Source organism: Megalops cyprinoides, chromosome 9, assembly GCF_013368585.1.
Source record: "Megalops cyprinoides isolate fMegCyp1 chromosome 9, fMegCyp1.pri, whole genome shotgun sequence".
Taxonomy (NCBI): Eukaryota; Metazoa; Chordata; class Actinopteri; order Elopiformes; family Megalopidae; genus Megalops; species Megalops cyprinoides.
The window spans coordinates 5864210-6146891 of NC_050591.1; the positions used below are offsets into that span (position 1 = coordinate 5864210).

Consider the following 282682-nt stretch of genomic DNA (forward strand, 5'->3'; position numbering starts at 1 on the left):
GATATAGGGCTGGGCTGATGAGGTGATGGGAAGCAGGTGTGCAGGCAGACAGGTGGAGATGGAGAGCGGGGCAGGGCTAGAACACAAGGAAAACAAAAGCACATGGACAGGGAAAAACAAAAACACAACAGCTAGGGGGCGGGAGCACTGACACTCATTACCGAGTGCACAGAGGGCATTGCGGATGGGTGGCCCAGGGACCACAGGGCTTGGCTGATCTGTATCTCAGGGGTGTAAAATATGAGGTTACCATACTAAGCTGCATCCTAGGCGCATACAGGCAGGATGGCTGGGAATGGGAACACTGTTTAACTCCCCAAACATTGCAGGCCCCATCCACTGTGCACAAACAAACCCCTGATTAACATGTGTTTTTTTTTTTCATTTGGAACACCCAAGCCCCCACTGTCAATGCAGGAGGGTGTAGACATAATGTCTTGAGGCCGAAGAGATCGCTTCATACACAGCTTTATGTACGCAGAGCGGCATGTGCTTCATTTACCAGCAGGGGTCACTGATGAGCAAAAGAGCAAAAAAAAAAAAAAAAAACGCCCCAGGCCAACTCACCCTTCCCTATATCCTTCGGTAGAACAAAGCCAGTTTGTCCTGCTGCTATGGGCTCCCAATCATCACTGGCAGATGATGGCAAAGCTCGAACCCGGGCTGCAGTGCTGAAGCTTTTACTTGCTGAGCCACTCGGGAGGCCTACAAACCTGCATTTCACTGTCATTACGGTGGGTACGCTGTCGTCACGGTGTGTATGCTGTCGTCACAATGTGTACACTGTAGCTTGTGGGCAGCCGCATATGATTGTTTCCCCAGCTCCGTGACAACCAAAGAGCACCAGGCTTTTACTGAGAGGCCAATAAAGAAAAACATGGAAAAGGAGAGCTCGGACCTATCAGTGGCTTGGAGGGTATGGACAGTATGGGCTGTCTGTTCTTCAGAAACAGACAGACAGAAACTTCAGGGAACAAAATAACAAACATAAAAAAGCATTGTGTGCATGGTGATAATGGGTCAATATGACAATTTTGAATAGTTGTTGTACATGGATGTGTTTCATATTAAATTGCAAGGAAGCAGTAGCTGAGTGGTTAATAACTGCCATTTTTGGTGAAATGCACAAGTGTTGTGCACAAGTGACTAATTATTCCAATGACACCCAGGACCCTCCAGGAGGTGCTTTGGCACTTCTGCTGTGTTGATGTAGGACATACAGGCAGACTTCACTCTGATATCATCTCTTCACTGCCAAACGCTGGCCTGAGATTCATGAGTTACACATTGGAACTTATCTACACACTAAGAAATACCAGCACACATAAAACTAGACTGTTTCAGTTATCAGCATTTCTGCATGGAAGACATCTCAGGATACAGGTGTCTGCCTTTCTAATAATGAAGAAGTAATGACGTGACTGTTGCAGTAGCACTGAGCAGAACACACGGAAAGCAGGGTTTATGATCCAAAGGTAATGTCCAATGTCCGCCTGAAAAGCCAAACCCCAAGATACTATACGCAGCCAAAAAAAAGCAAAGTTCCCTGAAATTGATAATTCCGGAAAATGACAAAAAACACCAAACTGTACGGCCAGTTGTAACAACGCAATCACTAAGGAAACATAAATGCGACTAACCGCGATCCCACAAGTCAATGGCATGGGTGATGATTCGATTTAACTGAAAACGGAAAACCTTAGTGCACACATTGCCCAACAGAGGGCAACAAACTACCACTCCATACAGAGAATATTACCCTGAATGTTTTTTTTTTTTTTTTTTTTCAAAGTAATACGTTTTAATTTGTGGTGCTCAGACTTATTGAATTATTTGTTCAGTATGTAAGCCTAGGATGATCATTCAGGGCAAGCAGTCAAAGTCAACCTTTACTTTTACCTTTTTTACTTTCAAACTTTCCCTTTACTCTTATAAAATGTGTCGTTCCTGAGTAGTTTACCTGAGGATCTGGTTCTGAGACCGAAATCTTTGTTACAAACATGGGCACTGGAAATATATTCTGACGAAACGATACAAGGTATTTCTGTAAGAAATTTGCGCTTCTTTAAGCTTGTTTTTCAGCTTTGCTGGATTCAAGTAATTGCTGGTTTAATCTGGCCCGAAATAAGTTGGCTATTTGTGCAACTAATTGTTACAACTGCCACACAGGTCGAATACAGGCATGACTGGGGGCATAATTTAGTGTCTGGAGAATTTAGCGTAATGATTTTTTTTTTTTTAATTCCAGTCAGCCACTTTCCAAACAGTGTAGATCCCTGAGCAAATACGCACGCGCTCTGAGACGTCATATTGTTGGTTCAGGGTCAAAGTGACTAATTGCACGTATTTACAGTTGTATTTGATACGATTCCCGTAGGCCTTGTAAGTCTTTTGTGGGGAGACATAGTCCTCGGATAGGATGTTTAAATCTTACTTATTATTAGATGGCGTATGTATTACAGATAAGAAATTAGGAAATTATTGTTTTATTATTATCAAGGACATGTGTCGCCTGCATATGTAACTTTCCCAAGTGTAAAAGTATGCTGGAATCAAGATTACAGAAGAAACTACTGCTTATCTATTTTATTATAGCGTGTATACAAAAATATTTGTTTAGCCGTGCAACTTTTATTAATAGGAAATTAAACACAAAGGTACAGACAAGAAAGCTTTTGTTCGGTAATGAATCAATTGAGTAACAATTTTTTGCGTGTGTGTATTAAACGTGTTTAAAATAAACGGAATATGTCGCACCCATAGAGTTAAATGGGTCAAAAAGAAAATACATTTCATATTATTCAAAACTGAAATGGAAAATTTTAAGACTTTACATAATTTTAAAAAGGCAAGGCGGGCTTTGTATCCTCTTGTTTTTGTTTATGTACCGGTGAGCATGCATGTATGTCGTCTGTATTCCTCTACAATTGTACGTTTGTCATGTGTAAGCTACATATAACCTTACCCATATGCACCACACCCTTGCTCTCTTCTGTAGCAATAAACGTTAACACGTGTTGCTACAACTGCAATACGGGATCCGTGCATAGTATTTTTACGCAAACATCGCAGGTACCTCCACACTTAAGTAGCCTACTATTACTGTCCATGAAATCTGCATGGATTTGAAGGTCACCTAAATGTTTGTAACAGAGATTGCACTCACTAATTACGGTATTGTTGCTGTTTCTGCTCCATAATTTGGCAATGGACGCTGCATTAAGTTGTGCAAGCCGTGGTATTTTCTGAAGTAATCGGTGTATTCAAATATGTTGTTTGGGTAGTGGGTGGTCAGATAAATGCTCTTTGGCGCATATTGAGCAACGCAAACGCTCGTGACTGGTGGCCATTGGCATCTCCGGTTTATCTGCCGTAAGCTTCAGATTGTGAAACGCACTAACACGTAAAAACACTAAAAAGCTCAGAGAGACACTACAGCTAAACGGTTCCAACCTGTTGATTTTCCCTGAAGGAATCCCAAGCATGCAATTGCCAGCATGGTAACAGACGAATGCAAATTTTAATTCGTCTTCTTCTGAGAGTGTACAATTCGTTTTCCGTTTTCTTTTCTTGTACTATATTCAATGAATGAATCAATGAACTAATTAATAAGATTGCGTTTATAGGCTAAAACAGAATAAGTGTGCTGCCCACTTGGATAGCTGTTTCTTGATGGTGGAATAACCTTCCTCACGTCATCCGTTCTACCGAATCCCTCAGTATTTTTAAGAAACACCTGAAGACACAGCTCTTCCGCTCTCACCTGATCACCTGAATCACTACCACTATTTCTTATGTCCCAAACTCTGTTTTCCATTTAAGTAAATGAATAAACAAACAATTAAATAATTGGTTTCACTCACTCGTGTCTCTACCAGCTAGCTTGTACCTTGTCTGGCCAAGTATTGAAACTTGGTCATGCAGCTCCGCAAGCTTTTACATCAGTTTAGGATGGAAAAAACAACACGAATACTAGCTCACCGCCTCAACATTACGGATCATTCTCCACACTGTAAATTATCTCTTATTTCAGGGCCTTGGTGTAAATGATCCTGCTAATGTCTGCAACCACCATGCCCTGAGTTCCAGGAATGCCATTGCCGCTGCCAAGCGGTATCTGCTGTCCGCCGTGCGGCTGGCGGCGGTACTCAAGCTGTTTTCATTTGTCTCTGAATCCGCTTTTTGTTTGGGTTTTAAGTTGACTATGAATGTGCGTTTTCATCTCAAAGATGATTAAAGTTATACCTTCTGTGTTTATATAGCTTGACATTTTGCCTGAGGTGCAATTCCCCCCGCCTTCATCAGAAGTATTACAGTTTCTGATTGAACATAATTACTGTAAGGAATCTGCCAAGCAAACTACCAACAGGCAGACAGGGAATGTGTCTACACAAGAAGAATGAGCAGATGCTTTGCAAAAAGATTAATAAAAATGAAAGTTTACAAGCACTTGCTAAAATCATGGAACACATAAACGAAAGTTTCGCAGTGAAAAGCCTTCTTTTGCCATTCTTGCTTTGGGCAATCATGGCAATGCCTGTTTTACCTCTGCTTTTTCTTGCTTTTATATTTCAGGCTTAGATTTTCGTCTGAACGAAAGCTTAGCTGTGGAACAGACAGATAGGGAGGTGAGATAGCTTATCAGCTATAAAGCATCCTCCAGAGGCAGAACTCCTTTCAAATGTCTTATTTTGAGAAATAATGAATGATGTGTGAGGTTTGATTAATGATAAAATTAATTTCAGGATTGTGTATGCTGACTAACGTAACATGCATTAAAGGTCAAATATCTCTGGACACCCTCCCACTCTTCACCTCATGCCCCACCCTTATAATGCACAAACCCCGCCCTTATGCTTACCCTCCAATGGTGTATGCTTACACCAGTCCAATCACAGCCATTCCTTGCCCTCATCACCCCCCATGTCCCGCCCCCGCCATCCCCAGGCCCGATCCCCTCACAGCACGTCGCCTCCCGACTCCCGTGTTCCCCCATGACCCCCCTCCCTCAGTCCCGCTGATCTCAGATCAGTCCTTAGCACATCGTTCCAGCTGCTCCATTGCTAAACATATCATTGTCATTGCTGGGCAAACAGGTGTCTGAGTACAGCCTAAATGAAATTCCCCTTCAGATATATACTGTATACTTAGATATGCATAACCATCGCTTTGTCTTTTATCCAGCATATCATGTATTATGCAGTTTCACATCAAAATAGGGAGAAAAGGCACTGGTAAGGAATGAGTTGCAAACCATATTGGGTTGCAGAAATAATTGTATTAAAATGTTAATAACACAGTAGTAATTGATTTAGTCTTTTGCTAGAAATAAAATGTAAAAAAAAATCTTATTTAAATGGAAATAATAATCAAATCCTTTTTCCCAAAAACAGATTTGTTATTTTTTTCCCTTTTTTAGGTTGGTTAATGCAATAATGCGTTGGGATTAACTGTGTCATCAACACAAGTCTCCTCAACCAAAAAACAAGAAGATGGTTGAAAGAGGTTGATTCATGCTGTGGTCACACAGCGCGCCATCTCTATTATCCAGGGTGTTATGATCCTAAGATCCTCCAGGAATCCAGGATGCAACACAACTGTTTGATTGATATTGAGACATGTTGTTGATATTTAGTTAAATATATAATTAACACAAATATGCATGTGCATATCTGTTCAGAGCAAGTGTTTTCTTTTTTCAGCAGACATTGTAAGATATGAGGATTTGGATATGAAGAGGATATGAAGATTTTTCTCAATGTCTTCCTGGTCATCAGTAGAGGTTTACTGGAATGAAATGTCCCATAATATCCCAGTTCAGGAAACATAACCCTAACATCTGACATTTTTAGAGTCTTTGTGTAAAGGCGCCTAAATCCATTCTGTGACACAAATACCAGTAGTTTGCCTGACATTTAATGTGTGTATGAAATATGAACTGGTTGGAGAACAGATTAATTGCCCTGCGCTGAAAGTGCAGCATATTTAAACCTATAATTATTGTAATTATTATTGTAAGAATTATTATTGTTATTATCATTGTTTCAGATTGAATTAATGTTTTCTGAAGAAAAAAGTATTTGATATTGAATTGCTGGGGAACTTTAGTTAGACACAGTATGTCTAGCAGATTCATAAATGCTACACTCATACAGCTTCAGTTAGCATCCTTTTTTCCTGGTGTGCTTTGCTGCATTTCCCTAACACTTGTGTTTCATTAATGGAGTCCTGCAGAATGGCTGCAATCAAACCCAGCACAGCTTTTTTTTCTGCTTTTTCCACCTGGGGAAACTCCTCCCTGATTTCTCCCTGTCGTTTCAGACTTCATTGGGTTTGGCAAAGTGAGTCATGATAGCAAGCTAAAAGGCATTCCTATGTACTAAGGCTTGCAGCTCAAAGAAATCTGAAATCCGTTCCAGATCAACCTTTTCACCACCTGTTTGGGGAATGGGGAGTCCGATGTTCTCCTGGACCTGCGCATTTGCCTTAGCACTGATGGGTTTGTGTCAAATGGCACATGCATCTGAGCTCAAAGAAGAGAAAGTTCCAGACCTCAATGAGGAGGTGACTGAAAGTGACTTCAGAATGGCCTCGGTAAGTGCCTCATTTCTGGTGCAAAACTCAGACTACTGTGAGACTGTCTCATCCTCCTTATTACATGATGTAATAATGAGGATATTGGAATATTAAAGAAAGCTTTTTTCCATTCTTGCATCCAAGGTTTGAGGGAAAATGCTGGAATTGTGGGCAGAAGTTGCAGGGATCCAGCTGTCAGTGTGTATTATCTTATCAGATTTATAATTGCTAATAGCCCTCTTTCTGTTTCGGGGAGGGAGAGGGAGTAGACCTCATAATTAGCAGGAGGTAATTAAAAAGATCTGTTGTATGCAAATCTCTGCTTCCTGAAAAACACATTCCCAGCCAACAAACATCCTTGTACCTACCTGTTTTCTTTGTAAAATAGGGTGTAAAATCCAAAACTAGTGCGTTTAATGTACCAGCAGTTGTTAATATTGTTAAGAGAAAACTTTTGATTGTATTTGTTTTAATTTCACACTCACATTTTCATATTGTTAACAAATGTTGTTTAAAATTAAAATAAATTAATAATAAACCAAAACATCTTAAGCATTAATTCATTATAAAGTATATATATATATATATATATATATATATATATATATATATATATATATATATATATAAATTTTATAAACTAAAAATTAAAATAAATAAAAAATACCTATGAGGGAGTAGCTGTTGTGTATTCCCCATGCATACATACAGTACAAGTGACAGAGGTAAATGCTGATGTAGAATGAGGTCTTACTTTGTACGGAATGGCATCAGTAAATATATGCATATGCTGTATGTTGCACAAGTAGATAAAGCTAATGTGATTTTTTTTCAGTGCAGCAAAACTGTTCATTTTCATCTTTTATGTTTTTATGTCCTGAAGTGCAAAAACTCCATGTGCATGATATTCGTCTTTCATCTGTACAACTTTGTGGAGATGAATTTGTGGTTGCAGAAATGCACAAAGTATCTAAAGCAATTAAGAATTTGGTTTTGAGCCCTGGAGGTACGGAGTTATCATGCAGTTTTCCTTTCCATTGACAGTCTTTCACAGCGCTCTATGATCACACTCGGTATATTTATGGGCTGAAAATTGCTCTGCAGTTACTGAAAAGGCTGTCTCTGTCTGCTCACCCTGCTCCCAGGATTACCTGCAGCACTACTATGGACTGCAGGGGGAGTCCCTGAGACGCAGAAAGAGGAGCGACTCCTCCCTGATCTCCAAGGTGAAGGACATGCAGAGCTTTTTTGGGCTGAATGTCACAGGCAGCCTGGACACAGAGACACTTGAGATCATGAAGGAGCCGCGCTGCGGAGTTCCAGACGCACAAGACTACAGCCACAACCAGGGTGCCAAGTGGAACAAGAATGTCATTTCATACAGGTAAGGGACAGGCTGATAATGGTGTTTCAGACAGGTAAGGAACAGGCTGAAAAATGGTGTTTCAGACAGGTAAGGAACAGGCTGAAAATGGGTAGGTAAGGGACAGGCCGAGAATGGCACTTCATACAGTAAAGGGACAGGCCGAGAACGTAATTTCATACAGGTAAGGGATAGGCCAAGGACATCATTTTGTACAGGTAAGGAGTAGACCTGGTTGTACTCTTCACTGCACAGTGAGGGTGACAGGTGGCGTTAAGGTGACAGTGGGATGTGTGGTTTCAGCATCGGGAAGTACACTGCTGACCTGCCAACGCGCACGGTGGACTCCGAGATCGAGTCTGCTCTGAGAGTGTGGAGCCAGGCCAGCCCACTGCGGTTTGTGCGCTCAGCCTCGCGCCAGGCCGACATCATGGTTGAATTCGCCAGCAGAGGTAGGCGAGGGAACGCGATTCCGATTTGGTAAAATCACACGTCTGCAGGGCTGGCCGTGACTAACCCGCGATCCCTGCTCTCTGGAACAGCACATGGAGACTCGTACCCCTTCGACGGCCCCAGGGGGACGCTGGCGCATGCCTTTGGCCCCGGCGGGGGCATTGGTGGGGACACCCACTTTGATGACTCAGAGAGGTGGACAGCTGGGTCCGAGGGTAACCGTCCCCTTAACTGTTCGACTGCCAAGCACATTGCTGGCTAGGCAGCTGTGCTAGTGCCAGAAATATGACAGTGAAAATTTGATAGTCTATGAAACTAAAACCAATATTACTAAGTGAATCGATAGGTGATGATTCTCTTGCCTGTAACACTTTACATAAAAGTAACCATGAATGCACACAACAATGAAACCAGGTCAATTACACCTGTTATTGCCATTAAATAGTTGCTTTGCAGTATTTATTTTTGAAGTGTTATTGACTGTCCTGAGGTTGACACCACTACTCCTGCCAAAAGACTTAAAACAGTGAACATCTATTAATACTGTAAAGCCATAGCTGAACTGTTGTGCAGTGTTCTGATAGGCTGGCTAATTTTTGCAGTTAGACAGGCACAGTAATTTATATCAGTGATGTTTTGATTCATTAATAAAGGAGGCATTAAAATATTTTTTTCACAGAATGGTTTGTTTCAAGTTTGTTGTAATGGGTGAATATGCAGCAGTGTTCTAACATTGTCTCGTTTTAGGGTTCAGATTGCATTTGGTGGCAGCGCATGAATTTGGCCACGCCCTCGGGCTGAAGCATTCTAGAGACCCCGCCTCCCTCATGTATCCCACGTACAAGAACCGGAACCCGCAGAATCTGCTCTCCAATGAAGATGTCACAAAAATCAATGCTCTTTATGGTAAAAGAGGTAAAGATCAAACACTCTCCTTGGTATGTTGTTTTAGCCTTTTTTCCCAGACCATGAGGGAACACTAACAACCAATCAGGTAATGCGTTGTTTTTGGTGCTCAGCAGGGTCGCCTTCCTCCAGACCCCAGTGGGGTTCCCTCTTTAACCCCTGGCTCCTGGGACCCCGCTTTCCCTTTCTGATGCAGGACAAATGCAGCCCCAGCCTGTCCTTCGACGCGGTCACTTCCCTGGGGGACACAGAGCTGTTTTTCAAAGACAGGTAGTGACAGACACTCCCCACCTGGCACCTAAGAACTGTGAATAGTGTTGAGTCTGAAATCATTAAAGCATCACTGGACCAACAGTTCGAATGCAATACTGTTGCTGGTGTCATTACCAGACAAATGTAAAATTCAATAACCAAATCTCATATAATTATTTTTCCTATCAGCCTCCATTTCTGTCAGGTTTTCAATTCAGCTTGGACTTCAGTGTAATTTAGGTGCTGAAACTGCCATAACTTCCTGTGGTATTTAGTCACTTGGCAGACACTCTCATCCAATGATACACTGACAGTGTTTGTTTTATTCTTTAATTAAAATCAAGGTACATGTGGATCAAGTACAGCCAGCAATGTGATGTCAAAGAGGGTCCCATCAACAATTTCATGCCAAAAATCACCTCCAGCATTGATGCTGCCTACTCCATCCCCCGCAAGTCCTCAGCCTACCTGTTTAAAGGTACCTGCAAGGTTTAAAAACATGGAGGGGTTAATTTATCTCAAGTCAATTCAATTTCAAAGAACTTTATTGGCATGGCAGCGAATTTGTATGTTGCCAAAGCATTTATGTAACGAGTCACTTCTATCAGACTGGACAGATCACTGTGTAAAGACTGAAACAAAAATAAATTCTCAACCTAATATAACCACCCAAATCCCCATTCTACTCCACCATCCGAGCCCCCACCATTCTACTCCACCATCCCAACCCCCACCATCCCAACCCCCCACTCTAACTTTACACCCCAACATATATCCTAACCCTGACCTTAACTCACCATACCAACCACAACCCTAATCTGCCAAACACTTCACCTGAACCACCACCCTCCAACCACGATCCCTCCTAAAACTCCCACCTCCATCCCCCAACCATAACCCCCACCCTAACCTGACATGCCAAATCCCCTTCCTAATCACTGATCACTACACTCTAGGTTCCAGTTTCTGGACAGTGAGGGGATCCCAGGTGAAGGGCCGGCCAAAGTCCATCTACAGGTATGGGCTACCCCGATGGGTGGAGCACATCGACGCAGCCGCACACATTAACACGACCGGCCGCACCCTGCTCTTCTCCCAGGACCTGTACTGGAGGTGAGGCGCATGCTACGCGGTGAGGGGGTGACCCCATCACACAGAGCCAGAGGTCTCACTCACGTGTCATTAAACTCACACCTGCTGCTATTTCTGCAGCTACGATGAAAACCGCAGAGCCATGGAGGACTCATCCCCCCGTTCCATCAGCGACGATTTCCCAGGGATCAGCCCACCTGTGAGCGCTGCGGCCTACAGGGACGGTCAGTACCCCTCCTGTCTGACAGCCCCCTGACAGCAGGGGACTCTCTAGCAACCCTAGATACCAACCAACAGCAGCCATTTTTTTCCAGCTGGGAGTTAGCAGGAGGCAGGTGCTGGAGATTCTGAGCAGCCTCTATGCCCTGGCTGACATATCCAGCCCATTCCAGGGGAACAAAGCCAATGTGCCCCACCTCTCAGAACAAGGGCCATAACTGACTGACCTGCTTGTGTTTTAGTGATGTTAATACAGGGCAGATTCTCCAGGTCTGTTACAGAGGGCACGTCGTCATACACCATAGCAGTCACCCATGACAGCAGGTGAAACAGGAAGTCTTTGCACCTTAGTTATCTTTGAAAATCTTTGAATCTGAAACATGCCCACCTGCACGGAGTATATTCACATGCAGCCTCAGTAGTAACAGTGAGGCTCATCTTCTCAGTGAGTGCTTCACTCCACCCATTAGAAATTAGATTTGCAGAAATTCGGGGGGGAATGTTCAGCCAGCGACCTCCTGAGGTTGCTGAGCGTTGGAAGGTTTGATCGCTGTCACCTGAGTAGCCGTACATCCAGTCATCTAAAGCAGAGTAGCAGCATCTCCCATTGCGTAGATAAGGTGGGCTGTTGTTTAACTTTAACAACCTAATGGTGAAATACGTGCATAATGTACCTACAACTCCCTCCTCTTCCCCTGTATCCACCTATCTTTTGGCTTCACCTGGCAGGGGAGTGGCAGATACTTTTCCCCTCCCCTTATTCTGCTGGGCAGAGCCAAGACAAAGGCTTAGCCTCACGTTACACTGCATTTCAATGTTTGGGGGTAAATGTATGATTTTCACAGCTGTTTTCTGTGTTCATGAGCTCTGATAACTGAACTGCTATCCCCAGCTCAGTGTTTCCTATGTTCCTCAGGGTTCATTCACTTCTTCCTTGGGTCGGAGGTGTATAAATATGACTACTCTCAGAAGCGTGTCGCTGACGTCAACAAGGCCAACAGCTGGCTGGGCTGTGAGCAGGAAGTTCGGCTATAGAAGGATCACACTGTTATCGTTAGCTCAAGATTATGAAAATCATTAAAATGTACAATAGATTTTGCAGTTAACTTTGAATGCAATGTTACTGATATTTTGTTTGATGTTCATGCCTTCTGATACTAATTTAACTGAAATATTTCCTGATTCACAGAACTAGCAAAACCTGGTGTATTTTTGCAACTTTATAAAATTTTGAGTGCAATAAAAAAATCAAAACACTTTATTCTGCTATTCATTTTCTTGATTTGGTCTCCATTAGCCTGGTACTTTTTACATTATGTCTATGATACAAAAAGCACAATCCACATCAGCTGTACCAATTTCTTAATTTTGGTATTGCTGTCTTTCCTCATTGTATTGTTTCTGAATGTCTTTTCATGAAGGGATTTTCTATAGCCTGATTCAAGACCATTAAATACTGTACTGCTGTACTGTAGAATGTGAAATGTTTTCACACTTGCACACGGGTTTGCTTTAACATGGGGATGTTTCCAGAGAATCATAACATAACCTCATCTGTTTGATCAAATATTTCATTTTACACTTCATCAGGCAATGTGTGAGATGCAGCACATTTTTAAAGTTAGCCTGTGCAACTGGCATGGTCTGACAAAGTCTTATCACCTGGATTCAAACCATTCAAAGCAGCTCCAAGCTTTGCATAATCATGGTAAACAGCTGACAAATAACTGCGAATGGGTGCAAAAATAACTGAGGTCAAAATAAGAATTCCCGGCTAGAAGTAGTGGCTGTGGCGTATTCCTTCCAGAATAATTCATTGGTAAAATGATTACGAAAGGGACAGTATTTCATCAAAACAAAAATTATACTGTCTGTACTGTTTTGTGCAGACACATATATACACACACACATGCACGCACACATATGCACTCATCTAAATAGCACACCTGTGCGTCTAAAACCGTCGCCGGAACAACATCCTGAAAGGCAGCAGAGCTTCAGCCGGTCCTGCACGTGGGTCGACTCCACATGCCTGAGATGAGAGGTAAACAAGACATGACTTCATCAGGGCTCAGCGGTGAGCGCCGTGCCTCAGTGCGGCTCTAACCACCGGCAGCGCACCTACAGCTACCTGTGGGTTTCAAACCCCCCCAGCCAAGCTAGCTCCGGTGTCCTGCTCCTTTTCCTGAGAACTCGCTTTCCCTCACAGAGCCTAATGGCAGAACCCACCCTCTTCCACGGAGCCAAGAAGCAGAGAATGACAGGGTCAAGCTGTGGCACCAGGATGTGGCCAGGGATTGCAGTGCTCTGCCTGCTCGGGATCATGGACATTGCCCAAACTTTACCTGTCTCCCAGGAGTCTCAGATGAGCCAGGAAGACATCCGATTTGCCGAGGTAAGTGTCTGTAGTGTAATTCATTTAACCAGGTCACTCAGCTCCTGCCACTGAGATTTTATCAGAGCTATATGGTATGTTCCTTTTTAGTCTAAAGTACTGTATTTACTGAGTTGATAAATACTAAGTATTATATACACTTGATTAAAGATATGTAAAGTACTGGATTTGCTCTCACAGTTGTACCTTGATTGTTTTACATTTGATGGACTACTTTTAAGATTTGAGTTCTGATATGAATGTGCAGGTGTGTAAAAGGTTTAAATCAGGTAAGCATGTTAGGGTAAATTAACACATGCACTTCTGTAATCTGAATCTGGAATCTGAAATCTGACAGATGTGTGTTGGATTTAGGCTTCCATGATGACCTGTGGTATGACATATCACTTGATAGTACATTATGGATCCCACTCTCACTGAAATAGGTCATTTTGGCTTAATCAACAGAATCACATAATCATGTAACGCCCAGGAATATGAATGATCAAGCTCACTGCAGCATTAGTCACATGCCCCCATTTGTCAGCGTTAAATGAGTTCAGTTTAACTTTTTAAAATAAATGCTAAGATTGATTTAAAGCTGTTTTGGCATAGAAACAGCCATCCATAATAGCTCACATATATTTCAAATAGTGCTTTAAGCAAAATGACATCTTTTTCCTTTTTTTGTACTCAACAACTAATGTAAATTTACAGGATCTACACAGACAACAGTCCATGTGTGACAGCTTACAGTTGGCTGGTACTGTGCTTTACTTGTCCTTTCTGTATTTTGTAAAAACTGAGGGCCTAAGAGTTGACAGGTATTTGGTCTCATAACAGGGATGTGTACATCCAGTACTCACCCTGCCTGTCTTTTACAAACTTGTCTGACTTGTGACACTGATTTTAGTTCTCTGCAAGAAGACATTAAGTCTCTTAAATTAAGTGTTTGGTTGGCCACAGGATTGTGATTGATAAGTGTTGGATATGTCCTCCGTTTTGAATGTCCTGGGTTTCAGAGACCAGTTATCAATGACCTGGAACAGCCTGAACATGATTCTGCATGTTGCTTTGATGTTCATGTGTGGTATTGTGATTTATTTTGATTCTGTGTTCTAGGGACTGTTGTATCGTAGTATACTTGGCTTCTATCCGATTGCAAGTGAATAGTGTTATGCTCACACTCATTGGTCTGGAAGTGTTGTCAGCTTGGTTTGACACTGTTACTCATTTAAACTGAATAGATACACTCATGTTCTATTATGCTGGAAATAGCTCTGGATAAGAGCGTCTGCTAAATGCATGTAATGTAATGTAACGCTGTTTGATGGAATGGCTCTGAACTGGCAAGAGGGTGTCCTTGTTTACCCACAGGAGTACCTGAGGAGGTTCTACCACCTGAGGGAGGAGGGGGGCCGTCGCAGCAGGAGGGGCACGGCAGCGTTTGAGGACAGGGTCCGGAACATGCAGGAGTTCTTCGGCCTGGAGGTGAGCGGGCGCCTGGACTCCCCGACGCTGGCGGTGATGAGGAAGGCGAGGTGTGGGGTCCCCGACGTGGAGAACTATGGCTTCTACCCTGACAAGCCCAGATGGAAGAACCGCACGATCACGTACAGGTGTGCTCCATTCCCCTCCTGCTGCGAGGATGACTGCTGCCATGGCAGCCACTTCTTGCTCCTTCTAGCTACTTGATGGGACCTCCTTTACTGTCAGTTTTTCTGATGAACTGTAGTTGTCCCGGTTCACAGAGCATGGATGCGGTTATGCTCCATATCAGTCATGTTACGATGATTTAAAACAACCAGGGAAACGATTGCATCACATTCCAATGTACAAATGATGGGGGTTTTCAGGCCTTATAGCGTTAAATTGGTGGGCACCGGTCTGCTCTGATGACATGCACTGACCCACTCTGATGACGCTGTTGCGGCAGGCTCGAGACGTACACCCCAGACCTGCGGAGGGAGGAGGTGGAGACGTCCTTCCGTCTGGCACTGAAGACGTGGAGCGACAATGCGCCTCTCAAATTCGTGAAAGTGGACCGCGGGGAGGCTGACATCATGATCTCCTTTGGGTCCAAAGGTGGGAGTTTCTCCACCAGGATTACACAGACTAAGGTTAAAGCCAGTTAGTGTGGCTTTTGCGGTGAGCAGGGCGTTTGGCTCAACCTTAATTACATGCTGACACAAGGTGCTCTTTATGGGAGAGTGAAAACGCCTGCCCTCCCTGAAAAAGCCCACAGCCTGGCTGAGCCGTCACCAACCCCTCCACCCTCTCCCTACAGATCATGGGGACTTCTTCCCTTTCGATGGCCCGAGGGGGGTGCTGGCCCACGCCTTCGAGCCAGGGGAGGACATGGGGGGAGACATCCACTTTGACGAGGATGAGATCTGGACAATGGGGCGACATAACCGTGGTAGGTCTCTGGATTACAATACTAAGCCACATTGATGGGCTAGGCTCACCTTGTCCAATTGCCGCAGATCTACTGTGAATTGGTGCAGTTCACATCCTCACCACAGGAGGGTGACAGATATCCTCAAATCGCTATTTGAATGGGTAAATCATACCAAGCTGCTGATGAACTATATTGTCAGCTAGTTACTTTCCCAAATCCTGATATAAACCATGAGATTTCCCCTGAAAGAGTGTACTGACATCGGACATAATGTATTCGTCTCATTCCACAGATAAACAGGGTATTAAAAAGCACAATGAATAGAGTCTAGTTTGATGATAATGTGAACTTCTGTAAGGCATATTTTCGACCCACGTTTCAGGCTACAACCTGTTCACCGTGGCAGCTCATGAGCTGGGGCACTCCCTAGGCCTGGCACATTCCAAGGACCCCTCCGCCCTCATGTACCCCAACTACAAATACTACAACATGGCCCGCTACAGCCTGCCAATCGACGACAGGCTGGGAATCCAGGCTCTCTACGGTATGCAGAGCAATGCAGGGTGCAGGGCTGGGATAATATAGGAGGGTGAAATTTTATATTTATATATATATTTGTACATTTAAATATATAGCACCACTGTAACTGGATAGCATATAAATATGTGAGCCTCCCGGGGATGAAGTTCTCTGCTTAGCAGGTAAATAAATGTGGCTAAAGGAATGTCTGCTTCTCTTACCCAGGATCCTACAGCACCAGGAAGCAGGAAACTCTGGCCACACCTGAGAAGTGCGACCCTGCCCTCTCCTTTGATGCTGTAGCAGTGATCGGGAAAGAGATGGTGTTCTTCAAAAACAGGTGCGCGACCCATTCCTGCTACTTCCATTTCTGAGCTCTTGCTTAATGGGAATCCTCCAGTTCAACACACGCAGGTGGCAGGACACGCAGACACCGAGTGCATGCTCATCTACATTTATTTGGTAATAAAGCATCAAATTATGCATAAAACCAGCACTCAGAACTCCCTGTTCTGAGATAAAACTACAGCCTACATCACCCAGAATCCCCTCCTGCTCCACCTCCCATGACCATGCGCACAACAGGAAAATTCTTTAAAAAAACACACCTCAGAATGATATTTTTTACTTGCTTCATATCCACCTTTAAACAGGGCCGCTTACAACAAAGCGTACTTATCCATTCATTAACATTGCTGGATATTTACTGAAGCAATTCTGGTTTACCATGCAAAATGATAAAACTGCTGTGCCCAGCCTAACATTTGAACCTGCAACCTCTGTCATACAATTTCAATGTATTTATTTTTATACCACTTTTCATACAATACAGTAGCACAAAGCGCTTTACATGAAAAATAAAAATACATAAAACAAAACCAAAGTCAATTTATAACATTGAAATTAATTAGGTCTACATAAAAGAGAGGTTTACGAGTCCAGCTCATTAACCAGCATACCTTTCTCCTGCCCAGGTACATGTGGCTGAGGTCCACCTGGTTGGCCTATTATGACAGAGTAAGAGAAGGCCTCACCAGCTCATATCTGCCCAGCATTCTCTCACCTGTGGACGCAGCCTATGACATCCCCACCAAGGGCGTGGCCTACATCTTCACAGGTAAAGTATCACCTTGAAGGCACCATTTAACCATTACAACACACACAAGGCTGGAATTAAATCAAATCACCTGGCTACCACACACCACACCTCACTAATGATAACCCTGGCAGTATCTACATTACACTTAGCATGTGGGCTATTTGTTGAGTGTGCCCCACTACAACAGTAAGTTGTGAAATCTGATGTGCCAGTCAGATCTGGCATCACTTGTGAGTTTACCAATTTGTGTATTTGCAGTAATATATGTGTTTATGCTGTCCCAATTTCCAGGTCCTAAATACTGGGTTGTGCAACAGGTAAACATGAAGAGCCATTACGGCTCCATATATGACTATGGGTTTCCCAAGACAGTAAAGAAAATCGACGCAGCTGTGCATCTTAAAGAGTACAAGAAAACCTATTTCTTTGTGGGGGACATCTATTACAGGTACAGATCAAAATGAAAAAGTTAATTTTTATTTTAAACATCGTGTGATGAGGAATTCAGTGTACAGACCATTACTTTTCCAGCAATTCCTGTTTCGATCAAGTTCATTCTATGATTATTTAAATGGTAGTCGTACATATAATTATGTAAAATATTCTGTTTTAACTACGAATTATTGTATGCATAAATATCACCTCCTGATCAAAGGGAAAAAAACTATTAAGAAAAAAACACTTGGCCCTTTGGAGACCTACTTCAACGTTATCTAATTTAGACCAATCAAAATGCTCTGCTCTCCACAGAGAAGAACTCTGATTGGTTGAATAGCTCAGTCGTTATGTGAGAGTGAACGCAGATGACTATCTTCAGCTCTAGTGAAGTAGTCGTGGTTTTCCATCAGCGCTTACGCCCAGCAACGTTACACTCCAGCCTAACGCAGACATGGCTAACCCAGGGCTCCGCAGAGCTGAAAAGAAAGTAAAACAAATCCACTGTGACCCAGATTAACTGATTTATAATGTTACTATTGCGTCCTTTGAAATACATAAAATGGAACCACGATATAAACAAATATCTGGCACTCTTTAGCAAAATGTGTTACCACTGTTACATCAGTATTGGCACAAAACCACTAGAATATAAATATATTTTGGCAATACAGCCATACCATCACCTCTGTCTCATGTAGTGTTACATAAACGTGATTTTATATACCAATCAATACATAAATTCAGGTGAACGAATCCGAGCTTTAACACTCCCACAGGTGAGGAGTAACATTCCACGGCTGTGAATAAACCAAGGTCGCTTTACCATGGAATAGTTACTATGGTAGCCTGCAGATGGCAGTAGCGATAGATCCCGCGAGCGTCTGACAGGACAGACAGATTACAAAGAACTAGAACTAGAATAAAAAATTGCAACATAATCATTAGATATCGTTTGTCGTTACTGTTGTCGAAACAATTTAAACCTGCTCTTGCAACTGCAGCTAACTACATTCGTACTCCAAACTGCATTCGGCTAAATCAAATTTCTAAAAAAAAAAAAAAAAAAAAACTTTCTTGTCTAAATGACATTCGCGTTACGCGTGTGTCTGAAAAAGTCTTGTGTCCACAGGTACGATGAAGCCAGAAGTGCAATGGACCCCGGATTCCCGAGGAGTATCGCGACCAACTGGTCGGGAATCAAAGGGAAAATAGACGCAGCTTTAGAACTAAAAGGTACTTCCAAGAGCGCATGCGTTAAAAGTGCGTGTCATTCTTATAAATACTGACTTCGATGTGAGGTACTGAATATAGACCTGTACGTTCAACAGAGGATAAACACCCTGAATACTAAAACACAGAAAATACTGCCTTACTATGATGAGTGTGTTTTAATTCATGAGCAAATATACTGATTCTATAATGTATTCGTCATACTATGCATATTATGATAGCACGTTTTCTAGGCATGGCTGATTATGATCAGTTGGTTTGCTTTAGGTTATGTATGATATATGTTTCTCCTACAACAGGCTACGTCCATATCTTCAGTGGTTCAAAGGCATATAAGTACGACTACAAACAGAGGCGTGTGCTGTATTCGGTTAAAGCCAATGCCTGGCTTGGCTGCTGACGGACGAACGGACGAACAATCCGCATGTACCTTTCCCACAGAGCTCAAAAGGCTAACCTCCGAGAATCGGCGTATAACCTATCAGGGATTCGATGTGAACATACTGTATTGTGAAAATACTAATATTTTTTCTGACGTGGATTATTGTACTTTCCTGTTTGTTATTTATCTTGTATTCCTTTGAAATAGACAAATGTGATAAAAGCTGAGATTATCCATTGCACTTTTCAGTTCATTTTAACCCTGAATATTCCGAAGCTGTGACTTAACATGACGGAAAGCCAAATTTACTGACATGTAAATACAACAGTATTTTACTGTAATTATTCAGTTTGTGTTCGTGTATTTCTGGTTGTTTGAATATCATGTACATTTTCCCTGTTTTCTATAATTATTGTGTTATGAAAACCATCTGGAATGTAAAATGTAAACCTACTATTTCTGTAATACAACCACAGATAGGCAGTTGTTGTTTTTTCATATTCAGGAAAACATGATTTCTTTTATGGTTTAGTGTAAGTTGTTCCGGAAACGTTCATCTCCAGATGCTGAAAGCTGAACATTATGTAGTGAAACCAAAACAGTGTGCAGCTGAAGGTGAATGTGTTCAAAACACAGGAAGCAGAAAGCTGTAGATTATTAATTGGAATGTATTTGAGAAGTGATATGATATATGACTGCAGTTAGGAGGGACTGGGTAATTAGCACTCTCTGTCCTAAGTTTAATATTAACCATCATTTCATCATTAGCCAGCTGCTCCTGATATTCTTTCCCCAGTGGGTATGTACTTTGAGCAGTCACATAAATATTTCAGCTGACAAGGAGGAATCATTTATTATTGTATTTAGGAGCATTTGTCCCCTTTAGGTCCCCCTTCAGTTTATTAGAATTCTAAATATAACACATACATTCTCACCTGTGTAGTCACATGTGCACACTCAGATGTGTTCTTACACACACATACACACTCAAACTCACACATACATACTCACACACACACAACATGCTCAGCCAAATCCAGGTAAACACACACACTCACATGTACACACACACACACACATACATGCACATACACCCCTTTACCCGTACACAGCCAAGCACATTCACATGGATACACTCAGCCAAATGTACTCACACACATACACATACTCAGCTGAATGCACTCACACACACACACACACACACACTCACACATGCTGAGTGGAATGCACTCACACACACATACACTCACACTCACACACACATGGTCAGCCAAATGCACTCACATGCACACAAACACTTAGCCAAATGCACCCACGTACACACACGCCGTGTCCACACACAGCTATGGTAAGTGTTCCCCTGGGGGTGGGGGCTTGCTCTGACATCTCCAGGAATGCTGGTGCGCACGGCATTCTGCTGGCCCCTCCGCCACTGGGCCTGCTCTCTGCTCTAAGCAGGAGGGTGCACACCCCCAAACTGGTGGTATAAAGCAGACCCACTGGACACACCCCCATCTTCTCTGCGTTAGCCTGGACTGGAGCCATGACTCTCCGCAGCACTCTCACACTGCTGCTGCTCCTCCTCAGCATTGGGACGGGCCAGACCGTCCCCACCCCAGCCCCAGACTTCACCCCAACTGCAGAGGAGCAGACACAAGCAGAGGTACTCTCCCTACAGCCTCCAGCTGCTGTCATTATCATTATTCTTATTTTTATTAATATTACCTCATCTGTCTCCATTTGACATTATAATGCAGGAATGCAGAATGACAGGAGAAGAAATCATTTGTACTTTGCTGAGAGACACATATACGATTGTGCAGCCATTATGATCAAAGCATTCCTGTATTGCAAGTGCCCTGAAGGAAAGCTGTACTCAGCGTAACAAGTGTTAATTGATGATATGGGTATTGACTGATGACAGTTTAGAATGTAAGATCCTGAGATGTAATTGAAATTTATACAAATGTTAGACATGTGAAATGGTTCCTTTTAATATTAGAAGCACACTACAGAAGTTGTTTAGTGAGTAAACTGGAGTGTGTGATTTCTTGGATGACTAATATTTTTGTATCATTGTGTTGCTATTTTTATTGTTTTCACTATTATTAGCAGCAGTAATATTTATTTGGGGCAATATAGAGTGCATTACAATTCAACAAAAAGAAAAATATATAAAATAGACAAATCAGTGAATTAATTATATTCTGATTATTAATGGCCATTATCTGATGAAAGGATGAAAAAGAATCAGGAGCGATTAGTAATCTGAGTATTTTAGGAAATGTTCAAACAAACCTCTGATTGGTTGAGTATCACCATAGGATCTGCATTTGAAATTGTAACAGAGGTTACAGCCATGTCTGCTCTCTTTTGCGACATTAGATACACAGCTGACCACACACTCACCATCCTCTCTGTGCAGGACTACCTGTCCCAGTTCTACGCTGATGTCGGGACAAAAAACATGACCACCAGGAGAATCGCAGTGGACACCTTCCAGAAGAATCTGGAAATCATGCAGGCTTTCTTTGGCCTTGAGGTGACAGGTAAACTGGACAGCAGCACCCTGGAGGTGATGAAGAAGCCAAGGTGTGGCGTTTCAGATATCAGCAGGTATGGGCACTTCTTCGGGAAGCCAAAATGGGAGAAGACCATCATTACCTACAGGTAAATACAGTTTAACATGAAAGCCTCTTAAATGAATCAATCATGAGCACACTGCCTCTGTAAGAGCACAGAAAGATTGTGCTGTGGCCTGCCCTCGTTTTGGGCCAAGTCAGGCAGCTTTTCTGTGATGGCTGCTATGTCCCAGGGTGACCCAGTACACCAACGATCTGAGCCGGAGTGAGGTGGACGCGACCCTCGCCAAGGCCTTCAAGTTGTACAGTGACGTCACGCCCCTGAAGTTCGAGCAGATCCACAGCGGCACTGCTGACATCATGATCCTCTTTAAGGGTGGTGGTGAGTGCACCCTTTCTGTACTTGGTACTAGGTTTGGTGCAAGGTGCACAGTGCCGGACAGCATACGGGGGCCCCGGTAGGCAGCGCAAGCTAGGTGGGGCCATTTCTAATGAAAATCAATGAATTTTCTGCTCTGCACAGGGCATAGTTGTGTGCCAGCCGTCTCTCACACTTCCCCCTAATGACTACATTACATTACATTATTGTCATCTAGCAGGCACTCTGACCCACATCGGCTTGCACACGTTACAGTTTTATCCAGTTATACAGATGGATATTTACTGAGGCAATTCTAGGTTAAGTACCTACATTTACATTTACATTTATTCATTTGGCAGATGCCTTTATCCAAAGCGACTTACAAGTGAGGTACAATACAACACGAGCAAAAAACCATATGGAGTCAACAATATTAGAAGCACTGCATGACCAGGTTTCAATAATACAAGGACCTTGTACAACAACAGTGTCTCAGCAGGGAATCAAACCAGCAACCTTTCAGCTACAAGCCCTGCTCCGTACCACTACACCACACTGCAGATTAATGGAATACTCTTGTTTTGTCCCATATGAAACACACGCAGATCACGGAGACTTCTACCCGTTCGATGGGCCTAATGGAGTCCTGGCTCATGCCAACTCGCCGGGGCTGAACCAAGGTGGTGACACACACTTCGACGAGGATGAGCGTTGGACCCTGAGCCAGAGAGGTAAAGAGCCCATTAACCTGGCAACAGGTTATGACCGTGCCATAGGACGGTTGAAGTGCAGTGAAGCGCTGATGAACACATGATTCAGTTGTACTGTGCTTGGCTCAGGGGTAAACCTGCTGCTGGTGGCTGCGCATGAGTTTGGCCACGCTCTGGGGCTGGACCACTCCCGGGACAGAAAAGCTCTGATGTATCCCACCTATCAGTACGTGGACACTGAGGGCTACCAGCTACCCGAGGATGACAGGCTGGGGATCCAGGATTTATATGGTAAATACATAGAAACATAAATGGTTATTTCTGTGACTTTCCTCTCGAGAAGGGAATCCAGCACTAGCCCTAGTAATCACATAGCACAGCTCCTTCCAATGGGAACATGCTGGCTCACTGAGTACAGACCAGGGCCCAAACTTAGGGCACCAGTCAAACTTCTGTGCCACCTTTAGGTGGTGATGCCACATGCCATGGCGAACTCACATGCCCCAGACTAATGAGATCCACAAAGCTTAGATAACTGGATACTTCTTCACTGGTGAACAAAGTTTTGCCATATTTACTCACCACTGAGGTGGCAGAGTAACAGGAGGGTTATGGATTCAGTTCCCTGGTAAGGCACTGCTACATTAGCCTCAGCAGAGCACAGTAGAATATGGAAAATGTAATCTATATATGCCAGCCTGGAGACAGATGTGTGCAAAAACTTAACGTAATGAAAACTTTTTTTGCTGGAACTCAGGGATTGATATTGTTCACAAGATCAGTTGTTTGAGTACCACGAAACAGCTGACAGAAACACAGAGACTCAGACTGACTCAGAGAACCAAACCAGAATTTGGTCTTTATCTAGGTTCTAAGACACCACCTGAGAAGCCTGCTCCAACACCTGACCCTAATCCAGAGCCTGAACCAGAACCAGAACCAGAACCAGAACCCAAACCAGATCCCAAACCAGGCCCTAAACCAGACCCAACACCAGATCCCAGACCCAACCCTAAGGATGAACAGTGTACCAGGGGCCTTGTGTTTGATGCTGCCACAAGCATCAGAAGAGAACTTTATTTCTTCAAAAATGGGTGAGATGAGACCTAGCTAACTGTTTTCTCACATGTTCCTGGTCAGCTGTTCATAAAACCCTATATAAAATGCTGTCTGACTGATCTGATTGTTTTTTTTTGTTTTTTTTTACTTTTTCACTTTTAGTTACTACTGGAAGAAAAGTGGCTATTTCCGGGGAATAAGGTTCAGGACTGTAAAATCAACCTGGTCTCAGATCAGTTATGTAGATGCTGCATATGAAAACACAGCCAAAGATGTTGCCTTCTTTTTTGAAGGTATACCACAATAATACTTATTATTTTTTCTGTGTGCATACAAAATTATGTAGCTGTTTATCTACAGGAACATAAACCAATGAATTCAAACATGACACAATCCAAAAAAAACAAATATTCTTAAATATAAATTCTGAATTATCTGAGATCAAATAATTGCTCTTTTGCTAATTCAAAATGTTCATTTTTACAGGCAATCAGTACTGGGGGATAAACGGTTACAGGATTCTTCCTGGATACCCCAAGCATATCTCCAGTTTAGGGTTCCCTTCATGGGTGACTAAAATTGATGCAGCTGTTTATGTGGCAACAACCAGAAGAACCCTCTTCTTTGTCAAAAACCAGTACTGGAGGTAAGCAGTGAAGTGGTGGTCATGGTGCACTGCAGGCATGTTTCATTTATTATGATTTGCATGTTCGAATGTGCATGGAAACCAAACTTTGTCCAACATGACTAAGAATGGCCTGAACACGTTTCAGCTTTGATGAGGCCAGGGGCCAGATGGACTATGGATATCCCAGATATATCACTTATGACTTCCCAGGAATTGGTTCAAAGGTGGATGCTGCCTTTGAGAACTATGGTGAGTGCTGATACTACAATGTGGGACAAAATACAGATAATTGTGAAGGTCAGGTAATCTAATTCTGAAATCTTCTGACTGAAATCTTCAAGATCTTTATTTGGAATGGGACAGCATTTCATCAAAAAAAAAAAAAAAAATATATGTTCCCTGTACTGATTTGTGTACGTGTACACACACACACACACACACACACTGACTGTACTTATTATAGGCTATGTTTCGTTCTGCAGGTTATCTGTATTTCTCAGACGGAGCGCAGCAGAGCGAGTATCACTATGGCGCGAGAAGAGTGATTCGTGTTCTTTTAAACTACGGCTGGCTGGACTGCTACTAAGATCTACTTAATTTTCTTCTTCGTTATGATTTATATAAACCTGCCTATGTTTGTAGTCTTTTCTGAATAAATACTACAAAGTCCTGATATCTCATTATCTGTAAATATGTTAATATTTTTTAATTCAATAAAGTGCAGACCCATGTGAGTGGTGTCATTTTTATGATATGGTAACAGACCAGAGTTTACTGTACTGTACTTCAACTCCAACTTTATATTTCACGTCTTCATAATTATTGATATTTCAAGCCTACATAATTAACATAATTACAGAAGGGGCGGGTATGATTATGAGCCCAATGGTTCTCAGAACGCCTTTATTGGTGTCCGCACGGGAGGAGGGTGAGTTTCACAGGTAGAGTGATTATCCTACAACGGCACACTTTTCTGAATGGCTTAAAACTATTTTGAACAAAGCCTGGGCAAACATTTTCTCTGTTTCAACACGTTTTACAGCGCATATCTTCAAGCTACATCTTGTTAAAGTGCAAAAACAGCGCAAGTCTAAATACTGTAATCCTTAAACTGAAACGGCTATAAGTCCACCAGGCGTGGTGATAGTCACGAATTGAGTAACAAATTCAGATAACGGTGAATTATTTATTTATTTATTTTGCTAGAATATAATCAATACACTGTGCTGTTACCAGAGGGCTTTCGTGTAGCAGCTGTGGTCTATTAAGAAATATATTACCCAGGTTTAACCTTTTCTCTGCACATTCTGGTTAACATTATGCAAGCGATTTACGAGGACTTTGTTCAAATTGAAGTTCAATGACAACTGAACGTACAGACTAGCTGTTGTAAAAATGTTTTCTCGGACTGTTAACACTGCACGCACGGCAAGTGCATGGGCTACCAACCAGTATCTAACAACAATAGATCTGCAAGCTCGAGCGTCGTCCTAGTATTATGGATTTGTGCGGAGGTCATTGCAGCCCCGTGGACATGTAAGCAGGAGTGTTTTTACGAACTGCTCGTTTAAGCGACCCAGCTACATGTCTCATTAGCTGGCTAGTTAAAGTCCCACACACTCGCAAAAAGAAGGACACAGAGACATTCTGTAACATTTTACTCAAATATTTTGTGTAAACTGAAACTGCAAAGAGCGGTAAAAGTTTCAAGATTATATATGGAGAGACAGGAAATGCACTGTCCACGTCCACAACTAAGCCCATGCTGAGGTCTGTGATTTTCAGCACTTTCCCTGTTTTTCCTATTTGTCGACTAAGCAACAGCCTCTTGTTTTTGCTAATTAAACAACGGCAGAAATCATTCGACTAAATCATATCAAATAATGCCCTTCATACCAGCGACGAAAATGCAGTTTAATAAATATTTATTTACAGATATGCTATTTTCGAGTATACTGACCACCACTCTTGACATTTCATTAGCCTATAGCACGCAACCCAAAGCCTGTGACGTTCACTAGCTGGCACATCTCTGGGTTCTGATTGGTGGATGATGATAGTGTCGTTTTGAGCCGCTGAAGGTGAAACGAGTTCGTGGGATTTATTTTATTATTTTCAATCATTAGCCATATCGTCCGCTGGACCCGTTACCATGCGTGCTCAACTGTGCAGGACATTCTTGGTGAGTTGCAAGCAAATGCTGAAATTCAGCATGGACAAGTGTGCGAATGCGGTCCCATTCACTGAGACAGATCACTTACGCAACGTTAGCAAGTCATCCAGCCGGCTTACCGTTATTGTCCAGGCCGCTCATTGTGACAGCGAAGGCCATCATTGTTTAGTATAGTTGTAGTAATGAATCAAAGTGATTTTCATTGCTGGCTAGGTATGTCCATGACTGCAGGTGTGTATAACTTTCATGTAGCAGAGTCCCCTGTACTTGACACAGGAGGCGCTGTGCAAACGCCGTGAATTAAGTTAGAATTGGGACACAATTGACTTAAGTGGTTTGCTCAATTTAGTACCGAGCCATGTAGCCATCTCAGTACCGCGCTGGCTAGAGCTAAGTGTGGACATGATTAAGACGTTATGATGTGTTTCCACTTTCAGGCTCACAAGTACCTGTTAAGAACCTATGCGTCTCGCTTCACTTTAAATGTAAGTGGCAAGATATTGTTTTTAAAACTAAAATTTACACGTTCCATTTGAAAATGGTAGTCTTTCATGATTCTTATAAACGCGAAAACGCGTTTCTAAATAAAACAATTGTCGGGAAAGTACAAATATGTACTTTCCCCGACTCTATTATTAAGCATTTCTAAGCATTTATGGCAAGACAATCGTATTCATGTCAGTTGTGTTTTGCCCGCTTTGTTCGGTAGGAAGTGGTCATCGCCAGCGCGGTGCGGACCCCGATGGGCTCCTACAAAGGAAGCCTGGCGACGGTGCCCGCCACGAAACTGGGCTCCATCGCAATCCGAGCCGCCATCGAACAGGCCGGTAATGCATTGCTAAACGATGTCCGTTTGGGAAACAAGTTTTGCAGAGTGGATATCTAGCCCTTTTCCTTACCACTATACAACACTGCTGTCCCTGCTCCTTCCCACTACACCACACTGCTGCCCTGCTCCTTACCACTACACCACTCTTCTGCCCTGCTCCTTACCACTACACCACAGTGACCACACTGCTGGATTGTGTATTTTTTTTTGGCAAGAATAAAGTCAATACATTGTGCTGTTACCCGAGGGCTTTCATGTACTAGTTGTGGTCTATAAATATGTTACTGAGGATTCACCTTTCATCTTGGCATTTATAAAATCATGCACATTCTTGTTAACATAATGCGAATGATCTACAATAACTTTGTTCAAAAAGTATCTAACAATAGATTTGCAAGCAGTATCTAACAATAGATTTGCAAGATGCAGAATCGTACATCCTGTTCTTGAAAGTAGGAGTATAATATCATACATACAAAGTGAATATGATAGCATGCCAAGAAACATAGTTTTTGGCGCTATTCAGTCTCAGTAAATGGCATCTATTCAATGCTTGACTTTCAGTTGCAAACTGGTGCCCCTTACCACTACATCACACTGTTGTCCTGCTCCTTACCACTGCTCCACACTACTGAACTGCTCCTTACCACCATGCCACAGAGCACATGCATGTTATGTTAATTATGAAGACTTTCATACAGAAAAACCTAGGCTTTTAAATAGGCCTATTGATTATTTTGTGGAAACGCCTTATTTCATTAAATAAATTCAGTGGTGTTATGTTGTAATGTATTTGCAGAAATAACCACCTTATTTCATTAAATAAATGCAGTTTCTTATTCATTTAACTTAATTCATTACTCATTGATTATTTGAAACCAGTTAGGCTTCTCCTGAGAAGACCTGTGATGAAGCATGATTGGCTATGTTTCTTTCTGTTTTTTTGTTGTTATTTTTTGTATCTCATGATCTGTGTTGATGAAAGTGATTGGATGCAATGTTTATTACCATAAGATAAAAAAAAAAAAACTTGTTGCCATGAACATATTTCATCATCCATTAACATTGATTGACTGATAATCGTCGTTGTCAGCCATCAATGAATGGATGGATGGAAATCCTGTGTGGTTCACGTCTCTAACTGACACTGTTGCCGCTTCCAATGATTAACAATAGACAGAAAGAGATGAAAAGCATAAGGATCTAAGTTCATTTATAATACACACCGTTATTGTAATTGAAGCCTAAACTAGGTCTGCATTTTTAAAGGGATATTTTTAAAGAAGGTGTTCCCATGTGTGTCTGTGCCAGGCATCCCTGCAGAGGAGGTTAAAGAGGTGTACATGGGGAACGTGCTGCAGGCAGGTGAAGGGCAGGCTCCCACCAGACAGGCTCTGCTCGGAGCAGGTAAGCATTAATGTTTGGGTAGCATGCTATAGAGTTCCCTCTGTGACAGACCTAACATGGGGACACTAGGGCAGCATGTATAGCCACACTACTGCAGAGACTTGTGTTCTGGTCACTAGAGTTTATGTAAGCAGTATCCTTTTTCCTTTTAACTTCGTGTACAGTACTAATCAAAGGTTTGGACACACCTGATTAGGATAATGGGAAACATGCAATCAAAGACTTATGCTTAAATGCTTGAAATTTGTTTCTTATGCTGGCCTTACACCAAAGGACTTTCCAGCAATTTCACTGTCGCAGACAAATTTCCAATGTCGGAATAAAATCATGAGAGTTTTAATTGAGTTATGATGCGCTCCTGCGATCTCAATCGTTTGGTGTAAAGTGGTAATCCAAGCTGTTTTAAGTCAGTCTTTTTCTTGTCTTAACGTTCCGATAAAATCAACCGTGTTTAATATTATCATAAGTTTTTAGTCTTGGCTGATGCAAACAGTGATGTGGACATTGTCAACAACCAGTAGGTGAGCTCTCTCAGCACCAAACAGGAAACAGCAAAGCATGATGATTTCTTGTTCCATGGAATGTTTGTGAATTTATCTTGCATATAGCTTGCATGAGTCTCGTTATAAAAGGGTGAGTGCTATTTATGCAGTGCATTTATGTTAATTAAGCAATGTTAATTAATGTTCTAAGTCATTACGGTGTGCATATAACATATCCACCTATATTATATAATATTATACATTATTTATAGTAATGTGATAGAATCATACTATGTTATATTATAAATACGTATGTTATAGATATGTGAATGGTGAATAAGTATGCATATAGTGGTGATATGCAATATGTATTTGGGCTCTGCAGGGGTATTTTCTAAATCTAATATACTGTAATAGCATATTTTTGTATTTTATTTTGTACATGATATGTAACTGTGTACCTATTGAGATACAGATTTGTGATCTCACTTTCTTCCTTTCTGATGAACAAGAGAGGGCATAACGGAGCTGAAACCTGTGACGCTGACTGTGTGTACTTTTATTTTATCTTTGAACAGCCTTGAGCAGAGAGCATACAGGGTTGCAACCTGTAATGCTGGACTGCACCAATAATATCAAGAAGCATGATGGGAAATAATCTCAAAAGGAATCTAGTTGCAGTCTTGCAAATAGTGACCCTGCAAGATCCCCAATTAAGTACATAATTTTATGTAAAAAATTGTAATACGTGTAAAAAAATGTAATACTTTGAGGAATCTAAAATGTAAGATAGTTTTGATTTAACACTTTTTTGGTCACTGCATAATTTCATTTGTATTATTTCATGGCTGTGTATGTCTTTACTATTATTCTAAAATGTGGAAAATAGTAAAAATAAAGAAAAACCCTTCCAATAGGTTTTAACTGTTTTTTAGAAAGCTGAGTGAAGCATTAAGTCAGCATTAGGGGTGATTGTTTTAGGACACAAATGAGATTAACCCATTCAGAGAGCGAGTGTCTTGGCGTGCTTGCTTGCCTAAATCCTGCACTGACAAAGTGTGGAGGCCTTTCTTTGTGTACTGAGGGCTCTCATGGTCTTCTGTTCTCAGGTCTGCCCATCTCCACTCCCGCCACCACGATTAACAAGGTGTGCGCCTCCGGGATGAAGTCAGTCATGATGGCAGCACAGAGTCTGATGTGCGGCCACCAGGTAAACGCAGCACTCGCCTCATGACAGCAGGTAAACACAGGCATCACCTTACCAGGCAGGCACCTGGTTAGGGTCGGGTATCGTTTCAATCTTATCGATTCCGATTCCGATTCCATTCCTGCTTATCGATTCTGATTCTTATCGATTCCCCATTTTGATTCCAAAAAGGTAAAAAAAAAAAAAGAGGTCAAATGTTTAGATAATGCTTAAAAGCATAAAGATATTTTTGTTAACTGAACATTCAATAAAAGCATATGATCCACAGACGTGTGGATTAAAAAAAATCTTAAATAATAGATAAAGATCAATCTAGAGCAGTTAATTAAACTAACTGCTAGTTGTTTTGGAGAGACTATTTTAGTGTTCTAGTGACAAACACATCTTTATTTGTCCTATATTTTACTAGTCAAGTACATCACACGCTATCCCCACTATCAATACTTGGGATAGTTTTGGTTCCCGACCCTATAATTGGTACATCACTTTCGGAGACAGATCTTAAAGTGCATTTAGGGCCTCATTGTAAAAGATGACCTGCCGCTTACCCCATGCTCCTCTTTCTTTAAACACACCTTCCTCATGCTTGACATCAGTTTCAGGTTGTCAGGAAAACGGCATTATGTATTTGGTAGGGCAAGTGTTTAGTCGGACACACCAGATATGTGACTCTTCCAGGTCTGGCCATGTGTTTAACCACACAGCTGGATGGAACTGTGCAGCCATTTGCGAAGGAGAGGTGGCAGTGACTGTTTCTGGGGTGCAGCCAGGATACACACCTCACCCTCCTCTCCTTCCTGACGTGCCGTCTTGCCCCCCAACAGGACGTGATGGTGGCGGGGGGGATGGAGAGCATGTCCAACGTGCCCTATGTCATGGCCAGGGAGGCGCCCCCGTATGGCGGGGTCAGGATGGAAGATCTCATCGTGAAGGATGGGCTCACAGACGTCTACAACAAGATCCACATGGTAACCCATGTGGACTGAAAGTCCTTTTTCTGAGCATTTCCAGTGTGTTCAGACAGAGGCGTGTTCGTAGATCAGAGGGTGTGGGGAATCACATAGATGTGAAGATTGTAAGAATCCTCTCAAGCCTAAGTCCATTCAGATGATCCCTACTGTAAAGGACAGGATGGCTTTATCAGATGCAGAAGGACTGGCTGAAGGGAGGGGTGTCTGGACTGCAGCCGCCGCACTGGAGGTTCTCAGCTGGTGTGCTTTTTGATTTGCTGCTCAGGGTAATTGCGCCGAGAACACGGCAAAGAAGACCGGCGTCACGAGAGAGGAGCAGGACGCCTACGCCATCGGCTCCTACACCCGCAGCAAGGCAGCCTGGGAAAACGGCATCCTCGCCCGGGAGGTGGTGCCAGTGCATGTGCCGCAGAGAGGTAACACCATGAACCCCGCCCTGTCCTGATTGTTCACGCCTGCCCCGAAATTCCCTCTGAAAATCTGTTCCCAGATGCACCAACATGCTGCACCGTCACTCTTCCTCTCTTACACTGTGTGTGGGGAGCGGTGGGTTGGCAGCTCAATTTGTGATTGGGAGATTGCTGGTTCAAATCCCAGATAGGGCTCTACTGTTGTACCATTGGCTAAAACACTTGAATTAGCAGATATCTGCTAGCTGAACTGCTTTAGCAAATGTTTGCCATAAAAACGTCTGTGTGATGATCAATGTTTGATGTACAAAAGGGTCTGGGAAAGGGCTTCCTCAGGGCAGATGAATGAGTTAATGCAAATGTACTGGTGAATCTTTTGGTGTATCTTTACACTGGCCTGTGGTGACTGCATGAAGGAGTTTTGTGTTTATTCTGTGGTTTCTTGTCTCATAGGTAAGCCTGATATCGTGGTGGCTGAGGACGAGGAGTGGAGGCGAGTCGATTTCAGCAAGGTGCCGAAACTGAAGGCTGTGTTCCAGAAAGAGAATGGTGAGTGCTACCTGTTGTGGTGCAGGCAGGGTTTAAACCTGCAACCTCCAACACCACGTGGCATGACCTTTCGCTTAGAGTCATGGTTCATAGCTCAGGCCCCAGGTCCATCGCGTGAGGTCCCGAATGAACTTCCTTTTCACTCCAAGGGTGACATCACTCTCTGTAGCATGGTGACTCTGCACTCGGGTTGCATTGTTAACGGCACCACATCATAGCAGTCATTGAATGCCGTCATTAGTCACTTGATGAAAAGTAAATGGTCATTACTTAATTGAAGTAAAATAACCTTGAGTTACGTTTGGGGAAAACGGGTTGATTCTGACGTGCTGGTTCACAGGCACAGTGACCGCGGCCAACGCCAGCACCCTGAACGACGGGGCCGCTGCCCTGGTTCTCATGACTGCAGATGCAGCCAAGAGACTGAATGTCACTCCACTGGCAAAGATCATCGGTAAGAGCCTCGGCCCCTCTCACTCTGGAAAAGTAGAGACTGCACTTTGGCTTACCTATTACCCTGCTGAACACCGCACACAGCTAGATAATATTGTAGTTAGTTTCCTCTTAGATTTGTGACCTACCAGGAGACAGACCCTTGCCCCATTGGTGGAAGGTTGTTAAGTTGTCATTCTGTTGATGTGGCTCGTCCATCATTTCCATTTCCAGCGTTTGCTGATGCAGCAGTGGATCCCATCGACTTCCCCATCGCTCCTGCCATGGCAGTGCCCAAGGTGAGCCCAACTTTACCTGCTCCTGTCTGTGTAAAGCCAAGGTAGGTGACCTATCTCTGGTGGCTTCTGACAAACTATCTGTGCCACTGCAGTTAAAGGGGATCTATGTCTGTTCATTCAGTAGTTTCACTGCTACCATTTACCATGTACATCTCACTGGAGCTATAAATTAAATAGTTCCCTAGAAAAAGTAGATTAACTCTGGGAGGATGTTTTATTCAACATGCCAAACATGGTCAAGGCATATTTGAATGCCCAGTTGGGGAAAAAAAAAAACAATTGGACCCTGGATTTTAATTTCCACAATGAAATTGATGTCTTTGTAAGGTTCTCAAGATTATAGTAATAATTTTTATCATGTAAAGGCTATTTGTCATGCAGGTGACTTGAGTTCTTTCAGGCACAATAAACCAGTGAAGGGAGATCTTTCATCCCAAATAACTTCCAATGCTATTACTGTTTAAAAAAGATCCTCCAAGCCAGTGGTGTGAGCAAAGAGGACATCGCCATGTGGGAGATTAATGAGGCATTCAGCGTAGTGGTTCTGGCCAACATTAAGATGCTGGACATCGACCCCAGCAAGGTCAACATCAACGGGGGAGCCGTGTCGCTCGGACACCCCATTGGGTAAGCACCGTCTGGGCCCCGAGCGTAAGAGACACCTGGAAGGATGCTCTCTCAGAAAGTCTCATCTGTAGTTTGCCTAAAATTAAAATTCCAATTGTGTGTGGAATGTATGAATACTGAACACTTTTAGAAGACCAGTATTTAAAATTTAATCCCTGTCAATAATGTTTATATGCATCAGACCCAGGTGGCTGAGACTGATTTATAAATGTGTCCAACCACTTAGCCTGGGTTTTATTTTTGTATACATCCATCCTCAGTGCCTTTAACTGGGGTAGCATCCCTGAGGCTGTCATATTTTTCCGTTAGGGCTGCATGCATTGGTGTTCTTCCATTATGCCTGGGCTTCTTCCTATATTTATGTATTCATCAGTTTATATATGAAAAGTTAAGAGATTTCATCTTTTTTCCAGAATGTCTGGGACAAGGATTGTTGGTCACATGGTGCATAACCTCCAGCCTGGGCAGTATGGTCTGGCAGGAATCTGCAATGGAGGGGGTGGAGCCTCTTCCATCCTCATTCAGAAATGCTAGGGTGCTGAATGCTACTACTTTCCTCCTGGGTGAGACTGTCAGTCAGTACAGGCCGGTGGAAACATCCAGAATACTGAGTCTGTGGTGTTCCACTGGGCCACTCTGCTCCGGCGCTCTCTGTCAGTAACTCACAAAGCTGGGGAGGGAAGCTTCACTGCTGCACTCCACACAGCCAATGTTCAGGACAGAGTCACCCCACCCTCATGCTGTATCACTCCGAAGTGTCTCATACTTATTTGATACCTCACTACCGACAGCCTTATCTTTTGACTCCAAGTTAAGACACTCCTTTCCATGAAACCAGTGAATCTGTTGGATAAATAAAGCTATTTGTATGCAAACAACACAAAACTGTGGTTCATTTTTATACGTTTGCTTGCTGCTGATGTCCAGGGATGATGGGCAGTAAATGAAACAGTTACTGAGATCCTTCTCCAGTCAATACAGATTACAGAGATTGATTGGAAACAGATTGCAGAATTTGTTTTTTTCCCCCACATCACCTTACTCAGATGGCTGTAGCATGGATTAGGAAATAATCCACCACAACTTGTATTTGTTTAGCATACTTCATTTCACTGAAAGGTCACAACATTTTCCATTAGTGAAGAAATGGGATTAAGTTCAATTAATTGCAGTTGAAATACGTGGAAAATGTATGGAGAACTATGCTGGACTGTTGAGGCACAGTGCAAGCAATCAAATTAATAAACTTGAAACATTTTAGCGTTAATTTCTGAATGATAAAGTGTGAATTAGAATTATTCCAGAAGGTAAAGAAAATCCATTGCATTCTTGCATATTTTATGCAACACCTCTCCCTTTGGAGGCACTTAAGTAACATGGTATTCCCTAAAGTATGTAAACTATATACAGCTTATAATACCAGGACATTTCTGAGTGTTATTGCATGTGGCTTCCAGACATTTGGAATCATTCTCTTAGTCTTTGCCTCCCTGGATTCTCCAGGGGCTGCTGGGACAGGGATCAGAAGGGGTTGTGCCAAGTCACCATGGCAATGCAGTAGCCCTCCTCACTCATCGTAGTGCAGCGAGGACAGGAACTTGTCCACGTCCAGGTCATTGGGGAGGGAGTCCAGCTGCTGCTTCCGTTTCTGAAGACAAAGGGAGAGAATGTTATTGTTCATTTGGCCCTTGATGAGTATCAGAACGCTAAATCAGGTGGCCCTGGATCAGTATTGGAGCAGTAAATCAGGTGGCCCTGGATCAGTATTGGAGCAGTAAATCAGGTGGCCCTGGATCAGTATTGGAGCAGTAAATCAGGTGGCCCTGGATCAGTATTGGAGCGCTAAATCTAGTGGCCGTAGATGAGTATGAGCGCTAAGTGACCTTGTGCTCACCTTGGCCTTCCTCATGCTGGCGGAGAGCTGGAGCTGCTTCCTGGCAGCGGGTGTGGTGAGCGGTTGGGTGTGCTTGCGCTTTGTGGCCTTGGTGTGGGGTGCCCTCTGCTGGCTGCCGTCTCTGAGCTGGGTGGCGCGGGACAGGATGATCAGCGTGCGAGCTGCCATGCTGACGCTGCTCTCGCTGCCAGCCTCGCTGGCCGGGCTGCAGGCAGGGACGTCCGGGGTCGTGGTCTGAGAGGGCTGTCGGGGCGTGGCCTCTCCATTCAGGACGGGGCTTTCTTGACAGTCCAACCGCTCCTCTGGGGGGCGACCTGACTCCGGGGTTCTGGGAAGGAGGAGCGTCTCAGGTGAGGCGGAGGTGGGGCACCGCCCAACCTGCAGAATCTTGGCTGCCAGTTTGGTGAGGGGGCTGGTCTTACAGGACGCCTTCTGGACGGATGAGCTAACCGGGGAGTCCCCTGGCTGTGTGGGTGTCACCATGACTCGTTCCCGCCAGCTCCTCCCCTCAAGCTGGTTCTCCTTGTTGACCGTGACGTGATGCTTCCCTGGGGGGCTTGTCATCTCTGCCCGACCCTCCTGCCCAACGCTGCTCCTCTTGCCTGCATCTCTCCCGTTACTAACCTTTGACCTCAGTGCCTGGTCAAGGTCAGAGGTCTTGGTGTTCCCAACGTCTTCTGCTCCCCCTCGGCAGCCAGAGTATTCGTTTTTGTCTGCCCTTTGTGTTTTCTCTCGGGCTGCATGCAGCTGCACAGTGGCTCTCCTCCCACTCGAGCTCTGAGCTCTCGCTCTCTGGTCCTCCACGCCGCCAGAGAAAGGGTTTCTCCCTTCTTCACGTGAAGACTGACCCTCGGCTGTCTTCCCTGCCTCTTCTGTAGCGTCTGAAGTTTCAGGCCTACCTGTGCATCTCTCTACCTCTGCTGAGTGCAGAGCCATGCTGCTCGCAGTGATGGGGGGCTTTACCCACACAAATGTAGTGCTGCCAGTGTCCTGACCAATCAGCTTTTCTCGCTGTGTTGGCCAGATGGGGGATGAGCTTACGATTGGCTTCTCTGAGGGTAAAAGGGCCCTCCTTGCACAGCCAGAGATTTGGACAGTGTTGGTGCTGGATACCTCAAAGCACAGCATCCTCCGCTGGTTTGTGGGATCGGGGTCTGGGGTGAGCTTGGCTGTCACGAAGGCAGGGGCTTTCGGCTGCTCCGGAGGGGTCACCGCCGGTCTCAGCTGTGAGTTTCCAGCCTTTGTGGTCGAGTCTGACACACATGCCCCTGTTTTGACTGAAATGCACGCACACACAGATACACACAGAAAAATTATTTTCCTGACTGCTAAAAGCAGAGTGGCTCCTGTAGTAATGATGTTTGGGCACTGGAGGCCAAAATAACCTCCAAAGTAGTCATGGCAGTTGTTCCTATCCGCTGTAAGTCAGATGCACGGCCCTCAGTGTGTTCATAAGCTGCCTCAGTCTCCAGTTCATTTTGAACCAGGTATACAAAAATCAAACAAATCCTCACTAGGTATACAGAAATGGAACTAGAATCCTCACTCGCACCTATGGAATGTTTCGGGGCAGGTCTTGGTTGAGGTTTTGACTTGGTCTGTCTTCTTGCAGCAGCTGGTGTCAGTATCTGTACCAAGACAATATGTGATTAAATAAAGAAACAAGTCTGGATACAGAGACTAAGATTCACAGCAATGAACGCATCCATGGAAACAGCTTACTTGATTGGGGAGAACTGGGACTTTCTCTATGTTGTTCTCTGCAGTGGGGGTGAGCGGGACCATGTTCCTTTGCATGGATTGAACATGTGATGTGTGAAGCGGCGAGCCTGAAAGAAATTGGAAAAGTTGGCAAAACTGCAGGTGCACATGCGCAACAGTATCACATATATTACACTACATACTTTATATCACACATAACACTGCACTACACATATTACACTAATTTATCTGCCATTACATAAAATATTACACTACATATCAGATACCATACGTATTGTAATACATGTGGTTTTACATACAATATATGACACATAATATTGCAGTATACTGCATATCTAATATTACATATACTACACTACATATACAGGGTTCAACATTAACGGCTGTCTGTTTGTTTGGGGCAATTAAAAATGTCGGCCAAGTAAAACTGGCCCGTGCCCCCAACTGGGCAAAAGAAAATTCAGATTCACCAAATTCACCGTTTCTGTGTAGCCGTCATCAGCGTGCACTGTGTGCATCTGTTTTCCATTGTGTAAAAAGGAACAAGGCAGGTCATACTGGGTCCTGTGACCAAACACACCTGAGCTCTTAACTATCTACCTGTGACAGCTGAAACAGCCTCAACGGACCGCCTGCTTTCAGTGCCATGAGGCATACAGAGTGCTTTTACAGCTGCTTACGGGGTAGCCCTGCTGGTCCCTCCTAGCCAGAAAATTCTCCAGTCTTTCTCAACCCAAAATGGACTGTTGCAGTTCCTCTCCTGGGCTGCAGGTAAAGACTCCCTGTAAAAACTCCCATGTTTAATGAAGTACAAGTGAGTGAATAGTTTAAATCAAGCCGCCAAACAGCAGTGGCATCCACTATTGCATTGCAGGACTCATTTCTACCTTGAGGGTGAATGACTTACAGAAAGGTACAGGTGTAACTTACTTAGTTCATTTGGTTGATGTAGCCATTTACGTATTGTATATTATGACTATATCATGTTATATTGTACAATACATTATATTGCTAGGCACTGCAAGAAATTAGTGCTGATGTCAGTATGTAAATTGGTTCTACGCTAGCTAGCCAACACTCAGCCAGTGTACCCTGGCTACCTAGCTAGGCTACCAATTAGCAGCTATAGCCAGCTGGCAGGTTATCATTACGTTTTCTGTCTGCAAAGGCAGAGTTTATATTGTGTTCGCTTTGTCTCACACCCGTTGAAGCAGTGCAATGCAGACAGGTCAGGCAGATTGGGCAGTGTCAGCAACTCAGTAGGGACCCTGGTATGAGACTTAAGGTCTCCAGTTTGGAACCAGACATCCATATCCTCACCCATGTCTCATCAGCTAGGAAAGGATGGGGTGACTGCAGTGGTAATTGTCTAGCGGCTTTTTAAAGAAAATAAATCAATAACATCATTCTAATTAGGAAGTTTGTACAGTGTCAGAAAACAACCTAGAAAGCCAGAACAACCCTAGAACAGGTTCAATGAATCTCTGTACAGGAAGAATAAACCATGAAGCAAGGACACAGGTAATCCAAGATATAACAACAGCCACTTTTACGCATTTTATATTAAAGGTTAAAAACTATGCCAGAGAGGCAAGCAGAAATTGAGTTTGGGCCGGTAGATTTCTGACCCACTTGCCCGACCAGGCAAGTAAGAAGAAACCTTAATGTTGAACCCTGATATCTGATGTTACACAATCTGAGTTTTAACAGGAAGACGTACGCGTTCGGTTATCGTCTGTCCGCATGCCACATGAATGCGCTGTGGAGTCGGCCAGCCCCGAACTGGGTGGAGTCTCCAGCACACATGACAGAGGGGATTCCTGCCCTGGTGAGGCCCGACTGAGGGCTGGTGACGCTGGCTGTTTCTGGCCTGCGGTCGCAGGGACCGTCATACAGTAGTAGTTTCCGGAGCCTTTGGGAGATGTGGCCTCGCCAGAGCCAGAGAGGAAGAGCGGCTGGATCTCACCTATGGCAGGAATCGCGGCTCTGAGCACAGCCTCCTGGTCCGACTCCGCCTCAGAGCCAGCCTGCATGACCTCCGACCTCTGCAGATAGCTCACCGCCTCTGCCGTCTCCTCCGGGGTGACGCAGCCGGCTGCTGCGGTCGGGGCTGCGGGGATGACAGGGGGAGGGGCCTCCTCTGTGCCGGAGACCACCTGGGGTGGGACAAGGTCACTGGACGGCTCGTAACTGATGACCGTCAGGGAGACGACCTCATTGGGGTCCAGCTCTCCACTGAGAGTGGGTGTTGCCATAACTACAGAGGCGGCAGTTGAGGAGGACACATCCTCAGAATTTGCCTCCTGTGAGGTAGGCGGAGCCTCACTGACAGGCCCATAGGGAGGAGTGTTCCTGTCGGGGAAGGGGGAACATGCCCTCACCACACTGGGGCAGCCTCCAAAACGAGGACCCTCCTCCTGGCATTTTGCGGGCGTTTCTGAAGCTCTGCGTGGGCCTATCTGAGGGAGGAGAGTGTCGCTCTGGGCTCCTGCTTCCCCAGCGGTCTGGGGGCTCTTTCTACAGACCGGCAGGAGGAGAGGCGGGGCTGGACTCCCGCGAGACGCCAAACGCAGCGGCTCGCCCGTATCCCCGGGGTGCGCTGTGCCTTTCGCCGTTGCGTTTGATCGGCCGTCTTTGGCAACGTCACCGCTGCGTCTCTGTGCGGAAGGTGCGGTCAGCGTGGCGACAGACCCCGGCTGGGTGCGCGCGGACTGTTTGGCATCCCGCTGTGGATCTTTTACGGGACGGGCGGGGGCGGACGTGTCAGCCCCCCTCAGAGCACACGGGCTAGGGCCCGGCGCATTCCTGGGTTTGGCACTTTCAGACTTTCCACACGTTGTCTCTGCTCCAGAGCCTTCAACAGCAGCATCTGAAACACACACACAGGTGACACGCAGGTCACAATCTGCCCTCTGAAGAATGGGTCAAATGGTCAGTTAAGAGAGAGTATGTCAAATCAACCCCCACCTCGCCCCCCCCATCCCAAAAGAGCTGTTACTCAGGGTCATGTCCTGTCTATCACCTGCGTGTTCATCTTCACCTTACCCCAAGAATCAAACCACACCAACATGACCACATGAAGACACACATCCAGAGCAACAAAATATTACCCAGCTTGTGCATTTTTACAACCATGGGATAAAGTGAATCCAACTCCACACACCAACACACTGCATGACATAGAGCCATTCCATCTGAACTGAGACTAAATTACACATGTGTCTTCTCTCCGCTGAGGGCCACTCAAGCTCTTTAACATTGGGATGTTACTGTGTGTTAAGTGTGCGTTCTGTTCTCTGATCTCTGTTTGAGTCTTACCACAATCAACCGGCTCAAACACAGCATGAAAGGCCGGGTCTGACTCAGTCTGCTCCAGACTGTCCTGGACAGCATCCTCCAACACGCACTCGGCTCCCTGTGCCAAAGGAGAGAGCACGTTATGCAGTGCGCACCCTCCCAAAACTGGAGGGTTTCCGCTCCACCTGCAGGGCCTTGGAGAGCCCCTGCTCCCTCTACAAGCCCAAGACCATCCCACACACCTGCAGGTAAGACGGGTGCGGAACTCCTGCAAGGGCTGCTCTTCCCAGCCAGAATTCTTCAGTTGCCAAAACTGAGGTGAAGGTGATAGCCTGGGTTTTTCCATTTAGTGTTGTACCACTACAAGCTTCATCTGCTTAGTATTGCACATGGTAAACCACAGTGGCGCCACCTGGTGGTACCAAGTAATTAAAACAGTGGCTAAAAAGAGGAGCTGTGGCTCAGCTGCTGCCTCCTCCACTGCACAATGCAGTGCTTTTTCAGCACTGAAATGCACGCCCCTCACTATGCTACATGGTGAGGTATGCACTCTTACAGCACTGCCAAACAAAGTGTGTGCTCTACAGCGCCACCCACTGCCCAGCGTCACCTCCTGTACTAAATTACAGTTTCAGAGAAGCCTATTACACGATTTGGCAATTTCAAAAACAAAGCTGCATAAAAGGGAAAAGGCATCAAAAAGTATTGCTGAAACACACTTGGAGTATATCTGTCACCGGGAGTGTGAGAGCCAGAGCCACAGTACCTGGACATCCAGCATTTCCTTGGAGGACTGGTCCTGTTCCACAGGGCTGCATGCTCTGTGCTTTAAGGACTGAGGGATATCACTGGAAAACACAGAAAAAGGAGAAATGATACAATGTGATATTATAATCAATTATATTATAATAATGAAATCTATTCCTCAGATGGCAATAGGTGTAATATTGAGATCTTCCCCAAAACGCCCCCCCGGTGCAGTAATATTTGTCCTGAAACTGCTTTAGCACCTTCATGTCCCTGTGAAATGTGGACACTTTACTTTTACCTTCCCAGGATCCTGTTAATGTTCTCGGCCAGCTTTTCCTGTAAGGACTTGTCGTTCAGTATCTTTTCCCGAGCAGCCTCTATAACCACTTGCTGGAAAAAAGAAAACATCAGACAAATCAGCTAAGGGTTGAGGGCAATGCTCCTATTACATTAAACCATTCAGAAACTCTTGAGTGGCTGTAACACTTCCATTTAGAGGTCTACATAATGATAAAGATGTATAAAACACTGACACAGACTACAGGGAAAATATTGTGCTTCTGTCTCAGTTCTTTTAAATGATGCACCAAGCAAAGACACTTCAAAAATCTACTCTGTCCTATAGAGAAGAGGGCTGCCCCAGCCCTGTTCCGGAATGCAGTGTTAGTAAATGGTGAGCCATGCCCCACTGCAGTGTGTTTATCTGTGACTGTGAATGTTAGCCTTAATCAGTGATGGCAGTTTTAGGACACAGGCACATGCCCCTTCTTAAAGGTAAGACTCACAGGGAAGCGGTCTGTGATGTCACCCTGGCGACGCCCACCCGGCCAGTCAGCTGCAGGGACGCTGGGCTCTGTGGGGAGGCTTTCGGTCCTGAACAATGTGTGCAGAGACCCGCCCCCAATCCTGCAGGAGTCACTGAAACACCCCCCCCACCCACGAGTCACAACCTACAGCACACAGGGAGCACACCCCACCTTCCATCACATCACAGTGGCCCTGAAGCTGTGGCCCTAACCACAAATCACCATCTCCGTCACAGCTTTGGGAATGGATTTTGTAAGTTCAATAAATTATGTTAGCTAAATTTATGTGTAACTTTCATTTATTCTGCTCTCTGACAGACAGGCAGATGAAGATGCAGAGAAGACCATGTCCCGCTGAACCCACAGGAGCAGCAATTGCACATCAATTATACACCAATTATTTAACATATGTGACTACAGTAACTACAGCATACTACACATTATCAAAAACTTCACAGAGACGCCATTACCACTGTGATGTGTGTAGCATGTGTTGGTTATTGGGTTAGTATTCGGTTCAGTACCTACCATTTCCTGTGACCTGGAGATAGAGGGGAAAAGTTGACTCTGTGGTCTGGAGCCACAATACGGAAAGGAGGATCTCCTGAAAAGACAAAAATCACATTCACCAACAGGGCCCCAAGGCCTGCTCTCTTAGAAGACAGTCTGATTAGTTGTTTGTGTGTCTGTGTGTGGGTGACTGCGCGAGTATGTATGTATGTATGTATGTGTGTATGTGTGTATGTGACTGCGCGAGTATGAGTGAGTGAGTGAGTGAGTGAGTGAGTGAGTGAGCGAGTATGAGTGAGTGAGTCAGTGAGTGAGTGAGTCAGTGAGTGACTGAATATGAGTGAGCGCTCTTACGTTTCACACTGACAGTCACATGATTCTCCTCCTGGGCCAAAGGCTGGCTGACAGAGTGAGGGGTGGGTCTGGTGTGCTGAGAACTGCGACAGACAGGTGTGGCGATACCCAGCATGCCCTGAGGCCTGGACATGCTTCTGGGGGACTGCGTGGATGACAGCGCCCTCTGGTGCCTGGTGTCAGAGAACCCGTTCCATTTGCAGACTATGACGGAGAAAAGGTAAGGAGAGATGTGGTGGGGCAGACAAATCACAAGACTGCAGGTTAGATTCTCTGCAGAGAGATGCCACTGTTCCAGCCAGCAAGATACTAAACCTGAACTGCTGTGATAAATACAAACACATTATACCGTTTGAAATACCAAAAGATAAGTTTATGAAAGAGGATTTACTACTTACTCTGGTTCTGACAAAGAACTGGACTGTTCTGCAGGCACCTATGAACAGCAAACAAAATGCCAAAATCACGGTACAAATAACTGTGCGCAACAGGAATCCACAATGAGTGTGGCCTCACCTAGAGGGGTCCAAAAACACACTTATTCATTATCTATAGGCTAGACTCAGAAACAGAGACCCTTAGAGCATACAAACCCAGGCCTAACGCAGTGCTGGATATGCTCAACATTACAAGCAATATGCCAGAAAGAGCTAGGCTGAATGGCCTGTTCTTATTAAATGTCAAGTGTTCTTCATTTTCTTACACTAGTTTTCAGCATCTCCTGCAACTACCATTCATTTATTCCACTGGTGTCCCGGCTCCAGTATTGCATTGTAACATACATCTTCAGATGCACCAGCAGAAGCTTTTCCAGGCAAGCCAAACTTAACATGCAGGAAGAGGGACTGCTGTGAGATTGTGACATTATGGGCTAGGAGCCTTTTTCAGGTCACTGCTGTTTTTTGTTGTTGTTGCTGTCTCCATTTACCAGTTCAATACACAGCCAGCCACAACTACGTCGAAATGCTTGGAAACCAAATTAAATAAAAAGCACCAACTTACTTTATCTGGTTGAGTGTAAAATCTAACTTCTTCCATAGTGACGTCACCATGACTGGAATCTCTGTGCCTTGGCTTGTTTCTTCGTGGACAAAAAAGCAGTATTACAATCTGACAATAACAGAGCGATATAATTTTATATTTATCTCTAAGCAAGTTCGTCTTTTTATTCCGTTGTCCTACCTTTTGTTTTAGCAGTGGCATATTCGGTCAAAATAGTTGTCAGGTTTTTTCCAAACAAGGACTGCAATTGACAGATGCATACATGAGTTATTCTGAATGTAGTCTCAATGTTTTGGCGTAATATAATATCTTGTGAAATATCAAAATTTGAACGAAAACGTGACTAGTTTGTGGACATCGGGAAATTTGAGCAGAATTCTACAGTTCAGCTCACTTATGCAAGGAACGTTATTGAAGTGCATATCATAACTCTTTGGAGCAGTTAACTCCAGGCAGTATTGGTGGTTACACAAGAATTGTCAGCGTGCTTACAAAAACACAATCAGGAGTAGCCGCGTCGTCAGTGATGTGTTCTGCATACTCCTTCAAATCCGGGCTTTCCAGGATGAACGCTTGGCTGGTGGCACGTAGTCCCTCTTGCTGAAGGTATCCTTAAAGGGAGACACATGGCACACTAAAAAAAAACCCGTGCATTTACCAGGCATGCAAACCACGCAATTTCATTCTCTGCAGTCAGAGCTGTGTTATCTACGTACTGTGCAGCCTCCGAAAAACGATCGAGTGGCCATTATTGTGAGAGGAACAAATGCACAAAATGGCAAAGTCAAGTTCATTCGAACTATCTGGAAAATGCCATGTTGCATACCAACATTCTAGCTAACAAGAAATGGCTCAGGTGCAATTACTTAAAAAAAAAACGTCAGATTAACGCACGCATGGATCGTTTGCTAGTAACCTGTTGACACTAAAATAAAGAACTTAGCTGTAGCTAGACTACAGTAATTTGGAAACTTAAAATTAGCTCTAGCACTTACCCAAAACAAGCCTCGCTATGTCTGACGGCAGTAACATAGTGAGCTATGTTAGCTAGAGCCCCGTTCAGTTGTTTTTCCAGTAAAGCATTATCTGCACAATGTAATGTGCATAAGCAACATCAACTTACAAGCCAAAGCAATCAGGTTGTTTTACTCTGGCAGTCTGTCTTTCGAAATGGCGCGGAAATTCGGCACCTGTGATTGGATATGCGTAAAATACGTCGGAGATGTAACACGGAGGAGTGCAACACGGGAAATGTAGTTTGCATCAATTTTTAGTCCGCCACCGTATTTGAAGTTAATATGTTTACAATTTCCGCTCGGCAGGTAGACAGCTTGTTATGAGGTAGTACCGTTTGCCAGTGTAATAATGTTTAGAACAATATTGCCTGGGGTGCAATACATTTGCATGTGTTTTTAATAATCTGGAAAGAAATTTATTTTCAAACAGTGCTTGCACTCATGAAGTAAAACTGTTTTTCAAGCACGTTGCCAAAGATAAAAAAAAAAGATTCCCATAAATACGTGCACAGCAAAAGTATTTTTAATAACATTTATTGGACACAGACATGATGCAAAGCAAGGCATCACTGTGTGCTCTATGACCCGGCTCCTTTACGTGAACGATGGGAGCCGGCTCCCGTCTGAGAGCCCATTTCTTTCTTCTTTTTTGTGTTAATTAATACAACACAGAATAATAGGATGATCTTTTCGCCACACTGCTCGGCCACAGGCACTCCATACACTTACTGAATGTTAGAATTGTAACATACATTTATGCACGACGACCAGATGCACTGTGTTTAGTGTTTGTAGCGAAACGCTAATTTACAACGTTAAATATAAATAAAACGTTCAATACACGTGTAATAGTGTTTGGTGTTTTTACTTTAATGTTTCTATAGCAAACATAATGTAAAATAATGGTATTCTGGGAATTATAAAGTTTACTATAACTACATAATATTATTTAAGTATTTAAATAATTTAAGTGATATACGTGCACACATACCAATCATAGGTCAAAACAATGGTAAATTTGGCTGAATTATAGAAGCCAGAAATGGTACTAAACGAAGAGCTGTTTGGGAGCCTAAAGAGCCTTTAGCTGCTGAGCTGAGCCAAATGATCCGGCTCACTAAAAAGAGACAGAATTCCCATCACTACAATACAGTGAATCACTGGATTCTCCTGTCCGCTCTTGCAGATCTGGGCATCACCAGCACCGCACTCTGCTGGTTTGAGTCCTACCTAGGTAGGTCCTTCAAGGTATCTTGGAGGGGTGGCATATCTAAGTAACATTTGCTAACCACTGGGGTACCTCAGGGATCGCTGCTTGGCCCTCTCCTCTTCTCACTGTGCAAAACCTCACTGTGCCCAAACATTCAGATGCATGGCTTCTTCTACCACTGCTGTGCCAATGACGCCCAGCTCAAAATAGTTCTCACTCCGTCCTGCACAAGTTTCTGCCTGCCTCTTGGACACCTCAGCTTGGATGAAAGAATGCCACCTCCAACTCAACCTGTCCAAGATGGAATTCCTTGTCATCCCAGCCAACCCATCCATTTAGCACAATATCACTGTACAGCTTGACTCCATCTAGGTCTGCAAGGAACCCGGGAGTAGTGTTTGATGAAGAGCTGAACTTTAAGGACCACGCTGCGATGACAGCCAAATAATGCAGATTTGTGCTGTACAACATTTGGAAAATCAGGCCCTACTTATCTGAATATGCTGCACAGCTCCTTATCCAGGCTCTTGTTATCTCAAGACTGGACTACTGCAATGCTGTCTTGGCTGGCCTCCCTGGATGCACCATCAAGTTGCTGAAGAGGGCCCATGTTACACCTCTCTTTGTCTCGCTCCACTGGCCCCCTGTAGCTGCCCGCATCAGGTACAAGGCCTTGTTGCTTGTGTTCAGAACAGCCAACAAAGCTACACCTACCTACCTGAACACTCTATTACAAGCTTATATTCCCTCCTGACCACTACACTGCTACCGAATGGTGTCTGGTGGTCCTGTCACATTGCAGTGCAAAATCATTGTCCAGAACCTTCTCTGCCATTGTCCCTGGATGGCAGAATGACCTTCCACACTTCATCCGTTCCGCCGAATCCCTCAATATTTTTAAGAAACACCTGGAGACACAGCTCTTCTGCATCACCTGATCACTTGAATTGCTACCACCTAAAGCAATTTATTATGTCCTAACCTCTAAACTGTTTTCCTTTTAAAAAATTAATGGTTTAATGTACTTGTTTCTACCAGCTAGCTTGTACTTTGTCTGGACAACTATTGAAACTTGGTCATGCAGCACTTTTAACATTGTGACTGCTTGCTTGCAGACTGCATTGTGCTTGCTTGTGTTGTACTCACCTGTAAGTCACTTTGGATAAAAACGTCTGCCAAATGAATAAATATAAATGTAAATGCAAGGCATTATATGAGGTAAACAATATATTGCTTGTTTTTAAAGGGATGAACGTACTTGACAATATCGCCATTATATTTTTAATATTATATTATCAATATTTATTAATATTTAGATATAGTGTAACGCAATATAACACTATATTATATATTATATAGCATGCCATTATATAAGTAATACTCCGTTATAAATTTATATAAAAGTCGGAAAATACAGCCTAGGTAGTTATTTGTACACGTTCAGGTATCCGTTCAGATCAGGTGCTGTGCAGCTCGTCAGGTCTGCTTAGGTTAAGGCTGCGTTAAGGGAATCAACTGTGTCTACCGCCAGCCAATCCGAATAAATGCAAACCAGTGAAACGGCACAGGTCTGCCTCTGTACGATCGCTTTCCAACCAACATCCGGGTTTCTGTGCGAGGGGGTCCTTCCTACGTTTGCGTATTTCATTGGCCGTATCTCCTGCTGGACGTAAAGAACGTAGAGTCTACGAACGACGTAAAATCCGTTTATGAATAGCAATACAATACGGACAACGTGTGGTGTCGTTCTACTCTGTGCGCCATTCTGCAAACACAGCGACCCGTTTGAATGCGGGGGGATTGCGTTTTATGTATGTTCGTCTAAGAGATGCTATTGTGATTGCTGGAAGATTTTGAATATAGATCGGTTGCCGTGGAATTGGAGGTAATTTGTCCTGCAGTATGAGTGCAACAACTTGCTAACGAACAAAATCTTATATCGAACAAATAAGCAAGGAATTAAAATCATGGCCTGTTGTGTTCTGAGCAAGCTAGCTGCTAGCCAATTTCGTTCATAGTTTCCGATGCTAGGTACTTAGCTAAGGCTTGTTGTAGCTAATTTTCTGGTAAATGAAGTAGTCGCTACATGTGTAGTTAACTCGCTTGCTACCAGAATCGATTGAGATCTTTGCAGTTCTTTAGTCAAGTAGCTAACGTGGCTAATGTGAAACAGGTTTCCCTGTTAGCTGACTTGAGTTGGAGCTGGTTGCCTTTTCACGAGGTATAAACTTTTGCAGTCTGCACGTTTTTCCCTCCAGTGCATGCCTGGAGTCCAACAGCGAACAACAATAGTCCAACAATTGCTATCTAGTTTGTTACAGCTGATAGTTATGTGCGTTTGGTTGCCATAATTGGTTGTTTTTAAGTGTTAGAGATGTTTTGTATCGCGCTCGTCCGTCATTTCCTGCCGAGTAACAATCGGCATTGACTGGCATGTTTTCTAACTAGATAACTAGATTTACTGGGTACACGAAGCGGACACTTCTATGAGTTTTTACATATTTCGTTTTACACATTTAGGGGTGAGACCAATTATTCGATCGTTAAAGTACTCCTATCTTTTCATCCCTGGTGGATTACGCAAACTGCCCAAATACGTATTAATGAACATAATATTCTTCGTTATAGGTCAAGGCCCATGCATCAAGTAACTAATATTAATTGAAGTATTTTCCTACAGCGTGGGGACGGGGGTTGGCAGTAGTGTCGTCAATATTAGAATTAACAAAATATTTGAGCGTTTGATTAATCAAAATTCATATGCCTACTTCATATTGGTACTCTTTTACTGTCTAAGCCGACAGTGACCTAAGACACCCAGTAAGCAGAGTTCTCTTTGTGTTGCTGCTGTCTAGAGGCCACCATGGCAGCTGCGTTCCCATACAGAGGAGTGCCGGGTAACATGCCGGCGGGCATTCCCACCCCAGGCCAAATCCCCGACTACATGTCCGAGGAGAAGCTTCAGGAGAAAGGTAGGATTGGAGCTGTGGGTCGTCACGGTTAAGTCGCATATTGAGAGCTGGTTGATATTTTGGTTGCTACCACAGCACTGATCTTCCTAACTCCGTTGTCTGTGTTGTGTGACCCGCAGCTCGGAAGTGGCAGCAGCTGCAGGCGAAGCGCTACTCCGAGAAGCGCAAGTTCGGCTTCGTGGACGCGCAGAAGGAGGACATGCCCCCCGAGCACGTCCGCAAGATCATCCGCGACCACGGCGACATGACCAACAGGAAGTTCCGCCACGACAAGAGGGTCTACCTCGGGTGAGTTGCGCCTCTGTCTCGACCCCTCCGTCGGACCTCCGAGCCGCTCGGGTGCTGGCGTGTTTGAGACTGACCGGCTCTCTGACTCCTTCCCCCCCTCGCAGCGCGCTGAAGTACATGCCCCACGCGGTGCTGAAGCTGCTGGAGAACATGCCCATGCCCTGGGAGCAGATCCGCGACGTGCCCGTGCTCTACCACATCACCGGCGCCATCTCCTTCGTCAACGAGATCCCCTGGGTCATTGAGCCCGTCTACATCGCGCAGTGGGGGTGAGGGACACCGGCCTGCTCGCTTCGCGGCCCTCAGCTGCTGTTTAAATGAAAAGAAATGGGCTGTATGATGTGTACAGAATGAGAGTCTTGCTCTAAAAGCACTCTCTTTACGCAGAAGGGACGCTTGTGTTGGTCCATTTATCACCAGGTAAAGAATCACTGGGGCAGCAGTGCAGCATAGTGAGAAGGTGCAGGGCTCATAACTGAAAGGTTGCTGGTTCGCTTCCCAGCTGCAGCTGTACCCTTAGGCAAGTTACTTAACCCACAGCTGCTTCAGTAAATATCCAGCTGTATGAATGGGTAACATAAAAATTGTAACTAATGCAAGTAGATCTCGTTAAGAGCTTCAGTTAAACAGCTGCAGTGTAATATATTGAATCAGGTCCTACAGTTAGTTTTACCTCACGCGCTGCCATATGCGTTGGGAGCCCTTGCCCTGGTGTTTGTGCCCTTTGGCTTGCCGTACATTGTGACATTACTCATGCCGGCCGGGGTGTTGTGTTTCAGTGCCATGTGGATCATGATGCGTCGGGAGAAGAGGGACCGGCGGCACTTTAAGCGCATGCGCTTCCCACCCTTTGATGACGAGGAGCCGCCTCTCGACTACGCGGACAACATCCTGGACGTAGAGCCGCTGGAGGCCATTCAGATGGAGCTGGACCCGGAGGAGGACTGCTCTGTGGTGGACTGGTTGTATGAGCACCAGCCTCTGCGGGAAAACACCAAGTGAGTCACCTGGGACAGGTGGAGAGAGAGATTAAATAGAGAAAAAAAGATTAAATTGATTTGATTGAATTTTTTTAGATTTTCATATTTAGTTTTTGGTTTTTTAAATATTAAAGGTTAATAATATTTGTATTATTTTATCATTTATATGAAAATTTCTTTGGTAATACTGTGCATCTGTGTGGGCATGCCAGTAAAGTTTGTTTGCATTTGAATTTTTAAACCGAGACCAAGAAGCTCTGGACAGGTGGAGTAAGTGAGAGGGACCAGATAGCTGTCTGTCCCATTCCGTTTTAGTAAAGTGTGTATGTCTCCTGCAGGTATGTGAATGGAACCACCTACAGACGCTGGCAGTTCACACTGCCCATGATGTCCACCCTGTACCGTCTAGCCAATCAGCTGCTGACCGACCTGGTAGACACTAACTACTTCTACCTGTTTGACCTGAAGGCCTTCTTCACCTCCAAGGCTCTGAATATGGCCATTCCAGGTGGCCCCAAGTTTGAGCCCCTGGTCAGGGACATCAACCTGCAGTAAGTGCCCCCTTGTGCTGTAGGATTGTCCATTTGTGGTCACCCAGTTTTAGTAGTGGCGCATTGCTGTGAATGTGTCTCAGTGTGTCTCTCGCAACCTTACAGGGATGAAGACTGGAATGAGTTCAATGACATCAACAAGATCATCATCAGGCAGCCAATCAGGACGGAGTACAAGATCGCCTTCCCTTACCTGTACAACAACCTGCCACACCATGTCCATCTCACCTGGTGAGCTCAGCCTGGGCATCTATGTGATGAGTGTGTGTGCCTCTGTGATGTGCTTCCGTGCTGGAGCAATGAGTGTCTGTGTGTGGTGTGCCTCTGATGAGTGTCTGTGTGAGGGTCCGTGCTGGTGTTATGCTGGTCTTGCTCTCTTGGGTAGGCTGATGCCAGTGATTTTGTGGTAACGTGATGCTGGTTTTGCTCCTGCAGGTACCACACACCCAACGTGGTGTTCATCAAGACAGAGGACCCTGATCTTCCTGCCTTCTACTTCGATCCTCTGATCAACCCCATCTCACACAGACACTCTGTCAAGGTATACACAGCTTGCTGAATCGACCTATCAAACACAGTCTTCCTTAAAAACCTACTGTTTTCACACTGCACTATTGCCAGACCACTTCCCTTTCCCCTCTCCCTCTCTGTCTCTCTCCTGTCTGTCTGCACTGTGATTGATGGATTTATTTTGGTCTGAATTGGAGAGAGCTGTCAGTACAGTCAGAACGTGCCACTCCTCACTATAACAGTAGGTGTTCTTAGAGACCCTGCCTCAGCTGGGTGGAGTGGAGCTCTTTCCCCTTTGGGCAGTAGGTATTCACAATGTGCTGGTCACACATTTCAGAGCCAGGAGCCACTTCCTGACGATGATGAGGAGTTTGAGCTGCCGGAGTACGTGGAGCCCTTCCTTAAGGACACGCCCCTGTACACCGACAACACGGCCAACGGGATCGCTCTGCTGTGGGCGCCCCGCCCCTTCAACCTGAGATCGGGAAGGACCCGCCGCGCCATTGACATCCCGCTCATTAAGAACTGGTGAGGAATAGGCAACGTCACTGAGGCCTAATGTGATACCTCTGTGTGTGTGTGTGTGTGTGTGGGTGGGTGCAGAGGTCACCTGCAGGTGGAAGGTAACACTGTACCTGTGCTGTCTCTGTGTTCGGCCAGGTACCGCGAGCACTGTCCTGCTGGCCAGCCGGTGAAAGTGAGGGTCTCCTATCAGAAGCTGCTGAAGTACTACGTACTCAATGCCCTCAAACACAGACCCCCCAAAGCACAGAAGAAGAGGTGCGTATGCAGGATTCCACTCACCTGAGTGACACCTGCCGTAGTGACCTTTGGCCTCTGCTGCTGTAGTGTGGTTCAACCTGCAGCAGTAAATCTGGAGGTGCTAGCAGTCATAGTCACATAGTCAGAAGATGGCTGGTGTTAAAAGCATGACACGGCGTGATTACTTAAACAGGCTCCAGAATGAACCTTTAGATCCTGCAGGGAGGATAGCTGGTAGTTGAAGAAATTTACCCAAATTTCACCAGCTTCGAAAGTTAATTGCAAATCAAATTAGCTTTTAACAGGGTCCCGTGAGGCACACATATGATTGTATGCAAGATCGTGTATTATTAGCTAAAACAGTTAGTGAGCAAGAAAGCATCACACCTAAAGCTAACAGCTAAACCACAGAAATGTTTCCTGATTGCTGTCTACCTAGTTAACCAGTCTAACTCAGCATAGTTGTTTCCACCTGTTTAAATTGATAGTAGGGCTGGTTATCAAAATATGTCATGTGACAGTGATAATTAAGGGTAGTTAACTTCTTAGACTGGCTGTGATAATAATTTTATAATTTTTTTTTATTTAGGCAAAAAACACCCACCAGGGTGGCTAGTGACCTCACAACTTAAACTATTTAAAGAAAAAAATCTGCCTGTGATTGCAGATGGGATATGTTTGTGTAGCAGAGCTGAAGTGATTAGTGATTGTGTGAGTTCTGCATAAAGCCTTACATGGCGGGTAGCAGGTAGCCGAGCGGTTGCAGTGGCTATGTCACTCCCCGAGACCTGGTTAAGTAGCGTTGTTGCCGACAAGGCTAGCGGCAATTTGCCTTTAGCTCAACTGGCAACGACGCTGGCTGTAAGGGGTTGGCAGCGAGCAGTGAGAACCTCGGTCTGAACCTCGCTCGTTCGCCGACCCACGTAACATCTAAAACACAACACAAGATCCTACAGTTACATTTGTTCGCTACCCGCATACCCCGCTCAGGTGTAACATCTTTGCTCTCCCTGCAGATACCTGTTCCGCTCCTTCAAGGCCACAAAGTTCTTCCAGTCCACAAAGCTGGACTGGGTGGAGGTGGGGCTGCAGGTGTGCCGGCAGGGCTACAACATGCTCAACCTGCTCATCCACAGGAAGAACCTCAACTACCTGCACCTGGACTACAACTTCAACCTGAAGCCTGTCAAAACGCTCACCACCAAGGTAAAGCCCTCCTGCCTGTGACCCGTGACCCTCCCACGTGGAAGAGAACCGCTACCCCTAACAGTGAAACTCGGGACTAAATGATTCATTATTGCTTCAGATTATTAAAATGATTGTGCTATTAAAATGCAAGGGAACCTTTTAAAGATCCATGGGATCAAGCTGCGTTTCATTTAAATGTGGTTCAGCTGAGCTGGACAGGAGCTGTGACAGCGTCTCCTGTTGTGTCATGCTTTTGGTGTCGTTAACGCTCGATGCGGTGTTCCCCGTTTCAGGAGCGCAAGAAGTCCAGATTCGGGAACGCGTTCCATCTGTGTCGAGAGGTGCTTCGCCTGAGCAAGCTGGTGGTGGACAGCCACGTGCAGTACCGGCTCGGCAACGTCGATGCCTTCCAGGTACGCCACGCCCACAGCCTGCACGGGCTCATGGGAAAGGTGTTTTTCGTGATCGTAATGGTGCTCGAATTCCCCTACAGCCTACACAGGCTCATGGGAAGGTAAAGGTGTTTTCGTGGTCGTAATGGTGCTCGATTTCCCCCACAGTTGGCCGATGGACTGCAGTACATCTTCGCCCACGTGGGTCAGCTGACCGGAATGTACCGCTACAAGTACAAGCTGATGCGCCAGATCCGCATGTGCAAGGACCTCAAGCACCTCATCTACTACCGCTTCAACACTGTGAGTCTCAGTGCATGCTGGGTAAAAAACTGAACAGGAATATAAGCTCCGTCTGCAGGGGCAGAGTGCATGTTGGTTAATATGCTCTGTCTCCCCAGGGGCCGGTGGGGAAGGGTCCTGGCTGTGGCTTCTGGGCCCCAGGATGGAGGGTGTGGCTCTTCTTCATGAGGGGCATCACCCCCCTGCTGGAGAGATGGCTGGGCAACCTGCTGGCCCGACAGTTTGAAGGTGAACATCCCCACATGCTCTCACACACACACACACACAGTCATACACGCCACCTCTTTCCTATGAATGCAACAGACTCGTAGAGAGTTCAGTGCTTTAACCGTGACCTGGGTGCATCATCTCCATGTTGACGCCAACAAACTGCCACAGATAACACACAGATGCACCGCGGAGAGGGCAGGGCGTCACTGCGGGAGTGTCACTGTGTGCTGTGTTCCAAACAGGTCGACACTCGAAGGGCGTGGCCAAGACGGTCACCAAGCAGCGAGTGGAGTCGCACTTTGACCTGGAGCTGCGCGCTGCCGTCATGCACGACATCCTGGACATGATGCCGGAGGGGATCAAGCAGAACAAGGCCCGCACCATCCTGCAGCACCTCAGCGAGTCCTGGAGGTGCTGGAAGGCCAACATCCCCTGGAAGGTAAGCGCTCCAGCTCACCTGTGCTCTGCACGTTTCTTTTTAACACAGTTAAGGAAATGCATTTTGGCATGCTTGCTTATTGGAGTACAAAGAGTAACGTTCTGCCCCCAACCCCCCAGGTTCCTGGCCTACCCACTCCTATCGAGAACATGATCCTCCGCTACGTCAAAGCCAAAGCTGATTGGTGGACAAACACAGCCCACTACAACCGTGAGCGAATCAGGCGTGGCGCCACTGTGGACAAGACGGTCTGCAAGAAGAACCTGGGCCGGCTAACCCGACTCTACCTGAAGGCAGAGCAGGAGAGGCAGCACAACTACCTGAAGGTGCACACCTCAGCATAACGACAGGGTTTTACCTGAGTAGAGGTGGTATACAGAGAGAAGCTCCAGGGTTGTGTTGCGGAGAGTGCAGGCTGTTTGTTCTTAACTGTTTCTCTCTCTCTCTCTCTCAGGACGGCCCCTACATCACGGCGGAGGAGGCGGTGGCCATCTACACCACCACGGTGCACTGGCTGGAGAGTCGCCGCTTCTCGCCCATCCCCTTCCCCCCGCTGTCCTACAAGCACGACACCAAGCTGCTCATCCTGGCCCTGGAGAGGCTCAAAGAGGCCTACAGGTAACCCCCAGCCCGCCTCGAGCGCCGCCCCGCCAAGCAGCCAGCCCGCAGCTCCCCGTAACACACGTGTGCGTGTTTGTATGTATGTTTCAGCGTGAAGTCCAGGCTCAACCAGTCCCAGAGAGAGGAGCTGGGTCTGATTGAGCAGGCCTATGACAACCCTCACGAGGCGCTGTCCAGGATCAAGCGTCACCTGCTCACCCAGAGAGCCTTCAAAGAGGTGAGTCCAGACAGAGCCGCGCCACAAACAGAGCAGCACCACAGACAGAGACACGCCACAGATAGAACCGGGCTAAATCTGGCTGCAGTGTGGTCTGTATTGGCTCATCTTGTCTTGGTATGTTCCTGTCCGGGCTGATGCAGCTGTTTCCTCCTCCCTGCAGGTGGGCATCGAGTTCATGGACCTGTACAGCCACCTGGTCCCTGTGTATGACGTGGAGCCCCTGGAGAAGATCACAGACGCCTATCTGGACCAGTACCTGTGGTACGAGGCGGACAAGCGCAGGCTGTTTCCGCCCTGGATCAAACCGGCCGACACTGAGCCCCCTCCGCTGCTGGTGTACAAGTGGTGCCAAGGTCAGAGTTCGGCCGCAGACCCATGTGACGGTCCCTGTGTGGATCCAAGTTGCTTCTCTGACCCCTGACCTATGACCTCTGACCTCCCCCCCAGGGATCAACAACCTGCAGGACGTGTGGGAGACCATGGAGGGCGAGTGCAACGTGATGCTGGAGTCACGCTACGAGAAGATGTACGAGAAGATCGATCTGACGCTGCTCAACAGGCTGCTCCGCCTCATCGTGGACCACAACATTGCTGACTACATGACTGCCAAGAACAACGTGGTCATCAACTACAAGGTGAGCCGCCTTCCCACGCCCAACTCTCCGCGTGCCCTTTGCTTCGGCTCTGCCTCTGAGGTCTGACTGATAACAAAGCCTTGTTCATCAGGGCTACAAGCCTGGGCCTTCATGGCTTTAAAAACCCCTGGACAGCTGAGGCATTTAAGTCTTACTGTCACAACACTTGTTGAGTACATCAGGCAAAACATTATATTACATAATTTACATTTAACAGATACTCTTACCTAGGGGTTTTGGATTAAGAACCTTGCCTTAGAGCACAGTGACAGTGCCCCAGTAGGAAATTGAACTGGCAACCTTTCAGTTACAAGCCCTGTCCTTACCACTAAGCCACACTGCTGAAACATACTTGACTGGGCTCAAATGTGCTAACCTTCCACAGCACACAGGTAATGGTGTTCCAGTGTTTCATTCAAATGTTTCTGTCTTCCCCTACAGGACATGAACCACACAAACTCATACGGCATCATTCGCGGGCTGCAGTTTGCCTCCTTCATCGTGCAGTACTATGGGCTGGTGATGGACCTGCTGGTCCTGGGCCTGCATCGCGCCAGCGAGATGGCGGGGCCGCCCCAGATGCCCAACGACTTCCTCAGCTTCCAGGACATGGCCACGGAGGCCGCCCACCCCATCCGGCTCTACTGCCGCTACATCGACCGCATCCACATCTTCTTCAGGTAAGAATCGGAATGCTCTTCCCGAGGGCGTGGGGTCGGGATCCAGCTGCAGCTTCACTGCTGCTCACCGCTCTTTGGGTTCCTCTCAGGTTCACAGCAGATGAAGCCCGGGACTTGATCCAGAGGTACCTGACGGAGCACCCAGACCCAAACAACGAGAACATTGTGGGCTACAACAACAAGAAGTGCTGGCCGAGAGACGCCAGGATGAGGCTGATGAAGCATGACGTCAACCTGTGAGTGTCCCCCCCCTGCCGTCCCGGAGAAGTTACGCATCAGGGGAGAGACCAGCAGCTCCTGACTGTGTGTCCCTTGTGTGATCTGTTGCAGGGGCCGTGCCGTCTTCTGGGACATCAAGAACCGCCTGCCGCGCTCTGTGACCACAGTGCAGTGGGAGAACAGCTTTGTGTCGGTCTACAGCAAGGACAACCCCAACCTGCTGTTCAACATGTGCGGCTTCGAGTGCCGCATCCTGCCCAAGTGCCGCACCAGCTACGAGGAGTTCACCCACAAGGACGGGGTGTGGAACCTGCAGAATGAGGTGAGCCGCCTGGGCCAGGTGGAGGGCTGCCTCTGTTCTTGCCTTTAACTTCCTGGTACTTTTGAGCTGTGAGCAAGGCCCTGGTCCACTAGCAAGAGGCACTGACCTGTGTGTGTTTGTCTGTGTGTGACTGTAGGTGACTAAGGAGCGGACGGCGCAGTGCTTCCTGAGGGTGGACGATGAGTCCATGCAGAGGTTCCATAACCGTGTGCGGCAGATCCTCATGGCCTCTGGCTCCACCACCTTCACCAAGGTAACCGCTGGCCACCTCCCAACTGTCCCTCCATAGTCTGTCCACCATCAGTCAGATAAGATGGGATAAAAGACGGCATTCTGTGCTGCAGCCCCTGTGCTGAGTCATTCTTTGCTGTCCCTCAGATTGTGAACAAGTGGAACACGGCTCTGATTGGCCTGATGACGTACTTCCGCGAGGCCGTGGTCAACACCCAGGAGCTGCTGGACCTGCTGGTCAAGTGCGAGAACAAGATCCAGACCCGAATCAAGATCGGCCTCAACTCCAAGATGCCCAGCCGCTTCCCCCCTGTGGTGTTCTACACCCCCAAGGAGCTGGGGGGCCTGGGCATGCTGTCCATGGGCCACGTCCTGATCCCGCAGTCTGACCTGAGGTGAGGGCCACAATGCACTCTGGGTACAGATGGAACCAAACGCAGAGGATTTTTAAACACGGTGTTTGTAAAAAGGAGGGCAGGTACTGTGCAGGCTCTCGGTGCTGCTGCTGGCTCGCCGCTCATCGTCCTCGTTTGCGCCCTCTGCAGGTGGTCGAAGCAGACCGACGTGGGCATCACGCATTTCCGCTCCGGGATGAGTCATGAGGAGGACCAGCTGATCCCCAACCTGTACCGCTACATCCAGCCCTGGGAGAGCGAGTTCATCGACTCCCAGAGGGTCTGGGCTGAGTACGCCCTGAAGAGGCAGGAGGCCATCGCCCAGAACAGGTACGCCCCCACAGCCCCACACCGGGAAAACGCCCGGGAGAGTTTGGAGTGTGCAGCGCGTTTTACGCTGGGACATCCCGGTATTGATTTGGTGTTGCGATTATCTTCACAGGCGTTTGACCCTGGAAGATCTGGAGGACTCCTGGGACAGGGGCATCCCCAGAATCAACACCCTTTTCCAGAAGGACCGGCACACCCTGGCCTACGACAAGGGCTGGAGGGTCCGCACCGACTTCAAACAGTATCAGGTAACCCTGCTCCAAACATGAGCATGTACACCAGCACACAAACACACAGACACGTCTACACAGGTATACACACTCACCTGCGTCTAGCATGTGCCACAAACCCAGATGAAGTGCACATGCAGGTGTCAGTGGGTTTGCTTTATTCAGCATGTGTTGTTTAAAGTTTCAGTTAAATGCCAAATAAAGGATTATAGTGGCTGTATATTAACCGATTCAAAATGTAGAAATGTAGTGTCTTCTCAGACCCCAACTGGAAGAACACGCTGTTCAGGGGAGGTTAAACAGGCAGTTAAACAGGGGAAATGTGCTTGCAGGTGTTGAAGCAGAACCCGTTCTGGTGGACCCACCAGAGGCATGATGGGAAGCTGTGGAACCTGAATAACTACCGCACAGACATGATCCAGGCGCTGGGCGGTGTGGAGGGCATCCTGGAGCACACACTCTTCAAGGGGACATACTTCCCCACCTGGGAGGGGCTGTTCTGGTGAGTGCGCCCGGCCCCGCTTAGCCATTGGTCCGTTCGCATGGCATATACCCGTATCCAGGGAGACGCCTTGGTGCTTGATGTCAAAGCTCTTTTAAATGTAGCTGGTAATGGGATTCTGTAACAGGTGAAACGGGGGGGCCGAGAGATGTGGGGTGCTGATTTTGGGGTTGTGGATTTGCCCACAGGGAGAAGGCCAGCGGCTTCGAGGAGTCCATGAAGTGGAAGAAGCTGACCAACGCACAGCGTTCCGGTCTGAACCAGATCCCCAACAGACGATTCACACTGTGGTGGTCACCCACCATCAACCGCGCCAACGTACGTCTCCCTCCCACCGCATTCCACGCCAGGGTCGCGTGATTCACGGTCTGTATTACTCCTGTGCGGTTCCCTCTAACGCTCTCTTCCCTCCACAGGTGTACGTGGGTTTCCAGGTGCAGCTTGATCTCACTGGAATCTTCATGCATGGCAAGATCCCCACGCTGAAGATCTCCCTGATCCAGATCTTCAGAGCTCACTTGTGGCAGAAAATTCACGAGAGCATTGTCATGGATCTGTGTCAGGTAGTGTAGGGCAGCCTCACTGTGTGCCTGTGTGTGTGTCTCTGGCTTATAACACACTGTGTTTGTGTGTTTGTACTGTGAGCCTGTGTTGTGAGCCTCTGTATGGCTGTGGTGTGGTTGTTCTCTGAGCCTCTGTGTGTTCTGAGTGTGTGTAGTGACCTCCCTCCCTCCCTTTTTCCTGCAGGTGTTTGATCAGGAGCTGGATGCTCTGGAGATTGAGACGGTGCAGAAGGAGACCATCCACCCCAGGAAGTCCTATAAGATGAACTCATCTTGCGCGGACATCCTGCTGTTTGCCTCCTACAAGTGGAACGTTTCCAGGCCGTCCCTGCTGGCTGACTCCAAGTACGCTGCCCCCTCCTGCCCCGCACTACTCTGTACAGAAAATAAATGGGGCATGTGCGATGGTGGCTTTTAGGTCCCGCCTCACTGTGTTTCTCATTGGTCGGCAGGGATGTGATGGACAGCACCACCACCCAGAAGTACTGGATTGACATCCAGCTGCGATGGGGAGACTACGACTCCCATGACATTGAGCGCTATGCCAGGGCCAAGTTCCTGGACTACACCACTGACAACATGAGTATCTACCCCTCCCCCACCGGGGTGCTCATTGCCATAGACCTGGCCTACAACCTGCACAGGTGAGCGCCTGCCTGTGTCTGCTTCGCTTGAGGCAATGACGGGTGAAAGGGAATCTGAACTGCAGACATGACTAACACTGTAACATCTCTCTCTGCAGTGGCTATGGAAACTGGTTCCCTGGCGGGAAGCCGCTGATCCAGCAGGCCATGGCAAAGATCATGAAAGCAAACCCTGCCCTGTACGTGTTGAGAGAGCGCATCAGGAAAGGCCTGCAGCTGTACTCCTCTGAGCCCACTGAGCCGTACCTGTCCTCCCAAAACTACGGGGAGCTCTTCTCCAATCAGATCATCTGGTTTGTGGACGACACCAATGTCTACAGAGTCACCATCCACAAAGTGAGCAAACCCTCTCCTGCCCCCCATTCTGTCCTCACAGAACCTTCTTACCTAGGTGCTCTTTATGGGGCCAGTGTGTTGTCACAAAGCCTTGCTTCCTATTTTCCATGTTTTTGAATAGAGCACTTTGTTATTGCCAGCTTTAAGTCTAATGTATACAGTATATACGGTGTATTCCTACGCAGCTCATGTTTGCTGGTAACAGTTGTCAGCATTGTCTGCTCTCCAGTTTCTCGTGAACACTGCCCTGGAGCGGAGCAGAGCAGAGCTTCCCTAAGCCACTCAAAATCCTGTTTCACAGAAGGATGTTTTGTGCTTTTGCAGACATTTGAGGGCAACTTGACCACAAAGCCCATCAATGGAGCCATCTTCATCTTCAATCCCAGGACCGGCCAGCTCTTCCTGAAGATCATCCACACGTCTGTGTGGGCAGGGCAGAAACGTCTCGGACAGGTACCCATGGCTCACTCTCTCTCTCTCTCTCTCTCTCCCTCTCTCCCTCTCTCTCTGTCTCTCTGTGGAGTGGAGGTTTTCTGATAGAGGACCTAACCAGTTTGTAGTTGTTTGTGTAATTTGGAATCTGCAGGAGCTGGGTGGTGAGGGATCAGCTTTCTGGTTTAGGTTGGATTTTCAAAAATGTGTATCATTAGGGATGGAGGAGTTTGGTTTGTTTCCACTCCCCTCTCATTACTCTCTCTCTCTCTCTGTGCAGCTGGCTAAGTGGAAGACAGCAGAAGAGGTTGCTGCTCTCATTCGCTCACTGCCTGTGGAAGAACAGCCCAAGCAGATCATTGTCACCAGGAAAGGCATGCTGGATCCTCTGGAGGTGAGTCCCACCCACCCCTGCAGTGACCACACCCTGCAGCCAGTGGCCACTGCCTGTACTCAGTGGTTTGGAAGTGGATGCCACAGTGTTGATGGAATGGCCATACTGGGTGATGAAATTCTGAGAGCACGTTCATTTTAAGCGCTCTCATTTGGATGGGAGCGCTGGGTGTGACTGTGTCTCCTCTGGGTGTTTCTCAGGTCCACTTGCTGGATTTCCCCAACATTGTGATCAAAGGCTCCGAGCTGCAGCTGCCCTTCCAGGCCTGCCTGAAGGTGGAGAAGTTTGGAGACCTCATCCTGAAGGCCACTGAGCCCCAGATGGTTCTGTTCAACCTGTACGATGACTGGCTGAAGACCATCTCCTCCTACACCGTAATGTCCCCCTCTGTCTGCTTCGAATACACTTTGATGACCTGGAAACGTGGAGCTGCTTGTGTTTAGCGTTTTTTCTCCTGTGTCCCCCGTGGCAGGCGTTCTCCCGTCTGATCCTGATCCTCCGGGCGCTCCACGTGAACAACGACCGCGCCAAAGTGATCCTCAAGCCGGATAAGACAACCATCACAGAGCCGCACCACATTTGGCCCACGCTAACCGACGAGGAGTGGATCAAGGTGGAGGTGCAGCTCAAAGACCTCATCCTGGCCGACTACGGCAAGAAGAACAAGTGAGTGTGCATCTGCTCAGGCTGTGGGGCAAATAACTTTGGCTGAGCTGATACAAACCGAAAGGAGGAATCATATACTATATAGCCCTTTATTAGGGCCTGTAGGGAAGAGGAAAGGGAAGGAAGGAGATGGCTCTGTAGGGAAGGGGAAGGAAGGGGATGACATGTGGCTGTTAGATTGACGTTTACATGATATGTGCACCCCTCTCTTCCAGTGTGAACGTGGCTTCTCTGACCCAGTCTGAGATCAGGGACATCATCCTGGGCATGGAGATCTCTGCCCCCTCCCAGCAGCGGCAGCAGATTGCTGAGATCGAGAAGCAGACGAAGGAGCAGTCACAGCTGACCGCCACACAGACGCGCACCGTCAACAAGCACGGCGACGAGATCATCACCTCCACCACCAGCAACTACGAGACCCAGACTTTCTCCTCCAAGACCGAGTGGAGAGTGCGGTGAGTTAGAGAGATGGGACTTTAATCCGGTCGGTCGCCAGAAGGCGTAGCTGAGTCCCAAGCCTTGACTGCCTCTCTCCTTGCAGGGCCATCTCTGCTGCCAACCTGCACCTCCGCACCAACCACATCTACGTCTCATCCGACGACATCAAGGAGACAGGCTACACCTACATCCTGCCCAAGAACGTCCTGAAGAAGTTCATCTGCATCTCTGATCTGCGCGCTCAGGTGTGCTCTCTCTACCCTTTCGGCAGAGCTGCACACATTTCCTCTTCCTCTCTGCAGTGCTGGCTTTCTGTGCACACAGATGAGCGAGTGAGTTAGTGTGTGTGGCTGACTGGCTGAATTTATCGCCTGTTCCTCAGATCGCGGGGTACCTGTACGGCACCAGCCCGCCTGATAACCCACAGGTGAAGGAGATCCGCTGCATTGTCATGGTGCCGCAGTGGGGCACACACCAGACTGTGCACCTGCCGAATCAGCTGCCCCAGCACGAGTACCTCAAGGTGAGACTTCACATGGCAGACGCCCCCTGTGGTGCATCATGGGCATATATCACAGTCTTACAGTGAATATGGTGTATGTATATGCATGTATTTACATAAGTGCACTGCTATTTTATTGGATTTTTATTTTCTCTGAATATTTGAGAATTTGTACATTAGGTTGAAGAGCCCAGCTTTTGGTCATTTTCCGGTGAAGTCATTATGTGGTCGAGCATGGAGTATCACCATATTAATAAAACAGATCAGTTGCATCTGAATGCATTTCAAAAGAAATGGTAATTTATAACATTGGTAATAGTGTAAGATGTACTAACATTGAAAAGAAATGAGTAAAATGAATCCTAAGACCATAAGATGAGAGAATGAGTCATCGCACACAGCACACTGCTCCTGTCCCCAGCTCACCTGTCCTACCTGTCCTTTCTGTCCCCTCTCTCAGGAGATGGAACCGCTGGGCTGGATCCACACTCAGCCCAACGAGTCGCCCCAGCTGTCCCCACAGGATGTCACCACACATGCCAAGATCATGGCCGACAACCCGTCCTGGGACGGAGAGAAGACCATCATCATCACCTGCAGGTACCTGTATCTCTCCAAGCGCACGCACGCACGCTCGCTCATTTCTGCAGCATCACACTCTGCCCCTCACACACACATACGTGCATGTCTGTTGAATGTTGGGGTAGTGATTCTGTGAGTTGAATGTAGGTGTGGTGGTGTATTAAATGTGTGGTTCTGTGTGTTAAACGTGTGTGGGTATGTTTCAGTTTCACCCCCGGGTCCTGCACTCTGACGGCCTACAAGCTGACCCCCAGTGGGTACGAGTGGGGCAGGCAGAACACGGACAAGGGCAACAACCCCAAGGGCTACCTGCCCTCCCATTACGAAAGGGTCCAGATGTTGCTGTCCGATCGCTTCCTGGGCTTCTTCATGGTACCTGGCCAGGTGTCCTGGAATTACAACTTCATGGGTGAGTAGAGCTGTTCTCTGGGCATGCACGTCACTCACGCTGACACCTGTCTAAGTAGAGGAGTAACCACTGAGGACTGAATTAGATGACAACTGGATTAGGCCATGTACCCACTGGGCTGGATCGGTTCATTTACCTGCAGTACTGGATCGGACTGATTATCTTACCCGGCATCGATTGGTTTAACCTGGATTGTACCGGATCAGTTCTTTTTACCTGCCCATAATGGTGGATTTATTTCCCTCCCAGGTGTTCGCCACGATCCGAACATGAAGTATGACCTCCAGCTGTCCAACCCCAAGGAGTTCTACCACGAGGTCCACCGGCCCTCACATTTCCTCAACTTCGCCTCGCTGCAGGAGGGCGAGATCTACAACGCCGACCGCGAAGACATGTACGCTTAGAGGAAAACGGGCATCCCAGCGCCCCTGCTGAGAGGGATGCCCCCTGCTCATGTGATTCACCCCATGTAGAGTGTAAGGGTGCAGTGACACCCTGTGGGTCTGGTTTAGCTTTTGGGTGCAGATATTCTCTACAGCCCTGTGTTCCTTATACCTTCTTCCAGTCACTGAAGGGTTAAACACATGAGATATGATATGTACCTGTTTGTTTTTACTTCTACGCATCTTCTTTTTGTGATGTTTCTTCACTAGGTTATCACACAGTGGTAGCTGTCAATTTGCCTTTTATGTAAAATATCTTTGCAGTAGAAAAAATTAGGTGTGACCTTCAGAATCGTTTCCCTCTTTTTTTTTTTTTTTTCTTTTTTTTTACTAAAGCAGTTATGTCTGTGCTCAATAGCTGTATTGTGCATAAATTGTTGACAATGTAATTTGGGTTTAAATAAAGAACATTTTTATTAAGTCAATTTGTCTCAGTTGAAACCCCTTTTTGGGGGGAGACTCAAAGCTCCACTGTCGTAAGTGATTACTTTTTTCATGTTATGAGGCTTGGCATGAGTTACAATACATATAGCTACAGGGACTGCAGAAAAATTTTCGGCAATAGAGGACATGGCTTAGAGTGACAAGCAGTGAGGTTTGGCAGCCACCATGACACAGGGTGTCTTACCAGGAGAGGGGCAAAGTTTGAGTATAACATGCTGCTGGTAGATTGCCAGTAGGGGGTGACAGAGACACCGCTGATCATTTGGATGAGACTATAAGGCTGGTCCTGGAAATCATAGGTACATACCACAAAAGGCAGGTTGTTCCTCAAAGTTCTGGCCAAATTTTCAGGCTTGTCTGTTATAATCCCCCTCACTAAAATCAAGCCCACCTTCTCCACCTAATGTGTGAGGAGCATTTTTGTCACAAAATGGCTGCTGTACATCACCCAGGTGGGTGGTAAACAGTGCTGGTGGTTTAGGAGAGACCACCATTTACCGCAGTGTGACCTTGATGCATGGAAATCAAAGCTCAAACAGTGGTTGACATAAAAAAAAAGTCCTGTTTGAAACAGAAAGCAAACAGCAAAACACAAAATGACCTTACAAAGCATCAATACATCACAAAACTGAAACTTCTGCATTACATGGTTTCAAGAGACGAGGCACCGGCCATAAGCAAACATAGGCTTCGTCGTAGACCAGGCCCATGCGCTGATTAGAGGGCGAGATTCAATGTCTTGTAAAACTAACTGCGGAATCTGAAAATCTGCGGCTTATATTAATGATTTTATTATTCATATCATAAAATATCATGAGCATAGCTCATTGTGAATGAATCGGTTACGGGATTATTCTTAAAATCCGGCGAATCATGTAAATGTGTACAATGCCACAATCGAATGCACGCTTATCTCCCACCCCCTTCCATCTGGCGCCGTGGCTTAGTTGGTTAAAGCGCCTGTCTAGTAAACAGGAGATCCTGGGTTCGAATCCCAGCGGTGCCTTTTGTTAAATTTGTTGCACAATTAATTATAACCTTAAGGCCCACACAAGGATAAACTCTAGTTCACATTCAACTGAGAACTACCCAATATTGACTATTATTTACGTCGACGTGAGTCATTCTTGATGATACCAACCTGGCCGGGCAAAGTCATTTAGGCCTCTGCGCTGGATTAATGGCATTCACAACGCGTTGTGCCATTTTCAAAGCCTAGTCTGTTGTGTTACGATGGTTTTTTAATAGGCTTGCAAATAAGACCACAACAAGTGCATCCTCTTCTGAATGCCTTCAGAGAAATCCAATTTGCATGCTCTGTGTCATGCATTACATTACAGTCGAAAGAGCAACTGTGGCAAGGCACACTCGCCCGTCATTGGTCAGGAGCGAAGGAGGGTTTTGTAATGGAAAACAACTCACGAAAGACCTAAATTCAGCGCATCCGCTGAAGTCTGCTTTGGGAAAAGATGGACACAGTGCACGGGTTGTCATTTCAGTTTTAGCTTGTTAGCAAATATTAAAGGCTACACGTGACGTAGGCAGAAGCCGTTCAAGTGCGATCCGCAAACGTGCAAGTCTAAGGTTAACTATAGCATTACGCTTTACATTTTAAGTAGCTAGCTAACAGCCTACTCAGTTGACTTGTTAAGCATTGCGTACATATCACGTTGCATCGACCGTTTTTTTTTCCGAGAAAAAAAATTGCTATCTTACTTGGTGACTAGCAAGCTAGTTTCTTTTGAAACCCAAAATGAAAGCTCGTTGCGTCGCTTCGGAGGGAAGAACAACTGACATGTCACGCAGACGACAGCAGTAGAGGTGGTTTCGGTTGCTGTTTAGCTAATGTTTTAGTGCAGCTATGAACAAGAGCTGCGAGAGAAGTATGGAACAGAATCAGGACTCAAAGAAGCCAGAAGCTTGCTTGGAAAGGGCATTTATCTCGTTGACCGTGGACGATGTGTATGAAATTGCAAAACTAATAGGGTCCGAGGTGGAAAAGCTAATTGACGTCTATGGCAAAGAAAGCGCGGAGGGCTTGGTGCCGAAAATAGTCAAAGTTTTGGAGCTGCTGGAGAGTTTCGCTGCGAGGAACCACGTACACAGCTCCAAAGAAGAGGAGCTTTTAAAGGCGTTCGAGACGCTACAGGTACAGCAGCAGAAGAAACGAGGTGTCAAAGAATCCGAGGACAGCAGTAATAATAACGAAATAAGGGTAAGTCGAGCTTAATCGGGGTGCAGTAATCCGCTTTCGAGGTCTCTTCCAGTATAAATAGGCACATTCGACTACTTTATATCTTATCTGAACAAGCATCATGTGCTAGTGGCAGGCTAGCTATCAGAAAAAGTAAAAGTAACGCAGCACATGTACCCGATTTGCCCACCGCGTAAATGTTTAGGGTGCATACTCCATACCTAACTTGATTATGGCCTGTTTGACTAGTCACTTTGTAGCTACATTGATTATCATAATCTTTGTCAAGCGGATGAACAGATTGAGAAATTATTATCAGACCATTTAATACAATTAACTGTGGCTCGATAATGAGGAGACATTTATTTACTTTGACCTTACTTCATTGCACTGTTAATCAAGAATGCATTTAATTTGGGATTCTACAAGTAATGCCATTTTGCAACTCTGAATAAACACGCACTCAGTATGTGAAGCATTTAAAACCTTTGACTGTGCTCGATGCGCACTTTACCGTGATTAATATTTTCTTACTATTGCTGACTACCTTGTTTATTACGCAAGAGTATTGTATAATCTGTGCACAGATTTTATATGGTTTTGACTGGAGCTATTTCGAGTTTAGTCCTCAAAGCGTTCTTTAAAGAGATCATTGAATTTAGTGGATAATCTATATAAGATTATATTATATTATATTATATAGATTATAAGGATAATCTAAATGCTTCAGATGCGTCACTTTTTAATGTTGTTGAGGAAAGTGTTCACGTCCAGGGCTGCGACGGGAAGAGAATTTGCCACATCTGGAGTTTGTATGTACACTATACTTGTGAAACATGAAATGATCACTTCCGTTTTCTCGTCCTGTGCTCCACTGTCATGACACTCTCTCGCACCTGCTCTGCGCAACATTTTACCCTGTAACGTCACAGAACAGTTTTCTTTCACCGTGTTACCACAGTTACTACTACCGCTGCTACTGAGTACTAGCACCGCTCCTGTTACAACAGTCGAGTGGTATATGTGCTGTAGTAGCAGCAGTTTTTGTAAGTGTATTTTTTATGCTGTTGCTGTTTGACTCCTCAGGACTCTGAGCAAGTTCTGCCCACATTGGCTACATTCTCAGGCATGTGCAGGCCCCCCCCCCCCCCCCCCCCACGCGCTGAGAGAAGGGCTGCACTGTATCGCGTGGAGAGGGACAAACAGGGCGAAAAAGGAACACAGTGTTTCACTGCGCGCTCTAGGGACGCAATGTTACCGTGTTCAGACCCCAGTTCAAGAGGGCGTCTTTTATGAAGTGGGCTGCATGCCCCAGCGCCAAACAAGAACAAAACCGCAGCAAGTTCTGTGTATGTGATGACCTCGCAAGTGAAGGGAATTTGAGGTGTTTGCAAAACTTTCTGCGGGGCAAAAGCGAAGTATGACAAAGCATTTTACAGACTCTGTGTGTGATCCACAAAGAATAATCAGAACTCTTAAGATAACTTGCATGTTCTTGATGACTTCATTAAGTTTTTTTGATGAACCTTGAAACGCATAAGACCAAATATGGAAAAAAAAGGATGTATGGTCATTGATATAGTGTAGGCTGGAGGAGCTATGCCTGTGTGCACTGGGTTTGAATACATGAGTTACTCAATTAGAATTATGTGCTCAGGCACATGTTTTAACATAGAACACAGCATGTTTCCTCAAATGAGATTGAAGAGGGAAGTGATTACTGTACATTATTGTAAAACGGTGTAGGTGGTGGTGGAGCTGTTGCCCTCACCGGAATCTGCTTTGAAAAGCTTGCGTGTTGCGTCCTGCACTTGTTAGATGTGTCTGTGGCCGCTCCCAGCAGGAGCTCCAGCAGAAGGAGGAGAAATGGAGGCGAAGGGCGGAGGAGCTGCAGGCCCAGGTGCTGCACCTGCAGGAGGAGAACCAGGAACTGCTGTGTCAGCTGAGGAGTCAAAGCCAGGGAGGTGAGAAATGCATGTGCACCAACACACTCTCATGCACTTTCTTATACAAACACTCTTTGACACACACGCACACACCCACATAATCTCACATGTACAGACACATTGTCTGGACAGCGTGCAGTGGAATGTGAGAAGTGTGTTGATTGGACTGGACAGGACAGGAGTATTCTGTGTTGACATGTTGTGCACATTTTGTGAGTGTCTGTTCCATTCGAGCATTCTTCTGAGCACAGAGAAGGCCCCAGCCTCTGTTACCACCACCTCTATGTCATTGCACTTTATCACAATTAAAATGTTATATAATCATTCAATATATCTGCATGCTCTCTAATGTTAAAGTTCACTCAATACATATGAACAGGCCTTCTACGATTTGCATTAAATGCTGCTTCCACCAGGAAGTTTGCAGTGCATTACCTCTGCACAGACTGACAGAAATGGCCTTACACACAAAACTGTTCCTTCCTTAAGAGCTGTTCCCATGTGGAAATGTCACACGGATTGATTTTGCACAGTTCCTTCAGACATGATGCACCCTCTCCAGTTTGTGTTAGTGTTAAAGGCAGACACGTTAATCAGCTCCAAAGGCTGGTCCTCCACCTCAGAGTCCTGTCGCAGAGGACGCTTATGACTTCACCCCAGGCATTACGTTACTGTGGTAGAGTGGCTCATTTTATTGCACTAATTTAACTCTGTTCATGCAGGCGTTGCACATAAAGCTACAGTGGTTACGGTTTATTGCACAGACCTTGTGATGCATTTATTAGGTGATGTGTTATACTCAGGAGCCCATTTCGTGGAGATTTCTCTGTGTTTGTGTGTGTGTGTGCACTTGCACGTGCGGTTCTGATCCGTGCCGCTTTCCCACAGACCGTGTCCAGAGGCAGGAGAGGGAGGTGATGTTGAAGCTGAAGGAGGTGGTGGATAAACAGAGAGATGAGATTCGGGCCAAAGTGCAGGAGATCGCGACCGTGTCGAAGGAGGTGGAGGCGGTAAAGACCGACACGCCTGTTACTGCCACACACATACACACACAGCAGATAAGGTCCATCCGTCAGGTGGGCGCAAGACACAGTTGCAGTTGCTGTTGCTGCTGTTGTACACACACACGCACGCACACACACATACACACACACACACACTCCTGGAATCTGAGTGATGTTCTGTGAGGGTGGAGCTGTCCTGAGAAATTGAAAGCTTTCATCACTTTCATTGCCATGCGTTTGTTGTTTCATAAGCAGCAGCAGCTGGACAGAAAATCCAGTAATTGCACTGTGTGTCTGTCAGCACAGTGGAGCCACACCTCAGAGAGAACAAGCCTGAACAATGTCCCTGTTTCACCTGCAGCTCTGTCACGGCACACACAAGAGCCAGGAGTCCGCTCTGTACAAAAAACAGGCAATATAATTACAAAACCCAAAATCCAACTCGCCTTTCTCTTTATAGAGGATGAGAGATGACTTATTTAAAAATAAAAAAGTTTAAATAAAAGCATAAATAAATAAATAAATAGTGAGAGGAAGTGCATAAATAAATGTTGAGAGTAACTGTAGAAGTACGTACATAAATATGAACAATAAATAAAAAGTGAATCGAAGTGAAGATTAAAGACAGAAATAAATAAATAAATTCATGATCTGTATTCAATATGAGAATAAGGTAAGCTAGTCTGGTTTTTTGTAGACTCAAGTGTCTGTTCAGTTATTCTTGACTTGCTTTGGAGTGACATTTAGTGAAGCTGCACATTCTGCAAACAGACACAGAGACTTTCATTTGTTAGAAAAGGAAGTGAACAACCGTGTGTCCAATGACTGCGTGTGGAAGATTGAGGACAGTTGAACACCAAGATGGAGGTATTTGGGGTAGAATATGCTAGCTACAGAGACTGTGAAAAAAGAAGCTTTACAAGAAGACACAGTGAGCTCATCTTTGGTTGGTTAGCCAATGGCATCTACCATTGTGTGGAATTCTGGGTGAAATCATGTTTCTACTGTACTTCCGCTGTGAGGTGTTACAGGGCTCTGTTACAGTGAAGTATTATTGCGCTTTGTTACAGTGTGGTGTTACAGCGCACTGTCTTTCTTACTTTAAACTGAATCTGTTGCTGTTGGGTGTTGCAGTGCACTGTTACAATGGGGTATTAGAGTTATGTTGCTTTGTTCCAGCTAGGTGTTACAGTTGGGTGTCACGATGCTGTGGTTCTGTGAAGTGTTACAGTAGAATGTTACAGTGAGGTGTTATGGTTGGGGTTTCTGGTACAGTGTTATAATGCTGTGCTTCTGTGAGGTGTTAAAGTAGAACGTTACAGTGGGGTGCTATGACGGGGTGTTACAGTGTTGTGTTTCTGTGAGGTTTTATGGGAGGGAATTACAGTGCTGAGTTTCTGTGAGGTTTTATGGGAGGGAATTACAGTGCTGAGTTTCTGTGAGGCGTAATGGTAAGGTGTTACAGTGCTGTGTTTCTGTGAGGTGTAATGGTAAGGTGTTACAGTGCTGTGTTTCTGTGAGGTGTAACATTAGAATGTTACAATGGGGTGTTATAGTGCTGTGTTTCTGTGAGGTGTAATGGTAAGGTGTTACAGTGCTGTGTTTCTGTGAGGTGTAATGGTAAGGTGTTACAGTGCTGTGTTTCTGTGAGGTGTAACAGTAGAATGTTACAATGGGGTGTTATAGTGCTGTGTTTCTGTGAGGTGTAATGGTAAGGTGTTACAGAGCTGTGTTTCTGTGCTGTTACAGCTGCAGGAGCAGCTGGAGCGCTTTATGAAGATGAACGCAGAGCTGAGGCACAAGCAGAGCGTGACACAGGCACAGGTGAAGAGCGCTGTGGAGAGAAAGGCCGACCTGGAGACCGACCTGCGCGAGAAGCACAAGGAGATCGAGCGCCTGACCGCCCAGCTGGAGAAAGCCACCGCTGCCAGCGCTGTGCCTCAGGTGTGTGTGCGCTCTTATCCAGAGCAAACCAGTGTGTGGTCATTGCACAGTCGCTGTCAGTCACCCTGCGGTCACTGCGACCGCTTATCTCCCGTCCACTGTAGCTGTTTGACCATCTGAACTTTGGGCTATGAATCTCTCTATTGTTTGGTGCCAAGTCTAAGACATATTCTCAGTGTTTATTTTGCCCGTGTATGAGTCATTTGAACCTTAGACTTCTGAAAAAACAACAGCATTTAAATGCCTGCCATGCTTTGAATTGAGTTGCATTATAGATGTTGTATTCTCTGAAATATAAGGAAGATAAGGAGTGGTTGCAAATACCAGACACATGACATGACCCCGAATGGGGAATTCCTGCTCGCCAGCACGGCTTTAGCACACTGAGCAGTCCTCATTCTTTAATGGTCACATGACTGGGAGGCCCCGTAGTGCTGTTTCCACAGAGAAAAAACAGTTAACTATGCCAAAATGAAACTTTACAAATATCCCCAGTTCTTCAGGAAATTATGGATTACGAGTTATAAATTATAAGTTATATAAGTTATACATTATGAGTTTACATAAACATGTTTGTGCTGGACTCCAGCAGGCCAGCCCAGGGCACACAGAGCTGGATCTCACAGACAAACTGATCATTGACCTGAAGGACCCCAACCGGCCCTGCTTCACCAAACAGGAAGTGCGGGACATGCTGTTTGAGAGGAATGAGCTGAAAGCCAACCTCTTCCTGGTGCAGGAGGAGCTGGCGTACTACCAGAGGTGGGTGCACAGCTCTGCCAGAGGTTACCCGGGGGTCAGAGAGGAAGTGGGGGGGGGGGGGGGGGGGGGGGCTAGTGTTATAGGGTGAAGGATGTGTTTAGCTACACTGCGTGTTTGTGCATGTGTGTGTTTGTATCTGCATGCGTGTGTGTGTGTGTGTGTGTGTGTGTGTGTGTGTGTGTATGTGCGTACATGCATATGCATACCATAATGTATGTGCCTATGTGTGTGTATATGTGTGTGTGCCTGGGTGTGTGTGCGGGTGTTTGTACATGTACGTGTGTGTACACATGTGTGTAAGCAGTGTAAGTGAAGCTGATGCATTTGATGAGCATCATGTTTAAACAGTCAAAATGCACAGCTTTGTATGTCAAGAACCATAATTTTTAAGCACGTTCATATCAAACTAAATTGGTTCCAAAGATGATGTATCTGCTACCTGATACAGCCACTGTGAGTGAGAGCCAAAGGGAAGTGAATGTAACTGAGATCTGCAGCTCATTTGATTTCATTTGAATATGAAATTCAAAATTAGAAACATCAGCCTTTTATAGACACAGTAGTGGGATTGGGATATCGGTGTCATTGTAATTTTTGTTAGTCTGGGCCACGTACTGAGGGACTGCTGATGGAAGAGATGCTGCTATATGTGTCCATAAGCAAAGACCTGTGTATTGGATCACACATCATGGGTAATGCAATGTAATGCAGTGAATTCAGGATGCCAGTGTCTCGATGTCATCAACAAAGAGGACCTATCTTTCTACACTTGTATGTTTCATGGTGGATTTAAATAATGTACTGAGGTGTGTGTGTGTGTGTGTCCATGTCCATGCTACAGGGAGATCCTTAATGATGAGAGGTGTCCAGGCTTTCTGCTGGATGCAGTGCGCTCTGCCATCAAGAAGCAGAGGACTGTAATCAAGGCCAAGATGCTGGGCATTCCTGTGGATCAGTGCAGCAGGTCAGTGGGCGGGGCTGGGGAGGGGTGGAGCCAACCTGTGGGTCAGACTTAGTAGGTTTAGTATGGAGTAATGCTTGTTTAGGGTGTGGCAGGTACCTAATCCAAGTGAGTAGTCTGAGGTGGCCACTGGGGCTTAGATGGAAGCAGAAGGATGGTGGTACTCCCAGGCTGAGAGTAAGTGGGCGTGGCTTCTTTCCACAGCGACGAGGATGACAAGGGACCGCTATTCGAGAGCAGGGACGAAACTGACGGTGACTGCCCTGATGGGAACACAGAGGCCCCCTCAGAGTCCCGCATCCGAAACCTGTAAGTGTGGCTCACGCCTACTCACGAAAAGACACATACACACACACACACACTGACACGTACAAACATACGTATGCACATTGCACACATTAACACTCGCACATACATTACGCACAGATAAATGCATGCACGCACAGACACACACATACTCTCAATGACAGCAGATAAGGTCCATTTCTTTGATAGATACAGTGTGTGTGGGGAGGCAGAGAGGTGCTTGTCTTTGGCTTGTGTCTCTCAGTTTGAAATGCACTGGCGGCAGCACTGTTCCTCGCACAGAAACAGGGACTCTCTAGGGCTGGACACACCATACCATTGTATAACAGATCATTTCATTACTGTATCACTGCATGACACCCCCCAGAAATGCTGTTACTGAAGATTTAATTTCCCTCAGTCATATAAAAAATGGCTTTGTGAACCAAGTGGTTTCATAACCGAAGCTTTAAAGAGAGCTGCTGATGTGGGGGCTGGGTTACAGGGCAGGAGTGGGAGGGATTTTTCTGTGAGTGTGTTTCAGTGGTTCACCTGCACTCCCCTCCTCTCTTCCACACACACACGCACGCAGGTTTGGCTTCTTCACGCGCTCTGGCAGCGGACGGAGCCCCGCACATCAGAACACGGCATCCTCCTGGGAGATCATCGTCCCTGAGGAGGAGGTGGAGCCACCGCCCAGGAAGGTGGAGCCACACCCCTCTCCCTGAAGCCCTGCCCCCCTGGGTCATGTGACTGCTCCTGTGTGGCAGCGCTACAGTCGTGTGGGCTCCCAGCCTCTCAGGCACTGCCTGCCGCATCACATTACTTTTATATTTTTAATATGTATTTGTATTCAAAGATGTACTCAACCTGTTTAGGAAAGTATGATAGGTAATATGTTTTATATATAACCCATGTTATATATATCTTTTGTTGATTGAAAAAATAGTGTTGATACACCCAGTAACCAAAGATACCAAGTTGTATTCCCTTGGAAAACCAAAATCTGAAAAGGTGACTGTTGGTTCATCTTTGTGCCACAAGAGGGCATTAGAATACTTCAATGCCGGCAGCTTGTTATTAACAAAACTTAATTTTTTGGGACTGTGATCTGCTTAAAAACAATAGTTAATTTTATATCTCTACAGTATTTAATATTGATGTGGTAATGTTTCCATATTTATGAGCACTTGGAGAGAATACTCCCAGCATGCCTTGTAATTGTGATAATACTCCATAGCTGATGTTATTCAGAGTTTGTTGTGTGTGTGGACAGTGTGGGTCTCTCACTGGAAGAGTGAGTGTGTGGGCTCATTGATGCTCCCTTCATTGTCATTCACTCTGGCAAATAAGGTGTGATTCTGTTATGGTTATTTTTGATATTTTACTGTGATTTATGTAATGATGTAATTGCTTGAGTGTATGTATGATACTCGAGAGGTGGTGGAGATGGACAGATTCCCCTAGATAATTGTGCTGAGCTTGTTTTTAGATGTTCCAAATGATTGACATGTGTGTCAGATTAAGGAGGGTCACCCATCATCAGCTGTTTTTGCTGAAGTATGTTACCTCATGCCCTTAAGATTCAGTTATATACAGATTTAATGTACTCTGTACTTTTAGTTATTAAGAGACCAGAAATCATTAAGGAATCATTTGATTTCATGTGAAATGCCACAAAGGCTGAGCCACCGCATGAATAATGCTAATAATACTGCATCTCCTGGTAGTGTCTAGCCAGCCTGTCTGCCTTTGATAAGGAGCCTCGGCTGGTCTCAGCACTCGAAGGGGAAATCTGAGTTTCCTTGAGGGGAAATGAGAGAGTGCAATCATGGTTCCCGCACCTACCCTCCTCCCTCCCACCCCTCCCTCTTCAGGTAGAATGAAGGGAAATGGGACAATAAGTATCCATGACCCTCCTGCCGATGCGTCACTTCTACTGTCAGATATCTTACAATAGAGTGCTGCCTCCCCTTTATAAAATACTTTCCTATGTATGTTTTATTTTTGTAAGGATTGTACAATGTCTATTTTTAATGGGAAGCTTTGTATGGTACTGTATCAGACCTCAATAAAGCCAGATGAAGAGGGAACACCCAGTTTCACATGGTGTTTTTCCAGCCTTGCCGCCGACCTTGCGTCCGTGTTTTGGGGGCACGTGCCCCTGATTTCCTGGGACAGGGGACCCTGAGGCCGTGGAAGGGGGCGTGAGGGAGGGGGATAGTTGAGGTTCGGGCTCTTTAGACGGGGGCTGTCCCGGCCCTGGGTGCGGGGGCCTGATCCTTGAAGCAGCCCGGCGGGTTTGAATAGGAGGAAACGACCAGCACTTCCCCAGGAAACTGCCAGAGGAAACAGGCCGTCCCGGGCCACACGGCTTCACAGACGCACTCCGAGAGTGCGAGAGGGGAGAGGAGAAGAAGGGGGATCGGATCCGTGTCTGTCCTGCTGGCTGTTGGGCGAGAGCTGGCCTCGGCCCGGCTCTGAGGACATGGGCCTCTGCGTGGCAGGTCTCGGACTGCTCCTCTGCTGTTTGCCCGCCTCCTCGCAGAAGCTCGACCTTTCGGGACGCAACGTGTGCCAGGACTCCAGGTTCCTCCGGCTTACTTTCTCTTTATTGTTCTAAATTATCTACGTATGTTTCAATTAATTAAGTAATCGTCTCTTATTAATGTCTGACTATTTTGGATCACTCATAGATATGTGGAATGTGTCTACAAAGCTGCGCTTAAAAAGAATCAGTTACTCTTGTTCTCGCGCTGGTATAGTCCTTTCCTGGTCTTTTCTTGCTGTGCGGAGATGTGAGTGTTGGTGGGAAGGTGTTAGGCTGTGTGAGTGACAGTGTGGTGTGTGTTTTCTCCCTGAACAGGGGCTCTGCTCCAGTCTGCTGCCCAGGGTGGAGGCAGCAGGGAAAGGAATGCCCCATACGTGAGTGTCGTTTAGGAATCTGACAGCTTTCAAGGCTGTTTTCTTTGTGCTCTGTGGAGAGGTCCACAGACAGAGCTTTGTTCTCTCTCTCACAAATATGTGGGCACCATCTCAGGGCTACATGGAGACTACATGTACTACATGAACACGGCATATGTGTGTGTCTGTTTTTGAAAGTGTGTGTGTATTTCTGTTTTAAGAGGATGGGTGTGTTTGTGTGTGTATGTGAGTGTGTGAGTGTGTATGTGCGTCTGTGTGAGAGTACCTGTGTTTGAATGTTTGTGTGTGTATGTGAATGTGAGTGTTTGTGTATCTATTTGAGTGTGTGTGAGTATCTGTTTGAGTGTGTGTGTGTGTGTGTGTGTGTGTGTGTGTGTGCGTGCGTGTGTGTGAGTGTACATGTTTGTGTGTGTGTGTTTGTCCTGGCTGATCTCTCTGTGTGTTGTACAGCTGTGTGTGAGGGCGAAAGGGCCTGTGGACAGGATGAGATCTGTGTCCATCCAGGATTCTGCCGCTGTAAACCTGGATTCTTTGGCGCTCTCTGCAAGACACGTGAGTCATGTCATCACAGCATCATCCCTCAAAACAACCTGACCAATCAGATCAGTTTCTAGACTGTTTTTTGACCAAATTGTTGATGGTAGAGAGAGATTCTAGACTGGACACAATTTGTAGATAGTTTGTAGAGAGTTTCTAGAGTATTTGTGGACACAATTTGTAGATGGTGTGTAGAGAGCTTCTAGAGTATTTGTGGACACAATTTGTAGATAGTTTGTAGAGATTTTCTAGAATGCTTGTAGACAGCTTTATCTACAGTGTTACTCTGTAGTTTGTAGAGGACTTTGCTGAGTGAGGGACACCCGCTCCTGTCTCTCGTCTCCGGATAGGGTGCCCTGCTGAGTTTTGGGGTCCAGACTGCCGCAAGCTCTGCCAGTGCCACCCCCACGGGCGCTGTGACCCCCAGACGGGCGAGTGCACGTGCCTGCCCAACCGCTGGGGGCCCGCCTGCCAAAACGTCTGCAAGTGCGGTCGCCACGGCCACTGCGACCCGCTCCACGGCAACTGCACCTGCGACAAGGGCTGGTGGACGGCCACCTGCAGCCGGGCGTGCCAGTGCCACCCGGAAACGTCCACCTGCGACCCCGAGACGGGCCGCTGCGCGTGCGAGCCGGGTTACTGGGGCCAGAAGTGCAGCCTGAGGTGCGGCTGCTACATCTCGCCCTGCCAGCAGATGTCGGGCTCCTGCCAGTGCCTGCGCGGCTGGTGGGGCCCCACCTGCGACCGCCGCTGCAACTGCAACCTGGCGCATGGCGACTGCGACCCCGTCACCGGGACGTGTCTGTGCCAGCCCGGGTACAAGAGCCCCTTCTGCAACGAGCCCTGCAGCGCCGGTCACTACGGCGACGGATGCGAGAAAAGGTGAGAGCCGCAAGCGCGGGTGTGGCTGCGTCCGTCTTGCAGAGAGGCTACAGGTTACTCTCTGCTGCCCTCTGGAGGTCACTCTCTCCCTGTCCAGGCGTGGGCGCTGTAACCTGGTCGCTCAGAGTGCAGTGTGTCTCCCTGTCCAGGTGTGGGCGCTGTAAGGAGGGACAGCCTTGCTCTGTGGTGGATGGGTTTTGCGTGGCCTGCGAGCCAGGCTGGAACGGGACACGTTGTGATCAGACCTGCCCACGCGGTTACTATGGAAACCTCTGCAAGGAGGTGTGTCCTCACTGCAGGGCTGGGGAGCCATGTGACCCTGAGACAGGAGTGTGCACACACTGTGACCCAGGTTGGACTGGACCAAGGTAAGCCAAATAACCAGGCACGGTGCCTCATTATGACACTCTACACTCAAGGTGTTCCCATAACGAATTCAAATATAGGTGCCTCTCAGCATTAAGGTAGTCTCAGTTGTAATCTTATTGTAGTAGTATTGAAGCCTTGCCTGCCCTCTAGCGGCGAAAGGCAGAGCTGCATCTTGTGAAGACAAGCGTGTCCTGTGGGAGGTGCCTCTGAGTATGAGCTGCTTCCTGTGCAGGTGTGACGAGCGCTGCGCGGAGGGCCTGTTCGGGGACGCCTGCCGCTTCCTGTGCGGCCCCTGCTTTCGCGGGCAGTGCGACCACGTGACTGGCAGCTGCGTGTGCCAGCCCGGGTTCGAGGGCGAGAGGTGAGGGGGGCCTGCGGGACGGGGTGTGACGGTGACGGCGGGGTCCGGGAGCAAGCGACTCTGACGGTGGCCTCCGTTTCTGTTCGAAGCTGCAACAGCACGTGTCCGGATCACACGTTCGGCGTGAACTGCTCCTCCTCGTGCGACTGCGGAGAGCGCGGCTGTGACCCTGCCACCGGAGTGTGCCACTATGGTACGTCACCTGTGTCTGCATCAGTTACCCGTACCTGTACCACTAGCATATTACATTACATTACATTCATTTAGCAGACGCTCTTATCGAGAGCAGCTTCCAGCACAATAGAACATAAGTGTATCCATTCAAGTTAATTGAGCAACAGTGTCTGACTAGGCTAACACCAGTGTGTGTAAGTGTAACACTAGTCAAGCCCTACCACAAGTCAACCTTTGCAGTCTGACTAGACAAGGGAAGCCAAGTACACCTCCATAAGTATCTGTGTTCCTCTCCTGTCCCTTGAGGGTGCAAAGGTTGGTGTCATAACTAAGTTTAATGAGAACAGGCCATTGAGTCCAGCTCGGCTTCTCCTTTACTCAGTAGTCTACAGTGTATCTAGGACTGTGTCAGACCTGTTCTTGAAGTGTCTCTGCTTCCACTACAAATCCTATTAACCTATTCCACTCTTTTATAACTCTGAGAGAAGAATGCTGTAATTATCAGTAGGAAATTTACCGGAGAAAAGCAAATGTCTCCTAAGCTTTACTAATGACAGATGCTTGTCAAAAGATGATCATGTTGACAAATGGAAAGATGGTGTGTGTGTGTGTGTGTGTGAGTGTGGATTTATCAGTGTGTGTTTCAGAGGCTGCTCTTGGGGCAGGCCTTGTAGACTCTGAACAGACAGCAAGATGTCAGATCACAGTGGAGTACATATTTATGCTTCTAATTTACACATTCATTTCTGGTATAGATTAATATTTACACTATTGATTAGCATTACTCTATACTACAAATACTTGGTCAGCCATGAACCCCGCTACAACCTATACCTTAACCATGCCTATATCCCTCACCTGTAAATCCAGTCCTCACCTATCACTGTGTCCCTCAGGTATACCTTCACTTCCTCGGGTGAGCTGTGGCCACTGATAGATCATGCCAGGTGTTTATAAATAGAATCAGATATCAACAAATATCACATCAACTCTGCAATGACAATAATAAGACTCATGGTGTTTATGTCTGTGTGTACCTGTTGTCTCTCTGTGCATTTATCTGTGGTGTGTGTGTGTTTGTGTGTGTATCCGATGTGTGTGTGTGTGTGTGTCTGTGTGTGTGTGTGTTACAGGCAGTCGTGGGGTGCTGATTGCAGGTCTGCTCGTACCCCTGATTCTGCTGCTGCTGGGTCTGACCTGCTGCTGCTTCTGCTGTGGAAGTGGAACGGATGATGGGAAAGACAGGTCTGTCAACACACCACTCGTGTGTGTGTGTGTGTGTATGTGTGTGTGTGTGTGTGTGTGTGTGTGTGTCTCCTCTGCCAGGCGGAAAATATCCCAGGCCTGCAAGCTCTGTTGGTTTTGAATGATTAAGTGTCACAGTGATGGGAAGCTCAGTGATTAGAGTCAGATTAGAGAGTCAGATATCTTCTTCCTGAAGACAGTGTCTCTGATGCAGTACTCTTTGTTTCCACAGGGTGGCAGTGGAAGACGGGGGCCCTGCTGTTCGAATGAAGCACCACGTATATAATGCCCTGGCCAACATGAGCTCTGCCGTGCCCTGCTTGACGCTGGGGTCGTCTGGACTCCCCCGGGTCACAGGTCAGACAAGCAGCAGCTACTTCTCCCATCATGCATTGCTGATTCCACAATCGGAGAGGATGCATGTCAGTGTTAGTGAGGGGAATTGCCCAATCTGAGCCACTACTCCCTGTATAGCAGGTTCTGAGAAGCAGGAAATCAAAGTAACTCTGTCGTTCCTCCAGTTTCTCACCATGATCCTGAGCTCACCTTCAACCACAGCTTCATTGAGCCGCCCTCGTCTGGCTGGGTGACAGACAACTCGTCCTTCGAGAGTGACGAGGGGGAGGCGGTCTACTGTGTGCCCCCCAGGGAGGGTGAGGAATCCGCTCGAGGCAGAATGGGGGTCATACTGGGGTCACACTCATTCTTCCTGTCCCTTCGCTCTGTGCTCTGTGCCCTGTGCTCCTCTATCTATGCGCCCTGTGCTCCTCTATCTCTGTGCCCTGTGCTCCTGTATCTCTGTGCCCTGTGCTCCTCTATCTATGTGCCCTGTACTCCTGTATCTCTGTGCCCTGTGCTCCTGTATCTATGTGCCCTGTGCTCCTCTATCTCTGTGCCCTGTGCTCCTGTATCTCTGTGCCCTGTGCTCCTCTATCTCTGTGCCCTGTGCTCCTGTATCTCTGTGCCCTGTGCTCCTGTATCTATGTGCCCTGTGCTCCTCTATCTCTGTGCCCTGTGTCATCTGCTCCCCTCTGTCAGTGCTATAAGCCCTGTGCTCTTCTATGTCAGTGCTGTGTACGCTGAGCTCCTTTATATCTGTATTGTGTGCCCTGTGCTCCTTTATCTCTGTGCTGACTGTTCTCTGTCGGGGCAGATATCCCTGCGCTGGCGGGAGGGGACTTCCAGGAGATCAGCTCCAAGTGCAACATCTTCCCTGACCCCTCGGGGTTCAACAGCGACGATGTGTCCCAGCCCTTCGCCATCCCACGGACTTCCAGCATCGCCAAGTCCAAACGCCCCTCCGTCTCTTTTGCCGAAGGGACAAAGTTCGCCCCGAAAGAGCGGCGAGGCTCCACCCAGGAGGTCCCCAGCACGGCTCGCAAAGCCAAGTCCCCCTGGGGGGTCCTGATGCTCTCCGCCCTGCAGGGCCAGGGTGGGCGGGGCGAGGGGGAGGGCGGGACCGAAGGCGAGGGCGGGGTGGAGGAGGAGCCGGGAGGCCACGGCGAAACCGGAGAGGAGGACAGCGAGAGGCACGGCGCTGCTGCCCCCCGCAGCTCTCTCTCTCTGCCAGCAGGGCGGCGCCGTACCATGTCCAACGCGCGGCGGGCAGCGCAGGCTGCATCCACGGACACGCAGGCCCCGGAGGCGGAGAAGGCGGTGACGGTGTACGTGACGGTGGGGAGGGCGGGCCGGCCGGCGCGGCCCGAGTCCGGCGGGGAGGGCCCGGTGCAGGCGGTGCTGCGCAGGCTGGGGAGCCTGCAGAAGCGCAGCGAGGAGGGGGGTCACGCTCGCGGGGGCATCGCCAAACCGCCGCGCAGGAAACTGGGCGCGCGGGTCAGTGCGTGGGAGCAGGCGGCGGCGGGCGGGGCAGCGGACGGGGCGCGGGTGGAGGTGCACATGCGGAAACCCAGCCGCAGGAAACCGCCCCCCCTCAGCTCGCCCGGCTCCCTGGGTGACTCCGCCTCCTGGCAGGATGGCGGCTCCCCCCCCAGGAGGCCCCTGTCTTCCATCCTGAAGAGCGTCCCAGAGAACGCAGCGGCGGGCGCCGAGGCAAGCACGGGGGCCACGGATGTCACTGCGGCAGCAGGTTGCCGCAGCGGCTCGCAAGTGGAGAGCGGGTACCTCTCTGTGGGAGATGGAGGGGAGGTCATCACCAACCAGGGGGTGGTGGCCAGCGCAGACGAGGGGCCGGCGTACGAGAACATCCTGATAACGCCCTCCTAAGGACCTGGCTAGGGCACGCTCCACATCGCAGCTCTGCTTCTGGGGTTCCTCAGCATCACCACAGAGAATCAACAGCACCCCAGATACAGCACGCTACAGACTGGGTTTTTAGCCTTTATTTTTAAGTGTCTTTTAAACATGACCTGATAGGTCAGAAATTTCACATCCAATGCCGTGCCATTGTCTGAACTACTGTAATGTGACGTGTGTTAGGAAGTGGAGATTCTTACAGGAAATGCTTTCCATCCTGCCTTGAGGCTGTCTCTCTCTTGCTGTGTGTTTATTTTGTTTTCGTTGTGGACATGGCATTTCTGAAGGGCGGGACGTTGTACTCATTACCCACGGACTAACTTTTAAACGGCAGCGTTTCCTGGAGGAAGTGGTGTCATACTCCTTTAAAAACTCAAGAAGTAGACAAAGAAATGCCCATATAAGGACACGTTTCTAATTGAAATGCTAAAAAATACATTTCAGGTGAGCTTCAGTCTCTGTGGTGCTGTATTTATGAATGTGTGTACACATGTACACACACACCGTTTCATGCTCAGATATCATTTGGTATGTCTGAAAAGGGAAACGCTGTAAGTGGAGAGCAGTATATTGATATTATACACTTGATATCGTCCCTGCCATTATATATTCCCTGCTAGATTAATATAGATACATGAACACATTTTGGCATGTGAGAGACCTTTGTAATAAAGCACCTGTTTATTTCTGGCAGTATAAGCCATAAAGAAACAAACACTGTCCATATAAAACTGTGAATGTCATTCAGTGAAGGAGACGCGCACGCACACAGAAAGCATGTGCACAGATGTGGCTTAGCTCCATCAGTGTAAATGGACTTTTGTGTTTTCTTTCTCCTCCTTTATGTAGCCCTGTTTTGGAATACAGTTTTTGCTCGCTGTACACCAGACTCATCTCACCAAAACAACCTCTGCATGTGTGCAGACGTGCTGAGGCGAGACCAGCGTAGTCCTAACAATACACTTGCAGCAGCCAGCAGACATCATTCACACTACAGTCGAGCGGGTGCTCATTGGAGGATACGTACTACTGATGTGATCTGAGCAATTCATATCCCCCCTGAGTCAGTGACGCAAGGAAACCCTGGGCTCCCAGTTATCATTGACTGATGTCACAGGAGGCTGGGGTTGGACCTGGGCCACAGAGCTTGCGTTCCAATGCCTTAACCACTGAAAATGGACTTTTAATTGTAATTTTATTAGCTATTAATGAAATAAACAATGACCACTTTTTACCGAAGGTGTACTTTGTCCTAATGAAATATATCTGTCAATAAAAACCTTACCTTCATGACTAATGTTTCTATGAAATCTGCATGTCAGCATGACCTGGAAGCAGTCTGAGATGACACAACTGTTGACTGATCTTGCAGTTTTGATTGGCTAAAGCAGATGGTGTTCATCTGTCATGATCACAACCTCACAATCCTATCAATTTGGCATTTACCCCTGATATTTCAAGGAGGGTGCTCTTATGACATAAAATCAGTGCCAGGGATTTCATTAATATCCTCCTCTTATGCCTTCAGATCACCATTAATAATGTATTGCTGTATTGTAATCATATTCACTTATAATCATATTCCTAATATGAAAAGTGTGACGATTACAGATGATTTTACCTGGCACTCATCCCCACTGTCTCCTCCTTGCTGTCAGATGGATTCCTGAGGGTGGTAGGCAGAGACAGGATATCCTGTAGGTGGGAAACACTCTGAAAAACAACAGCCTGGGCTCCTCCTCTGGACTGAGAATGTCCACAAAACAGGAAATAAAATGTCAATGAATAAACCCATCTATGTGAGCTAGGCCGCCCAGAGAGATCTCTGTCACCGGTGCAGCGCACTGCGGCCCATAAGAAACACAGCACTGCACTTAAGGTGTTTTGTTTTACTGTGGTTTGTTTATGGTTATCACCATTTTATTATGGGTCTCTCTGGCCTGAGATAGTTGGCCATTGATAGTCGACACTGTAATTGGTGTTCAGGGTTTGAGCGCAGATTTTAATGTGATGCATTATCACCTGAATGCTGTTCCTCAGTGGCTGCTAATGGCTGAAATGAAAGCCCCATGAGATCATGACAAATTTTTAATCTCTGCATCAACACAGCGTCTAGTGCCCCCAGAGGAGGGAAGGGAGAACTGCAACAGCAGCATCCATCCACTCCCAGAGGCCAGCGTTCCTCATCACTACTAGCTACTGCAGTACAGTGATGGCAGTCAGTGGTTTGTTGTTATAACAGTAACTTTGTCACCATGTGAGAACCATACGGAAGCTTGTATCAGACAATGGTATTTTGCCATACTAAAGGCCTTAGCACTTGGTAAAAAGAAGTGGAAAGGTTGTGAGCCCTGTATTCCTCTATCTCTGTGCTGATTGTGTTCTCTGATGGAGCACAAATCCTTGAGCTGGCGGACACTAAAATTAAAGGAATATTCAATCTAAAAAGAAGCACAGCAGAGGTACCTAAGGCAGCCTGCATCTCCTCTTTGCTTTTGAAGTGGGGCACCAGGTCACTGCCCTCATCACATGACATAGGAGAAATATCACCATGGCAACGTCCGATGCAGACAGGTCACAGAGAGCTGCACTTTGCCCACATAGCCTCCAGTCTTTCCTGCCAGAGTGAGACATTGACCGCAGACACAGATAAAAACAGAGAGATTCCACTCTGGTGTTTGTTCTCACTCTGCAGTTGAAACATAAAGGAAAGATCACACAACACATTGTAACTCGATCACTTTTAATCACAAAAGCAGAGCACATAGGGAGATTTGCATATAAAAAAACGTCTTACTGTACTTTGTTCAGTGGAGCTAAAAATGAAAGATTTGTGCACATTTGTGTGTTTTTTCTTCGCGATCTCAATGAGGCTCTGAGCTCTAGCTGTAAGGTGTCATCTTTTCTCTGCTCCTGGTTTCTCCGGACAGCCAAGCCAGTATTTGGCAATGGATCGTGGGTAAGGGGGGTTGGCGTAGTCCACTCTCTTGGTTTGTAAATCCACTCTGTAATATTTATCTGATGCAAAAAGAGAAAATGAGTCTGAGATGCAAGAATGTTACTGTACATACACCTATCTATAATAATTATAAGAGCAACAGTTGTTATTAGGCTGCCTCACTGCCTTATGCACCAATAATGTGTCCATTTCTATTGGTGGGAGCCTTATAGGCTCTGCTGGCTGGAACGTGCTTCTAAGAAAACTTTTCTCTCCAGAATGGAATGGATCTCTCTCGATAGGAACATTATTAATTTATAGGTTTTAGAAATTAATGGCTTTCAGTACTCATTAGTTTTAGTCTGTTAGTCTTCCGTTGTTTGAACCAGTGCTCTGTATTCTGAGTCAGTCAGTAGTTTGAGCTGATCTGTGCTTTGCTGTGAGCTGGTCAGTACTCTAGGTCAGTCAGTGCTCTGCAGTTTGAATCATTGTTCTGATAGAACTGTTAGAGTTGGTCAGTGCTGTGTTGAGTCAGTTAGCGCTCTGTAGTTTAAAAGTTTAATCAGTGCTCTGTTGTTTTAGCTGGTCAGTAGTTGATCATAGCTTGTGATGTCAATACCTTTCTTAAAGAAGTAGACGCTCTGCACAGGCTGGCTGCGCTTGCTCATGTAGTTGGTCCGCTGCTGGGAGTATCTGTAGTCGTAGTTGTAGTCGTAGTCATTCTGCTGCTGCTGCTGCTGCTGCTGCCTGCGGTAGCCATCCCTCTGCTGGTCCTGGTCCTGCCTCCGCCTCTCCGCTCTGTAGAATCTCTCGGCGTAGTCCTGCCCCAGGCCTATCCCCCACTCCGCCATGGGGTCCCACTGCGGTGAGCGGCTCTGCCGACGGTTCTGCCCCCACGGCCAACCCTGCCCCCTTCCTCCCCACTGCCTCTGCCCCCCCCACTGGTCCCGCCCCCACTCGTCCGGCCTGGGGCCGGGCCACCTGCTGAAGGGCGGAGGCTGGGGTCTGGGTGTGACGTAGAGGCGCCCCGCCATCACTGCGTCCACTGGAGAACGGATCCCCAGCCAGTCCCTATTGATGAAGTGGGGAGCGTGGTGACCCTGGACTGGGGACAGCACCACACTAAACACCTCCCATATATACAGTATATATACAGATACACAGCTTCTCTCTCTAACATACTCTAACACAGTGGCACTGGTGTGCCGTGAGGCAAAGTGAAGTGTGCCATGGAATTTTGAGCAACCCAATGCGTTTTTATACAGGCTCATGAAATAGTATTTTTAAATACACCAATGACACTGCTTCTTAATTAAAAACGTTTGTAGGTAGTCACTTATTTACAACTTCTACAATTACAATTACAATAAATTATACAACTGCCTGTCTGATATAACTATCTGTTTGATAATTATTTGACAGTCTGCTGTAGTGCAATATGGGTCAAATCTCGCTAATGACATTATAGCCTATCATAATGTGTGTGACATTCTTCATAATCAATAACCAACTTTAAGTTGGTGTGCCTTGACGTTCTGGTTTGACCTTTGATGTGCCTTAGCCCCAAAAAGGTTGTAAACCTCTGCTCTAACATATATATGATACAATATATTATCATTGTAAAAACGTGCTCTGACAAAATTTGATTGACTGATTGATTCATACACATAAATGGCTTCTCTATTTAACACACTCACACACATACACAAAAGATACACAAACACACACTCACACATTCAAATACACACACACATACACAAGCGCACACATACACACACACATATGCTTCTCTTACTGCCTCGGAACAGGTGATGGAAGTACTCCTCCCAGGCGTCGTAGTAAAGGTCAGTGTACCGGGTGAAGAGGGTGGAGGTGGACATTCGGCTGCACTCCTCGTGCGAGGGCTGGTGATGGAATTCGTACAGGTAATACTGGTCCCCTGTGACAAGCCACACATTAGAGAGAACCATCAGCTCATACAGATCACACACACTACAGATCAGAGAGAACCATCAACTCACACAGATCACACACACTACAGGTCAGAGAGCACCAACAGCTCATACAGATCACACGCACTACAGATCAGAGAGCACCAACATCTCATACAGTTCACCCACACTACAGATCAGAGAGCACCATCAGCTCATACAGACCACCCACACTACAGATCTGTTCCACGTTGCCTCTATCCTGAGGGCTAAACCGACCAGTGATCCCACCTTTGAAGAAGTACACCTTCTCCTTGCCGTGGTGGTTGGTGGCAGGAATGGCAAAGGCCGCATCCACGTTATCCGGTATTTTCTCAAATCCCACAGAAATATCGCGGGGATAGTCATCATCCAGCACGCCATCTTCAAACCTCCAGTACTTGTTTCCCTGTGTCAGTTCCAAAGCTTTGAAGTAGAGCGATCCCTGCAGAGCTTTTAGAATGTTTCTGAAACAGTATTTGAATGTAAAATTTGATTGACTGAGCGCACCTTGAAGATGTAGGTCTTCCCCTGACAGTTGATGCGGGTGAAGGCGGCGTCGATGGGCCCGGAGATGCCCCACACGTCCTTGATGAGTTTGGGGTACCCCGGCAAAACGGACTTCTCGTCTAGCTCAAAGAAGTACTCACCTGTGAGGCACACACAGGGGTGACACGACAGACAGGTGTAATGCATACTGAAGACTGAGAGACCTGGTCCATGACTTTATACATATATACACACAGAGTGAGCAGGGTGAAGCGAGGCAGAGGACTGAGGACATCTCTGTACTGCAGAGCAAATGAGCACACATGTGCCAGGCTGATGCCATCGCCTTGCAGAATCAGTGGCATCAGTGGCGTGCCTGTAAGGGGCAGCACAGTTCCAGGTGTATCTGTTCTTGGGCGTGTCTGATGCCCCCTCACCTCGGAAGGCGTACATGGAGCCGTTCTTCACCTGCATGAAGGAGTCAAAGGGCAGGCCGCTGCAGGTGTCTGCCTCTGGGTCAGGAGCCCTGGTGGGGGTGTTGTCTGTGGAGGTAGGGTCAGTTGGGGCAGGGTCTGTAGGGGCGGGATCAGTGGGGGCGGGGTCAGTTGGGGTGGGGTCTGTGGGGGCAGGGTCAGTGGAGGTGGGGTCCGTTGGGGCGGGGTCTGTCGAGACAGGGTCTGTAGGGACAGGGTCAGAGGAGGCAGGGTCTGGGGGAGGGTTTGTGAGTGGAGGGGAGGGGGTCAGCATCTGTGTCTCTAAGGGCTGAGATGGGGTGCTGTGCTTCCGCCCACCCCTTGGGGGACTGGGAGTGGCCTCTGTGGTGGTGCTGTTGAACTGTTCATCATCATCCTCGGCAAAAGCAAATGTGTCCCCGCGAGCTATGGAAACACAGAAAGGACAAAGAGCATTCTTTCTGGTACTACTCTCTAACCTTATTAAGAAAAAGCTCACTCCTTATGCATCCAAAATCATTAAAGCATTGAAATGTACAACTCTGATGACTGCAAACAAAACACTTTAAACCTTTACATAAAAACCTCTGTATCACAGAGCACAGTATCAGAAATTATGACATTAACAGATCTCTTAATAAACTCCTGAGCTATTGTAGAAACAAGCCTTTTACATCATCCTGTTACCAATGAACCCCATAAAGCCCTGTTTTCAGCGAATCACCAATCCCCTGGTCCTGATGGTTTCTCTGCTGAATGTTTTTAATGCATTATTCCTCTGTTATTTGTCAGAATGGTCTCAAACGTGTTTTTTTCATTACACATTCCATGAATATCACTCTATTCTCCTTCCTTAAACCTAACAGACCCTCTGAATGCTCCAGGTTCCCAACACTATCACTCTCAAACACAGACCTGGGGATCATTATCAAGGCCTTAACCAGCTGACCAGAGACAGCTGCTCTAATGCTGATTACTGCAGATCATCATTCATCAAAAGAAGACACTCAGAAAATATGCAATGTCTCTGTAATTTAATACATTTTTCACAAAAAGCCAGCACACCTACAGTTATAGCATCGCTGAACACTGAAAAAGCCTTTGAGTCAGCAGCTACTGGTTTTACACAAGTCTCCATCTGCCTCAGTCGTTACAAAATGACTCATATTGTCAAATTTTGGTTATACAGGGGTATTAGACAGGGAAGCCCTCTCTCTCTAATATTATTTGTATTCTTCATATAACCTCTTGCTGATGTCATCAAGCAAAATGACCCATTACAGGCATCAGAGCCAGACAAACACAGCAAGAATCAGTCCTCGTGCTGAAGACATGTTCTATATTCAAAACTACTCAACCATTCTACTAGCTGTTATAACCCTTATCAATGATTTCAGTGCATGTCAGGTCATCTCAGGTCATTCTATAAAGTGGTCCAAATCTGAGGTTCTGGCCCTGAGAGAATTTAATTTGAATACTTCATCCCAGAATCCCACTTTCAAATGGTCTTTTACAAGTATCAAATGTGTAAGAATCAGAATATGGCCTCAGCTCAGTACTCTCCCCTACCTCACCCCTCTGTCAAAAACAATACAGGATGCCCTTGATACATGGAGCACCTTACCATTGTCATCAGTTGGATGAGTATCATCTGTAAAAATGAACATACTACCCAGAATCCTCTACCTCTTCTCTATGACACAGATACTCCCATCATCCTATTAGTTCCCCTGTCTTGACAGTATAATGAATAGATTTTAGTGCAAAAACAACAGATCAAGAATCAAATTAGCCATATTGCAGAAACCTAAATCCCTTGATGGTCTAGCAGCCCCAGGCTGAATCAATTACTTCCACCCCACACAACGTCAATGTATTATTAAATGGGCCAGCACTATAACACCACATACAGTCAAGATGGATACACATTGAACAAAGTGACTGCAAAACCATCTCCTTAGGTCACATCCATATCTGGGACAATCCATACAGACTATAGAATTCTTTACTAATCCAACAACAGCTGTCATTCTAGAAGCCTCGAGGAGAAACAGCCACATCTGGGACCCTAATATGACACCCTGGAGACAAACATCTCTCTGTTCCACTCCCGACTTTCTTAACAAACACAAGGCCTTCATTTTCCAGGTATCACTCATCTGCATCGGCTATTGCAAAATAATGCTCTCCTAGGCTTCAACCCTATCAGATAAACAATGAAATCGGATAAAAATGGATCTAACTGGATCTAACTGATCCATTTCTGCTGTCAATAATCAAGAAGCTCACTTAAAATAAACTGAGAATCTTTCACCAATCCCACTTCCACTCTGAACTTCTGGTGAAGACATCAACCTGAAAAAAAACACTGTCCAAAATGTATAAAGATCACTAGATAACACTTCAATCACAATAGAAAAACAAAACAAAAATGTACAACTTCTGATCTTGCATTCTTAATTTGCAGAAGTATCTGCAATTTAGAGCCACACCTCATACAACGCAAAATAATTCAGAGTTAATTTCACCTGAAAGCAGCTGTTGGCAGTGCTGTGGGCAGTCATTCTGATCTGCTCACAGGGTGTATGTAGCGTCCCAGGCAAGTATGGCCCTGCCATATGGCTTTGGCCTCCTGTCCAGCGCCATTGAAAAATGGCTGTTGTGAAGTTTTACACAGGGCTACAGTGTCCCTCTCTCACCTTCCCTCTCTCTATCCTAGACTATAGTATCCCTCCCTCCCCTTCTGTCAGTCTGACTTGTTGACTCCCAGTTATCATCCCAAACATAACTATCCATAAACCGCTGGTTAAATATTACAACCCCCCTCCACACACACACACAAACACACACACATACACACACACACACACGCACACACACACACACACACACACACACACACACACACACACACACACACACACACACACACACACAGGTACACACACACTCAATTTAACACAAGCCTTTGTTGATTTATGGATTTATTTTGATTTCATTCATCAAACTCCCTCCTACCTCCATACACACCCATCTGTATGTATCAATACTATTTACATATTTATTTTTTATTAACAGCCCTCCCTCCTTGATCTCCACTCCCGTTACAACTGCCAACAGTGTGCATCTTTTTAACATAGCTCAGTCATACCTCATATGTTATACCTTAGATACCTTTTTGAACTTTATTGTGACCCCTTACTCCTACCAGCCCGTCCCCCCTAATTTTAATGAACTTATCCCTTGATTAATTGCACCTTGTGCTCACATGATGGTACAAAGCAGTGAGATCTGTGCTCACATAATGGCACATTCTTATCATCTCAGCTTCTCTGAGCTCTCCTTAATGTTCAGAGACTCATGTGACTGATACAAGGTGAAAGTAGCAGTCTGAAACACAACAGCGGGTCAGAGGCAACTGGTATCAGTTGGCAGGTGTAGGTAACAAGCCTTACTTTTGATGCGGCAGGTGGAGTCATAGTCTGAGCAACAGCTCTCATAGTATCGGCACATCGAGTCACACTGGCACTTCATTTTGGAGTCAAAGCCATTCTCACAGCGTCCAACACATGAATCTGTGGTGGAGACAGCGGAGAAAGCAGATCAGAGACAGCAACACCTTTGGGTCCAGAACTGCCTGCCTCAGCATCCATCAGTGGGCAGTGTGTCTCTCCAGTAGTATACATGCCCTGTCTGTGTTTGAAATCCCAATTATGAGAGCACAGCTGTGACAAAACAGCCTGTCATTCTGTTGTGGCTTATCCTTTTACTTTAGAGGGTAGCCTGTCCTTCCCCTTTAGAGACTGACCTGTCCTTCACCTAGAGAGGCTAACCAGTCCTTTTCCTCTGAAAGCTAACCAGTTCTTCTCCTATAGAGACTGACCTGTCTTTCTTCAGTAGAGGCTGACCTGTCTTTCTCCTTTAGAAGCTGAAGTCTCCTTCTATATTAGAGGCTGACCCGTCCTTCTCCTATAGACTAACCTCTCCTCCATAAAAGAAACAGTTAGCCATCTTCAATTTAAGCCAGACCACCAGCAGAAATAAGAAAATGCTGTCTGTATTCTGTACTCAGGCCCCTAAACATGAGGATATAATCTAATCAAATCCAATAACAGAGGCATCTGATCTCACCCTCTGCAGCGAAGGCAGTGGCCAGGGTGGCCAGCAGTAGAACTGCCCACAGCTTCATGCTCTGCGTCGGTCCGTCTGGACGGAGGACTGCGAGTGAGCCAAGACCCCGCGGCTGTGCACTGTGGATCAATGGCTGCCGTGTCATTCGCCCTCCCCTGTTTGCGTTTGCATGTTTTCGACATTTTGCTGGGGTAATTATTAACCAGGGGAAACAGGCACAACAAAAACAGTTCTATATGCCTGTTGCTCATAATAATTCATTTCCTGTGTACAGCCCTCGCAGTAATCATGGGTACAAAAGAAAGCAATTAAGATCACACAAGTACACACAATTAAGCTCAGATCACAGCCCCTTGTTGTAGTGGTGCTCTAAAACATCAACACCTAGCCTGAAATGATGGCAACATAGCCTATTTCATGCAATTACATTATCTTAGCTATCAGATAACAGAAGTGTGGGACCAACAGTACTGAGCTTATGAAATGCTTGATATTAAATGTTAACAACATCTTGCAGTTCTTAAAATTGCTTTCTTTTTTTTTTTTTTTTTTTTACAAATTAAATGGTAGCCAAACAATTTTAACTTGCTAGCCAGCTACACCTCTGAGCTTAATAGATTCACAGCCTCACTCACAATCATTGCACTAGCTCACAATGCAGAGTACTGACCCTCTGCAAGAAGTACAGCATTTCTGACTCAAAAAAATGACAAGTGGATGATCACATTACTGGATTCCAAAAAACAAGTGGATTAACTTAATGGGTGAACAGAGATAAAGCAGAGGGGTGTGGAGATTAAAATGTCAGTGTGTCCAACTTCATGTGTGCCTTACCTGTGTTTACTTGAACATCAAAGACACTTCACAGAGGAATGATAGATCTATCATGGGGGGAATGAGAGGGAGACCAGGAGGAAATTTAAATATTTCAGAAAACAAAAATGCGTCTGTCTGTGCTATCATGATACAAATTACATCACTATTTTTTCAAGTCCATAATGAAAACCATGGTGACATCATCGGGTGATAAATAATTGACATAAATGCACCTCAAACAATCAATATGGGGGATGGCTAATGCAAAAATCTCACTGCCAGCTCCTCTCAAATATGTTTTTTTCTCGAGTCAATCACAGGAAACCTCAACAAAATCAGAATACCCTAACCACCGTTTTGTTGACTGAAACCCACTCCACATTCCAGATCCCAGATCCTAGATCCATTGGAAAACTGATCAAAAACATATCTGGTCCAACACGGCCTTTCATGTTTCGGTGAAAGTACACAGGTATGTAAACAAAGCTTTTGCAGCAAAAGGGACCTAGGTTTCCAAATACAGGCGCGTTCTGAGAAGAAGCAGTCACTGACAGTGGCGGCTGGTCGTCGGTGGAAGGAAGTCATAACAAAAAAAAAGATGAACGTGCTCGGGGATAACATTACTCGGAATTTCGGGCTGGCCCGTTGTTTCAGAGAAGCATACCCACATCCATTCTATCGTGCAGGTGCTTGACGAAGACACTGTAATGCTAAATCATACAACAACGCTCGCACACTTCTTTTATGCTCCCATGTGATTTGTAGTTGTTTCCACATGTACTTTCTCAAAAATCGGAAGTACAGTCTCGTTTCACTGGTTACTGGTTGTAAAAATACGAAATGTGGGCTATCACATGGTTTGTGTGAGAAGGAAACCTCCCTAGATCATTAAACAAAAATATGAGTTTTGCTATCGTTGCTTATTATAAACAGAATGACGTTTACAGTAGAAGCGTAGCTGACCGCGGTGCTGATGTAAGCGCTTCCCTCCTTTTCCGCTAGGGGCAGCGTACTGGAAGGACACTGCCACTTTGTTGCTGTGGGAGAGCTGCCTCGGGAGCCTGTAAAACCTCTGTACGGCGATGGGCGGTCTCTGGGTAGAATGATCAAGGATGCTTAGAGAAAGGTAGTCGGCAACACCGTTGTACGGAAGTTAATCTGTTTTAATGTTGACTGAAGGAGCACTCATTGACAACATTCATCTCTACTCTGTGGTCGAGGAATGCGGGATCAGAACAAGTAAACACCGCTCTTTGTTAGCAGCGACTTAATTAATGCCGGCAGGGGGGAGCAGTGTAAGACAGAGCTCTGTTTATGTGTCTCTGTTCAGCCGGAAAGCGCCATTTGGATGTGCAATGTCTTTGAATGACTGTTTCGTCTCATGCTCTGGGGTGCGCTGGTAGAGCTATTCGATATAGAGCGCTTGTTAAATTGGACAGAACCGAGTCATTCCAGGCACTCTTGATGTGATTCCCTGCCGAAGGCCGTGCGCAGTTGTAGAGAACAATCAGAACTCTGTCGCCGTCTCCAAACCTAGAGAATAACAGCGTTAACAGCGGCTCAGGATGCAGAGGAGGTACGTTCTCGTCTATATTTTTTGAGCTGACATCGGGCTGACGAAACGGGGAGAAACCTGACATAATCTATCAGATCTGTTACCTTCCGTTAGGAGCTTCAAAGGACACTACAAAACGACCTGTATTCACTAAAAGTATTTGTGATTTCAGTAAACCCTCAGACATTGTGCGGTGTATACAAAGTATACATACATATTTCTGTAGCCCATCATTCCATTCCCAAGGGAATTCGAAGGCCTAGCACGGATTTTTAACCGCTCGCACGCCGAGCCCGACAGTCAGACCTTATCGGTAGATGCTCCTTTCACTTATCGTGCACCTTAGCAAGCTCTGCAGATTATTTTCCATGTTCAGTTCCGACAGACTAACGGTGCCAGAATATGTCAGCCGGCTTCAGACCCGGAGGACCGGCTCTGACCCAAGGGCGGTATCGCCGGGTATTAGCGCCGATGCCCAGGCGGCCTTGGACACTTCGCTGCCAGCGCTCCGCTCCGCGATTAAAACCCTGAAATCGGCCAAAGACACCTCAGATCTCGACGAGACAAGGCGAGCCATCGCGGAGACTTTCCAGCTGGTGGAGGAGGCCTGGGTTTTGCCCGCCGTAGGGCGTCAGGTTGCCGAGGAGATTTGCAACAGAATCCGCCTGGACGGAGGTTTGGAGCTGCTCCTGCAGCTGCTGCAGACGCCTGCGGTGGAAATCAAGTACGAATCCGCCAAGCTGCTGGAGCAGATACTGGTGTCAGAAAACAGGTAGAACACTATCAAATGCACTACTCCTGCATACCATCTACTTTGATTTGTTTTCTTGTAAGTTTGCAGATCTCACAGTGCAGTTGTGCTCCACAAGCAACTTGCTTTGCTTACTTTTCTTGGTGATAGTCTGTCTCTCTCGCCTCTGCTCACTGTCTTTCTCTGCCCATCTCATTCGCTCTCTCTCTCTCTCTTTACCTGTCTCATTGACTCTCTTTCTCTGCCTGTCTCAATCCCTCTCTTTCTCCTGGCCTGACTCGTTCACTCCCCCCCTTCTCTCTCCCCCCTTCTTTCCCTCTCTCCCCCCCTCTTTTCCTCTCTCTTTCTCCACCTCTCCCCCTCTCTCTCTCTGTAGGGACTACGTGGCCCGCATGGGGCTGGGGGTGATCCTGAATCTGACACGGGCTCAGGAGGATGCCCAACTGGCGCGCAGCGTGTCGGGCATCCTGGAGCACATGTTCAAGCACGGCGAGGAGACGTCGGCGCAGCTCATCGACCATGGCGCCCTGGACGCCCTGCTGTTCTGGTGCCGCGGCACGGACCCCACCGTGCTCCGCCACTGCGCCGTGGCGCTCGCCAACTGCGCCGTGTACGGCGGCCACCGCTGCCAGAGGATGATGATCGAGAAGCAGGCGGCCGAGTGGCTCTTCCCCCTGGCCTTCTCCAAGGAGGACGAGCTGATCCGCTTCTACGCCTGCCTGGCGGTGGCGGTGCTGGCGGCCAACCGGGAGATGGAGAAGGAGGTGGTGCGGTCGGGGACGCTGGAGCTGGTGGAGCCGTTCATTGCGTCGCTGGACCCGGACGAGTTCGCGCGCAGCCTGCTGGACAGCGCCGACAGCATGCAGGGCCGCACGGCCGCCGACCTGCAGCAGCTGCTCCCCCTGCTGGACGGAACCCGCGTGGAAGGGAAGTGCATCGCCACCTTCTACCTGTGCGTGGAGGCCAGCATCAAGTCCCGGCAGCGCAACACCAAGGTGGGTGGCAGCGCGGGAGGGCCGGAGGGGTTAGCGGGCTAACAGCAGACAGGCTAACATTCCCGGCCCTTCGCAGATCTTCCAGGAGATCGGCGCGGTGCAGAGCCTGAAGAGGATCGTGATGTACTCCAGCAACGGCACCACCTGCGCCCTGGCCAAGCGGGCGCTCGGCATGATGGGAGAGGACGTCCCGCGCCGCATCCTGCCCTCCGTGCCCAACTGGAAGAGCGGAGAGGTGCAGACCTGGCTGCAGCAGGTTGGCTTCAGCACCTACAGCCAGCGCTTCCAGGTGTGTACCACACATACGCACATGCACACACATACACACACTGTATGCCCACACACACACACACACGCGCGCATACACACACACACACACACACACACACACACGCATACATACACAGTACGCACACACACACACAAACACATATGCATACATGCACAGTATGCACACACAATGTAGACACACACACAGAAACACCTACAACTGTATAACATTTGTACACACACACAAACACAAATGCACACACACTACAGCAGTATTTAGTTGACTGGGACTGGGATTACAGTTTTTCTCAATTGCTTGAGTCAGGGCCGGATGTAGCTTTGACTGGGGGTGCAGTGAAAATGTTTGGGGGGCATCATTTAAATTGCAGTCATATAGTCATAGTCACTTTTACCTTTTATCCCCATAACGTTTGTGATTCTGTCACATTTTCATATCATAGCATCAATTTTCTATTTTTTTGGGCAAAAACTCTAACAAATTCATCCATGTCTAGATTGCAAAAATCTAAACTGAAATGGTTCAAATAAAAACAATGAACCAAAAGATGGATTATCACAAAATCAGACTATGCTAGATTTAACTAGCACAAGTTCGCAACCACAGTTCGAGTGACAAAGGCAATTGACGTGTTTCGGAGTTTTATGCTGGCCAACCAGCCAATCAGAAACTAGTGGGAAAACAATTTGAAGAATGGAATTAGCCATTTTGCACATAACTTATTTTTTATGCTATGTAGAACGTGTGTTAGACTACATTGTTTGTCATGTTTTCATTAGCGTTACATTTCATTAAGCTTCTCATAGTTTACAGTTGGCATTTGCTATATATTTTAACATTAAATTGCTGTTTCCTCAAAATTTTTCCAATCTAGTGTTCTAATCGCACCGGTTTTAGCATATGCGCTAAACGGCTAATCACACTGGTGTGATCGTACATGCGACAGGGTTAAATGATTGGTTACCAGACGTTTTAAATGAAAACTAAAATGTAACATTTTTGGCTGAAGGCATGCGCAGAGGGAGGACTGGGGGGGCGTGGCAAGAATCTGAGGGGGCGTAGCCCGACCCAGCACCCCCTGCATCCGGTCTTGGCTTGAGTACATTCATCCAAACAGAAGTCACTTTTGCAAAACAATTAATACAGCCCCCAAAACTGAAATGCATTTACCAAAATGCACTAAGACACTGAAAACATTAAATACATACCACAAATTAAATGTCTATCAAAACAGCATAACATTTTTGTCTTATAGAATGTTATTTCTATCCATCATTACACAATATATTCCACTCCCCAATCATTACTAAAAGATTCCAAGCTGACGATGAAAATAGTTTAAGGCCCTTTGCTTGCAGCAGTGATGCAAGGAGCAAGATAAGGGTCATGGTGTTAAAGTCACCAATACTTAGTTTCAGGTTGAGTCAGTGATTCACTTGAAACCACAAAGCAACTCAGTTTACCATGCGTTTGCTGCCATGGAGACATAACACACAGTATGTCACTGCATGGAGTCACTGCATGGAGTAAGATTAGAGCTGAGTCAGAGCTCAGAGTCCCTGTTAGCACGGCACATAGCAGAGTAAGATTAATGCCGAGTCAGAGCAGCGTGGAGTAAGATTAGAGCTGAGTCAGAGCTCAAAGTCCCTGTTAGCACGGCACATAACAGAGTAAGATTAATGCCGAGTCAGAGCAGCGTGGAGTAAGATTAGAGCTGAGTCAGAGCTCAGAGTCCCTGTTAGCATGGCACATAACAGAGTAAGATTAATGCAGAGTCAGAGCAGCATGGAGTATGATTAGAGCTGAGTCAGAGCTCAGAGTCCCTGTTAGCACGGCACATAGCAGAGTAAGATTAATGCCGACTCAGAGCAGCGTGGAGTAGGTTTAGAGTTGAATTGGAGGTCAGACTTAGCATGGTGCACAGTGGACTAAGTGGACTAGTGCTGTCAGATGTCAGACTCCCTGTTAGCATGGCACAGAGTGGTCTAAGACTGATGTTACACAAAGCAATTTACATGACTTTGTTAATCACTTGTAACAAAGTTGTCCCTGGATTGCATCACGCGACAGATTATATGGTTTAAAAAAGTAATATTATGAGTTTAGGACTGGTGGATGCAATACTGAATAAAATTACACACAAGATGTAAATGTGATTGGCCACTGAGTGCAGTTAAAATCTTGTTTGAATTACTTCATGTCACAGTAAGGTTGCCGTGGGGTTCTGTGCATGTGGTCAATCTTCCGATGCTCTGTCTGTGGCAGGAGCTGCAGGTGGATGGTGACCTCCTCCTTAGCATCACTGACCTGGATCTGCGCACTGACCTGGGCATGTCTGCAGCACTCACCCGCAAGAGGTCAGAGGTCACTCCCCCCGGGGCATATGATCTAATTTATAAGACAGTTACTGTAGACAGATTAAACATTCTCATGAAAGTACTTTTAGGTGTTGTGGAATGTTGATATTATTGTTATCTTTGATATTTCTATATGCATTTAAGTTCTGTGGAATGTTGATTGATATTTTTTTTTATTTCTTTAGTTGATGCTCTTATTTAGGGTGACTTACAGACCCCACAGATTCAACACTTTACCCATTTACACAGCTGGGTATTTACTGAAGCGGCTCAGATTCAGTGCTTTGCTCAAGGTTGCAATGGCAATGTATCATCTAGGTATTGAACTTGCCCCCCTCTGGTTGTAAGCTCAGTTCCTTGACTTGGCGTGACACTGAGTGACCTGCTTAAAGAACCATGCCCTGCTGACAGAGGCTTGGGTAGGGAAGGAGTTAGCACTGAGGGTGAGGACGCATCGGTTTATTCCACTCTCTCATATCTTTCTGTTCATCTGCCTCAGATTTCTGAGAGACCTCCGCGTTCTGAAGACCTACGCTAACTACTCCACCTGTGACCCTAACAACCTGGCGGACTGGCTCGCGGATGTGGACCCCCGGTTCCGCCAGTACACCTACGGCCTGGTCCAGTCCGGCGTGGACCGCAAGAACCTGCTCCACATCACCGACCAGCAGCTGCAGAACGACTGCCTGGTAGAGAATGGGATCCACCGCGCCAAGATCCTGGCTGCGGCCCGCCGGCCCTGCCAGCCCTCCCTCACCGACGCCCAGCCCTGCGGCCCTGATGTCTTCATCAGCTACCGCCGCACGACCGGGTCCCAGCTGGCCAGGTGAGAAAACACACAGTGACTTCACTGTGTCACACAGGATTCCCATTATGCCATGAATCAGTTCAGTTCAATTGAATTCAGTCCAATAAGCTTAACTGACATGACAAACATGTGCTTGTGTTGACAAAGGAAAACAAGCCTTCTTACACAGAATAGACAATTATGGACCACTGGTCACATGCAGAGAGCTCATGGAGTCTTCCTCTCACTCTACCTTTCAAACTCTCTCCCCTCAGTCTGCTGAAGGTGCACCTGCAGGTTCGGGGTTTCAGCGTTTTCATTGACGTGGAGAAACTGGAGGCCGGGAAGTTTGAGGAGAAGCTGATCCAGAGTGTTCGGCGAGCCCGGAACTTCATCCTGGTCCTCTCGGCCAACGCGCTGGACAAGTGCATGGGGGACACGGACATGAAGGACTGGGTACACAAGGTAAGGCCTGGCTCTCTGAGCGCTGCCTCACTGCTCTATGCAGCTGCTCTGTCCCATATTGTGCCAGTGTAGAACACGTCTGTGTGATGCTGTAGGAGATTGTCACCGCCCTGAAAGGGGAGAAGAACATTGTTCCTGTCACCGATAACTTCCAGTGGCCCGACCCCACCTCCCTACCTCTCGACATGAGAGCCATCCTCAACTTCAACGGCATTAAGTAAGTTAGCGCACGGTCAAAGTGTGGTCAGAGTGCGTTCGAAGTGCGGTGAGAGTGCAGTCAAAGTTGGTGTGCAGTGAGAGTACTGTCGTAGTGAAGTCGTATGGTCACAGTATGGTCAGTGTGCAGTTATAGTGCAGTCAGTGTGTGGTCATCGTGCGGTCACATTGGTGGGCCTGTTAATCTGTGTCCTTTCTCTGTGTCTCCTCTGTCTTCCTCTATCTTTGCCTCTTTTGCCTCATCATCTTTGCCTCCTCTATCCCCCTCTCCTCTCTACCTCTCCCTCTCTCTCTTACATCCCAGATGGTCTCACGAGTACCAAGAGGCCACCATTGACAAGATTCTGCGTTTCCTACAGAGGGGCCCCAGCCAGGACCTGCCGGACTCTGCAGCGAGTGCTCCAGGCCCCCTGGGGGCCGAGCAGGATTAGGCCCCATAGAGGTGTCGCCTCTGCTGACCCTGCTGACAGACCCACACTGAGCATGCCCCCTACCCTGCCTCTGATAGGCCAGCCTCCCCCTCTGCTGAGTGCTCATGCTGAGTCTGTCTGCAGAGAAAGTGCAGTGCCCTGGGGCTGGGGTGACGTCAGTGTCCCTGTGGGAGAGGGGAAACGTTAGGCTCTATCAGAAGCGCTGTGTCTTTACTGCCTTCTCCCTCTTTTTCACCCACGTATGGTAATACCAGTTATACTTAAGATCATCTCACCGTGACAACCTTGCTCAGGAGCAATCCTCCCATACATCCACATGTCAGGGCAGCTGTTTATCACATGCGCTGACATCACCAACAAGTAACTCAGGTGCCCTGACAGGTGTAACATGAAGACACTCTGGCCGTCCTACCCACTACCCCTATTCCCGGCACCAAGAAGCCGATTTGTCCCGCTGCTATGGGATCTCTGTCACTACCCGCAAATGACCTGGCTGGGATCAAACCCGATCTGCAGCGATCGGCCTGCGCTGAGGCTGAGAGCCTTGCTGGCTGAGCCACTCGTGATCCCTGAGTGTGTCTTTCTGAAGGCCTGAGGCTGCCTGTCTCTCAGGAATATTCCTGCCTCCAGCTTTCGCTGTCAACACACCTGTCACCTGTCACCTCAGCGCTCTGCGCCATTAAATCCCTCCAGCACTGCTGATGTCATCAGTATCCTCTCATCTCCTCCTCTGTGGTTTGGTGCATCCGAGTGCTCTCTGTGTCAGCTCCTGAGTCTGAGCAGTGCCTATGAGAGGTGTGTGTATACAGTGTTGTGCGAGAGTGTTCTTTTTCATGGTGCATGTTCATCCATAATGCCTCTGTCATTATTATCTCCTGCATATCAAACCACTTGCCAGTCGGGTTTGAAGTTATTTTAACATATTTGTTATTGGCTATTGGTTAGATTCAATCATGGCTGACTTGCAAAAGCATTCTATGGGAAACTCTGGAGTTCTGTGGTAAACTGGCCTGTCCTATAAGGTGTTTTTGTTTGGACTGTGTTGATCAGAGGTCATGTAAGCTGTGTATTCTCGACCGAGGGTAGATGTAGATGTCAGAGATGAAAGGCCACAAACCCTGCTGTTAGCTGGTGTGTAAACCATAGTGGTGAAAACCTTCTCCCTCACCCATCCTGTTGTTAAGCGTATATCCTTCCTTCTCAACACTGTTGAAAAATGAAGCCACTCATGTAGCGCCTTCTATCTCTAACCCTCTAACAACCTAAGATCCTCCCATCCCTGGCAAATTCAAACTCCTTAGCATTCCTGCTTCTGCACTATTAAATACATATCCCCTGCCACTTCTGCTATATTGAAATACTATTTAAAAGTAAAGCAGGATATTATAACAGTACAAATGATCTGTTTCACTACACTGTAGAACCAAAGAGCTTCGTAACTGCTTAACTATGGCTCTTTGCAAATGCTGTGGGTGGTTAAATGGCTGAACAGTGACAACATATTCTGCACTCATGAGTTCAGAAATGCCTGAGAAGGAGGCCCTCAGAGCAGTGAGACCACACTGCTCTCAGCTAGCGCCTGCGTCGTCTGCCGTACTAACCCATCAGTTTACAGTCTGTCACGGGAATATACAGAACCTATGCTAAAATGATTTGTAAATGTGTGCAGTATTCACCTATCAGTTCAGATTAAGTAAATGATAGCTAAATTAATTCAGTGGTGATAAGGTAATTTGTCTCTGCATTAAAGAGGTCATATTGTAAATGTTATAAAGTTTATGGCTATTATTAAACGCTCCCAGTAGTAAGGAGATGTGGCACCTCTCAGTCCTGAGGAGACACACTGTCACCAAGGAGACACTGTCACCAAGGAAACACACTGTGACCCTGCTTCGTGATTAGGGGTGTAGGAGAAAATTTCACTTTGACCCCTTTTCCACTAAAGGAACCAGGCCATGCTGAGGCTACCAGAGCCAAGGCCATGTCAGAACCGAGCCAAGCTGAGGCATGACACAGTTTATCTGGGCTTTGCTGATAGGGTGTACTTGGTTTCTGTTTTATAATATATGCACTGTAGTATGTGTAACATTTTTGCAATTTGAAAATGAAAGGGATATAGACATATGCCATCAAGGAGAAAAAAATTAAAGATTATGGCATTTTTCAGCTTTCATTTCATGAATGATGCATAAGTTACGTGGATAAGTTAATATTAATGTTTGCTAACTATTTGAAAGATATTCATGGTAGCTAGCTTGCTAATTGAAAGATATTAATGTTAGCTAGGTAACTAAGCTAAAAATATTAATGATAACCAGTGAACCTAAAAATACTGATGTTTGGCAGCTAGCTGAGAGATATTTATTTTTGGTAGCTAGCAAACCTAAAGATATTAATGTTAGCTAGCTTGCTAAAGATATCTATGTTTGCTACCTAGTTTTATATTTATCACAGAAAGCATGAATAGCCTGTCTAACATTTGCATTATTCCATGTTATTGGTGCAATTTATGAGTATACATCTTGCTGTATATTCTTTCTTGCTGCAAAAAATATCAAGTTAGCGAGGCTCAATACCTACAGCTGTCACACACTTACATTTCTAAAGGTGAAGAGTATATGCCTGATGAGAACCATTATTTCAGAATGGTTTGGATGTGCAAATAGCTTCATCTTGTGGAATTTCCTTTCCCTCTTCTTTGACAATGGTTTCATTCACTAACCCCACCCTTGACCTCATTTTAGCCCCACCCTCATTTCATTTTAATGCCACCATTTCTTGGTAGGCTCTGGGGCCACAGCTTCATGGATCCCATGGTTACTGGAAAAGGGTGTTAATGATGTCACACCATGCCAGGCTTTCTCCTGTTGCCTTAAATACAGTATGAAGCTATGTTAACGGGATGACTACATAAGATGTGACAGTTTATTATTGCATTATTAATTTTAAATGCAGTACTTCAGGTCAGGGCAGTCAATCAATATACAATAATGCAATAAAAAGAGCAATCCTGGGAATCCGAATTGTGTCTCTGTCCTATAATTTGCATTTGAATGCATGCAATCCACAGAAATGTGCTGTATCTGAGTGTTTGTCTTCACCATACAGACAAAAAGCACAGGTAGGTAATAATACAGAAGTTTAAAGAGTTGGAGTTGGAGCATTACCTAGAAGTGCAGCTCTACTTATGAGCTCTGGGTACTTTGTACCCGCATCCAGGATCAGAGATACCCACCCCTAATCTAGCATTAATGGTATTTTTTTCCACGCAGGGCATTGGTCTAGGATCAGTGGTACCCACAACTAATTTCAGCATTGACCATGTTTGCAAGTGCTTGTAAGATTAGTGCTTGGGGGTTGAATCTATCTACACCAAGCGTCTCAGAGCACAAGTGAAGTGAGCTGGAACCGTGCAGCGCTGCATTTGCTCTCCCTGGTGTGGTATCAATGTGCTGAGTGAATAAAGCAACAGTGACCTCTGGTGGTGGGTCAATGTTATTTGATCCTGGTTTTCCCTCCGAGGTCCTGTTATGTGCAGCTGAAAGGTTGACCCTGTGCCCTGCAGATGAAATACATTAATGCAGTGCAGCCCCAGAGGAGGACATGCATCCAGGTATGGCAGATTAACTGTAACTCTGTAATCTCCCGTCACTGCTGAAACATGACCTGTCTCCACCTCTGCAGTCCGCAGGGTCATGCAGTAGACAATCTGCTTGTGTGCTGCCGCAGAGCATAACAGCACAAAATCAATATTATTCCCCCCTGAAATAAGCTAACCCAGGGCAATGGAGAGACACAAGGCTCCCAAACGCACAGAGCAGAAAGCACAAAAAGGAAAAAATGACAGCCGTGATATCAGGGAGGTGATTTTGAAGGTGTTTCCTTGACTGTGCTCACAGTGTAAAACAGTACATATGTACGTCATTCTAGTAGTTAGGTTTGGTGGAATCTGTCCAATGATACGTTATTAAGGCAGATGTTCTGCATACTAGATTTTACATGACCTTGAATAATCATCATGTAATCTCAGAGTTACAGACACAAACAAGGAGACAACAGACTGAAACAAGGAGACTTGATTTTACTTTGGTTGAGAGAACAGCTGAATTGTGTCACTCTTTTGTCCAGAGGCTATTTTTGGAAAGAGAGGAGAGCCTAAAGCCTGTTATTTTTGTTGAGAGGAACAGCAGCTGATGAACAGGACTGACTGATACAGGCTCTTCCTGCTTCTGTTTGTCACCATGACTGTTTCCACGACTTGCAGGTCCCCCCTGCTTGCCTTAAGTCCTGCTGGATTTTGCTCTGTGATGCAGGCAGACCTTGAAGTTTAGCCCTGGAGCAATGAAGCTCTTCCTGTGACAGCCCCATGACATGCACGCTGCACCTTTGACCAGACGCTGGAACACATGGCTCAGGGAAGCTCTCAGCATTACCCAGGGCAGTGTTACTGCTGAGTCTCTGTCTACAAAGCTGATTTTACATTAACTAAAGCTGAGCTACTGCTGTGCGCATCATCTATAAAGCTGTTTTATAGACAGTCCTGACTGCTCGGACTCTGTGTTACAAGTGGCAGATGTGCTCCAGAGTCCCAGGTCTATGGTTCCTCATACCGTCCAGCAGGGGGCAGCAGGGAAACACTTTACAGGTGCCTCCATCCTGCATACTGTCCACTCCAACTGCTGGCATTTTGCACACCATCCACTCTGACAGCTGGGTGGACTTACTGAAGTAGTTCATGTGGAGTACTTTGCTCAAAGAAGCTCCCCACATGGGGACCTAACCCGCCCTGCCTGCTCGAGATGCTCCAGTGAGCACACACCTACGAATGAAGGAAGCGACTGCAGGTGACACTGGACAACCAATCTCATCCCATCTCCACGAGGAGGGCTATAAAGTCAAACACACTCCTGCCTTTTCACACCAAAAAGACCTTCTTGTAAAGGGAAAAATCCTCCTTACTCAACAGTGCTCATTCTTTTCAGAGTGCTTTTCTTTTCAGATCCAGCAGAGGGCATTGTGGAGCAGCACAGAGGGGACAGCGAGATGGAGCCGAACAGAGTAGTACTTCACCTGAGGGAACAGACTGACCTGTCGACCTTTATCCTGTTATTCAGCTCCAGCACCGAAAACACGAGCATGGGGCGAGGAAAGATGCCTCTCTGTGGCTGCCGGAACACGTGGCGGATAGCCTAGTATCTGTTTGGTATCCCGCTATACTCTGGTTACTGATAACTCATGCAGATAACACCAGATCAACAGCCCACTGATTAGCTGAGGCAGAAGCCTTCATCAGTAGCGATGTGTCTTTGGGTGGAAAAGTCGCATGATGTTGATAATGATGACAGTGAGATAGTTGAGAAAATGTCTGAGAGGGAAACATGTTTCTGTAAACATTGGTCAAATATGAGAGTCAGTCATTGTTACATTTTTCCATGTATATTTCAGTGTCACGGTGCAGGTTCGCTGATTAGTGTTTAGATTAGTGTTTTTTTCTGTTTTAATATTTAAGAACATAATATGACATTCTAACTTGGACTGACTTGATAGCATTATGTTTTAACATCACTTTCTTTTAATCACCTTCTAAATTTGCCTCACTGAAATGCTAGGATCGCTGAAACACAAAAACATTGAAGAGATACCAAGTATATTTCCCAGTGTTTGTAATCATTCATAAATAAATATAGCGCCCAGATACACCTCTCATGAGTCACAGCAACAGTACATTAATAAGGCACACATAAAATAAAAAAGATTCCAGTCTAAGACAAAATTTAATGAGAACAAAAGTAATAACATAACAAACAAAAATAAAAGAAACAAAGTACCCTGCAATTTTACCATTACCCTGCAACGGTAATGGTAAAATTATTACAGTGGCAGCATTTGAGATAAAGTGCACACTGCAATGGAATGAATGAAAATGCCAGCATTGGATAAATATAAATAAAAAAATCTCAGTAATGGGAGAAGCAGTCTGTGGGGACTAAAATAAGACTTTTAGTTTTTAGTTTTGATCTTAAAGTGACAGTATTCTTGGGGTCCTGCATCTCTTGTGGAAGATGTTCCAGAGCTTAGGTAGCACCCAGGACTCCAGTTCTGTGGTAACTGGGCAGATCTCCCCACAGAGCACCTGGATCCACGCACACCTGTCTGATAGCACGAGTAGCTATTCCTGTTTTCCTTCTCACTCGTTTATCATTTCTGACATCTGCTCCTCATGACACCTCTGTATGTGTTCAAAATTGTAAGGAGGATCACCGAGGATTACACTCTATTAAGGAGTAAGCGCTCTATAAGTATCATAAAGGATTACACTCTAAAGTGTAAGTGCTCTATGAGGACCATAAAGCATTATACTCTATTACAAAGAAAGCACTCAAGGATCATACAGGATTATACTCTGAAAAAGTAAGTGCTCTGTAAGGATCATAAAGGATTATACTTTATTAAAGATTAAGCGCTCTATAAGGATCGCCATTAAAGAGTAAGCACTCTGTAAGGATCATAGAGGGTTATACTCTATTATAGAGTAAACACTCTATAATTTGTAGGCTATTGTAAAATTGTAATTGTAATTGTAATTACAAATTACAAAAAATTGTAACCCATGTTACATTGTAACCTATGTAAATCACTCTGGATAAGAGCATCTGCTAAATAATTTATTGTAATGACGTTTATTGTTTGTCCATAAAGAGTGTTTTCAAGCAATGCAAAATATTGCAGAAATTACAGGAATAGCTACAGTTGTGTTGCATGTCATAACATTAATCGTGAGTTCTCCATAGCTCTGTAAGGAATTTCCAAGCCTCCATGTTAACTGGTCTCAAATGCCAGTTCTAAAGGTCATTTAAGTGCAATAAACCGTAAACCGTCTCCATTATGTAACTCCAGATGGATCTGTGACTCAGAAGATCTGAAGAAAACCTCTGTGAGTGGGACCTTTGGCTCATTTGGTGCTATCTGTGAACCTGGGAGACATATGAAGAGCTCCAGTGGAGTTTTCCTACACGCATCCCTGCGATGGTGCGTGAACTTCGCCTGCTGTCATCGGAGGCCGTGATGACAGTGCAGAGATTCGAGGCACTCAGGGTCAAGGCTGACCTTGGGGGTCAGACTCTTATGGTAGACCCTTTTGGACAATCTCCCCTGATTCAGAGCAGTGATTGGACAGAGCAGTTTAATGATCTACTCTCAGAGGACTATTTCCCCAATGCCTGGCACCAAGCAGGGGTGATCTTTCAGCCCTGGTGCCAGCCAGATAGCACTTTAATGAGGAAACAGGGTTGTAAAGGGTGATTGGATTAGGCAGTCATGTTTACTGAAGGTCTTATTTTGCCCTTAGTACTTTTAAGCCTGCTCTTTTCAGAATTTTACACCTCTCTACATCTTTAATACATTTCTGTTTGCATGAATTTAAATTTAAATTTTTTTGAAAATGAGACTTTTGTAAGTAGAGAAATGTGTGTGCAGTGCCCACTTATCTTTCTCTCACACACACATAAACATATTTCCTTATGGAAAATCTTTGGTCAGTGCTGTTTCAGCAACTGAGAGATGAAAGTGAAAGTTTTCCTTCAACTTATTTCTTTTAACCATATTTTTAGATGCTGTGTCAACACATTACGAAATGGTTATTTAGTTTCCCTAGACCCTTTAACTATATATCTATAGCACAGCTAATCAATCTTAACATTTCTCTTGAATGTGATCTGTATTACTAAAATTAAGAGTCAAAACAGCTTTAATGTTTGTTCCACACACAGCTAAGACTGCAGTAACAAATTTGTTGAGATGTGAAGATACTGACCTGTGACTTCTAATCTTTGACCTGAACCACCACAGATACACAAACAAGTCTCTAGTGGATTTCGCTCTGACCTCTAGTGGCAGTGTGACACAGCCACATGTATGACTCGGGAGGTTCAAGATTACATCTGTACACTTTTTGCTTTTTACTAAAAGACAAACCTTTGCAAGGTTGAATCATATATTCTTTTATGTGTTACATGTTGTAAGTGTATATATCTGTTTAATGGTTGAAACTGTTGAGAATATGTGACACTGTTAATACATTGTCAGTTGTCCTTTGTAAGAAGGTACACTATATGGACAAAAGTAGGGGCACCTGACCATTACATTGTAATGACATTGTATTCAAATACTTATACTTTAATATGGAGTTGGTCCCCCTTTTGCAGCTATAACAGCTTCCACTCTTCTTGGAAGGCTTTCCACAAGATTTTGGAGTGTTTCTGTGGGAATTTGTGCCCATTCATTCTGTAGAGCATTTATGAGGTCAGGCACTGATGTTGGACGAGAAGGCCTGGCTTGCAATCTCCGTTCCAGTTCATCCCAAAGGTGCTTGATGGGGTTGAGGTCAGGGCTCTGTGCGGGCCAGTCAAGTTCTTCCACACCGAACTCATCAAACCATGTCTTTATAGTCCTTGCTTTTTGCACTGGGGCACAGCCATGTTGGAATAGAAAAGGGCCTTCCCCAAACTGTTGCCACAAAGTTGGAAGCATAGCATTGTCCAAAATGTCTTGGTATGCTGAAGTATTAAGATTGCCTTTCACTGGAGATAAGGGGCCTAGCCCAAACCCTGAAAAACAGGTGTGGCCAAATACTTTTGTCCATATAGTGTATGTCTGTTGCACCTTTAAGGATAAAGGAGGGCAACAGGAAACCAGGAAGAAATGGAATGTATTGGGAGTGAAGCGAAGGCCTGGGTGTGGCTCAGACTCAAAAAACCCACTTTAGCATCATAGTCAATTTCCTTGTCTGGCTTCTTCAATAAATTACTTTGTCTGCAACAATTCCTAGTAATATTGACTGAGTGACTGTGTGGAATAACAAGTAGGATCAGATCTTGCTGCTAAGCATGGCCTATGCTGGTTAGGTCGTTGTTTTTACTTTTGCAATGTGTTGCTTTCATTCATTTTCTCTTCTTTTCCTGTTTTTTTTTCTTGTTTGGATTCTTTTGGTATCTTTTTGATATTTTTTTTTCTTTTTGGGACTACATTACTTTGTTTGTGTTGAACATTCATTATTTTTTAACAATTTTAGCCACTGGAGGTTGCTGGTACATATGTGGGAAAGGGAGGTGTATTTATGGTGAAAAATATAATTTGTTGTTTGGTTGCATGGTTTGATGATTGCTGTTTGCTGTTTGCTGTTTGTCTCCAACAGCACTGTGCTCATCGAGCTGTGGACATCATGTGTTTAATGTGAAACGGAGGGATAACCCAGTCCAGTTAACTGCATAAAAGCTATTTATGCTTTAAACCTATAATGTATTCCAGTTTAAGCTGCCCTTCTTTGACTTGAAAAATCTCTGTCCTTTGTTAAATGGGTTCTAAGTTTACAGTATAGAGGTCTCACATTTATCATGTGTTCATGCTCACAGTTGTGACAGCATCACACTCAATAGACCAATCAGCAGGCACTCTGTGTAAATCTACTTTTGGAAGCAGCTTGGACTGAGTTATCCCTCCTCTTGTTAGCACACAGGCAGACTGACACAAACGTAATACGGATCAATCTCACACATGAGTCAAAATATTTACTGTTTTTCTGAATTTTTAATGACTCAACCCAAGTCTTGTTGGAAGTAATACTGCAGGCCAGGCCCAGGAGAATTGATTAGATGTTGATACGCGCATTTTTAAAAAAGCGTTTGGAAAATCAGTCATTCCATCATAGAGAGGAACAGAAGTTCTGAAAGGGAGCTGCTCAGGTTTCACACCCTCTGAGATTAGAATCAGCGCGACCCATTAATGGCAGACACAAACCCAACAGGAAGAGAGATGGAAAAAGAGGGGGGCAGGGTTATGGGTTGAAAGAGCTTTAAGGTAAGCCCCTGTCACTTGGCAGTGAGGTCAGGATTCTGAGACTATCTGTTCTGTTAATCAACACGGAGAGCATTTTAGATGAGTTAATGTCTCTTTCCCTGAGAGCCATAGTCCTGGCCACTGTGTCTCCCCTAGTGCAAAACCTCATCACTAGCTCAGCCATTTTAAATGATCTGTTAAATCTTCTCATGCTAAGGCTGCAGGCCATATAGCTAGCTAGTAAGTTATTTTACAGCAACTAGATAGCTCATTCATATAGCTAGGCAGCTACATAAATAGCCAACTAGCCAACTAGCTTGCTATAACAGCTCCATGGTGATTATATGTTTCTATACATACAGCAAACTAGTCAAATCAAGTAAATCAAGTACCTGCTTTATTTCCATGAGAAGACATAATTATGAAAATGTCCTGAGTCCACCATGTTTTTGTTTTGGATTTCTTTGCTACACAGCTGACTAGCAGTCAGTGGCTTTGCCCATAATGCACACAGTTATGAGTTATAAACTTCAGCCAGTCAGACTAAGCAAGTAATTTCCAAGACACCAGCTGGACTAAGCCCCAGTGTGGTACGCTGTGGAGCATTCTGGGAAACCTGTTTGATTGAGGCTGGGAGTGCTGTAGTCCTGATAGATGCAGAAAGCAGACTGGACAGGTGTTTAGTATCCCTCTTATGGAGGCACCTCTGTGAAGGCACCACTCTGTGACAGAGTCCTCTTCTCATCAGGATCGTTGTTATCCCTGCAGTCACTATCAGCTTGTTGTAAAAGAAATTCCTTGTGGCATAATTTCCAGGAGGTCTTCTGTCATTTGCTGCTGCATCACAGGGGCACATGGACCACTGCTGCTTTATTGGTGAGCTGTGAGAGGCGTTAAGTGCAGGATCAAGAGTGCACATGCTAACACATAGGTTTATGGCCATGTTAGTGACTCAGGAGAAAGGCAAGATTATTAAACTGCGTGTGTGTGTAAAATACAGCTCCATAAACTGCCTTTGAAAATGTCCTAATGAAAGAGTGTCTTATCTGTAGGGACTATAATTTTCTAGTTGTCCATTGTTTGGTGTTCTTTGGCTCTGTCTGTGGAAGTGGTGGGCTCCTATCACCCTCCCCTGATACTTGGGGTTAATAATTAATTCTTTTCCACTGTTATATATAGGGCGATTTTATCTCACTCTTTTTCTCAATTCAGTGCCATAGAACCCCCAATTATCTCGTAAAAATATTTCTCCAGCTGTCATTTATTTCTGTGTTTTTGTAACTGTTGAGTCCGATTGAAAGGAGCCATGCCGGGGTGTTTAAAGTGGTTGTTGAGCTATCGAAATTATATCCTAGTCTTTCTGACACCTCTGCTGATCCTGCCCTTACCTCTGATCATCAACACTTCGGTAAGACCAAGCTGCGTATGCGTGTGTCTGTGAGAGTCTGAGCCGTCCTTATGTCTTTGTCTGCGGTGCTAAGAACTTGATTTCTCCTTTGTGCACTGTTGGTGGCTGCCCTAAGGCCTTAAGAAGTTCTCATGACTCTCAGACAACCTCCTGATAGTTGCACGCAAGTGTACTCGGTACAAATGTGAGAGTATGCAGTAAGACAGAGTATGCAAACAACAGGAGTACGTAAAGTCAGTGGGATTAATTGGGACCAGCTGCAAATCATGCAATACAATGGAGTATACCAATATCTAATTTAAGGTTGTAGAGAGCTGACTCGTTTGTCTCCATTTGTGAATGCATGGGACGTTTATGATATTCTATAGCCAATTTTAACCCAGGGTGATTATGGTCTACATTCTACTGGCTGTCTGGCTACATGGTCTGATATTTACTCAAGCCATTTGGCTACTTGTCCTTGGTGACCTGGCAGGTTAAGTATCTTACTCAGAACTTTGCAATATCAGAACTCCAACTAGTAAACGATCTATTGGCTTTAAATCCACTCAATAATTACTGACATAAACTACCTGGTAGTTGTAATAGTTGTGATAAGGAACACATGCACAAAAGGACATAATGATATGAATAATACAGTTTTTCTAAATCGTTCACACACTGTGACTGCAAGTATACACACTGCCATCAGAGCCTGAAACTCTTGTATCAAAATCTTAAGTCATTTCTGCAAATCTCGAAGCACATTTCACTTGTATTCACTCATATTGCAATTCTGGTTCAGTCTTACAAAACACTTCATACAAAACTCTAATTCACAGCACAGTTTTCATGATGAAATCTACTGTACTCACACGGTGAAAAATATGATTGCAACTACTAAACTCTACCAATTGCCCTCATTTACACTTCACCTATATAAACACAAATTGCTTAGCTGTTTAATTATATTCGCATGAATGAAAGAGGTCATAGGTGGACTCTTCATTGAAATGTGTGAATGTGAAATTCATTGCTGAAGTACAATGTAACCCAATGGGACAGAGATTGGAAGAGGAAGAGGTAGGGGAAGGAGAAGAGTTGAGCCAAGATGATGGAAACTTTCCTCATGACATTTGTGCAATGCTGGTTGGTCATTTCATCCACCATGGATTGAGCAGGAGGGAGGCTGGGAAGTGGATGCAGCCCAGTTTGAGTTGATTCACAGCGGCCTTTATAATTTGGACATTTAGAAACAAGAATAGGTAAAGGAGCATTATTCAGCCCTCTGCTGTATGTCTTGTACTCTTATGTGCAGTATCCTACAATATGCAATACAGCCTGAAAGTGAATAGAAAAATGTGAATGACTGAAATGAAGCATGGATATATTTAACATGTGTTTAAAATTGGAATGTGTAAGCCCATATACATATTTGCATTTGTGTAGAGAGGACTCTCTGCTGGTGACAGTGTCGTCACTGTACAGCAAGAGACTGCAGACAGTGGACATGGAATGAGATATTCAAAAAGGAATCATAGAGGGCAATGAAATGTTCTCAATATATGCCCATGTTAGAATCTACCTTGAACACATCCTGAAGAGAAAAGGAATGAGCATGAAACATTACGTTGTGCTTTTGTTTTTGATCTTAGGTCGAGTTCTGCCATTGTCTTAAAAAAAAAATATTTGGAAAAGAAATATGTCTTCATGACATTCTGCAGCAGAATCTGTGTTCATTTCACAACGGAAAACATATGATGGTCATCCATGCTAAAATATGATCAGGCCAAAAACACATTAATCCTCATGGTAGTGTTTTGTGTTTATCATTGCAGTGGGTAAATGGTGTTCAGGGACAGTTATTTATATGATATGTGTATATTATTTGATGCAAATATTTGATTTTCAGGGGCGGCTACAAGATTTTAAAGCCAGTGCTTCATTTTGCATGTTGGTTTTGCTGCATCAAAAAACTGTTCTGCGTGTCATGCAAACAGTATTGCACATGAGATATTGTTTCAAGAAATGTGTGAAAATATGGAGAAAAAGTATAGTAAAAATAATAATAAAAGAAGAAGAAGAGGAGTAGTGTGGTTACATCTATATTTCTGTGAGATATGACTTCTGGTGTCTCACTGTCTACAGACAGATTATATCAGTGTGTCTGATAGCACATCTCCAGCACAGACATACTGGGTCATTCCTCTACAAATTGCTGAGTCTGAAGTGGAGAACTTCCGTATAATTGCACTAGGTAGCAGAATAACAGACATGTTGCAAATGGAAGGATCGCTGTGCCTTTGTGTTGCAGTAAGACCAGTTCAGCAAAAAAACGGCAGACACGTGGGAGTTTGTTTTCTGGCATGTGGCCAGCTTTTACTTCAATGATTAATGGTTTACTTTTGCACTAAAAGTAATCATTAATCTTTATGGCCCTCTGTAAAAACAAAGCTGTCGTGATAGTGTATTTGGTTGGTGTAGATTCCTTGATGGTGTTGTTCTTGGATTATGTTTATTTACGGTGGTATTGTTTCCTGAAACCACCCTCTTTGGGTGACATCACTATGTCCAGGCTCAGTGATCAATAATCACCAGGCCATCTCCCAATCATGACAGTATATCTGGATTCATATCGGAGAGACCTTCCACCCCAGTGTCCCCGTGACCATGAATACAGATTCTCTGAAGGCCTTGGACTCTGGTCCCAGAAGGAGAACCCCACGATTGTCAATGCTGCTGATCAAGTATTTTCAACAGAGAGCTGGGGACAACCCACAGCTGTCCTGCTCACTACTCTGTCCCCAGTGCCCTGTGTAATGTGTGACTCATTCCAAAATGTTTCAGAGACAAGTGAGAAAAACAAAGCCTCATCCACCTGTCAGGGTTGCATAAGTTTGCTTCCATACAATGACATCTCCCGCTGGTCTGTCTGACATTAATATCCTGCTGTGTGACATCAAAGCCCTGCCGAAGGCATGCTGCCCATTCCAACTGTTTATCGAACTGTGTGTGTGTGTGTGTGTGTGTGTATGTGTGTGTGTGTGGTGTGTGTGTGTGTGTATGTGTGTGTGTGTGTGGTGTGTGTGTGTGTGTAGTGTGTGTGTGTGTGTGTGTGTGTGTGTATGTGTGTGTGTGTGTGTGTGTGTGTGTGTGTGTGTGTGTGTGTGTGTGTGTGTGTGTATGTGTGTGTGTGTGGTGTGTGTGTGTGTGTAGTGTGTGTGTGTGTGTGTGTGTGTGTGTTTGTGTGTGTGATCGCGTGAGTGTGTGAGTGTGTGAGTGACACTCTCGCTGGCTGTGTTGCAGGAGGCTCGGTGTGGCTACGCCATCATCCTGATGGCCCTGTACTGGTGCACAGAGTGCATTCCCCTGGCCGTCACCGCCCTGCTGCCTGTCATCCTTTTCCCCATGATGGGCATCATGGAGTCTGGAGAGGTACTGCCCCTCCAACACCAAACTGAGCATGCTTACACACACTCCTCCCAGTCATCTCAGCTGGGCTCCTCATGTTCAAGCTGCCATTACATTATATTCACCATCATGCTACCTTACTATCATTTAGATTTTCTTTTGTCTTTCTTGAGACAGCTGTGTATGTATTGTTGCTGTGACTCAGTACTCGAGTCAGCCGACAGTGAGTCAGTGCTCGATGCACTCCTATCTGTCACTCTGTGACTGTGTACTCTGCACATTCCTATGTGTTATTGTCGGTGACTCTTTCCTCACTGCAATCATGTGTGTGACTCTGCTCAGTGCATTCCTGTCTTGTGACTCCTGCCTGTGACTCAGTGCTTGCCATGTCCTCATGTCTCTGCAGGTTTGTGTGCAGTATCTGAAAGACTCCAATATGCTCTTCATTGGCGGTCTGCTGGTGGCCATTGCCGTTGAGCACTGGAACCTCCACAAGCGCATCGCCTTGCGAGTGCTGCTGATAGTGGGGGTGAAACCTGCCCTGTAAGTACCTACGCCCCACCGTGACCCTGCTGTGACCCCACTGTGACCCCACCATGACCCTGCGCTGACCCCACTCTAACCCCGCTGCCCTGCCCCCTCCCTCAGGCTGATGATGGGCTTTATGGGCACCACGGCCTTCCTCTCCATGTGGATCAGCAACACGGCCTCCACCGCCATGATGCTGCCCATCGCCCATGCCGTGCTGCAGCAGCTCAAACGCACCGAACAGGAAGCCGATGAGAAGGAGCTGCAGGGTGTCCACGACAACCAGGGCTTCGAGATGGGCGACCTGCAGGACATCAAGCCCTGCAGTGAGGGTGAGCTGCAGGCTTTCCCCAAACTCACACTCTGCAGCATAATACTCTTCCATTTTCTGGATTTATGGAATTTTACCAAGCCTCCTAAACTTCACTCCCACACCCCATTACCCTCAACCCATTCATCCACCACACCCTCACTCACTCCCCACACCCCCAAGCACTCATGCACTCACTCACCACACCCTCACTCACTCATTCACTCACCATACCCCCACTCACTCACTCACTCACCACACCCCCACTCACTCACTCAATCACCACACCCTCACCGACTGACACTCCACAACCTCACCCACTCACCACACCCTCAGTCACTCATTTATTCACTCACCACACCCTCACTCACCAGCCATATCACTTAAACTACAGTCTGCATCTAACACTCCGAGGGTAACTGTAAATCATTACATGAAGAGTGCTCCACATCTCTCTAGCTCTTTGAAAATGATAATCTTGGTTGGTGAGCTTGCAGTGTGTTTTCGAGGGGGTGTGAGGCTGACCTGCGCTCTCTCGATTCAGAGGAAGAGGGAGCCGATGAGGAGAGGCTCAGCTCAGCAGAGAGGAGGAAGCTGAAACGCGAGCAGAAGTACCTGAACCTGTCCAAAGGGATGAGCCTGTGCGTGTGCTACTCCGCCAGCATCGGAGGCACCGCCACCCTGACCGGCACCACCCCAAACCTCATCCTCAAAGGCCAAGTGGACGAGTAAGAGCTGATCATTGCGGCTTTCAGTCACGTACCGGCTGCCAGTATTGCACTCAGGCTCGGAGCCCGGGGGTTGCCAGCTCCAGTCCCAGGTGGCTCGTTGCTGTTTTACCCTTGAAGAAGGGGCACGGTGCAATATGCTTCAGTAAATGTCTAGCTCTATGAGTGGATGACATAAATGCTGTGTGTGTTGCTCTGGATAAGGGCATCCACTACTCTGGCTAACGTAGCCACGCTATCGTAAGTGAACACACACATCTTCTCCTCTCCCCACAGACTGTTCCCAGGGAATAACGGCGTGATCAACTTCGCCAGCTGGTTCGGCTTCTCCTTCCCCAACATGCTGCTGATGCTCATCCTCTCCTGGATATGGCTGCAGTTCATGTTCCTGGGCCTGAAGTAAGAGAACACAGTTACAGCTCAATCCACTCAGTTTCCTCCTCACCCTGCATGCATTTTTCATACCAGAATGTTAAGCTTGCCTACACATTTGGAGTGGCCTAGAAAAAGAACTGAAATAAATGAATGACTGTTTTGTGATTCATGCTGAACATGTGTATACATTTGATTGGATGCTCTGAGCTGTTTCTCAGTGTTATAGGTCTGTGTAATTTGTTGCCTTGCAGCTTCAAGAAGTCCTTTGGCTGTGGGACGAAAAACAGTGGTGACAAAGAGGCGTACCAGGTGATGAAGGACGAGTACAAGCGTCTGGGCAGCATGAGCTTCGCCGAGGGCTCTGTCCTCACCATCTTCGTCCTGCTGGTGGCGCTGTGGTTCACCAGGGAGCCTGGCTTCATGCCTGGCTGGGCCACAGTGCTCTTCAACAAGGATGGACCGTGAGTCCATGCCACTCCCACGCTGCCACGCCCCTAAAATCACAATTGGCCACTGCCACCCTTTCACACCCCTAAAATCACTGCCCGGTGGCAGTGCAGCATAGCGGTAAGGAGCAGGACTTGTAACGGTTGGTGGTTTGATTCCCCATTGAGGCACTGCTGTTGTACCTTTGGGCAAGGTACTTAACCCAGAATTCCCTCAGTAAATACCCAGTAAATGGCTAACATAAAAAATTGTAACCTATGTAAATGGTAACATATGTAAGTCGCTCTGGGTAGGCCACTTCATACACCTTAAATTACAGTAGCCCTCTCCCACCCTTTCACACCACTGAAAGTAAGCCTCTTCCTCTCTGTCACAACCCTAGATTAACAGGAGGCCACTCCCATGAGCCATGCCCCTAAACAAACAACAAGGCACTCCCAACGTGCCAACTCTTGTCCCCACGCTTTGTGCTGCTGTGTGTTTATCCTGTGTGCCCTGCCAGTGGAGCAGGTGACAGGTGTTCTGTCCTGCAGGTTTGTGACAGACGGCACCGTGGCTATCTTCATGTCCACACTGTTCTTCATCTTGCCATCAAAGCTGCCCCGGTTCTCCTGTTCTCGCAGTGCTGACTCCGACGGTAAGACTTGCCTGAAGCAGTGCGGTGCGAACACTAATCTCTGCTTGTACACCTAACCTGGGCTCATATGTGAAACCTGTGGCTTTCTTGCCAACCTGTACCTTCATTGATACCTTGTACCTGTAGTGGATCACAGCAGTAGGCAGTGTTCAGAAACAGTGCTCCCCCCACTCTGGAAGGTGTTAGAGATATGCCCCCCTTCACTGGCTGACTCGGCACTTTGTTTTGCTTTGTTTATAATTCCTTAATTGCACAAGGGAAGGGGAGTGGCCTGACACAGAGCCGCATAATAGGCTAAGTTCAGGGTGATTCCTCTGCCGACTGTGCGCGTGTGTGGGACTGCAGGATGTGCTAATGATTACACACAGCAGGCCCAAGACTGTTGCGTGGGGACAGAGAAGGGGGTCCCCTCTTCCTTACGCTGCTCCCTTCTCCCTGCAGAGGACAGTCTGAAGGCCCCACCCGCACTGCTCAACTGGGAGGTGGTCCACGAGCGCATGCCCTGGAGCATCATCCTGCTGCTGGGAGGCGGCTACGCCCTGGCCAGGGGCAGCGAGGTGCTGTCCACAGCTGCAGCCACACCCAGAGCTACACCCAGAGCCACACCCATCTAAAACCACACCCACAGCCACGCCCAGAGCCACACCCATCTAAAACCACACCCACAGCCATGCCCAGAGCCACACCCATCTAAAGCCACGACCAGAGCCATGCCCAGAGCCACACCCATCTAAAACCACACCCACAGCCACGCCCAGAGCCCCACACACAGCTACACACAGAGCTACACCAGCAGCCACACCCAAACCCACACCCAGAGCCATGCCCAGAGCCACACCCATCTAAAACCACACCCACAGCCATGCCCAGAGCCACACCCATCTAAAACCACACCCACAGCCATGCCCAGAGCCACACCCATCTAAAACCACGACCAGAGCCACGCCCAGAGCCACACCCATCTAAAACCACACCCACAGACATGCCCAGAGCCACACACAGAGCTACACACAGAGCTACACTAGCAGCCACACTCAAACCCACACCCAGAGCTACACTCAGAGCCACACCCATCTAAAACCACACCCACAGACATGCCCAGAGCCACACACACAGCTACACACAGAGCTACACCAGCAGCCACACCCAAACCCACACCCAGAGCCACACCCAGAGCCACACACATTTAAAACCACAACCACAGCCACACCCAGAGCCCCACACACAGCTACACACAGAGCTACACCAGCAGCCACACCCATCCAAAGCCACACCCAGAGCCACACACAGAGCTACACCAGCAGCCACACCCATAGCAACACCCAGAGGCACACACAAAGCTACACACAGATCTACACCAACAGTCACACGCAGACCACACCCAGAACCATAATTACAACCACACCCATTGCCATACCCATAGCAACAGCCAGAGCTACATCCAGAGGTAGACACAGAACCACACCTACAGCTGCACTCATGGCCACACCCAGATCCAATACCAGAACCACATGTAGAGCTACTCCCGGAGCCACATCTAAAGCCAATACTGAAGCCACACCCAGAGTCACACCCCGCAGCCACTGTCCCATACCCACATCTCTGCTGATGGCAGTGTCACTGCCCACCCTCATGCATCATCAACAATAATAATCATCAGTCTGGTCAGTCTGCTGTGGCTTATCAATGTGACTGATGGAGCCATTCAGGTGCGATGGAATAGAGATATCTACCCACACCTATAGAGTAGTATATTCCTGTGATTATCATCTTTAACCAGGGCTGTCAGGGATTAATCATGCTCAGTATTCTGAGGTGTTTAGTGCTATGTTCAACATGTTTCAGTGGAGTCAGTATTTAGTGAAGTGTACTAATTCATTCTGTGTGTGTTTGTGTGTGTGTATGTGTCCATGCAGACATCTGGCCTGTCTCTGTGGCTGGGGAACAGCCTCGCGCCCTTGAAAGAGATCCCACCCTTCGCCATCTCCTTGCTGTTGTGTCTGCTGGTGGGGACCTTCACAGAGTGCTCTAGCAACACTGCGACCACCACGCTGTTCCTGCCCATCCTTGCCTCCATGGTGAGTCCCACACTCTGCCCAAAGCACCCGCACTCACACAACCCCACCCTGCCCCACCCAAAACATCTGCACTCATTACATTAAAGGGCAGTTGCATACAGATTCCCCAATCTTCACCACATTCATAGTGACTTTAAAGGCCGGTTGCATGCAGGTGTGATTCTGTCACTGAGCTGATCTGCTTCTGTCCCTCCTCAGGCCACTGCCATAGAGCTCCACCCTCTCTACGTTATGCTGCCCTGCACCATCTGCGCCTCGCTGGCCTTCATGCTGCCGGTTGCCACCCCACCGAACGCCATTGCCTTCTCCTACGGAAACCTCAAGGTCATGGACATGGTGAGGCCCTCTCTGCCCCCTGCTGGCAGCACACAGGCTCTACAGGTCAGAGAGCACCAGGTTCCATGACTCTGCTCTCTTCTTTCCCTCCCCAGGCCAAGGCGGGATTCATGCTGAACATAATCGGAGTCCTCTGCATCAACTTCGCCCTGAACACCTGGGGGGTGGCCATGTTCCAGCTGGACACATTCCCTGCATGGGCCAACGTCACCACAGGAAGTCCCTAAAAGAGAGGGAGAGAGAGACAGAGAGAAAGACAGGGAGGAGGAGGGAGAGTGAGAGGGATGGGGACTGAGAGAGATGGAGGAGGAGAGAGTTAGGGAGAGATGGAGGAGGAGAGAGTTAGAGAGAAAGATAGAGAGAGAGAAAGACTACTCTGTCCCAAAGCAATACCACCCACCCACTACTGAATTCACAAACTCACAGCCCCCTGCTTAGTCTGTGCTCAGACAACAGGTACGAGGGCCTGAACACTCCTCCCCCTCGGAGCAACTGCACATGTTCAGTGCAGCGAGGGGAGAGAGCCCTTACAGTCTCTGGCTGCTCAGCTGCACCTCTTTATGAAATGGGCTCTCATGAAGTCTCCTTCATCCAGGCTCATTAGAATGACATTAATATCAATCCACCAGCTTTGTGCAGAAGACAGAGCAGACCATATATGATCCTTTTTTTGGATTGCAAACTCTGCTTTGTGGGGGGAAAAGCCAGCAGTTCAGCTGCTGCTGCCACTCTCAGCATCAGGGTTAAGAATTATTGGTTTTGTCCTGTGTGTATTTTGTAATAATTTTTAAATTAGTCTGGTGAAAGACCAATCATGAAGGCAGGACATATTTGGATGTATACCTCTAACGTACTTACATGTGCACACTATGTATACAGTTTCTAAAGAATACAATTAGCAGCATATTTTGTTAAAAGCTGTAAAGTTTTTTTTTGGTTTTGTTGTCACTGCTGTACTTGTAAAATGCTCCTTTTTATAATTGTTTTAACACAGTGTTTATGTATCAGTTATGCTGAAATAAATCTCTGATGACAGTATTCTATGTGAGATGGTGAGTGGAGTATGTGCATGAAGACTGTGTGTGTGTATGTTTATGTAGGGGGGGGGTTCATGTGAGATAGTATGTGTTCTTTAATAGCAGTGTTGAGTGTGAGTGTGTGTGTGTTAGGTGGTGTATGTTCCGTAATAGCAGTATTGAGTGTGTGTGTGTGTGTTAGATGGTGTACTGTATGTTCTGTAATAGCAGTGTTGAGTGCGTGTGTGTTAGATGATGTATGTTCCATAATAGCAATGTTGGGTGTGTGTATATATATGTGTGTGTGCGTGTGTGTGTATGTTAGATGGTGTATGTTCCGTAATAGCAGTGCTGAGTGTGTGTATGCGCGTGGATGGGATGCAGTAGGTACCACATAGATTCCCAAATCCCTGAGTATCCCATCCATAGCATTACAGCTCCTATTGGTCCAGATTGAGTTGAAGAGACAGAAGGCAAATCCTTTCAGGATGGTGGATGAATACGAAGGTAAAGGAAATTAAATTGAGGAAACCAAAATGAAGAGATTGACCCACTGGGGTCATTGGTGGGGGGTGGGGCATGATGTAGACAGGATTCTGAGTGACCAGGAAAGTGATGCGGGGGGGGGTTTCCTCATCATCTGCACCTCCACCCACCCACCAAACACACACACCCCGGTGGCACTCAATCCAGATTTACCTTTTATACTGTTTTGTTTACCTGGTGGCAGATGATACACCTCATGGACCAGACTCCGGGTACAAGGATGCAGAGGTAAGCGTTGATATACTCCTGTGTGGTCTGTGCTATGTGATAAATTCTGTGTGATATACTCTGTATTACATCTAATATCGTTACAGTGAGGGATCCTCTCCTGTGTTAGTATGCAGTCTCACTGATTAACCTATCCCTGCATTACTGTGTAATCTTACTGATTGTCCCACCGTGTTACTGTGTAATCTCACTGATTGTCCCACTGTGTTACTGTGTAATCTCACTGATTGTCCCACTGTGTTAATGTGTAATCTCACTGATTGTCCCACCATGTTAATGTGTAATCTCACTGTTTGTCCCACCATGTTAATGTGTAATCACATTGATTGTCCCACTGTGTTAATGTGTAACCTCACTGATTGTCCCACTGTGTTAATGTGTAACCTCACTGATTGTCCCACTGTGTTAATGTGTAACCTCACTGATTTTCCCACCGTGTTAATGTGTAACCTCACTGATTGTCCCACCATGTCAACGTGTAACTTCACTGATTGTCCCAATGTGTTCATGTGTAATCTCACTGATTGTCCCACCGTGTTACTGTGTAATATCACTAATCATCCCAGTATGTTAATGTGTAATCTCTCTGATTAACATGCTCACAACACCACATTGGTCTGTTATGGTCCATAGAAATTTAGGAAATTGTTGCTCAGGACTGATTCCTCATGAGGATACCTTTTTTATTCCTCCCCATATGGGTGAGCCTGCCAGCATCCATCCTTTAAAATGAAGGGATGAGGAATATGGCAGCTGCAAATGGGTTTATTGCTAGTGCTACTCCCATGTGTTCAGTGGTGCTGTTCCTGCTGCAGGATAAGTGTTCATCCTGACAGTGTCTGACAGAAACTCTGTGGCTCTGTTCTTTATGATCCACAAAGCTAACTTCACCTAACCTAAACCTGAGGGAAAAAACACCCTGTTGCAGAGCTTCTGAGAATGTTTTGATGGAAAAAACATCTGCCAGAGAAATATGATGAAATCCATCTCCCGGCGCAGAAATGTCTGAATTTCACTGCAGCTCCGCATGCCAAAGTGATACACAGAGTTGTAAATCCAGGTTCCTTCAGGACGTTCCTTTATTTTCCTGGATATGAACCCATAAATCACACTTGTCAGGCCACTGGGTCTGCGATGGGCTGCTTCCTGCTCTGCCTGGCCTCCCCCTCTTAGGCCAAAGTCACTGAAGTCCCACTGAAGTGAATCAATCAATCGATCAATCAATGAACCAATGAATCAATCAGTCAGTCAGACAGGCAGAGGTTCAATACTTCAAACTACTCATCCCTCTGATAACCTTTATCCAGCATAATGAATCAGCACAGAGCTCCACAGAAATTCAGAAATGAATGGCAAAAGGTAAAACTGTCCTATAGGACATGACCTCAGACCAGAGACAGGCCAGTTGTTTCCCTTGCATCCTGCCCAAGTGCTCAAAGCTGCAGAGCTCAGGACACGTGTGTATGGCTACCTGCTGATGATAGCCACGTTTAGTTGAAGTGAGGTGAGGTGTTTTCGCGCTTTACCTGGGTGAATATGACGATGGCTGCTGTTGATAGCGTATGAGACAGGTGTGTTCAGGTATGTATGTCACAGGCTATACCTGTTCAAAGTGCCCCGAGCGTGTGAGACTCACCCCGCCTCCTGCTCCTTAAACACACAAGGAGAGAAAGATCAAAGAGGGCCAGCAGTAAATTCAGCGCAGACCTCCAGGACCTGCTGTCTGCTGAAGCACACACCCTCTCCTGAAAGCTCATCAGCCCTGGCAGCCTCTCACAGCACAGCTCTGTGGGCCACTGGCTGCATCACAGTGTTTGCGTCCCAGGTCTCAGTACCCAGCATGATATGGTGTCTCCCATATTATTCTGTAAAACAGCTGGATGATTGCTGATACAATGTCAAAGAGAAATATGTATCTGCACACTGTTGAATGCTCCCGAAATTGCTTACATTACATTATTGGCTTTTAGTGGACCCTCTTAGCCAAAGTAATTTACATAGGTTACAATTTTCTGTGTTACCCATTTTTACAGCTGGATATTTACTTAGGCAATTCTGGGTTATGTACCTTGCCCAAGGGTACAACAGCAGTGCTCCAGCAGGGAATAAAACCAGCAACCTTTCAGTTACAAGTCCTGCTCCTTACCACTATGCTACACTGCTGCCCGGCTGTTTAATAAACAAAAAGAACAAGGTATCATTTATTACACACCAAATGCAGACCTCTGTGGTAGAAACACTGGCCTTTTTGCTCAGTAAAAACATTGAAAAGGAATCTTTGGATTATTATTTCTCTTTTACACTGTACCCTCTGACCCAGCTGTAGTGAAGCTCTTCTGAGTGTGTGTATACTACAAGATTATTGGCATAACTTTAGTAGCTGCCAATTATACATTTGAACTCATCCCAACACAAGCCTTTGATGCAATCTGAGTAACTCAGAGGTGCAAAAGCAGGTCACAGGGTCATAAGAGTGAAGATATGAGGGTATGCTGACTGAACCACCCACTCCTACTGCCAGTGGGATAAAGACAATTTGTTCCACCAATGTGGGCACGTGGTCATTGTTTTAAATGACACAAGCTGAACCCAAGCTGTACGGCTCAGCCTGCACTTGGAAACACTTCTATTGTCTGAGCCACTTGGGAGCCCTATCGTTGTAAAGCTGTAGGGATTTAGGGTTGTAAATTTGTACAGCTGTAGTAAATTTGTAGGGCTGTAGTGCTGTAAAGCTGTAGGGTTGTGTTGCTGTAAAGCTGTAGGGCTGTGGTGCTGTAAAGCTGTAGGGCTGTAGTGCTGTAAAGCTGTAGGACTGTGGTGCTGTAGGGCTGTAGAGTTGTAGTGCTGTACAGCTGTAGGGTTGTAGTGTTATAAAGCTGGAGGACTGTAGAGCTGTAAAGCTGTAGGGCTGTAGTGCTGTAAAGCTGTAGGACTGTGGTGCTGTAGGGCTGTAGGGCTGTAGTGCTGTAAAGCTGTAGAGTGTGTTGTTATTTTAGTGGTTGCCCTGACAGCATTTTCCCATGCCCCCACCCATCACCCCTTCTCTGCTACCTGAAATGATGTCACTCCTGGGTTACCTTCTATAGAAAACAGTTTACTCCTGTGTCTCCCAATGTCTTTGATTCCCTGTCTGTTCTGTAATCACAAGGTTTCACTCAGCAGGTGAGGGGAGGGTTTGCCTGTGTAGATCTCTAAATGGGTGGGGTAGGACTTTACCTGGGCTGACTCCCTCTCTCTCAGGTGTAATTCCTGTCTACCTGACTCTATAAAGAATCGCTGATCATTTCCAGGTGCATGGGCCCTCTCTCACAGATTAAGGACTATATAGGAATAAGAGCCATTGGTTGTTATCTCTCCCTGTCCTTTCTGTATCTGACAGTCAACCACCTGTGTGGATTGCTTCCTTCCCTCTCTCTACCAGTAGCACATCTCCCCTAAGTATGTCCCTCTTTCACCTATCTAATGTTTCTTGGCCTGCTAATCTCCTGGTCCTGCTGCAGTTCCACTATCTGCTCTGACCCCACCCTTCTCTCTGCCTCCCTATTTATCCTTATCCCTATCTATGTCTCTATCCCTCCCCCTCTTTTCTATCTCTCTCTGCCTGTCTCTCTCAACTGCTACTGATCTTTTGTTCTCTCAGAGAGTCAGGGGTGCATCTTAAATTCAGTTTTGTGAAACGGAAGTGGTTTAAAAAACACTCCAAGAGATGCCACCTGTGATAAGCACACAGTGCACATGCCGCACATTTCTTCTGAGCGTCTTTCCGGTGTCCACCTGCGAACTGCACCCTGGTGAGAGGGCTGCGTCCAGGGTGCAATGTGGTGTAGTACGGTCATAGGGGAGGTCAACTTGTAAACCGCGAAGCTGAGGGTTTGAATCCTAGATGCATAGCTGCTAATGGCACTGAACCTGGGCTGTTTCAGGAAACACCCAGCCGTATAAACTGTAATCTGTGAGATTTGACCTCTGGGAGAGGAGCATTGGCAATGGATGCTGTAATACACTGTGAGCCTGGGAGTGGCAAGTACCGGGCAGCCCAATCATATCCACAGGGCACAGAACCCACTCCCTGTCTGTGCTGGGCATAGAAGTGTATCTGAGGTTCCCGCTGTTTTGATTGTAGGGAAAAGACTCCCAGCATCGAATGACTTAAGGCCGTCAGGAAACTTGCCACAGCAGGTCTGCTTACGTCCATGAGCTGCTGTTGGCTGGCGCAGGGCCAAAAAACGCTCACCTACGAGCGCACCCCCAGTAGAGACCTGCCCTCCTCTCCACCAGTATTACACTTCAGGAAAGCAGCTCAGTCTCACCTGTGTCTGCTGGGTCTGCAGAGGAATGCCACTGGATGAGTGGATGACACTGAAGACAAGCTCTGAGTCTGGTGACCCTGACTGTGTTTAGGAAGCAGGTACTCTTACTGTCACTCTTACTGGTTTCAGTGCACGGTGCATAGTGTGTAATGCTGATCTGTGAATTACATGATGTCTTTCGAACACAGCAGATCCTGCAAATCTCTAGTGTGTCTGGTCAGTCAGCAGTACATGTGGCCAGAGCACTGTGTATCATCATTGAATTTTGAGTTTGAAAACACATATTGTGACTTTGGTACTCCCTGGTCGTGGGTAGTTTTGGTTCTAAGTGGTTGATTCTGTTGTTGGGTTTTTAGTACTTAGTGGTGGTAAGACATTTCTGGTAATAAGTGGTACTCAATAGTTTTGTTTCTAATTGGTTCTGAACCATTTTTATGTTATGTGGTATGAGGTGATTTTGGTATTAAGTGCTGCTAAGTGATTTCAGTACAAAGTTGTACTGGATAATTCTGGTACTAAGCGTGACTGTGTGATTTTGTGATTTTGAAAGCATGCACCAGCCTGAGTAGTCCCGTGAGGTATATGCTTTCCAGAAAAGAAGGCAGATTTCACATTTGCATTGCAGTGAACTAAGTGGATTATTTCAATTTGCATAAACGAGCCATCTTAATTATACACTTGTCACATATCCTTCACACCATAGGGCCCTGAAGGGTCAAGGGTGGAGCTGGCGTTGGTTGGTAAAGAAGCCAAAAATCACACCCTGACAGCTAACAATAAACCTACAGCCAGGCCCATTTGACTCATTTGGCCTTGATATCTGATGCTGGATGTTGGTGAAGGAGTGATGTCTCACAATGTTATGAAACATAGATTCTGCACTCCAGACAGGGAACTAATGCTCTAATGAGAGCACAGGGGTTTCAACACAGCCACGGTCCTACACTGCACCACTCCACTTACACACACACCTCTCTAGCAGGGGCCACAGTGTCATCTCAATACCTTCCCTCACAGACCACATCTGCTGGCTTTCACATTTTTAAATCAAACACCAATGTGCAGATACTCAGGAAAGAACAGAGGGAAGTAAAATGAACAGATAAAAACATACCAAAAAATTAATCACATTTAAATTAAATATAAAGTAAAGGGATTAAATTAAATTTAAAGTAAACATGTAGCCACCTTTAATTTATCTGTGTTGCACAGTCAATGCTTATATATATGAGTAAGTTGAATGGATCTTGCTTCCCTCCCCACTCTCCACTCCCTCACAGATTATATCCTTTTATGTGGGTTTGTTTCATTTCTACAGTACATATGATGTGTATTTAAAATAGTTATGGTGTGTATATAGCAGGGCAAAGCTGATTGAGCAGTTTATGCCAGCTCTCACAAACATCCCAGCATTGCAAAGGGCCAGGGACCCATGTTTGTTCTGGCTGATAATGAAGGATGTCTACTGAACAGGTGGCTGTCTGTGTGATGAAGGAGGTGTGCCCTGAGGGCGTCGTTGGACTGGCCTTGTGCCCTGACTGAGGTGGCATAGGCAGTGAGGGACATACATTCCTTTGTGAAAAGAGAAATACTCATCAGATTTGCATGTTTCAGGCTGAGATTGGACAAAAGCCCATTTCTGATCTGTGTGTTGAGACGTGTGCAACTGGCACAGTTTGAAGTGCATGATTCTCTCTCGAGGATGCGTCCCTTGCATGAGAATAGAAGCTCGGGTCATGTGTGAGCAGAATGGTATCAGGGCCAAGCAGATTCAACAGCATGTAGGCAAAGAGGTGACGATGGCTGCCTGGGGGGGGGGGGGGGGGGGGGGCATTTGAGGAGAGAGACACCTGGCTGAAGGGGTGTGGAGAAAGACAGAGCTCTTCATTACTGTAACTCTTCAGATCTTGAGTAAACTCTAAATTCATGGATATACATGTGTGATTCTCTGTGGCTTTCATCAGAACCCATAAAAAGGATACTTAAATTCTACATGGCACAGAGTGGCTAAATGACAATGATGTAATGGCATATTAGTAAAGGCAAGGTGACTGCATCAGAGAAGTGACATCATAGACATTATGTATACTGATCAGGTATATCAGCTCCATGTGTTTAACAGCTTAAGGTGCTGTGTCCGCTAAAAGTGTTCTTTGCTGACTCATGAATATTAATGAAGAGTCACAGTCAAATACAGGACATCCACAGCTAGCACAGCAACGCATACAGCACTGGTACCTCCTGTAACCAAGCGGAATCAGCACTGTCTGCACCACATGGCACAGGCAGCTGGCTGTATGCAACTGCCCAAATGTTTAGAGTACTGATCTCAGTTGCCCATAGGCTTACACTGGCATCATACTACATACTACCGCATGCAAAGGAAGTGTATAGGGGTTTCATTTTATAGAATATCATCTATTGAGGATAAACTGGAACAAAAGAAGAAAAGGATTAGCTAACTACAACAGTTGAAGAAAAGGGGAGCACAGAGGCCATACAAACCGTAATCATTCACCATGCCATGTTGAAGCTGGTCCACTTTTTTTTTTTTCCTGTGTTTACAAATTCTTAGACAGATCCGTGTAAGGCACTGTGCCACTGAGGATAACTTAAGTAGAAGGAGCACAGGAGTTAAATATCTGGTCAATATATAGGTCATCTGCGGTGAAAACTCAGCATCAGTGCCGATGTGGTGTGATGCATCAATGAGGCTGACATGTCCAGGGATGTGTCTCGGACAGAGAATGTCACAGCGGTACTATCCCTCATAACAGGGCCATAGTGAAGAGACAGTCCTTTGTTGAGCTGTCTCTAGGAGGTGCTGTCACAAGCCCACTCACTCATGACATTTGTCTCAAGTGGTGGCTCTCTGAGACCCTGAGACACTCCCAGTCTCATAAAGGCACTGTTTTTGTTTTTTCAGTGGCAAGTCCACTTTCTCATCACCCCAGCACCCTGTCAGAACCTTCACAAAAAGAAAAATGAGAACCTCCCCAAATTCATCTTGGCTGTAAGTGAGGACGACCATGCGCACAGCTCGTTTAAGATGCCTGTCAAGGTTGGCAGGGGTGGGGCTGCATGGACATGCAGGAAACCAGGAATGAATTCAGCTCTGAGAAAGAGCGAAACCCGACACCCTCGCACAATATCACACCTCGGTATTATTCTGCACCTCTTTTGCAGACACTGTTTGCAATATTGGCTTCCTTTTGGGGGAGATTACATTACAGAACTCTCTGAGGAGACAGCATGCTTCCTTTGGCTTCAGAGGGACCACAGCCCGATGATGGACATGTTGATTGTTTCTGTGGGTAATGGGTGATCTCTGAGCAGCATGGGCAGTTCCGTATATACCCACAGCAGTGGAACCGAAATAAACTCTGTGGTATTTCCCATCTTTACTGGCCAACATCAATTTACATGACCCACCTTTACATGTCAATATTAATTATGTAGAAGGACTCTGGTCTGGTGCCAGTGTAAATTTGTGCTATTAAAAACTGCTGAATGAAAGTACAACTAGTGAAAGGTCATCCACAGGATTAACCACTGGAACAGATCAACCTATAGCTCTCACAAAGGTAGAAGGAATATGTCACATGCCCTTCTTGAGATAGGTAACCATACCCCCCCACCTTCCTGCACCAATCAACAACAGGAAACAGACCCTGTGACCCACTGTTTCTAGCCACACTCAATCATTTTTTCTGCCTAAATGGCAGCTTGTGAGTGGTTTTTGCAGGTCTCACTCGTCTGAGCATGATAGTAAAACAGCTCATGTCTCACTTTCTCTATTCCACACACAGCTCCTCTCAGGTTCCGGTGTTGGGTGACCTGATCTTCATGGTTTACTGCGCATTTTAATGAGCTTCAGACCGCGGCTGAGAATGAGTGACAACTGTGTTCCCCCGAGTGTCATCCTCGAATGTGTTTAGTGGGACAGTGTCCACAGCTGTTGGCCGGCTTCATCAGTCTTAGGAAAGGCCATAAAATAACTATCACCTTCCTTTAGCCACCGTGTTCCTTTAACAAGCACTGAATGAGGACGAATTTCACACGGGACAGGTGAGGTGTCCTCACACAAAGGTGAGACTCTTCTCTCATTGCAGGTGGTCCAGAGGCTACTCTCTCTCTCCGGGTCCGTCACTGATCGAGGGACAGAGAGTCATGTCCACAGAGCCCTCGGATCCTGCCGGTTCCCCTGAGTCCAGGAGTCCCCCCGCACCTGCCCAGGGAGATCTGTGCGCCCACCCGCCTCAGCTGTCTCCCTGCCTGCAGGGGGCGCCATCACAGGTACGGCACCACACCGAACAGTCACACCTTCGGGCTAACAACCCTTCCCCCCCCAGCCAGCAAGCAGCTGCACATGGCTGCATGTGTGAAGACGATGTGGAGTGCCTTTTTTGGGGAAGTCACCCCAAGGGAAGAACGGTTTTATCCTGTCATTAATCACCTTCTTATGGACTCATTAATTACAGCTCTGGGGGATCAGATATGTCACAGAGAATATTTTCGTTCTCTTTATCAGATCAATCTGGCCAGCATACCTCTGAGAATATGTATTCCACTTTCATGGTTTCTGTGAAGCAGCAGGAACAGATGGGCGCTGCTCTGTCCCTGTTTCCACTGTTGACTTTTACACTCAGGAAAGCAATGCTTGCACATGCTCGATGCAAGACAGGCCTGCCCTTGCAAATCGGTCCCATGCTTCGTTTTATGGAACACCCAGAAAATGTTACAAAACCTTTTTACTATACTGTAAGATTTTCTGAGTGTACTCTCAGACTCTCTGAGTGCTCCATGTCACTGTACTGAAAGATTTTCCCATCCAGACCCTTTAATAAATTGATTTCCTGTGGGGAATGTTTGTAATGCTTGATCGGAGGCCTTTTCTAAACTAATAATGATGAAACTTATTTGTCGTTCTCCATTTATTGTGATTTTTCATTTGTAATTTTTCATTTTTGGAATCTCCAAAAGCATATAATCAGTGACTACAGTCCCCTCTCACCTCATTATTTTCAGGAACCTTTGACCTCTCCGAAATAATCCCCTCAGTCATGTCCCACTTGCCATCTGGCAACCTAGGCTTTGCGTGTTCAGTTTCCTATTGGACTTTCCTTTGACTGGAAATACAGGACTGTCCAATGTGTGCTGCATTTGATCACTATGTTAAATTCACAATGTCCACCATGCTAGTGGCTGTCAGACATCACTGGGAGCACAAAGAGCATTTTGCATTGTACAAATGTAGTTGGGCTGCTGAGTTTGTGTGACTCACTGTTTAATAACTAGCAAATTAATGTTGTCTTCGAAAACATGTGAAGGTCAGCACCGGGGAGGGATCTGTGCCATTCCCACTACGAGGCAGCGCCCCCCTCAGGCTGAGGACCACAGCTGCAGGGAAGTGCCGGCGACTCAGTGCTGATGAGACTGCTACACATGGGCATGGGGAGCCAGGCTGCTACCACCCATACAGACGGCAGTATAGTGATGGGGGAGGAGCTCACTGCACCCTGACCTTCCCCCCGCCCTGCCCGCCACCAGGCCAACACCACTCCCTTTGCTACCAGCACATGGAGATTCCTGATCCCCACTCCACCGAGGGAGATGACCAAACGGCCTGGTGTCCATACAAAGGAAGCCTGCAGGCCTCCAGAGAGAGGGTACCACATATTGGGGTAAATGAGAGTGGAGAGGCACTCTTTGGGGGTTTACAATGGAGGTTGCAGGAAAGTGGTCATATGTGATGAGGTGATCAGAGATTCCTGGGTGAATACTAACATAACTGTTTAGGCCTGACAATTATTCCATCTGCAGGCAAGCAGGCAGACAGACAAACAGGCAGACCATCAGACAAGCAGACAGACAGACATTCTGAATCTCATGTTTCAGTGTGCTGTATTCACTCACTTTGAGTTTTCTTCATCTGGCTCAGGGAGCACATCGAAAATACCCAGAAGCCTCTGCAGGACAGCAGGAGCCTATGTGCTACCCCTCTGAAATCCACAATACCTACAATTCCCAGGACCCCTTGCAGCAGGTAGGACCGGGTGGGAAAGAGATGAAAGCATGCCGCCTCCATGTGACCAGTTCTCAGAATGTGTCATCACAAAGCAGCCATTAACATATATGGAACATAGCAACCCTGCCCTTGAAACCAATACGACACAACCCGCGGGGGAACTAAAGATATATAAATGGAGACCCAACAGAAAACACTATATCTGGCTTGGACACCCTCCCCCACCCTCCTTCCCACCCAAAGCAGACTACTTTCAGGTTGGTGTCCCCTGCATCACAATTGCTACCATCATTTGCACTGTCTTAACTCGGACACGGTGCATTAAAACCTGATGCACTCAGATCAAAGTCTCCAGTTTACGAAATCATTTATACTCTAGTGAATGATGTCACGTTCTGTAGGAGACTCGCACTCCCCTCTGAACTCTGATACTGTACATGTACATGCAACTGATTTACACACACATCACAAAGGGATGTGTTCATAACTGTCAAGGTAGTAAAAACATTCCAAACAGAAAATACGCAATTAGATCCAGATCATAAATTACAATGAACAAACATGATTACACCTTGTTCACGCATGTTTGACAGAAGAATGCTCAGACCCACTGTGGTGAAAGCTGTAGGTGTGTGTGTGAAAGGGGGCCTGCCACTTCAGAGAGATTTAAAACACACAACGTGTTGCCAAAATAATTAATGATACGCAGCTGATACAAGAGCTAAGAGACAGAGCCAAAGCGGAGACTGCCTGACTACTGTGACAGGATTGTACAGGGGCGCTTAGTGCAGAGACACTGCAGCCATGCTAACAACAGCAGGAGCTTCCACAGCCAGGCTTCCCTCAGAGATGGACAACCTGGTCACACCCGTATGACCCAAAGTCAAACTACAACTATCTAGTGCAGAGATGACCCTTCTAAGTGACTTTTAAAGAACAGAAGAAACAGATGTAAAACAGTGTTAATATTAGCTCTCAAATCTTGAAGCCAAGTTCTGTACAGGCCTGTGTGTAAGGAAGTAAGGAAGAAAGGAATAGTCTGTCATTATAATGACATTTTGAGGATGTAGTGCTTAATGAAAAATGACAAATGTGTATACTGTGTTCATGTGTGTGTGTTTATGTGTGGGTGTGTGTTCTTTTCCAGGTCCCAGCAGGTGTGTTATCTACAGTGGGACAGTCAGGATACACCTTCCAGGGCCCCCAGGATGGCACGTTGCACATGCTCTACCCCAAACCCATCTACTCCTACAGGTAACCCTACTCACACCCTCTTTCAACAGGTGACCCTACTCACACCCTCCTTCAACAGATAACCCTACTCACACCCTTCTCCGACAGTTAACCTTTACACTGTTAGTTAACATTCAGAGCTGTAACTAACAGTGAGAACGCTGAGGTCAGTAGTTTTCTAAGATGAGTCTTTTTTTAAATCAGTAGCTTGTTTACAATTTCAAGTACTTTTGGATATAATGTAGCCTATAGCTTGGTTCACTGAGGTCTGACTGAATGAATGCTCGTCTACAATGTGCATATTCAGAACTGATGATAAACAATGGCGTATTGCTACACTTACACAGTTATTGCTTACACTTGACTCCACTGCCTCCATTCAGCGTCAAAGTTCCCTGTGCCCAAAAGCCTTGACAGAAATCCATCTATGGCGTTGGGGGTGAGTTGCGAGGCAGGGACTCTCCATCCAACTACTGTGATTTATTTGACTAAAAATTGCAAAAAATGAACCCAGTGATGTATGAATTAATTAAAGCCAGTCTGTGTATTAAAAGCATATGGCTGGGTAAAAATTTGCTAGTGAACTGGACAGTCAGTCTGGTAGCTATTATAGCTAACTACCATAATGATGAATTAATTTTGCCAGCAGGCTACACTAGTGTACCAATAGAAATGCATAAATCCTGATTTTTTAAAAAACATAAAAGACTTGAATTTAGTTCGTTGACCATTCGTAGACCTAATTGCATGGTTACCTGCCATGGTTACCAGTATAATGTCTCAGACAAACACAGACAAACAGGTTTTGTAAATGGTATTAAAGAAGCAGGCAAATATTTAGTCAAGGAACTGAATACAAAATTATCCCCTTTTGTCAGATTTGTTTCAGTGTATGAAGAGTCTAGTAGTGGACAGAGGAAAGTTGAAGAAAGAAAGGAGTGCCAGAAAGAAGAACGGATTGTTGAGTTGAAATGATAAATTGTGAGACCCCATATAGATGTACACTGAAGTAGTATAAGTTAATAAGAAAATATGAAAAAGCACAAACATGACTTTCATTTAAAAACAAACACTGCTTTGATGGGCTGTTCTCTGAGAGAAAAGTTTCCATTACCACCACCAATTGACATAGTTCAGGAGACAATCTTCCCAACACACTGTGTTTTTAGCTAGTTTAACAGGGAGCGATGGGAAGATTTTCAGAATGGAAAAAGACCTGAAACCTGAAAACTTATTTTTTAAAGCTGCAATATGTTTTTAAATGCAAAAAAGTAAAAAAAAATCCACTCAGCTCTCAAATGCTGTAAAATGATGATGTGTCCTAGTAGCTACCTGTTGTAATTTGAATGGTAGATCTAGTAGTTGTTTACCAGGTGCGCTTCAATGTTTAAATTGCCTTTTCTTAACTGTCCTTGACTTTACATTAGAACATGTCAGTGAGTTATTGTTAAGTGACATCCACTGTCAAGAGTTGTTTTTCACACTCACACACAGACAAAATCTACTTTATGACCTGTTTTTTATTATTTAAGTATTTCACATCAGAGAAGTGCACCCTTCAACCATCCAGCAATAAATTTATTCATGTAGGCATAGCTCTTTATTAGCTACCATTATTCAGGATCTCCACTGTTGTAAATATTTGGTGGAATTAACAAAGGGAAAATTATGAAATTATAATGTTTCTAATGGTTGCATTTAAATGGCATGCCGTCTGCCCTGCAGATTAATGAGACTATTTGTCATCTAGGTTCAATAACTATCTTCAATTGAAGAATAGAGTATTGCCAAATCGCCACCCTATGGCCAGAGAATGAACCACGCGTACAGAAGGAACTAGATGCCCTGAATGAGATGAACATAGTTGAGTAATGAAAGAAGTGGAGTAAATGTCAATAAATCTTCATATTCACTTTCTGAAAGAACTGGACTAGTGTTATTCAGACTGCAGAGGAAGTGCATGGGGATCATGGTGTGTAATGTATAATATAGACAAATTTACATTCTGAATGAGTTTTTTCTCCATTAAGAAAATCAATCACTCATTCTACTGAAATGCCTTCCCTTATCACAGAAGGAATGAGGGAAATGCATAGAACTGCACTGTTGCAAGAACTGCTTGGCTTCCAGAGTTTATCCACATTTTTTACCACTATATTCTTTGACCAGCCTGCTATGGAAGTAACAACATATGGACAAGAGCCAGTAATCAGGAGAGAGGAGGACCGGTTGGCATGGTGGGGTGACAGTGAGAGATGCTACCCCTTAATGATGAGGCTGTAAAAGTTAGAAAGAAGTATCTATGCATATGTTCTACTATCACTCTCTCAGAGCATTTGATTGGCAGTGCTGGAAATATTCTAACTCCATTCCATTCACTGCATAATCCCAACAAAGTTAATGGTCCTCTTCCTGGCAAAGAACAGATAGGTGTGGATAGGAAAATGCATAAGAAATGGATAATATTCTGCTGTTTCATTAGTTACTTGTGTCAATGACATGATGTGCCTTCTTTCTTTGTATCTGAATCAATACTTTCCTAAAAACATTAATATATGTAATGCATAACAATAATTCTATTGTATCTCCTTTACAAGGAACCACTCTCATTTTATTGTACTGAAATTCTCATTTTCAACTCATTCAAAAATCAAAACTCATTTTTGGAGTTTTGGCATTTCAAAGTCCAAAAATATCAGGTGATGCAACGGTCTCGAAATTCACACACACACAAAAAAAAAACAAAAGTTCTGTAAAAAGATTCATTTTCTCAATAAAATTCTAAATCTTAATTTTTACATAATTGGGCATGATTTTATGTTAGACTGCTTTTAAATGAAGAAAAGTACAACAGCAGTCCTATTGTAAATGTTTTCCATTAATTGAAAAACTACTGCATGTCAGTCTCCAGTTGTGAAATGTTGTATTGAGAATCTGTACCAGCTCTGGTTTGCCAAATCACAAGCTACGTATGACAGCACAATGCAAATTCTTCTATTGCAGGAAGATTTGGCTTGATTCAACAACTAACTTGGTAGACACGGTAGAGAGAAAATCTATCACGTCACATATTTTGATAACTGGTTCTACTATCAATTTAATATACAGTGCTGCTATGATGCAGATATGCTCCTTGTAGGATCCAGTAAAAAAAATGGGGCTTCATGATATTATTCTGCCTTTATATTAGTATAAATCAGTTGCGTATAAAATTATTATTAATATTCTTATTCTTATTCTTACTATTGTTGTTGTTGGCTGGTAAAAAATCTGACTGGCTGGTGTATTTCTTCATCTACCATCCACCCTGGCCGATGGACCAAAAAGTTCATTTCGGATCCTGAATTGGTCTTCTAAACCAGCTGCTAAATTCCACTGAAGAGGTCTGAAATGAAAAGCTGAATGAAACGAGAACAAAATTCATTAACATATCAAATTATTTTGTGGATATCAATCAATACTGAGCACAACATGAGGTAGGTTAGCTAATCACGGTCAGTGTGCAACCAGCAATTTTGTAGTAAGCACCCATTCCCAATGCTACTGCAAAAGAGCCAGTCAGAAATATGACTTTAACTTCTTGCATAATGTATGCAAAATAATTTTGCAGTTTTTGAAAAGTTTTTCTCCTTGTGTGAAGTTATTTCTTTGCAAACATTAATAACTACCCGTCACTATGAAATGGAATTAAACACTATCATAAAGAATTTTAGTGAAGGTATCATGTGACATGTATTTTAGACACTACAATTATTAATATTTACAGGTTATCATTTGTGATAAATAAATTTTAAATTATTTTTATATCCATAAATGGTTACAGCATGTGACATTTTCTGGATGGTAAAATAAAATACCTTGTTTAAAATTGTTATTAATTCCATTTTAAAAGCATTCAAACCAACATGAATGCACAAAGTACATTCCTGTTGACTTACAAATGCAATTTACATTATTTTTTCTAGTTTTATCTTTTACACATTTATTGTTGGCCAGTGAGAGCTAAAAACTTATGTCATTAATTCAGGGATCAACAGTCAACATCACTTGCCCAGTCAGGTGAGTTGTTCAGAAATATACTTGCCCAAACTAAGTTTCTACTTGTCTTGGGAGTTATGACTGGCCTGGAGGACAGCAGGTGTGAGAGATAAAGTTCATGTCTGCAGTCTATCCCCACATGCCCACATTATGAGTATTGCTCTCATAACAGTCCACTGACAGGAAAATAACCTGTATGTTGTGTATGCTACAGTGCATAGCGGGTGCCGTTCACTGTCCTTTCTTGTGATTTACAATTGACATTGACATAACATGATATTTTACAATATATGGTGGCAGTGTGGCATAGTGGTAAGGAGCATGGCTTATAACTGAAAAGTTGTGGGTTAGATTCCCTACTGAGGCACTGCTGCTCTACCTAACCCAGAATTGACTCAGAAAATAGCCAGCCATGTGTCTGCTAAACAACAATAATGCAATGTAATTTCAAATAGTTTATAAGCGATGTTTTACCTCACGATTTCTTACAAACTACTGATTTGAACCTAATTACAGGAGGATCAACAAACTGATGGTTCTGGAGCGTGCTTGGTGGGGCAGTTAAATGACAAAATTTAACTGATTGATCGATCTTCATGTTGCCTCATTTCAGGTGTCTATTTCTGACTTCACAACAAAAAAGTGCAGTGCCACTTCACCAGGATATAGACTGGGAAGTGCCTTATTTGCGCTCTCATTCGACATCATTACAGGGATGGGAGCAAAGAGCGTGGAAGTTTCTGTGATTTGATGCTATGTGCTCCGTCATTTGCAATGAAAGAACATCAAGCACAGCTAAAGTGTTGCCGATAGTAGTTTTCACAGGCCTTCAGGGGATGATTGTTGCTGCCCATGTGATGCCCAAACCTTAACCCCATGCTTTGCTACCTAACATTTTGAAAATTTTGAAAATTCAGTCTCTTGAGTTAGCTCTCATATTCTCTGCCTGCTTAATGACCGCACTAGCGCAACTCATCATCACAGTTCCGCTACAGATACTGAGGCAAGTGAGATGTTTTAGCAAGCATCAAATATTAAAGCACAGCACGAATTCTGCTTTTTCGATTTCACCAAACACGTGATTGGCTTTAATGGATAAGAACCCTGAAAACGTGCCACCCATGTGCAACAGGCTGCATCGGACAGGGTCATCAAATGTAAATATTGCACCGTGGCGGTCTACCTTGCTAGTTTTTCCAAAATGCAGTCAGTTTAATTTTTTAAATATGAAAGACATTCTATCTCATGTCTAAGGAAGGCAGGTTACCAGATTGACATCTGAACACTGATTAACTTCCTGGTGTTTTGATCCCCCTTTCCAATACAGTCCACTGAAAATGCACCACTTAGTTTAAAAAGCAGCCATCAGCTGGTGATGACATGTCAGCTAACTGATTTAGCCACTGTCGCTAAAAACTCACCCTACCTCCTGCAGTGGAAGATAGCCTACCTGTCCAGTCTGGTCCCCTGTTCACTGTGCACTTTTTTGTAGACGTTGCCCTGAGATATGGACAGTGTAATCCACGATTTCACGTGTTGTGGGTTCATCTGGGGTTGAGGGTACCTAAGTAGGAGCAGCGGCAATAACGGTTCTACGTGGGGAGAATTGAAGGCCATCGGGCTATGCAGACGACTGGCTTACATACTCTGGCACAAGAAAATATCTTACTTTTCTGGCAGGGCTACTTTGGTTTTTCCTTTGCTGTATGGTCCGTTTTAAGGCTGATTTATGCTACCAATTTGTACGTGAAGGCGAATAAGTACGCGGACATGTCCGCCAGCTGAGGACCCTTCATGCATCCTAATTTTGCAAAGGCCAGTTTGTGGCTGAATAAGCCAACTGCCAAAACGGTTAGTTTAGTTTAGACCCATTGTTCCTATTACTGTGACAACGTTCATCATCAGGTTCAATCATAACATACGGCGTTCTTCTGGTCATCTGCCTAACCCTTCAGGTTACAATATATAACATCGAATATATTAACATTTGGGCAAAACATGGTCCTTGCTAACAATGCGCAGCCAGTCAAAACTAGTATCTGATAACTCATAAGAAACACACACATGAACAATAAGGAACCTAATGAACACACCAAAAACAAACAGGTTACTAATTGGCTGTTGCAGAAGCAATTTAGCCACCAGCTTGCTTTGTGACGTCAGGCTGATTTGTCTTATTGTTTGTCTGAAAATGGCGGGTAGTAGCCATTGCTAAGATAGGATTGGACGAACACTACTCAGGGGGTGGGACTTATCAAAGGATTCTAGTCAAGGAAATTATTGTACACTTTTGACCAATACACATACAGTATTCAAGGTAACAATTTAGTTTGGTTTCAGTCATTCAAAATAGTGGCATAGCGAAAAGAATAAAAATCACTAAGTTTTGCACTGGTTCCACACAGACAGACCAGCTACATGGTTGTGTCAGGCTAATCACTGCTCTCTAGAGTCCAGACGATACAGTAGTGAGTGAATCAGTGATAATGGACACATTACAAATCAGACCTAAAATTTAAAACAAGAATTTCAAACCGGTTTGAATGTTAACATCTCCAACAATTTGGAGATGTAATGTTCTCTCCAGTGGTAACTGTAATGTTGGTGTAGCATTCTGAGCAGACTGTTCCTCTCTCCAGTGGTAACTGTAATGTTGGTGTAGCATTCTGAGCAGACTGTTCCTCTCTCCAGTGGTAACTGCAATGTTGGTGTAGCATTCTGAGCTGACTGTTCCTCTCTCCAGTGGTAACAGTAATGTTGGTGTAATATACTGAGCAGGCTGTTCCTCTCTCCAGTGGCAACTGTAGTGTTGGTGTAACATACTGAACTTGCTGTTCCTCTTTCCACAGTATTCTTATTTTTATGGCACTGCGGAGCAGCCAGACTGGGAGCCTGCCTGTGAGTGAGATCTACAGCTTTATGACTGAACACTTCCCCTATTTCAAGGTAGGCCAGCACCATAGCCTAGCTCCACAAGACCCCACAGAAGAACACCTCAACATGCGGTGTTAATGTGTTCCTTAGACAGTCTCTTATCTCTGTCCTTCCATGTGCTTTTATTGCTGTGCTTGTCTGTGTTTGTGCTCTTATTGCTGTGCTTCTCTGTCTGTTCCTTCATCTCTGTGATTATCTGTGATTTTATCTTTATGCATCTCTGTGCTTCATTATATCTTTATCAGTGTGCTTGTCTGCTTTTATCCTTGTGCTTCTCTTTGCTTTTATGTCTGGGCTTCTCTGTGCTTTTATCTCTGTGCTTGTCCATGCTTCACAGTATCCTGTCTGGCAGTAATGTGGGCAGTTCGGAGAGATTTTGGATACAGACAGCATATAGTTGTGATAGTGAAAGTATCATTTTATGGTATTTAGTGGACTGGAGTTTTTCTTTGAAGATCAGTCCCGTCTCTGAAGGGGTGTGTAGTTATCGTTGCAGTTATGTTATGCAGTTATGGGGATATTGTTTCTGTTACAGCATTCATGATTGAATACTAAAATTTATCAAGCTCTTTTGCTTTATCTGCCTAGACTGCCTATCCTAGAAAACTGAACGTAATTAAATGAACTCAGGCCTGAACTGATTATTGTTCACTGTTCCTTGAGCTGCTGGTTCATAGTGATCCAGTCACCTGATGTGTGTGAATTGACACCACTTTAACAGGTGAAGTTGCAGGGGCTGGTGGATTATAACTCAGACACAGTTGCCTCTGTCTGTGCGCTACAACTAAGTACCATAAAAAAATGAATATAAATAAATAGACACATGCCAAAAGGAAGTTCTGCGATTCGTTCTTCACTGGGTGTGGTAGCCACGCACCTGAACATAGTTTGAGGATTAGTGAATCTAATTCATTTCTGTTTCCTTCGTATCTGCTGGCTTGGCTTTGGCCGGGCTCCATGTGTGATAAATGCAATGATGAGAGCAGGTACTGCTCTCCGCAGCCCCAGGCTATACCCGCTCAGGCTTGATCCGGTTTCATCTGTTGTGCCCAATTTGGTCAGAGTCCTGTAACAGATTAGCATACATACAAGTGCTATGTGGCAGACAGACCTGGGCTTGCCAGCAGATGTTCAGCTCAGACACGTGGAACCAGGGAGCCATGGGTTTGAATCCCCAGCTCTTTGCTTTGCAGATGGACAGCTCTGACCGACCTCAAGGTGCAGAAATGAAGATCCTCTTAATTTGGAATAAACCCTCAGGATTAAGAGGGAGGTGGGAGCTGAAAGCATGGAGGATTTATTGCGTGTGATGTGTAAGGGTTTAGTTGCTTGCTTTTCTGGGCTCCAACATTTCCCCTGTCCACACCTTCAGTACCCACTGCTGTTACAACAAAGGTAATCTCAGGAAATTGTGGTTTATTTATTAGTGATATGGTTAATTTGTCCTTATCTACCAACCATGAACCAAAATCATGAAATAAATTAGTCAATTGCTTTCTCTCTCTCTCTGCTATACCTCAAAACTGCCTCTCTCCTAAACCACTCTGTCTACATCTTAACTCTCGGTCCAAAACCTTCACACTGTTTTAAACCTTATCATTTTGTCTTTCCTAAGATTAATGCTCTCTGTCCTAAACCTTGACACTCTTTGTTTACTAACCCTGAATGCTCTCAGTCTCCTCCACTCTACTCATACTTCTGTTCATTACTGTCTGTCACTATGCTGCTGAAAGAGCTCTTTCAGATCCAGGAGATGACCACTCTGTTTAAGTGCTTCCTTCCATTCTTTAGATGAGACACGCTGACTCATTGTGGTCATTAAAGATCCCACAACACATATCAAAAGACTGAAGATATGATGCAGGATGTCCCAGTCTTACTCCCCCACTCTGGCCACTTAATTGGTAAAGTGAATCCCAACCCTCCACCCATCTGGGGTTTACAGCACTCTGAGACAGAATGACTGCTGTGCATTACTCAGGTAGAGGTGAGAAAGCCCTCCCTTCAGTGTAAGCGCTCTGAAGTTCAAGACAGGTGCTGTATAAATGCAATATGTTATGATTATGATTAGTCTATGATTTCACAAGTGCTATTATGCCTGGTGTAGTGTCCAACTTTTTCTTTTTATGTCATGGGGTCATAATTGAGCATTTGGCAGAAGCAGAGATGGGTGCAGTAGCAGGTATAAACCTGCAGAGGCCCAAAACTGTGAGGCACGTGTTCCTCTGCCTTTACAGCCCACAGACATGCCCACAGAACATGAGGACAGTCCAGCCAGAGGGCTGTAGGGACAGCCTTCGGGTGGAAGCGCTTCCCCAGGCTCCCAGAGTTCACCCTCATCCTCTTCACAGACCGCAGGCTGCTCTGATGCACTGTGAACAGAGGGATGAAAACCGCAGCATGTCACGGGCTGCGTTCCAGACGGCTGAAATATGAGGCATTAGCGCTCAGAGGCAGGGCGTTGTCCTTGAGGAGAAATCTTAGAAAAATGATGTGGTAAAGCTGGAGAAATCAGACCCCCTGCCCCTCCCCCCATCTGGAGACTCACAGAGAAACTCTTGCGTGTATCAGAGTGTTTTCATAATCTAAGTCAAGCTCTTTGTCATCACAGAAACCATCTGCATAAAGAAAATGCAACCACTTACCTGGTCTCTAACACCCACACCTCTAACACCCTCCCATGTCATTGGTGATCACAGCCCGTGATTCTCCTGTTCTCTTTTCTGATTGGCCCGCAGACTGCCCCTGATGGTTGGAAGAATTCCGTCCGCCACAATCTGTCTCTGAATAAGTGCTTTGAGAAGGTGGAGAATAAGGCCGGGGGCGGGTCCTCACGGAAGGGCTGCCTGTGGGCACTGAACCCCGCTCGCGTGGAGAAGATGCAGGAGGAGCTGCACAAGTGGCGCCGCAAGGACCCGCTCACCGTGCGCAAGAGCATGGCCCGGCCAGGTGAGTACCGCTAACCGTGCAAGAGCATGGCGCAGCCAGGTTGGTACCGCTCACCGTGCGCAAGAGCATGGCGCAGCCAGGTGCGTACCGCTAACCGCTAACCGTGCAAGAGCATGGCGCAGCTAGGTGAGTACCGCTAACTGCTAACTACTCACACCAGCATGGACCAGCCAGGGTACTGTACCCAATGGTGCTATATGGTGCACACTACAGTGCATTGGCCAGATAGTTACAGTACTGTGTGACGTTACGCGTTATAGCAAATAAGCGTACATAACACATGTAAGTACAAAACACTACTGCTAGATCATATTCTACCATATACTATGTTCTACTATATACTATATTTTAAATCATGCATTATGTGCTGACAATATGGAGTACCATTCCTGATTAAACACAGTTTTACAGCATAGCACAGTGCTCTTTGACTTAGAGCAGTTTTCATACCACATACATCAATGTGGAGCTGGCAGCAGGTGTTATGAGTGTCTCTACAGGTGTTAACAGCCTGTGTGGATGTGTCTCTCTCCCCACAGAGGAGCTGTGTCGCCTGCTGGGAGAGAGGCCTGAGGGGCCGATGCCCAGCCCCGCCCACTCCAGCCTCCCACACAGTCCCAGACAGCCTCAGGTTCCACGTGCTCCAGGGTTCGACCCACCTGCTTACACATTCAGACACTCGCTCCAAAACCCCACCCCTTCCCTGGCTATGGGGCCACGCCCCCACTACCTGCCCCCTTCCCCCCTCCCATTCACATACTCCTCCCCCCCACCACAGCTCTCCTGTGGGGTCCCACCTCTCACAGGCAGCCAGGACTCCCCTCTGCCAGCACAGACCCCCCCTGCTTACAGCGCCACCCTACAGGCCGAGCACTGCGCCCCCAGGAGCATGCAGGAGCTCCTGATGGAGGGGGAGCTCTGCAATGACATTGACACCCTCAACCCCTCCCTCACCGACCTACAGCTACAAGGTAATTGCACAGGCTAGTCTGCACAGTGACACAGGCTAATCTGCACGGTCTAATACTAATATAAACACTTACTCAGGGTAATCTGCATAGTTACACAAGCTAGACACATTTACACAGACTAATATACACAGTTACACACGCTAATCTGCATAGCAACACAGGCTAATCTCAATAGGCTAATATGTACGGGGGGCAATGACAATACTGTTGTTCTCACCTGTCCTCTCCTTTCCTCCTGACTCTCAGATAACCTGTGGGAGGAGCTGAGAGACGACAGCCTCACGCCTGACACGCTGCAGCTGATCTCCCCCTCGCCCTGCTCGCCCCCGTCACCCCCCGCCGCCCTGCAGTGCCCCTCACTCTGGGACGGCTGCCCGATGGGTGTTGGCCCTGCGGCCGACGAGGCGGGCATGTCTGGGGTGCGGGAGGAAGGGGCGGGGCACCTGTCAAATCTTCACATCACTGGACTTTACTCCACGGCCTTCACTAACCTGGAGGGTGTGACCAGCTACCTGCCAACCACAGGAAATGCCCCAATCACACTGTTGTGAGCTGTTGCCCTGAGAACTCCCACACACACATATCCCAGCAACAAACACACTGTCACACACCTTCATCAGCATAAGGCTGCATAGTACACCAATAAAACACACCTCAGAGAATGTGCAGGGGTCCAGACTATTACTGAGAAAGAGCAAGTGCAGTGAAGCCAAATGACTATGATAAATTCCTACAACTTCGCTGGTGTGGAAAGATGTATTATCACAAGTTTCCACAAGGTGGCAATAGAGTCCTTCTACAGATCTCTTCCACTTGGCTTTGTGTTAACTAAATGCACTCTTTGATTGCTTATGTCCCACTGAAGAACGTGTTTTGAATCATTGTGATTGAAACAGCTCTCAATAAAGAATTTTTTCTGAAAGCAGTAATTATTTCCACAACAAAAATCCAAACACGATGACTGACTTATTGGAGAGTGGTGGTAAGCAGCAGTGTTGTGTCAGAGCGGTGTTAAGCAGTTAACAGAAGTCCTTTTTTGAAAAAAATAATCACAGACATGTTTATTTGCTTTTCCTAGAAGGCGATTAAACAGTCCAGAACTTTACATATTTTTCAAATCATTTACAGTAATTGCACCTGTTACAAAGGAAGCTGTATGTCTAAAAGCTCCTACTACAGCTAATTTTTGTACACGCTTAACTTAAAGCATCTGACCATTTCTAAGCTCCACATCCTCTATTTCAGACTACTTCATTTTAACAACACCCTCTCCAAAGCGCTATTATTATACAGATATAAATATAACACACCACTGGAAACATGGATTTCTGTCTCCTATGCGATACGATAATTTATTAATCACTAATTATTGGCATGTAAATGAGGGCATCACATCAGCTCTACCAGCAGCATTGGATACATCTAAAAGATCTTAGAAAACCATAGAATGTCATTTTATTCAATAAAAAGACAAAAGACAGCACAACTAGACAATCCAAATCTCTCACATAATCTTTCTGAGAAATGGGAAGGGACAGGGAGAGAGAGAAAGGAGAAGAGGAGGGAGAAACAGGGAGAAGGATGGTTTTTTTTCCTTCATTCTGAGAGGGCATACAAAATGCAGCCTCACCAGCTTCCTTAAGCACTCACCCATTGCTTGTGAAGTGGACAGGGATTTCTGACAGAGCTGCATATGCGTGTAACAGGAAGGAGCATATCTATCTGAGGGCCACTGCAGATTCATTCCCTAAAATGCGGAGCGTTCTAGAATCACTAGGAAGAAGAGCCCATGCTCCAGTCTTTTCCCGTTCAGCAAGAACCACGCCGAAGGACACAGAGCTGGGTTTGTGCACCAGTCCTGTGAACCCATTAGCTGAGTTCTGTGCCGCACCATCGGCTGGTGCTGCGATTGTTATTATCTGTGCAAAAAGAAATGCCATTCGGCCAAGGACTTGTTCACCAACTGGCTTCAGGGTCACCAGGTCCTCACTGCATTTCAGCCTACCTGGTAATACAAGAAACCGCCAGGCATGTGCTTTACCTGTGTGAATGACATGAATGTCATAAGTGCACGCACTCGCAGAAACACACACACACACACACACACACACACACACACACTTTTAAAGAAATACAGTGCAGACATCTTTCAGTCTGGTCCCTCTCAGTAAGAATTTTTTTTATACCAGCAATCCCCTGATGTGTCTGTCATTCAGCCAGTTAGGAACTGAGGGAGAGAATGTTCTCACGTGATTGGCAGCTGCAGCTTTAGCTTGCCTGTCTATACCCAGGAAGTAAAGCCCTTCCTTCTGGAAGGCATGCCTGTGTGAGTAAGTGCATACCTCCCCTCAGGAGTACTCCTCTTATTGCTTAGACACTGTGCTGGGAGAATTCCTGTAAGGCTGGCCAGGTTCGAGCAAACCCGCCCTGCTGTCAGGTGTGTGTATCGCCAGTGTGACTGAGCCAGCAACCAGTGATTGGAGGAGGGAACAAAGAGGGCGGGGTCACAGGAGCTGTTGACGAGATCGCAGTACAGGGATGCAGGGAAAGCCGCATGTGAGGAGTGTTTGCAGTACAGTGGTCATATCCTCTCTCTCACACACACACATACACACACACACACACACACACACACACATACAGGAGAAGGGGGCAGGACAGGGATGAGGCCATGGACGCTCTGATAGGAGGTGAATGAGTCGCAGAGGAATCTGGGGTTCCATGATGTTGGGGGCCAGCGTGAAACAGGGTGTGTGTGTGTGTGTGTCCTCCGTCCGTGCGTCTGTTCCATGTCCCGGGAGCCTAGGGGCCTCCGCAGTAGGAATAGTCCGCCTTGTTGTGCATCACCAGCTTGTTGTCCACGAAGTAGAAGCTGTCGGACTGCGTCTCGTAGGGGTGCAGGATCATCTCGCGCACTGCAACACACCACCACAGCATCATGGCTTGGAACCTATGACCTACCGAACTTGCTTATCAGCCATTTCAACAGCAATACAGAGTATTAATAAGGAACAAGCACTCTGTGTAATATAATCTTTCCTCTACCAGCACTCTGTGTAATACAGCCTTTCCTCTACCATTACCCAATATGTCATTATGGTCTTCTGTAAAAAAAGGCATAAAAATATATTCTTCTGTTGAATTAAACATTTGTAACTAGATAGGTATCAAGTATGCTACCAAGTATGTAATTAAAGTAAAAATATATATTAAATATTCATTTACATTAAAGGAATAAATATATACTGAACGTCTACTCAATATATAAGTACTCTCTGCACAGTGACTGTCAACGGAGACTGAAAATGTTCACCTTCTCATAATCCCCTCTGAACTAGGCAAGGAGCTAAACTGTCCAATAAAAGATTAGAAGTCAAGGCTTCTGGGTAATGTAGTTAGTCAGTACAGTGGACAGTGGGGGTAAACAGGTGGGATTATGCAGTATTAAACTATCAAAGATGCATTTCTGGTCGGATAGAGCGAGGCCGGGCTCTGGGAGTCTCGGGGACTCACTGGTCTCCTCGGAGAGCGGGGGGAACTCGTAGATGTGCTCGCAGGTATTCTTGCTGCTGGGGATGCAGAAGCCGAACTCGAAGTCGAAGCTCTTCAGCAGCTTGTCCCGGAAGTAGTGCCTCTCGATCATGCGGAAATTATTGATGGGCAAGTCGCCGACCGTGAACTCCACCCTGGTACACAGCAGACACAGAGCACATCTCACCTCATTCATCACTGTAGGGTGATCACTGTCCTGCTGACTACTGCCAGCATACATTGCAGCTCCACACGCTAATGCATGCACACATTTAAGAAACACATACAAACACACAAACACAGTAAGCAGGCATGTCCAATTGTTTTGCAGACAAACACAAACACATAAATACACACACACACACACAGACACACGGACATGTAGTCCACCTGGTATGACTGTGACTGCTGGTTTACTGGAGGGGAACTAATTTTAGTGAATGTGGTTGACGTGTGGAACCTTCTATGTGTCACACCAGGAAGGGGCTCTCACTTACGTGGCTCCGACCTGCCGCAGCTGCAAGAAGGCGGGGGTGAACTGGTACCGCACGAAGCGGCCAGCGTTTGGGTCGAAGTCCCTCTTGTCTCCTGCTCTGTCTACACGACAGAAAACACACATTACACCCCCTGCCTAAATGGCTGCAGTGCCCTGCAGGCGAACAGCGATCAGAGCAAACTGTATTAATAGAAAAAAGGAGCTTAAGAACACCCACACATGACAACTCCTCTGGCCTGGCATGGAATGCCTTGCAATACCCTCTGCAAACACAGGGGAACAGCAGAGCACCTCTGTGTTTTGTTTCTCGAGTCAGAGAGGAGTCAGAGCAACAGCAAAGCCTGAGTCAGAGCTCCTGAAACTCACCAGAAGCAGGGGGCTTGCTGATCTCAAACAGCACTGTCCCTGTCTCCATGTCCCGGATCCTGAACCTGGTGAAGTCGATGCTGTGAATATTCTCACCCGGAGTGCACAGGTAATCTGCAAAACAGAAGCACGCCAATGTGTGTTCACCTGACAGTGACCAGCAACGTAATCTGCCTCTGTCTGTCTAACAAGGCGTGCACGCATGTGTGTGTGTGTGAAATGCATGTATGTAGAAAATATGGATTTGTGCATGTATGTGCATTAGCAACACCATGTTTATGTGTGTAGACAACTATAAAATGTGTGCGTGAAGTCTGTGATGGTTCCCATTCTGAGGAAGTAGACTCTCAGGGACACATGCTCACACAGGTATTTTTGCTCCTCTAGTCATGTACTTTTTGAATCACGTGGTCACACTGCACCTCAGCCTCATATGTGTTGCCTTAGTGACATGTCTGTCCCCTCTGCAGTAGGCCAGTAAAATTCAGAGAGTGATAACAGCAGAAACAAAGACTGATCCTCCCCATTACACACTGCTGCAGTGTTGTGTAATGACCTTTGAATGGGGGTAGGGGCTCCATGTGTCACGCTCAGCTGTGGGAAAATGCTGCCTTGTGATTGGTCCTCCCTGACGTGACCTCACCCCATGTCCCTGCCCCTTGCTGGATTAGGCGTAAGAGGGTTACAGTATCCCAGCCTCACATGGACAGACCGAAGAGACACTAAGGGGATTTTCCGAAACTGGAAGTCTGGCGTGCCTACCTACAGTACCTACAAACCTCCTCCTCTACCGGTACACCTCCTGAAACTGTGTACCTCTTGTAACTGTACTCCTCCTATTGTACCCGCACCCCTCCCCCCCGCAACGTCTGTTGACCAGCTCATCCCTTTCACCTTGAACCATTCCATCACCACTACTGTGCCTCCACAGAGCAATGCATAAATATGATTATTAGCATTGGCATGATTATTACAATAATATGGAAAAGATTTACCTTCCCCTCATTTCTGCTAATTATGCCCTCTGCTCTCAAAAGACCATACAACACTAATTACTTTTCATTCATGAGTAACTTTGCATTAGATAAGACTCCAGCAGGTAAGTGAGCACTAGGTAAGCCTGAAGTATGTGAGTTTGTCTTAGGTAAGTGTCCACTAGGTAAGAATCCAGTAGGTAAGTGTCCACTAGATAAGACTCCAGTAGGTAGGTGTGCACTAGCTAAGCCTACTTCAGCTGAGGTTCCTAAGTGAAATGGTGAGAGAACTTATCATAAAAAGCTCACTTGCTTGAATCAGTATTTTCAGTGAAGTTAATATCTCCCTGTAACAGTTAGAAGAATATTAGAGGATTAAAGGAGACAGGTGAGTGAAGCATATTAAATTAATTAGCACTGCATTTTCACACTTGCCACTCTGACTCTGGCTAATAAGTCAGCATATCTCTTACACACCCATCAACCACAATGGCAAGAGAGGGGATTATTCATTCAGTTCAATTCAATTTTATCTGTAACATGTTTAACAAAGGGAATTTGTCACAACACTACTTTCCAGAGATCCTACGCCTGTATCTCTGTATCCTCACTGATCCAACCACAACACAATGCCATATGCAAAGTGTATTCCTGCAGCTTGTTCTTGAATATCTATGATGAAGTACATTTCTGACAATACAATGACATCAATGACCAACTCCTAATAACAAATACATAACCTTATATTACACCTAATATAGTAACCTAATAGATAACAAAATTGGTTACATGGCATAGACACATATGCATATATACACACACACACAGACACAAACAAAATCATGGTGAGCTGTGTCAGTGTGGAGCCACAGAAATCAGGGGAGCTCTGAGTGTCAGTGCGGAGCCGCAGAAATCAGGGTGAGCTTTGAGTGTCAGTGTGGCACAGCAGAAATCAGGGTGAGCTCTGAGTGTTAGGGTGGAGATCTAGAAATCAGGGTGAGCTCTGAGTGTCACTGTGGGTCTGTAGAAATCAGGGGAGCTCTGACAGTTAGTGTGGGTCTAGAGAAATCAGCGGAGCTCTTGAGTGCTAGTGTGGAGCAGTAGAAATCAGGGTGAGCTCTGAGTGTCAGTGTGAGTCTGTAGAAATCAGGGTGAGCTTTAAGTATCAGTGTGGAACTGTAGAGAGTCGCTCTGCAATGCGACTTGTAACAGTGATGTAGTGTTGTCCCACACTGTCCCACACAGCATCCATGTGTGACATAACTTTGAAGGTTTTTTCTGAAGGGCAGCATGGAATGGACTGGCTGGCCTGTGACTGGCACAGCTGAGTGGCAAGGTTGGGTAAGATGCTAAACTCCACCCAGGGTAGTCTGAGGAGAGAGCCCCTGGTTCTTTGACAGCGCAGACTGAGTAGGGCTTTAACTGAGAGCTTGTGGTGATGTCTATATTTAGTGTCACACCACTGCCAATCCAGGTGCTTATCCAACACAACAAAATGGCCGATCAGGACAGCTGGGACGGGGCCATTTACAGACATTAATCCAGGAGATTAGCCAAGAGTTAGAGCTTCCCATACACAGCCCTTACCACTCACTGTCCAATATTCTAGTGAGAATGTGTCACAAATAGAAAAAGAGAACTTATCAGACATATTTCAATGTAAATGGCCCCTTAAAAAGAGAGAAAAAAAATGTTGCCTGACATTCATGTCCTTTGTTGGAAGTGGGGCCAAATGAATTCCACATTGGGGAGGAAACAGGGTTTAAGAGATTCTGGTTTATCACAGAATTTGATGAAACAAAGAATCACTGCCACTTCCCTCTGGGAAATGCCCTGAATGCCCTGACAAAGCCATCGCTGCCCCCGACTAGAGACGTTCAGGTCCTTAAGCAAGTGCTTGGTAAATTAGCAACAACTTTGCCTGATGCAGAGACGTCGACTTGGATGGTCGCAGCTTGTACGTGCGTAGCAAGCCAGCGAGTAACTTCAATCATGTCTGAAAGAATGTCCAAAGAAAGCAGTAAAGAAGCTCAGAAGTGCAGCTCTGTCAGTAAAGTTCAGGGCAGATGAGCATCCCAGTTATTTTTTATTAATCAGGGGTTTACTATTTTGCAAATTTTGCATGGGAACATTTAAATTTGCATCTTTAAGACTGCAGGATAGAACAGATACAGTGATTAGCTTCTACACATAACGACGTGCAATGTCGAATGTTCAATCAAAATTCAACGTTCAATGTTCATTTTATTCAAATTTTCATTCCACTGTTAATATGAACTGTTCTTTTGTCAATTTAAGCACTTTATTAGAATGTTAAGGTGAAAAAAACTTGCGTTCTTTATGCTACTTATCAAAAAATGAAATTCTGGAAACAGAAAATGATTTAAACTGAGAAAACAGTAATCAGGTGAATATAAGAGGAAAAATGAATATAATGAAAGAGATTTCATGTGGCCCAATGGAAGTCATGTGGTCTCATAGCCTCATTTTATGCTCATTAGTTACATGTCCTGCTTCTGTGGACGCTGAAAGATGCTGTGAAAGAGGGTCATTTAAGGTTCATCTCCCATCGGCACAGCCTTACCCTTACAGCACAGCAGGAAAATGGAGAAAATGCTTACTGAAGCAAACAGATGCATCTGTGTTTGTATGTGTGTGTGTGTGTCTGTATGTGTTTGCGTATGTCCGTCTGTGTGTATGTGTGTGTGCATGTGCATGTGTCTGTAAGTGTTTGCGTGTATGCGTACGTGTGTGTTTGTGTATGTGTGTGTGTGTATGTGTGTGTATGTGTGTGTGTGTGTGTGTGTGTGTGTGTCAGTATGAGGGCTGCAGATCCTGTCTGTCTGTGTGTCAAACCGCAGAGAGAACCAGCTCAGAGCTGGCAGCCCTGCATCCCTGTCTGTGTGGGTAGAGCTGCTGCTACACACAACAAGGACTCTGATATTTATCACCTGCAGTGAGAATCTGTGCGTGTGAGTGTGTGTGTGTATGCACTGAACACCACACTTGCAACCTGCGCTGAACACCACACTGTCCCTGTGCTATATTGAGCCCCACATTTCAGAGTGCACTGAGCCCCATACTACATGAACACCACACTGCAGACTGCACTGAACACTACACTGCCCCTGTACTGCACTGAACACCACACTGCAGACTGCACTGAACACCACACTGTCCCTGTGCTATATTGAGCCCCACATTTCAGACTGCACTGAGCCCCATACTACATGAACACCACACTGCATACTGCACTGAACACTACACTGCAGACTGCACTGAACACCACACTGCATACTGCACTGAACACTACACTGCCCCTGCACTGCACTGAACACCACACTGCAGACTGCACTGAACACCACACTGCATACTGCACTGAACACTACACTGCCCCTGTACTGCACTGAACACCACACTGCAGACTGCACTGAACACCACAATGCAGACTGCACTAAACACCACACTGCCCCTGCACTGAACACTACACTGCCCCTGCACTGCACTGAACACCACACTGCAGACTGCACTGTATGCTCACAAAAGATGCTGCTAGCACTGTGAACCTCCCTGAGAGTGAGTCTGGGCATCCTAGCTCCTGGCATAGCTTGGCTTTGTGATGCAGTTTCAGAGCTTCAACAGTTTGGTTTTTGCAGAGGCTTAATGTAAATGTAAGAAAATGATCTAAACTGTGGAGCCATGAGAATACCACTCGCATGCAACCAATGCCGCAGGAAGTCAGAGAAAGGGCCGAGACAGAGCAGGGCATGCTCTGATCAACGGCTCCGCTAAACCAGATGAAACGCTCTCTGTGGCCAGACAGAAGACACAGACCTGTTGTACATCCAGCTTCTCAACATTTTCACACTTCTTTGTCCTTAATCTTCGCATCAAATTAGCGCTGGACCTGATTCAACCAACAGACGGATTCAGAAAGACATGGCTCATTGTTTGGTCTCATTTTGGGAGGCTACAGCAGAGAACAAGCCTCTGTTAGGAGCTTAATGCAGAGGAAGTGACCCCATTACAACAGCTCTCTGTCCCAGCTGTTCTGTCCATCCTGTAACAGAGCCACTGCCCCCCTCCCCACCCCCACCAAAAAGGGTGTGGTGTACCTGATGCTCTGTGCTTCTAAGGCCATTCATAAACAGCTGCACCTCCCAGACTGGGACAGAGCATCCAAAGCAGCAACCTCATCACACTTTAAAATTCACACTCAGATTTTACACAGACTTCCCTCCCTTTCCTGCTGTGCAGAAGACTTCCTGTTACCTGCTGTGTGGAAGACTTCCTGCTTCCTGTCATGAGGATTTCCCTGTGACCCATGATATCTCATCTGTCCACACCACACAGGAGATCAGCTATTACCACCAGCTGTTGGGGGCTGATGGGGACTTCAGGGGACACAGTTACAGAATCGGGTTGATCACAGGTACAGTATTGGGCACTGACATACAGCTCTTCAGGGCTGAGTCTAGATTCACTATGCTAAGCTCACAGGAGACTCACAGGGCCTGCTCCCACTGTGCATTCTGCTTGGCCTGCTGGTGACTTAGGTGTGTCACACAGCATTATGTTACGTGAAATTTTCTTTTAGCAGCTGCCATTCTCATCAAACTCTCATCATCAGATACCTCTGGTTCGGTGTCCTGGATCCTCTCACAAATAGAGCTAGAATATGAGGTGTCCAAACTCCTCAGCTCCTCCTCAAACCCAGCAGGTTTCTCTCTTCTACCCCCATACAGCTCGTCTCTCCTACACCCCCATCCAGTGCATCTCTCCTACACCCCCATACAGGTCATCTCTCCTACACCCCCATACAGCTCGTTTCTCCTACACCCTCATCCAGCTCATCTCTCCTACACCCCCATACAGTGCATCCCTCCTACACCCCCATCATGCACATCAGAATTGTGGGCCCAATGCGTGACGCTGCAGAGGGCTACCTTCTGTAAGGACAGAAATGGCACCAAGCTGGGCAGTCATCCCAAAGGGAAAGACCCATGTAGTGACAGCAGGGAGACACCACAGACTGCAACGGATTGTGACCGTATGTCTTAAATCCTGTTCAAATTGTGTGCTGGTGTGGAGGACATGCACCGCTGGTGTATGCAGAGCCCTCACACCCATTCCCTGTGCATGACGTGTTCTTTAATCAGCAGGAAGATCATAACCCTGCAAACAGAAGAGGAGAGAGGAGCAGAGAGAGAGAAATTCTAGGAGAGTCATTGAGCACAGCCTGGAAAAAGAAAATATATGATGTAAAACTCAAAGACTGGGGTGGCTGCACAGTCCTTGTGCTCTTTGACTGAGCAAGGCAGGGATGCACTTCTTGTTCCCCCACTCTGCAAAGTACACAAATTGTAGGAAAAATGCCACCCAAAATCTGAACTCCAAATACCCAATTTAATATCCCCTCAGACCACAGTAACATCCCCATTCTGTTCGGGGAGGGTGAAAGTAGACAGAAAATCTAGCAGCTAAATATGTCCACCTGCCACAGCTGGGAGGGCAGTAAAAAGACATCCCCCAGCAACACCACAAACATTTAAATGACACTTGTTATCACTAACTTTATTGTAGTTATATTAATTTTATATACCATTTCTCTCTGCATCCCATTGTGTTTCTTCTAAGTTATGTGGTCTTGTTTACACCTCCCACTCTTAAACCTGCATCGGTCATTTTCTACATTGTAAATTCAAGCTATTAATGCAGAGTTTAAATGTTCAACTTTTGATTCTTGATAGACAGAAAGAGAGCGAAAGAGACAGACAGACAGACAGACAGATAGACAGAGGCATGCTTTGTCCAGTGCACAAAACACAGGCCTTTCCAAAATAAACAAATTATTTACATCTTGTAAGACACTGAAGTCATGCTAGACTTTCCTTTCTGTCTGCTTCTGACATGTGACAAGGAGAGCACAGGAGAGAGCATGAACCCACACAGCGTTTCCAGCCTGGTCCACAGGCACAGTGCAGCACAGAAGCACCGATGGCAAACATCCCGCTGAGCGTTTGTTGTGTAACTAATGCAGATCTTTAAATAGTCTGGGTCAGTCTCCCTGCCTCTAACCACCTGTTACCTAATCGCACCCAGCTCTGTACAGGGAAAGGATTTAGCCAATGCTGGATACGCTTCATCTGAGAAGATTATCATGCATGTGCACCTCAATCTGTTTCACCATGCTCCTGCGAATATTCATATGCACATACATATATATCTGTTTGTTTAACAATGAGCGTGTGTGTGTGTGTGTGTGTGCGTTTAGGAGCACTCACATGAGTATCCATGTACATGTGATTGTGTGTGTGACTGGTGACTGTTCATGTGTCTGTGTGTGACTGAATGTATAATAAGCAAGACAAAAGGTAGTATTAGTTCTCAATAGTTCATGACTGATTATGCTCCACTTAAATGCAATTATTTATTTTTAGTCTAAAATCATTATCTTTTCATGACGCTGATGTTTTGTGTAAGAAAGGCTTCTATGTCATATTTAACGGGATGAGCGACAGCATTCGTCTAAGAAATCCAAGAAAGGTTCAAACCGCCGCCTTTCATCTGAGACTTTAGTTTAAGCATATGTCTATATATATATATATATATATATATATATATATATATATATATATATATATATATATATATATATTAAAAGATCATAATATAACCAATTAAACCACACCATAAAAAGTTACTACAGAACCATGGATATTTGTTGTACTAACGGCGACGAGCAAAGTTACCTGATGAACGAATAAACGAGGCATCAGCAATATGACTGTTGCTGAAGATGTATCATTTAGTGTCCCTGTTCCGATGGCGTTACAAGTGATAATATCAACCCACTAATAGGAAGGTAGCTAGACAAATGATAGAATAACGATAACAAGTCTGCAGATAACCGTACCTGTAAAAGAACTACAATGTTTCTTTTACGGACTGAAAAGCAGGAGTTAACTGTTACATGTATAGAGATGGGTCGAATTGGGGTCAGCGAATTTTAATCAGTGTAAGGATAGAACAGCACCTATATTTTTACCAGGGTTGAAAAATGTAATGTGCATTACACATCGCTAACTGAGGACAAATAGTCACAAGTCAACAAAAATTCAGCGCCAGTCCATGTCCCTGGGTGACCTATTAGGCAAATTTAGGTCGTTTATCTGTATAAAACTTACTTTCGGTGATCTTCTGCAAACCCAGAACATCCTCCGGGGTAATTACTGGGTTCCTAAGTAGCTCTTCCTCTGTAGTAACTGGGTACCCCATGTCTGAGGAGTTGCATCCTGTCTTGACTTTCATTGCCGTTGGTGGTTTTGGGCTCGGATTCCCCTGGCAGTCGCTGGAGCAGTCGGTGCTACCGGTGCAAATAGTATCAACAGCGCTCGACTTATTAGCGCCGGTGCAAGATGCGTCCTGGTGATTGCACGCAGCCTCTCCGCTAGTACATGAGCTCATTCTCCGTCCCTCCCCCTCCCTGATTTGTTAAGACACAAAACAATCTCCCTCCCTCACCCACTCAACGGCCGAGCTGCCCTGTCTTTAATTCAAATCCCCTTTTCCTTAAACCGGTTCCTTGCGTCCAGCGACTGCAGTATCTGCGGGTCCCCTGCTGCTGTGCACACAGGCGAGCAGAGTCTCCGTGGGGTAGGATGACGAGAGGAAGCGGACTGCGGTCGCATGTTCACACAAACAGCACAATGCGGCCGTGCGCATCACTTACGGCAACAATGAACTGACTATTGCAGCGTTAATGGGAAAGTGCTTCATATAATCGTAGGCCGAAGTTTTGCCAGCGGTGAAGCCTTGCACTGTGTCTGGAATTAAACTGGCGTCCTGCCGTGGTGGAAGTGTGTAGATACACCCCTCGCGTGCTGCTACACCACCCCTTGGTGACATGTGGTACGGGCCGTTTCCAGGAAGCGAAAACGTGTTGTGTTCGAGTGTGGTATATGCTTCCTCGCTAGGCTTGTGTCTTGTGAGCCTCTCAGGTATCTAGTCTAACCCCTGACATATAATTTCCAGTAATTAGACGCTATATTTCTCTCTCTCTCTCTCTCTCTCTCTCTCTCTCGCACACACACACACACACACGCACGTCTTTATCCAGAGACAAATAATGCTGCTATATACTTCCTTTGCTACCCCTGTGCTGCCAGTCTTTCCCTTGACTAAACAAAAAAGATGAAATACAAATATTTGTTTGCATTATGTAGATTCCCACTCACAACCTTCTGTCACCTGGCTTTCTTAATTTGTCAATAGATGTGTCATATTAGAACTGGCTTGTGCAAAGCTGTATATAAGTATCCCATTAAATGCACTTTGAAGATTTTTTTCATGTTTGTTGATGAGACAGACTGAACAGAGTAGACAGACCTCAGTAAACCTACATTTCTTGTGAGATCATGCATGTTTCTCTTCAAGTTTCTTCTTCAACTATAAAATTAACTTCCACCATTCCTGTAAGCAGATTCCCACGCTTTAAAACAAAAAAAATTGGCGGGTTGTTGTCATAATTGTTGGTTAGTCTGGAACATCTTGCCATTTCCTCACTGTGGAAGTAATGACAGTGTCAGTGTGGTTGTGCAACTTCCTTTTTTTGTCAAACCCCATCAAACCAAATGGAACTCAGGCATACTGCATTCTCAGTAAAAGAACATCCACATTTATTTGAAAATGTGATACAGACAGTAAATTCAGCATTATCAGAGTGTGCAAAAACCCAAAGGGAAATGAACAAAGGGGACGACAGATTGTTAAAGGAGCCTTGACTGCTGTCTGCAGTACTGAGCTTTAGAATCTTTATTTTTAGAGGAAAATTGCTTTCCAGATGCCAGCATCCCTGAGAAATGTACAGCGTAACAAGACTTTTCAGGATCGCCCATCACAAAGTTTCCCAGCCTGCTCCACAAAAAGCTACCTGGCACAACAACCCTGTCATTCTGGTAGGCCTCGCAATCTAGAGATCTTTCCTTCTGACCCACGCAGCCACAGAGCGTCCTGCACAGGCCAGCTTGGGGACAGTATAATCACCTACTGTACACATCGTCTCTGGAGGTGTGCCAGAGAAGACACAATGCAGGGACAATGGAGTTTGAAATTGCAGTTCAGTAAACAGTGCCCCCTGTGATTGCAGGTTTACAAAGGGCAGTTGTGGGTGATAGCTTTATGTTTCAGAGGTTGGGTGCTCTCTGTATTCTGAAGTCAATCACAGACTGCAGAGATAAGCTCTAAGATAAGCAGGCACATGCCCATGGAATCGCTTATAACTAAAAAACATAAATGCAAAGAGATACATAAAATAAAGGGGTTTGCAAAAGGTGAAACAAATAAGAGGAACAAAACTGAATAAGTGATAATAAATTATCATCAGGCTACTAATAGTAATTATCCCAAATACCCCATTTAAAATTTCCAATTGTTTTGTAGTTCAGTCAGGTATTGGAATAGAGAATCCTTCTTGGCCTGCAAAATACCATAGTAATAATTTAATCATAATAATAACTGAATGGCAGTCAGCACTAGACGCTGTCAGATGTAAGTTAACATAGATCCTGGTGATGAAGCTGGTGATGGAGGCAATGGTTTGGAGAGCTAGCGTGGCTGGACAGGAATCGACAGGCGGGCGGTGTCCGCGCGTGACCCTGGCGGCGCCGTGTCCCGGGGGTCCGGCTGCCCGCCCGACCCCGCACACCTACGCGATCATCTCGAAGCAGCCGCGGCGGTGCGTCTGCATGTCCCTCACGCGCCGTATGGACTGGATCTGGGGGTGGTGCGCGCCCCACTCGTTCCAGTGCTTGTAAGGACCAAACTCGAACAGGTACTGGTAGCCACGGTAACCAGGGTATTGGTACCCTACCCACCTACGATGGACAAAAAAGGCAGACAGGAAGCTTAGATGAGTGTTGGCTGAAAGAGTGTTGGCTGAAAGAGAACACTGGCATACAAGGTAGCTACAGCGCTATGTCAGACTAATGGCTGATGTTAGTGATTAATGCCATTGCTATGCTGAATGTTATGACTGACCACACTATTACACCCTGTGAGTTTCTATAACATGTTGTTCATAGCTAGGCTGCTGGCAGTATCACAGCCAGTTTATGGCCACACCGGTGTGCACTGGGTTATGCTCTGGCTTCAAGCCCTGCAAGCAGGACGCTGGGACTCACGTTCCCCCGGTGACCTGGATGCTGCCCACTCGATCCTGGAAGCCATAGGACCAGAGGCTGGGAATGTCCTCGTCACACACCTCCATCTTGCGGCCCTCGAAGTTCATGCATTCATATAGGCAGATCTTATGGTCTTGGGGGTCCTAGGAAGAGAGAGAGAGAGAGAGAGAGAGAGAGAGAGAGTGGATATCATGTTAAATAGGGTGTGTTTCATTACGAGGGTGTGATTAGGGTGTGTTTTAGGGTGTGATTAGGGTTTGTTTCATTATGAGGCTGTCTCTCTGTGCTGGCAGGACTATAGCAGCTGCTAATTTTGGTATTGATAGGCCACGCTACCAAGCCAGCTCATTGAGCTGCTGACAGCTCTGGTGGTGGAAGCTCTGAGTTCTGAAGAGGAATTTCCCCTGGGTTATATTGCTTTGTGATGGTGCTGATCTGAGAGACTGAGAGAGGTGGGACTTTGTGTGTGTGTGCATGTATGCGTGTGTGTGTATGTGTGAATATGTGTGCTGGTTTGTTGGCGTGAGGGCAGCAGAAAGTGGGCCAGAGTCACTCACCATGCGAACGGGCCTAACGGACATAAGGCGATCACATCTGTAGCTGTTAGACCAGGTGTCCCAGCGGGGATACTCCCCCTTCTCCAGCATGAACATCTCACCTGACATGTTCTGGTGCTCGTACCCCACCCACCTATGTGAGACAGCACAAAAAAATCACATCACATCATAACATTAGACTACCTCACAACACAATTATATGGCATTACATCATAACCTCAGATGAACTCACAACACAGTCACATCAGAACATATGAATGCATGAATGTTAAACAAGAGAAAGGTTGTTCATTTTAATTTTAGACTGTGAATTAGTCTCAGAGTCATGTCATCATAAGTTCTTTATTTTTGGGTGGATTTTATTCCTTATGTACATGTGAACGTATGTGTGAGCACACGTATGTGTATGTGTGTGCATGCATGTGTATGCATTGATGATCTACGTATCTCATAAGCATAGATCAGTAATGACAAAATGACCGGGTTACATTTTAAGACTTACGGTCCACACTCGACCCTAATGGACCCGATACGGTCAAAGCCACGTTCACACAGGTTACGGCACTCTCCGTTCAGCTCCATCCTGCGACCCTGGAAGTTCTCGTACTCGAAGACACACATCTGGAGACAGAGAGAAGAGGTGCGTTCGGACACAGAGCGTCAAACATTCATGTGACACTTGGTAGTGTCAGCACTCTGTATGCACGCTGCTGCTTAGTATGCAGACTGTGACTTTACAGAATCAGGAAGGGCATTGATGGCGGTCGTACGACAGCCGCAAACAGCCCGAACCGTCAGGGAGCTCTGTGCGGTCTGTGTGGAGACTGTGCAGAGTGGTGTGTTGAGGCAGGGTGTGGAGTGTGCAGGCAGGGTGACCTACTCTATGGGTGCGGAGGCCCATGCCAGAGGAGTGGCTGCCAATGCTGCCCTGAGCTGCAGTGTGAGACATGGCTGCAACAGAGAGCAGAGAAGCGCATGTTAGTGATGTCATCAATGCGCAACAAATGTCTGATACAGAGAACATCTCTCTCTACCTTAGAGACAAGAGTCTTTGGAAAAAAAAAACTAACAGGAAGCCCCAGAGATTCCCCATAAGGCTATAAGCCCCAGAGATTCCCCCAATGGCTATAAGAATGCAGTGATGATGTACAGATATGATTCTTAGAGTTCAGTGATGTCCTTGGTGGGATGAAGAGTTTAAACCCCAGTATGAGTCAGTTTTATTCCCCAGACTAGAAATCAGTTTATCCAGCCCCCTTCCTTCCCTTTAATCTCAGTACAGATGGTCCCAAGCAAGCCTTACAGCTGCAAATCCAGTATAATATTCAGTATATATTCTCAAAGATGATCTATTTCAATCACTGGCAGCACAGAGAGTGCAAGACCAACTGCATCTACGCTAACACTGTAACACTGTAATGACGTAATGCTGTAACAATGTTCCACAGCAAGGCTGTCCCTGCCATCTGACTGATGCCAATTACTGTTTTATCACGCCCCGCCCTGAGATCCCACATTCCATGTGATGGGTAACTCTATTCCAATGAGATCCTACACAAGCGAGATTCTCCACAATCACCCCCCCCAACCCCCCCAACACTGAAATCTCACCTAGCGACAGCTGGCAGGTAGAGAGTTGGAACGGAAGAGGAAGAGGAGGAGAGGAAGGGCGAGGGCGGCCAGAGCAGAAGTGCTGGACTCAGCTGGTGGGTGGGTTATATATACGTATATATCCCGCCCTGTGGCTGGGCTGGTGGCCCTCTGCCATTGGATAAAAGTGATCCCCTCTTCCCGCTGACTCGGCGCATGGCTTTGTTTGGGGCCTCCGCTGAGCAGCCACCTCCATCAGCAGAAAGCACCCCCCCTCCGACCCCCCCCCCCCCCCCCCACACCCCGGCTCTGCGAAGCTCACTGCAATGTGCTGACCGTAGGGAGTCCCACCCTGAGCGCCGATTGTGTGCTCAGGAATGCCCGCTGTTCTTTTTGTTCACTGGCAGCATTGTCTACACACCTTAACCCGCTTGGCGGATGGGTGTGTGGGGGGGCGGGGGCAGGGGGTGTTTGCCTGTGCCAACACTCAGCCAACGGACCTCAAAGATCCGGCGCCATTTTTTGATAAACAGCCTGCAGTTGGCTCATCTGAGTGAGACCAGCATCAATCACCAGAGCGGACTTGCCAGGTTCAGGAAAAGGACTTCTCCCTGCTGGTCAGGTGCTGGCTTTAGTGTAGGCCTTTGGCTGGTAACTTGGGAATGCTACATATCTGACCTGGAGGCTCTGTGCACCAATGAACAACATCTCCCTTTACAGGGTCACCTACACTCCTCCATTATAGGGCCGCCCTCCTGCATCTGATTCCCTCATTTAGAAGGTCACTCTCACCCTCCTTCACAGGGTCACCCTCACCCTCACCCTCTTATATAGGGTCACCCTCACCCGTGCGTGAATCCCTTGTTTAGAGGACTGCCTTTGACTCTCCTTTATAGGGCTACCCTCGTTGGCATCTGATCCCCTTGTTTGTGGGGTCAGCTTGCCCATCTGGGCATGCCAGGGGCTGTGTGCCCAAATAATGTCCATCCGGCCACGTCACCTGCCATGCCAGTGTCTCACGGTCCTGGTTAATTTTTAAATACAATCCTTTAAACAAACAGCGCTTCCAATGGAGAACATATAAGAATCACTGAAGAACCATATACACACACTCTCACACCCAACACATACACAGTCAAACATACACACAGAAACAATTACAGATTCTCACATACAGCACACAAACACACACTCACACACACGCACACTCTCACACACATACAGTATGCACACACACACACACTCACATACATACAGTACACAAGCACACACACACACACACACCACTATAGCATAGTATGATAAATAGTGTTAAATATCATGGTTTAGTTTTAAAATGAAGCAATTCCATCACTAAAACCTGTGACTGAGTAACTAGTAAATTCTTATGTACTGATTTTATCAACAGGCAGGTGGTTAATATATAGTGATTACACAGACAGATATGATATTTTGCAAAATGAGACAGTGACTGAGGCATTGAGAGGGGCAGGGAGGCATGGTCAGATTCATTGAGCAAAAGGAGTGGATTGATTCAGTGCAGGCTATGCTCCGGCGGTGGAGTGGGAAAAGGCAGCTGACGTATTTCAAACCCGACCTTAAAAACAGGAGGTGCAGGAGGTGTCCCTCTGAGCCAGACACATATACATATGCATGCAACACCTCTCTCAGCTGAACACTTTCCTAATGCAGTTCCACAGATGTAAGGCAATCAATACAAAATGTGTATGTACGCGAACGTGAGGCACTCAGGCTAGTGTTGAGGGTGTGGCTATGAAAGGCCCCTCCCACTGCAGGGTGTGGTTGCTTGCATTGTGCTGAAGGGGAGGTAAAGCCAGAGGCTCAGATCAGAACAAAGGAGCCCAAAGCAATGTGCTGACTCCAGCCTGACCCAGAGTGGCAGACCCCTTTCAGCCTGGCCGGGTATAAAAAGCCCCATGCACCCCTGCACAGGAGACCGTTTTGTGGACCCCTCAACGCGCACGTCTGTTTTTTGGGTAGGTCAGGTAAGCCCTCCATCTCAGATATTTTAACTGTCTGCTTCATTTCCACATTTCCATTTTACTGGCCCCTCTGTCATTGGGAGGACGGCACGAGAGGAGAAGGCATGCCCAACCTTAGACTAACCTTAGACTAGCATTGAGCCAATCTGGGACACTTTGAAAATACACACTGCAAGCTTAATGACCGAACACATACACAAGAAAGCAATACCATTTACATTCAAACTTTAGCAATATGGTGTATGTCACAATAGCAAACCAAAAAATAGCATACCAAAAACATAATGTTACAAAGACTGCAGCTGTGTTCTGTATCAGCATATACTGAGACAATCTCAGCCTCATGCTATTGTTTTCAAACACCATATAAACTGACAGGCTATTGTAAAACAAGTTTCACTGTAAAGCTGCAAGTTATTGTATTAAAACAAAATTCCAGGTACACTTTCAGACTGTTGCCTTGAGATAAGCTTTGGGACAACTCTTGGGGATGTATGGTTTTACTGGATTTTACAATTTAACCAGGGGGATTCAGCATCAGGGAGCTGGTTTCTGTGTAAATGGCTTTACGGTAGCACAGTGTACATTTGTAGCACCACAGTGTAGATTTACAGCACAGCAGTGTAAATGTAAAGTACTTCTGTATAGATTTATAGGACAAGAGTGTATATTTGCAGGATTGTAGGTGTGTAGGAGTGCAGTAGTGTAGATGTAGCATGTTAGTTCTGAATTACAGTTACTGAATTACAGGTCCTGAATTACTGAATTTGCTGAATTTGTGTTCCTGTGTAGATTTACAGTACAACAGTGTAGAATTACAGTGCTAGTGTGTAGATTTACAATAAAATAGTGTAGATTTATAGATTTATAGGGTAGACCTTTTATACAAACATGTAGATATACAGGGCTGCAGTACAGATATACAATGCTCTAGTGTAAATTTATGGCACAGCACTATAGATGCACAGTGCTGTAGTGTAGTTTTATATCATTGCAGTGTAGAATTACAGCACATTGGTGTAGATTTACAGTGATGCAATGTATCTTTACAGTGCTGTAGTGTAGATCTACAGCATAACATTGCAGATTTACAGTGCTGTAGTGTAGATTTACAGCATAACATTACAGATTTACAGTGCTGTGGTGTAGATTTATATCAATGTGGTGTAAATTTAAAGCACAGCATTGTAGATTTACAGTGCTGCAGAGTAGATTTACAGCACAACACTGTACACTGCAGCAAAGATTTACAGTGTCCCAGCATAGGTGGATCCTACTGTGTAAGTTGCAAGATCATACTGTGTGAATTCATATTTATGAGGAATAGGGCTGATACCATTCTGGAGAGAGATGTACAGTATGCTTAAGTAGGTGACAGCTGAGGTTATCACACTGTGGCATAGTCATGGTACTGAGGTCAGAGTGAACTCCAGTGCAGTTCTAATGCAGCGTGTGTTTCTGTGGGCAGCAGGACTGTCAGTACTGAGATCTGGGACACAATGGCTCTGACAAACCCCATGCCTATGGGACCATGGAAGGTGAGTCCACAATAAGAACCAAAAAAACCTCTTTAGGAAACCAACCAGGTCTAAAATTTGCTCAGATTTGTTATACAGTTTTGGAATCAGATATATACCCGCTCTGTCAACCGCAGGTAGTGAGATAATCCAGAGTTTGTATCAGTGTTTTCTTAAAGGAACAGTTCTATGCCATGACTATTGCTTATCTATCAATGGGGAAATATATTGAAGACTGTGTCCCATGTGCACTAATTCCAGCATTAAAAGCCAAGGAAAAGCAAAAATAGAGGTCTGAGGTAGAAGTCAAATTTAATGTAGGGTGGGTGAGCAGGAGTAACAATTAGAATAATGCTCTGATGTATAACTGCAGAGAGATGTGAATGGCCTTCATTTTAATGCTTTATGTAGTAACCTGTGTGTATCACTGCAGACTAGGGAACATACTCACGTGGTCTTTCAATGGGTGCTGGCGCGTGTGTGTGCTTTTCTAGATAACGGTCTATGACCAGGAGTACTTCCAGGGGAGGCGCATGGAGTTCACCGCCTCCTGCCAGAACATTATGGAGTGTGGAATGGACAACATTCGCTCGGTCAAAGTGGAGTGCGGAGCGTAAGTCTGCAGGTGTCTGTCTGTGTCCCTCCAAGAGGGTCCCCCCCTCCCCCCAGGCCCTCTCACCATCCAGTCTGGCCTTTCTCCTGGCCCACACCACATGTTATCAGCTCCTCCTCCTCCTCCTCCTCCTCCTCTGATCCAACCACACTTAAGTTCAGTTCTGGACTTCACAGCACTCCATGTGCTTATAAAAATCCCTTTAATTACCACTCCAGGTATTCCACTCAGTTTAGGGTACTCAGATGAAGGTATTACTACAAACAAATTGTGGATTGTGGATTGTGGAAATGAACTATTGATCTAAGCTGCTTGGGTTTCACATTTGTGAAAGTGTTTTTCATACTATGTTACATAACATGGGCAGATATGAGGTATCTTAATGCACAAATATGTCCTGTATTGGCTATGCAATCAATGTAATTTAATACAATGAACACAATTTTCAGAACAGCATCATTAGCCCAATGGTGGAGCATTTTCTGGAAGCATCAGTACCTCACCATTCTGTTGTTTCTCTGTCTGTCTGTCTGTCCCCATTTCTGTCTGTGTGTGTAGCTGGGTGGGCTATGAGCACTCCAGCTTCTGTGGGCAACAGTTTGTCCTGGAGAGGGGGGACTACCCCCGCTGGGAGGCATGGAGCGGCAGCAACGCCTACCACATCGAGAGGATGATGTCATTCCGGCCCATCTGCGCCGCAGTGAGTTCTCCCCTCCTGTGAGGTCACGAGCTTTCCGTGAACAGCACGTTGCTGAAGCGGGCTGGGTTCTGATCTGTCTTCCTCTTCCCCTCTGCCCGGAACAGCACCACAAAGACTCCAAGATGATTCTGTTCGAGGGCGAGAACTTCATGGGGAACCAGTGGGAGATCTGCGATGACTACCCCTCTCTGCAGGCCATGGGCTGGTGCAACAATGAGATCGGCTCCATGCAGATCCAGAGTGGAGCGTGAGTACTGACCAGCCCCGCACGGAGGAGCCAGGAGGGGCTGTGACAGTCTGCGCTCGCCCGTGTGAATGATGGGGCTGAAACACATCTAAAGATGGCATAACTGCACTGCACGTGGGTGCACAATCAGAGCACAGGAGCCTGAAGATAAAGAAATGCTCTTACTGACAGACACAAATATCTCACCATTACATTACATTACATCTTTGTCATTTAGCAGACATTCCTATCCAGAGCGACTTACATAGATTACAATTCTTACGTGTTATCCATTTATACAGCTGAATATTTGCTGAGGCAATCGTAGGTTTAAGTACCTTGCCTAAGGGTACAACAGCAGTGCCCCAGTGAGAAATTGAACCAAAAACCTTTCAGTTACAAGCCCTTCTCCATACCACTATGCTACATTGCTGCCTGTCGTTTAAGGACTTTAAATTGACAGGAAGAAATCTAAGTATTCTGTGAGTGAGTGGTGTGAATAGGAGCAGTACTGTATCAGTGTGACACCAGACATGTCTGATTCCTTACTCTCTCCCTCCCCTAGCTGGGTGTGCTACCAGTTCCCTGGTTACCGCGGCTACCAGTACATCATGGAGTGTGACTGCCATGGCGGCGAGTACAAACACTACAGGGAGTGGGGCACCCACGCCCAGACTTTCCAGATCCAGTCCATCCGCCGAATCCAGCACTGAGCGGACCGCCCTCTCCTTCCTCCCACTCCCCCTCCTCTTCTTCCTCCTCCTCCTCTTCCTCACCCCGCCTTCTGCCCCACCTTCCCCACACGTGAGAGACCATGTGGACCACAGACTGACAATCTGGTGCTCTACCGCTAATGTTCGCAGCACTTTTACTCCAACACCCAAAGCAAGAGGGGAACTTGAGACAAGGAGCCGCAGCAGAGCGTCTGTACCGCGGTCAGAGACCTCGGACTGAACTCCTCAGTATCATCATTGTCACGGTAACATCTGTGTGAAAGTGATTAATAAAGAGAATATGAGTGAAAAAATAAACATACCAAACGAGTGTCTGCTGTGTACACATGTCCTGTACAGCTGTCCAGAGGCATTACATAATATCTCCAACCACTCTGAAAAACTATCGGCCCCAAGGACAGCTTCTGGAGGCTCATGGATAAGTTGGGGAAAACTGTCATGGAAACTCCACTGGTTCTCATTTACAGCAACTCATTTTACAGTTGTACAGAATGTCTTCAGTTTATATTTTTGTGTAGTGGAAGGTTTGAGTAAATTCCAGTGGGTAGCTCCAGTGAGTATCTCTGCTAGGCCTATCACAGGGCAGCAGTGTATCTCTGCTGGTCTATTACAAAGCAGCATTGTATCTCTGCTGGGCCTATCACAGGGCAGAGATGCATGCTGAAGACATTCAGTAAACCATGGATCCTACAAACTCTGAGGATCCAGAGAAAGGACTGTTGAGACCCTTCCTGTGGAGAGAAAACAGTGAAACACAGTAAAACAGCACATTACCTGCATTAATGTCACAAGGAGCCATTATAGTAACAAAATGACCTATGACCCCTCTATTTAACTCATGTAACATGAATATGGACAAAACTACCTTGTTGTGTCCAGATCTGCATGATGTCGCTTGATGTTCATTAAATTCATCACAATTCCTTCAAGTTCAAGATCTCTCACGCTTTAAGATTCTTTCTCAACCTAGTTACAGAGATATATTAGCTAGAAGTCAAAAGACAGTACTCCATTCACATTCGATAAACACACTAAAGCCTGATATCCATGTGGCAGAGTAACCTTGTAAAATCTAACTGATGCAGATAATGTCAATACAAGTCCATATGAGTGGGGTCCATTATATATATCACACATGCTTGCAAAGTTTATTCTGAGCAGTGAGGCGAAACACACACATTAACACATCCCTATAAATCCTACAGCAGTGTGTATTTTATCCACACTTCCAATAAAAAGCATGTTAAATTGACACAGGTCAGTCTGTAGCGATGCTTTTTATTGGAAGTGTGGATAAAATACACACTGCTGTAGGATTTATAGGGATGTATTAAGATCTATTAAGTTACGGTTCCAAGAAATGATGAAACATTCTGTAAGTAAGTCTGGATTAATTACATTGGCGATTTTAGACTCTTTTTAGGGGTGCTCAAGCACACCTAAATTTCATCTCAGCACCCCTACACAATAATAATAATAATAATAATAAATTACTATTATTATTATTTTCTGAAATCATTTTTAGCTCTCTAACGTTAGATTTTGCGAACTTATCTGTTAGAGATGGGACAAACAATTACAGGTTCAAATGGTTTTATTTCAATAGGTTTATACCACGGCTTGGTTAAATATTCGTTTCTGATTGGCTGCAGGGGTGTGCATTATTTAGTAATGTAAATGCACGGTAATAATGCACGGCTATGAATAGTTCCAGTGAAAGTGGCCTTATCACCTTTCGAAAGTATCACGCAAGCTCATTCAACTTTACAGAAGATCTCATTTACAACCGAACATAACGGCAACGTTGTAATAACATTAGATAACGCTACACTTTACAGCAACAATATAGCTAGAGCATCAACAAAGTGACATCACCAATACACCGTGACATTTGCCACATAAAATGGAGAATTTCTCAGAAAAAAACATTTAACCTTTTTGGCAAGAATGGAGACTTTGAGACTTTTACAATAAATGGAAACGTTCAATTTAATTTCAATAAATGAGTACGGTGTAGCTTATAGTCACCGTTTCCACATACGTACGTTTAAGAATGTAACGTTACGATGTAGCGGACACGAATGTAACGTTATCCACTTCACCAGCTAAGCGGACACTGTGTAGCTGACTATATCAGAAATTTCTAGTTAGTGGGCTAAGTTACTGTAGCTTCAGTAGCCGAAGCCTAGATGTGTAACGTATAGTATTTCTTATGTAGATTAATATAGTACATTTTAAAATAATTAAATTTTAAAGTTTGGATGTGTCAAGCCAGCTATATGAATGGACTATATTCTGCAGACGTGCACATATTGTAATATATATTTTGTTCAAAAATAGGCTGGTAAAATAGTAGCCTAATTTAATATGAGTGCGGAATTATTTCTTTGGTAAGTAGCCGTGGTACTAAGTATTCGTGGTACTGCACCGCCAGGAGTGGTACCACTCCTGGTGGTGCAGTTGTATGGAAATAAACCACTTCAGGGTGGCTAACGGCCCCTTGGCTTTGCCACGGGGCTGCATCACACCACCCTGTTGTGGTTTATTTCCATACAACTGCACTGCTAGTTGTGGTTTATTCCTTCCTTAGAAAGTGTCTGGTTATAGTTCCATAACCAGACTAGTCAGAGAGACATACAGGATGGGAAACAGGAAGGCTAAGAATACGCCCAAGGTGCACAGGTGATTGGCATCGGGGAAAGTCAGCTGGGACCCCGACAACTCCACTTATGATCTTCACATGAACGGACATACAGACACTACAGACAAACAAAAACAAACAAGCACAAGGACAGGGGTGCTTAACAGACCCTGCTTAACAGACAGCTAGTCTGCTTGCACAGTTGCCAGCTAAGGAGCTAACTGATGCACTTTATTATTTTAAAGTAGTCACAATGTTTGTTATTCTGATAGAATTGGGCTTTATGGTATATTTACAGTACATTTGAACCATTATTATTATACACTACAATAGACCACCCAACTAATTAGGTTGCTTCTGAAGGTAACATTGTGTACCTAATTGAATTGAGGGGTTGAATACTTTTGCAAACAGCATATTCCATTTTTCATTTTCTTAAAAAATGTTTTGTGGTGTAAAACTCATGTTACTTACTCATGTTATTCATTAAAAGTATTATTGTTGTAAATTAAAATATCATATATAGAAAAATATTAATGTGTTAATTGTTATCCAGTGAAATGAATGAATTAGCAGGGGGGTTGAACACTTTTGCAAAGCAATGTATGCATGTTGCATTCTCATTAGGGGCTGAACCCCCCTAAAGGTCTGATCCTAGAATCGCCCCTGGTTAATTAATAACAGAAAAATAAAAAGGAAAGCACTGAGATTGTGGTTAAACTAACATTGCACATGTTGCATAGGTGTTATAGAATACCGTATATGCACCAAAAATTTTAGCGCTAATAATTATCATTTATCTTGTTCCTTGCCTATGAAAGTTATTTTCTTCCTTCAGTCTTGAATCAACCCAGTCAGTTCAGAGGTGAAAATGGTATGAAAGCCACCCATTTGCCAAGTATGTAAACATTGGACTTTAAAAAGTCCAATTTTGATTATAAATATATACATATATTTACATTTCATCATTTATCAAATCCAGAGAGATTTAAAAAAGTGCATCTGATAAAGTGGCATGAAATACATCCATACAAGACCCAGCTGACAATGATAGAACACACATTAGCCCCTTACCGGGTATAGTGACAGCTAGTTCATCCCTACATAACTGCATTAAATAGGCATAAGCGTATTCCAACAAAACGTATAGAAAGACTACACAAATAAGGGAAGAGGAGTTGTGCCTGGGTAGAAGTGCCATAATATCTGAAGTGGGTTTTCAGGCTGTGATGGAGGACTGCTACAGAAAGCTTGTTCCACCACATGGGGAAGTAAACAAACAAAGTATGCAACTAGGACATGTGGATATGAAGGTGAGGGATAGTCAGTCTGCTTGAAGCTACAGAACAGGCCTGGCTGGTGTGTAGGGTCTGAACCTCAGGGGTAGCCATTCCTTTCATTGATTAGTAGGCTCACACTAGAGCTTTGAACTGGAAGTGAGTTGTTCCTGGTAGCCAGTTAAGGGACATCGGGAAGGGTGAGGTGTAGGAGATTTGGGAAGGCTGGGGACCATCTGACCATTCTGGATGAGTTGCAGGGATCTGTTAAGCACCCCTGTCCTTGTGCTTGTTTGTTTTTGTTTTTCTTCATCATACCAGAAGTTTTGTTCACATAGGTGCATACGCTAGGTGTAGCTAGACATGCTTTCTGTGTATCTGTCCTCACCCTGCACATCCTGTGTGTTTTGATTTTTGTTAGCTCTTATTAAAGACCTCTATTATTGTTCCCTCATTCATGGTGTGGCGTTTCCTTGTGATTTCAGTGTTGGGTACTTCTCTGGTTATTGTAACTCAGGGGGCTATTGACTGTAACAGGGTCTGATTGTGCATGCCTGGAGGCCAGGAGAGAACCTAGGTCTAGACCAGGAGCTGGACTAAGTACCCAGTTGAGGAAAGGGCAGTTTCTTCTGGTGTTGCATAAGAAGAATTTGGAGGCCCAAACTGACTACTACTATGTCGTCCACCTAACTGACCACTACTGTGTGGTCTGCTAAAGTCAATCCAGTGTGTCACCCTGAGGTTCTTGACAGTCTCGGCAGCTGGTATCTTCCAGGGTGATGGTGAGGTCCTGGAAATAAGAGGGCTTAGCTGGTAGTGGAGAGGCTCAGTGTAGCTGAAGTTAAGCCTCAAAACATGATTTGACACCCATGATGAGAAGCTGAGCTTCATCAGCATCAGAGATATGAGAAACCACACAAAGAAATAACAGAGCCAAGTGATCTTGTGTACAATGAGAAGGAGGCCAAGCACAGAGTCCTGGGGGGCTCCTGTTGAAAGGTTATGAGAGGATGATAGGTCAAGAATGCCCAGAGAGGTAGCATGAGACCCAGGTATGGACAGCATTTCCTGAGAAGCACATCACTGTTAGGGCAGACAGAAGCAGAGTGTAGGTAACTGTGCCAAAGGCCACAGAGGGATCTAGATGGATCAGAATGGGAGGCAGCTCTTGCAGAATGAAGAGTCTGTGTTATGGTGTTTCAGTGGAGTGGCCAGTGTGTGTGTGCATGCACTTAAACTCTGTGAAAAGACTGATGTTTTATATTGTGCTATTAACTCTTTCACACGTAACTTATTTTCATGCAAGTGTGGGTGTTACCTTACATGGTTCGTTATGTTTTCATTAGCGTTATTAAGCTTCTCATAGTTTTCAGTTAGCATTAGCCATATTTTTTAACGTTAAATCGCTGTTTCCTCAAAGCTAAAATTAGCTAGAATCTTTCCAATTTTGTGTTCTAAACGCACCAGTTTTAGCATACGCGCTAAATGGCAAATCACACTAGTGTGACCGTAAGTGTGAAAGGGTTAATGGAGTAATGTTTTGATTTATTTATCTTATTTTAGTATGTTGCTGTTCATGGTGCCGCACTATGTCGGACAAGTTATTGTTTCGATGCACTTAAGTGCATTTTTACTAAAATACGACTGCCTGTCTGATTTAACTATCTGTTTGGTAATTATTTGACAGTGCAATATGGGTCAAATCTCGCTAATGATATATAGCCTATCATAATGTGTGTAACATTCTTCATAATCAATAACCAACTTTAAGTTGGTGCGCCTTGACGTTCTGGTTTGACCTTTGATGTGCCTTAGCCCCAAAAAGGTTGAAAACCTCTGCTCTAGAGAGCAATGCTCTGATAATTCAATTCAATTCAATTCAATTTTATTTGTATAGTGCATTTTACAACACAAATTGTCACAAAGCAGCTTTACATTGATCCCAGGCCTGAGACCCCCTGAGAGCAAGCCTAAGGCAACAGTGGCAAGGAAAAACTCCCCAATTAACAGGAAGAAACCTTGAGCAGAACCCAGCTCAGAGGGGGAGCCCATCTGCTTCTGGCCGGCACTGGGCAGATAGAATTAGAGAGAGTCTTAAAGTTGTAAGATGTACTTTAAGACATTTGAGTTAGATAGACAGCAGTAATTAACAACATAGTAATTATAAAATCTATCCTATAATGTCCGGTTCTTGGCATGCAGTTGGCTTGATGGGCAGGGCAGCGAGATAGCAGGACTGTCTGGTTCTTAGCACGCAGTTGGCTTGACGGGCAGGGCAGCGAGGTAGCAGGACTGGAAATCGGGGTATGACGCTTGGGCTACAGCTCCGGGCAGGAGCCCAGAGCAGGGATAGGAAACAAATAAAGAACAGTGATTAGTGGATGTTAAGTGTGGGAATGGAAACAAAAGACATAAAGGCAAAGGGGGGAACAGAAGGGGGAAGAGGGATGCATGTGCATAATAGGGAAAAGTCCCAGCAGATAACGACTATGGCAGCATACCTAGGGGACGAGAGGCAAGGGGCCAGCACAATCATGAGGGTGACCCTAAGGCAGTCAACACCAGACCACAGCCGGATCAGTTGAACACAGAGTACCCAGGCCGTGATGTAGTGACAGCAATGACCGCTTAGTCCACCAGAGACTCTATGATCAATGTCAGCACCGTGCCGCGTCCCTCATATAAAGGATTTGAAATAAAGATACGTTTTTAGCCTAGACTTAAAGGCGGAGAGAGAGTCTGCTCCCCGAACCTCAGTGGGTAGATTGTTCCACAAAAGAGGGGCTTGGTATGAAAAGGCTCTACCGCCTATAGTACTTTTACCCACACTTGAATAAGAGTTAAGAGTTAAGAGTTGATAAGAGTTCTCCAACTACTGTCAATGGTGGACTTCAAAACGCAAAAAAAATCAACCATCTATGGACATCTGGCTCATGTTAGACAGAAATCCCAGTCTCAGAAATCCCCTGCTGTGCAACCTACCTCACAGAGCCCATTTTTTGGTTTCAGTAAAAGCCAGCAAACATCACAGGATACAGTTTACTAGCTAGATTGTTCAGTTGTTGATATATAGCTAACTTTAATTTGATCATTCACGTTGCCGCTCACTAGCTGACTGCTGGCCCACTTTGTGTGTGGAGGATGGGGTCAGAGCATGGGGGGATGGTGGTGTTGTCTGGACTGAGCGATGCCTCTGTGAGAGTGAGAAATTGAAGGGAAAGACAGGAGGCATCGGCTAAGATGAATCCAGCCTGTAGAGTAGCAGTCTGGCAGTGCCACAGGCCTCCTGTAATAGTGAGATGGCCAGGTGGACAAGATGAGGTGTGGAGGCATGGGGGATTTGTTGGCAGCTGCATGATCTCAGGCATGATCTCATACTTATATTCAATCAGACAATGTTTAAACTCAAATTGCAATTAAAATTCAATTATTTATAAGTGCTTTGGCATGAATGAAAGAAGGCACAGGTGAACTCTTCATTGTGGAAGAATAATATAACTACATGGGGCAGAGAAAGGGAGAGGAAGAGGTAAGGGAAGAGGAAGAGTTCAACCAAGATGATGGTAAAACTTTTCCCATGACATTTGTGCAATACTGGTTGATGGTTTCATCAGGCATGGGCTGAGTATGAGGAAGGCTGGGCAGCAGGTGCAGCCCAGTTTGAGCTGATTCACAGGGGCCTTTATAATTTGGACATTTAGAAATGAGAATAGGAGAGGGTACATTTTTTTTCCTGTTCTGCTGTGCCATCTATTTGTACTCTTATGGACAGTATCATTCACTATGCAATACAGCCTGTAAGTGAATACAAAAGTGACCTATTGAAATGAAGCACAGACATATTTTACACGTGTAAAATTGAAAAATATAGTTCCATATGTCAACATACTTTGTGTATTTGTGTGCATAGTTGAAAGAAGACTCGGCTGGTGGCTGTGTACGAAGTGCTTTGCAAAAGAGTGAACTGGAATTGCAATATAAGAGAAGTAAAACGGGATTGGTGTTTTGCACGAGTGGTTTTAGCGGTTTGATAAATGAGCTCATACAGAAATGTCACAATGTCTAAACTCTAAACAATTGAGAAAGACTGTAATAGATTTCTGCCTTTCATCTCGACAGCGTGTCCTTAAAACATGTCCCTCCTCCAGGATGCTGACGTCACGCAAATATCCGCCCCTATCAGAGGTTAAAAGGAAGTTGGGGATAGGGAGGAAGCTGATCGGGGGTAGATAACGTTAGGGACAGAGAAGATTGCAATTTTCGACGAGGGTGAGAGTGGGAAGGACCCCCAGAAAAATGGCGCTACTAAAACAAGGGCAGCTGTACACACTCCCGGCTTTGGTTCTTTTTGTTATTGTTTCTGTAACGCTACTCTCTCTCAACCCCTCCGCTGTGTGCGAGGCTAGGGCTGCGATGAGGTCGACAGATGAGGCTGAATCCTACAATAAATACTACAATTACGCCGATCTAACTCGGCTCCTGAAGTCTTTGGCCCAAAAATACCCTCATATTGCTAATTTGTCCAGCGTGGGCCAGTCGGTACAGGGAAGGGAGTTATGGGTGATGAGAATTACACAGAACGCCGCCGCGGATGTCCCAGGGAAACCTAAAGTAAAATACGTGGGGAACATGCACGGGGACGAGACGGTGTCCCGACAGGTTTTGGTGTACCTGGTGGAGCACCTGCTGACCAGATATGGAGAGGATCCGAGGGTAACGGAACTGGTCAACAACACCGATATATACATCATGCCCAGCATGAATCCGGACGGCTTTGAGAAGTCAGTGGAAGGGGACTGTCGGGGCGAAAACGGAGGCCGGGAGAATGCCAAAAACATCGACTTAAACAGAAGTTTCCCCGACCAGTTTGACACTATAAACGTCCGAAATGAGGACATTCCAGAAGTTGTGGCCGTCATTAAATGGATCCTGGAAAACAAGTAAAGTATCCTGCTATCTAGTCAGATCTCTGAACTTTCACCACACTGTGTTGTTCGCTTGTATAATGCCGATGCCGCCTAGCCTAGTTTTTTTTTCTATCAGCTATATTTAACTCCGGTTGTAGCTCCATTGTCATACTAAATATAACAAAAGCATTTCCCTTTTAACTGTTCGAAACAATTGGGTAATACAGTGCATGTTATACAGTTTATATATTGTAGCTCACTACTAGCCTAAACATTTAAAATGCCCCCCTGCTAACCTAACGATTGTTTCGTAGGTTGAAATGTTTTAATCATTGAGCTAGAAACATAGTTCTCGGTAGCACTTGGGTGTCACTAAAGTCGCCTTCGAAGAAAACTGTCACCTTGAGATAACGGTGTCTTATGAAAGCAAAACAATTATCATCTGCAGTCTTCTAAAATGCACCCTACACACTTGCAAAGTTTTTACAAACGTGTGAAGTTATGGAAATGTCACGTAATCTATGTTTGTTTTCGTGCAAGCCCTCCAAGATGCGTCTGATACCCATGGAGCGCATTGTAGTGTGGTTTACCAAACGGCTAAAACTAAACATAATAGAGCTGCTTTGCTCGCCATGCTTAAAGCGTTGGTGCTCTCTTGTAGGTTCGTCCTGTCCGGGAACCTGCACGGCGGCACCGTTGTGGCCAGCTACCCCTTCGACGACTCCCCCTCTCACGACCCGGAGGGGCATTACAGCCGCTCCTCCGATGACGCGCTCTTCCGACACCTGGCGCTGACCTACGCACAACACAACCCCGTCATGAGAACGGGGGACCCTAAATGCCCGGACAGCCCTCAGGAGAGGTTCAAGGACGGCATCACAAACGGGGCCGAGTGGTACGACGTGTCCGGTGAGCTCCTTTTTCCGTTTTCGTACCGTTTAACGTTAGTCTTTTTGTGCGCTCGTCCGACCCCCACCGTCATCCTGACAGTCACATGCCTTTATTGATACTGAGAGCAGGTTTTCCGTTGCCATGGTGACAGACCCTTTTGAAGCTGCTTTCCCCAGTTCCTGAGTCATGTGTTGATTTTGCCTCGGAGCTGTTAATGTCAGGGCGGCCTGATGGACTCAACTTCCTGTTATAGAATCTCATTAAATCAACTTCACTGTTCTTACATTTGCATGTTTTGTTAGTCGTTGATCTGTTGTTGCTGCTGTTGGTGTCAGTACATTATGTAATTCTTTTTTGTTGATGTTTAGTACAGTGCCTGATTTTAATGAAGAGATTTTATTGGCAGAGGCCTAATGATTAATAAGAATTTCTCAGTCTTTTAATATGAGGTCATGTTTATTAAATGTGTGAAACGTCAGCTCACACTGTAGAAAATGACGGGGTAGCCATCATTTTAAATGCATAGGAATGGTGGATTGTGTTTTTTTTTTTTTTTTTTTTTGCTGCTTACTCATGTATCAACAAATTCCAGTGTTGTGTTAACTGTAGGTCAGCTATACCTGAGCAAGGCATTATTTTTTCACTGACCCAGGGTCAGCGTTATCTGAGGCAAGATGTTTCTGCCGTAGGTTGGTCTGAGCCCACAGTTTGTTGGTTGGCCCAGGGCTTGTGTGGTTTCAAAGGGTGTGTTCATCCTATGTTTTTATTGTGTATCTGACAGTGCTGTATTATATTTGGCCAGATCTCTTCAAGTTGAAGTGTGTGTTTCACCAACTGCTCCAGACAACACTAGAAAGTGCTCCACTGGCCATCAGGTGTGTGTGCTGAAAATGCACAGTTTTCTGCCTGAAATGAGAGCACGCTTGCACAGTTGCCTCGTTCACACCTTCATCAGATGATGTCACCGATTGACAGAGGAGTGTGGGAAAGCCGAGGGCCGCTGCAGTCGTCTGGCCTCGCTCGCTGACTCCAGGAGAGAGGCTGTGGGCTCATCACTGTAGCGGTGGCTCATAGAGAGGGAGTAGTGACGCTAGGAGGTGCTGTTGAGTTCTAGCACTGCAGAAAGTTCCAGAACGTGCAGGTTGAATCCGCACAGGCGAGGCACCGTTGACTCGGGCAGCAGCGGTGCGGCTGTTCGTTTGGTTTCGGAGAGCCCTGCAGCGTGGAGCTTCGGTTTGGGTGCATAGCCGTGTGACACACGGCCAGGTAAATCCACACCTGTGCTCAGTACAAAGGGTTCGACCTGCACTCTGTGCACGGCTCTGTGCTCAGGTTACATTTATGCGCAGTGTAATCCCATCTCAACTCACACCGCTGTGGGGAACCTGATCCACATAGTGTCTGAGGTACTAATTTGTGTCAGTCACACAAGCAGAAACTCAGGTCTGTGTGCTGTGGCACATTGCTCTCGCTGCATTCGGGCAGATTGGCGGTGGACACAGGTAGATTTAAGATGTGAATCCTGACTCTTTGTCAGGCAGAGCTTCTGTCCCTGTGGTGCTGTCTTTTCCGGATCTCCCCCTCTCAGCCTCCGGTATGTGGTCAGCTCATAGCCCACACTCAGTCCAGCCGGGAGAGTTTCTCCTGCCTCTGTGGTGGTTGTGCATTAGAGTGCCCCCTGCAGGAACTGCTGTGAACATACACGGAAGCCCAGTGTCTCTAGGACAGGTGTGTCTCAGATCAGCAGAAGGGCTGAAGTGAAGTATAGGATGGCACTGGTGTGCGTGTAAGTCCAGAAAGAGGTGGTGTATTATTTCCGAAACGAGCCAATGAAACCCCTACCAGGTGAGCAGAAGGCCCCAGGTGGAGCTTGTTTTACCTGTCAGAGGGGACCGGATGTCAGAATCTACGGGCTGTGATGGCGTGCCGTACTAAGGGTCCAGAGAGAGAGCAGGGGACAGCTGGGTCATGCGTGTGTTGTGTGATGTGTGTGTGTGTGCTGTGTGACACGTGTGTGGTGAACAGAAGCCAGGGGGAGCTGTTAGTGCAGACGGATTAGAGGCCATGCACACATGAGTAATCGGTGCATCCGACATCATCCTATATCCTAATATATCCTATATCCTGTACATGCAATGTGGGAACCCCCACTCACATCATGGTCAGGGAGAAGGTGAGGACGAGGGACACTAAACTCCTGGCCGGTCACATTTGCCCACATTATCTGCCAAGGGAGATTCAAAGAATCAAATTTTTGCTGTGTATATAGAGCCATCTGCTGACATGCAGTTTCCCCAGCCCACAGGAAGGAAATGAGGTGCAACATGCTGGTTTTTAGCAAGCTCAGAGCAAGACCTGCATGAAGGTGTCGAATGAATCGCTTGGAGGTTATCTAGAAAAGATTGTTCTTAAAGAGAACGCTTTCTGGTTTAAACAGCTGAATAGATGTTTTAGTTTGCGCACCATTCTCGCATAAGAATGGCAGATGTTGTTGTTACGATGCTCGACAGTATCTAGGAGCATATCGTTGTGTGGACGACTCTTGGCCAGATTGTGTTTGCCAAGGCTGGAAGTGATTTTAACACAGTCCAGCTTCTTAAATTGGCTGAGAAACTGATCGATTTCAGAGGAAACATCAAACATATCATATGGATTGGTCACCCCCCCCAAGCAGAGGTGAGTTTGACCCCCTCTTCCTTGTGTTCCACGGTAGCAGGAAAATCGTGTTTACCCCCAGCCTGTACGTGGAGTGCTCAAGCGACCACAAGATGCTCAGTGCGGCGCGGCGGTTTATCAAGCACGCCCACAGCACAGCAACCGGTGTGCTGCTGTGTGAGTGTCACAGCATCAGTCACCTCCTTCTCAGGTTTACAATGTGACGCAACAGTGAGGTCTTAGAGGAGCAACAGCTGGCATTCCCCAGCAATGATGAACAGACTCACTGGACACCTCACAGAGTATAAATACTCCCAGGGTTGGTGTCCGACAGCCAGCTGAAATTCGAGAAGTGCGTTTGTATTTTTTGAGAGGGCTAAATTATTGGATGGATGAGGTTTATTGGAACTGTTCTTGAAGTCTTGAAGTCTATTCTTGAAGATCACTTTTGGCCTTATTTGCTGTGGAAGCATGCATGGGGAAGAATGTCAATCAAATTCTCAAGGACACAAGCCACCCATTCCATGTGGGGGTAGTTAAGTTTACAAAGATGAAAACTAAGATGATATTTCACTAGTGCATCACACTGACACTGATTCGTTAATTAAGAGCCGAAGAAGGAAGGGTGTGACCAACAGGAAAAAGAACAGTATGAGTGGAGCGTCCGTTCTTAAGGTGGGGAGAGTCTACAGGCAGGCATTCCAAACACAGGAAAAAAAGGAGATGTAAAAAAATGGAGCAGGACCTAGCTCCTGCCCAACAGACCTTTGCTCACACTCATCACCCTGGTGATCATGTGATGGAGACAGCTGATGGTGGGGGCTGTACAGATCACGGGCTCTTCAGGCTCTGTGGAGCACACGGCCTTTGGCTGCCCGTTTGCACAGTGTGTCTCCAGGGTGACGTGGTTTAGGCACCGCTTGTGATGGAGGATGGGGGTTGGGGCTGAGATGTCAGCAGAAACGGCATGCTTGACCTTCACAGAAAAATACTGTGGTCAGGGGGAACTTCCAGAACAGGAGAAGAGAAGTGTATCCGTCCGATTTAAGTGAGCAGCAGTGTCAGACCAGACTAACAACACTGAACATCACCAGTGTTGTTCTGGCCCTGTGAGTGTGAGCAACAGCATTCAAGCTCTACCACAAGTTAACCTATGCTAATCTTAAACTAGACAGCCTAGAAAACTAAAGGAAGCCAAGTATGTACACTACTGTATATCTCAATGTCACTGGCAGTGCTTCAGATGGAGCAGTCACAGAGGGACCAGTGTTATTACTGTTTATTTATAAAGCTCTGGCTGCATAGGCCTGAGCACACTGTCCCAGCGCAGGCTCAGATTGAGTTGGGCTCGCCTGTAGCTCACTGCACTGTTCCCTGTAGCTCGCTGCACTGTTCCCTGTAGCTCGCTGCATTGTGGTGTCCCTGAGAGAAGGACTCTCTCTGAGGACTTTTAAAGAGCAGCAGGAATAGCGGTATTGAGGGTGTGTGTGTGTGTGTGTGTACATGCAAGCGCGTGTGAGTGTCTTGATCCAGTCCAGGTGATATTGCCAGAGTGTAGCACAGCTATCTGGGTCAGATAGCGCAACTATCCTCGGCTCGTTTTTCCTGCCCCTTGTGTAATGACTGAGCTTACCAACTGCGGATGGGATCTGAAAGATGCGAAGCACCTGGTTTTCAGCAATTTAACACCGCCCTCATAACTGCACTCTCACAGGTTTCTCCGGCAGAGCCAACAGGTAGGCTCACCTGGGTTTCACTCTGAAGTGTTTGAGGACTGCTTGAAATGCCGGCTCCCTCAGGGCATATGGGTGTGCAGGGGTGCGGCCAGGCAAGGGACGCTCGTGATTGGTGGATGTTGGGTCTTACTGCGGGCTCTGCGCAGGGCCTGCGTCGCCGTGCAGCTGGGCTTGTGTTGAACAGACTGACAGCAGCAGCGCGTGTTACTGAGGGGCCCCTGGTCTGTCCTTCACTCTCCAGCATCCCTACATCACACAGCTGCCCTTATGTAAGAGTTAATCCATTTGCCAGATTTGCCATTGCCGTTTATTAGAAACCTCACAGTGAGTTTTCTGAAACCTCATAACTCTACATCTGAAGCACACGTGGCTTTATGATCAAAAGTGTTGAATATATTAAAGTGCGTTTCTGCATCTGACTGAAAGCGTGAAAGGTGTGTGGAGTGCAGAACATGCGTCCTTTATGTGACAGCGCTATCGCACGGCGGCTCCCGTCGTCAGCCATCTTGTTCGCTCACTGAGCAAGCTCAGTCTTTTTGGGAGAGAGGAAGCGTAGATCAGTCCGTTGGACCGTGTCTCTTGGTCACAGCAGCATCTAGGCTGGCACCAAGCCTTAAGTTGACCAAGTGCTGCTCTGCAAACACGCTTCTCTACACAAGACAGCTCAGACCGTTTGTTTGATGTGATCTGCTGAAAGTAACAGGAAGCACACTCTCGTGTTTTGGTCATGTTTATTCCTGAGCAGTTTACTCCCCCCCCGCACCAAGGTGGAGTGTTTTTGTTTTTGAGGCCCTCGCTGATCCGGCGGTTTATGATCCACCCGTTGTGAAATTCATGTTGCGCAAGCTCTCTCGACGCTGTCTGTAGTGTCAAATTCCATTGTCAGCATGTGAAGGCCTCACCCATCGTGGCCTACTCCATTGCTATGGGAACAGGCATACGTGTCTCTGCACCGCTGAGTGGGGAGTCCCTCCAGAGGCAGGCATCGGTGTCCCACAGTGCCGTGTTTGTTTGTGTAGACAGGAAGTTGTGGGCAGTTTGTCTGTGCGACTCTCTGGTTTCCGGCTGCAGCTTCCAGAGCGCTCTCTCATGCCGATCAGGGCCTGTGGAGCTCGGAATAAGGGGGTCAGGCAAGGCCAGGTGGCACCACGCCACAGAAAGCGTGTTCCAACAGCTTCTGGGTAACGGAACAGCCTGCCTGGGGCTGTGCTTACCCCTGTGTGCTTGTTTCATTGTTTCCACAGTTATATCTCATAATCAATGTTAAGATGAATGCTAGGGATTTAGTTTTATTTTTATTACACATTTTCTTCAACCATGACAAAATTACAGAAAAACAAACACAAGCGTAACATAAACATGTGCATACACACACATATACAAACACACACAAAATACTGCAGTTACAGAACATACACCCTCTCACATACACACAAAGCACTACACCCCCCCCCCCCCCCACCCCCAAAGTGTACACACACACACACACACACACACACACATACCTCAGTTAATCAGCTGGGCTAAATCTCATGCCCCAGGAATGTTGACGATTCCTCCCTAGCACAGTGGAGAATGCAGTCTCCATGCAGAGCAATGTACAGAAATGGGTACGTTCAGAAAGTCCATTAGGATCTGCACAGATGCTCTCTGTGTCGGACCTGATTGGCTGTTTCTCCTCTGTTGTGGCCTGCTGATTGGCTGTTTCTATTCCGGAGTGGCCTGCTACAGGAGGAGTAACCTCTGACTACGTTTCTTAGGGTCTCCAATGACATTAAAAAGCTAAGTGTTATGTTGTTATCCTTGTTTAGGAGGGATGCAGGACTATAACTACCTGAAGGGGAACTGCCTGGAGATCACCATGGAGCTGACGTGCTGTAAGCATCCCCCAGTCGCACAGCTGCAGACGGAGTGGGACAATAACCGCGAGTCCCTGCTGGCCTACATGGAACAGGTAATGGCTCGTCTGTCCCAGTGAGCACTGGGCTCTCCTCTGAAGTGAGAAAGCCCTGATCCCTACGCTTCATTGACACGCTGCATAGAGTGGACAGGGTGCTCATGGGAAGTGTTGGTCTCCGCGTTCCTACCCTCCTAGGCGCACATTGGCGTTCGTGGCTACGTCAAAGAAGCCAGGAACGGGACTGCGCTCTCTGACGTGAGGATAGAGGTCACAGGCATCAACCACAACGTGACCACGTGGAAGTTTGGGGACTATTACCGCCTGCTGCTGCCGGGGACCTACAACATCACAGCTAGTGCCCCCGGGTGAGTGGCAGGGTGGATTGCAGTCCCCAGGGGCCCGTCACGTCTTCCCCCTCATGTCCCCCCCACCTACCTTCCCATATCCCTGTCCCACATGTCCCAACCCCCCATGCCTGTCTGCCCATATCCCCGCCTTGTATTCCCACCCCTTTTGCCCACATCCCTATCCCTCACTCCCACCCCCTCATGTCTTTCCATCTGAAGAATATGATTACATGTCCTGTTAATCTGGCCGATCTCCTCCTTTAATCACAGGGTATGGGTTTGGCCTATCGCAGAGCATAGTTTTGGGTGGAATATTCACGGATGAGATCATGCTTACAGCTGAGTTTTGGGGGCCAGCTAGACCACTGGATAACATGAGGTCTTACTGTGCCGTAAACAAAGCGCTTATTGAGACATCAGAGTCTAAAAGGTAAGCCCCAAGTCTGATCTGCTCTGTGCATGCACCCTTTTTTAGGTACCTGCCCTTGACTGTAGTTGGCGTGCAGGTGGTAGAGGGCAAGGCCACGGAGCTCAACTTCACCCTGGCTCCGGTGACAGAGGAAACCCCGCCCTCCACCACTGCCTCCACCCCTGCAGTTCCCACCACTCCCTCTGGGGGCAGCGGTGAGACCCCGGCCTCTAACGGGAGCACGGCCCACACGGTCCCGCCGGAGCAGCAGCCCCTGCAGCCCCAGGACTTCCGCCACCACCACTACTCTGACATGGAGCTCTTCCTGCGGCGCTACAGCACCGACTACCCCGCCATCGCCAAACTCTACTCCATCGGCAAGTCCGTGGAGAACCGCGAGCTGTACGTCATGGAGATCTCCGACAACCCAGGCGTCGAAGAGAAAGGTACCACAGCAGGGCCAGATTACGGCACAACACCACAGGACAAGACCACAGTAGGGCCATCTCGCCTCAGCTCTCCTCTCCTCTCCTCTCCTCTCCTCTCTCCATCTCCAGGTGAACCCGAGTTCAAATACATCGGCAACATGCACGGGAACGAGGTGGTCGGGAGGGAGGTGCTCCTCAACCTCATCGAGTACCTGTGCCGTAACTATGGAAGCGACCCTGAGGTCACGCAGCTTGTCAACAGCACCCGCATCCACATCATGCCCTCCATGAACCCGGACGGGTACGAGGTTGCGCAGGAAGGTACGGCACTACCCACCCTGACATCCCGGCCTTTGTGTGTTAGAAAGCACCTGGTTGGCACACCGATTTGTTTCAGTTAATCTGTGCTTCTTTCTGATTGGTCCATTTTTCTCTGGGCAGCAGTGATAAGGGCATAGTGGTAAGGCGCTGGCCTCATAACTGAAAGGTTGCTGGTTCAGTTCCCTCCTGGGTCACTACTGTTGTACCTGGGGAAGGTACTTAACCCAGAATTACCTCAGTGAATATCCAGCTGTACAATGGCATTAATAATGTAATGTAATTAAAAATGGCAGTAATAATGTAATTTTACACTGTGTTAGAAAACAGCAAGTTTCAAAGGTGAAACTGATCTTTTGTGAGCGGGACACGGACAAGGGGTGATGGACAAACCCCCTAAATTTGTTCTCGCCCCTTTCAGGAGATATCAAGGGTTACGCCGGGCGCAACAACAGCAACAACTTCGACCTGAACCGGAACTTTCCGGACCAGTTCCTCTCCATCCCGGACCCCAGGCAGCCCGAGACCATCGCGGTGATGAACTGGATGAGCAAGCACCACTTCGTGCTGTCCGCCAACCTGCACGGAGGCAAGTCTGCACGCCAGCCTTGCTGGCCGTTTAGCGCGGGCCCTCCCCTGACTCCTCCCAGGGCGTGAACGTGACGCTCCAGGCTTTCTCAGGGGGCAGGGGAGCGGGGGTGGGGGTCAGAGGGGAACGTGTGGCGGTTGGAAATTAGGATGTTCCTGACTTTCAGTCACTTCCCACAGACCTTCTGAAACGCCAGAGATTACAGTTTTGGGGCCCTAACATGGGTAATTCTTCTGTTTGGAAGCTTCCCTCCAAAAACAGCGATCCAAGGTTCATTCCGAGGACATGCTGGTAACAGAGCTGGCGTCGGCAGTTTTCTGGCCTTCAAGCGATTAATTTGGTTTTTGCCGGAGTAAAAAAAGACACGTCTGGGAAGCAGACAAATTGAGGCATGTGTGTTCATTCTGGGTGGCAGCCAGAGTTTTGTGAAGGTCAGTGTGGTGTAGCGAGCCTGTGTGTGCCAGGCTTGGGATGCTGACCTGAGCTGTTTTTGGGATGTTCCCTGCAGGGTCTCTGGTGGTGAACTACCCCTATGATGACAACGCTCAGGGCGTGAAGGCCTACAGCCAGTCTCCCGATGACGCCGTGTTTAAGATGGTGTCACTGGCATATGCTCAGGTAAGCTTCGCCCTCTGAGCTTCCATATCAACACACGCACACACTCTCACATGCACACATTTGAGCTCATGTACACAAACACAGCTCTTTGGTTACATCATTCTAAACGTCTGAGGCATATTTTTGATGTGTGTTTTGAATTGAGGTTAGAGTGGAAGAGATCTGAAAGCCAGGCGGCCTGAATTTGCGCTTCTGTTACAAATATATTTGTGTATTCACTTGTATTCTTGTGTGTGTCTGTGTTCTCTGGTGTGTGCGTGTGTGTGTGCGTGCGTGTGTGTGTGTGCGTGTGTGCGCGTGCGTGCGTGTGTGCAGGGAAACCCACTGATGAAAGCAGGCAAGCCGTGTGCAGAGATTTACCCCTCCGAGTTCTTCCCTGATGGCATCACCAACGGGGCGGGCTGGTACAATGTGCCAGGTTGGTGTGGCTCCATGGAGATGGCTCACCTTTAACACCTGTATATTCACATTTACAGTCAGTCATTTGGCAGACACACAAAAAGTACTTACAATAGGGTTAGGCAATTAGCCACACAAACACAGAATTAGTAGTTCTGATCCATGAAATGTAGCATCATTATGGGAAATATTACCACAAGGAGTGCAATTGCTGTCATACAGCAGACATTAAGCTATTACCTGTGCAAAGGTATACTGTTCTCTTAGACATGCTGCCATTAAGATTTGGTTATTGACCGGGTGCGTAATACGGGGGGTCTCGGGGGGTCCGAGACCCCTTGATTGACACTTGAGACCCCTGAAAGCCTCCACAGCAAAATTTTGGGGGGTCTCTGAAAAACCTTTAAAAAAATTATGTCATTTGCAATTGTCACTAAAAATGTCTTTTAACCCTTAAAGCCCGACAGACGCAGCCTGCGTCTAAATTCATATCCCTTCCTCTTGGCTGAATTGCTTACAAAGTAGGCTATTCATCGTTAACGATGCTAGTTGTTTGGCTGTACGACGAAGTGTTGGCTAGAAAAATCATTTTGAGTTTACATCAAATTTAATCATAGTTACAATCTGCATACAGTTCTGCGTCCATCTCCACACCCAATACTCTTGTTTGAATTACTCATGAACTCGTCATTGCATAGATACGGAACACGTATCACAAGAAAGAGCGGAACCGGAGCTTTGTAATGATGCTAGTCACATATTTGTACATACCGAAGTAATCACGTTATGAAGACAGATCAAACTTCTGCAAAGTAATATCTTTACTAATTTCTTCACCCATTTTCACACTCCTGCTTCTCGGTTGAACAAGTCACGAAGTCCCTATCGCTTCACAACGCATATCAAAATAAACAGCAGAACTTATCCTTTCCAATGTCGAGTAATCAGGTTTTGAAATCACAGCAAATTTCTGCAGTCCCCAACATAGGGCTGACATGAACGATATAGCCTAAGCCTTGGTGATGTGTGTGGAAAGTGTGTATAGCTTAGTTGATTGCCATGACTTGCATCCATGAAATCTTGTATATTGCGTATTGAGTCTGTGTAAGACTTCAGCGTAACACTGGAAACACTATGAAACACAATCTACACACACAATCCACACACCACATACAATTATTTATTTACTAATTTATTTACTATCCACCCCCCCTCCCCGCCAAAAAAACCTCCTGTATTTTGAAACCCTAAATGTTGGCAGGTATGGGTAGGGAGGACCCCCCGATTGCCACCGGGTATTTCACACACTGGTTATAGATCACAGTGCATCCACAGGCTGAATGTCCATACGAGAGTGTGTGGATCTGAGTGCTTGTATCCTCACTGCGACCCGTAGGGGGCATGCAGGACTGGAACTACCTCAACACCAACTGCTTTGAGGTGACCATTGAGCTGGGCTGCATCAAGTACCCCCTGGCCAAAGACCTTCCGATGTATTGGGAACAGAACCGCCACGCCCTGCTTCAGTTCATCCACCAGGTCCGCTGCTCCCCCCCTCTCTCTCCCCCTCCCTCCCTCCCTCCCTCTCTCTCCCCCTCCCTCCCTCCCTCCCTCTCTCTCCCCCTCCCTCCCTCTTCCTCCCTTTTTCTCCCTCCCTCCCTCTTCCTCCCTCCCCCTCCCCCCCTCCCCCTTTCCCTCCCTCTCTCTCTCTCCCCCTCCCCCTTCCCCCCCTCTCCCCCCCTCCCTCCCTCTCTCTCCCCCCCCTTTCCCTCCCTCCCTTTCTCTTCCCCTTTCCCTCCCCCCCTCCCTTTCTCTCCCTCCCTCCCTCCCTTTCTCTCCCCCTTTCCCTCCCTCCCTCCCTTTCTCTCTCTCCCTCCCTTTCCCTCCCTCCCTTTCTCTTTCCCTCCCTCCCTCCCTTTCTCTCCCCCTTTCCCTCCCTCTCTCTATTCCTGCTCTTCCTCTGTCTTTCTGTCCTCGCTGTCCCTGTCTCCCTCTCCCTCTCCTTTCCTCTCTGTGTGTCTCACAGCCTCAGTGCAGTGTAATTGTTCAGGTTGTCGCTCTCGAGTGCAGTGACTCCTCTCTCTGACTCTCTGACTGGCAGGTGCACAGGGGATTGAAAGGGACGGTGATGGACAGCAAAGACGGGACGGGGATCTCCAACGCCACCATCACGGTGGCAGAGGTGGACCACCCCGTCACCACCGACAAGGCGGGTGACTACTGGCGCCTCCTGGTGCCGGGGACGTACCAGCTGACGGCGTCCGCGCGCGGGTGAGCAGGGGGGCGCAAAGGACTGTAGAGAAGCTGGCAGCCATTTCTCTCATAAATGAGCAAAAACAAAAGGTTAAAAACCAATAATTTATTTTAAAATCCAAACAGACAGAGAAACCAGCCTATTCAAGTCCAAAGCAGGGACAAAGTGAGCCTCCTCTGCTCTGCAGCCACACTTGTACTTAATCTGCCTTCCAATTAGTGAGGTGTGGCTTGTTAGCCAATAAACTGGTACCCTTACAAATTAACACCAGTGCACACAATTAAGTGATTAACAACAGTTACAATTAGGTTCAAGGGAGAGGTGGTGAAGGCTCTTCTTCACAAGGACCCCGCCTACCTGTCCTCTCTCTGAGAGACTCCGACGCTCTCCCGTCCGCAGGTACACCCCCGTCACGGTCTACGCCACGGTGCCTGAGGAGGGGGTGGAGGTGGTGGACTTCCGGCTGACCCGGGTGCGCAGCGAGGAGACGGGCCCCGCGGAGGAGGAGTTCCAGCGCTTCATCAAGGAGCTGTCGTCCGAGCGTGGCCTGGACCGGCTGCTGCAGAGCACCGCCACGCAGAGCAGCTTCCGCTACCGGCCCTACAACGAGCTGTCCGAGTTCCTGCGCGGCCTCACCTACAACTTCCCCAAGATCACGCGCCTGCACAAGTAACGCTGCTCTCCCCCCGGCCTCACGTCTGCATTTACGTCCTGCGTACGACCCGTGCGCTCTGCGCAGGCCGCTGAAAACTCACTTCTCCGCTCTGATTGGTTCCCCTCCAGTCTGGGGCGGAGCTGGGAGTTCCGGATCATCTGGGCCCTGGAGATCTCCAACAAGCCGGAGGAGGAGGAGCCCGCTGAGCCCAAGATCCGATTCGTGGGCGGTATCCACGGCAACGCGCCTGTGGGGACGGAGCTGCTGCTGGAGTTTGCGGCGTTCCTGTGCATCAATTACGGCAAGAGTCCGGCGCTCACCAAGGTGGGGCGCTGTGAGCTCACAGAGATGCTCAGCTGCTGGAGTCAGAAACCTGTCCTCCTCCTCCTGACCTTTCTTCCTCTCTCTTCTCCTCCGGCAGTTGATTGACAACACAAGGATCGTGATCCTGCCCCTCGTAAACCCTGACGGGCGAGAGCTTGCCCAGGAGAAGCACTGCACTTCCACAGTGGGTCAGACAAATGCCCACGGCAAGGACCTGGACACAGATTTCTTTGGTCAGTCCCTGTTTCCAGGCCTTACATCCTGCTCATAGTGATGTCATTACATGGTTAAGGTGCAGGGTACATGCTTTCGTGTTGTTTTTCTTTTTTTATTGTGATGTAATCATGAAGTACCTGTGTATCTGTTTATTGTGATGTAATAATGAGGTATGTTTGTGTAGCTGTTTATTGTGCTGTAATGAGGTGTCTGTTTGGGTACCTGCAATGTGGTAATGAGGTATGTTTGTGTACCTGTTTATTGTGGTGTAATAATGAGGTATGCGTTTGTGCTTGTTTATTGTGAGGTGATGATGATGATGATGATGATGAGGTGCTTGTCTGTGCTGTGCAGGAAACGCAACACAGCACTACCTAGAGGTGCAGCCCGAGACCCAGGCAGTCAAGGGGCTAATCCTGGAGAAAGGCTTTGCTCTCTCTGTGGCCCTGGATGGCGGGTCTCTGCTGGCCACATACCCGTATAACAAGCCTGTTCAGCCAGGTAAACGCCGTCCCTAACCTGCTGCTTATGACTAGCACATTGACGCACGAAAAGTTCTCATGTCTCTTTCCTGATGTTTACACACAGTGGAGAATGAAGACACGCTGAAGTACCTGGCTTCGGTTTATGCCAACAACCATCCCACAATGCACTTGGGCCGTCCCGGGTGTCCAAACAGCCAAGGTAGGTAGGGTTCCTGGGTGTGAAGTCTAGGAGTTGGGTGCAGCTTAGTTGAAGGTGCTCTCCTACAGGACCTTCCCCTGAATCTTTCTTTTTGTCTGACTGTTTGCTTCTCTTCCTCCCTGACATTCTGTCTGTCTCTCTTCTTGCTTCTTAATGTTCTGATCCTCCTTCTTCTTCTGCTCCCACTTCGTGCTAACGTTCAGTCTGTTTGTGTATATGATTCCAGTGGAGAACATTCCGGGTGGAGTCCTTCGGGCAGCGGAGTGGCACAGTCATATGGGCAGTATGAAGGTGCGACCTTTCCCTCCGTTTGTGTGAGCGCGAGTGTGTTGGGTGTGCGTACGTGTCAGGCATATGTTTATGGGTGTGTGGGTGGGAGTGGGTATGCGTGCATGTATGGGTGCACGCGTGAGTATGTGTGTGTAGAGGTGTGTGAGTGATGCTGACATGACGTGTTTGTTTTGCTCTCAGGATTTCAGTGTGGATTTTGGACACTGTCCTGAGATCGCTGTCTACACCAGCTGCTGCCTGTTTCCAGCTGCGGACCAGCTCTCCCTGCTGTGGGCGGAGAACAGGAAGTCCTTGCTCAGCATGCTGGTGGAGGTCAGTGGAGCTGGGCGGGGTCACCAGTGCTGTCCAATCAGATGGTGTGGGAGATGTGACTGCTCAGTCTTACACCTGCACTTTCTCTCTGTTTGCTGCAAACTGAATTGAATTGGAAATATTTGCCCTGCAGTTTTTTAATGTTTTGAAGAAGGTAATGCTCACTCCCCCTCTCTCTCTCCCAGGCGCATAAGGGTGTGAGGGGCCAGGTGAAGGATAAGAGTGGGAAGCCGATTGAGGGGGCCATGATCGTGCTGAATGGCGGTGTGCGGGTTTTCTCCAATGAAGGGGGGTATTTCCACGCTCTGCTTGCCCCTGGGGCTCATAACATCGAGGCCCTAGCTGAGGGGTACCAGCAGCAGCGAAAAGAGGTGAGTCAGAGCCATGCCTATGTAGGGACGAGACCCAAGGAGATCGCTTGTCTACTCCCATCAGTACAAGAGACCCAGCATTCTACTGTGAGATTTTTGGAAATGCAGATTTGTGGCACAAACTGGTGAGGTGTAGTGGCCGTGTGTGTGAAGTGTGTAAAACATCCTGTCTCATCTAGGTGTTTGTGTCATCATACGAAGCTGCCAGCTCCATTATCATCGAGTTCGACATGGACGACCGCATCTTCGGCCTGCCCCGGGAGTTTGTGGTGGCTACAGCAGGTAGGCGGGAGCAGGGAGGCATAGCCAATCAGATGGAAGATCCTCGTCCTTCAGCGTTTCTGTAGCATTCAGGGATTGGTGGGAGTGATGTGCAGGGGGAGATTTGTGCTGGATCTGCTGTCTCACGCTGCTCCCCCCCCCTACCCCCCCCTTGCAGCAGCCTCCATGACAGCGCTGGTGGTCACCGCCTGCATCATCTGGTGCGTGTGCTCCGCCAAATCCAACCGGCAGAAGGACGGCTTCCACCGGCTGCGGCAGCACCGCGACGACTACGAGGACGAGATCCGCCTCACCTCCATGGGCTCCAAGAAGTCCCTGCTGAGCCACGAATTCCAGGACGAGAGCGAGAGCGAGGAGGACACGCTGTACGCCAACAAGCTCTGAGGCCCCGCCCACCACGCCATCCACCCCCCTCCCCCTCCCCCTCCCCCTCAGCAGTGCCCTGCTGGCCTCTCTGAGCGAGGGGAAGGGGGGGGCCCCGCACCCCACCCTGTCCTGCTCTGTGCCCCGGCCTCCCAACCTGCAGGAGGCGCTGTCCTTCAAGTCCCACGACTCTGTGACTGTCCCATTGGTCCTCTCCCATTCCTGTCACATGTGCACTTTAGTGGCCTATCAGGATGAGGAGTGTGACACACTACTTAAATACACTGAATAATAGAATATCAACTCCCCTTTCCTCACTTCCTCATGCCTTCCCTAACAGTGCACTATAACACACACTTACTGCAAAAGACAGCCAACATGGAAATCTCTAATACAACTGAATGACTCTCCAGTCCGATCAAATTGTCTCAGACAGGAAGTCAAACGCAGTGCCTTGGCAGTTGGTGTTTTTCGTTGGCTCGTTGGGTAAATGCAGTGAACAGACGCTTGAGTGGGTGAGATTCTCACTTCAAACTCAGGTTGGCACTAAAGACTCATAGACACCTGGCTTTAATTAGGCCCTATTTTGTGTAATTGAAGTGACTGATTGGACAGGAGCTCAAATCAAATGTCGCTCCAGCAGCAAATCGGCTGCAAGACAGGGCTTTAATTGGGGTGGGGACACCGGGGCCCTGCTGCGTGGCAGCGCCTCAGGTGGCGTCTGGTTCTTTCCCAGCGCAGGAGCTGGGACTGTGTGGGCTCGAGTCCCACCCTGACCCACACTTTATTATGCACTCTTGTGTTTTTGCTTGTGGATTGCATTTACCCAGAGATGATGATGTCATTGAATGGAGTGGAATACTCTTTAATCATACAGAGGGCGTTCACTCTCAGAAACATCCTCTTTTTTTAAACGTCTCACAGGCCCTCCAATAGGTACTTGCGGATATGCAAAACCAGCCCTAAGTCTTATTATAGGAACATGTGCTGAGTGCAGATTTCTCCCAGCAGAAGATAGATATAGATTACCGATTGTAGATGATGTGTGTGATGAGCATGAGGCCCCGGAGAGAGGGATGTTGGAGCGCAAAAGCAGGAGAACGTGTTTTTAACAGGGTTGCCAGCTTTTGGATTGAACCGAATCCTTTTGTGCCGCTCAATAGGAACCAACACTTACGCTTCAGATACAATCCCCATCCCTCACAGCTTCCAGGAGCTGCCTGTGCGTGGATCAGTGACCGCGTGACCTGTGGGAGGGATAGAGCTTTGCTCGGTCCCTCAGCGGACCCGTACGGGCAGAAGAGCTGTCCTAGCCTGCCCCTGAGCTGGTGAGGCCCAAAGCAAGCAGACCCCTGCCTCCATCGTCCCCCACCCCAACACACACACACACACACACACACACACACACAATATGATTACTGCACACAGTAGCAAATCCCCCGTTGTCAGCGGACTTTAATTGGATTAATTGCTGTATGTATGTGAGTGTGTGTCGGTTCTTCACAGGGCACCACTGACCAGCCGTCTGTGTGGAGTGAGCAGAAGGGTCCCTCTAGGGGAGGGTAAATTCAACCAATAGAAAGTCTACTTTTCTTTAAAAAAAAAAAAAAACAACAGCAACAACACCCAGGCAAGATGTTTTTTTTCCTTGCTGACCACAAAAGAAGGATTCTACTTTCTGTACACTAATCCTAATGAGCTGAGCTCTCTCTAGGGGCATAACGCACCTAGCAGCAGAGGTGGCCGTCTCTCCGCCCCGGCAGAAAGGCGCTGTGCTTATTGGTTGACCAGCATGCTGTGATGCTGGTGCTTGTTGGCTCCTTGGGCAGCTGAGGGCGAGGGACTGTTTGGATGTGATTGGGCGGAGGGTCTGATTCTGTGTGGCACTGTGCATTTCACGTTCCCATAGGAACATAAACATATCTAACAATGATCAGTACGTATTTATAAAATGTCCAGGTGTTTCCACAGAAATGCCTTTGCCTCCAGGGAAGTAGGCTGTAATTGTTGGTAGAACCAAAGTTTGTTGTTGGTTTATTCCGATTTCAGCAGATATCTGGCTTGACCCGCGTTCAGAGTGGAGTCTGTGGGTTGGGCCTATCGGAGCAATTCTGTTGAGACTGTGTGTTGTGCGTTTTGTATGATCCTTGCTGTAAATTTTTTTGTCTTTTTTATAAAAAAGTCAATTGTTTATAATGAAATGTTGCCAATTGTATGTGAATGAAAAAAAAAATAAGTGCAATTCAAGCTAATCATGAATTTACATACAGTAAGACTTCAGAGCAAACAGACCTATCTTTACAGTGTGTGTGGCGATATGACTTGCTTACATGAAGTGTCTTCAAAATGACAGTAACATGAAATAAAGTAGACTTTTGTCTGTTTGGGTTCCCTTGTCAGATGTTTGCATAATTTCTTCCTGATGGGTATTCAAAATGTGTCCTTACACAACTGTCAGACCAACTGAAACTGAAAACCACATACTGTACTGGCATCTCCTTGTAACTGTTTTTCAGAAAACTCCTTACTCATTGCTTTCATTGCTTAGTATACAACTGCATCTGTTTTAGTCCCACTGACTGTACTTAGTAAGTGCAATTGAAAGGTTTAGATGTGCAGCGTTTCATAGCTCCTGATGCCCATGTGGTTTTCAGGAGCTGGCTGTAAGTGTGACTGCTAGTGTGTCTACAATACTTTAGGTAGAAGGATAACACTACGTTAGAGGTTCAGAAAGTGGTCTTGATAGAAACTGACAGGGTTCACACACACACACACACACACACACACACACACACACACACACACAATGACCTCGCCTTACATCTCAGGTAATGCCTCTGTTCCAAGAGGGCGGGGCTACAGGCATTTTGCAGTGGAAATCCCTTCCACATACGCAGATACATCTGGTAGAAGAGTATACATTCGCTTTTGTGTTTCACTGTACCTTTCAGGAAACCCTACACTGGACAGTGTAAACTCTGTGCTGGGGAGTGAGACACCTGACAATGGTCTATGGGGTCCTTTTGAGGAATCATCTTTACACACCTGTTGAAAATAAAAGTGCTTTTGGTTGGTTTCCTTCTTTGAGATGATGCTGTTATTTACTAATCTGTCATGGTCAAAGTCACAGGTTTGTGTCACAGATTGAATGGGAAAAAGATGGGATAAAACAGGAAGAGGTATGCATCATGTAATCCAAAACATCAAGTTATGAACTGAGAGGATGAGTACATAAACAAGTAAACTATCATTACTGAAATGTTTTTTAAGTAAATAGAATTATGAGGACGAACAGTTAAATCAGGACAATTTAGCATTAATTGTAATTTTATTAGATTTGCTGTTTATTTTCAGTAAGGACACATAAGCAAAATCGCAAAAATGCGGAAATCACAGTTTGTGACGCTCATTTAAGACGGCTGTATCTGCTGGCTCGTTTACCGGTCTTTTCATCGGTTTCAACTTTTAGCTATATATAATATATTACGTTAAATTAACACGTTGGAGGTTGCAAACATGTGGTCATCTGTGTGTATGTGTGTGCGAAACATTTCATATGTATCCGTGAGAGACACATTTTGCAGTGGAAATCCCTTCCACATACGCAGATAATCTCGCCACACGTGCCTGCGAAACACTGCATATGCCGCGTCTCACGCACACACGCTCACTCACCAGGTGCTGTTGCGGTGCGGCACTTCGCCCCTGAACCACACGGGGGCGCTTGCTCGGCGTAAAGAGGCGTTCTTGCGCCGCTTCGTTTCGCTGCATCAGTAGCCGGCGTGCAGCTGCCCCGGAACGTGTGACGTTGGACAACAAAGATGGCAGGAGGTGGAGGCAATCACTGGGAAGGTGAGGTGGCATTGCTGTGCAGCCAAACGCGAGAGGTATCCTTGGGTTGTCATGCAGCTAGAAGCGCTTCCTTTTAAACCCAAACAACCTGAATTTCAGATCGGCTAGCGGCATTACCAACTTAGCTCGCTTACTCCCCCGGTCTCACTCCTGCTCTACACAGTACCGTACTGTCTGACTCAATCTCGTGGACGTCTGAAGAGTTGTTTACCTTCTTGGTTGCTCTCTAAACGCGTTAGATTATTACGTATTTAAATTATGTTGCAGTCGATATGTGGACATAACATTTAAACAAGCAGTGTGTGCACGAAGACAGCAAATAGCTAACATTATGTCCGGTGTCTCTAAACAGCACCATGCTAGAGTGAGCAACAAGCAAACAGACGCAGTTACATGCATAGTTCCGTTTCTCTTATCTGATGGTGTGGACTCTAATTACATTAGTGCTTAACCAAGCCTGTCTCCCGCTGATTGCGTCTTTATGTCTTATTTTTGCTGATTGTCTCATATGGCGCATTGGACGTAAACTTAATTGGTTGAATTGATGTTTCAGTACACATTATATCCATGTTATAGTGAGGTTGACACGACGCAGGTCCCTTGAAGTGTTAGATTCCTAAAATTAATAACACTGAAATTCTAAGAACTTGTCCTGTGTGTATAGACAAGACCAACGAATGAACATGTTTTAGATGTGTAAATGTAAAATATTTTGTGTCCAGCTTTAGCGATTAAGACCACTGCAGTATTGTGTATGTGTGTTTGGACTGAACCTGTGAGTGCATGTGTGTTTGTGTGTGTATGCATGCAGGTGTAGGCATGTATGTATGTGGGCATGCGTGAGTGTGTGTGTGTGTGTTTTTGTCTGGCCTGAACTGTGTGTGATGTCTGTGTTATTTGACCGGTCTTGGGTCATGTGTCCTGTGCCTCAGATTTGCGGAGGCAGGCGCGGCAGTTGGAGAATGAGTTGGACCTGAAGCTGGTCTCCTTCAGCAAGCTGTGCACCAGCTACAGCAGCTCACACGACAGACACCATGGAGACAGGTACCGCCCCTCTCACCTGCTCCACAGTGAGAGACAGAGCCAGGGTCAGGCCTGACTATACATTATATTATTATATATTATTGCCCTTTAGATGACGCTCTCATACAGAGCGATTTACATAGGTTGCAATTTTTAAACGTTATCTACTACAGCTATATTTACTGAGGCAATTCTGGGTTAAGTACCTTGCCCAAGGGTACAACGGCAGTGTCCCAATGGGCAATCAAAAGAACAACCTTTCAATTACAAGCGCTGCTCATAACCACTATGCTACACTGCCACCCCTGACTATAGACAGATTGATCCCAAACCTGTTTGTGCTTTGAGTCCGCAGCTCTTTCAGCATGTTCTGAGATCCTCTTTCTATCCCTGGTGCAGTTCTGACACCACACCCCTCCTTAACAACTCCACCCAGGGCAGACTGTTTGAGACTATGGCTGTGGAGATCGAGCAGCTCTTGGCCAAGGTAAGGTCATTAGTTTTACTTCAGTGCACAGGAACCTGGGGTGTATGCACCAGGTGCAGGCAGCATTGAGCCGGAATGGCCGTGTCTGTGTCTCAGCTCACAGGTGTGAACGATAAGCTGGCGGAGTACATCAGCACGCCGGGCGTGGCCTCTCAGAACGCCGCACTGATGCACACCCTTCAGAGGCACAGAGATATCCTGCAGGTGAGCCTGCCGCCCTCTAAGAGGCTAGTCTCCCTTCATGTGTTTCCCTCCCTTCTTTTCGCTACCTTTTTAACTTGTTTCTTTCAATTTTCTCTCCCTTCTCTTCCCTCGATTTTTCTTTCCCTCATCCTCTGCCCCATGAACATGTCCCATTGGAGTTAAAACACTGAAGCATTGGCCTCTTCAGCCTGAGCCACACACACACACACACAGTTTTACAGATTCTCAGTTCTCAGATTTCACAGATTCAACACTAAGAGAAACAGAATTGTAGACAAAATGAATTGTGTACGAGAGACCACTACTCGTGACCCTCTCCTCCCCCCACGTGCACTCACACAAACACACACACACACACACACACACACACACACACACACACACACACACACATATATATACACACATGCACATCCCCACCCCACCCTACCCCACGCACACTCACACACACACACACACACACACACACACACACACACACACACACACACACACGCTGGCCGATGCACAGCGGCCCCGTGTCCTGGGAAGGCAGCTCTTTGGCAGGTGTGTTGCAGTGATTGCATGATTAATGCATGAAGCCCATCGGCCGCTCGATCAGCAGAAGATGAGAGGCACAGTAGAGTGTGATTGATGAGCGCAGACCCCAAGCAGATGGAGTTTGGCTGTGTCTTAAAAAGCAGTAATTAAAAATCACTTTCAAAGTGTGGCTTCAAGGGTCAGCAGACCCTTTTTCAATGAATCAGTAATTGGGGGTTTGCTCGGAAGGTTATTCAGCATAAAAATCTGCATAATAATGCACTGTAGCACATTGTAGCATAATACTAGAAGCAGAGTAAAGTGTGCAGTTGTACTTGCTGTGTTTTTGAATGCGCAGTATGGTAATGTAGGTCCTTCCAGAAACCTGCACTACCTTATACATCTCTACAGATGTGCCACAGAGAGCTGCCTCCTCTGTGGCTGGAATCAGCTTTTGTGTTTGTCCTTGGTTTAATTTCCTTTAAGAGGTTCACTGTTTCACAGAAAGGTTCAGTACCGAAATGGATTGTTTGTTATATTTACTCAGAACCCCAAAACCCCAATTCTGTGGTCACCTGATACCTTGTGAGTTGATGTAGTAAATGTGAAAAGGTTGTGGGCACCTGGGGCAGTCTAAAGACATGCCAGTGCTGTGCAGAGGTTCCTGTGACAGGCTGCTTTAGGGAGGAACTGTATGAGAGCTGGAATCTCTGACTGTGTTAGTGTGTCAGACACTGTGCTTTTCCTCACCCCTCTCTTCACTGTCAGCACCACCTCAGTGTAATAACCACACTAAACCCCACCTCTACACTTAACCCTGCCTCTCTCTCCATAAAAATTCCACCTAACCCTGCCTTTCTGGCTATGAAAACTACACTTAATCCCCACCTTTTCTCTGTAAAATCAATACATAACCCCCACCTCCACACTTAACCCTGCCTCTATCTCTGTAAAAACTACACTTAATCCTGGGTTTTTTCTTTTCAGCTGTTCTTAACCCTGCCTCTCTTTTTGTCTTTCAGGACTGCCCTTAACCCCGCCTCTTTCTGTTTCAGGACTACACCCACGAATTTCACAAGACCAAAGGCAACTTCCTGGCCATACGAGAGAGAGAAGACCTGCTGGGGTCAGTCAGGAAGGACATAGAGTGAGTATAAGCGGACACTACTCTCATAGAGTAAGTGCTTAGAGTGTTCACTTTGCACAGGGTCACTACTCCAAGTGTGTACTGCTGTCATAGCTTCAGTGCTTTGAGCCCCGACCCCCCCCCCCCCCCCTCCCCCCAAGCCATGTGACAGACGCCCAGTTTGCAGGGTAAGCTGCACTCGGGCTGAGGTATATGTGTGTCCCGTAGGGCTCCTCACAGACAGGCAGGATCGAGGGTGGAGCTTTAGACTGCGGCTCTCTGTCGGCTCTAATGGATTATTGATCTGAGAGGAGAGAGATCAGTGTGATGCAGGGATCCATGAGTAGCTAATCTCAACTGCGTTGTACTTGTGCAGAGAGCACTGTCAGTCCCGGCAGCCCTCGCACAGGTAAAGGCAGCAGGTAAAGCAGGAGTAACGAGCAGCTATCAGCTGAGCCACCGGGGCCTGCGCTACCTTTTCAGGCCCTGAACACACACGTCTGCTGCTCTGAATTGAGATAATGTGTGCACAGAGGCTGAGCAAGCAAAACAAGGTATTCATTCACTCGATCTGCGTGTGTTGGTCGTTTCTCATTGCAGAAGGAGCAGACATCGACCCACCGTGCGGCTCAGTAGACGTGTGTTGTGTGTGTGCGCATGTGTGTTTGTGTGTGTGAGAGAGAGAGAGAGAGAGAGAGAGAGAGAAAGTCGGCTGTCAGACAGCACAGATTTACAAGTAGTTCAGCAAGTTCAGCATCACATGTGTTCAGCTTGTAGTTGTATAGGGCTTCTGTCTCCTCTGCCACAGATCCATTTCCAAGTGAAAGAAGTGTCTCATTGTTACAAAGGGGATTTTTCTTGTTTAATTGGACACTGGGTTATCAAATCCATTGAAGAATTAAATAACGGAGAGCAAAAAGTCCCAGAGCAGACCTGCTGGGGCTCCTGTGTAGTCATTCCCACATTCAGCCACAAGGGGCAGTAAGGTCTCATCTCCACCTCCTGCCCCAGCAGATCCACAGATTGGCTCCCTTTACAGGGGGATGTGCTAGCTAATGCCCTCGACTGTATGCAGTAGTTCCACTGAGTGTGTGGCTGTGGTTTTTGTAAAGGAAGTGCACCATTGTTTTGTGGGTAGTGCTGGCTCTTGGTGTTGTTTTTGTGTGCCCCCTGTTACTTTCTGGCATGACCATTTGATCACATGGTGATCACAGCCATGATTGTGAGAGTGAGTGAATGTGACTGAATGAGGGAGTATGAGTGAGTATGGTTGCTTAGGTGTGACTGAGAGAATGGTATGGTATGATTAGGTGTGAGAAAAAGCATGGTTAGGTGTTAGTGAGTGTGACTGTCAGAGCAGGATGTTTTGTGTTAAACAGGCTGACAGTGAATGAATCTTGACTGACTGACTTAGTGAGAATGTGTGCGACTGTGCCATGTGTGTTTGTGTTTGTAATTGACTGTGAGAGTGTGTGTGAGTATGAGTGTGTGCGATTCGGGGAGAGTGAGAGTGAGGGAGAGTGACAGAGAGGGAGAGAGTGTGACTGAGGGAGAGAGTGTGACTGAGGCAGAGAGTGAGAGTGACAGAGTGAGAGTGACTGAGAGAGTGAGAGTGACAGAGTGTGAGTGGCTGCGGGAGAGTGTGAGTGGCTGCGGGAGAGTGTGAGTGGCTGCGGGAGAGTGTGAGTGGCTGCGGGAGAGTGTGAGTGGCTGAGGGAGAGTGAGAGTGGCTGAGGGAGAGTGAGAGTGACAGAGTGAGTGACTGAGAGAGAGTGAGTGTGATTGAGAGGGAGTGTGACTGACAGGGTGACAGAGGAGAGTGTGAGTGGCTGAGGGAGAGTGACTGAGTGACAGTGACTGAGGAAGAGTGAGTGTGACTGAGAGAGTGAGAGTGACTGAGAGAGTGTGACAGAGGGAGAGAGGGTGTGACAGAGGGAGAGAGGGTGTGACAGAGGGAGAGAGAGAGTGACTGAGAGAGTGAGTGTGACAGAGAGTGTGACAGAGGGAGAGAGAGTGTGACAGAGGGAGAGAGAGTGTGACAGAGGGAGAGAGAGTGTGACAGAGGGAGAGAGAGAGTGACTGAGAGAGTGAGTGTGACTGAGGGAGAGTGATTGTTACTGAGGGAGAGTGACTGAGGTAGTGTATGAGAGGGAGTGTTTGAGTGGACAGTGGGTAAGATCAGTGTTACAATGTGTCTGTAGCCTCATTGTGTAGAGACAGGAGAGGGAGGTGTTGGTAGAGTGCAATAGCATTGGCTCTTAAACACCCCCCCAGAGACCTATGTGTTTGTGTATATATATACGCGTACATGTATGTACCCATGTGTGTATGGATTGCTCAGCATGTCATTTTATTCCAACAGGTTGTACAGAGTGGCTCTAGGTATGAGTGTCTGTTAGTGTATGTACTTTGCTCAGCATGTTCTCTTGTTCTAACAGGTCGTACAAGAGCAGCTCTGGTGTGAACAACAGAAGGACAGAGGTCCTCCTGAAGGAACATGAGCATCTAAGGAAGTAAGTCTTTTTTGTGTCAGTAGGGGGTGCTCTGCTGTTGAAGACACAGTTATTCCTGATTGGGTCCAGAATAGTGGATTTATCATGACATGTTCATTCTGAATGACTTGGTGATGGCCAGCAGCTCTCTTACAAGGGTACAGTGAGGTTATGCTCTTTTATTTACAGTCAGGTGAGCGCCTCTGAAATTCTCAACTGAATGAGTCAGGTTAATGGACACGCTGGATCTTAAATGATATGAATTTCTGTCTAGCCTCCAGTGAAACACTTTGATGGTAGGAGGAATTAATGTTCTGTAGAAAAGTAATGTAAAAAAGAAGACCATTCGAGGTTAAGGATAATTAACATTTAATTAATTTGGCCTGGAAATCCAATTAAGAGGGAAACATCATTCATAAGCTTTTCACACCAGATATTACACCTTAATTACAATATCCGAATGATAAATCATAAAGGACACACAGAGTAAGGTGCATAGAAACATTTCAGGCTCTTTAGTTGATGCCGTGCTGAAGCAGCGATGGTGAACCTTGCCTTTCTTCTAAAGATGAACAAATGACTTTCAAGACCAGCCACACAGGGGCTCTGCAGTCAGTGGTGAATTGTGAATAATCTTTAACTGCTGGCAGTGCTTTGTGAATTGTGTGTATGTGTGTGTGTGTGTGTGTGTGTGTGTGTGTGTGTGTGTGTGTATGTATGTGTGTATGTGTGGAGGTGGGTTGAGGGGGTGTCACAGGAAGTACTGCCTTCACCATTTTCAGGGATAATTTCACATCCCAGCCAGAGCCACCACCCCAGCCCCGCCATACTGGTCTACCCACCCACCCACATTCTCCTCTTGCAGTCTCCTTCTGTCTGTTAATTATTCATTACTCTCTCATCTCTCTTCCTCTCTCAATCCCACTCTCTGTGTCTGTATGCGTGTGTGTGTGTGTGTGTGTGTGTGCGTGTGTGTGTGTGTGTGTATGTGTGTGTGTTTCTCTTCAGACATAGTGGATTAACAGTAGAGTGCCTACACACACATGTCCCTTTACAGGCTTTACAAATAGGAGTTACTGTAGAGATTACAGGTTTTACAGAGAGGAGTTACTGTGGAGATTACAGGTTTACAGAGAGGAGTTACTGTAGAGATTACAGGTTTACAGAGAGGAGTTACTGTAGAGATTACAGGCTTTACAGAGAGGAGTTACTGTGGAGATTACAGGTTTACAGAGAGGAGTTACTGTAGAGAGCACAGGCTTTACAGAGAGGTGTTACTGTGGAGGTTACAGGCTTTACAGAGAGGAGTTACTGTAGAGATTACAGGCCTTACAGAGAGGAGTTACTGTGGAGATTACAGGCTTTACACAGAGGAGTTACTGTGGAGATTACAGGCTTTACACAGAGGAGTTACTGTAGAGATCACAGGCTGTACAGAGAGGAGTTACTGTAGAGAGTACAGGCTTTACAGAGAGGAGTTACTGTAGAGATCACAGGCTGTACAGAGAGGAGTTACTGTACAAAGTACAGGCTTTACAGAGAGGTGTTACTATGGAGAGTACAGGCTTTACAGAGAGGAGTTACTGTGGAGAGTACAGGCTTTACACAGAGGAGTTACTGTGGAGATTAAAGGCTTTACAGAGAGGAGTTACTGATCAGTTTCCAAATGAACTGTGCAGGGCAGCAAATGGTAGCTCAGATCTCTAGGGCCTCCACATTGTTCCATCTGGGCTGGGCGAGGCAAGCAGGAGCCCTTCTCCAGGACACCAAAATAAAGAGGAGTTCAGTGGTTTCTGTGGTCAGCAGGACCGATGGAACCCTGAGGTCTCCAGGGTCCAGCTCTCTGGTGCAGTGTTGGGTGGGGTGGGGTCACATGATGTCACATGACTTGGACCCATGCTAAAGAAATCTAGAGACAATGAACTCTTATGTATTTATTAATTTATTAAGTTGTTTAGTGATTGTTATGTTAGCTTGTTAGAGCTGTGTGCGGTTCATAACATTAGCCCAGTATGAGCGTAGGGGCAGTGATGCCTGTGCTGAGGCATTCTACAGGGACTCTGTTGTGAGGAGGAAATGGTGGCAGCCTGCACTTCTCCGAAGTTTTCCCTCATGAATTCAGTGATGCTTTACCTCAGACACCACGACAGGCAGGCTAGAGAGGCAGATGAGGGGAAACCATGAGACTGTTTTAGAAAAGTTGGTGTGGATTGTGTATATGGAAAATATGTTCCAAAGTTCCGTTTGTGAATACCAGCAATGTGAACACTTATTAGTGCCGTGCTGGCATATTACTGTAGCATCCAGTATCTCCGCTGATGTTGGAATCCAGGTTTTACATGAGAATAGATTCTCTGCATGCTAATGCGATTTTCCCATGTGTTACATGTGCTGTGCCGAGTGCAGTTTCTTTTTTTAAAAAAAAAAAAAAAACAAGTGGGGTAATGTGTTTACCTAAGATTCAGCCATCTACTGAATGGTCACATGGGAAATGTAGGCCAGAGAGGTGAGGCTGGCGTTCTCCTCAGACAGGTTTTACAGACATTGGAGTGTGAGCTTGCGGCCCTTGTGGAGAGTGAGTCTGGTCCTTATGATGCTGTTGACACAGTTAAGCAGGGACATGCGGAGCAGCTGATAATGTGAATAATGTTGAGCTAATGAGTGCTGAGAGGTGGAGTCCATTAGATACTTCCTGGAAGAGTCTGATGGCTGTGGTCATGGATCACAGCTTCCTGTAAACTGAAAGCTGTTGTCCCTCCCAGACCCACTTTCTTCCACTTTCATCCAGGCAATTACCCCTGCCTAATCACCCCTGCCACGCCCAGCTCAACCCTGCATAAGTCCCTGCCCCCACAACCAGCCACGTGTGTGGGTGTGTGTGTATGCGTGTATGTGTTTATGTGTGTATGTGTTTGTGTGTATGTGTGTTTGTGTGTATGTGTGTTTGTGTTTGTGTGTTTGTGTGTATGTGTGTTTGTGTGTTTGTGTGCGTGTGCGTGTGTGTGGCAGGCCATGCTGTGTCTTCATGCTGCGTGATAAAGTGGTTTTGGAGCTCTTCACAGTGTGTGAACAGAAAAGGGGGTGAAGTGCTGGAGCTGCTCACAATCTGGGAACCAGCAGGGGGCAGCCTTGCTCCTACCGCTGGCAGGGTAGAGCTGGGTGCGGCTGGGAAGTCTGGCAGACTGACCTGCAGTCAGGTCCTCTCACTTTTCTACAAGTACACACCAGAGTTGGACAGGGAGAAACATGGCCACACCCATCTCTGAGAAGTGTTGAGACGTTATTATTCTGTGTTTAACACAAAGGCAGTCGGGAATAGGACGTAGGTGGAGATTTTCAAATAGCCTCCACAACGCCTAGCGCTTAGCTGCCTGCTTTCATGGTAGTGCTCACATGTTCTCAATGGGCAGAGCACAGAGACTGAGGAGTATACACCACTCCGCTCCATACTGTAAACGCATCAAAGGCCAGGGGCAGTTATTTATGTTGTATTTACCCCCACACTCTGAATGCACTGAGGACCAGGGGCAGTAGTATATACATCCCCAACACACACGCACACACACACACACACACACATACTGTATACACACACATGTGCACACACATGCACATACACTGTAAACATAGGATAGACCAGGGCAGTTCTTGTATTATACACACACAAAACTCAAGGAAGATCAGGGGCAGTTTAAGTAGTATGCACCTCCCGACACACACACTAAATGCAGGGAATACCAGGGGCAATTTTATGAGCTCAGTGTTTATATGGTGTGTCTCACTCTCTGGGGTGTACATGAGAGGTGAGCTGTCTGAAGTGTGTCTGAATAAAGGAGGGAGAGGAAGAGAGAGAGCAGAAGAAGAGAAGAGAGAGGAAGAGAGAGAGCAGAAGAAGAGAAGGGAGGGGTGGAGCAAGGGTGGAGGAGAGGAGAAGGAGGGCGTGTTCTCGCTGCTTTGCCGTATGCAGTAGTTGCAGCCGTGGCTTCCTCTGGTCTCCTGCGCTACCTGCTCCCTCTGAGGGGATCATAAATCTCGCCGATGCAGAGCTGTTATTAGCGGGGGACCTGTGGGAGGGAAGCAGGTTTTGATGAGACAGCTTGATGGCTCCGCTCGGTGCGTGCGCAGGGAGGGGGCACGGCCAGCTGCTCTGAGTTATGGTTGGATTTAGAGCCGCCGAGCAGCACACCCAGGTAAAGGACTGCTGCTCCAGCAGCTCCCACTGCACCTGCAAATGCGCATGGCTGCGCTGACTGCACATAAACACAGCCTGTCTGCGCAGCAGGAAGCTAGAGGAACATTATTTACATTACTGTCATTTAGCAGACTCTCTTATTTAGATTGACTTACAATTTTATCGCTTCATACAGCTGGATATTTACCGAGGTGATTGTGTGTTACATACCTTGCCCAAGACAACAGCAGTGCCCCAGAGGGGAATCGAACCAGTGACCTTCTGGTTGTGAGCCCGGTTCCTTCCCGGTATTCCACACTGCTGCCCCAGGACCCTGCTTTTGTGCCAGAGCTCAACCTGTTTTCATGACTGATCTGTGTGTGTTTCAGACACTGAGCAAGGGGAGCAGAGCTGCGTGGGCTTCAGTTTGTGTAATTCCCTCTCAGTCCAGCAGGGGGCCCTTTTGGTTGCAGCTGGAACACCGTGGGCATCCGAGACTGGTCACATGATGCAATCCCATTTGTTCCCATGTCCTTTGGGAGAGCAGGGGGTGGGGCTCAGAATGCAGCTTTACGACCGAATCTGCCTGTTTTTTGTCCTCACCATGATGTGATCGGCTGTCTGTGACCTTTAACCCCTCCATGTGCAGGTGTCACAGCAGACATTGGTGTCACCAGCATCTCTATTGACATAATTCTGTACCGCTGGTTTCATTCAATATCAGTCAAGCTCACAGAATAACAGGGGAAAACAGGTTCTGACATCCCTAGATTTACTGCTGCTGTGTCCCAGAGTACAGCTGCAGGATGAAGGGGGGGGTGGAGGGTCAGAGGGGCAGGAAGAGGCTGGGATCCATGCTCACTTACTCAGGTTCTCTGATCATGTGCTCAGCCTGCGCTCTGTGTGTAACCAGTCCAGGGAAGTGCTACCTGTCTGCTGCTCCAGTAAGGTGTTCCATCGCTAACAAGCTCTGCCACTTCTAGCATTCAAGGAGCCAAACCTGGCCACACCCATCTGTGGGCCGGACTGGATGAGCTCTGGATGAGCCCCTAATGAGCAAGCGCCTGCCTGCATTGCAGGTGAGGGGTGCCCACCTGCGTCCATGCTCTGTTCTCATGTTGGGCCGATGGGTGTGAATGCTGTTTGCTGTTCATCCTGCTGATCAGGTGGCGTGGCTGCTGCAGATGGGCACGTCCAATCAAAGAGATGCAGGTAGAGGATGCTAGTGCTGGTGTGCCATCTGCACACACACACAGACACACACACACACACACACACACACACACACACACAAACCCATCAGGGCTGTCTGGCGTCTGCCGCAGATCCCCTTGTAAATGCTGTAAATCCTTCAGCCTCCTCTCATCTTCTTCCATAAACACACCATGAATCAGCCTCCCAACACCACTCCACTCCGGGCTCCCGTGCGCGTGTCACCAGGCCTCTGGAGTGGCAGATTTACACAGCAGACAGACGCTGGGGCTTTACAGTGTTTACGCCCCGTGTCGGATATCTCTTTGCTGGGGGGCGGGGGCTGCCCTGATGGAACCTGGGATGTCCGTTCGTGCTGCACCTGAGAGCACTGCTCCTGATTTCCATTATTAAAGAGCAAGAGCAAATGCCAGATGTTGGCGTAAAACTCCAGTCTCCTGAAGATCAGGTCCTAACAGGATGAGTTTAGCATGGCCTACACGCTTTACAGCAGGTCAACCCGAGCAATTTCAGCTCTTTAACTTCCTCTGATTCAGCAGAACCACAGTTCTCAGTCACACAGAGGCAGAGGAGCTGGAGTTCATTATGAGGAATAATCTGGAAGTAAGCGCATCAATATCCAGCGCAGCTCTGATGGGGCTGCAGGAAACGAGCAGCCCCTGAAAGGGCCTTTATCAATACCTGCCTGCGCTGATAAGATGGAGAGGCCTGATCACAGACCCTCAGGATTCTGGGATTAAGCATACTTCTGTATGGCCAGCTCTGATTGGCTCTGCACAAAATCTGTCCATTGCTAATGACATCAAAGCTGTAGGTATCTGGTGGAGGTTACCTGAAGTCACTTGCACACAACAGAAGCTGCTGGAACGCATTGGCTAATTCGCTTTCGGCATTCTCTTGGGCAGAGCGGCTTTGAAACAAACCTGAAACATGATATGGTGGCGGTGAAGCACAGTGGTAAAGGAGAAAGGCTTGTAACTGAAAGTTTGCTGGTTCGATTCTCTCGGGACCCTGCTGCTGTACCCTTAGGCAAGATATTTAATCCAGAATTGCCTCAGTAAATATCCAGCTGTATAAATGTAAATAGCTTAGCTTATGTAAGTTGCTCTGGATAAAACTGTCTGCTAAATGACAGTGATGTAATGAAATATGAAATGAGAGTTGCTTCAAGAGAGTGCTCATGTCTTAATGGCAAGTTTTTTGGCAAAGATTTGCACAAGATTGATTTGCTTGTAGACCACAAGTGTGTAATGGCAGAGTGAAGAATGGCCATCTCTGCCTGAAGGACCCCTGAGTCGTCTCAGGCCCAATAGGGTGTTTCGTGCCCTGATAAGGACAGATAGAGCATGGATATGCTCCAGCACTCAGAGCAAGACCTCAGATCTGTCTTTGTGATAACCTCAGAACAGCGACATGAAGCCGGCTCATGCATCAAAGGGGAGGGATGGGATGGTAAGCGCTGATCTCAGAGCTGTGGCTAAGTGATGGATCCAGCATCAGAGGTAACTGGGTCTGTAGAAGGCCGCAGGAAAGACTTGACTGGCTGACTTTGGTTCTCCTGTAAGGAGCCAGCTGATGGTGGGTGATGACTTTCCTGCAGTGGGGTTGAAATGATGCGGTCGCTGTGACATCACTGTGGGGGGTTTGTTCAGTTCTCCCAGTCCTGCTGAGAAGCTGCAGTACGGTTTCTTTACACTGTAGTGGGGTGGGGCGGCAGTCTTTTGGAAGTGATGTGCTTGTTATTTTCAGTGTCGAGTGTTTTGTCGTGCAGACCCGCAGGCGAGAGCAGTATCTGTGGTCTCCGGAGGCCCCGGAGCTAATGACTGCTCCAGTGTGTTTGTGTGTTATCCCTCTGAAACACTGGCGGTATTGATCCTAATGAGACAATAAAGCTCACAGCTTGTTTTTGATGAGCGAGAGGGGGAAACCCAGGGGCGGGGCGGGGTATGTGTGTGTGGGGTGTGTGGGGTGTGCGGGATGGGGGGTAGGGGCGATATTGGGCTCTCTGGGACAGAGGGAAAGAACACCCCCTCCACACACACACACACACACACACACACACAGGACAGCATAGGAGAGCATGCACAGAGAGCATGTGCTCGTGGGTAAACCAGTGGAGATTCCCTACACACAAACACACACACACACACACACACAGCCGTACCTTCTCCAGAGGGACTGCCACACCCCCACTCTACAGACTCCACACACAAAGGTGAACAGACACATGTGTACCCGCGTGGATCAGTTCTACCTCCTTCTGTAAGATTTATATTATATGTATTTATATTTATATTTATCTGAATCATATATATTTATATATATATGAAATCTGTTCTGCACAAACAGGGTTCTACTTGTGAGTGACATGCCAGTCCACGATGTATCCTGGATGGCTGTAATGATCATGCAGCTGAAGACTGTGGACACAGTTTCAGTGCTACAGCTGAAAGCCGGGCCACCATGCTTTAGTTTCAGTGCTACAGCTGAAAGCCAGGCGACCATGCTTTAGTTTCAGTGCTACAGCTGAAAGCCGGGCCACCATGCTTTAGTTTCAGTGCTACAGCTGAAAGCCGGGCCACCATGCTTTAGTTTCAGTGCTACAGCTGAAAGCCAGGCGACCATGCTTTAGTTTCAGTGCTACAGCTGAAAGCCGGGCCACCATGCTTTAGTTTCAGTGCTACAGCTGAAAGCCGGGCCACCATGCTTTAGTTTCAGTGCTACAGCTGAAAGCCGGGCCACCATGCTTTAGTTTCAGTGCTACAGCTGAAAGCCAGGCCACTGTGCCAGACCTGTGCTCCACATTATCCTCTAAGGTAACTGTAAGAGCATTAGAGCATGTTACTCCACACTTTTCCCAGCTATCCTCCCTCTGACAACAGCTCCATTACCGTTACTCTGTATCTGACATCCAATTCTGGTTACGAGCACTATGACGTCACAGGCTGGATAATAGAGTCTGAGTGTGAGTTCACCGGCTGGTAACAGGGTTTGTGTGTGAGGTCACAGGCTGGTAACAGGTCTGAGTGTGAGGCCAAAGGCTGGCAACAGGTCTGAGTGTGAATTCACAGCCTGGGAAGAGGGGAAGAGGCTAGTTTCCTCTGATGGACAGAAGAGGATGTAGTGATTTGTAGAATCTGAAGAAGCGCTAAAGCTTGCTCTACACAGGACTGTTCTCAGTGTGTGAGCTTGCTGACTAGGAGTCAGTCTCCTATATCTCAGCCCTGTCTCAGGGCTCTGTGGTGTTGCTGAGAGAGTGCCACAGGACCGGATGCTAATGCCTCACTTACAGCCCTGCATTACACTGTTGCTTTCTGGCTAAATCTGCTAATGCATCTGTCTCTAGTGACTTTGAAGTGGAAATGTTTGGCTAATGGCAGCTTCGGGCGTCTACAGGAACACCGTTTGTTTCAATCCAAGAGAATTGTGAGAATCAAAGTCTGAATGTTAGCATCATTAGCACTATCACCTTCATTGACTTCATTGTAGAACTCCTATAAAACTGAATTCCCATTTTTGGATTTGGGTAAGAACTGGATCTACCAAATTCAGACCTGCATGCATTGTTGGGGGTATTCCTCTGTTGTTTCTGTTGTTTCTACTGAATTCTGCGTGCGTGATGTCAACAGAATTTTTTTTGTTTTGTTTTAGTGTAATGTTTCAGACTGAGTGGTCCACATATTTCACTTCCATAATACACAATTAGCTGGATGACACCTGTTTTTTTCTTCAGATTCTAATGGGAATATTTACTTTATAGAATCATTTTCTTTTAATGACTGCCAGGCCTAAGCTCCCACACACATTTATTTACAGTCTGTGGTGAGCGTCACTCGGTACGTGTTTCACGCCAGTGTTTCCTAGAGTGAAACAGTATGTGCTTTCCGCAGATGTCGGCTTTTTGGGGAAGATGTCTTTTAAAAATTTCCTGCCAGGGCCCATTCCTGGAAATGTTTCTCCTGAAGGTTCAGGATCAGTGGTACCCACAGGATGTGTGATGTTTAGGGTGAGGCCCGGAGGTGAAGATTCCAGTAACAGTAGTACTGCACTGATTCTGTGTCAGTGGATCCCAGCAGTGATTTCCCAATAAAGTGTGGTTAAAACTGAAATCTCTCTCTTTCTCCTCACAGCTCAGATCGACTGATTGATGATACTATCAGGTAAGGACCCGATGAGGTATGGTCTTTAAAACACACACATACAAACACACAGACACACACACACTCTCTCTCTCACACACACACTCAATTAAAACACGTATTTCTTGAAACTAAAGAAGAAGCTAAATCCCACAGTTACTTCAGCATTTATCACAGAAGAGTGACAGCAGCCTGTGTTCCTTGGCATCTCGCCTGTCTCTCGGGGTGTTATGGGTGTGGCATCTCACCTGTCTCTTTGGTATAAAGGGTGTTGCATGATGTGCATGGCATGTTGCCCGTCTTTCTCAGGGTGTGATGGATGTGGCATCTAGCCTGTCTCTCAAGGTGTTATGCGTGAGGCAGTTCACCTGTCTCCTGCCCGCCTGTCGGTGCAGTCTATGAAGTGGAAGCAGGGTGCAGAGGACCAGGGAACAGGGCAGCCGAAGGACACAGAATAAAATGAATCGGTTTGCAAAAAGGAAAGCATTTTGCCAGCCCTACTCTGATCACTGGGAAAATGGACCTTCACGGCCAAGGATGTCTTTCACTGTCCTTCACAGTCTGGGATGTCCACATAGCTGGCAACATCTGGATTTTACATTAGCTCACACTAACACAGACCAGCCCAGATCAACACAGACCTAGTGTTCCCTGTACAGCCTTCAGCACTGTTAGTCCCATGTAACATACTAACATTAAACTGTGCCCAGAAGTGCCCTTAGCATGTAGTGAGTGTGCTGCTGTCTGTCCCCATAGCTTCCCTGTCATGCTTTCATTTAACGCAGTTGCAGTGCAGCCACTCCCCAGCTGGGACGCTCACCTTTGGGCGACCAGGCCAGCTAATGACTGCACCACAGGGCCCCCACCCTGAATGTGATGTAATGCCCCTCCCCCACCCTCGCAGGGTGATGTAATGCCCCCCTTGTGGCCCCTGAGCGTTCAGGTGAGCAGCGGGAACCAGGGTCTCTGGTGGCAGCCCGACCCCACAGAGGCTCACGTTTGCGCTCCACGCGGAGGGCGGGTTGTTTGCGACGGGATTGGCCTGCTGAGAGCCGTGGAGCAGTGAGGGGGTGTGGAGGCTGGTGGGGTTGTAGCGCAGCATGTTTGTGTTTGTGCAGGGGAGGTTGTCCTTGGGGGAGGCGGGGCGGGGGTGTTCCAGTGGTGTGCTGCTGGGTAATGGCGGTGTCAGGGGCTGAGGAATGGTGGTGCAGCGGGGTGAGGGATTTCCTGGTGATGACCATACTTTGTGGTTGCCTCTGCTTTTTTTTTTTTTCAGCATTGCCATGGCAACCAAGGAGAACATGACCTCCCAGAGGGGCATGCTGAAGTCCATACAGAGCCGGGTCAACACCCTGACCAGTATCCTCTGTGTGCACACGTGTGTACGCGTGTGTGTGTTTGCATATGCATGTTTGTCTACCTGTGTGTCTATATGAAGCTTTCAGTCAGTGTTGGAATAACCTCACTCTTGTACACAGCTATCAAGTGAGGCAGGTGTTGGAAAAGCAGACAGACAAGATTAGTCAGTATTTCCCAGTTATAGCAGAGGCAGAATGCCCTCAATCAGTCACAATGCAGACCTGACCCCACCCATTTTGCAAAACACACCACCATCACCCTACAACAGCCAGTCTGAGGATTTTTGTGCTCAGGTCACAGGGGCCAGGGAGGGTTTCAGTCCTGCTACACAGATGCCGGTTTGTTCTCTTCGCTTAACCACACGTCTTTCCAGATCGTTTCCCAGCCATCAATAACCTGATCCAGCGAATCAACCTGAGGAAGAGGCGGGACTCCCTAATTCTGGGCGGGGTTATTGGAGTCTGCACCATTCTCCTCCTCCTTTATGCTTTTCACTGATGGACATAGAAACTGACCAGCTGCTTTAGGGGCCTCTCCCTTCATAGAGGTGGGGTCTGAGAGAAGGGGGCGGGGAAATAGCAGGACCAATGCTGCTGCCGAGCTGACACCTGCCTAGCCAATCAAATGACAAGATAGACTGCTTTTTGTGTCAGCATGGGCTAATGTATTACTGTTTAGCAATGATGGCAGTGAAGAATAGAGCTCTGAGTATTCTGCTGACAGAAATGCTGCCAAGAAGTTTAAACATCAGTGGAGTGCAAATTAGTGGTTAGGCTTTGATTGTTTTTAAAGGGTGAGATACAGAGTCACTTTGAAGAGACATGCACACTACGTTTTATAGAAGTGTTCACTGCCACTTGATCTTGAGGTGAGAGGATTTTAATTACATGAAAAGGTAATGGTTCTTATGAGATGTACAATGTAAATGAATAAATGGTAATTGTATATAAGTGTGAAAGCAGACGCTCAGCATTTAAATGTTGGGTTGTAACTGTGTTTTTGGAAACATGGGCTGTGTAGCTCTGGTAATAGGGACATGTTCCGTCTGTGGCAGGCCTATGTGAGCGTTTATGCAGAACGCATCTGCACTTGGTGCCACAGCGGTATGAGCCAGAGCGGGCAGGGATCCCACGGGTTCTGGCACTGCCTCCTGTCTCCTATTGGACCTAGGCCAACAACTCCCCACCTTGATTGGCTTTGCCTCCAGCTCAGTGTCCTCAACCTTCTCATCACGTCGGACCCAAGCAGACTCCACCAGGCCTGTGTCGGACTCCTGCTGACCCGAGAACAGTGAGCCGTGGAGCAGAAATAGAGGCAGCCGGGCTGGGCTGATGCATATGCGGCCTGTCAGGCCGTGTGGATTTAGCAGCGGTGTACGCTGGCCCAGAGGGGGTGGGCTTTGTCACGTGACGCGTGCCTCTGGAAAAACTGTTCCCAACATGGCGGCTTTCTGCTGGGAGTGTTTGGGGTGGGGGTGTGTCCTGAGTGTGTAGAGAGCCGCTTAGGTGCACTATGGGATTTCAGGGTTATGGGGCTGTTGATGGGGCTGTTTAATTCCCATAATTTCCCCCAGACTCGTTGGCTAGAGAACGAGAATAGCCGTGGTCACCTCTCTGTACTTTCCCTCCCTCCCTCCCTCCTGGCCCCTCCGCTGTGCTGTAAATTCTGTACATACAGATATACATTATGTGCATATATTATTTATATATTGTACAGGCCCAGTGCCGGGCGGGGAGTTCTGAGCATGCTCAGTCTGAGCCAGGTTATGTCATCAGTGCCACTGTGTGAATGCTGCTGCCAGACCCATCCGCTCTGAGTATCAGCCAGCCCTGAAAACATGCCTGTGACTGGACTCCCTCTCTTTCCTCTCCATCTCTCCCTTTCTCTCTCCCCCCCCCCATTCTGTTTTGCTCCTTCCCTTTCATTCATTTAGACACGTTGGGCTACATTACTGGTGAATGGATGTGATGTTGTGATGGAATCTGGATGCCGGTGTGCTGTTGGGGGAGGGGGGGCTGCTCTTCCTCAGGTGATGCTGTGCCTGGCTGCGGATTCCCTGGGTTTCATTGGTGGCTGTGTGATGTGGTGGAACTCAGGCGGAGGTCTGTGAGGTGAGGAGGAGGTGTGGGTCCAGACTCCGCGACTGCTTAAGGCTGGCAGTGGATTGGGGGTCTGGGTGGAGGTTAGAATTGGGGTCAGATTTAGAGAAAAGGCAGAGGTTTCAGTGGAGGTTAAAGTATTCTATTAACCCCAACAAAAATGCCTCGAGACCCCATTACATAGTACACCGTCAAACTAGAGGCAAATAACCATACAACTCCATAAGCAGGGACCAGAAAATTGTGCCAGTTTTCTGTAAAGTACTTCAGTCCTCCAGCACCAAGAGAGCAGTATAACCTCACTTTTTAAACAATTATACCAGTGTGTTACCTCAGTCCCCTCAATTTAATTACCACCAATTAAGTGCATAGCCATGAAGATTGACAGTCCACAGCAACACAGATGATGTGGGAATAACTTAAACTGTTCAACAGGAGCATTTTCAACAGAATTTGTAACAACTGACAAGTACAGTTGAGCTACTTGTGGTACTGTGTGGTTATGTATGTGAGCTAAAGATTGCTTCAGCAACACCACTGATTCATTGACTCTTTCTCTCTCTCTCACTTCTTTATTGGTATTACAAAAAAAAGCAGTGTTGCCAAAGTGGTTCCTTCCTGATAGCTGGATCATAGGGAGCTCTGATGATGAAGTGAAAGTTCACGCATCACAGTTCACACTGTGAATAGGACTCCCAAAGTGTGATCTTCACGGTCTTGCCCTGGACCGGTTGGGGTCTTCTCAGGTCTCGGTGGTCCTGCCTGCAGTAGCGTGGTCCGGGAGGTGCTGCAAAGTTTATCACCCCTCAGGCTCCGCGGACAGCGTTTGCCTCCGTTTGGGCCCGGGGGAAAGGTGGACAGCGGCCCCACAGCAGAGCCTCACCTGACTGCGTTGCGTTGCGGGGGTTTCTGCTGGGAGGCCGACTGCAGGGTGAGCTCAGCGCAAGGGGAGGGTTCAATACACGGCTCTTTCCTCTCTGACAGATGAAGCGGTAATGAGATGTTTTAATATGTCATTCCTTCCTCTGTAAATCTCCTGATGGCAGGGCTAATTTTCTGGTTTCCTTCAGGTTATCAGTGTACAACGGATGATTGATACTGAGCTACATGCTTATTAATAAAACTTCAAACTGTGAAATGTTTCCTCACCCTGTGTGTGTGTGGTTGTAAAAGAGAAAGAGATAACGTGTGTGTGTGTGTGTGCGTACGTGCACACGCTGAGAGCGAGAGCGTGAGAGAGAGACAGAAGAGAGAGAAGAAATGTGTTTTCATTAAAAATACAGGGGGATACCTGAGTAGCTCAGTCAGCAAAGGCTTTTGTTCCAAGTGCTAACTGAGCATTCTACTTAGACTAATAAAGTTGTGGGTCTGGTCTTTAGTTTGGTACAGTAGTAATCCTGTTAGATTGGGTCTGGTCTTTAGTTTGATACAGTAGTAATCCTGTTATATTTGGTCTGGTCTTTAGTTTGGTACAGTAGTAATCCTGTCAGTCAGGGTGGGTGTGATTTGAAGTGGAAGAAAGGAGGAGAGCTTTTTCTGCCTCCTGCATTTTTCATAGAGCATCAGTCAGGGCTGTGTGTGTTTGTGTAAATGTATATATGTGTGTGTGTGTGTATCTGTCTGTATGTGTGTGTGCAGTGTGTTTATGTGTGCTGTGTGTGGGCGTGTGTGCTGTGTGCATATATATCAGGAAACGCATCACTCCCAGCTCCACTCCACACATGCTCTGTTTATTCACACATGCCAAATGTTCATAACAAAGATATGAAAAAAACAGCACAGAGTACCAAAATACACAGGCTTCATTTCCACAGCACTGAGGGATCTCGATGGCCGTGCGGACACAGGCAGGGGCTCCAAACCCAGAATGCTGGAGGTGCTCACATGTCTGAGAAGAATTAAGAGACATGACTGACATGCTTGAGAGTCGGGGTGCGTGGCCCCCGGCCCGTTGTGAGGACACAGGGCACCCCAGCCTCTGTGATGTGCGCATAGCGCTGAATTCTCTGATGGGGGCGGTTAAGATTGGTGGCACTGTCTAATTCACTTTAACCACTTTTCACTGCAGGCTTAGGGGATGGGGGGTAGGGTTCCCCTGTCTTTTCCATTCTTGACCACTTTGATAATGTAACAGCATTCAATTACGTTTTGTAGTTTTAAAAGGCCTTCAGAGTGGTGTGCGTTCTGCTTTAGAAGCCAGACACTGTTCCCTAGAGGCCAGCACTTTAGACAGCTGTGCCAACCTGAGCAAATGGCAGGTAGGCAGGGTCCAGGGTCTGAGGAGCTCTGTCTGGGTAAGAGGCACAGCAAATCACAGACTCACAGGTATGTGTACTAGGTGGTTGGGGGGAAGAGAGTTTGGCAGGTGCCATGACATCATAGCCCCTACAAAACAATTAGAGAAAGCAGGCAGTGTCTGAGTGCTAGATAATAATATTTTCCACAAGGCTTTTATTTTACCAAGAAAAGCTTCACAGATCGTGACAGTCAGTTTTAAAGGGAGCGGGGAGTTGTGTTGGGGCCAAGCTTCAGACCATGTTTAGCATGTCACAAAGCATGATTCTGAAAATAAATTAGTGAGTTTTTCTGTTAATAAATCCAGATTCATTACCGAGTCAGTCTTAAAATAAATAAATAAATCTGAATTAGTGAGTAAACGAATCCCATTTTTTGAGTCAGGCTGCTCAAGACAAGATTTCCTTGTTTGTTTGTTTTTGTCTGAGGAGGGGAGGGCGAAGCAGCGACCCTGACCTGGGATCAGTCTGAGGGAGTGGTGTGATGGAGCGTTCTACCACTGGACCGGGGGTCACCCTGACATGCAGAGCAGCAGTCTTGCAGCAAAATGCGCTGCTTTTGACCTCCTGACATTTACGGGGTCATCCAGTTGGTATTCACATGGACACACAATCTCAACAATGTGCCAGGGCTGAATTGTCATTCCTGCAGCAGTTCTGAGGGGTGCTGCCACCCCATTTCCCTGTGTCCCTGTGGGAGTCTGTGCCCGAGGCTGTGTTAGCACACGGCTATGTACATACAGTCTGAACACATCAGTGCTGTGAGAAGGGACTGGTCTGAACAGACCTGTTCAAAATGAACAAACACAAACACACAAAGACAGACAGATATACAGAGACCTATAAATAAATGCAAATGCTATAAATACTGTAAAATATATCAACAGTTCTTCACAACCAAATTGACATCTTCCAAATACAGGGATGTCTTTCCCAGCATCATTACAGTGGCGTACAAAAATCTGATAATAAATTGTATGCCCGAAGCATGCCTATATGTTATATATATATATGTATATATTTACGCCATATCAGTGCAGGGCAAGGAAAGGTGAGTCAAAGGGGAGGGGGTTTCTATGTGGCATACACAACTTCCAGTGAAGTGGATAACAGGAAGTGGATAGGAGAGTCAGAGAGAGAGGAAGTGTGCCTCCAGTTCTAGCAAATCGAAGAAAGAGGGGTTGGCATGCACATCATTTACACCCCAGGCCTCTCTCAGGGAAGGGGGGGTCCCAAGTAGGACTAGTACATCAGACTTTCAGCAGCAAAGATACATGTACAATATGCCATCCAGACCTGAGCACCAGCCGTATGTGTTTGTGCTGATTCCATATAACAGATAATATGAGCAATACCTTAAAAACAGAGTCTTGTATACACCCGGGAAAAGCATGCAGTTGGTCTCTTTTCATCAAAACGTACACAGTGAGCAATCAGACACCCGAACCTCCTCTCAGACTCCCCACCTGAGAGATAATAAACTCAACATTCTAGCCAGCACTCCTCTACAAATGTTCCTCCTCCCCACCGCCTCTCAACTCTGCGTACAAACCTTTTAAAAAATAGACAAGAATATATATTCTAAATATAGCAGTGTAATTATATGCTCTGAATGAAAGGAGTCAACCAAGTTTTTTGTGGTCTGAATCTTAGCCTTGATGTGAAGATCTGTCTTTCGTCCTGGTTGGTTCCGTCTTCAGATGTACTGGGGTAATGTTCTGCACCTTTCAGACCACACAAAACTGAGTTCATTAAAGTCTGCTCTGTTACTTCTTACACGGGTTTCACCTTCTCCCAGTGAATGATAATAAATGCAGGGGTTTCCTTTTCTCCAGGTGGATGATAATGAATGCATGCAGGGTTTTTTTTTTTTGCTCTTTTCATTAGCTGTTAAATCTGTAAGTTGGTCACATCCTCCTCTACTGGACTGCATCTCCCTGCCATTTCCAGAAGGCTTTTTTCATGTCACGTTTTCCATTTTCTTTCACAAATATTGATTTGGGGTGGACGACCATGCCTGTTTCACTTCTGGATCCACAGACAATATATCTCTAAGACATCACTGTGAGAAAGAGAGAGAGAGAGAGAGGGGGGGGGGGGGGGAGTGGGTTACAGTCCTGTCTGTTAGCCATACTCCCGGAGAAAGGACAGTCTGTGTGTCTCTGAAAGAGAGATTGCCATAGCACTCTTTGCGTAGAGTAGCGGGTTCCACAGTGTTCTGGCTAAACTGCCAATCAGGCTCTTTCAGTCTGGCCATCAAATAATCCCCCAATGAAATTGGCTAAATCATTAACTTCTTCTCCACCTCAGCTGATGTGTGGTGAGTGTTCTGGGGGAAAATGGCTACCATGCATCACCCAGGTGGGTGCTACACATTAGTACTGGTTGAGGTGAGTCCCTCCCTTTGCTGCAAAGTCCACTGAGAACCTTAAAAGGCACTATAAAAATGTATTCTATTATCATTATTATGTTAGTCTATGTGTGTCTGTGTATAGAGTGTGTGGAATGTATGTAAAGTATGTTTGTAGTGTCTGTATGTGTAGTATGTGTGTAGTAAGCTCATACACACTTGTGACGACGACGTAGACGATGATGATCACCAGACCCAGGACAATGGAGACGATGCTGAGGAGTCGGGCGAGGCGCCCCAGTCTCCTGGCTCCATCCACATCACCCTGCTGCAGGCTGTTCCTAGACTGGGGGGGAGACACAAAAGTGGGTCTCCACAAAGCACCATCCCCACAGACACAGACACAGACACACACACACACACACAAGAGAGTCTCCACAATGCACCATACTCACACACACACACGCACACAGGAGAGTCCCCACAATGCACCATACTCACACACACACAAGAGAGTGTTCACAATACACCATCCCACCCCCACATACACACACGCACACACAGGAGTAGGTCTCTACAATGCATCATACCCATAGACACACACAGGAGTAGGTCTCTACAATGCATCATACCCACAGACACACACAGGAGTAGGTCTCTACAATGCATCATACCCATAGACACACACAGGAGTGGGTCTCTACAATGCATCATACCCACAGACACACACAGGAGTAGGTCTCTACAATGCATCATACCCACAGACACACACAGGAGTAGGTCTCTACAATGCATCATACCCACAGACACACACAGGAGTAGGTCTCCACAATGCACCATCCCCACATACACACAGGAGTAGGTCTCCACAATGCATCATACCCACAGACACACACAGGAGTAGGTCTCCACAATGCACCATCCCCACAGACACACACAGGAGTAGGTCTCTACAATGCACCATCCCCACATACACACAGGAGTAGGTCTCCACAATGCACCATCCCCACAGACACACACAGGAGTAGGTCTCTACAGTGCACCATCCCCACAGACACACACAGGAGTAGGTCTCTACAATGCATCATACCCACAGACACACACAGGAGTAGGTCTCTACAATGCACCATCCCCACATACACACAGGAGTAGGTCTCCACAATGCACCATCCCCACAGACACACACAGGAGTAGGTCTCTACAGTGCACATTCTGTCTGTCAGAAGTTCCCCACCACTGGAGGAGGCTGTGCTTGTCTGCATACTTCACAGTGTAATTAAAACATACATACTGAATGGAATTTTTTGAAAACAAATTGAAAAATTAAATACCATAATATGCTATTCTGTGAGAATTCTATGTACCATGTGTATGTAATGTGTAGTGAAAATACAGATTATGTTACATCAATGTGTATTCCCATAGGATCAAAATAATATGCTGTTTAACTGAGTATGTTCATTTTTGTAGTATTGACTCACACTAAATGCTCTTATTAAAATTAAGATAGAATGTGGGTATGAGATGTTTTACTGTCAAAGAGTGCATTTAGAGAAACCAAAACACCACATCAACTTTCGCAAATAAAGCATTCATGTACACTCAAAGAATACAAAATACAGTCGCAACTCCTGGACATTTAGAGCTGTCGAAATTGTGAACAGAATTAAAAAAAAAAAAAAACACACACACACACACACACATTTGAAAACAAATGCTACCCAGACGTATGTATTAGTGCTTTTACCATAGGCAATAATTTTGAAAACAATAAAATTGTTAACAATAAAATTCCCAATAGGACTAGCATAAGTTTCACAGTGCAATAGGATCACAAAGGAACAATATTAATCTGTTTGTAATAATGATTTAATTAATAATATTATAATATCTGTAATAATCATTTTAGTATTATTTGACAGTTAGAATTATAATATTGGTAATGCCACCCCCTCCTCCCTGGTCAGGTCCAGCACAGCCCACCCCAGGCTAGCAGGTTGTTTTAGGGGTGAGTCCATCTCCAGGTCCGCCCCCCCCTCACAGGCACCCTCGGGCTGAGGGTGCAGCAGTGTTATTGATCCTGGCTCAGGAATTGCAGGGCCTCGGCTGCTACATCAATGGCCTCTTCCCCAGCCAAGCCAGAGAAACAGGCCTGCTGTTCCGCACTGTAGTGTGAGTGTGTGAGTGTGTGAGTGTGTGCGTGTGTGCGTGTGTGAGTGTATGTGAGCGTGTATGAGCTTGTATGAGAGTGTGCACGTATGTGAGCATATGTGAGCATGTGCGTGAGCGTGTATGTGCGCGCATGTCTGTATGTGTTTCTATTATGCTACACCCCCCCTCCAGCAAGAGGAGTATAAAGTGATGGGGCTTCAGCTGCCATTAATAATGGAGAGAACAGTTCCACACACAGCACGCATAGACCTGTGTACTGAGGAACAGTCCCACACAGCACACACACACACACAGCCCTGTGTACTGAGGAACAGTCCCACACAGCACACACACACACACACATACACACACACAGCCCTGTGTACTGAGGAACAGTCCCACACAGCACACATACACACACAGCCATGTGTACTGAGGAACAGTCCCACACAGCACACACAAACACAGCCCTGCATACTGAGGAACAGTCCCACACAGCACACACACACACACACACAGCCCTGTGTACTGAGGAACAGTCCCACACACAACACACATACATAGCCCTGCACATTCGTTTCCATCCAATTTTCCAACAGATTTCAGATGATATTCTTGTTACATATTATTGATATGAAAAGACTGTTAAAACATTCTCAATGTTGAATTATCAACATTAACACAGTGCTGCACTGCCCTGCCCTCAAACGTACATTTCAGTAACAGTGTAAGCACACACAGCAGACCAGTAAAGCTGGTGAGTGCCCCAGCTGGAGCAGAGCGCTGTTAACAGAAAGCCATTCACGCTCACGCGCAAGACCCCCTTTGGACAGAAGCAGCATAGGCCATATTTCACGCTCAGTTCTGCCGAGCGTGCAGTTATGGCTGCGTTTGTGCCTCTCCCATTACCGGGAGAGAGCAGCCGCTGCAATAAAAGCCAATTACACTCCCTGGCCACTCGCAGTAATTGACTCCCCCTCCTCTGTGCATATTCTCAAACACACAGGCGCCTCTCTCCCAGCATCTGTTCCCCTGCCTCCACTCCCCTCTCCCTGCTGGGTCCCGTACGACCTGCTCTGCTGCCTGCAGCGGTCTGTCTGTCCTGAGGGGTTCTGTCTCTCTGCGCTGAGGGGAGTCTGTTTGTCTGTCTATCTGCCCTGCACCAGTCAGTCTGTCGGTCTGTCCTGTAGGGGATCTGTCTGTCTGTCTACCCTTTGGGGGTCTGCACTGAGGGGTTCTTTCTGTCCGACTTTCAATACTAAGAGTCAGCACCCCATAGCACCTTGCAGTACACAGCCTGACAAACTAATGGAGTTAGCCTCAATGCACAGCATGATCAACAGCCTCTCCCCTTCTGTTGAGGGCTGTTTCATCGCTGTGCAGGTGTGGTGGTGGTGGTTATCTTACCGTGGAAGTGAATCCGGTCAGTTTTACATGGATTACATGGATACACAGTTACTGAATACACTGAGCCTCTCACTCTACCGGCAAGCTCACAAAGTCAATCTTTCATTCCCCACCTGCAAACTTACATGGTGAGCCTCAGTACATCTGCAAACTCACACCGTCAGTCTCAGTCCACCTCCAAACTCACACAACAAGTGTCTCACTCCCCCGCCTGTGATCTGTATGGTGTGAGGTGGAACCTTTCTGCTGAGAAATGGCGTGTCTCTGACATGGTTACAGCCCAGCTCTTTCACCATGGCAACCAGACAGACCCATTGGAAATACAGCCATTACTCCTTAGGTCATTGTTTTACAGGAAAAGTGGGTCTCAGAACGAGCGCGTTCAGCCAGGCCACAGTGGGCCAACACCGTGCAAATGCCACACCCATCCGAGACCGGGAGCAGAAAACCAGCGGAACTCATCACTCTGTCACCAAGAAACCAAAACATTTATCACCTGTCATCACTGTGCAACAGACTGAAGGGCGGGAGTGCAGCTGCATGGAGTGCACTGATCTCCATTGATAGGAGGAGAACAGCTGGCCTTCCTTTGAGCTGATGTGCATGCATGTGTAGGAGTGTAGAGTGATCAACCGGACTTGTAACCAGAAGGCTGCGGTTTCGATTCTAAGTGCCTTGTACCTATACACAAAATGCGTAACCCTTAATGTTCAGGTGTATCAATACATAAGTAAATACTTGAAGAATATAATGTTGTGTGAATCACCCTGTATAGCGGGAAATGCAAAGCAAGTGACATTATGACATTAGAATGCATTTCATATTAAATTATATAACCTATAATATTGTTTTATACTATACCACCGACACAGCCTGATGCTTTAAATAAATAACTGCTTTAAGCAGCCATGTCTACAGAAAGAGGCCATTCTCTTCACACATATGTCGCGATACCTGTAGACCACACATCTCTGCCCGCGCGCTCTAATGCAGAATATGAGCTCCGGGCGCCCCGAATGCAGCCCAGCGCCGCGGTTGATTCATTATGACAGGACATTCATATTTTAAGGAAATGGGACGTCTCTAGCGAGCTGAGGAACCCGGCTCCCATTCCACGCGTAATCGCACTGTTTATCAGCTTCCACGGCTTCAGAACTGAATGACCGCGGCTGCGGACAGGACGCGGCGGCTACAGTGCCGCACGTTCATGAAAACGCAATCTATTTAACATAACCTTTCAGAAAGACAGCCGATCACGCCTGGCCTTAACAATCCTCATGAAATGACGACGATATGAGCATTTGAATTTTAGATTAGTCATGGGCCTTGTATCTACTCAAGTCTTTCAACATCCAAGAATGCAATCTCGCGTTCAAACTGTGGACCCTCTCATTAACGCAGGCATGCACTGGAACGTTTGGCATTCCTCTCGCGTTATAGGTAGCACCAGAGGTGCGGATCGAACGCCAACATTCATTGCACAAATCATTCAGCATCTTTTTAACCAATGAAGTCTAGTGAAGCCACCACGCCTGACACGCGCCTTGCCGCTACAAATGCCCAGCCCATCTGTTTTTTATGATATTTATACTGTCAATGAGAAAATACTCACATGCTCAGAGCAAGGGCCCTGGCCGAACGCGAACCCGCATGAATGGTTTTGACAATTTATTAAATGGAGGATTCCATTCACAAATCGATCTCTGTTTGAAAAGGTTAAACTCCATCAGGTGGCCTTTCTGTTTAGGAAACCACCGAGTGCGGGTCCGGGTCATTTCTCCGCTACAACGGTCTCTTGTTAGCCCGTTCAATAACATTATGAATGTTCATAAAAGCAACGCCTAACCCGCGGGTTAATACAGATATACAGCGAATAGTAGTCCCAGGAGCAGTAACCACAGCTCCTTGAAGAAATTCACTTTTGCTCAACAGACGCGTGCCTTCTGTAGAGAAGGAGTGTATTTTTCTCAGTTTATTTCCTCGATATTCTCGATGCTACTCAATTATAAATTAGAATAGGCTATTAATACTCTATTAACAGCATCATAATACAGGCGGTTGTACACTACCGTATATTTTAGGACATTTAGAACATTTTCTGTAAAATGTATTTACAAAAGCAGAACTAACATAAAATTCAGCCAAACTTAGGCTACCTGGAAAACATAAGAACTGAAAAACAGAACCAACATGAAATTGAGCCAAACATATATCTTACCTGGAAAACTACTTTTTTTTTAAACAAACATATCCGAAACACGTTAGTTTTTAGTGGACTGTTACCATCAGCACAACATTATAAGATGTTGGCATCCATATATATTACTATGTTGAATTCTGGAATTTTGTGAATTGTGTATTGTTGCGTGGGGCTTCGTTGCATTGTTTACTGACTGGTTTCGGGTGGGGATCTCCTGAAGAAAAAAAATCAATCACTCATCACCTTTAGATTTTTATACTTGGTGACTACGAGGTTTTCTCGCCAAACGTAAGGTTGTTGTAATTGTGTATCAGTAATTAAAATTGCATCATAGTAAATTGTTTCAAAAGGCGCTGGAGTGAAAGTCGTTGAGAGTGTGGGGCGAGGGGGCGGGGTGTTATAGATAGACGGACACGGTAATGCCGCAGATTAAACCTATTTGTTTTAATTACAGAAAGGTAGCTTCATGAACAACCTAAATATTATAATATACAACACGCCACCATTAAATGTCACATAGCCTATGAGAGAACTTAACGACAGGAGAGTGGCTAAATGCCAGGCGCTTCGGTCAGTTCCGCTTACCATAATTGAATACACCAGTGCGACGATGTTGACGGGCCAGACCGGACAGAAACAGGAGAATATCACCAGGAGGAGATAGTCTCGGGGTTTCGGTAGTTCCTGAGCGGCATTCCCTGTAGATGAAGTACGGCTTAAACTAACGCGGGACGGGGAGAGAGGGGCGCCCCCGAGCTGGCCCGCGGAGCCCGACCTTAGTGGGACGCTGTGCCCATTTTGGTCCGTATCCGGAGATTTCTCGCTCCCCATATTGACTGTGAAGGAGCTGGAGAGCTTCATGCCGTTTCCCCCGCCAGGTTCGGTGGTCGCGGCGCTGAGAAGTTTCTCCGTCTCCTGAGATTCCGCGGGCTGCGTAGGTCCACTCTCGCCCAGGGTAGCTTTCTCAAACTCTGCATCTGTGTTGATAGCCATCTTTCAAATCCAATTACCCCCACTTAAAGAAGAAGAAAAAAATCACCTAGTGTGGAATAATTATTAAAACTGTTGTCCCAAAGTATTTGTGAAATGCTAAATTCACATAATTTACCAAACGGTTTGTTAATGTAGTATTATTAGGAACTCCCCTTTAAATTGCCTTAAAAATAAAATATTACTTTTTTGAATGCTAACTGAATATGTTGAAACGATGAAATGTCCCAAACTGAAGAAAGAGCCAGCTCCAATGGGGAAATGTAACTGTTCAATCGATGCTGATGACAATGATAACAAACGGAAAAATCAAAATGAATATTCTGCGGATTGGATATGCAAAGACATTCTTCTTCCTTAATCGAATGTGCTGAAATTGCTTCCGCTCTGCGGTTGCAGTCAATCTGCTGTGATCAGAACACGATCTCCTTTTAAATGTGCACGCGCTTTATCCATCCAGACCAGCAAAACCCAAGAACAAATCACTCAGCGAGCCGTCTGTCGTTCGTCTCTGCTTCCGCGTTGCATCATGATTGAAAATTTTAAGAGAATATCGGAAATTAATGTTTGCCTGTAAAACTAACTTTTTCCTCTACAGCAATGGCTTTGAACAAAATAATGCAAGTTCTGCTGTGCAGTATAGAAGCAAAGACCCGTGCTATTGGACGGTGTGACGCTGCAGCAACTGGAATGAACTGGGCGCGCTCGCGGCGCGGCGTTCCCTCAGCCTCAGCAACAGTATGAGAGGGGGGCTAGTGCAGCTCGTGGGGCAGGGCGGGCACTTTGTGCTGCAGCATCATCGCCGGCCCTCCCTCGAGGGATGCTGCAATACCGCTATGCATTAACTTAGGCATTTATTGTGTAGTTCGAGCCCCCGCAATTGTCAATTTGTCGAATTAAGTGAGGAGCGTTTTTAAATGCCGGGGCACGGTTGAAAGAACTCAGCGGGCATTTTCCGCCAGGACCTGAGTGACATCAGGAGACAATTTAACGACGGGATGACTATAATCCCTGAACAAAGTTTAAACCTGACCATTTTAATGAGATGAGATGGATGCATATTAAGTTATGGTTGAAAAGCAATCACTACATGAAAATTGGCAGGGTATACATCTTATTTTACTCATTTCTATGTAAATATGTATTTTAATGCTGAATGAATGTAAACTAGACCTCATGATACACTGCCACTATTGATAGATCTGTTTATTTTATAGGCGACATTCTGCGTTATATCAAATTGCCTCATTTGTGCTTTTGTTTGCTGGATGAGCCGAGCGGCAGAAAAGCCGCTGTGATGGAAACATGATCTCTATGCTTGCACCGCACCATTGGAGGTGAGTGTCTCTCGGACAAAGGCGAGCGCTCTGCGGGGATTCCCCCTCTGTGATGTAATGTCGTCATCGACCCAGAGCCAGGCGCTCCAGTGTCCTTCAGCCCTCTACACCGTCAGCTGTTTCTGAAGCCTCAGCGTTTTACTCCCTGAAAGAAATACACGACAAACTCCCCTTTGCTCCAGTGCTTTTTTCATCAGTTTACCTTTTTCATTTTTCTTAGGAGCTGTGAACGAGCTCTTCTTTGTGCGAGCTTTCTTCTTATCGCCTGTACTGGGTTTGCCGACGCAAAACTACACACTCGGTATCCTGCATCAAAACAGTGAACGACGACACTGTGTAGCGCGTAACGAAATTCACACAGATGCGTTGAGGGAGAGTAAGGCGTGTGTATTTCATCATTGGGAGCCCGTTCACGGAGTCCACAGATATCTAGTAAATAATAAAATTAGAATACTATCCTATCAGTGCATCATTAAACCGAAATATTATCATTTATGCTTTCACATGCAAAGCAACAACTGAAACATAGAAAACACAAACATAAATGGAAGTTTCATCTGACTCAAAGTTATCTGTAGACCACCCGTGAACGTCTGGCATGGAGCTGAATGTGTAGTGTGGATTGCGCGCCATCTCGCGGTACACATCTGTCATAGCAGGGTAAAAAGGATTGTTTATTGATGTGTTCAAAGCACAGGGGCGATCAGTGAGACTAACAGGGAAGACAACTATTAAATCAGTAAAGGTTCAGAACCTGCTTACTCAGGATCATCTGCAAGTGGCTGAGTCGTTTTCAATTTAATGGAGCATTTTTATGCTGGTAGTGCACTTTGTTTAAAATGATTTTTATTATAACAAGGGCACTGAGGAACAAAATTTTGGACTCTAAGCAAGAGAATTTGGTTTTAAAATAAAAATCCACTGTTTTTCGCTATGACTAATATGATTTCATGTGAACTGTGAAACGCCAGGGCTACCAAATTAGCAATCGTGTGTGAAGCTGCTAAAATGTGATCCTCACTAAAGCTGGTATTGTGAAGCTGGTATAGAACCAAAAACAGGTGTAGGATGATGACCTGAAGGCAGGCGCTTTGCCTCCACTGTTGCACCTGGTCCAACCCACATGCCTGCGACAGGTCTGCTGAGGCTGTGGCATGTGGGGCGGGAACATGCAGATGAGCACTCCCCGATTCACCAATCAGACATAGACCCCAGGTAATCTGGTCCTGTACCAGGTGGGGGACTGATCTCCAGGTTTGTATGCAGAGACTTAGGGCAGGCATTAACTATTACATAATTAGCCCCTCCTCCCAGCACATACTCACTGACACACCCAAACATACAGCAGAGGTAGAGCTTTAACTATTAGAGGAATGAACACAGTGATTTGTTACAGCTCCTAGAATGGAACAGTTAATGGACACAAAGACAGACAGCACTCCCTCTGTCCCTCTGGTTTATTCATCATACAATTAATATCATACAACTTGCATAAAGCTTACAGTTGCTTACATATGTTTACTCTTGCTTATAAGAGATTAAGGTGGGGGTATGTGTAAAGCTTAGAAGACCCACAGTTTCTCTCTCCCTCTCTCTGTCTCTCTCACCCTCTCTGTCTGTGTGGAGCTGTGCTGTGTGTTGGCATTGAGCGTGATGGTACAGCGCACGGGTTAGCCGCTCTACCAATGGTCAGAACATGCCCTTATACTTCTGTCTGTCCTCCTCCCTCTTCTCCTCCATGCGCATGTTCAGCACCTGCAGCTCCTTCTTCACTACCTTCCTCATCCCCGGGTCCAGGTCCAGAACCTTCTGGAAGTCCTGCCGGGCCTCAGCCTCATCCCACACCTCCACGTGAGCTTTGGCTCGCAGGAAGTACGCTTTCATAACACCTGAGAGAGACACAGAGAGAAAGAGACTCAGATGTTCATCAAGGACCAGACATAAGCAGGAGGCAACATTCTGTTCAACTGCTGCTATTGTTCTGAGTCCCAGGGTAGCAAGGCAGATGGCATAGTAAGCATACTAGCCAATCGGCAGGTGGGTTAGTCAGCATCTCAGCCAATGGGCAGGTGGGTTAGTCAGCATCATTAATGACTCCCTCTGAGCTGACACGGATATGACACTGAGCTTCCTGTCGAGCACATGTTGAAATGTGTATGAGCCAATCAGTCTCCCTGCCCCATCATAGCATGAGCCAATCAATGCCCTACCAAGGTCGCTGAACTAGCCAGTCGATACCCCCCTGTAGCCTGACCTGGGTGCTGGTTGATGATGTCAGTGGTGTGCTCAATGACCTCATAGTACTCGTCCATGCGCAGCAGACACTGGCAGTAGTTGAGGGTAAGGGTGTGTGCCATCTTCTCCAGCTTCAGCCAGGGGGCATCCCATGCCTTCTCCTGGAGTCAGAGAGGTCAGAGGTTACGCAGAGAAGTCACACACACACACACACACACACACACGCACACACACACACGCACGTACGTATATTTGTGGCAGGTACCTTGGTTTGGACGTTCTTTACACAGATGATGGCCTCCTTGTACTTGTTGACGGCGTCCTGGTAGCGCCCCATTTTGAACAGCTTGTTTCCCTGACCATGCAGCAGAGGCACGGCCTTTAGCCTCTCCTCATCACTGAGCGCCCACGGCTCACGGTCATACTCACTCGGCTGCTCCACCTGCAGGCCAACAGCAATACAACACACACACTTACATCACACTACTGACCATATCATACACACACACTGACATCAGACCACTGACCAGGTCACACACATACTGACATCAGACCACTGACCAGGTAACACAATCACTGACATCAGACTACTGACCAGGTCACATACACACTGACATCAGACCACTGACCAGCCAGGTCACACACACACACACACACACACTGACATCAGCCCACTGACCAGATCATGCTCTCACTGACATCAGATAACTGACCAGGTCACACACACACACTGACATCAGACCACTGACCAGGTCACACACACACACTGACATCAGACCACTGACCAGGTAACACAATCACTGACATCAGACTACTGACCAGGTCACATACACACTGACATCAGACCACTGCATCGCACACACTCAGTATTAGCATGCGTGTGCATTTGTTTGTGTGTATGCATTAAAACATACAAAGTGTTTGACCTGAAGCAGTGCCGAGAATGCAGTTGTACTGTGCTAACTACGTGCATGCTCTTACTCTCAGACTCACAATCGCCCTCTCTCTCACTATCTTTTGGATCTCTGACCTTCAGCAGCTCCAGGACGAAGTAAAGGGGCTGTGGCTCCTTCTGTAGCTCGTCCAGGTCATCGTAGCCCAGGGTGTGGTGGGCGAACATGTTGGCCATGCCGCAGGTGTGGATGTGCCAGTCCACGGGGTCCTTCCCCTCGGCAATGCGACGCAGACTCTTAGCCACCATGGGGTAGAGGCCGGTGTGCTGGAGGGGGGGCAGAGGCCTGTCACTCTCACGCATCACGAACACACTGACTGATCTCTGGGATATGCTTATTTATGTACATTCATAGCATACTCATGGTTTAAGTCATCGGTCTGGCATCGTTCATTGCTTGTGCCAATACACGTACCAACAGATCAGAGGATCTGTGCAGAATGTGGGCAGCGTGATGTCATCTCACAGAACCTCAGGGTGTTCTATTATGACATCATCTGGCACACAGACATCACAGTCTGTGGGAGCATCAGGTGAAGACCGGGCTAGCATGTTTGCTTTGCTTTTAAGCTGACAAGTTCCTTGTGAAACAGGTGAGAAAAAGGGACGCTCTCATGGGAACAGGTGTGCACCCCGGGCTGAAACCACACTGCGTATGTTTATGGGCAGCGGTGCGCAGGTTCATGAGGAGCTTTGAAAAGGCTGTTCTAATCTAGATAAGACCGAGGCAGCTCTGATGACTCAGCGGTAAATCCAAACGATTATGAGCTGGAGCCTCCTACGGATTTAAGCCTTAACCCTTTGCTGTGCGCAGAACTGTGTCCTGGGAAGCACCCATTCTACCTGCAGGTCGCTGCTAGCTTTTAAAGCGGCATAGAAAAACAGCACCTGCTGGGGGGCAGACAGGACAGGTAGGGCAGCTGGGTGTGGGAGAGGCGCGTACTGAAATGGCAGCCGGTCCCTGCGCCTGCGGGACGACCAGGTCTTACGGCACACAAAGGCTGGGCTGTTTGTTTTTCCCGCTGCCATTAGGCTTCATGCAAGACGCTCAGTGCAGAGAAAAGGCAGGCTGCCTGCTCTCTTCTGTGAGCCAGAGTATCGGGTGAACACGGCCCTGTTTGTCTGCTCTTCACCGAACAACAGCCGCGGGGAGGCAGCTCCATTAAGGCATTAGAAGTGTTCACTCAGAATGCACAACGGCAGCCAGGTAAGCACACAGAGAGGGCGAAGCCTCAGGTACTCACTATGACATCACACCAGAACTCCGCCACCTCGCCGATGCGCATGGACATCAGCAGCGTCTCCCAGATGTCCAGCTTGAACATGTTGCCGATCACCACCTCCATGGGCACGCCCACCTTCTTGCTGTCGTCAATGACGGTGCGGTCGTCGTTGCACAGCTGTGTCCGGAAGTGGAAGGTCACCTAGGCGGGAGGCATGGCCTGTCAGTCAGAGAGCCATGCCCGGTCATTTACCCTCTCACACGACCACGGCCAACTGATTCAAACACCGCACACGCATAACCCTGCGTCAGAGTTTCTGTCTCTCTCTCCCTCTGCTCATAAGACAGTATTAGACTGTGTGCGTGTGCATGCACATGTGTGTGTGTTTGTGTGTGTTTGTATGTGTGTGCATGCGTGCGTGTGCATGTGTGTGTGAGTGTGTGTGTGTGTGTTTGTGTGAGGCTGCGGGTGTGTATGTTTATGGGTGTATGTGTTTGTGAGATGAATTTGAGAGATGTGATTCTGTGGGCTGTAAGCAAGGCTGTGGTAATAACAGTCACTCAGGATGCAAGCGTTGGGCCATCAGCATAATCAGGGCCCTCTTGGCAGGAATTAGCATCTTGTTAAACATCATCTTTATGACCCCATACAGCTATGGTCTCCATTCTCCTGTCAGAGTGGTGACGTGTGACAGCCTTTTAACAGAGTAGCAGTACATGCATGGATGTCACATACTAACACTTTACGTGATAGGATTATTCCGGCCACTGAAATGTCATTAAACATTTTATGCAGGAATCATCACAGAACTTCTTTTATAGCATTCATCTCCTTTTATAGCATTACATCCTTTATCATTCTTATTTGATTGAGGTTATGAGGTGGTTCCTGTTATTGTAAATGCACAGAAATGCGCAGATCCCCACATAGCATGTACATGTACATTCACACAGAATGGTCTCTGTATTCCGTGAGTGTTGCTACTAGCAGGAGTTTGGGAGAGCAGTGTGCGTGGGCTGGGTGGCGGCTGTACAGGGGTGTGGAAGGAGAGGGTTTGGAGAGGTGGGAGAGTCCTAAAGTGGAGGCCTTGTTCAGGGGTCGGAAGCAGGACAGGTGAAGCGTACCTTGGTTCCGGTGATGAATCGGGGGGGGTCAGATGTGCCCCCGTACAGGATGGTCTTCTTCACCCCCTCCACCCCAAGCATCAGGCTGTCCTCCATGTTGATGGGATACACGTCTGTCCGTCCGTCTGTCCGTCTGTCTGTCTGCAGCAGGTGTGAGATGTAGTGCTGCTCCTCTGTGATTAAGAGGAGAGAAATAATGGGATTAACACCCCCCGCCCCTCCCCAACCATCCCGTCTCATCCCCTGCACCCTGAGCTGCTTTGCTCTGGGTTACTCTCCCGAACACGCCAGAAACATTGACCGAGAAATTACTGGAAGGCCGTAGCACTGGCATCCAGAATGTTCCTGCAAGTCATGTTGTTTATGCATGTTATTTACATAGATTGCATTTGCAGTCTATAGTGTATTATTGTGAGCAGGTGTCATATGTAGTGTGTCATTGTGTGCGGTTTGTTATCATATTTAGTGTGTCATAGTGTGCAGTTTATCAGGTTTAGTGTGTTTCTGTGTGCAGTTTATTATATTTAGTGTGTCATTGTGTGCTGTTTGTAATGCTCAGTGTGTTAATGGTTGTATTGTGTTATTGTGTCTGTAACAGATGCAGTTACACTGAGTCATGTTAAGTTTTAATATCACATTTTTAAGGTTTTTAACATTTCCAAAGAATTTTAATTGTATTATTATTCTCACTTTGACATTTTGAACACATTTGAAAGAATTTTGAAATAAGAATATAAATATAAACAATATTTACATTTACCTGAAGTCAAAGATTACAGGTCATCATAATGTAACAGTCTCTTCACTGGAGGTGCAAGTCAGTCTGGGTTTGTATTCCAAGTGAGTGTGTACAGTGAATAAGCACCTGCAAATGTTTTATCATACTCTGATAGAACATATTAATGTGTTCTTTTTAAATGACATTTTGAATGATTATTCTTGTATTCTGAGTAATGTGATCTAGGTGTTTTTGTTTTTAACTGTGTTGTTCACATTTCAAACAAATGAAAATTTGAAAAATAAAAATGAAAATTTCATTTCATAAAAATAGCCAAAGCTAAGTTGCTAGCTCACATTCCTCATAATATCAGACAGTACTAAGTAGGAACTGCATAATACAATTGCAGAGATGGCCACCTAAGTGTTATATGTAATACTTAACATTTGTATTATTAAATCTGAATATCCTAAACATAGTCAAGTTACTCCCCTTCTCACCTCACTTCACTGGCTTCCTGTTATTGCTCACATCAAGTTCAAAACCTTGGTGCTGGCATACAGGACAGTGAATGGGACAGCCTCCTCATACCTACAATCAGTCCTCAAACCTTATGTTCCATCAAGATCCCTGTGCTGTGCATCTACAGGGCAACTGACTGTCCCAACCCGACGGGGTCATTCCTCTCAGACACAATCCCTGTCTGTACAGGTCCCTCAGTGGTGGAATGAACTCCCCATGGAAGTTAGGACAGCGGAATCACAGGCTATCTTCCAACACAGACTTAAGACCCACCTCCTCAGACTACATATCGGTTCCACCTCAATCCTCACCGCCTAACACTTGATACTTCTAGCATTTGATACTTATTCTGTATTCTAGGAACTGTTGTATCGTAGTATACTTGGCTTCCATCAGATTGCACAAGTTGACTTGCGGTAGGACTCGAATAGTATTATGCCTGGTCTGACATTAGTGTTTTTTAAATTGAATGAATACACTTATATTCTCTTGTGCTGGGAGTCGCTCTGGATAAGAGCATCTACTAAATGCATGTAATGTATAGTAATGTAATGAATATATTACTGAATCAGGGCTTGTATACCTCAGAACTTGAAGTGCACTTTGAGAGTAATAAAAACAACTTTGACCATCACATTTCCCCGCAATATTAAAAACTTGTTAAAATATTCTTAAAAGCATTTAAAAACTAATATTAAAACCATAAAAATAGTAAGATTCAAGTATGATATATTGAAGTATGAAACTTATTGCGACTAAGCACTGTTTTTAAGTCATTAAAAAACCTCAACTCCAGACTCCAGAGTTTGTTTGAAAATACTGATCCTACACTCGTGCTCAGACAGCACATTAGCCTAGCAACGGCTTTGACTACACAGCCAGCTCTGGTGTAAATGGTTCTACTTATGCATTTGGCTCTGTTTGTGGGCTAGGTGCTGTTTGAGATTTTGGATCAGAGAATGTGAGTCTGCACTAGTAGGGCTGGTCTCATTAGAGTCTGAGTCAAGCAGCCTTTGCTTTCGTGGACGGAATGTCTTCTGTAACTGACGGAAGGCATTCCGTCCACGAAAGCAAAACACTGATGTCTACGAAAGTTCAGGCAGCCTTTGCTTTCGTGGACGGAATGCCCTCTGTAACTGTGGAGTCACGGAATATATTGTGCTAAATCCCTTTCGTGCACATCATACTTTCAGTAATATAGCAAAACAGTTAAGTGAACAAAATGAACATTCGATGGCACGGAATGATGATAGTACAGCGCATTCTGCGTTTCATGCCACAACAGCATAAATGCTGGCCTAAGGCATCTGTTACGTGGACAGAATTACTTTTGTCTACATAGTGCGAAGTGCATTCCGCCTTTTGTCCACAAAATGAAAAGCACAACGGTCAATTCAGTGCACGAAAGGAATTATCCGTTTTGTTTTCTGTGCACGAAAGTGTGTGCTCTCTTCAATATTTCGTGGACACAATGCTAACGCGTTTGTGTTTTTCGTGGACAAAAGGCGTTACGGTGTTATATGGTTTCGTAATGAATTTATGCGTTTCGTAGCACAGAAGGCATTCTGTCCACGAAAAAAGGTCTGTTACATTTGGTGCCCCATAGTACACTGGGAGCTGTGGGTCCTTCCAAACCACATAGTAAGGGTCAGATTCCCATTAGTCAGCTTCTTCCCTCTTTCCTCTCTCGTTCACCCACCAAGACAGGGCAGTGTTTGATTTTCTTGCCAAACCATTGTTTCTGACATGACTGCTCCCTCCCAGCAGTCTTCTGAACAGCTTGCATAGACTCTTTTGAGTCTTTTCTCAGCTCAGACACACAGGTGTCATAGTCTACCACCCCTTCATCTGTAAGGGGTCATGACATCTGTTGGTAGAGGTAAAAGGGAGCATACCCAGTCGTCTTGTGTTTGGTACAGTAGTACGAGAAGATTTATTATCTGAGGCCTATGTTTCTCTCAAGGGGGTAAGGGTCGGAGCATGCCTCCTAACATGTGATTAAAATGCTCTATGCTTCCATTTCCTGGTCTTCTGCAGTGTTGCAGGACCTGTGTACATAGGCTATGCTGAGCAGGTCTCGAATGAGCTGTGACTCAAAGTTTGCACAATGGTCGGAACGGATTCTCTCTGCAAACCCATACACACAGAAAAAGTCATTCCACCGATGTTTAGCCACCTGTTTTGCAGTTTGGTTAGCTCAGGGAAGGCAGATAAAATGACCTGTGATCACCAAAACATCCACTCACCTGAGTTCTCAGTGGACCAGAAATCTTCTCAAATTAACTCCAGAGGAGAACAAGTCTGAATGGATTTGAGTGGTGCCCTGGCTCTGGAGTCTTGCTAACAACATACCTTTCAAATTTTGCCACATTCTCCTTCATCTCCTGTACATAGCCAATCCAAAAAATGGCGTGGCAGTTGAAGAGTGCGACTTCTGGTCTGGTGTCCTGCATCATCATGTACAACTTAAGCTGGCTAAGGCTCTGGTGGGACACCAAACTGGTGCGTGTTGCGGACTAAGGGAAGGTCTTTTGCTCTTCTATAGACTAGGCCCTTCAGCCTTCTTCAGTGTCTCAGCAGTCTCAGAACTTCAGCAATCTCGTGGCTTCTGTCATGTCATGGGGCTTTACTCAGATGGTCTGGATGAGTCTGGAGGCCCACTGCTGCTCACTAGCATCTACTTTTGTCTTGGTAAGGATGTATGTGAACTATTGTTAGCCCACACGGTGAATGGCTTGCCTGCCAACCAATGTCAACCAGTGACTGAACTTGTCGAATACAGTCCAGCTGAGAGCTAAAAACTCTAGGCGATGTGCAGGGTCTCTCATGTGAGCCTGACTCAGGGATTTACTAGCAAAGGTTACTGGCCTTGCTATCTGTTGCTTGACTTTAACAGGCACCTAAGCCATAAGAGGAGGCATCAACTGACAGAACAAAGGCTTGGCTAAAGCTAGGATGGGCTAAAACCGCAGTGTCTATGAGGGCCAGAAGGCTTACTGATCTGCAGCCCAGTCTTCCCAGGAGAGCCTCTGCCATTCAGAGCAGCATTAGTGATGTTTTGAAAGGGGATCGGATATCACTGTGTAAAGTGGTCTTGCTTTGGCAAAAAAGCCCTCATTGAAAAGGTTGTAGTCATTGAGCATCCCCACAGGTGATGGGGAAGGACTGCATCCATCTGCCATCAACACCAGCATCCTTGTGTTGCTGAGGGGTGAGGGAGTCAGTCAGCCGGCCCAGCACATAACACAATACAGAGTGGCTGAACCTACATTACAATATGTTATTGTTATTTGACATATGCTCTTATCCAGATCAGCTTACATAGGTTACAATTTGTACATGTTATCCTGTGCAGCCCCAGTGAGGGGAAATTACAGGAGCAGTGCACCATTGTGTGCTGTGTTTTTGTGTGCAGTGTATGTTGCACTGGTATTATGACTGTCAGCATATACACCACTGGTACTATGACTCGCATGAGTACAGCACTGGCACTGACTCACACATGATACTGTAGCATTGAAGCCATGTTAATATCAAACTATTACAGTTGTTCCCAGTTTGGGTAATTCGTGAAAAAGGTTTCAGGTAACTGATCTTATCCTGATCACGTATATTTTGGAAGGTACAGTGCAGGCAGGCAGGCAGGCAATGACCTTACAAAGCTGCTTGGCAGCTGTCTAGGTGTAGGTGTGTAGGTGTTTCTACAGTGGGAAAAGTGTATTCTAGAAGAAGCCAAACCTTGTAGGCATATTAGATTATTCAAATAACTTGGACAGACTTTTGTTTGTACTCTTTTTAATGTATTTTTCCATTGTAAGAGACGTTACTCAACTGAGGCTAATCTGTGTTTACCAAGGTATTTATCGCCCTCTAGTGGCCGTTATGTACAGGTACATATGGCAGCACTGTAGGCCAAATCTGACATTTGAACTGTTGTGTAACATACATGGAACGTGAAGTTGAGGAGTAAAAAAATTCCACTGAGATGCTTCCAAAGTGGAGCAGCACAGAGCCTGAGCCCTTCCCTGAATGCTGAAGTTGTCACTGAAACTGAAGGAGCTGTGAGCCGCTGCCGTGCACGATCAGCAGGAAACAGGAAGCTGCTGTCCCCTCTTACCGTCACCACATTGACCCCTGTTATTTCAGCTCTTTTTAAAGCCGCTAAAACCGGCTGTAGAACATGGATGTACTCCCATCTATCTGCACAGGCCTCAGGGGCAGACTGCTGCAGGAGGTCTGAGGCTCTCTTTGCTTGGTTATCAGGTAGCAGGGCTGCTTCACATGTTTCTCTGTTTTTTTATAGGCTGAGGAGTGTAGGTTCTGCCATTTCCTCATTTCTCAATGAACACCTGCTTTCAAAAACAAGAAGCTTGTTGAGACAATAGAATGACATCATTTGGTCTCCCCCCCCCCAGCCCCGTCGCCCGCGATGCACAGCAACGGACACATGGCCACAGATAAGGACAGTCTGTGTCACTGTGACTCATGCAGACTCCGTCAGTGTGAGAGCGCTCTGTCGCTACCAGCAGAGTGTGTGGGAGCAGAACTGAGTTCCTTGCATTCAGACACAGAGAATTGGAGACCAGTACCCTATGGTGTATCTGAAAGCACTAAGCAACGCCTGAAACTGGAGTCTGTGTTCTGTCTGCCTCTGTTTCTCTCTTTTTTTTATATCTACCTCTCTCAGGATGGCTGTTTCCCAACCCCTATCTCTCAGTCTGTCTGTTTCTCCATCTCTATCTCTCAGTCTGTCTGTTTCTCCATCTCTATCTCTCTGTTTCTCCATCTCTACCTCTCCCTCTGCCTGTTTCACTGTCTCCCTCTCTCTGTTGGTTTCTGTCCAGCCATCTACTTACATCTTGGTTGTCAAAGAGGTTAATCAGAAGGAAGCAGTGGAGGCAGAAAGTCTTGTTAGGAGGGGAGATCTGCAGTACCTGTGCATGCCAGCAGGGGGTGCACACACGCAGAAGGTGCCCCTGTGGATTCTGGATCATCCAGGAGACCTTTCCCTGCTCTCAGTGACACCCCTGCCTCCATAAATATGACATTACATTATGTTATTGGCATTTAACAGATGCTCTTATCCAGAGTGACTTACACAGATTACACAGTTTTTTTTACGTTACCCATTTATACAGCTGGATATTTACTGAGGCAATTCTGGGTTAAGTACCTAGCCCAAGCAAGAGCAGTGCCCCAGTGGGGATTTGAACTGGCCACCTTTTGGTTATGAGTCCTACTCCTTACCACTATGCTACACTGCTGCCTCAATATATATCCTTAATATATATCCCCAATATATCCCTGAGGATGGCAGCAGCATCCAGCAGCATCGGAGACAATGGCAAGGTGTTGTGAACTGCAAAAGGGGGCGGGGCTACAATATGCTGTCAGTCACTGGTTACCCAAAGCCAATCAAAAGAATTTGCTCTCTGCAGTAAGACATGAACCAATGAATCAATGGGGGCACGTGACAGGTCCACCCACGCTGTGTTCAGGAAATCTCCCTCTGTCATCATTTGTGTGTTCAGGAAATCTCCCTTTGCCATCGAGGAAGTCCGTTTCCACAAGTTTGACTCCTGGTGACACTCACAGGATCATTACAGAGGGGCCATCACCACCAATAGGAACCCCACATGGTGGCACTAACCAGCTGGATGACACCCAGCACCTACACACACATGCACACAAAAACTCATACAATTACATGCACACACACTCTCTCTCTCAAACACACATGCACGCACACACACACACACACATACACACACGCTGCACTGCTGACACAGCAGTCATTCACACTGTCACATGGGTCAGGCCACTCTATAAGATCTGTTGCTGTGGGAAACTAGCTGAGTGAGATATTCTGGGATGGCAGGGCGATCAATCACAGAAGTGAGCCACGAGAGAAGCCCTGAAACTCAACACCTTCTGGGTGGAAAGTCACAATGTAATGCTCCAGTGACAGACGTTGTAGAGATGAGGGCTTATGGTTCTGGCACAAACCCCCCAGGGAGGCATCAGCACAATGATGGCTCCCCCTCAGACCTTTTTGGCAGATCGGGTGGCTCCGCCTCAGACCAGGTGTTAATAATATTAATAACTACTCAATCCTGCCATCAATACAGACACAGAAATCAGGGCCACACCCCTCCCCTCCCTCAGACTCCTGGGCACACGTTAACATTTGGGGGTATGTCACTGCCAAACTGAACCAGGAGAAGCCTGTGACGTCACCCACTGGTGTCCGACTGCTGTCGCAACTCACACGCTGAGAAAGAGAGGTGCAGACAGGCCAGCTGGGGTTTAATTCCCTTAATTTCTGTTATGTAAGCCAGCAGCCAGAGGCATTGTTGGCATTCTGCATTGTTTCTGCAGGCTGCAGTGAAGATGCTCAGTTTGTTTGGTTACCTTCTGACATCAGAGCTTTGACTCCAGCTAACACAGAAACCTCCACAGGTTTGACTCCTGGTGACACTTGCGTGACCTCTGACCTTTGCCATCAAGGTGTATGGTGATTTCCCAGAGGAGGGATGATAAAGAGGAGGATGTGTCACATGACCTGTGACCTGCCAGCCAGCGAGAGGCCAGAGGAGAAAGGAGAGGAAGGCAGGAACAGACAGACATACAGACACACAGACAGACATATACACGCATGCACACAAACACACACACACACACACAAACAGACAGACAGACTGTGAGGACTAATGTTGAGCTTTCACAAAATAGTACTACACAGGAAGGGCAAAAACTGTGAAATTCAAACAAGCTAAATCTCCTACAGCTTTGAAATTTGATGAATGACGCAGTGCAGTTTTCATAAAGGGTCTCTACACCATAAGAGATAATTTCATAAATGACAGATGAACACCATGCCTACAGAAGTCACCAGTCTGGCACTGACCTCTATCAACACTGCATGCGCTCAGTACTCCACTTTCTGTCTCTTTCTCCATCTCCACCTCTCTACCTCTTTCTCTGTCTGTTGGACTCTCTCTGTCTCTTTGTATCCCTGTCTCTACCTCTCTGTCTGTCAGTTTCTGTCCAGCCATCTACTTGCATCCCCGTTGTGTCTGAGCTTACTCAGAAAGGAAGCAGTGCGGACAGAAAGACTTTAGGAGGGGAGACCTGCAGTACCTGTTTGTGCCAGCAGGGGGTGCACACATGCAGGGGGTGACCTGAGGCTGTAATGAGCGTGTGGGATGCCCCTGTGTATTCTGGATCATCCAGTAAACCTGTCTCTGCTCTCGGTGACACCCCTGCCTCCGTAAATAGTCCTGAGGATGGCGGCAGCATCGGAGATAGTGGTCATGAGCCACCTCGGTGCTCCGGTCTCTCTGCACGCGCTCAGTGCTGCAGGGCTTGATTACTAGGAGGGTCCATGTTGGAGAGGGTGGGTGAGCCCGGGTGGGGTTGTGTGGGTGTGGGCGCGGGCAGAGGAGGCTGGGGGTCTGTGGATGGGGAAAGGAAATGAGGTCATGTCTGTTTAATGAGATTACCCGGTTGGTGAGGCCCCCTCCCTCCCCCTGCCAGTGTGAAGTTATGTAAGCAGTGCCAGCAGAGAGAGCCTGACTGTGCGACAGGACCCGCCCTGACGTCAGAGTGGATTAAGGGCAGAGGTACGAGGCAGATTACAGATGCACAATGCTTTTCATTCTCTCTCCTTCCCCTCCCTCCTCTGTACCTCTCTAACCCGCTCCTGCTGAGGAGTCCCAGCATAGCACCAGCAGCAATAGCTCCATGCCAGTTACCTGTAGCCAGGTGCTGTTCTGGGATCATAACAGGGGTTCTCCTACTACACATGTGTTTGTCTGGGATCAATGGGTTTGGGATTTCAGGGCTGTGCAGACTTTAAAAATGTCTGCTAAACAGAGAGAGGCTTTATATTTGTATCTTAATATGTGTGACGTTAAATGAATGCATGTTTCAGTTTGAGGATGAAGCTGTTATTGTGTGCATGTGCCGAATGTCTGTAGGCACAGACCAAAACTGTGTGAGGTGGTTAATACAGGAGTGCCTCTGTTCAAGTTGGGTGTTAAGCGGTCACTTGTGTTGCTGTGTCTTTTTAAATGCAGAGTGTCGGACAGCACCATCTCACTGAACACCATTCCTCTCTCTCCATCAGGGGCGGGGAGTTGATCCAGCAGATTCTATGCATACAGTCCATCAATAACAAATGAACAGCTGCCTACACCCCCACAAATCAGACAGGAAAACACACTTCAATTTGAGCCTCAGAGGAATTTTATTTTATCATTTCAACATCAATGCAGTCAAATGCAGTCGCCAGCACTTCTACATTTCCTGCATGCGTTCCCATACATCCGGCTGAAAATGAGCATGGAAATACGAAATAAAATGCAGCCGCATGTATGAAACGTTATGTTTCACTTCCTGTTTAAAGTCATGAACACGCATGCAAAATTATGTGCACTCAGCACAGTTCATGTCACGTGACCTGGGCGTATCCGGGAGCAGTGGGCAGTGACCTGTGTGACAGAGTCAGGTTTGTGCTGCTGTAGAGGACAGTCCCTAAGCACACACTACTGTCACACCCAGACCTGCGTGTGCACATGCATTTCTCTGCGTGTGTCCCTCTGCATGGGTACATGGGTGCGTGTGTGTGTGCTTCCACTTGTGCACGGGGAAAGCTCACGTTTCCACTGGCACACAGAGTTAAGTGAAGGTGTTAAACGAAGGCACTGCAAGCCACTGGAAGACCATCAGTCAGGTGGAACTGCTTATGCTGTGGCCTGACATAACCCTCCCATTCTCCATTAACCTGATTCCCTCTGAGCCAATCAGACAGAGTGCACAGGTCTGGGCATTGAGGCTGCTGTCATGGCACCTGGCTCTGTTGCATGAACACTCTCTCCCTTTGTCTCAGTCTGGCACAGACGAGTGTTTGCACAGAGGCATATGATCATATCCTGATTTCAGCACTGGTTTTGCTGCTCCGCTTCGAGGGAGATTCTAGCTGCAGGTTGTTTTCTGATTTGAATGTAGGTGTGTGCGCCATGTACGACAAGTGTAGAATCTCAGCCAGAGAGAAAAAAGTAATCTCGCACTCATACTGTCAAAGGGACAGACACTGGGAGGCAGTTAGCATGCTAATTTGTCATCTGCTCCTAGATGATTGCAGAGACACAAACAAGTCTGTCCCATCCCCCCCCCGAACCCCACACACCTCCATTCCTCCTCTTCCTCTTCCTCCTCTTCCTCGGGCAGTGTAGGACAGAGCCGACTGCAGCAGTTCTTCAGCTGGCAGCTTTAGCTGATACACAGGGACATAAAGCTTGCCAGTGAAGAACTGCTGCGGATCAGCCAACGCATCTCTCACGCCATCATCCAACGCTCCGCCCACGCTGTCAATCACACACTGCCTTCCAGTGATGGCACCCACGATGTCAGGCACACACCGCCATTCCAATGCTCCGCCCCCGCTGTCAGTCACATGCTGGCTGGGGCTGCAGGCTGACCTGAAAGGAGACACAACGGCAAGAGAGAGCAGTCAGTAACAGCGAAGCTGTCACCGGAGGGAGGGTGAAAGCAGGGAGGGGTCACACCTGCTGGCACAGCTCTGGGCAGTGCGGCTGCAGGAAACAGGTTTCTTACGTGTGGAGAGTGCAGCCATGTTGTTGTCAAACTAAACCCACAGGAGGGCAGGGTCCCATGGAATATTTAGGGGCGGAACCACACTGACATCAGCGGCAGCACAGCCTAAATCTCCGTTTAAGAACCACAACTGCTTTTTAGGAAGGAAGAGGAGCAGAGAGAGAGAAAGAGAGAGACAGGGAACCCCAGCAGACACATTCAGAGACTCGCACTGATTCTGAGGCCACAAAGACACATTTTTAAAGTGTCCACCCTGGCAGCCCCCCCCACACACAGTAATGCACAGTGCCTATAGTGTTCCACAGCATCTCTGTCATGTCTCTGTTCAGCACACAGAAACCTACTACCTTTGGCCATGCTACCAGTCCCAGGCTACAGCAGCCTGTCTCAGCCTCCCTCTCCAGTCACTGCTTCAAGTCTCCCTTCATGTCCGGTTCTGATTGGCTGCTGACTCATGCTGACGCCAAGGTGCAGTTATCCGCTGGAAAGAATGCAGCCCCCCTGAGAGTATGCCTGACTGACCCCACAAGCACATTCCTTTTACCAGCACCATTTACCCACGTCAGGACTGTCACAGTGGAGCCAAGCCGCATTAAAGGGACACTCATTTTAGGGCTGCCCCCTAGTTGACTAAACGTTAGTTGATGAAAAGAGTCTTAGTCGACCAAGTTTTCAGTAGTTGGTTAGTCACAGAAAAAAAAACCCCTCAAACTCCATTCGGGAGCTGCGCCTTGTCGTTAAAAAGTTATTAGACTATGTCAGGCAGGAAATCATCCAAAGTGTGGGATCATTTCCAGCGTGTAAAGGACGACCCCAAGAATGTGACATGCAAACTCTGCGTGCAAAGACTCGCCTATCATTCGTCGACCTCAAACATGACTTATCATCTGAAACATGTAGGGGAGAGCCAGTACAAAACTAACACGGGACGAAAGTAACACGGCGATTTTCTCCGAGCCCATACAAGTCTGATATGCCTGACTGCGTCAGCATGTACAGCATGCAATACTTACCAGAACCTCAAAAATCGCGTGGATACATCATACTTTCGCGGAGTTACACCCAAGAAGCTGTTTTCGATCACAGAAAGTAAATTCACTCAAGCTGTAATTTTTTTTTGAATGACAGGTTGTGTCTGTTGTTTCATGTGTCATAGTCATGATCATTTGACAGATTAATTAGTACTTGAACACATCCTGAAGTTTGCCATATCAGAGTTTCTCAGTTTAGAAGCAAGTCAGGTTTAACCGTCAGGAGTCATTGTCGGGACGACTGTAACAGTTGTTTCTTTCGTCCCTCTACAATAACTATACTTATTATTACACCGAAGTCGTTCCACATTTGTACAGAATAGCACCATATTGATAGAACACACACATGAGTTGTTGATCACAATGTAAATTAGTTTCTGTCTGTAACGTTATCTTTTAAAATGACGTTTATCTGAAAAGTGTTACTTTCATCCCAGGTCTCCCCTAAGTAGGCTAACATTATTATCCCTTTCATACGTAACTTATTTTCATTCAATGTAGTGCGCTGTTACCATGGTTCATTATGTTTTCATTAGCGTTAATAAGCTTCTCATAGTTTACAGATAGCATTTGCTATATTTTTAATGTTTCTTCAAAGCTAAAATTAGCTAGATTTTTTTCCAATCTAGTGTTCTAATGGCACCGGTTTTAGCATACGTGCTAAATGGCTAATCACACCAGTGTGACCATAGGCGCGAAAGGGTTATTCCATTAGGCTAAATAATTAATGGCCTAATTAACATTAACGAATTGCAAAGTTAAGGCTGTATGCAGCTAAATGAATATATTGTCGTATGCAATTAGGCTTATCCAAGGGTTCGTGGGGACTGAGGAAGCTAAATTACCTCGCTTACTGCATGTTTAACTTCATGTTCTGTTTTTTATTTATCATTTGTATTCTAAGCCATTGTGTTGGTGTTACAAGTTCATAAGTTGTAGCTATTATGTTATACTGTGTTGAAATAAATAATAAAATAACAAAATGTTCAGTCTCCTTGCTGGTTGTTCAAACACATTCAGAATTATTACCGCTTTGCCGTTAGCATTGTCATTAACAGATGGCTCACTTCGTGCGTGTGCTTGTAAAATTTATATTTGAAAGGCTCATTATTACGATTTTGTATTTCTCTGTAACGTAGCACAGTGTTAACAATGTTACTTATAACATTCTTCCTCAGCCCTGGAGCTCAAAGCATTTTCTGACGTCCCAAAAATATATATATTTAAATAATTAAATTAATGTCATAAAGTGCGACGACTAGTCGACTAATGGCTTGAACTAACGACTACTAGTAGACTAGGAAAATCTTTGGTCGGGGCCAGCCCTAACTCATTTCGGTTGCACAGCATTAAAGGGACACTCATTTCAGTAACATAGCATCAAAGGGACGCTCATTTCAGTTACACGGCATTAAAAGGACGCTCATTTCAGTTACACGGCAATCGTGGGTCACTTATTTCAGGATGCTTTGACAGCTCGGTATTCTAGGCAGGTCAAAAGACAGGACTTGCGAACCCAGTGACCCGTGCTGTGGTCCAGGGGACAGATCCAGCCCACAGAGAGTTGGCCCAAACAAAAATCCCACCCCATCCTTGGCCCCATATAGCATAACTCTGCAAGAGACTCACCATTACGAGGCGCTATGCAGTTCTCTAAATCCCAGCACACACTGTGCTCTGGGAAACTTGACAGTAAGTCAAACTGGAGTTCCTCCTGCTGGCTGATCTCTGACCAGCGTTCAGGAAACAAAAGCCCTGACGTTGACACTGCTGGCTGGTCTCTGATCAGCACTGAGGCTCACAGCAGGTTATGATACTCTGGCAATGCTGCCATTCTCTACAGACAGAGACTGGGCATAGAGGAAGTACAGTAACAACAATGTGCGCGCGCACACACACACACAGACATTTATTTATATTATATACATATATACACACACACACAGACATAAACGCACACACAGAGACATACATACCCATAGACTTTCTGTAGTCAGTCTACACCTACAACTACACACATTCTTCTCCTTACTTTTGGGTGACAGCATGACTCAGCGATTTCTCCACAAAACTTGCCACACAGCAAGTGTGTGGGGCAGGTGTGCCCTGACTCTGCACACCACTCCTCAGCTCCGCCCTGTCCCCCCAGCAGCACCATGCAGTCAGCGCTTTCACCTCTGCAGCCTCCACCTGGCAGTCATGGTATCCGAAGGCCCCCGTACACACGCCCCCTGCTGGAAAGAGCCTGAAACATTCCTGACAGATAACTGACAGACCTGAGCAACCTGTGGAGGGACACAGGTGTGACACGTGGGGACAGAGTGAGTCCATCTCAGGCAGGAGATGGCACAGCCAGCAGAGTAAAGGGCCACCAGAGATACCAGCATTCCTGTTAAGGAGACCAACCTTAAAACAGTGACACAGAACACACGTCAGAAGATTCAGTCCCACAGTATCTACAGGTCACCTTCAGTTATAGCTTTCCGTCCTGCAATGACACATGGAAGGCAGTCACCTGGCAATGATAGAAACCAAACTAATGTAGTGATGAGAATTGCAGTCAGGCGATAGGAAGACTTCCTATCACCGCCTTTTCACACAAACATGAAGATTGTCCTTTAAACCTTTCCAAACACTCCAGGCATGATTACTAACCAGCTAACATGCTAACCATGGTAGCTGGCTCTGAAAAGCCCTGATTAGCTTGATTAGCTGTGATATTTCAACCAATGGTGATGGATGTTGTCACTATATTGTAACAGTCAGTAACAGAGAAGTGATTTGGGTAGATGTCCTCTCTGGGAACTCCACTCTCAAAAGCATAAAATCAAACATGATTTTTTTTTTTTTTTTTTTTTGCTGTGTCGCCCTCCATATTTCACAGTAATACGTCTCCCAGAATAAAGGTGTAAGAGCAGGAAATGACTGGGCATGCAGACACACATGTACACGCACGCAGACACGCTGCTCTGAGGTGCACATCCGCTGTGTGACGGGATCCGCGCGGCGGGTGGGGCTGTGGTTTCCTGTTCCCTGCTGGGCCCTGCCGACAGGTACGTGGAGGCACTGCGACTCTGCAGCGCTCAGAACGATGATGTCACAACACACGCAGCAAGGGTGATGATGTCACAATGCAAGGGGCACAGTGATGATGTCAGAGCGGGAGAGGAGGGCAGTGTGGAGGTCGCGCGACGCCTCCACACCCGGCACTGGACCGCCCACTCGGCTGCCAAGCGTGCCATGCCTCGGGAGAAAACAGGAAGCGCGCGCTGGGTCTGGTCCAGGGAACGGACGTCAGAGAGACTTCCTGTTGCGCCTCCCTGTGCCCCCCCAGGCCCTGGCGATGCGAATGCTTCTTCCTGTTGCTGCGCGCTGATGCTCATCTCCACCCGCACGAGAGACGCGGCAGCAACGTCACCGCCTCAATAACTCCCACACAACCTCAGGCTCATCTGTGGCCCGTCCAATCAGCACATACCACAGAAGAGGGACAGAAGAGTGCCTGCCGGCCACATCGCACACTACTACCCTATTACTCACAACCTTCCATACGAACCTACTACACACACTCTGCTCTAGTAACCTACTACACACACTCTGCTCTACTAACCTACTACACAACCATATACAGGTATTTGCCAAAATAAAGGAAGCGCCAACAAAAACCACATTGAGTCACTAGAACAGCTTCAGTGTGCCTTGGCATAGACTCTACAAGTGTCTGCAACTCTACTAAAGGGATGCAGAACCATTCTTCCATGAGAAATTCCATCATTTGGTATTAGATGGTGGAAAACACTGTGCAACTCTGGAATCTCCCATAAGTGTTCAAATGGGTTGAGATCTGGTGACTGAGGCAGCCATGGCATGTTTACAGTTACATCACTTTCATGCACATCAAACCATTCAGTGACCGCTCAGTGCCCTGTGGATGGGGGCATTGCCATCCTGGAAGAGGCCATTCCCATCAGGACAGAAATGCTTCATTACAGGATGAAGGCGATCTCTCAGAATGACTTTGTATTTATTGGTGTTTACCTTGCCCTCTAAGGGGTTGTGTGTGACCGCTATAAAGCCCCCCCTCAACCCTCAGCGCAGGAAGCAAGCACTCAGACCTGCAGGTTTCTTTTGGCGTGTACCACACACACGCACCCATCCACTTGTTGAGGACAGGGTGAAAGATGACTCATCTGACCTAGACCACTGCCTGTGTTCTTTGCACCACTTTCCTCTCAAATGTGCATGTTTAGATGTAATAAGGGGTTTATGCGCCGTAACCCGACCATAGCATCCCTCTCTTTGAAGTTCTTGGCAGACTGTTCTTGATGAAACTGATTGCTCATGCCCTAGATTGATATTTGCAGTCAGCTGATTCAGTGCTGCTGTTTTGCCTTGCATCTTGAACTAATGCACAGACATCACGGTCAAGGAGTATGCACTTCTGACCACGGTAGCCCCTAGCTGATAATGCATATCCCTCAGACTTCAATGCAAACATCACCTCAGCCACTGCTCCTCATGAAGCATCAGTAAGTTGAGCAGCTTTCATCACTGAAGCTCTTGCCAAACATACCCCAACAGCCACCCTTTTCTCAAAGTCACTGAGATCTCCTCTAGCCATGTTAACCAAAATAAAGGGCAACTGGTCCTGCCCAGCATTTTTTATGAACGACCCTAAGCATGATGGGATGTTAACTGCTTAATTAACTAAGGAACCATACCTTTGTGGAAGCATCTGCTTTCAATATACTGTGTATCCCTTGTTCACTCAGGCAGTTCACACACACACACACACGCGCGCGCGCGGTGACCCACACTTCTTCACACACTTCGAATCATTGAACAAAACAAGCGTGTCAGGCTTGTGTAAAGAGCTCCCGACCACATTCTGCATCTATCCCTTGTATCCCAGCTCAATCCTCCTCATTCTGCATGTATCCCAGCTCAATCCAGCTGCTCTGAGAAACAGTAAACAGTCTGACACACAAAGGAAATTCCAGCCGCCTGTTTAAGGGAAATGACTGTGGGGCAATGTGGAAGCAGCCGAATCATTTCAGGAATTCTGATAATCTCCTGCTGATCTCAGAACAGCCAGGTGCGAGAGAGCTGCCAAGCAATGAGGGAGGGGGTGAATGTGTAATGTGGACTCTCACACACATGCACGCACACGCTCAACAGACACACAGAAATAGACATACATACACGCTCTCTCTCTCTCACACACACACACACACACACACAGAAACAGACATACATACATACACACACATACACACAGCTGTGCAGCAGGGAACACACATGTGTACCATGACATGTCACAGCAGGACATAATTTGACATGTGAAATTTCCTATTCTTTACCACAGTGCCTTTTTGAGCGTGGTCTTGCTGAATGCAGAAGGCGAAGCGGCAGAGAGACGGAGGGCGTGCTCTCTGATCCAGGCCGCTCTGACTGCACCTCTCTCCATCCCTCTACAGAGCGGATTCCTGCTCCATCTGGGCCTCATTTAGGAGCAGCGCTCTGCCTGTTTATCACCATGTGACGTCCCCAGCACCCAGCGGCAGAGCATGCGCAGTATGTAGTCCCGGCCTCAGCCACAGAGGCTGTGCAGGCCCCTCCGCGGAGACGCTGATCTGGGACCTGTCTCCCCGAGCAGATCACACAGGCATGGCTGCTCAGCAAGATCAGCGTCATTTACCTCATCTGGTCACAGTAAGCCACTCATATACGCACGCGCGCACACACACACACATGTACACACATACATACACATGCACACACAGGCTCGCTCACACACATACATGTGCTCACCGACATATACATGCTTGCACACAAACATATACATATTCATACACAAACACACATGCACATAGGAATACACACACATACACAGCACACACCCACACAGACACAGACACACATGTTGAGCCATAGAGCAGAAATGAGAAACTCAAAAGCAAATTTAACAAAGAAAAAAAAAAAAACATCAGACATGTAATTAGAGCCATTAACTCATTTGATACTAAAGGAAACTCCAACACTGCAGGTAGGTATTATAATGACTATCAATAGACAAGGCAATACCCTGGGACCCACATATCACCCCAAACCCAGACAGAGCTAATCCATCCGCTTTTTAAACTGAGCCGATGTGTTTCGGTCCAAACAGCTGCAGGACGGAAGCTCCCGTCTGTCTGCAAGCTGGACCAAAGTCAGGCCTCTGGACTGCGCAGAGGGACCAGGCCTCTCCGGCAGGCCCCACAGAGGCGCACAGAGCAGGGCCTGTGTTCGGGCTCCTCTCCCTCTCCCTCTCCCTCCACCCAGTCCCGTCGCTCGGGTCTCTGCGCCCCGCATTCCTGGGATGCCTGGTACATATGGTCTAAATTCCACCCTGGCTGAAGGGCCCTGGGCCGGCTCCGCCCTCCCTCTGCGCAGACCTGCGCAGACAGGCCGCGCAAACGCAAAGCCCTGTGCGACTGCGTCAGGTCTGCGGGCCGAGGGGTGAGAGCTGCTGAAGGGCAGGAATCCGCCTTCTCTGCAGCCTGGAGCAGAAGCCCATACAGGTACAGGCACATCCGGGTGGGTTTAGGGTTTGGTGCGTCACAGATGTGAAGCGTTGGGGAATGGGCCTGGGTGAAAGGGGCTGAGACAGGCCAGCAGATCCACCCCGGAAACGACAGAAATGGTCACATCGCTCCCTCCTTCCAAAGGCCCACAGTAGGCCCTCTGTGCAGGCCGGAGCTGGGCCTGTGCTTCAGAGAGAGCCGCGTCAGGGCTGCGTGAGAGGCAGTCCTGCCTGCTCCGAGTCGACGCAGGGTGGTTCTGCTGCACCGGTGCCCTACAAACGGGCAGAGAGCTGTTCCAAAGGAGCCGAGCAGCTTCTCTAGACCCAATTGCAGTGTCCCCTGCTTAAACCGTATCAGAAATCAGGGGAGTACTAGCAGCAACGCAAGAACACTGATCTCAGCCGAAGCCTCCATTTAACACTAAAATCGAGTCAAATGAGCCGGGATGAGGGACGTGGCCACAAGGCTCATCTGTACCCTAGCAGGCGGAACACCAGATCTCTGGACACCTGTAAGAGTGAGGAGCAGGCAGATGGGCGGCGATCAGATCAGCCCGAGTCGCACATTACGCGTCAGTGCGAGAATACAGAGGATTTCCACACACTGCAGCACTACAGCACGGCTGACTGAGCCTCACCTACGCTCGGCCAGAGACAGGGAGTGAGAAAATGGGAGTGAGAGAGACAGAGAGAGAACAAGAATGAGAGAGAGAGCAGGACACAGAGACAGAGAATGGGAGTGAGAGGGCATCGAGAGAGAGAGAGAGAGAGAGAGAGAGAGAGAGAATGGGAGTGAAAGAGAGTGAGAGTGACAGAGCAACAGAGCAGAGAAAGAGTGGGAGTGAGAGAAAGAGAGTGAGAGAATTACAGAGAAAGAGAGAGAGGGAAGGGAGACTTGTTACACTCTTAAGTGAAGCACTGAATTGACCCCCCCCCCCCCCCCCCCCAAAAAAAAAAAAAAAAAAAAAACACAGAAAAAACCCTGCATTTCAGAATGTTCACTCGAACCTGCACCTGAGGGAGGGCACCAGCTGCACGTGCTGACTGTGGAGATGGCTATGCGGATGTCAGTGTGCAGATATAGACTAAACTCTCCTCAAGGGCGATTCAACCCAAGGACATGACCAGCCACGAGGGTGGCACTAACGAGGTCCTGCCAGCCTCATCTTGCCCCTTTGTGCGCACAGAACTGCATAAAAGCCAGCTGTACACATCTTTAATCCCACAATGCCCTCAGGTAAAATCCAGCACAGTGAGTCACTGACTAAATCCAGTCCCTTTCAGAGGAGAGGTATCGGAGTGATTGACCCAGGATGGTGACCCTACAGCACAGCCACACATGTGCCTCTATCCCCTCTGACAGACACCTTTACAGTCATTTACAACAGCATCTTACGGCAACAGTGACATGTGAGCAGACGAAAACTCTCAAGTTTTAACATTTTTTTAAAAACTCTGAGATTCACCACTTCCAATTTGTTTATACTGTTAGCATGACTCTGTAGGGGAACCATCAGGACTTCATGTGAAGCACGTGAAAAATTGAGGTAAAGTCCTTTTACTGAGACCGGCTGACAAAATGTCCCCAGCAGTTCGAAGACAGAACTGTGATCACGGTGGTATTTTCCGGCGGTCTGAAACGGGACGGCAGGGGGGAGGCTGACTGAGCACCACGAGGTCGCACGGCGAAGTCTCCCCACAGGCCCGGGATGGAGCCGCCCCCTTTCAGAGGACAGGGGCGAGGGCTGAGGCCCGAACACCCGACGCAGGGCGAGTCACCAGAAACAAAAATAATCGGCGCTTGCGCTGGGACGCTGCCAATACGAGGCCGCGGCCCGCGGAGCCGCCAGAGAGAATGCGGAGAGGTGCGGCGCCGTGCGAGCGCGTTCGGGCAGGCGCTGTGGGAACGGCGAATACCTCCCGCCCGCTCCAGTGAGCCGAGAGCAGGAGAGCACGTATCTCTAAACCTTATCGCCGCGTCACGAGTGCCCGGGTGCACGCCGAGAGCGTTCAAACAATGGCGAGCACACAGTTTCAACCGGCTGCAGTTTGGTGCAGTCACACTTTAACTTGGGCCAAAGTGTCGAAATCTCTGAACGGTTGCATAAGCACGTCTTGCGGGGAGCAGGTAAACAGTTGGTTGAACTTACATAATTCCTGTTGCCTTTCATATAGCAAGTAGAAACTATAAGAGTAAAAACAGATTATGTCTTTTTAAGTTAAATATACTGAGCCCTGTCATAAGTTTAATGTGGAAAAATGACTAACTTCCCTGTGTCAACTACACAAGACAACTCACCCTGATATTCAGAGCTGTAAGGACACTAATTGATTAATTAATTATGAAAGAGATTTGATAACCACATTAAAAGATCACATATTCAGCGAAATATACAATTGTACATATTTGCTATGAATAAACACTACGGCTACATAAGACAAATGTTTACATTTACAAAATAGTTAACCTGGCCAGTTTGGACGTACTGCGTTAACAGTTTCTGCGTGAAAATTCACGCATTCATTTGGACCTTAGGGTTACTTTTCTATGTCCCTGTTACACAAGCGTGATTCCGAAAAGTGTATCAAGCAGCTAAGGACACACTCAGCCCAGGACCTTTATGTGACAACGCGATATTTAAAACGCAAATCCTGATCATCCGGGTGGCGTTCAAAATGTTGTCTGACTTGAGTAAACGCGCTGTTTAGAGTTTCTTTCCAAAAACAGGAAAAGAGAAACGGAAACAAACTCACTGAGAAAATAATAATTCGTTTAAGTCGTGCTGGACAGGGTGCGGCCGTGTGGAATTTGCTTACTGTCCCCTGTCCTTACCAGATTCTCTTTAAAGGTATACAATGAATTCCTTCAGAAACATGGAGCATTTTGCACATTTTAACGATATTTTTTTGTTTCGTTGGACAGTGTAACACTAACATGTTAAAGCTGTCTATTAAAGTTAAAATCATAACATTATTTGAAGAATAGGGCTAAAGAAGAAGAACGGCTCACCGAGTTCGAAATCCGTGTGAAATCGATCTCTGAGGCTCAGTGAGGGTTCAACTACAAAGCAGAACCCGGAATGCCGTATTCTCACCTGACTTGTTAAAACGCCCCACAGTAATTACACAGAGGCCAACCTGGACGAAAGATCTTTTCCAGAACTTTCCTGGTTCCGCTCAGACTACAAACGTATTTGAATTCACTTTAATTTAGAACTGAATTAACAGGTAGTCTATAACGTTAGCTAGCTAGAAGTAACGCCCAGCATCTGGTGAAATCTAGTTTAAAGGGTGTTTCCCCAGATGTATATGACACTGATTATGCAACCTGCAATAAAATATTAAAATTCCCACCATATTTAAATCCACTATTCCTCTTTACTTACATATATTGCCGAACGTTGATTGATTGCCGTAAGAATATTCCAGTTGTCAACAACAGAAAAGCGAATGGACACTGCGCACTGTTGCAGCAGAACTCCGGTGTATTGCAATACAACTCCAACGACAGATCGCATTTCTTCCTGCAAGTCCGACGGTGACACAAACGACCTCTTCAGCTATGATACCCTCTCAAGCGGAAAGCTCGTAAGAGGTTATCTGGATTTAATCGTGGATAAGCTTAGAGCTCACTTACTTTTTTTTTCCGTGAAATCCCATAAAATCGTCTTTGCCTCAGCAGCCGGTTTTGAGGTTGTGAACAGGGTTTAACTTTCGTGCGGCTCCTGCGTCCAGACGTCCTGCGTGACTGAAGGCTTTCTGTCCGCGTTAGAGAGACGGGCGGGGGTCTCCCCAGCATGCCCAACCTAAGGCTATGTTTAACCCAGCGTATATGCTAATTTCTGGAGGAGAGATAATTGGTATTCACCCGACTGTGTTTGTGTGTCCACACCCAATCTAAACTCTCCCCATAAACGTTACGCAATTTGAGCTATGCTACCGAAAAATACCTTAATGGCAATGTAACTTTTGTATCTTAGCTACAGAATGTTGTTTAAGCGAATGTTTCCTCTTGTAGTTTTGTTAAGAGGCTACTATCCAATAGATAAAAAAGCAACTCACTCCCCCTTTCCGTTCCACACAGCTCTTGAAAATATGATCAAACAGTGATGAGACGATCATTCATAAAACCCTTCTCGGATGCCCCACCTTAAACCTCAATCAACTCAGACAGCTCGGCCAAACGCAATACAAAATGCTAGACTAATCCTGTATTTTTCACAGAGGTAGTGTGAATCCACGTATCTTCCGGCTACACTCTAAAATACAATTTCCTAACTAGACACTTTACAGACATATATGTTGATTCGGGGAGACCCAGCCCTTCTCTCGGTTCTCATTCGCCTCTCTTCGCCTCTGGAGTCTCCGCGTTCAACTCCCTTCAAACCGGCTTCTCACTCCGATCAGCTGGCTGCGCAATGACGCGCTAAGCAACAGCTGGCCAATGAAACTCTAACGTCAAAAGAGCAGCTATGACGCCCACCTCCTATAGATAATGAACGTCGGGGTTTTTAACCAATGGAATACTTCAAGTCACACTGACCAGTAGAGGAAACGGCACACTTACCAATTAAAATGTACAGATGCCAAAGACGTTTCACTTTTAACCAATTATATTGCACGAATCGGCGACTCCACGTCGCAGTGGAGCCTCTGCTGTCATACGGGCGAGTCCACGGCGGTTGTTGAGACCAATGAAAACGCACAGTGCTGTCTGATCCGGGAGTAATTACTCATGGTCACTGTAGTATTTCAGAAAGTGGTGTGTCTGCCAGAACGTCTGTGAAATAAAGTTTCCTGTAAACCAGAGTCCATACTGTGCATGAGTTGGCAACTTTAAAGAGACACGTACGGTTTTAGAACGCGCCCTGTATGCCGGAAGGTCTCGCTGGTATTTTAAGTATTTTGTCTGTGTGTTTTAATTGGTCCTGTTGTAGCAATACCTATATGCAATAAATGTATCCTGCTGCACATCGGAAACAGGGACGTTCGATATTTTGGATACGCTACTTAAGATACACTATTCAGGACGTAGACATTTTACAGTTGTCCGTTATTCAAGACTAACAATGGATTTAACTTTGATGGTTTTACCGGTACATCGATAGGCGTATTATATGTTGACTGGTAATTCGATTTGTGAGGAAATACAATAAAAGAAACGGAAAAAATATTAGTTAAAGCAACATCGATTTATAGGTGATCACAGCTGATCTGTCCATTTTGTTTACGGAAACAGTGATACAGAGGTTGCACGGACGAGGTAACACAACTTGACGTCAGCAATGTCGTGTTGCGAGAGGCGTCGATTCTTACACTTCCTGACACTTGTATCTAGTCCAGCCCCCAGCTGATTAACAATGACCACGAACACTAGTACGCATAGGCTTGGCTCTCACTATCTGGGGGGAAAAAAACTACACCAGGTTTACATTTGATGACCCTTTTCCAAAACCATGTTTTAATAAAAGCCACTGACAAATATTTTTTTCCCCAAAATGCTAGTCACAACTTTTAAATCATTCCTGAGGTTTCGAGCAAATGATAAAGTTAGCGTGACTTCCATACAGTGGGCGGCAACCGTTACCGCTAAATTGGTGGTTTGTGGAGCTTCCAGCCCAACATGGCAGCGGGACAGATCTGCACTCCAGACGTTTCATCTTCTGTGTTTCCTCTCTCTGTGAGGAGGGTGAGAGAGAGACAAAATGAAGGCAGAGGGCAGGAAGTATAGGAACCCCCAGCAGAGCAACAGAGGGGTGTCTTCATAATACAGAAACAACACCCTCACCTGAATAACTGCTTTCCCACCCAGCCTATCACTGCAGTTCGTCGTATGAGCACTGTAACATGAAGCAAAGGGTTCCTCTAAAATTGATATACATACAAATATGACACACATACATATACACACATACACATACACATTCACGCATACATACATACACACACGACTGTAGTTTCAGTGACTGTAAGTTCTATTGTACATCCCTCTTTTGCAGAAATACCTGTGGCGCCTTTTGTTTTAGTTGACCCACATGAAGAAGATTATGCATAAGCTCAACACAAAACATGTATGCATTAAACATGCTCCAGTTTTCTTTATGAGTTTTAAAACCTGTCTAAACATGAAAGATAAGTGATCCATATATCAATATGACTATATATCACACAGAAATAAACACCCTCTGGTACTCATGATTCCATTCAAATTGGGGCTTCTGACAGAACAGAACTCCGGTTCTCTTATGTGTAACCCCCAAGCAGACAATAGAATGAGGAGTGAGTTAGTGAGGGAGTGAGTGAGCTGGTGAATGAAAAGGATATTAGGTAGTGAGTGAGTCAGTGAATTAATGGGTGAGTGAGTTAGTGAGTTAGTGAGCAAATTAGTGTGTCAGCCTCCCTGTGAGAGTACTGACAGGCAGGCAGTAAAATGAGAACACTCTTGCAGAGCCACACAGTTTGGAATCTATTTTTTACATGGCAAAGTACGAGAGGAATTTGCTAGAGAGCTGAGAGCTGGAGGGAAAATTCCCTCCCCCAACAGCAGATCTGTGGCCTCAGAGAGGGGGAGCTTTGTCTCTGTCTCTCTCTCCCTCTGTCCCTCTGAGTGCACATCAGTCCTGAGGCCGAAGGCAGCAAAAACAACCAGCGATGTACAGCCTCGCGCTGAGCTCAGTATGCCAGTGACATCAGCTTTGCGGTACACACTTTGCTGAAACACATGGCTGTGAATGAACCTTTGTGGAGGCCTGGGGAGGAGGCCTGCAGCCTCTGCGTGACAGCATACCTCTCCTGCGTGACGCTGTAACATGACTAAGCAGCCAGCTACAGAAGTGCTCGCTCGGGAGGATGAAGGACAGGCGGCGTGCTGCAATCTGTCTGGATCTGACAGTATTCAGGACATTCACAGGCCCAAGCAATGTCTGCAACTCAGCGAGCCTGTGCGTGTGAGTGTGTGGCTGTGACTGTGTCGGTGAGAGTGTGTCTGTGAGCGTGTGTGTGAATGTATGTGACTGTGTCAGTGAGAGTGTGTCTGTGAGCGTGTGTGTGTGAGTGTCTGTGACTCTGTCGGTGGGCATGCGTCTGTTCGTGCCTATGTGTTACGGTGTCAGCGAGCACATGTCAGCGAGCTTGTGTGTGTGAGGGAGTGTGCGTGTGAGCATGCGTCTCTGACCACATTTGTGGGCGCCTGTGAGTGTGTGTGCCAATGTGTCCTCAAACTATGTGTGTTTGTGTGCTCTCTCATCAAACAGTCTCAGCGTCCAATGAGTTTCCCAGGCTGTGTATCTATGCGTCATTTTCTACTCACTGTAGACACTGGAGGCTGAGTTTGCATGTAGGTCATCCCCACAGCAACAGGAAACAGTAAAAGGGTGAAGACACAGTTATGTCTCTTTGATCTCTTTCTTCCTCTGCCCCCTTTTGTCACCCCTCACTGACACACAAGCACGTACACACAGACACATATACACATATACAGAAACAATGCAGAATACAGAATACAATCACACAAGCACAGACAGACACACACATACACCGATATACACACTGATACATACAAACAAACACATACACATGTAGACACACACATACACATACACACACACACACATACACCGATATACACACTGATACATACAAACAAACACATACACATGTAGACACACACATACACATACACACACACACACACACACACACAGATATACCCAGAAAGATATATGCACACAGACACACACACACACAGACACACACACACAAATACATATACAGACACACACAGACACACACACACTGTTCCTGCAGGATCTGCAGCTCGAGTCAGATCAGGGAGAGGCTGCTGTCCCCTTCGTCCAAAGAGAGCTGATTAGTGGTGCTGGCAGCCAACCACAAGAGCTGCTGCGTAGATGCTGTAGCCAATGAGAGATCCCGCTGGGCGGAGGTTACAAAACCAGCCTGAACCCAATGACTCAGCAGAGAGGACTGCGTGCGAGATGACACTTTGAGCTGTTTAAAGAACCAGCGCTCACCATTGGGAGCCTGTGAGAAAAACCCCAGTGCCTACCACACACTGGGGCTCCTCTGAAAATCACAATCACAGGAGCTGCACTGATATCCCATCCGCACAGCAGCAGGCAGAACAAAAACAATAAACATTGTGTAGATATAATCAGTCTATCTATCTATCCATCTACCTGTCAAAGGGTTTTGTTTTACAGAATTGATACAGAGCACTTCACAGAAAACATTTCTTGTAAGCAAGTGAAACTGTAGTGGAAACAGCAGGGAGGCACAGCTACGCTACAGCAGCAGAGAGGGAGCATAAGCGGCAATAAAATCTGAACATATTGTGCCTGAGCTAAAAGAAATTTGGGTACAGAGACATGGAGAGACCTCTGATGGGTAGAGATAGACAGATATGTAATGGAACACCTTACAATTACATTGCACAAAATATCATGCCTTGCTTACCGGTCCTGTGCCACGCTTGGCATCTCATCTGTTGACAAGCGTGCTCTAAACTGAGATAACGTGTGCAAAAAGCTGACCAATCAAAAGACCCGGTCCATCAGCAGGCAGTCAGTGTCTCTCAGTGTAGAATGGACAAACAGTTAAAAGCCAGCCCTCTGTCAGGGTGTCTGTGCAAGCCTGTCTCAGGGATGCTCACAGAGGCAGCAGGAAGGCTAACAGTGGAGAGAAAACCTCCAAAAATCTCAAATATCAGTCAGAAAAAACAACAACAAATGTATTTTGCTTGACCTACTTTGTAAATGAAAGAAAATGTAAATACATGCACACATTACACAGGCATGCACACATTCATAGACACACACACACACACGGGTAACTGTCTAAGGCGGGGTGCCAATCCTCGTATTGGGGATTCTCTTTTTACCAATAAGCAGAGCTGTTTCTTGATAAAACTGCAGCCTACATTATGAGAGTGAAAACTACCCTGTGAGCTGAGCTACCCTGTGAGCTGATCATTGTCCAATGCCCTCTGTGACCCAGGTACACACGCGCACACACACACACACACACACACACACACACACTCACTCACTCACCTCACAGTGTCCCACTGCTGGGTTCTCCTCTGTGCGTGTGTGAGTGCAATCATGGTAAAACTATTCCAGTCAAATTATTTTAAAATACTGTATTCAAAAATAATGTAGGCTACTGGACACAACAAGCTGTCAGACAGTGCAGTTAGGAATGCCATCTCAGCTATGCCATCTCCGCTGCATCACTGTCCGCACCATTATCTTTGCTGTTTGCTATTTTCAGCTGCATGTGAAACATGCAAATCATTGCTCCTGTACTAAAGGTGTTTCGATTTAACTCTGCTCTCTGTAAAACCGTGTTTTCTTCTGTAGCTCCTGAGCAAAACATGTGCTTGGACTTCACCCTGTTCTCAGATCAGTTATAGACTCTCAAAAACAAACAGCAAAAAAATCCCACAGGAAATTCATGGGGAATGTTCTTTATGATCCAACATTCCACTAAAACTGGCATCTCACTCTCTCCCGCTCATGCACACACACACACACACAGAGTCTAAAAGGCACACACACACAGATTTAGATAAACTGAAACACATACAGATCTTGAGAAACTGAAATTCACACTTGCAGATCTGGACACACCAAAACACATGTAAATGTTCAGACAGGCTGAAACACAAATAGGGTGGAGTCTGAGAAGGATTGAAACACACATTGTTGAGTCAGAACGGGACTGAAACTGACAGCGTGCAGTGTGCGAGGGATTGAAACACACACAGTGTGGAGCGTGAGAGGGAAATGAAATGCAGGTCATATGTGCTCTGAGACTAAAATGACAGTCAGAAGGCATTAGTTTCTTTCATTGCTACTGTACCTCGCAGGACCAACCCGCTGTCCTCGTCAGGGAAATGGCTGTGCCATTTTCACCTGCTGCAGGTGTGCGCAAAGCCAGCATGCTCTTTGTCATTACACTAAATTAATGTGAGAGTACTCAGACAGAGATGAACGATGCAGTTCTTCAGGCCCTTTGGGGCTGAGACCCTGCAGACACTGAATTTTGTACCTTTCTGCGTGTGGTCATATGCAGTATGTAATCATATGCCCTGCTGTAGCTCCTTACTCAGCAATAGCAGGGGACTATAACCCTGGGCTTGTTCTGCAGACACAGCACATGAAAAGCTGAGGCCTTTATCCACAGCTCCAATGCGTACAGAACCAGCTCGCTCAAAGTGTGTGTCTTTGTGTGTGTGCATGCGTGTGTGTGTGTCTGTGTGAGAGAGAGAGTCACTGTAAGGCAGCAGTGATTATTGGTCCATGGTTCTCCCCACATGTCAGAATCAATAGCCAGTTATGTAACGTCCTGTTTGGCTGGATGTGGGGAGAGCAGGAGCTGTGAGCATGTGACAGAGCTTTGGGTGTGAGTAACCCACATTCCGTCGGGGTCAGTGCTGGCCCCGCTCCCGGGGACGGCTGCCATCTCTGTCCCTCCAGCACGGGCAGGCGGTCAGGAGACCAGCCGCAGTCAGCCCGTCCACGTTCTCAGGTGCGGCGGAACGGGCCGACCTTGACGTTGCGTGTCAGGAGTGTGTGTTTCTACAGACAACAGCCTGCTGTTGAGCCTGCAGCATGAGCGCAGCGAATACCTCACCCTTACACAAGAGTTCTGTCCTTCCAGCTCCCTCGCCAGGCCCTCAGGGAGCGCACAAACCTGACAACCTTTTCCTCAGAGCTGCACGGGGGGTGTTCTATAGGAAGCGGGCAGCTGTTTCGCTTCCTGTTTAAGTCACGTAATCAGAAATGGATTGTGATCTCAGCTGACTTGTCACACCACAGATATTTCCATGTGGCATGCTAGTCACCCCCACAATGCAAGTCACCCCTTCAATACCTTTCACCCTAAAAGCACCTGCCAACATCCCCCAACCCCCCCCCCCGGGGTCTACAGAGCATTATGACACATTATTCACACCTCATAATGCAGTAGTCTGCTGTGTCATGGGTCCCACCCCCTCCTTCTGTCTCCGGCTGCATGATGACCCTGCCCCTCTTGCAGTCTGTTGTGCAAAGGCCTGCCCCCTAATGTCATCTGTTGTGTCATGGCCCCGCCCCCTCCATTGCCAGATGCCTGATGGCCACGCCCCCTCTATTGCTGTCTGCTGAGTGATGCAACGTGTGTGTGTATATGCATGTGCATGTTTGTGTGTGTGTGTGTGTGTGTGTGTAGGTGTGAATGTGTATTTGTGTTTGTGTGTGTGTGCGTGTGCGTGTGTGTGTGTGTGCGTGTGCGTGCGTGTGCGTGTATGTGTGTGTGTGTTTGTGCATAGCCCAGAGGCTATGTCTCTCTTTGTATTGACAGATGGGCACTCACAGATCGCACTGCATTGCACAATTGTAAAAAAGCCTTCACACAAATTCCCTGCTCTTGCAGCTCAGAGCTGCGGCTGCCCTGCCCACTCCAGCCACCGGGGCCATCTGATCCACCTTAACCTTTTCTCCTGAACAGCCAGGCCAGAGCAGGCAGGATTCAGGGCTCCTGCAGGGATGTCTGGTCCCCTTCTGCTGAGGCAGGGGCACCTCCATTTAAAAAACAACCCATCACTGCTCATTACGTCTCCCGCTGTGTATCTGCTCAGCCTGCTAAAGCCACCAGAGAGAGGGCCTGTAATCAGCAGCAGCACCACAAAGGCCTGAACACCGGCTGTGAATCACAGAGGAGCTTCCTGGAGAATACCCCCACCCATCTTTCAGCTACAGCAGCAGGGGGCGCTACCAAGCACACCGGAATTTAAAAGGTCAAGCACTAGTCATACTTTACTCCCACAGGAACATGCTGTCACTTTATACTATGGACATGATTATGGAATGTTATCTGATATTGATATCGTTGCACTGTAATCAGGAACATGGTTACGAGCAAATGCGAAGAGAGCTGCTCCATTTATTTTTGTTATCCGTAGTAAAACGCATTTTATTTATTCAAAGGTTCAGATTTTTGAAAAATAAAACCTTATTTAAATACTCTTAATGACTCAGTGCGGTAATCCGCTGCGTATATCACTCCGCCGGCAGCGCTCCTCAGATTTCCTACAGTTACATAATTGCAGCGTTTCAGAGGTGTGACGTAAAAGATCAGTCAGCTCTTTACCCTTTCCCTTTGGAAATGACCTGGCTTAAAATGGGAGTTCACTGTTACACATTATATATTTAGCACCTATCAGTATTCTCATTAGCTGCAGAATTTGGCGCCTAGCTATCTGCGTTTAATTAATCAGCCAGCGGTCTGCCAAGTTTCTCAGAACATCTAGCTTGTGTTTCCTTGTTCATGTGTGCGGTCTTATTTTGTAGCGGCTGCATATCAACCTGTTAAACTGAGGCTAATTCTGGCCCCCATGTGCTGCGCTCTCAGTTTAAATCAGTGTCTTCGTCTGCTAAATATAATCGGAGTTTCCGAGCCAAAGCGAGCAATAGCTGCGTCATTGTGTGCTGAATTGATTTGAACGCTGGACCCACGCGGATACGCCGCCGGTACTGCCGCCTACTGACCGCTTGAGATTGCAGAGGCAGTTGCCATAACAACGACGACTAACGCTATATAGTGCAATCGTTCACCAATGTCTTGTAACTACAACTAAAAATTGCAGGCTGGTTTTTGATGTTCACCGGAATGCGTTGACGTCATTTTATAAACTCCTAGAAAAGAACTACATTTCCTATATTTATAAAACGCACATCAATTTAGGAACGCAAACGTTTTCACTTTTAATATTTTCCCCCTATATTAGTGTAGTGGCCTATTATCGATCAAAAATCGTGTTTATGGGGAAAACGGCCGGTTCCTAATTCTCTTATCAAAACGAATAACACATCCACAACAGTCTGGGCACAATCTCCCTAAACCTGTGCGACTGTAATATTCTCACATTTGACGAACAACCCCTTGATGCTAGCTGTCGTTTCTGCCTACCATTTAACAATGTCGACTAGCTAGTTATGCTATCTTTATCTCTAACAGATAATCTGCTCGTTAATTGTGAAATGCTGCTTCAATAACACATTTAATGTAAAATCTGGATATAAAAAAATCTAACGATTTCAAAAATGCAAAAAGAAAAAGTCAATGACACTGTAGATGATTTCACCATCAAACTGAAGTCGGTTTTCTAAAAATGAAACGGCCGTTACAACATACACCACACATAGTCAGTGACAGTTTTTTTTACTTGGCTTACTATGGGCGTGATTTAGATGCTGAAGGATACAGTCAGATGTTCTCTTTAAAAGATGGCATTTCTCCTCTAAAGTAACCTACACAGCCAACACTAACTTGCTCGCATTTTAGCCAAGGAGGCTATAGCATATGTGATAGCTAACGAGTGAGCAAACAACGACCCATATTAAGTTAGTAAGCTACTCTATCATTACTGATGCTAGCTGGATCATTAAAAAAATAGAAAAGTGTCTGGCTTTACACAGACTATGTTGCTTAAAACATTCATATTTAGCCTATATAGCTAGCTGCATGCTTCAGGCGTATTCATTCATCTACCTCACTGGCATGCTGGCTAGAAGAGATCTGCACAACACATCATTTTCTTTCTTTCACCCATTTCTTTAGGTGGGACCAGCTGTGCTGACGTAGGGCGAGCTCCTCAATCAAATTCGCCCATGAGCATGAATTTGTTGACTTTTAATACAGATGTATTCTAAAGAAATTACTATACTGTATATTGTTTTCCCTATTTATTAGTCTGTTGTTCTTTACATTTCTTTTGAAGACCATGCCGTAATGGTCGGAATTTCTCTGAGGGTATTGCCAGTGCCAAAAAGGCAGGAAGAAAGAATGAATCCATGAATGAATAAATTAATGAATGAGTGATGTCCTTATGGTGTTGAATTAGAATCATTTTATATTCTTTTGAGTTTTTTTCTAGCATACAATGTACGCTCATTTTCATCAGTCGTAACCCTAACCCCGACTCTAACCCTAATTTAAGAATCTCTCAAGCAATATTTAGCATTTGAGAAAGCAAAAAATTGTTGCAATACCAACTCTGTCCACAAGAGGGAACACCATGACAGTGGATAAATGCATGGATTCACAAACAGACAAGCAATTGTTACATGACCATATTTTTTGATCGAGTACTCAGTAGTATGAGATTATACTTATTTAATTTTAGAGTCAATCAAAATTCAAGTAAGACTGAAAATATAGAGAGACGGACTCATATCTCTCTGTGGCAAGGTCCAGGCACTGAGTCTGGGAGTCCACAGACACAGACATTAAAAGGGTGATATAAGTAAATGATGCAGACATAATTCAAAGATAACGTTTTCCTACAGATTGCTTGTTCTTGGTCTGCTTCATTAGATCACTGTTAACTCACATGGACTTGCTATTGACTATTGGTTCTAGAGAGAGGAGGGAGATACACTGCAGCTTAGAGCCAGTACAGGACCTGTAGACAGACAGCCATGCCCGAACAGCCACACCCCGATCTTCCCAAAGGTGCACATGGACATCTTGCCTGATGACTGAAGGTAAGAAGGGCTGGGTTTGGTTGTTATTTGAATGGGAGACTTTCTGAGAAAACCAGGTTACTGTGTAAGTGGTGTCAGGAGTCATGGATTGGCACAAATCCTGGTATCAACAAAGCACAGATATGCCTTCACTACTTAAATTGTTTTTATTTTTAGTATGCCATTCATTGAAATACTTGCAGAGCCTTTTTATTTACTAGTGGTTTCTTAGTGATTCATTTGTGCCTGTATGCACACGTGATGGGGAGGTCATTTTACCTGAGATTTTACCTGTATAAAGTTTCTGTCTTTCTGCTTAATATAATTAAAATAGCATACACATTGTATGCATATAAATACATGCATATGCACTAGCCAGTACACTGTATCCTGTAAATGTTTGTGCCAAGGGTTTTTCATATGTATCTCATAGTCTGCTTCAAATTCTCAAGACCTGTCCAGTTTCTAAAATGTACATATGAAGGTAATATTCCCATAACTGCAGCCCTATAATTGTGTGCTGGCTTCTCCCAGTGATGTGTCTGTCAGTGCCTCATTTATAAAATGGTCTTATGAACAGAGCTGATCTTAAAATTTGATTATTTTAAAATCTACATCAAAGCAATAATTTATAAACCTTGAAAATGACATGGAGAAGCAGTTTGCATTGTGCAAGCTCAGCCTGACATACCAATCTTTCCTAGTGGCCAAACCTCTGTATTGCAGGCTTGAATTAATGGTAGCTGTATAATTACGTGTGAACATGAATATAATATGTAGCTCTCCAGATTCAAAACTGAATAGGCATGAAGAATGCTATTCTCAATGTTGTTTTATGTATAAGTGGAAATGTAGATCTCTATAAGTAGTCCCAGTACCTGTGGTGATTGACATTTGAGCACAGCTACATTGTCTTTATTAAAGGACTTGGTGACCCATGCATTTCACAAGGAGAGTGTTTAGGGACTGAGCTGACTTCTTCGCCCAGGTTGATGGCTGGCTTATGAGCCACTGTTGTTTTCCCAAACACGTATTGGGCATCAGTTTGCGATATACTGTAATGATAAAATATCCATACTTCAGAGCTACACTGAACTTTATTCATGCATGCAACCACCTCTATAAATATTACTTACAAACCTTTCGAAAGAAAGAAAATTCGTACGATTAAATATAGGATTGAATACAAGCGCTTTTTATAAACGAGGCCACAAGACTTTCAGATCAGACACGGGCACTGTTCGATCTCTGCTCAGAACACACATCCACACAGGAAGGGGGGGGGTCTGCGTTCCCCTTGAATCGCTCTCTCATTCCGTCTCCATTGCTGCGTTGACAGTGGATATCTACAGGCCACCAGTGGGTCTCCTCTTTCAGCAACACGTGACAACACCTGAGGACCAGCTGTTTACTCAGAGATGGGTGCGTGTCATTTCAAAGATCTCTTCCACGGCAGGCATCTGATGACTGACTCAGACTGAAGCTTCTTGTCTGCTCTAGATTTTAAGTGTACAGGATGTGTAATGTACATGACATTGGGCTATTGTGTGCATATTTAATTCAATTTCATTCAGACATCAGGCGCACCGTATCTAATAGTGTAATGATGCTGTTTCATTTCAAATAGCTTTTCAAGGCTGAAATAAATCCTCTCTCTTCCTGATCAGTATGAATGCACATTAATGCACACAAGCATTTTGGTTGAATGACTTACATAGTTCACCATACTGTAGTGATAAAACAAAAGAAACAAATCCATGAATGAATTAAATCGTGGTGGAATGTGCAGTAGGAGAATAGTGACGCAGGAGTGTGACTCACTTTATGATCACCTGCTAAAAGGAACTGCTAAGAGGCACACTATCTCTATTGCATGCTTGAACACATTATGCTACCCTTCTCAGAACTCTTGTTCTCCTATTGCTTCTGTGATAGAATGTAGGTTTCAAGATTTGCAGATTCCGTCTCCAGCGAGCATCCTGCAGACTTCTGTGACTGAACAGTGTGCTGAGTCTGGCCCACCTTTTTAGAAAAGCACCTACTAAAAGCCAGGTTTTTTAAAATTTATTCATTGTACAGTTTATTCATTATCAAGCCAACATCAAGTATACAAAGAAGGAGAAGAAAGGTGAAGATGAAGATGTTTCCCAGATGGTGGCAGATGACACTCAGAGCAGAAGAGCAGGGGAAGCTCCAGTGTGGTCACACGGTCTCAGCACTGTACATAGCTCAGAAATGCACCGTCAATCAGGGTGACCTGAGTCCCTTGCATGGGAACCGAAGTGCTGTTATTCCACAGGCCTGCTTAGTGTGTTCCTCTACAGAACCAGCCTTCAGGCCACAGTAACTGAGTTTTTTGTGCATTGTACTCCTAACTTTGGAACTGCCAGCTGTATATACTGAGCCTGTCTTGCCATGACAACCACCATACTTGAGGCAAACCGAACCCAACCCTCCAATACACTCACACACCAATGCTGACTATTTTTCACGCTACAAGTGATGTAAGCACTAACCGGAGGATGGCTGTGGTTTCACCGATGTTATCTGAGTAACCTGCAGGGTGCCTGCTGAGAGTTCTCACACAAAGAAATCCCTGTCAACCAATCCACCCAATCCATGACAGAACAGCTGTGGGCCCCCGGTCTTCATCAGCTCATGATATGGCCAGATCAGAGCCTCAGTGCGTGTGTTATTGAGAGGGCCTTACAGCCTGACTGGTCTTTCTGGGCCTTTCAGCCCGACTGGTCATTCTTATACTTCTCCTGTGTAGTCACGGTAGTAATACAGTGATTGGAGATGAGTGTTATCCCTACCCACAGCAACCAGCCCAGAGGGTGTGACTGAGAGGAGTGCCTATCCCATCCTGAGTGACCACCCCAGAGGGCGTGGCTGAGGGAGCCGTCACCTGGTGTAGGACCTGTGCCAGCTGCCGGCAGGGTGGATGTTGTGGGAGCAGACGGGCAGCCGTTTGCAGGTGCTGACGCTGCGGTGGCGGAAGGCCCGGCCGCTGGCCCCACCCCCCAGACCCCTGCGCCTTGGCGCTGCCTTGGCCCGCTCCTCGCTGGTGAAGAAGTCCGTGGCGGAGTGGAAGAACTCCAGCAGGGCACGGTGGCTCCAGGGGGCGGCGCCCTCGGCCTCGGCGATCGTGGAGAAGCCGCAGTGCCCGCCGCGCCCCGTCAGCAGCAGGAAGAAGTGGGGGTTGCTCTGGAAGAGCTCCAAGGGCAGGGTGGTGCTCGGCTCGCCCCGCACCGGGTCGTCACGGCTGCACACGCACAGCACCGGCACCGCCACCTCGTCTACGTCACGCAGGGGGTCGTTACGCTCCCAGTACGCCTCCCAGCCATCTCCTCCCCCGGCCGGTGCTCCCTTCGGCCCTGGCTGGCAGAAGAGCGCCTCCTCCAGGCTACGCAGGGAACTGCTGGAGAACAGAGCGTCCGTATGGATCGTCTCTGCCAGTGCAGTCCTGTATCTGCACCAGCGGAAAAACAATCGTTCATCATTATCATCATAACCATCACCATCACCACTATCACCATTATCATCATAATCATCGTCACTATCATCATTATTACCATTATCACCATCACCATGGCCATTATCACAATCATTATCATCATAATCACTGTCACATTCAAGTGGTTTCCATGGATGCAGCATTCCATTCTGATTAGTACAGATGAGGCATAAAACTGAGCCACCCCAAGGTACCTGCTGAGGCAGATCTTTTGGTAGAGCAGCAGAACCCATTGGAAGGGCCAGCAGGGGGCGGTCTCGAACCAGCCCTGGCAGCGGAACACCGGTGAGAGGCAGGTGGCGGCCGTCAGGTAGCTGGAGGAGCCGCACTCCCCCAGGTAGGACAGCAGTAGCCCCGAGCCCGTGCCCTCGCTCACCGCGTAGAGCCGGGCAGCAGGCCGCCGGTACCGCACGTACCGCACCGCCTCCCGCAGGTCCGCCGGGTCGCCGAACTGCTGCAGCCTGGGCGTGCTGAGCGGCGTGCCGTTCTGCCCACGGCGGTTGAAGACCACGGGGAGGTAGCCGTGACCCAGGGCCACTTCACACAGCTGCAGGAAGAAGACATGTCTTTCACCACACCCTCATTAATGCAATGGGTCCTCTGGTGTGCAACCAGGCTCCCCTATACCAAACTGCATAGGGCTGCAGTAGGTATCAAACTATATAAATACACAACATATCAGCTATGCAAGTCACTCTAACAAGGTGCAGGGGCAAAATAAATACACTGCAATGCAAAACCTACACCTAGAGCGTCTCACCCTGAGCTGTGCCCGGCTCTGCGTGACACAGATCCCTGTGGGTAAAAGTATTCACCCTGCAGAGAAGCTTGCAGCACCAAGGCCTGAAGCCTGCTCCTCCCCTCACAGCATAGCCTGCACAGTGTCACATCACACTCAGAGACCACAGAACTCTCCTTCACCATACCTGTCCTGTAACTGCTCTCCACAGATGTCATACTCATAGTCTAGCGCAAATGCATCTGGATCTGTAGGGCCTGGTTTTGGAAACCTATTGATCCCTGCAGGAATCGATGTCAGAGAAGAAAATGAGATTCAGGCCCCGTGTAAACTGCAGCAGGCTGGGACACGGAGGGGGCTTGAGCAGGAGAAGACTGGCCATTCTGGAAGTTTCCCCAGTCTGTGAGTGGAGTGGGGCGGGAATGCGGAGGCTGCTGGACTCCCTCTGACTGGCATGTGAAACAGGCCAGGTAAGACACAAAGCGGCTGTCTCCTCAGCCACATTCCACACGGTGCCGTCAAACTCCTCACAACCCCGCCCCTCCATGTGAGAACCTCGCCACGACCTGCAAACCCTCCCAGTCCCATGGCTCTAATCAGCCAGTCTCCTTAAAGGCCACGTGAGGTCTTCTTTTTCTCTGCTCTTATTTTGCCGGCAGAACTCAATTTCATCAACACGTTTTACTAACCACTTTTTTGCAAGTACTTTGCTAGCCTTTTCACTCTTTAGTAGTAAAACTGTCTTTGCTGCTTTTCACTGCTGAGGGAGGAACTTTGCTGAGAAAACTGCTCAGTAGGTCACAGATTCAGTGAGAGCATGAATCACTGAATCAGTGAGTAAGTGAACTGCTGAATGACTTGAGTGTCTGAGTCAATGAATCAGTGAATGAGTGGGTCAGAAAACACAACTTTTCTGTGCCTTCTCCACCAGCCACAGCCCAAAACCTTCTGATGAGAACAGATAGGAGAATGAGGCACACACTGACTCTCTCCCTCATATCTCACACTCAGAGGGGACATTTCTCCTGTGTGGGTGGACCAGCTCACAGCTGCACCTTGCTGCAAGGTGTTTATAACTGCAAAATATATGAAAAGACTGTGAATGTGAGGATGAGCAAGTCTGTAAGAAAGATGCTCACACACACTCACAAGTACACGCACACATACACACTTGCAAATGCATACACACATACTCAGTGTTAACAGTAACCATATGAGGTGCCACTGGGGTGTAAATTCTCCCTAATGTGCTGTCATCACAGTGTAAACTCTTAACTAATGTGCTGTTATCACAGTGTAAACTTGCCCTAAAGAGTTGTTATCACAGTATGAACTCATAACTAATGTGCTGTTGACACAGCGTAAACTTGCCGTAATGTGCTGTTCTCAAGGTAAACTCTCCTATGTGTGCTGTTAACAAGGTAAACTCTCCTATGTGTGCTGTTAACAATGTAAACTCTTAACTAATAAGCTGTTTTCACAGTGTAAACTCTTCCTAATGTACTGTTATCACAGTGTAAACTCTCCCTAATGTGCTGTTATCACAGTATTGTGACGCACATAGCTCTAACTCCAGCGCATATGTTGGGGGGGGGGGGGGGTTGTAGCTGCGAATGCAGATGCTGTAAGTTAGTGCTGTGGTCATGTGATGCAACCAAAGGTGAAAACATTCTGTGAAGAGACAATGCAGCCACAAATGTACAGCTGCAACTGTGTGACAGCAGCCCTGAAGACACCTGAGTTACCTTCCACACTGTAGCTGTTAGCCAAGACTAACAGCTACACATTAACTCAGATGGCTGACCTTGAACACTTTGTGTCAAAGGTCATCAGGGCCAAGGGCTGAGGCAATGTCTGAGTTTCACTTTACATAAAACCATTGTCTATAAATTCAAGGAAATTTTACTGCAGATTTTGGTTTGGAGGGATGGGTCTCTTGCAGTTGGTAACAGCTGTAGCGCAGTGTCTTGTATGACATTGAAACTCCCTATAATCACATGTGTTGCTCTATAATGCTCAACGCAGGGGCTCGGCAGTGCTTGTGCAGAGTCTGTGGTGACCTGGAAAACACACCGCCTCACTCTTCTCATCAGTGCATCTTCTCATCAGTGCATCCTCTCATTGCGGGCGACGCAGTCAGCTGGCAGAGCGCTCTGTGGCCAGTTAGAGCCGGGCCGTCAGGCTGACAGTGAACAGCAGAGACTCCCGGGGACAGGGGCAGAGTGAGTCATTATGGGAAACCAGATCTGCTCAGTGGTGCTGCTGTGAACTCAGCTTAAACCATATACGGCCCAGGAAAACCACAGGAACAACTACACCTAGCACAGCCGCAGCAGCAAAGATCACCTTACAGCACCAATGTCAGGCTCAAAAAAAAAAAATGTTTAATGCATCAGAGCCACATTTTAGACAGTTTAAACGAGATATGAAACTATTTCCAAAACACTACAAAGGAACATTGTGTCAGTTGTTGGCTGTGTGTGTGTGCATGTACATGTGCGTTTGTGAGCGTGTCTGCATGTATCCGTGTGTGTGTGTGTGTGTGCGCGTGTGTGTGTGTGCGCACGCGTGTGTGTGTGTGTGGGGGGGGCGACTCCTTTATTTAAATTTGGTTGGAGAGGTGTGCTCTCAGTGTTTGGATTGTGTGATTTTTTTCCTCATTGGTTTGTTTGTCTTATAACGAAACAACGGTTCTCATTCATTGTGTCACTTGCAAGTGAATGTAATCTGATCTGTACCTGTACAACACTGCAGCATGACTGGTGTTACAACTTTAGGGAAAGCACCGAACTGACACCAGCTGAACAATGTAACATGTCTTTTGGCTGTAATGGGACAATACCTCCATTTCCACAATCAGGACAACGGTTTGGAGAGCCATCATCATGTGGCCTGTACTCACACATCTACATTCTGCACACACGCCCATCCAACACACACGCATTCAACACATGCACACACACACGGAACACAATGACATTCAACACACACACACACACACACACACACACACACACACACACACACACACACACACACACAAACACACACACGCACACACACGCACACACACGCACACACACGCACATACACGCACACGCACACACACATACACACATGCACACACACACACACGCACACACATACTCACACATTCAACACACGCTCAGTCACGTGCAGATACATACACATACACCCATCCACACACACAAACACACAACACACATGTGAAATCAAGCATGCATATACCGACACAAAAACATCCATGCTCATATACATGCGTGCACACACACACACACACATACATTGTCCATACACAAACACATGCTCACATACATGCAACACATCCACAGAAGCACACGCATACATACGTGCACATCCATGTCCCCACATTCATAATACATCACACACAGACACACTCACTCCACAGAGAACAACACCGTAACAGACATTTCCACAGGTTCGAGACTCCACAAACCAGTGGGCACACGCACAGGGACACACACCCTATTATCATCCTTAACATTACCTTCAAGACATTCCGGGTGATTTTCCCAAAAGAATTCGGGATTATCAGGAGAATTGGATTGGTGGAATTACTTGATGTCCTCCTCCTCTTGTGGCACGCGGTCCCGGCGACAGCCCAGTCCAGCGCGACCAGCCCGTCGTCGCTCATCTGCAGGTGGTCACGCACAAAATGCACGGAGCTCTCCGCGGGCCAGCACGCGCCGAAAACGGTCTGCAGGAACGGGCTCGCGCGCCAGCTCCATCTCGAACCCGGCGTGAAATTGAGGAAAGACACGCAGTGTTTGAGGAGGTAATTGGCCAGAGCAGAGGGCTTGCATATGAACGCAACAGTCTCTGCGTCTTCAGCAGACGCTGCCGTTGATGTAGAGCAAGCGCCGTGGTCAGATTCGCACCTGTCTGACCCCCGGTCTCTCGCTTGCTGCTGAGAAATTCCCCTTCCCAGCCCGCCGAGGAGCGAGGCGGACTGGATTACTGGTCGGAGGTACCGCGACACCGGCCATACACAGGCCACCAGTATCAGGATGGAAACAGCAACAACCCATTCTAGCATCGCGCAGCTGGAAGGTGGAGTGCAAAAGCTACAGACAGACTACGGCTCACGCAGCCCTATTAAATGTTAAATTAGCAGATACAGGAATCAATTAAAAAAAAACACAACAAAATAAAGTCCATATCGTGGCACGTTTTCATTTACCCCATAAAGCTTACGCTCGTGAAGCCGAATCCGTACGAGTGGCTTTCATGACGAAATCGAGTTGCGTGTACCTCTTCACAGCATTTCCAGCTCCAAAGTTGCGAAGCCATTTAAAGTTTGATCCGGTCTGAAAAGAATTAAAGTCGTCGCCCTCGCGAAATTTTAAACAGGTCCCCTCCCCAGTTTGCTCACCGCACGAGCGCAGGGAGAGGTCTGCACGGGAGCGACGTGTATTGTCAAAATACAGCGGATCGCTCGCGAGGAGGGATCCTCCTCCGACAACTTGCGCGGGTATCTCACTTTACAGCACGTAAAAGGTAGAGCAACGCATTCGGAGGTGTTCAGATCCGGACTCGGATCCTCTTTGTGGAGTGTGTGTGTACGGAAAGGTACTTGTATCTGGTAGTTCATACAGCACACATTTATAATAATCCTGGCATTGTGCCGTACCGATGCCGCTCGCGCTGTAAGCAAACAGATCCCGTGCTGATGAAGCTGTGCAGCCTCGCTTAAAAGTGGCTGCTGACTACTCTTCTGCGGCACACTTCATGCTACTAGAGAAGTGACAGCGCCCTTTGAGCAAACAAATCGGAGCACTCAGTTATCCTAATGACCGAGATTGAAAGTTAAGTCCTTTTTTGCCTCGAAGGTGAAAAGAGCGAAAACACCCTTGAGTTCCTCTTTTAGTCTTTTTCACACCACATAACTTGTTAGCCCCCCCCCGCGCAAAGAGGGACTAAAACGCACAAACCACTTGCTGACAATGATTGTCCAGTTGAGAAACTAACCCTCTGATCTTAGTAAAAGGTGTTCCGCGACATGTTTTTTTCCGTCTTGCAGCTAAACGAATATAGACACTGATATGCAAATAATGTGACTTCAACACGCAAATTAAAATGAGCAAATAAAAATATGTATCCAGCTTGTTTGAAGATTGTGTCCAATATCACTGATGAGGTTTGGGTGAAATGAAGAGACATCTCTCAGTTGCGTCATCACTGGGTGTTACTAACCGATTATAGCTGACTGAATATACATACCTATTAAGATAACGGATTAACCAACGTTCACTTAAAATAACGTGCTTCATGAAAGAGATAAATTTATCCATAAATAAACAATGGCTGTCTCTTATATGCATCTATTTCAGCTTTTCTAAACAATGTTTTGTAGCAAAGATCTGTAATGAGGAATATTTCAAAATTCATACCTCTGTCTGTCATAATACAATGATACAATTGTGATAAACAAAACCCTTTCCAAGATTGCTTTGGATGAACTCTTTAAAATATGCATTTGCTTTTGATCAATAAAATGTATCTACTTTATATTGTGTTTAGTGTTGAAGTCACAGTGACTTGTATTGGTAACAATTCTCATACATTCTCCATTTATACAGCTGGATATTTACTGAGGCTATTATGATTTACCTTGTCCAAGGGTATGACAGCAGTGCTCCAGTGGGGAATTGAACTGGCAACCTCTTGGCTATGAGCCAGTCTCCTTACCTCTACCACTCTGCTGGCAAATATCACTGTTATAGTTGCATTACAATATCATATTTCATGACACTTTTTACAAAGTAATTCCATGAAATGTATGTCCCAGTATACTGATTTTTTTTTTTGGTCTCAGGTTTCATGCATTTGAATTGTCAGATGATGAGATCAGGGAGGTGGAGCAGGCAATAGAGGAAGAGGTCAAGTTTTAAATGATGCATTGTCTCTCAAGCAGCAATCTCTGCAGAGTGCAGTAAGAATCACAGTAAATATTACAGAGATATCAGCAGAGTGCATGACCCACAGTAGAGAACAGAGAGATATCAGCAGAGTGCATGACTCATGGTAGAGATCAGAGAGATAGCAGAGTCCGCTGACTCCCAGCAGAGATCAGAGAGATATCAGCAGAGTGCATGACTCACAGTAGAGATCAGAGAGATAGCAGAGTCCACTGACTCCCAGTAGAGATCAGAGAGATATCAGCAGGAGAGATCAGAAAGAGAAGAAATGTCAGCATGATGGTGGTACAAAACCAATGGGAGGCTGTGGTGAAACTAAGAGAGCAAACAGCAGTGGACTAAGAATGGAGCCTTGTGGCACAGCAACCAGAGGAGTAACATTCCAGGTGCAGGAAAACAAGAGTCAAAGTTGTGTCAGAGATTCCCAGATCAGAGAGGCCAGACAGAAGGATGATCCACCATGTTGAAAACCAAAGAGAGACTCACTCTAAGGATCTATATATCTATATGTTCTATATAAATATCTATATGTTCAAATCTTGCTTATTATGATGGAATTTTGTTTTAGAATAATAGCACAAGGAAACTAATACATAAGCATAAAATTATTGAAATAACCTGATGTTGGTTGTTTACTGATTCCATGACCCATTTAGAAATGAGAAAAAAGCCCTGCTGCAAGTACTGTGGCACTCACTAATGGCTGGGCTCACAAAGGCAAACATTATGGATTCATTCTAAATATAGCAGTGCAGCTACATTACACAGCAGTAAAAGCAACATCTGGGCAAGATGGACAATGACACTGAAGGGCAACAACAGCTCTTCTGCAGCAATAATAATAACAATAATAATATATCCACAACTAAAACAGTGGTCCTGCAGTGATATGATTGAATGTGTGGTCATAGCTCAGTGCATTTACAGTCACCATAAATAAAAGAGCACCTCCCTCAAATCAAAAACATTCGCAATAAAATGAACCATAAACCCTAGATCAGCAGCCATTGATGGGCTGTGAGTTTGTGCAGCTAAAGTTCAGTTTGATTATCAGTGCTGGGATTCACTGGTGTTTCTGTGGTTGTAGTGCATACTATGCAAGGTAGGCAAAGAAAAGATTTGGCTAAAAGGCAAAACTAAGAGGAAGATGTTTGAAATGTCTCAGCTCTACAATTGAAATAGTGACATATCTGAAATGTTTGTAAAATCAGGTTAAAGGTCATAGTCAGGGTATTTTACAGCTTTATTGCAGTATGGGAACAAATTATGCTGAGTTTGTTTATGTGTGAAAGAGTGAGGATGGTTTATTATGATAAACTGCTTTTCAGGAAGAGCCAATCTATGTCTCCAGTCCATTTGGATGGTGTGAAAGAGAGCATGTGGCACAGGTCTGGTAATTTGCCTGCCTTTTAATTCTCTGCTGTTAGAAAAGTTGTAGTTTATGTGATATGAATTTGCTCTAGTGTAATAAAGACAAGGAAGTTCCTGCATGATATCATTACTCATTCTGCACCAAGACTGTAGAGAAGCCCACCCCTCATTTCACCCCAGCCCAGAAGCTAAGCGGGTACCAGCACACAGGGGCTTAGATGAGATGTGGCTCCATGAAGATAAATGCCCTTTTAATGTCTATATTTTCCACTCCCACCCACCAACAGCAGCACAGTTGGAGAACAGTTCTAGCATACCACACACACATACACACACGCATACCCAAACATGCACCTGCATTCAAAAGAACACATAACCAAACACATAAATACACGTTCACACAGACACTCTGCAGTTTGCGATATGGGGGATGAATTCAAAAATGAGATGAAGGGCCTTCGGAGGGTGATGGCAGGGAGGCTGATCCCTCCTGACCTGAGGAGCTGTCCCGCTGACCTGTCGATTATTACTTGCAGCCTGAAAATGCTGACTCAGTAAAGTGCTAAAAATGAGAGGCAGAATGATGGGATTTTTCTGCATCAATCACTGCTGGCATGAATTATGAATGAAATATTTCAGAGCCGAGCAGATATTCCTCAATGTCATGCAGCTTTAATTAGCCCAGTGAGTTCAAGCAGACAGAATGATGCCATGTGTGTCAGTGGGCAGTCAGGGTTGTGGGATGGCATCTCACGGCACGTGTTCTGGCAAAGGGATTGTCCAACCCTTTTGCAGACACAGCCACGGCAGACAGCTGCTGAAAAGTGTGACTGCTCACACAGGCCACACACATTAGGTAGGTGGTCCTAACATACAGTCAATACAATCATACACAATCGCACACTGACATTTAATGTGTTTGCAATGCAGTCAAATGAAATGTGCGTCAGTATTGAAACAGTTGTAGTGGAAAGTTACATAGGATCCAAAGACAAATTACATTCAAACAAACATTTAAACAGTCACAATGAAGCAATTAACTTGTTTTGGGTACAGTTGATGTCTCTCCTTCACAGATATATTGCATATATTTTATGTGTCCTTCTTGTCTTACAGGTTGCTCAGACAGAATATCTTCAACCTGCTGGTAAGTGACACCACACCACTTAATGAACGTTCCACGCACAGCTATGCAGGCGTTCTGCAGGAGTGGGCCCAGTCGAGCTTTGGCCTCCATCTCTGACACACTGCTGCGCCAGTCAATGCAGGCTATTCAAGCTGAGACACACGTATTAGACATCAAACTGGATGGGTGACAGAAGAAGGATAGGAGAAAGGAGGGAGACAGGGAGAGATGAAAAGAGGGAGAGAGGGAGGCACTGAGTTAGCAAGAGGAGGCAGAGAAGAGAGGAGGGAGATTCAGAGAAGCAGATTTTTCCCGTCTGTAGGAGGACACGGTATGACGGGGAGGCCCATCTATAACTCTGTTTGCGCTGTGTGGTAAATGGCAGTAGCTGCGGAGCTGAATTACAGTCAGAGGATCTGAATGTGTCAGCTAGCTGGAGCCAGAGTCTCCCACCCCCGTCACCGTGGAAACACCAGCACAGCTCCAAGTTATGCAGCGCACCCCAACACATCACTCAGCACTACACAATACTGCACAATACACCAGAGCGCACAGCTCAGCACTGCACAATAAACTATAGCGCTCAGAACTAACACACAGCAGCACCCTGCTGCACTCAAACCACAGAGGGAGACCCTTCCCCCTACTCAAGCACGCAGAGCCTCAGACCCCAGTCACAGACCCATAATGCACTGCACCCAGTCACAGACCCCTAATGCACAGCACTCAGTCACAGACCGGTTATGCACTGCACCCAGTCACAGACCCATAATGCACAGCACTCAGTCACAGACCCCTAATGCACTGCACCCAGTCACAGACCCCTAATGCACAGCACTCAGTCACAGACCCATAATGCACTGCACCCAGTCACAGACCCATAATGCACAGCACTCAGTCACAGACCCCTAATGTTCTGCACTCAGTCACAGACCCATAATGCACAGCACTCAGTCACAGACCCGTAATGTACTGCACTCAGTCACTGACCCATAATGCACTTCACTCAGTCACTGACCCATAATGCACTGCACTCAGTCACAGACCCATAATGTACTGCACTCAGTCACAAACCCATAATGTACTGCACCCAGTCACAGACCCATAATGCACTGCACCCTGTACTACACTGTACTGAGTCCTGGACTGCTAATGTACTGCACCAAGTAACAGACCGCTAATGCACTGTCTTTAGTCTGAGATCCATAAAGCACTGCACATAGCAACAGCTGCACTTGCAGTTGAAAACTCAGAGGTGTCTGTACTGACCCTAGTTATAATGAGACTGTGGAAAAAGACAGGCAGGCAAGCAGATTTTCCCTGGATCTGACCTGTCGATATTCACCTGGTGAATGAAACCAGTGCCACTGCTCCCACGGTCCTGTTCTCTGGACTCTCATGACATGTTTATGATGTTAATAATTAATAAGTACAAGGTTTAAAAATCATGACAAGCA

The 282682-nt window shown here is 46.5% G+C and overlaps 20 protein-coding genes and 1 non-coding gene across 27 annotated transcripts; 14 read left to right on the top strand and 7 right to left on the bottom strand.

Moving 5' to 3' along the window:
- Positions 1 to 6510: 6510 nt before the first annotated feature.
- Positions 6511 to 11896, top strand: mmp20b (matrix metallopeptidase 20b (enamelysin)). The gene is made up of 10 exons (XM_036536521.1): positions 6511 to 6594; positions 7722 to 7960; positions 8243 to 8391; positions 8482 to 8607; positions 9140 to 9307; positions 9415 to 9568; positions 9895 to 10028; positions 10507 to 10663; positions 10763 to 10866; positions 11778 to 11896. The coding sequence occupies exons 1-10, from the start codon at positions 6511 to 6513 to the stop codon at positions 11894 to 11896; spliced, it is 1434 nt and encodes a 477-aa protein (XP_036392414.1).
- A 1249-nt stretch (positions 11897 to 13145) lies between these two features.
- Positions 13146 to 19322, top strand: mmp20a (matrix metallopeptidase 20a (enamelysin)). Its single transcript, XM_036536183.1, has 10 exons — positions 13146 to 13256; positions 14613 to 14854; positions 15172 to 15320; positions 15523 to 15654; positions 16019 to 16180; positions 16381 to 16495; positions 17130 to 17272; positions 17546 to 17702; positions 18822 to 18925; positions 19222 to 19322. Exons 1-10 carry the CDS (start codon positions 13146 to 13148, stop codon positions 19320 to 19322), a joined length of 1416 nt encoding a protein of 471 aa, XP_036392076.1.
- A 2416-nt stretch (positions 19323 to 21738) lies between these two features.
- On the top strand, positions 21739 to 25230 carry LOC118782703 (collagenase 3-like). The gene is made up of 9 exons (XM_036536184.1): positions 21739 to 21974; positions 22120 to 22268; positions 22853 to 22978; positions 23087 to 23256; positions 23867 to 24051; positions 24179 to 24309; positions 24503 to 24662; positions 24790 to 24893; positions 25127 to 25230. The coding sequence occupies exons 1-9, from the start codon at positions 21772 to 21774 to the stop codon at positions 25228 to 25230; spliced, it is 1332 nt and encodes a 443-aa protein (XP_036392077.1). The 5' UTR covers positions 21739 to 21771.
- Positions 25231 to 26758: 1528 nt separating this feature from the next.
- On the top strand, positions 26759 to 34832 carry LOC118783415 (acetyl-CoA acetyltransferase, mitochondrial-like). Its single transcript, XM_036537281.1, has 12 exons — positions 26759 to 26826; positions 27255 to 27302; positions 27527 to 27644; positions 28958 to 29053; positions 30645 to 30745; positions 31567 to 31710; positions 31979 to 32129; positions 32577 to 32672; positions 33013 to 33126; positions 33339 to 33403; positions 33873 to 34030; positions 34444 to 34832. Exons 1-12 carry the CDS (start codon positions 26797 to 26799, stop codon positions 34562 to 34564), a joined length of 1242 nt encoding a protein of 413 aa, XP_036393174.1. The 5' UTR covers positions 26759 to 26796; the 3' UTR covers positions 34565 to 34832.
- A 765-nt stretch (positions 34833 to 35597) lies between these two features.
- npat (nuclear protein, ataxia-telangiectasia locus) lies at positions 35598 to 36488 on the bottom strand. The gene is made up of 2 exons (XM_036536522.1): positions 35925 to 36488; positions 35598 to 35678 (listed from the first exon to the last, which is right to left on the bottom strand). Exons 1-2 carry the CDS (start codon positions 36486 to 36488, stop codon positions 35598 to 35600), a joined length of 645 nt encoding a protein of 214 aa, XP_036392415.1.
- Positions 36489 to 48315: 11827 nt separating this feature from the next.
- On the top strand, positions 48316 to 65274 carry prpf8 (pre-mRNA processing factor 8). The gene is made up of 43 exons (XM_036536210.1): positions 48316 to 48476; positions 49447 to 49563; positions 49683 to 49851; positions 49956 to 50120; positions 50631 to 50849; positions 51170 to 51382; positions 51488 to 51613; positions 51818 to 51923; positions 52230 to 52420; positions 52553 to 52672; positions 53671 to 53860; positions 54136 to 54255; positions 54403 to 54537; positions 54636 to 54765; positions 54990 to 55186; positions 55306 to 55512; positions 55641 to 55804; positions 55898 to 56024; positions 56188 to 56380; positions 56475 to 56662; positions 57104 to 57342; positions 57432 to 57578; positions 57673 to 57883; positions 58020 to 58136; positions 58262 to 58509; positions 58660 to 58839; positions 58952 to 59087; positions 59402 to 59571; positions 59760 to 59889; positions 59988 to 60134; positions 60319 to 60479; positions 60587 to 60778; positions 60877 to 61114; positions 61439 to 61567; positions 61827 to 61940; positions 62141 to 62314; positions 62413 to 62606; positions 62822 to 63061; positions 63148 to 63289; positions 63427 to 63567; positions 64007 to 64146; positions 64335 to 64537; positions 64787 to 65274. Exons 2-43 carry the CDS (start codon positions 49455 to 49457, stop codon positions 64939 to 64941), a joined length of 7017 nt encoding a protein of 2338 aa, XP_036392103.1. The 5' UTR covers positions 48316 to 48476; positions 49447 to 49454; the 3' UTR covers positions 64942 to 65274.
- A 1082-nt stretch (positions 65275 to 66356) lies between these two features.
- On the top strand, positions 66357 to 66430 carry trnat-agu. The gene has a single exon. It is a non-coding gene; the product is annotated as a tRNA-Thr (tRNA).
- A 471-nt stretch (positions 66431 to 66901) lies between these two features.
- Positions 66902 to 76606, top strand: LOC118783578 (Rab interacting lysosomal protein). Of its 3 annotated transcripts, none has more exons than XM_036537507.1 (8): positions 66902 to 67639; positions 69459 to 69582; positions 70453 to 70574; positions 72318 to 72512; positions 73102 to 73274; positions 74116 to 74238; positions 74440 to 74544; positions 75113 to 76606. In XM_036537507.1, the coding sequence occupies exons 1-8, from the start codon at positions 67286 to 67288 to the stop codon at positions 75246 to 75248; spliced, it is 1332 nt and encodes a 443-aa protein (XP_036393400.1). In that variant the 5' UTR covers positions 66902 to 67285; the 3' UTR covers positions 75249 to 76606. The 3 variants fall into 3 exon arrangements, with proteins under 3 accessions (XP_036393400.1, XP_036393401.1, XP_036393402.1); XM_036537508.1 differs by having other exon boundaries at positions 73105 to 73274; XM_036537509.1 differs by having other exon boundaries at positions 69462 to 69582.
- Positions 76607 to 76916: 310 nt separating this feature from the next.
- Positions 76917 to 84353, top strand: scarf1 (scavenger receptor class F, member 1). Its single transcript, XM_036536663.1, has 11 exons — positions 76917 to 77109; positions 77387 to 77445; positions 77896 to 77997; positions 78333 to 78864; positions 79014 to 79232; positions 79466 to 79594; positions 79684 to 79787; positions 80902 to 81013; positions 81246 to 81370; positions 81535 to 81666; positions 82167 to 84353. The coding sequence occupies exons 1-11, from the start codon at positions 77009 to 77011 to the stop codon at positions 83234 to 83236; spliced, it is 2685 nt and encodes an 894-aa protein (XP_036392556.1). The 5' UTR covers positions 76917 to 77008; the 3' UTR covers positions 83237 to 84353.
- A 1661-nt stretch (positions 84354 to 86014) lies between these two features.
- Positions 86015 to 93362, bottom strand: vtna (vitronectin a). The gene is made up of 8 exons (XM_036535911.1): positions 93247 to 93362; positions 92571 to 92690; positions 89101 to 89541; positions 88685 to 88824; positions 88427 to 88583; positions 88000 to 88143; positions 86824 to 87309; positions 86015 to 86284 (listed from the first exon to the last, which is right to left on the bottom strand). Exons 1-8 carry the CDS (start codon positions 93302 to 93304, stop codon positions 86163 to 86165), a joined length of 1668 nt encoding a protein of 555 aa, XP_036391804.1. The 5' UTR covers positions 93305 to 93362; the 3' UTR covers positions 86015 to 86162.
- Positions 93363 to 94514: 1152 nt separating this feature from the next.
- Positions 94515 to 102781, top strand: sarm1 (sterile alpha and TIR motif containing 1). Its single transcript, XM_036536027.1, has 9 exons — positions 94515 to 94534; positions 95065 to 96389; positions 96745 to 97363; positions 97440 to 97652; positions 99918 to 100009; positions 100509 to 100835; positions 101072 to 101261; positions 101357 to 101478; positions 101782 to 102781. The coding sequence occupies exons 2-9, from the start codon at positions 95935 to 95937 to the stop codon at positions 101906 to 101908; spliced, it is 2145 nt and encodes a 714-aa protein (XP_036391920.1). The 5' UTR covers positions 94515 to 94534; positions 95065 to 95934; the 3' UTR covers positions 101909 to 102781.
- A 10267-nt stretch (positions 102782 to 113048) lies between these two features.
- LOC118783048 (solute carrier family 13 member 2-like) lies at positions 113049 to 122206 on the top strand. 2 transcript variants are annotated; one of them, XM_036536716.1, is made up of 12 exons: positions 113049 to 113150; positions 116436 to 116564; positions 116947 to 117083; positions 117189 to 117400; positions 117923 to 118106; positions 118383 to 118505; positions 118733 to 118942; positions 119462 to 119584; positions 120014 to 120122; positions 121482 to 121643; positions 121842 to 121979; positions 122075 to 122206. In XM_036536716.1, the coding sequence occupies exons 1-12, from the start codon at positions 113049 to 113051 to the stop codon at positions 122204 to 122206; spliced, it is 1761 nt and encodes a 586-aa protein (XP_036392609.1). The 2 variants fall into 2 exon arrangements, with proteins under 2 accessions (XP_036392609.1, XP_036392610.1); XM_036536717.1 differs by having other exon boundaries at positions 113073 to 113150; positions 117189 to 117394; positions 117962 to 118106; ... (1 more) ...; positions 119439 to 119565; positions 120007 to 120122.
- A 10043-nt stretch (positions 122207 to 132249) lies between these two features.
- Positions 132250 to 146783, top strand: foxn1 (forkhead box N1). The gene is made up of 6 exons (XM_036536523.1): positions 132250 to 132375; positions 135255 to 135361; positions 142228 to 142324; positions 145051 to 145261; positions 145801 to 146232; positions 146479 to 146783. Exons 1-6 carry the CDS (start codon positions 132250 to 132252, stop codon positions 146781 to 146783), a joined length of 1278 nt encoding a protein of 425 aa, XP_036392416.1.
- Positions 146784 to 148399: 1616 nt separating this feature from the next.
- Positions 148400 to 159207, bottom strand: unc119a (unc-119 homolog a (C. elegans)). Its single transcript, XM_036537013.1, has 5 exons — positions 158787 to 159207; positions 150626 to 150739; positions 150261 to 150360; positions 149746 to 149918; positions 148400 to 149147 (listed from the first exon to the last, which is right to left on the bottom strand). The coding sequence occupies exons 1-5, from the start codon at positions 159064 to 159066 to the stop codon at positions 149035 to 149037; spliced, it is 780 nt and encodes a 259-aa protein (XP_036392906.1). The 5' UTR covers positions 159067 to 159207; the 3' UTR covers positions 148400 to 149034.
- Positions 159208 to 161305: 2098 nt separating this feature from the next.
- Positions 161306 to 163286, bottom strand: LOC118783144 (beta-crystallin B1-like). The gene is made up of 5 exons (XM_036536854.1): positions 163218 to 163286; positions 162840 to 162958; positions 162338 to 162470; positions 161781 to 161923; positions 161306 to 161474 (listed from the first exon to the last, which is right to left on the bottom strand). The coding sequence occupies exons 1-5, from the start codon at positions 163284 to 163286 to the stop codon at positions 161306 to 161308; spliced, it is 633 nt and encodes a 210-aa protein (XP_036392747.1).
- A 4143-nt stretch (positions 163287 to 167429) lies between these two features.
- On the top strand, positions 167430 to 169699 carry LOC118783227 (beta-crystallin A1-like). Its single transcript, XM_036536987.1, has 5 exons — positions 167430 to 167468; positions 167942 to 168060; positions 168619 to 168760; positions 168865 to 169007; positions 169552 to 169699. The coding sequence occupies exons 1-5, from the start codon at positions 167430 to 167432 to the stop codon at positions 169697 to 169699; spliced, it is 591 nt and encodes a 196-aa protein (XP_036392880.1).
- Positions 169700 to 177824: 8125 nt separating this feature from the next.
- cpda (carboxypeptidase D, a) lies at positions 177825 to 194647 on the top strand. The gene is made up of 21 exons (XM_036536289.1): positions 177825 to 178578; positions 179207 to 179454; positions 185639 to 185781; positions 185923 to 186092; positions 186550 to 186929; positions 187041 to 187232; positions 187651 to 187818; positions 188327 to 188436; positions 188752 to 188854; positions 190232 to 190374; positions 190937 to 191106; positions 191489 to 191758; positions 191873 to 192068; positions 192166 to 192301; positions 192639 to 192785; positions 192873 to 192968; positions 193195 to 193259; positions 193440 to 193571; positions 193757 to 193942; positions 194122 to 194224; positions 194382 to 194647. Exons 1-21 carry the CDS (start codon positions 177935 to 177937, stop codon positions 194606 to 194608), a joined length of 4029 nt encoding a protein of 1342 aa, XP_036392182.1. The 5' UTR covers positions 177825 to 177934; the 3' UTR covers positions 194609 to 194647.
- Positions 194648 to 198363: 3716 nt separating this feature from the next.
- gosr1 (golgi SNAP receptor complex member 1) lies at positions 198364 to 215943 on the top strand. Its single transcript, XM_036536978.1, has 9 exons — positions 198364 to 198439; positions 199372 to 199483; positions 199862 to 199949; positions 200046 to 200153; positions 201728 to 201819; positions 204237 to 204311; positions 213804 to 213833; positions 215089 to 215171; positions 215545 to 215943. Exons 1-9 carry the CDS (start codon positions 198409 to 198411, stop codon positions 215667 to 215669), a joined length of 744 nt encoding a protein of 247 aa, XP_036392871.1. The 5' UTR covers positions 198364 to 198408; the 3' UTR covers positions 215670 to 215943.
- Positions 215944 to 220636: 4693 nt separating this feature from the next.
- Positions 220637 to 228665, bottom strand: trarg1a (trafficking regulator of GLUT4 (SLC2A4) 1a). Its single transcript, XM_036537488.1, has 3 exons — positions 228258 to 228665; positions 222134 to 222260; positions 220637 to 221626 (listed from the first exon to the last, which is right to left on the bottom strand). Exons 1-3 carry the CDS (start codon positions 228663 to 228665, stop codon positions 221616 to 221618), a joined length of 546 nt encoding a protein of 181 aa, XP_036393381.1. The 3' UTR covers positions 220637 to 221615.
- A 3023-nt stretch (positions 228666 to 231688) lies between these two features.
- Positions 231689 to 235629, bottom strand: aipl1 (aryl hydrocarbon receptor interacting protein-like 1). 4 transcript variants are annotated; one of them, XM_036537513.1, is made up of 6 exons: positions 235534 to 235629; positions 234431 to 234544; positions 233265 to 233453; positions 232500 to 232676; positions 232254 to 232395; positions 231689 to 231888 (listed from the first exon to the last, which is right to left on the bottom strand). In XM_036537513.1, the coding sequence occupies exons 1-6, from the start codon at positions 235627 to 235629 to the stop codon at positions 231689 to 231691; spliced, it is 918 nt and encodes a 305-aa protein (XP_036393406.1). The 4 variants fall into 4 exon arrangements, with proteins under 4 accessions (XP_036393406.1, XP_036393405.1, XP_036393407.1 ...); XM_036537512.1 differs by having other exon boundaries at positions 234431 to 234586; XM_036537514.1 differs by having other exon boundaries at positions 232254 to 232323; positions 234431 to 234610.
- A 35787-nt stretch (positions 235630 to 271416) lies between these two features.
- Positions 271417 to 276846, bottom strand: LOC118782580 (protein ABHD15-like). The gene is made up of 3 exons (XM_036535934.1): positions 276298 to 276846; positions 272224 to 272576; positions 271417 to 271984 (listed from the first exon to the last, which is right to left on the bottom strand). The coding sequence occupies exons 1-3, from the start codon at positions 276844 to 276846 to the stop codon at positions 271417 to 271419; spliced, it is 1470 nt and encodes a 489-aa protein (XP_036391827.1).
- Positions 276847 to 282682: the final 5836 nt, after the last annotated feature.

What these genes read in the sequence shown, in the direction of transcription:
- mmp20b (XM_036536521.1), top strand. Translation starts at nt 6,511, where the DNA reads ATGGCACATGCATCTGAGCTCAAAGAAGAGAAAGTTCCAGACCTCAAT. An exon ending in GTGGACAGCTGGGTCCGAGG is followed by an intron (nt 8,608 to 9,139) that starts GTAACCGTCCCC and finishes GTCTCGTTTTAG; the next exon opens with GGTTCAGATTGCATTTGGTG. An exon ending in CTCAGCCTACCTGTTTAAAG is followed by an intron (nt 10,029 to 10,506) that starts GTACCTGCAAGG and finishes ACTACACTCTAG; the next exon opens with GTTCCAGTTTCTGGACAGTG.
- mmp20a (XM_036536183.1), top strand. Translation starts at nt 13,146, where the DNA reads ATGTGGCCAGGGATTGCAGTGCTCTGCCTGCTCGGGATCATGGACATT. An exon ending in CGTGGCCTACATCTTCACAG is followed by an intron (nt 17,273 to 17,545) that starts GTAAAGTATCAC and finishes CCCAATTTCCAG; the next exon opens with GTCCTAAATACTGGGTTGTG. An exon ending in GTGGGGGACATCTATTACAG is followed by an intron (nt 17,703 to 18,821) that starts GTACAGATCAAA and finishes TTGTGTCCACAG; the next exon opens with GTACGATGAAGCCAGAAGTG.
- LOC118782703 (XM_036536184.1), top strand. Translation starts at nt 21,772, where the DNA reads ATGACCACCAGGAGAATCGCAGTGGACACCTTCCAGAAGAATCTGGAA. An exon ending in GATCCTCTTTAAGGGTGGTG is followed by an intron (nt 22,269 to 22,852) that starts GTGAGTGCACCC and finishes AAACACACGCAG; the next exon opens with ATCACGGAGACTTCTACCCG. An exon ending in TGTTGCCTTCTTTTTTGAAG is followed by an intron (nt 24,310 to 24,502) that starts GTATACCACAAT and finishes TCATTTTTACAG; the next exon opens with GCAATCAGTACTGGGGGATA.
- LOC118783415 (XM_036537281.1), top strand. Translation starts at nt 26,797, where the DNA reads ATGCGTGCTCAACTGTGCAGGACATTCTTG. An exon ending in TGTGTTCCAGAAAGAGAATG is followed by an intron (nt 32,673 to 33,012) that starts GTGAGTGCTACC and finishes GCTGGTTCACAG; the next exon opens with GCACAGTGACCGCGGCCAAC. An exon ending in TCCACTGGCAAAGATCATCG is followed by an intron (nt 33,127 to 33,338) that starts GTAAGAGCCTCG and finishes TTCCATTTCCAG; the next exon opens with CGTTTGCTGATGCAGCAGTG.
- npat (XM_036536522.1), bottom strand. Translation starts at nt 36,488, where the DNA reads ATGACAAGCCCCCCAGGGAAGCATCACGTCACGGTCAACAAGGAGAAC. An exon ending in CCAGCATGAGGAAGGCCAAG is followed by an intron (nt 35,679 to 35,924) that starts GTGAGCACAAGG and finishes CTTTGTCTTCAG; the next exon opens with AAACGGAAGCAGCAGCTGGA.
- prpf8 (XM_036536210.1), top strand. Translation starts at nt 49,455, where the DNA reads ATGGCAGCTGCGTTCCCATACAGAGGAGTGCCGGGTAACATGCCGGCG. An exon ending in CCCAAAGCACAGAAGAAGAG is followed by an intron (nt 52,673 to 53,670) that starts GTGCGTATGCAG and finishes CTCTCCCTGCAG; the next exon opens with ATACCTGTTCCGCTCCTTCA. An exon ending in TCCCTGCTGGCTGACTCCAA is followed by an intron (nt 60,480 to 60,586) that starts GTACGCTGCCCC and finishes ATTGGTCGGCAG; the next exon opens with GGATGTGATGGACAGCACCA.
- LOC118783578 (XM_036537507.1), top strand. Translation starts at nt 67,286, where the DNA reads ATGAACAAGAGCTGCGAGAGAAGTATGGAACAGAATCAGGACTCAAAG. An exon ending in GAGGAGTCAAAGCCAGGGAG is followed by an intron (nt 69,583 to 70,452) that starts GTGAGAAATGCA and finishes GCTTTCCCACAG; the next exon opens with ACCGTGTCCAGAGGCAGGAG. An exon ending in GAGCTGGCGTACTACCAGAG is followed by an intron (nt 73,275 to 74,115) that starts GTGGGTGCACAG and finishes TCCATGCTACAG; the next exon opens with GGAGATCCTTAATGATGAGA.
- scarf1 (XM_036536663.1), top strand. Translation starts at nt 77,009, where the DNA reads ATGGGCCTCTGCGTGGCAGGTCTCGGACTGCTCCTCTGCTGTTTGCCC. An exon ending in CACCGGAGTGTGCCACTATG is followed by an intron (nt 79,788 to 80,901) that starts GTACGTCACCTG and finishes TGTGTGTTACAG; the next exon opens with GCAGTCGTGGGGTGCTGATT. An exon ending in TGGACTCCCCCGGGTCACAG is followed by an intron (nt 81,371 to 81,534) that starts GTCAGACAAGCA and finishes TCGTTCCTCCAG; the next exon opens with TTTCTCACCATGATCCTGAG.
- vtna (XM_036535911.1), bottom strand. Translation starts at nt 93,304, where the DNA reads ATGAAGCTGTGGGCAGTTCTACTGCTGGCCACCCTGGCCACTGCCTTC. An exon ending in CACTGCCTTCGCTGCAGAGG is followed by an intron (nt 92,691 to 93,246) that starts GTGAGATCAGAT and finishes TCTCCACCACAG; the next exon opens with ATTCATGTGTTGGACGCTGT. An exon ending in CCATCACCTGTTCCGAGGCA is followed by an intron (nt 87,310 to 87,999) that starts GTAAGAGAAGCA and finishes TGCTGTCCCCAG; the next exon opens with TCCAGGGTCACCACGCTCCC.
- sarm1 (XM_036536027.1), top strand. Translation starts at nt 95,935, where the DNA reads ATGCTCCTTTCACTTATCGTGCACCTTAGCAAGCTCTGCAGATTATTT. An exon ending in CCTACAGCCAGCGCTTCCAG is followed by an intron (nt 97,653 to 99,917) that starts GTGTGTACCACA and finishes TGTCTGTGGCAG; the next exon opens with GAGCTGCAGGTGGATGGTGA. An exon ending in TGAAGGACTGGGTACACAAG is followed by an intron (nt 101,262 to 101,356) that starts GTAAGGCCTGGC and finishes GTGATGCTGTAG; the next exon opens with GAGATTGTCACCGCCCTGAA.
- LOC118783048 (XM_036536716.1), top strand. Translation starts at nt 113,049, where the DNA reads ATGCCGGGGTGTTTAAAGTGGTTGTTGAGCTATCGAAATTATATCCTA. An exon ending in CATCAAGCCCTGCAGTGAGG is followed by an intron (nt 117,401 to 117,922) that starts GTGAGCTGCAGG and finishes CTCTCGATTCAG; the next exon opens with AGGAAGAGGGAGCCGATGAG. An exon ending in CCCTGGCCAGGGGCAGCGAG is followed by an intron (nt 120,123 to 121,481) that starts GTGCTGTCCACA and finishes GTGTCCATGCAG; the next exon opens with ACATCTGGCCTGTCTCTGTG.
- foxn1 (XM_036536523.1), top strand. Translation starts at nt 132,250, where the DNA reads ATGTCCACAGAGCCCTCGGATCCTGCCGGTTCCCCTGAGTCCAGGAGT. An exon ending in AAACCCATCTACTCCTACAG is followed by an intron (nt 135,362 to 142,227) that starts GTAACCCTACTC and finishes CTCTTTCCACAG; the next exon opens with TATTCTTATTTTTATGGCAC. An exon ending in CAAGAGCATGGCCCGGCCAG is followed by an intron (nt 145,262 to 145,800) that starts GTGAGTACCGCT and finishes CTCTCCCCACAG; the next exon opens with AGGAGCTGTGTCGCCTGCTG.
- unc119a (XM_036537013.1), bottom strand. Translation starts at nt 159,066, where the DNA reads ATGAGCTCATGTACTAGCGGAGAGGCTGCGTGCAATCACCAGGACGCA. An exon ending in CAGCAAGCCCCCTGCTTCTG is followed by an intron (nt 150,361 to 150,625) that starts GTGAGTTTCAGG and finishes TCTGTCGTGTAG; the next exon opens with ACAGAGCAGGAGACAAGAGG. An exon ending in CTGCGGCAGGTCGGAGCCAC is followed by an intron (nt 149,919 to 150,260) that starts GTAAGTGAGAGC and finishes GCTGTGTACCAG; the next exon opens with GGTGGAGTTCACGGTCGGCG.
- LOC118783144 (XM_036536854.1), bottom strand. Translation starts at nt 163,286, where the DNA reads ATGTCTCACACTGCAGCTCAGGGCAGCATTGGCAGCCACTCCTCTGGC. An exon ending in CCGTTAGGCCCGTTCGCATG is followed by an intron (nt 161,924 to 162,337) that starts GTGAGTGACTCT and finishes CTCTCTTCCTAG; the next exon opens with GACCCCCAAGACCATAAGAT. An exon ending in ATCCAGGTCACCGGGGGAAC is followed by an intron (nt 161,475 to 161,780) that starts GTGAGTCCCAGC and finishes TGTCCATCGTAG; the next exon opens with GTGGGTAGGGTACCAATACC.
- LOC118783227 (XM_036536987.1), top strand. Translation starts at nt 167,430, where the DNA reads ATGGCTCTGACAAACCCCATGCCTATGGGACCATGGAAG. An exon ending in TCCGGCCCATCTGCGCCGCA is followed by an intron (nt 168,761 to 168,864) that starts GTGAGTTCTCCC and finishes TGCCCGGAACAG; the next exon opens with CACCACAAAGACTCCAAGAT. An exon ending in ATGCAGATCCAGAGTGGAGC is followed by an intron (nt 169,008 to 169,551) that starts GTGAGTACTGAC and finishes TCCCTCCCCTAG; the next exon opens with CTGGGTGTGCTACCAGTTCC.
- cpda (XM_036536289.1), top strand. Translation starts at nt 177,935, where the DNA reads ATGGCGCTACTAAAACAAGGGCAGCTGTACACACTCCCGGCTTTGGTT. An exon ending in ATCACAGCTAGTGCCCCCGG is followed by an intron (nt 186,093 to 186,549) that starts GTGAGTGGCAGG and finishes ACCCTTTTTTAG; the next exon opens with GTACCTGCCCTTGACTGTAG. An exon ending in GTCATATGGGCAGTATGAAG is followed by an intron (nt 193,260 to 193,439) that starts GTGCGACCTTTC and finishes TTTTGCTCTCAG; the next exon opens with GATTTCAGTGTGGATTTTGG.
- gosr1 (XM_036536978.1), top strand. Translation starts at nt 198,409, where the DNA reads ATGGCAGGAGGTGGAGGCAATCACTGGGAAG. An exon ending in TCGAGCAGCTCTTGGCCAAG is followed by an intron (nt 199,950 to 200,045) that starts GTAAGGTCATTA and finishes TCTGTGTCTCAG; the next exon opens with CTCACAGGTGTGAACGATAA. An exon ending in GGCACAGAGATATCCTGCAG is followed by an intron (nt 200,154 to 201,727) that starts GTGAGCCTGCCG and finishes TTTCTGTTTCAG; the next exon opens with GACTACACCCACGAATTTCA.
- trarg1a (XM_036537488.1), bottom strand. Translation starts at nt 228,665, where the DNA reads ATGGCTATCAACACAGATGCAGAGTTTGAGAAAGCTACCCTGGGCGAG. An exon ending in CACTGGTGTATTCAATTATG is followed by an intron (nt 222,261 to 228,257) that starts GTAAGCGGAACT and finishes TCTCCCCCCCAG; the next exon opens with TCTAGGAACAGCCTGCAGCA.
- aipl1 (XM_036537511.1), bottom strand. Translation starts at nt 235,629, where the DNA reads ATGGAGGACAGCCTGATGCTTGGGGTGGAGGGGGTGAAGAAGACCATC. An exon ending in TCGTCCTGGAGCTGCTGAAG is followed by an intron (nt 232,677 to 233,264) that starts GTCAGAGATCCA and finishes GTTGGCCTGCAG; the next exon opens with GTGGAGCAGCCGAGTGAGTA. An exon ending in CATCATCAACCAGCACCCAG is followed by an intron (nt 231,889 to 232,253) that starts GTCAGGCTACAG and finishes TGTCTCTCTCAG; the next exon opens with GTGTTATGAAAGCGTACTTC.
- LOC118782580 (XM_036535934.1), bottom strand. Translation starts at nt 276,846, where the DNA reads ATGCTAGAATGGGTTGTTGCTGTTTCCATCCTGATACTGGTGGCCTGT. An exon ending in TCACCCGGAATGTCTTGAAG is followed by an intron (nt 272,577 to 276,297) that starts GTAATGTTAAGG and finishes TTCTTCCTGCAG; the next exon opens with CTGTGTGAAGTGGCCCTGGG. An exon ending in CAAAAGATCTGCCTCAGCAG is followed by an intron (nt 271,985 to 272,223) that starts GTACCTTGGGGT and finishes CCGCTGGTGCAG; the next exon opens with ATACAGGACTGCACTGGCAG.